The sequence below is a fragment of the Homo sapiens genome, chromosome 14 (assembly GCF_000001405.40).
Source record: "Homo sapiens chromosome 14, GRCh38.p14 Primary Assembly".
Taxonomy (NCBI): Eukaryota; Metazoa; Chordata; class Mammalia; order Primates; family Hominidae; genus Homo; species Homo sapiens.
Genome location: NC_000014.9, coordinates 85,913,440 through 86,201,797, shown reverse-complemented (window position 1 = coordinate 86,201,797; position 288,358 = coordinate 85,913,440). Strand labels below are relative to the sequence as shown.

Below are 288,358 nucleotides of genomic sequence, written 5' to 3'. Positions count from 1 at the left end.
ATGAAAATCCTAGATGTTATTGTATTCTCATAGAAGACTGTTTCATCTATTTAATATATGGAAGAAACTACACCAATTAATGGGCAAACTAACCAGCTAACATCATAATGACAGGATCAAATTCACACATAACAATATTAACCTTAAATGTAAATAGGCTAAATGCCCCAATTAAAAGACACAGACTGGCAAATTGGATAAAGAGTCAAGACCCATCAGTGTGCTTTCTTTAGGAGACCCATCTCACATGCAGAGACACGCATAGACTCAAAATAAAGGAATAGAAGAAGCTCTGCTAAGCAAATGGAAAGCAAAAAAAAGCAGGAGTTGCAATCCTAGTCTCTGATAAAACAGACTTTCAACTAAGAAAGATCAAAAGAGACAAGGCCATTACCTAATGGTAAAGGGATCAATTCAACAAGAAGAGCTGACTCTCCTAAATATATATGCATCCAGTACAGGAGCACCCAGATTCATAAAGCAAATCCTTAGAGACCTGAAAGAGACTTAGACTCCCACACAATAATAATGGGAAACTCTAACACCCACGATCAATATTAGATAAATGAGACAGAAGATTAACAAGGACATCCAGGACTTGAACTCAGCTCTTCACCAAGTACACCTAATAGACATCTACACAACTCTCCACCCCAAATCAACAGAATATACATTCTTCTCAGCACCACATCGCACTTATTCTACAATTGACCACACAGTTGGAAGTAAAGCACTCCTCAGCAAATGTAAAAGAACAGAAATCACAACAAACTGTCTCTCAGACCACAGTGCAATCAAATTAGAACTCAGGATTAAGAAACTCACTCGAAACCACACAACTACATGGAAACTGAATAACCTGCTCCTGAATGACTACTGGGTAAATAACGAAATGAAGCCAGAAACAAAGATGTTCTTTGAAACCAATGAGAACAAAGACACAATGTACCAGAATCTCTGGGACACATTTAAAGCAGTGTGTAGAGGGAAATTTATAGCACTCCATGCCCACAAGAGACAGCAGGAAAGATCTAAAAATGACACCCTAACATCACAATTAAAAGAACTAGAGAAGTAAGAGCAAAAAAAATTCAAAAGCTAGCAGAAGGCAAGAAATAACTAAGATCAGAGCAGAACTGAAAGAGATAAGAGACGCAAAAAACCCTTCAAAAAATCAATGAATCCAGGAGCTGGTTTTTTTTGAAAAGATCAACAAAATTGGTAGACTGCTAGCAAGACTAATAAAGAAGAAAAGAGAAAAGAATCAAATAGACACAATAAAAGAATGATAAAGGGGATATCGCCACCAATCCCACAGAAATGCAAACTACCATCAGAGAATACTATAAACACCTCTACGCAAATAAACTAGAAGAAACTACAAAAATCTAGAAGAAATGGATAAATTCCTGGACACATACACCCTCCCAAGACTAAACCAGGAAGAAGTTTAATCTCTGAATAGATCAAGAACAGGCTCCGAAATTGAAGCAATAATTAATAGCCTACCAACCAAAAAAAGTGCAGGACCAGACGGATTCACAACCAAATTCTACCAGAGGTACAAAGAGGAGCTGGTACCATTCCTTCTGAAACTATTCCAATCAATAGAAAAAGACGGAATCCTCCCTAACTCATTTTATGAGGCCAGCATTATCCTGATACCAAAGCCTGGCAGAGACACAACCAAAAAAGAGAATTTTAGACCAATATCTCTGATGAACACCAATGCAAAAATCCTCAATAAAATACTGGCAAACCAAATCCAGCAGCACATCAAAAAGCTTATCCACCATGATCAAGTCGGCTTCATCCCTGGGATGCAAGCCTGGTTCAACATATGCAAATCAATAAACGTAAACCATCACATAAACAGAACCAATGACAAAAAACACATGATTATCTCAATAGATGCAGAAAAGGCCTTTGACAAAATTCAACAGTGCTTCATGCTAAAAACTCTTAATAAACTAGGTATTGATGGAATGAATCTGAAAATAATAAGACCTATTGATGACAAACCCACAGACAATATCATACTGAATGGGCAAAAACTAGAAGCATTCCCTTTGAAAACCAGCACAAGACAAGGATGCCCTCTCTCACCACTCTTATTCAACATAGTGTTGGAAGTTCTGGCCAGGGCAATCAGGCAAGAGAAAGAAATAAAGAGCATTCAATTAGGAAAAGAGGAAGTCAAATTGTCTCTGTTTGCAGGTGGCATGATTGTGTATTTAGAAAACCCCATTGTCTCAGCCCAAAATCTTAAGCTGATAAGCAACTTCAGCAAAGTCTCAGGATACAAAATCAATGTACAAAAATCACAAACATTCCTATACACCAGTAACAGACAAATAGCCAAATCATGAGTGAACTCCCATTCACAATTGCTACAAAGAGAATAAAATACCTAGGAATCCAACTTACAAGGGATGCGAAGGACCTCTTCAAGGAGAACTACAAACCACTGCTCAACAAAATAAAAGAGGACATAAACAAATGGAAGAACATTCCATGCTCATGGATAGGAAGAATCAATATCGTGAAAATGGCCTTACTGCCCAAGGTAATTTATAGATTTAGTGCCATCCCCATCAAGCTGACAATCACTTTCTTCATAGAATTGGAAAAAAACTAAAGTTCATATGGAACCAAAAAAGAGCCTGCATTGCCAAGACAATCCTACGCAGAAAGAATAAAGCTGGAGGCATCATGCTACCAGACTTCAAACTATACTACAAGGCTACGGTAACCAAAACAGCATGGTACTGGTACCAGAACAGATATATAGACCAATGGAACAGAACAGAGGCCTCAGAAATAACACCACACATCTACAACCATCTGATCTTTGACAAACATGACAAAAACAAAAAATGGGGAAAGGATTCCCTATTTAATAAATGGTGCTGGGGAAACTGGCTAGCCACATGTAGAAAGCTGAAACTGGATCCCTTCCTTAAACCTTATACAAAAATTAATTCAAGATGGATTAAAGACTTAAATGTTAGACCTAAAACCATAAAAACTCTAGAAGAAAATCTAGGCAATACCATTCAGGACATAGGCATGGGGAAAGGCTTCATGACTAAAACAACAAAAGCAATGGCAACAGAATTGAACAATGAGAACGCAGGGCGGGACACCTCACACACTGGGGCCTGTCAGGGGGTGGGGAACGGGGGGACGGATAGCATTAGGAGAAATATCTAATGTAAATGACAAGTTGATGGGTGTAGCAAACCAACATGGCACATGTATACCTATGTAACAGAACTGCACGTTGTGCGCATGTACTCTAGAACTTAAAGTATAATAAAACAAACAAAGCTCATGTGAAACACGATTTCTTTGAAGGAGTTTTTTTTTTTTTTTCTTTTTTTTTCTTTTTTTCCCTATTCCTCCCGGCAGGAATAGTTTTTCCATCTTAGATCTTAGCACCAGATATCTTTACAGCATTTATCAAATCATGTTGTTATTATTTATCAGCATGGACAATAGATTTTAAAAGCAGAATACACTTTCACCACATCTGATTTTTTAAAACCTAATTTTTTCAAGCTTGTAAGTGAAAGAAAGAAAGAAATTAATTAAGGCTGAATATGAGAAACAATTGCATTAATTGAATGAAGTGCTATGCATTTAACAGTATTAACATTGTTTGGTTTTCAGACACTATAGGTGATATTGTTAGTCACTCTGTATGTACGAGATAACATTTTAATATAAAACTTTTTAAGGAAGTTAGGTTTAGAATATTGCTCCTAATTATTTCATAGAAAACCGTTGTAAAAATTCTCAATAATCACAAATGGTGTGTTTTTTAGTGCTATTAATTCAAATAATTGATTGAGAACAAAATTTTTTTATTATTATACTTTAACTTCTAGGGTACATGTGCATAATGTGCAGGTTTGTTACATATGTATACATGTGCCATGTTGGTGTGCTGCACCCGTTAACTGGTCATTTTCATTAGGTATATCTCCTAATGCTATCCCTCCCCCTTCCTCCAACCCCACGACAGGCCCCGGTGTGTGATGTTCCCCATCCTGTGTCCAAGTGGAGAACAAAATGTTTTTTAAGCACTTTCAGTACTCAAATTTTTTGCCAGGACAGATAGGTTTGTTGGCAAATAAATTCACTTACCAACTAAACATCAAATTTCTCTGTTCTATTACTCTTAGGCTGAATAAATAAACTTAAATACTTAATCATTTTGTTATATCTTCAAGTGTTTTCTTCCAAGATTATCAGTTAAGTAGAACTAAGATGAAGAAATAATAAATTAGATGATTATTTTTAAGGATATATTTTTAGTACATTGAGCATAAAAATCACGAACTGATAGAAAATTTATTTATCTTCTAGTTTCAAAATTATTTTAGGCAGCTGAGAAACTAAAGTCTGAAAAAAGTACTCCAAGTAATAATATTTGTTTTTATAACTTTATTTTTTTCTCATCTTTCCTACTTTTTCTCTTTATGCTATTTCCAAAAAATAAAATATACCAAAGATAGCTGAATGCTGTTAGTTATTTAAAATAACAATAATAATGGCAATAATAAAGAGAAACTAAACATAAAAGTCACCTGGTAAATCTGTCTTTATCCAATTCATTCCCTGGAAAAATAATTCCTAAAACAGTATATTTACAGGGTTGTTGTCCATCTTGAAACGATATCATAATAGATTGTTAACCAAAGACATCTTACTGGTTTTCTTGCTATTCAAATTCTAGTGTACCTGAAACAGTTGCATATCAGGAGACCAATGTGACAGAAACCTTATCAATATAATTTGTCATAAAATTTAGCAGTCTCTCTCTCATCCTTCCTTATCTGTGTATTGATTACGATTGTAAACATTGCAGAGTTTTCACTTATTTTTATTGTGTTTGATTTATCTTCATGCTTTTTAGTCTTGGGAAGTACAATAAAAATGTTTTCTTCTCTAGAAATGTGTCCCAACCTTTTTCCAGGTGATCTTAAAATTCCAGCAGATAGCTGCATTCAAAAAGCGCCTGGCTATTAGAAGGCTCCCTGGCATAATATCCACGCAGGTTGGGAGCAGACTTTTGAATCTCATTCCACTCTCAAAAGATGTTGAGTTAGCAGTTCTTGTTGGCTGCCTGCCACTCATTTTTCTCGGTGCTCAGGGCTTGCATTTATGCTGAGCCCACTTTCTATTTTATATTTCAAGCCTTTATCTCTTCTTCCTCCAGTGATTTTTATGGATGAACAAACCAGGTCACCTAAGATAAGCCACTGTCGCTCTCCACTCAATCTTCCCACTTTTTAAGAACTGTCCTAAAACTGAACTTCTGCTAAGAATTTCTGATTAGGACAGGCACACATGACCGTATTTTAGCAGTGTTGTCCTGCATTAAGGAGAGAAGTCAGGGGTCTCAGTTTTAGCCATGCTTAATACCTCTTTGACCGTCAGTACGTCTAACTTCTCTGTGCCTCAGCTACTTGATTACAAAGCAAGAATAACAATGCCCGTCTTGCTCATCTCCCCAAATCCTAGAAAGACTTAAATTATATATATATATGTACATACTCATAAACTATAAAACACAAAAGAACAGAACAGAATTTACTCTTTCAACTTTCTGATCAATCAGACATGAAGAAATAAACTGCACTCCTTAAAGATTCAATACTATTTTGTAGTTTCAAAGAAGGTTTTTTTTTAATGTTTTTAAAGAATAAACTCAAACATATCCTGTTTAAAAGAAAAAAAAAAACGGGAAGCCTGGAAGTTAAATTAAACCCTGTTTTTGATCCTAGTAACAAGAAAATTATTGAATTTTTAGCTGCTGTCTCTAACTTTATTTTGTATCTTTTATGTTTCTGTTTGTATTACTACCAGTGAAGACCAGAAAATGTGACTGCTGTCAGAAAGACTCTAGTATCAAACTCTGTGGTGTCAGAGCTGATGACAGAATCTACTGACAAAGAATATTATGTTTGTGGCTATGTGAAATAACAAAGATTTCTCTTAGCTAAAGTTCACTCCTTGAAAAAGACAATGAAGGCCAGGTGCGGTGGCTCACGCCTGTAATCCCAGCACTTTGGGGGGCCAAGGTGGGCGGATCACCTGAGGTTGCGAGTTTGAGACCAGCCTGACCAACATGGAGAAACCCCATCTCTACTAAAAATACAAAATAAACTGGGCGTGGCAGCACTTGCCTGTAATTCCAGTTATGTGGAGACTAAGGCAGAAGAATCTCTTTAACCCGGGAGGTGGAGTTTGCAGTGAGCCAAGATAGTGCCAGTGCACTCCAGCCTGGGTGACAAGAGTGAAATTCCATCTCAAAAAAAAGAAAAAGCAAAAGAAGAAAAGATAATGAAAATAATAATAAGTTAATTGACTCAATTCATGTAGCTAGTCACCACCTGAATATATCATGATGAATTCCACTGATATACAAAATTTTGAATTTGTTTACTGTTTTTTATACCTTTATTAAGGTATAATTGACATATAATGAACTGCACATAATGAAAATGCAATTTGATAAAATGTTTCTTATATATACAGCTTTAAAAAGATAATATACTTAGAAGATATATCTTTTTTCCTGTATCCATCCACCTATTCGTTTATTCATATCTTCATTCATTTATTTACTATCTATTGAGCATTTCCCATGGGTCAGGCACTGACCCATGGTAAGCAAAACAATGTTCCTACCTTGTTGCAGCCTGCTTTCTATTAGGAAAAATGAGGCAGTGCTAAGAGAAATAGAGGAGCTAGAAAGGGAGTAGTGGCTACTATATTACATAGGGAAATCAGGAAAGTTCTTACAAATGTAAAATCTGAGCAAAGAACTGGATGAAATGGAATAGTGAGCCATGTGACTTTTTGGTGTTAGTGTAAACAGCAAATGCAAAGGCCCTGAGGCAGGTTTGTGCTTGTGGTTTTTGGAAAGCAACGTAAGGCCAGTGAAGCTGGAGTGAGAGATGAGGAGAGAGATAGTTGATGCAAGCAAGAGGTCATGGCAAACCAGATCATAGAAGGGCTTTTTGAGCCTTTGGGAGAACTTTGTCTTTTACTTTGAGAGCAATGAAAAACTGAAAAGTTTTGAGCAAAACAGTGACACAGTGTTACTTATATTTTAACTCATTACTCAAGGCACTTAGTTGAGAATAGAAAGACTTAGAGAGGTTGCTGTTGCAAGGATCCAGGTAAAAGTTGATGGTGACACAAACTGGTATTTACAAAGCTGGAGGTGGTGAGGGTAGCCTCATTGTGGATAGTCAGATTAGTTTAGTTTAGTTTTCATTATTTAGAAGATATTATATTAGTTTCTGTAATCAAATCCATGTATATAAGACCTTACCCACCACGCCCGACTAATTTTGTTTTTGTATTTTTAGTAGAGACGGGATTTCATCGTGTTAGTCAGGATGGTCTCGATCTCCTGACCTCGTGATCTGCCCACCTCGGCCTCCCAAAGTGCTGGGATTACAGGCTGGAGCCATGCAAGTAATTCTTAAGTAGATAAATCTTGAAGACAAAAATAGGTTTATAAATGTTGAATTTCTGATAAGGGAGCAGAAAAATAGAGAAGTAGGCATAATTAATTACCATTGTGTACTTTATACATTACACTAAGATATTCCCTTAAGAGACATTTAATGTTGCCCTAAATAAAATGACATCAGTATGGGCTTCGATTTCATACATGCTTAACAGAGAATGACCACAAAATAATTATTTTCCAAATTACTAAAGTATGAATGATTTTTCTTCAGATAAAATTCCACAACACATAATATTCAGTGGAATTATAAAGGAAGGAGAAGGGAAGAGGATTTAGACTGTGAGTCAGAGCAAGACTCAGTCTCAAAAAAAAATTACTTGATGAGCTATATTCTGGAGGGAATTATGGAAGAGTGAGTATTATTGAAGGAGGTTGCTAGGACACATTGCCATCTTTCGAATGAGTAGGAACTTATCCTGATAAAGATGATGAAAAAATATCCCTCGCTGATTTGAACATAGGTAAATATTAGGCCAATTTATCATGAATTTATTAGTGACATAATCATCCTAAGCATAGTATGTTAGACCTTGAATGAAAGTATTTGCTTTTGATTTTGTCCCTCCAATAATAAATATATATTTTTTCTGCCTTGTGCAAAAATATATCAAGAGAAAATAATAATAATGACATCAAGGAAAAATCAGAGAAGGCAAATACATTGATCTTATGCATCTCTTTTCAAGGATGTTGTCATAAGCATTTTTTAAAATGTGTGCATATTATTTTAGATTCCCAATGAAAAACCACAAGAAAACACAATTTCTTTCACAAAGAAACCTGGAATGGGTTTAACCTTCCTCTTTCAGAGTGTGTGTGTGTGTGTGTGTGTGTGTGTGTGTGTGTGTCTGTGAAACTTTTTAAAATTTTTCTTTGCTGCATTCCTAATATATTTTTAAGGGAATTTTATCAATCTCTAAAATCATTTTAGCCTTAGCAAAAGAAATATTAAAATGCAAAATTAGTTTTTACCATTCTTGGTTATCAGGGACTTTGCTTTTCTTTTGTTTCTGTATTACAAAAGAGCCACTTGTATTTATTTATTAGTTTCTATTGTGAATTACTATATTTGAAAACATTTGCTTTCTTCTTAAATCTATTTCGTGACAGCTAATTTTATGAAAACATACCCTATCAACCAATCTTAAAGAAATAGAAAAATATATGTGAATGTCAAATTGAAAGGTATTGTTTGAAACTATAGGATTGAACCACAAAATGTTGGCTCATGCCATTGTTTTCTATCTGACGTAAATACTGAGCTTATTATCAGGATGGTTCTGCATGCCATCCATAGGCATTTCCTTGGAGTTAGAGTTCCCCACCCCTCTGCCCCCAGCTAGACATGCCCTTCTGGATTGACTCTGTGACACTGGAACTCTGTATTCTTTTTCATCAAATCTTGTGCCAATTTTCCTTATTTTCACAGAAGGTTCAGGTTGTACCTGCTCATGCATTAAACGTGGTGACACCCACAAAGACCCACTTTTAGACTACTTCATCTCTTTCTTGACTCTTAAGCAATCACAAATGTGTCTGAAACATCAGCCATAACTTCTGGGAAAATGCTTCACAAAATTTAAAGTTCATTAGAAATTCTCTTCAAAGTTGTGAACTCTTTTGGAAAGACTGCAAGATATTTCCATTTTAATATTCAATATACTCTCCAAACTTTACGTGTCTCCAGATATATTTTCCCTCTAATACCGCATAAGTACTGAATACAAATATGATGATTATTTTTTTTTTCACCAACTTGACTGAGCCACAAAGTGCCCAGATTGATCAAACATTATTTCTGGTTATGTCTGTGAGAATACTGGGTATGTTTGTGAGAATACTGGGTATGTCTGTGAGAATATTTCTCTTCAATACAGATGGGCCTCATCCAATCCTTTGCAGGCCTGAATAGAAAAGGCTGACTAAGAAAATATTATTTCTCCTTGCCTGTCTTCAAGTGGGGACATTGTTGTTGTTGTTTTCCCCCAGCCTTCAGACTTGAACTCAGACTGAAACTTACCTGCTTGATTCTCCTGGTTCTCAGGCCTCAGACTTGGGCTGAAACTATATTATTGGCTCTCTTGCATCTCCAACTTGCTCACCACAGATCTGGGACATCTCAACCTCAAAAATCATGTGAGCCTGTGCTTTATAGTCAATCTCTTTCTATACACACACACACACACACACACACACACACACACACACACTCACACAGTTGCATATATGTAAACTCCTATTAGTTTTTCTTTTTCTGGAAAGTGCAGATTAATACAACAAATATTCAAATTTCCTAAAATATGATTTGACTGTCACACAGTTTCAAATTTTTGAACAGCTTTTCCAATAGTTCTTCAAGTAGCTCCTGAAAACAATAACAGTGATTAATTCTTTTACTAATAAACGATGACCTTAGAGGCCTGGGAATGAATCATCTTATGTTAAGGGCAAGGAGATATCAGGAAAGTTCTTTATCTAACTTTATGCTTTAATGTATTTTAACTCTAAAACACACTTTCCCAAAACTAATATGTATATACATGCTGCTTTAAGATAGTTTAATTTTAACAATTGGAATGTTTAGCTTTGCTGTCACTTTGCAAACGTAAATGATTTGCCATATGCTTTGTGAAAAATAGATTGACTTTTATCCAAGTTTCCTGGATAATTGGGTCTCAAGTAATTCAGATTAGTTGTTTTTTTTTTTACTTTTAAATTAAATCTCATTTGATTATGCTTGTCTGTATTTTTGAAGGGTCATTTATGTTATTACTCAGGCTAATTGATGTTCATGATGTCTATGAATAAGAGGCAAGCTGCATCTTCCATTATAAATATTCTGATTACCCCTAACTTCATATCGTTAATAAAATGTTTGACAGAGATTTAAGCTGTCAGCTAATGCTTGAAAGAATGATAATTTTAAAAAGAAAAAAAAGGAAATCAAATCTAATCTTTGCAATCAGTCAGTAAACCAAGCATTAAATTGTTTTGCTTTTGTTTTTTTGGTAAATCAAAGTAATTCATAGATTTGCATCTTCATGTATCAGCATTTGCATCACCAACACTGACAAAAACATAATGGAACACTCTATATATATCTTCATACTCCAAAAAAGTATATTTTTAAAATAAAAAAGTGTCTACATAGAACTGTTTATCATATTCCATAGAATTACAAGCCAAAAGACCAGCCAATAATCAAACAAAGCAAAAACAAATGCTCCACATGTGTGATACATTTTGAAATACTTTTGAAACATGAGGTGGCAAAAATGTGCTAAATAGCTAAGATTCCTAAGAGACTACCTGTTATTTCTTCAAATATTCATCAGCCTGTGTAGTAGTAACCCTACTGAATTACTCAGGAGGCTCTTGACCTTCTCAAGCTATGGAAGGAGATAATTAATACTATCTCAGTTTCTTGATTGGATAGGTTTATTCATGATTAGAAGATCTAGATAAAGCTGGTATGTAACTGTACTTTATGTGATCTGAGTATTATATAAAATTTGACATCAAACTTCTCTCATGTAAGACTAGTGAGCAAAATTATGATGAGAAATAAGATACATAATCTCAAAATATCTTCTCACAACACCCTTAATAGTTTCATAGCAAAAAAGAGAAACATTTTAGTGCAGAAAGACAATGCCTTACTCAAGTGATCAAAATTAATTATATGTGTAATAAGATCATGTGCCTCCTGATAGGATGCACGAAAAAGAGCAAAAACATCACCACTCTGGTATTTCTGCCCAAAAGTGCACAACCTGAATACAATCCTAAGCAAACATCATGCTAACTGAGGGACGTTGTACAAAACTCCTTGGTACTCTTCAAAATTGTCAATACCTTGAAAAACAAAAAGAAACAGAAAAACGTTTCCAAAGTAAAGGAGATTAAGGAGATATGGTAACTAAATGCAACATATGATCCTGGATTGGTTCTGGAACTAGAATATTTTTCTGTTACTATAAAGTACATTTCAGAAAAAAAGAGAGAAAGATAAAGATAGAAGGAGTAAAATTGCAAAAAAAAAAAAAAGAGTGCAAATGTAATAACATTGTAACATTTGGAGAATCTAAGTGAAGATTACATGGGAAAAACTTACATTATTTTGAGACTTTGGAAGTTCAAATTTATTTCAAAGTAAAAAGTGAAAAAAAAAGCATTAAAAATATTTACATTGGAGTCCATTACACTTCTGCTGTGCACAAATAGTTTTTCCTTCTGTGTTATCACAAAAACATATTGCTAGTGATTCTCACTGGACTTCCAGGCCGGAAAGGATTTTTGACTTTATTTAGCCCATCCCTCCTCCACCTCATCATATTTTTATTCTTAGAGAATAAAGATACATAGGCCTACACAGATAAAGCCACTAGCTCATGTTCATTCAAATATTAAATGAAGGAGTCATAACAATATATATTATTCATTTTTCATGTTTTCTTTAACAGAGTTTGATCTTTATAAAGGTAGTTAGAACTATTTATCTCTGTATTTACATTTCCCTAACATCTAACCTAAGATTTTGCATAAAGCACACAAAATGATACCCCTGACCATGGTAATTTATGATAGTCCTTTCACTAGAATTCCATTTCTTCATTATTTTAGAAAATCATCAAGTGTGTGTGGAGTATTTTCTCGATAGTAAACTCCATGCTCCATTATTAGTATGTCACGTTCCTCTCCCTCACCTTCTTAAGAAACCCTCAACTTGGAGAAGATAGTTCTGTGAACCAAGAGTTAAAATATGAGAAAAGTAACATGGTGGGATCAAAAGATAAAAGAAATATCTGAGACAATAATTAATACTCTGCTAACTTAAAGAACTAACACATTGATTAGCATGCTAATGTATGACTACATTGAAAACAAAGTTATGGTGGGTCGTGGTGGCTCATTCCTGTAATCCCAACACTTTGGGAGGCTGAGTCAGGTGAATTGCCTGAGCTGAGGAGTTCGAGACTAGCCTGGGCAACATGGCGAAACCACATCTCTACCAAAAAGTATATCTTTCTATATATACATTAGCCAGCTGTAGTGGCACATGTCTGTGGTCCCAGCTGCTCAGGAGGCTGAAGCAGGAGGCTCGCTTAAGCCTGGTAGGTAGAGGTTGCTGTGAGCCAAGATTGCACAACTGTACTCCAGCCTGAGTGACAGAGTGAAACCCCATCTCAAAATAAAATGAAATAAAATTACATGAAGTGAACCTAAATGTCCATCAATGATAGACTTGATAAAGGAAATGTGGTATATATGCACCATGGAATACCATGCAGCCATGAAAAAGAACGAAATCATGTCCTTTGCAGGGACATGGATGAATCTGGAGGCCATTATCCTCAGCAAACTAACAAACAGAAAACCAAATACCACATTTTCGTTTTATAAGAGGGAGCTGACTGATGAGAACACATGGACATAGAGAGGGGAAACATGCACACTGGGGCTTACTGGTGGGCAGAGGATGCGATGAGGGAGAGGATCAGGAAAATAACTAAAATAACTAATGGATAAAAATAACTAATGGATACTAGGCATAGTACCTGGCTGATGAAACACGTGCAACAAACCCCCATGACACACTATGTAATCTTTACCTATATAACACACATTCTGTACATGTATCCCAGAACTTAAAATAAAAGTTAAATAAAATAAAATAAAGTTGAGCAATACATGTACTATTATGGTAGAGGATAGTTTCAGTAATCTCTAATGCCGGCTTGCAGACTGAGACTGGGAATTAGCATAGTTTTGTTGGTCTAGGACAGCACTTTTTTTTTTACTATACTTTAAGTTTTAGGGTGCATGTGCACAACGTGCAGGTTTGTTACATATGTATACATGTGCCATGTTGGTGTGCTGCACTCATTAACTCGTCATTTACATTAGGTATATCTCCTAATGCTATCCCTCCCCACTCTCCCCACCCCACGACAGACCCTGGTGTGTGATGTTCCCCTTCCTGTGTCCAAGTGTTCTCATTGTTCAATTCCCACCTATGAGTGAGAACATGCAGTGTTTTTTTTTTTTGTCCTTGCAATAATTTGCTGAGAATGATGATTTCCAGCTTCATCCATGTCCCTACAAAGGACATGAACTCATCCTTTTTTAGGGCTGCATAGTATTCCATGGTGTATATGTGCCACATTTTCTTAATCCAGTCTATCATTGTTGGACATTTGGCTTGGTTCCAAGTCTTTGCTATTGTGAATAGTGCTGCAATAAACATACATGCGCATGTGTCTTTATAGCAGCATGATTTATAATCCTTTGGGTATATACCCAGTAATGGGATGGCTGGGTCAAATGGTATTTCTAGTTCTACATCCCTGAGGAATCACCACACTGACTTCCACAATGGTTGAACCACTTTACAGTCCCACCAACAGTGTAAAGGTGTTCCTATTTCTCCACATCCTCTCCAGCACCTGTTGTTTCCTGACTTTTTAATGATCGCCATTCTAACTGGTGTGAGATGGTATCTCATTGTGGTTTTGGTTTGCATTTCTCTGATGGCCAGTGATGATGAGCATTTTTTCATGTGTCTTTTGGCTGCATAAATGTCTTCTTCTGAGAAGTGTCTGTTCATATCTTTGCCCACTTGTTGATGAGGTTGTTTGTTTTTTTTCTTGTAAATTTGTTTGAGTTCATTGTAGATTCTGGATATTAGCCCTTTGTCAGATGGGTAGGTTGCAAAAATTTTCTCCCATTCTGTAGGTTGCCTGTTCACTCTGATGGTAGTTTCTTTTGCTGTGCAGAAGCTCTTTAGTTTAATGAGATCCCATTTGTCAATTTTGGCTTTTGTTGCCATTGCTTTTGGTGTTTTAGACATGAAGTCCTTGCCCATGCCTATGTCCTGAATGGTATTGCCTAGGTTTTCTTCTAGGGTTTTTATGGTTTTAGGTCTAACATTTAAGTCTTTAATCCATCTTGAATTAATTTTTGTATAAGGTGTAAGGCAGGGATCCAGTTTCAGCTTCCTACATATGGCTAGCCAGTTTTCCCAGCACCATTTATTAAATAGGGAATCCTTTCCCCGTTTCTTGTTTTTCTCAGGTTTGTCAAAGATCAGATGGTTGTAGATATGTGGCATTATTTCTGAGGGCTCTGTTCTGTTCCATTGGTCTATATCTCTGTTTTGGTACCAGTACCATGCTGTTTTGGTTACCGTAGCCTTGTAGTATAGTTTGAAGTCAGGTAGCGGGATGCCTTCAGCTTTGTTCTTTTGACTTAGGATTGACTTGGCAATGTGGGCTCTTTTTTGGTTCCATATGAACTTTAAAGTAGTTTTTTCCAGTTCTGTGAAGAAAGTCATTGGTAGCTTGATGGGGATGGCATTGAATCTGTAAATTACCTTGGGCAGTATGGCCATTTTCACAATATTGATTCTTCCTATCCATGAGCATGGAATGTTCTTCCATTTGTTTCTATCCTCTTTTATGGTCTAGGACAGCATTTTAACACAACTTGATTTAGACTGAACCTGTTCTCTTCAGTCATAGTCCTCACCACTCCCTATTGCCTGTACTGGATGCTTCATTCATTTATAGGATGGCACCTGAGGACATTTGAATCTGTGAAGCCTAGTGTAGCAGGATAAGAAAGACAGGCACATACATAACAATGAAAACCAATTTTAAAAGGATCAGAAGTAAATATTCTATACTTATTTATAAAGTATCTTTTAAATTAAAAAAAAAAGGAGATTACTTCTAGCTTGAGAGAAGTGAACATAGTACTTCCTCGAAGAGGTAGAATTTTTTTCCCAGGACTTGAAAGACATTGATAAAGGTGGGTGTAGGTGTTGCTGAAAATAATGATAAAGGAAACCAGGAATAAACTTTAAAGATCTATAATTTCCTCATTCTGGAATTTGTATGAGGCCATTAGAGTTTCTGTAAGATTTCTATGGAAAAGTTTCAGACTTTAAAATAAAATTCCTTATATTATTCTAAATTTGATATTAAAATACAGCCATAGAATTTTATGGCTTTAGTAGACTGCAAGTGAGTGAAAGAAAAGAAGAAAGAGAGAGAGAGAGAGAGGAAAGAAAGAAAAAAAGAAAGAAAGAGAGAAAGAAAAAAGGAAAGAAAAAGAGAAAGAAAGAAAAAAGAAAGAAAGAGAAAGAAAGAAAGTCAGGAGGCAGGGAGGGGGGAGGGAGGGAAGGAAGGAAAGAAGGAAGAAAGGAAGGAAGGAAGGAAAAAAGGAAGGAAGGAAAGAAAGAAGGAAGGAGGGAAGGAAGGAAGGAAAAGAAGGAAAGAAGGAAAAGAAAGAAAGAAGGAAGGAAAGGAAGGAAGGAAGGAGGGAAGGAAGGAAGGAAGGGAAAGGAAGGAAAGAGAAGAGAGACAGGGACACATGGCATCACTATTGCCTGCAGATGAAATTACATCTAAACATCTTGGAAAAACAGGGGCTCTAGATTCTTCTTGGAAGATCTCCATAAGTAGGAATTCCATGCTCTTCTCTGCACTCACATTCCAGAGTTTAACAGGTCACTACCCACCTACTTACTCCCACTCATACAAATGTAGATATGTTCAACACACACTCACACACAACCAAACATACACCCCACAAATATTAACATACATGTCATTTTAGGCTCACTAACATTCATATAAATGTAAAATGCCAACAAATTTACAGTTAAGTATACAAGAACCAGGGCTCTCAGGATTACTCAGCTAGTTTTAGAAACCAAAGAGGCTACAATATAAAAATCACCTTAATATATCAGAAATACTAGTGTTTAAGATTTTAGTAAAAATGACTATGGAACAATGCAACAATGCCAAGGAGATAAAAAGTGTTTGTGAAATGTTATCTCTGGCCAAATATATGTCACTGGGGATAACAAAAATAAGAGAATGCTTTACGTTCTCATTGTTCTTCCATCTGCATTCTGAGAGAGAAGACAAAATATTATGAAGACAGCAGAAGAAGGCATAATTGCTATCATATTTTCTTTCTTACAACCATAGAAAAATAAACATTGTATAGCACTCCTTTCTTGACATGATTTTCTTTGCCGGAGTCTTGGATCAGATCTATCATGGATACGAATAATGGCTTTTAAACACTATTTAAGACCAAAGCTCAAAATTTTGTGAATACTATCCATTCATGTTTAGAAGAAATATCCACATATTCAGAGTCAACAGAGGAAAAGAAAAAACATTTACTCATCACTACTACTCTAATATAAATGGAAACACACCTATCTTATCCAAGGTTTCTGTGTCAGAGGCCTCCATGCTCTGACACATTCATTAAATGTAAGACTTCACCTCTTTCTATTCAAAGCCTTACTTTCTTAACCATCAGCAAAATGCAAAAATTATAACTCAAACTACAAGTAATCATTAAGTATCCCAATATCCTGCTCAAATTCTCCATTTTGGATTTGTTTTCAATACAGGCTTTGTCTGTTCAAACCCGTGGCATGTAACTAGGACATGTAATTGTTAAACTGGTCTCCATCATTTGTGCCATCTGCACCTCCTGAATAATAAAACTATTACACAATTAAGAGGCAGTCAATTAGGGATGATTACTAATTACTCTAGACACCTATTAGAGTTGCTTCAGGGAGACCATTGACTCATTTTATGGATGCATTATGAATGCTTTTTTGTATCTCTCCATGAGTACAAGTGAAACTGTGATTTTCAACAACTGCACAAATAATTCAAATTATAATTTAACATAGCTTATTTCAATATGCTCATTTACCTGGGTCACACAAATATTACAAAACTGAATTTCTAGTTTATGATTATATAATAAACCAAATCAGAATCAGTGAATTTATTCTGAGTCATCTTCCTTTTTTTCTTCCACCTTGCCTCCCTCCCTTTTTCTCTACCCCTTTCTCTTCCTTTCTTCCTTCCTTTCCTTTCTACACATTTCCTGTGTGACTCAAAGTTTAGAAAGTTAGCTATATAAGAATTCAGCAAATTGAAATCAAAAGATTTGATCCTAACCTTTTCTCATTTTATTTTTCACTTTTTATGTTAAAAAAGTAAAACATGCACATTGTAAAGTGTTCAGACAATACAGAAGTAACACGCTGTGGTTAAAGCACTGTTAAATTTTGGATGTATGCCTTTTCTAACTTTTTTGAAGTTTTTTATTGGATCAAATTAAATAACATTTATTAAAAATCTAAATTGCACTGGACTCTGATAAATACCAAAGGTGAATGGGATTATCCTTGACGTCAGATGCCAATCACATAGTACAAGGAAATAGATTTATTTACACTATAATAAGTGTGTTTGCTAAAAAGTATACTGAAGAGTGGTGAATTAAATGGGTTTAAGTGTCAGAAATGATACTTTCATGACACGTTTGTATAGAAGGTAAACGTTAATTCTGTAAAGGTAAGAACATGACTTCTTCCCTGCAACCCTTCCTCTGTTAGACTGTATTTAAAAATATACAGTTTAGGTGCTATGTGAGAAATATAGTTGAAAGTGTGCAAAATTAGCACTTTGGGAGGCTGAGGCAGGTGGATCACAAGGTCAGGAGATCGAGACCATTCTGGCTAACACAGTGAAACCCCGTCTCTACTAAAAATGCAAAAAAAATTAGCCAAGTGTGGTGGCGGGCGTCTGTAGTCCCAGCTCGCCACCCAGCTCAGCTGTACTCAGGAGGCTGAGGCAGGAGAATGACATGAAACCTGGAGGCAGAGCTTTCAGTGAGCTGAGATGGTGCCATTGCACTCCAGCCTGGGCAACAGAGAGAGACTCCATCTCAAAAAAAAAAAAAAAAAAAAAAAGTGTGCAAAATTAAAACACTGGACAACTACTTTTTAGTCTTATCTCATTTCTGATCTTCATCCTTGCCTAATTGTATCCATGACTGACAATTCATCAAAGGCATCGTGCATCACCAACTCCTAATTCAAATCCCATGTTGCCATCTAGTTGAGGATCACCAAAGGATTGGCATAAATCAGGGATGAGAAAAGACTCAGGGTAGGGATAAGTGTTGACTTATGCCAATTAAAAGATTTTAAAGGACTCCCTATTCAATAAATGATGCTAGGGCAACTAGCTAGCCATATGTAGAAGATTGAAGTCATACCTCTCCCTTTCACCATGTACAAAAATTAACTCAAGATGGAAGAAATATTTAAATGTAAGACTTCAAACTATAAAAATCTGGAAGACAATGTAAGAAATACTCTTCTTGACATTGGCCTTGTCAAAGAAATTTTGGCTAAGTCCACAAAAGTAGTTGCAACATAAACAAAAATAGACAAGTGGGACCTAATTAAACTGAAAAGGTACCTCATAGCAAAAGAAACTACCAACAGAGCGAAAAGACAACCTACAGCATGGAAGAAGATAATTGCAAACTATGCATTCAACGAAGACCTAATATCCAAAATATATAGGGGCCTTAACAAATCAACAAGCAAAAAACATATAACCCCATTCAAAAATGGTCAAAGGACATGAATGGACACTTCTCAAAAGAAGATATATAAGTGGCCAACAAACATATGAAAAAATGGTGAACATCACTAATCATCAGAGAAATGCAAACCAAAACCACAGTGAGATGCCATCTCACCCCAGTGAGAATGGCTATTATTAAAAAGTCAAAAAATAACAGATGCTGGCAAGGCTGCAGAGAAAAGGGAACACATACTCTGTTGGAGAGGATGTAAATTAGTTCAGCCACTGTGGAAAGCAGTTTGGAGATTTCTCAAATAACTTAAAACAGAGGTACCATTCAACCCATCAATCCCATTACTCAGTATATACTCAAAAGAAAAGAAATAATTCTATCAAAAAGACACAAGCACTTTAATGTTTATCATTGTGCTATTCATAATAGCAATGACATAGAATCAATTCACATGCCCATCAGTGGTAGGTTGGATAAAGAAAATGTAGTACAATGCACCATAGAATACTACACAGCCATAAAAAAGAATGAAATCGTGTCCTTTGCAGCAACATGGATGGAGCTAGAGCCATAATCCTAAGCAAATTAGTGCAGAAACAGAAAACCAAATATCACATGTTCTCACTTATAAGTGAGAGCTAAGCATTGAGCACACATAGTCATAAATATGAGAAAAATAAAAATTGTGGACCACTAAAGGGTTGTGGTGGGGTATAAAAACTACCTATCACATACTATGCTTACTATCGGGGTGACAGGATCTGTACTGCAAACTTCACCCATCACCCAATATTCCCATGTAACAAATCTCCATGTCTCCCTGTATCTAAAATAAATCTGAAATAAAAATAATAAATAAAGACTTTTATTAGTCTATATCAAAATATCTTAGATGAAACTGTCTACATCCAAATGGCCACTAAAAATGATTGCTTTGAAATGTCATGTACACAATAACTGTTTATTTATACAGTATCAGTCAATGAATAAACAAAGAACACTATTGTATCAAATGTTTTACTAATCATTGCCACTATAGAGACATTTATATTGGATAGCTCAAAAAACTACAGAGATAGAAATAACATAATTCTTAAAACATGGCCCAAAATGACCTTAACAAAACATGGGTGAAGGCTATGAAGTTTACATGAGAATGAGGAAGAAATGGAGATGATAAAAATGAAGGGGAGAGAAAGAGATCTCATTCTTAAAATTTACATTTAAAATATCCCCAATTCTAAAAGGTTTTGGTGGGCTACTAAGCATGGGATAAAGGGCTATTCTTCAGGGTACCCACCCCTTTCTCTGTCCTTTAGCCTGGTGCTCAGAGCCCTTACGTTATCAAGATTTGCATATACAATTGAACTAATAAGTTTCCTAGGGCTGCCTTAAAAATTTCTACAAAACAGGTAGCTAAAATAACAGGAATTTTTGGTCTCACGGTTGTGGAAGCCAGAAGTCCTAAATCAAGGTGTTGGCAGGACTCGGCTCTCGCTGATCGCTTGAGGGGAGAATCTATTCCGTTGCTTTCTCTTAGCTTCTGGTATGGGCAGCAGTAATTTTGCATGCGTTGGCTTGTGGGTATATCACTCCAATCTCTTCTATTGTCACATGCCTTCACCTGCATGTCTCTTTTCTTCCCTTTCTTCCCCTTCCCCTTCTTCTGCTTCTGCTTCTGCTTCTGCTTCTTTAGAGAGATGGAGTTTCTCTCTTGTTGCCCAGGCTGGACTGCAATGGCACGATCTCGGCTCACTGCAACCTCCGCCTCCCGGGTTCAAGTAATTCTCCCGCCTCAGCCTCTCCAGTAGCTGGGATTACAGGTTCGTGCCACCACACCCAGCGAATTTTCGTATTTTTAGTAGAGACGGGGTTTCACCATCTTGGGCAGGATGGTCTCAATCTCCTGACCCCGTGATCCTCCCGCTTCAGCCTCCCAAAGTGCTGGGATTACAGGTGTGAGCCACCGTGCCTGACCTCATTTTCTTAAGAGGGCAACAGTCAGATTAGATTAAGGGCCAACCCTGTCACAGTTTGACCTCATCTTAATTAATTACATCTGCAATGAACCTACTTTCAAATAAGTCACATTTTGAGGTTCCAGGAAGGACATGAACTTGTGGGTGGCAAGGGGGGATATTATGCCACCCATACACGGACTAACTTTGCTCAACACAAGTTCAACTTAGCTCCAATAATCTTCGTTAACTCATGGGCATTTGCTTTTAAATACGAATCTCTACCGGTAGAATAAGCATGAATAGTAAAATAAAATACTTTTTTCTACCTGTTAAAACGCTTTGAAGTATCAATAGGGAAGTATCTTAAGGTAGAAAAGAAAGGACAGAAGGGCTGTCTTAGGTCCTTAAGATCACACCAGTGATGCTCAAATCCTCTCTACCTAATTGTTCATTGTTAAAAAGAGTGTGTATATGTCCCCAGGCCACACTCTTAATCAAATAACATAGAGAGCAGCCACATCAGAGAATTCACAATGGCCTGCGGAATAATTGCTTGACCCCATGGCTAGATGGTCTGTAAGCAGACTTGCAAATTGGCAAGCAGAGCTTAAGTGTCAAAAATGGATAGTGATTTCACAGTAAATTATATCGGATCACAGAGGGTAGTGCCATCATCAATTGTAACTTACAATGCTTCTCTGGCAGCAAGAAGAGAATATAAGCATGACCCGTATGTCTTGCACAAAAGTGTCAGTCGGGAAACAAAGCCTCCATTTTCAGGGCATGACCACATGAGGCGGCATTTCAAAGACAAGCATAGAGATCGTTAAGCTCATGGAGGATGAGTGATGGACAAAGATTTACCTAGCTCTGGGGAACCAGAATCCAAAATAAAATTAAAAAAAAAAAATCTTGGCTTCCAGTACCTAGTTGTCAGTTTCTAGTCAGCACTCTTGCAACACAAGGAAAAAAAAAAGAAAAAAGCTACATAAAGCTCACCATTTATAAAATGGTCCTTGGAGTTTAAAACTAAATTAAGAAAAATGTAAAATTGAAAGAAGAAAACATCGTAGGATTGGTGCAGGGGTTTGGGACAGAGTGAGTTAGTTTTGGCAGAAAGATTGCTTCAGAACTCAGGTGACAGTGACTGCTAACAAATGCTTTGAGATTCTTGTTAAATAAATGCTTGTTTGGTGGGTGTGTTTGAAGTTGGAACTGAAAAGTGCTCCAGTTGGCTGGATGTTTAACAAGGCTCTCTTTGGGAGTTCAGCATCTGTCAGGTGAATCAGAACAAGGGTTCTACTTACATGAAGCAGGAGAAAAATTATATCTAATGAGCTGCTAACAACAAGTGTTTATTGAGTTCTCCGAGGCATGTTCAAATCAGACACAAGTTAAAAGGCTAATGTGAGCTTTTGATGATCTGAGAAAACTTCACAGAAAAAAAAACTAGATGGAAATTTTTATTAACTAAAATATTTGTTGAAAGTGTATTACATGATTGGTAGTCTACCAAGTGCTTTACTATTTAATCTTCACAACTGCGTTAGCCTGAACGTTTTTTGTTCCATTTTACAGATACGGATACAGGTCATGTGTAATAGAGTAATTTGTCCTTAGTCATATCACAAGTATATTACACAGATGGAATTAGAAAAGCACCAAGTTCAATTATTTTTGGGCTTAATCTACACTAATGTCCCCTGACCCGCCCCAGAAAATGATGCAGCTAACAAAAAGAGTTAAGGAAGTATTCGATCCTGCCTCTCTCATTCTACAAATAAGGACATTTAAAACCTAGGAGTTAAGTTATAGTACAAAAGTCACATGGCACAAAGGACTGAAAATATATTTTTGTGTGTGTGCATATGTGTGTGTGTGTGTGTGTGTGTGTGTGTGTGTGTATTTATGTATTCTGACTCTATCAGAGGAACCATATTTCTTTTCTTTTTGTAACACTACTTAATACGGGACCTACATAGAGATTTAAATGTTTTCATCAGAACCAGACTGAACCATTATGGATATAGCCAGTTCATAAATTTAGAGCTAGTAACAAAAATACACTCAGTCGTTTTAAGCCATGCTAATATAGACCAACAATCCTTTCTCACCTCATACTTGGCTACATGATATATGATGGTTGCCTTATTGAACATTATCTCTCATAGGCTTTTAAAGCATTACAACTATTTTGGATCTTAGATGCAAAGAGTTGATCTAATCTCACACCTCTGTTCATTGCCATTGGTCATCCCAAATTATATAAATACGTTTTTCCCCTTATCATCTCAACTTTTCTCTTTCTCTCCCCTGTAATAAGCACACACTAAGTCGTTTTAAATTTCTTATTTAATATTGCTGCATAATATGAAATGCTTTGTATTTATGTTTTTAATCTACAAAAATAATGCTGTAATACAAAATTTCTAATTTTATCACTCAACATTTAATTATAAGACATGTCAAATGTATAGCAAAGTTGTACAAAGTGTACTGTGAGTATCCATAGACCCATTACCCAGATTCAACCATTAATGTCTATTATCCATCTATTTATTCTTCTCTCCATCCATTAATCTATCATATTGGGGTCATTTCAAAGCACATTGCAGGTATCAGCACACTTTGGTCTATTTATATAATATGTGTATCATTACCTAGAGTTTAGTATTTGCCTACAGTATTTAACATAAAACTTTAAAAATAATGGGCAAAATTTTTAATTGTACATTCGCTGAGTTTTGGCAAGTGTATATACCTGTTTAACTGAAAAACTGTATCAAGATATAGAACATTAGTTTACCTTAAAAAGCTCTCCCATCTTTCTTCCCAAACATTACTATTCTGTTTCTGCTAAAGACAATAATTTTTCTGATTTTTTATACTTTCCTATTCTAGAATCCTAAACAACAGATTCTTACAATATGTGCTCTTTGAGGTGAGAGATGTTTCTCACAGCATCTTGTAGTGTATTTGGAATTTTTGTGACTGCTCCATGGTTCCTTGAGGTTTTGACCATTGTTTTTGATCTCGTTTCATATTGGATACATTCTATAAATCTACCTTCACATTCACAGATTCTACATTCTATTATACAGCTATCCAGTGAATTTTTAAATTTCTGATACTGTTTGTTTTCAGTTCCAGAAATTTTCTTTTCTTGTTTTTAATAGTTTATATTTATCTGCTGCATTTTTTCTTATTTTTAATAAATGTAAGTATGTTGTACATTGTAGCTTAATTAATTGAGTATAGTAATAATATGTGCTTTGAAACTCTAATTCAAAATCTGGAGGCATTTAAATATTTATTTTGGTTGATTGTTTTATCTCTTGAGAATAAGCCACATTTTCCTAATTATTAATTTGAGTACTTTGGATTGTGTCTTGGACATTAGGAATGTTTTGTTGTGGAAACTACAATATCTAACCTAGTTCTCTGAAGAAATTTTTGATACATTGTATTGTACATAATTATGTTATAGGCATAGAATGTGTCATCATCAAGTCAGGGTATTTAGGGTACCCATCGCCAGATTATTTACCATTTCTATGTTTTGGGAAAATTTCAAGTACTCACTTCTCTAAATATTTTGAAAAATGAAATACATTGTTTTTAACTATAAATCCCCCTTACTCTGTAATATGGTTTGGCTGTGTCCCCACCCAAATCTTATCTTGAATTGTAGCTCCCATAATTCCCAAATGTTGTTGGAGGAACCTGGTGGGAGATAGTTGAATCATGAGGGTGAGTTCCCCACACTGTTCTCATAGTAGTGAATAAGTCTCATGAGATCTGATGGTTTTATCAGAGTTTTTTCTCCTTTCACGTGGCTCTCATTCTCTCTCATCTGCTGCCATGTAAGACGTGCCTTTCACCTTCCACCATGATTGTGAGGCCTCCCCAGCCACATGGAACTCTGAGTCCATTAAACCTATTTTTCTTTATAAATTACCCAGTCTCAGGTATGTCTTTATCAGCAGCATGAAAACGGACTAATACAATCTGCTATCAAACATTACAACTCATTCCTTCTACCTAACTGTAGGTTTGCTTTTCCCATTAACCAATCTCTATTCACCCATCTCCCCCCAACTCGCACCCCCCCTGCCCACCGCCCACATACACCCTCTCCAGTCTCTGGTATCTATTATACCACTATGTACCTCCATGTCATCAACTTTTTTAGTTCCCATATATGAATTACATGTTCTCTGAAGACTTGTGATGTTTTTATTTTAGAAGGGAAATAACCCAGTTGGACTCAGACTGAAAGTCTGTGTCTTGAGCAGCAGAACAAACAGAGTTCAGCTCTTTTTATCTCCAACTGAGCTGTTTGCAGTCAGCTGTACCCCAGGCATGTGTCAGGGGTCAGTCAGAGAGGTGGTCACAGTTTATACACAGGTTGTCAACCTCTCTGGCTCTCTTATTTTCCTAGGTTCCCTCCTCACTTTCCAGCACCTGTGGGCTACCCCACATTCTATCCTCTGGTTCTTCAGGTCAGAAAGACTGTAAGTTTTCTATCAAAGTTTCAATCACCCTCTGATTAAATTTTGGCCTGCCTTCATGTTAAAAATCATAAAACAGAAAACTCATTCTGCACTAGTTCTTTCTCCCAAATTTGAACTCTACTTCCAACTCTCCATGCTTTTGTTTACTCTCAAAGAGCTTTCCTCTTTGTTTATTGTTCAGGGTTTATAGTTATTATCTTTGTGAGGGTCAGCCATACCAGAAATGGCAAAAGTTTATTTTGTGTATTCATTTTACTGTATGTGCAAATATTTTGTTGCTTCAGACTGTTTTTTAGTACTGCATACGGATTGAAATTTTACTAATTTTTCCCATAGCAAATCTTTAATACCCATAATTATGTTCATTTTCCCCTATAATTTATTGACTTTGTGAATATTCTAGACTTTTCTATAAACCAAAAACAAAACAAAGAATCCTATAAACTTTCTCTGCTATATCCTATAAATGAAACTGACCACGATACCCTAATATTGTGTAAAGTTTTATTTCTTATTATGGATTTTCTTTTCTCCTCTCTCCCTCCTTTCTCTCTCTAACTCCCTCCCTCCCCCCTCCCTCCCTCCCTCCCTTCCTCCATCCCTCCCTCTCCCCTCCTTCTCTTCCTCCCTCACTCCCTCCTTCCCTTCTTTCCTCCCTGTATTAGTCCATTTTCACACTGCTGATAAAGACATACCTGAGACTGGGCAATTTACAACAGAAAGAGGTTTAACTGGACTCACAGTTCCATGTGACTAGGGAGGCCTCACAATCATGGCCGAAGGCAAGGAGAAGTAAGTCACATCTTATAAGGATGCTGATAGTCAAAGAGAGTTTGTGCCGGGGGACTCCTTCTTATAATACCATCAGAGCTCGTAAGACTTATTCGCTATCATGAGAACAGCATGGGAAAGACCCGCTTCCATAAGTCAGTCATCTCCCACCGGGTCCCTTCCACAACACATGGGATTTATGGGAACTAGAAAATGCGATTTGGCTGGGGACACAGAACCAAACTATATCATCCTGCCTCGGACCCTCCCAAATCTCATATCGTCACATTTCAAAACCAATCATCCCTTCCTAATCATCCCCCAAAGTCTTAACTCATTTCAGCATTAACCCAAAAGTCCAAGTTCGAAGTGTCATTTGAGATAAGTCAAGTCCCTTCTGCCTATGAGCCTGTAATATCAAAGGCAAGTTAGTTACTTCCTAGATAAAATGGGGGTACAGGCATTGGGTAAATACAACCATTCCAAATGGGAGAAATTGACCAAAACAAAGGGGCTAAGGCCCCATGCAAGTCCAAAATCCAGCAGGGTAGTAAAATCTTAAAGTTCCAGAAAGATCTCCTTTGACTCCATGTCTTGTGTCTGGGTCACACTGATGCAAGAGGTAAGTTCTCATGTTCTTGGGCAGCTCTGGCACTGTGGCTTTACAGGTTACAACCTCCCTTCTGGCTGCTTTCATGGGCTGGTATTGAGCGTCTGCAGCTTTTCCTGGTGCACAGTGCAAGCTGTTGGTGGATCTACCATTCTGGGGTCTGGAGGATGGTGGGCCTCTTCTCACAGCTCCACTAGGCAGTGCCCCAGTAGGGACTCTGTGTTGGGGCTCCAACTTAACATTTCCTTTCCACACTGCCCTAGCAGAGCTTCTCCATGAGGGCCCCACTCCTGCAGCAAACTTTTACCTTGGACTCTAGGCATTTCTATACATCTTCTAAAATCCAGGCAGAGGTTCCCAAATGGCAATTATTGAGTTCTGTGTACGGCAGGCTCAACACCATGTGGAAGCTGCCAAGGCTTGAGGCTTGCACCCTCTGAAGCAACAGCCTGAGCTGTACCTTGGACCCTTTTAGTCACAGCTGGAGCAGCTGGGATGCAGGGCACCAAGTCCCTAGGCTGCACACAGCACAGAGACCCATTCAACAAGTCTCTAGGAAATTCCAGACTTTCCCACATTTTTCTTTCTTCTTCTGAGCCCTCCAAACTCTTCCAACCTCTGCCTGTTACCCAGTTCCAAAGTCACTTCCACATTTTCGGGTATGTTTTCATCAATGCCCCACTCTACTGGTACCAGTCCACTGTATTAGTCCATTTTCATGCTGCCGATAAAGACATACCTGCGACTGGGCAATTCACAAAAGAAAGAGGCTTAATTAGACTCACAATTCCACATGGCTGGGGAGGCCTCACAATCATGGCGGATGGCAAGGATGAGCAAGTCACATCTTGTGTGGATGGCAGCAGGCAGAGTGAGCTTGTGCAGGGAAACTCCTCCTTATAATACTGTCAGATCTCTTGAAACTTATTTGCTGTCACGAGAACGTCACGGGAAAGACCCACTCCCATAATTCAGTCATCTCCCACCAGGGCTCTTCCACATGTGGGAATTATGAGAGCTGCAAGATGAGATTTGGGTGGGTACACAGAGCCAAATCATATCTCTCCCTTCCTTCCTTCCTCCCTCCCTTGCTTCTTCTTATTTTACCACAATAAACTTTTATAGGTTATGTATTATATTCATTTATTTTTATCTCTTAGCCCTGTATAGGACGTGTTTGTCTTCCTAGTGGAGATCTTCATCTAAAAGTGTTTTTATTTTCACCCAAGATTGTCTTTTTATAGTAAAACTTTTGAAACTTTGTATGTGTTGATAAAATACTAAGGTCAAAGTTAAGTTTACACCTATTTGAAAATAATACTCTTTATTTAGTTACCTTAAGTATTAATGTTATTCTTTGTAAGAAATCTGTGTCTAATTTCCAGCAACTCTATTTTTCTTCTGTTCCGATAAACGTATTTAACTATATTATATCTAGGTATGCATTTCCTTTTCTATTATATTTTTCTCTCCACACGTTTTCTAAGGATTTTCTTCTTTATTTAATAATGTTAAAATCCCAGTAATAGTTTTTTCAAATACTTCCTCCCCTACTGCTGTTATTTTATCCTCTTTTGGAATTCTATTTACACCAATACTTTTTTTTTTTTTTTTTTTTTTTTTTTGAGACAGAGTCTCTGTTTGTCACCCAGGCTGGAGTGCAGTGGTGTGATCTCAGCTCACTGCAAGCTCCGCCTCCCGGGTTCACACCACTCTCCTGCCTCAGCCTCCCGAGTAGCTGGGACTACAGGCACCAGCCACCATGCCCAGCTAATTTTTTGTATTTTTAGTAGAGACTGGTATTCACCATGTTAGCCAGGATGGTCTCGATCTCCTGACCTCGTGATCTGCCCAACTTGGCCTCCCAAGGGGCTGGGATTACAGGTGTGAGCCACCGTGCCTGGCCACACCAATACTTCTAGACTGTTACTCTTTCTCTCTCTCCATATGTATGTATACTTTTGAATTATGGCCTTATTTCTTCACACTGACGTTTGGGAAATTTTCTAAATGTAATCTTCCATTTTACTGGTGTGTTTTATGGCTATATTTTTCAATTTAATAGCTTCTTTGTTAAAAAATAGTGTGTTTTAATATCAAGTATTTCCACTGGAGTCTTTATTTTTAACTCCACATCCTCCTTAATATAATCAATATTCTTTTTCATAGCAAGCTGTTCAGTAACAGTTTATCTTTGTCTGTGAAAATATTTTTTTCTATGCGAATATCAGGGAGACTGATAATTAGTTTAAAAAATCACTGTTTCAGACATACCAGTAATTTCTGGCTGGCATCAGTTTGCAGTGTTCGGTAATGTTTTGTAATTTGTGTCAGTGCCTTGTGTTACTAGTTGACACTTTTTTAAGCTCTAATTATTTTATTTTATTTCAACAGATTTTGGGGAACAGGTGGTGTTCACTTGTAAGCATAAGTTCTTCAGCGGTGATTTTTGAGATTTTGGTTCACCCATCACTGGAGCAGTGTACACTGCATCCAATGTGTATTCTTTCATCTCTCACCCACTTTCACACTTTCCCCTGAGTCCCCAAAGTCCATTGTATATTCTTATGTTTTTGCATAAAACTAATAAGTGAGAACATATAATGTTTGGTTTTCCATTCCTGAGTTACTTCACTTGAAGTAATAGTCTCCAAATCCATCCAGGTTGCTGTGAATGCCATTATTTCATTCCTTTCTATGGCCAAGTAGTATTCCATAGTATATATATACCATAGCTTCTTTATCCACTCAGTGATTGATGGGCATTTGGGCTGATTCCATGTTTTTGTAATTGTGAATTGTGCTGCTATAAACATGCATGTGCAAGTACTTTTTTCATATGATGACTTCTTTTCCCCTGGGTAGATACCTAGTAGTGGTATTGCTGGATCAAATGGTAGGTTTACTTTTAGTTCTTTAAGGAATCTCCACACTGTTTTCTGCAGTGGTTGTACTGGTTTACATTCCCACTGGCAGTGTACAAGTGTTCCTTTTTCACCATATTCATGCCAATATCTGTTATTTTTGATTTTTTGGTTATGGCTATTCTTGCAGGAAGAGGGTAGTATTACATTGTGATTTTGATTTGTATTTCTCTGACAATGAGTGATGTTGAGCATTTTTTCATATATTTGTTGTCCATTTGTATATCTTCTTTTGAGAATTGCCTATTTATGTCTTTAGCTCACATTTTGATGGGATTGTTTGATTTTTTTCTGGCTGATTTTTTGAGTTCCTTGTAGACTATGGATATTAGTCCTTTGTCAGATACATATTTTGTGAAGATCTTCTCCCAGTCTGTGGGTTGTCTGTTTACTCTATTTACAGTTTAATTCAGTTTTAGTTTAATTAAGTCCCATCTATTTATCTTTGGTTTTGTTGTATTTGCTTTTTGGTTCTTGTTCATAAAGTTTTTGCCTAAGCCAATGTCTAGAAGGGTTTTTTTCTGATGTTATCTTCTAGAATTTTTATGGTTTCAGGTCTTAGATTCATGTCTTTGATCCACCTTGAGTTGATTTTTTATAAGGTGAGAGGTAAGAATCCAGTTTTATTCTTCTGCCAATTATCCCAACACCATTTGTTGAATAGGGTATCTTTTCCCCACTTTATGTTTTTGTTTGCTTTGTCAAAGATCAGTTGGCTGTAAGTATTTGCCTTTATTTCTGGGTTCTCTACTCTGTTCCATTGGTCTATGTGCCTATTTTTATACCAGTACCACACTGTTTTGGTGACTATGGCCTTATAGTATAGTTTGAAATCAGGTAATGTGATGCCTCCAGATATGTTCCTTTTGCTTTGTCTTGCTTTGGCTATGCAGACTCTTTTTTGGTTCCATGTGAATTTCATAATTCTTTTTTTCTAATTCTGATATGATGATAGTATTCTTCTAATTCTGAAGAATGATGATAGTATTTTGATGGGGATTGCATTGAATTTGTAGATTTCTTTTGGCAGTGTGGTCATTTTCACAATATTGATTCTACCCATCCATGAGCATGGGATGTGTTTCCATTTGTTTGTGTCGTCTATGATTTCTTTCAGCAGTGTTTTGTAGTTTTCCTTGTAGAGGTCTTTCAACTCCTTGGTTAGGTATATTCCTAAGTATTTTTTTCTGCAGCTATTGAAAAAGGGGTTGAGTTATTGGTTTGATTCTCAGCTTGGTCATTGTTGGTGTATAGCAGTGCTTCTGATTTGTGTATGTTGATTTTGCATCCTGAAACTTTACTGAATTCATTTATCAGAACTAGTAGCTTTTTGGATGAGTCTCTAGGGATTTCTAGGCACATTGCTATATGTGCAAATAGTGTGTTGCTTTGTGTTTTTTAGTACTGCATATGGGTTTATATTGTATTCATTTTTCCCATAGCAAATCTTTAATACCCATAATTATGTTTTTTCCCTTATAATTTATTGATTTTGTGAATATTTTAAACTTTTTTATAAACCAAAAGCAAAAAAATCCTTTTTTTTCTCAGATACATCCTGCAAACCAAACTGACCATGTTAATATTGTGAATTTATTTATATGATCCCTAGTATGAGTTTAGTTATCTGCTTTCATCAACAGAATAGAGGGGCACATCTCTGGTTCTGTTTTTTGTGGATGCTAGTAGATTTAAAGGAGGTCATGATTTCATAGTAGCTGCAGAAGTTCTACAACTTGCCCTTATTAATCTGTTTTGCATTACTATAAAGGGATACTTGAGGTTGGGTAATTTATAAAGAAAATAGGTTTATTTAGCTCACAGTTATACAGGATGTGCAAGAAGCATGGCACCAGCACCTGCTTCTAGTGGAAGCTTCAGAGAGCTTCCGCTCATGTTGGAAGGTAAAGGGGAGCAGGCATCACATGCTGAAGAGGAAGGAAGCAAGAGGGAAAAGAGAGGAACAGCCAGATCATGTGGGAACAAATAGAGAACAGCCAAATGTTGTGTGAACAAATAGAGAACTCAGTCATTACCGGAAGAACAGCACTGTATTAGTCCATTTTCACACTGCTGATAAAAACCTACCCGAGATTGGAAAATTTACAAAAGAAAGAGGTTTAATGGACTCACAGTTCCATGTGGCTGGGGAGGCCTCACAATCATGGTGGAATGTGAAAGGCACAGCTCACATGGTGGCAGACAAGAGAAGAGAATGAAAGCCAAATGAAAGGGGTTTCCTCTTATAAAACCATCAGATCTCATGAGACTTATTCACTACCATGAGAGCAGCATGTGGGAAACCACCCCCATGATTCAATTATCTCCCACTAGGTCCCTCCCATGACATAAGGGAATTATGGAAGCTACAATTCAAGATGAGATTTTGGTGGGAACATAGTTAAACCATATAAAGCACTAAGCCCTTTTTGCAGGATATGCCCCCATGATCCAAATACCTCTCACCAGGCCCCCCATATAATACTGTGGATCACATTTCAACATGATATTTGGAGGGGACAAATATAAAAACTATGTCACTGCCTTTAGCAACTTTGTTGTGCTGTGCTCTCAATAGTTTGCCAGACCCCTTCTGCAAAGCCTTCCCTATTAATTCCTCTGTAGTTGCTCCCCTCTGAGTTCAGTCCTTCCTTTATTGAAGCTGACAATTAGACTTCATCTGTCAATATCCTTCTCATGCTGTCCAGGTGTCTGTGCTCTTTTTTGGATGCACTCTTGACCCCAAGGATATTAGGCTAGTTCTGCTGGTTTTCTTCACTTAAAGTGGTAAAGGGCAGGGAGGGATGTGTCCCGTACTATGTGGCAGAGAGAACAGAATACAAGCCAATGCTCTCTCAGCCATCACGTAGTTGTGATAGATGACCTCTTTAGCACTGAGTTGTTGCACCCTTAAAATGATAAGTCAAGACTGCCTTCCTGCTGAGAAGGCAATGACGAGCAGCTTCTTGTCCCTTGCACAGTAGCATAAGTGTGGCCTTGGGCCTGAGACATTTTCTTTCTTTTTTTGTTTTTGTTTTTGTTTTTGAGATGGAGTTACACTCTTGTTGCCCAGGCTGGAGTGCAATGGCACAGTCTAGGCTCACCACAACCTCCGCCTCCTGGGTTCAAGTGATTCTCCACCCTCAGCCTCCTGAGTAGCTGGGATTACAGGCATGCGCCACTACACCCAGCTAATTTTGTATTTTTAGTAGAGATGGGATTTCCCCCATGTTGGTCAGGCTGGTCTCGAACTCCTGACCTCAGGTGATCCACCCACCGCGGCCTCCCAAAGTGCTAGGATTACAGGTGTGAACCACAGCGCCAGGCCTGAGACATTTTCTTATAAAGAAATGAGGAGTCCTCATAGACTGTGCTCTGCACGTGACCTTGTTTGGAAGGACCTTTCTCTGTCTGGATGTGTACTCCTTTGTTTTGCTGATGGGTGTGTGTCATATGACACGTGGCCATCCTCGCTGCTATATCCGTTCCTGGCAGGGAGGCAATAGGGTTCTTCACTTGCAGCACAAGAGGGATGCATGCAGAATATGTCCCTGAGATGGCAATGAGCCAGGACCTGCTGGTCACAGGGGACTGGTGGTCACTACTGAAGATCTTTCTCTGTGTTTTCTCTATTGATTCACCCAGTGCTTGTGTGACTTGTGTCTTTCTTGGAAACCCCAGCACCTGCAAATCGTACAGTGATGGCACACTGGAACTGATCCTCTAGAGGGTAGGCAAAATGTGTCGCTTGCATGCTACTTCCCTTACCCCACACGTTTCTCAGAGATTTCCCAGTTCATACACTGAACTTTCAACATCTAAGGCACCTCCAAAATTGGGTTGGAGAGCATCACACTAGCCCATTATTAATTTCCATCTAGTTAGAAAATGGTTATTATAATAAATAGTGTTTTATTTCTTTTTACCATTTGAAATTACTGTTACATAGATTTTGTCAATTTTATTACTAATTATGGGTATTTTCTGTCATTTAAAATGCATTACAAATTTTACTCCTACTGGCAGAATAATATCCAACTGGACAAATGTACCATAACTAATTTAACCATTTATATAGTTTTGGAATTTGAACTCTTTGACTTTTTTTTTCTTTTTACTTTTATAACTGATGTTGTGATGAACATTTTTATCAAAATGTACTAGTTTGCTGTGCCCACTGTTATGAATTACCACACACTTGCTAACTTAAAACAACCCAAATTTATTATTTTACACTTCTGGGGGCCAGAAGTCCAAAATCAGTATCAGTGAGCTGAAGTCAAGGGGCAAGCAGGGCACTGCTGCCTCCGGAGGCTCTAGGAGAGGACTTGCAGGTAACCTCTTCCAACATCTGGTGGGCGCTGTCATTCCTTGCTTGTCGCCACATCACTGCAGTCTTCAATGTCAACATTTTTTAATCTCGCTCTGCTCCACCTCCACATCACCTTCTCCTCTGTTCTTGTGTGTGTGTTTCTGCTGAATCTTCCATTGCCTTGCTCTTATAAAGAATACACTTCAGAGAGCATGTAGGACTCACCAGATAATTCAGGTTAATATCCAAACCTCAAGATCCTTGACTTCACATTTGCAAAGTCTCTGCCGCACAAGGTAACATTTAAAATTTCCAGCGATTGGGATATCTTTGGAGGTGGTTTTTCAGTCTACTGCACTGCCCTTACAGTTTTACTCGTTATTTCTTCTCAGAATTAGCAAAACCAGATTGATGGGGGCTAAAACTTTAAGGCACCAATATACATTGTTATTATGTTTTCCAAAGTCATAATTCTTATGTACATCCAGCACAGCAATGTATAAAGACACTCCTTTTATTGTCTGCACTTTGATTTTTATAGGTGAGAAATAAGGTATAGATTTTATCTTTTTCATTGTCAATAAGGAGGACTAGTTTTCTGTGTGCTTGCTTATTAATTTTCTGCTTTTTAAACATCATATCTTTTGTCATCTCCTTTCTCAGTATATTGTACAGTTTTTTAATTGGAAATTATTGAAAGGATATTCTAATTTTTACATACACTGATCCAGGCTTTTGTCAAAGGCTAGAAATACCTCTTATCTTCAGAGATCAGAGGCACTGTATTTCAATACTATTCTGTTCAGTTTTTTCTTCAATTATATTTTGAATGGATGAGAATGTGCCCAACATGAGATAAACTAAGTACTATCTTCATTCACAAATCTGACCTTATACAAACAGAAAGAGGCACCAGAGGTCTCTCTCTTTCTGCACACATCATGAAAAGGCCACGTAAGGACACAGTAAAAAGGCAGCTGCCTACAAGCCAGGAAGAGAGGCCTCACCAGAAACCAACACTGCTGGTGGCAACTTATTCTTGGACTTCAAGCCTGCGAAACTGTAAAAACATAAGTTTCTGTTATTTAAGCTACACAGTCATTGGTATGTAGTTATGGCAGCCTGAGCAGACTAATACAATGTATATGCTCCAAATAGAACTGTGCTTAAATGTATCTTCTGCCTATTAGGATTTCACAGTTCAATTGTGGGTGTGGAATGCAAACATGTTAGCCACTTAATAAAACATAAAACATGATCTGTTTTCTTCTATTTTTGTATCCATGTGTCCTATTTACCCATGGTGTCTGTATCTAAGTGTATGTTTGTCTGAATCTTTGCATTTTCTAATCAATTATTTTGAACCATGCAGTTGTCCATTCCTTTATTCCTGAGACTTGTCTTAAATAAAAAAGACATTTTTGAATTTGAAAAAGAAAGAAGAAAGTTAATTTATGTTGATAAGTTTAAAAAATATGTTCCTAGGATATTTGAGCACACTATTATTGCAGAAAAAAAAAATCTACAGCTGTAATATTTTGCTTACCTTAGGCATTTCCCTAATGTTCCTCACTCTGTAGTAAAAGGCATTTGACTCAAAAGTCAGTTCTTTTAACTCTCTTTTTCCTCACTTCTTTAATAATGTCTATTTTCTCATTTCCTACAGTAGTGTTATTTGATTCATAGCAGCAGTTCTGCATAGTATCATTTATCTGTAAGCTAAACCAACAAATTCAGAGTTTCAAATTGTGAAATTTGATTTTGTAGCATTATGCTAAATGGCAATCAGATGGAAAAGACATTGAAATAAAAATGTACCAAGAAAAGTGAACCAGTAAGTGTTGCGTTATTTTCCTCATAAGCAGAAATTTCACTGCCAGAAAACGATAGCAAAAAATCTAATAATGTCAATCACAGCTCTAAGGTTTACAAGAGAATTTTTAAAATCCCATTTTAAGTCAGAGAATATTAAGATTTAGAGAGTTAGGCTATAGTAGAAAGACCACAACTTATGAATCACAAGTCATGAACTAGGTTTATGGGCCAGTTATACCAATTATAATGAAAGGTTATAGACAATGTCCTTAACTTTCTGTGTCATGGTTTCCTCTAACTACTGAGATGACTTGTTGTAAAATAGTAGTATGCTATATTATACTGAATAACAAATAGTGTGGAAAATGGAATCAGCTCTGGGAAGGCTATGACGTTGTTGGAAGAGCCAAGGCTTTAAAGGTCAGGGGAACTGCTGATAGCATTTCAGAAATTTTGAAGTACAGAAATCACAGATGAAACCAAATAAAGGTCTTAGTTTTAAGTGGGTTGATTCACATTTTGACACTGGAAAGCTACTGGCAAAATCTATTACCTGCTGTCTTCCAAATTCCTCATGCCTGCCCACTAATGCCAATGCAACTCTCCATCTCTTCAATTTTTGTTTAAATCGTCAACAGGAGTTTTTCATTTGCAGAGCATAAACTGGAACCCCAATGGCAAGAGAGTCTAGAAAATGTAGTTTCCAGGCTTTTAGCTCCTCTAACAGAAGTGATAGCAGAGAACAGTGTAGGAATCGACCTGAGACTTCAATAGACTATTCATGAAACAAACTCATTCCACATAGGAACCACTTATCAACCCAATCCAATCCACCCACTAGTTTTGTGTGGTTTACCTACAAAAAATGCAATTTAAATTCACTTTACTTTGACCTTCTTACACTGCAACCACTATAATTCAAGATTGTTTCTCACTTGGACTAGTATGACAGTTGTCTTGCTTTCTTCTTTCCAATTTGCTCTTTGTATTATCTGTATGTTTGGTTACGCTGCAGTTGCCAACAATCCTTAAATTGCAATAGCTTAACCCAACTAGTATTTATTTCATGCTCATGTATTATGTCTCATATAAATTTTCAAGAGACTCTGCTGCACATAGTCATTTAGAGTCTCAGAATGACCGAGACTTCACCTCCTCTATTGCCACACCATTAGAAGTGAAGAATAGAGAACTATTTGCAGAATCTTTGCTGACTGAGCCCACAAGTGACATGACCCTATTCGGCTCCAAGAAATATAACAAATTGAATATTTGGTTGAAACTACTGTTTATGCCATACCTCCTGTAATCAGGTTTCTACATTTAGCCAGAGTAATAGTTATAAAATGTAAATCAGATTATATTGTTTTCCCTTTTGGAAACCTTCAGGGTGACCATTGTGTACAAAATACAACAAAACTGATTATATCCTACCAGTCCCAACAAGATCTAGAGTGCCAATTTTTTCATCATGCTTCTTATCACTCCCCTTCTTGCTCACTGCAGCTTAAGATGCTGGTTTTCTTTATGTCCTTTAAACAGGCCAAGGTAGTTTTTTGTAAGCTCTTGACATCTGTCATTCCACCTGAGCAGAGTTGTTTTCAGTGAAGTCTCTGAATAACTCCTTCCCATTCCTCGGGACCCTATTTAATTGTCAGCTCCAAACTTTACTCTTTAGTGTAACAACTTTACATCACTTTTTCTCATCTACAAATTTACATTAAGCTGAGACTATTGAGTATCTATTTACGTGTCCTTCTTTCAGAGTTAGCCAACTTTGAAAACCGTGCATGTTTTCTTGTTTGTTAAATGATGATAACGTCTGTCAGTATTTCTTATACACACACACACACACACACACACAAACTAGTTAAGAAATCAATATGATAACCTTCCCCAAATAGAAAAAAAGTCAAACAAAAATAATATATTTGCTAATTCAAATTTATTGTGTATCAAAACACAAATTATCATATTTAGCAATTAGCTAACATCTGTTGATAAGGGTGATATCATTTCCTTTTTTCTAATATCAGCTAATATTTATTTCTCTCTATATATGCACACACATGCACATGCATCTTATAGGTGAGTGTATACACACACACACACACACACACACACACACAACCTTATGTGGCGTAGCACTTAGCCATTGTGGTCTTAGTTGGGTTATTAAGGAATTATCTGGAAAGTCTGACAAGTAATATTTCCTTGGTTAATACTAAATTGAGTCATCCTTAGCATTTTATTAATAAAATAAGGCATTATTTTACAGAAATATGATCACATACTTGGACTTAGACAAACTTGAATTACAAGCAGGGCTCTGCTCCTTTCAGCTGCCTGATATTAGGCAAGTTTTAGGGCCCCAGATTTTACATCTATATACTTCCAAGGTATAGAAGGATTTCTGGGACATTTTTGGATGATATCACTATCATGATTCTTGTCTCAACAAATATTGATTCTCTAATAATGTCTCCCAAATATGAACTGGAAAGGATTTATAATGTAGTATATGATTAATTTTGAAAGAACTATAAAGAAAATACATCAAAAATCATTATTTCTCCAAGTATTTGAGAATGGAGGTATTTTTATTTAAAAATGAATTTGAATGGCAAAAGAAAGGCTAGAAATCTCAAATTAGAAAAAAAAGAAGAGATGATCCCAACATGGGATATATGAAGTTTTTGGCAACTTTGGGGACACTTCAAGACATAATGAGCAAGACAAAGCAAGTTTGACCAAACTCATACGAATGTAAGACTTCATGTCTTTGGAAGAGAGCAAATTTTTTAATACGAAACAAAGATACATTAATGACTACACTTCAAAAAATTGTTTGAAATCTTTTACAAGTGTATGTATGGCTAAATCGAAGAACTCTTGACCTAGAAGAGATCTTAATGAACTTACATATTGAAAAAGAAAATTTAAGCTTAATTTATGAAAAACTATCAATCCTTAAAATGTTACACAATATACGTAGTATAAAAGAATACCAATTTAAACATATAACTTGAAGATAGATATTAAAAAGGTAGAGAAATATATTTTTGATATTTAAACTTCAACTTTAATTTTAGGGGCGCATTAAAAAGTAAAATGCATGCACAAGTTTTTTCCCTAATAGGATTGGTTTTCTCATAGTTGATTACTAGATGGGCCAATTAACATAATACAAAAATGCGAGATGATATTAAACAGACTAATAGCTTTTCAGTGACACATAAATTGATTTGATTACATGCCCACAAAATATCAATGCAGATGAATTATTAGCTACTTACCCCTCTCTGATTTTGTCTAGTGGTAATTTAAGAAGCAAAATGCTTTCCTTAGAAAAAGTGCTATGGATTATGGTTGTTTGGTGAAGTTAAAGCTTCTTTTCATAAACCATAAATTAGAAAGCAAAGTTCTTAAAGAACCTCAAAAACAACAGAAAGGTGTTCAATAATCAAATGAATTTAGGAGACCATGAGTTGGAGAATATTAATATGTTTTCTGCTTCAATTTTGATTGACTTACTATTATTGGAGACTGATCTCAGAAGATGGTGTAGTATGCAGTGCTTTCCAAACCTATTTGTCCATGGAGTATATTCTGTGAAATAGAAACATGTATTCTACAGAACATAATCCATGAACAAATATCTTTCAAAAGCTCGTGGCATACTGGAACTATTTAGTAAAAGGCAAATTGGAGTTTGTTTCTCAAGCTGTGAGAAAACTTTTTCATCAGAAGGGCCCCTGGAGAACTCTGAAGATGTGTGTAAGAGAAAGCTTTCAAGAAATCTAGATAAATAGCATTGTATACCAAATGGAGGCAGGGTAGAGGTGAGATAGCTCCAACTGCTATAACTTTATGGCATCAGGGCATTCAGAGCAGGAATTGCAAAATAAGTTCAGGAAGCATCTCTTAAAACATTTTGCTTTGGATTTGCAGCCAGCAAAATAATGGAGTGCACACAATGCCCTCCTAGGATAATCTCAATGGCTTTAGTGAGCATCAAGCTTATTTACTGCCACAGATCATTTATGTTGTGCTTGTTATACAAATTCTTTCCTTTCTTTTAGCCTATCTACATCCTACTCATCTTTCAAGACCCCACTCAAATCCTGCCTCCACCATTAAGCGTGCCCATTAAGCTTTTCTTGACAATTCCAATCTCATCATTTACAGTGTTTAGATTACTTTTCGCCTATTTTTCCTCTCCGTTTTTTTTTTTTTCTTTCCAATGTTTATCTTAGGCTCAAAGGTTATATGTGCAGGTTTGTTTCATGGCTAAATTATGTGTCATAGGGGATTGGTGTACAGATAATTTTGTCACCCAGGTATCAGCATAATATCCAACAGGTAATTTTTTAAAAAATTTTATTTCAATGGCTTTTGGGAGCAGGTGGCTTTTGGTTACATGGAAAAGCTCTTCAGTGGCGATTTCTAAGATTTTGGTGAACCCGTCACTTGAGCAGTGTACATTGTACCCAGCGTGTAGTCTTTTATCCCTCACTTCCCTCCCAAACTTCCTCTCAATTCCCCAAAATCCATCATATCATTCTTATGCCTTTGTGTCCTCATAGCTTAGGCCCCACTTATAAGGGAAAACCTACAATATTTGGTTTTGCATCAATGAGTTACTTCACATAGAATAATTGTCTTCAACCTCCATCCAGGTTGCTGTAAATGTCATTTTTTTTTTCTTTTTTGGTTGAGTAGTATTCCATTGTGCAGATATACCACATTTTCTTTATCCACTTGTTCACCGAGGGGCAATTAGGCTGGTTCCATATTTTTGCAATTGCAACTTGTGCTGTTATAAACATGCATGTGCTTATCTTTCTCATATAATAACTTGTTTTCCTCTGGGTATATACTCAGTAGTGGGATTGCTGGGTCAAATGGTGGTTCTACTTCTAGTTCTTTAAAGAATCTCTATACAGTTTTCCATTGTGGTTGTACTAATTTACCTTCCCACCAGCAGTGTAAAAGTGCTCCCTTTTTACCACATCCACACCAAAATCTGTGACCAGGATCTGAAAAACAAATGCAACAAAAACAAAAATAAATACATGGGACCTAATTAAACTAAAAGGATTGTGCACAGCAAAATAATAATCAACAGAATAAACAGACAACCTACAGAATGGGAGAAAATATTTGCTAAACTATGCATCCAACAAGGGACTAATATCCAGAATCTACTATGAACTCCAACAAATCAGCAAGAAAAAAAACAAATAATCCCATCAAAGGCTGAAGATATGGATAGACAATTCTCAGAAGAAGATATGCAAATGGCCAAAAAACATATGAAAAATACTCAACATCACTAATTATCAGGGAAATGCAAACTAAAACCACAATGAGATACCACCTTAACCCTACAAGAATAGCCATAATTAAAAAATAAAAAAGAATGCTTTATTATTATGTAATGCCCTTCTTTGTCCTTTTTGACCATTGTTTGTATTAAACTTGAATGCAAACTGGTTAAGCTCTTCACTTAAATGGCACAGAGAGGCTCACTAAAAAGTCCACCCAGTTCCATCAAGGATCTCAAATAGGTCTTAATCTCCTCCCTAGAATCCCATTGCTTTAGTGTGGCAATGTTTAGTGAGGGGTAGGAAGAAAAGAAAACTAATTTTGTTTTAATTACAATACTTCTGGTATCTACAATTTGGAGAAGAAAATGCACACAAATATATTAGTTTTTATTAATGCAAGTATAGTCAATTTCAACTCCTTTGTAGGTGCTGTTGTTTGTAAAAGTGATGCTCAAATTGTAGCTGATACAATTGGGTGCTTAAATTCATAGCAGAAAAAAAAGTTCAAGCCTTTGGAAGAAAAAAAGCTTGAGGCACATCAGCTCTGCCTGAGCATCCACTCACATCTGTCCTAAATCAGTAACTCCCTTAAATTCTCCCAGCTTTATTCAACCATCTCTTCTTTAAATAAATATTTATTGAGAATGTGTTATGAGACAAAACCTGTGGATAAGACAGTGAAAGAAATACAATCCCTAAGCTCAAATAGTCTCTGGGAGCAAAGAAGAGGTAAAGCTGACAAAAATGGGGAGAACACTCGTAGCTATTTTTTTCAGGCTGAGTTTCCTATGCCATGTTTTGTAGCACAGTGTAATAAATACTAGAGACTTGAGAAATATCCGATAAATACATTAATCAGTTTAAATTGATGTAAAATTTGACAAGACATATAATTAAAAACCCATCAAAAATCACATACAATACAAATAATACTTCCTCTTCAAATATAGCCAACATTATTTATGTAACCATACACCAATGCCTATTTATATTCAGCTGACATTCATTGGAAATTAACCGTGAAGCAGGATTTTCACAATTAATGTAACATCATATAAGAAGATGATGATGTCCAGTGGAGTAATGTCATGTAGTTGAGATAAAGAGATTAAAGGTGAAAACTTATTTAATGTTATGAAGTAATAAATGGTGGGATAAGACTTCAAATTTAATCATTTTGTTCAGTGCTACTACCTTCACACTACACAATGCTTTATACTATACAACTGATAAAAAAAGAAGGAGATCTGGGAAGGGAAACCAAAGTTTAACCTTTTGACAAAAGACAAGGTGCAAGAAAGAAAGGAAAGGAAGGCGGCTCATTTTCAAGAAAAATCAAGAGATAGAGCTAATCTGTGAAATTGTTATGTGTCCTTGTATATGCCACCCCCACCGCCCACCACACGTACACACAAAAGCTTCTTGATACCACCTGGAGTACTTTTTGCCCCGTCCTGACATACATAATCTGTGTCAGAAATTTCCCTTATTCAGCCGCTTGAAGTAGAGGGGGTACCATAGAGGGTTGCTATATGTTCACCCAGAGCTGTAGTAATGAGCAACACTATACTTTTCTTTTAAAAATAATTTTAAAAAGGAAGTGTGGGTGCAAAATTAGGTTGTAGGACAAAAGTAATAAGATGAAGTTATAAAATCCCAAGAGACACTTTATAATATGGGGATGAAGCTCTAGTCATACACATACAGTAGGAAACTGTCTATTTTTCTACGGACTAGTATTTTCAACTGTAATTGAAATACTCAAATTATTATAATTTGCATTCAACTGTCATCACTACTTAAAAGAAGTAAGTGTTGGTAGTTTATTTTAAAGGCCGCTTATTAGCATGCTGACAGTTTGATTTGACTGGAGCCAGCACTTTTTAATGTTTTATAAGAATTACCTAATACTTGTTTGAATTTAAAAATGAGTAAACTCGGTACACTAAGAAAATAATCATCTTAAATCATTCATTTAAATTTTTAAATAAATTTCATTGAATTAAAAATTAGCATATAATAATATTAAACATTAAAGATAATAACATGAATAAGACAGGTATATACAACATCCTTTAATTATTACAGACCAATCATTTTCTGTACTTGCATAAATTCTATCTGTAATTTGCAGATGAGGAATTCACTGACTAAAGGACTCATTTCCCCATGTGGACCACACTACTTGGTAATATGGATAGAATTTGAATTTTCTTAGTATGAATAGATAGAACATTTTAGAATTCACAATGTTCTGATATAAACAACTCTTATAATAACAGTTTAAGGAAAGATCAAATGAAGTACTTATTGAGGGGATTACTTAAAAGACCACATCTCTGGCTGGGCGCGGTGGCTCATGCCTGTAATCCCAGCACTTTGAGATGCCAAGGCGGGTGGATCACCTGAAGTCAGGAGTTTGAGACCAGCCTGGCCAACATGGTCAAACCCCGTCTCTACCAAAAATACCAAAAATTAGGCATAGTGGTGGGCACCTGTAATCACAGCTCAGGAGGCTGAGACAGGAGAATTGCTTGAACCCGGGAGGTTGCAGTGAGCCGTGATCATGCCACTGCACTCCACCTGGGCAACAAGAGTGAAACTCAGTCTCAAAAAAAAAAAAAAGAAGATCTCTTATGACCATAGTGGCGACTGAGGGCCTCTTGAAACAGACCTTCTCGTGTAGATAATATTCATTAGCCATAGAATACATAAAAAAACTCATCTCTACGAAAATGCAAATAATTAGCCAGCTATGGTGGCATGCACTTGTAACCCCAGCTACTCAGGAGGCTGAGGCAGGAGAATCGCTTGAACCCGGGAGGCGGAGGTTGCAGTGAGCTGAGATCGCGCCACTGCACTCCAGCCTGGGTGACAGCAAGATTCTCTCTCTCTCTCTCTCTCTCTCAATCAAATTTAAATTTGACTGTGAAAACTTTTTTTTATTAGTTTTTTGAAATGGAGTCTCACTCTGTCACCCAAGCTGGAGTGCAGTGGAGCGATCTCTGCTCACTGCAACCTCCGCCTCGCGGGTTCAAGCGATTCTCCTGCCTCAGCTTCCTGAGTAGCTGAAATTACAGGTGTATGCCAGCAAGCCCAGCTAATTTTTGTATTTTTAGTAGAGACGGGGTTTCACCACGTTGACCAGGCTGGTCTCGAACTCCTGACCTCAGGTGATTCACCTGCCTCGGCTTCCCAAAGTGCTGGGATGACTATGGAAACTTTTGATGAGGTTACCTGAGATACTTACCTTCTGGACAGCTCAATTTGCTTCAAATCTCAGTGACTCCTAAAGTAAAAGATAGCAGATCCTGCTTCCCAGAATGAAAATTTGCAGGGAAGCAGAGAGAACCCAATCAAAACTCAATGACAGAATCCTGAAATAAAATGTTTTGAGTAAATAAAACTGACTAGTAACCTAGGTTCATTACAATGGCTTAAGGGTCCAGGGTGAAGATTAGTGCTGTCACCCAGCACAGCTGAGGCAGAGGAGTCCTCTGAATACAGCTGTCAGGCCAAGATGTTGTACTTTGTGGAAGAATATGAATGAGAACATCTGAGAGAGAGAGAGTGAGAGATAAATGCAGACCCTGTGTTTGGTCCCACGGACCTGGCATCTTCAATGAGTAGACGAGGTTTATGAGATGAGGCACTGTTAGTCTTCAATGCAGACTCTTTTGGACAGTGAGAAAAAATGGAAATGTATCCAAATTGCTTTCCTGTCTGCCTGCCTCAAAAAGACAGGCACAAATAGAAGTGACCCTCTGACCAGGTACCTGGAATTCTTGGACAATTCAAGAGTAGAGCAGCTCGATATTGCAGTATTAGATTCTCTCTTCATAAGTTATAAAGGAGCTATGGCAGTTAATGCTATGCTGCTATATTTACTTCTTGAGTTTATGGAGCAGTTTATGAAAGTAAGCAAAAGAGTAATGAGTGGGAGGAGTTTTACCACATAAATTTTGAACCTTTTTAATCAGTTTTCAAAGGCAACAAAGAAGGCATAAAAAAGTCAAGTGGTTTATTTAGGGTCACAAGTGACAAATGGGTCAGTGCTGTTCCTACTTGCCTAAGCAATCTCAAAAATTATAAAAATAAAACAATTGTTTCCAGAGGGAAAATATACGTGGGTAAAAGGTAAACTTGATAAGTGAAAAACTTTCTCTTAAGTTTTATTAATACAATTAAAATATTACCTTCACAAAATCTATAGGATAATTTTCTTGAAATCTACTGCTCATTTCAATACCTAAATATGCATATGTCACTAACAGTAAGTAATTTCAATCTGAAAATTTAGACATATGATAGATGTATTCACTTGCTGAATAAATATTGACTAAAATGTTACGTATCAGGGATTATTGAATTATTTAATTGATCATTAACTTTAAAAGGTATCTAATTTTTTGTCTTATAAAAGTATTCACTGTAGGATCTTAGAAAAAGACTCAATCAATGCCTTTAACATTGTATTTTTTACATAAAGATCCAATTTGTTCACAAAATTTAATGATTATGACTGGTCTATTAGGTATAGCATTAACACTTACTTGTGTTTTAATTAAACCTATCCAAGAAGAGAGGGGTCAGGTGCTGGCTCTTGTTCCAAAAGTTGTATTTCTCAAACCGTTCTAGTATTTTCCGCTCAAGATATTTCTATGCCTTGCCCATTATAAATATTAAAGTATTTTGAAACACATTTTACTTGAGTATTAATGAACTCAAGTGGTAGATTACGTGAGTTATTAGCCATTTGATTATTTACCAGAGGCCAATTACTCTAACTTAATACATAAAATAATTGGATAACTTAGTGAAATGGTACTTAGAAAATCACAATAGTTGAAAAGAATACCTTTCTAATATTCACCATTTCAGAATAAATAACAGGATTATATATATTTATTTTTACTTAGTTATTTTAAAGTGACTATTTAGAAAATAAGCATAATCATAATTTGATGTGTCACCAACATGCCTTTTTTACCAAGAGGAACTTTGTGTTCATAGAATTATAATTAAATTAAATACTCAACAATTTTTATTCCATCCAAAAACAGATTCACTTATTTACAAAGCTATGTGAATATGCGTTTCATTGACTTCAAGTTTGTGCTTCTAACAATATTGACGGTTCAGGAAACATAGTCTAAAAGAATGGAAATTGCTGGTAGGTTTTTTTTTTAAGTTTATACAGCTTTGACCTATCTTGATGGACTGAAGGGATGGTGATGAAAATTGTAATCTTAATAAATCTCCCGCAGCTAGAGGTTTAAAACTCATACTGTTTCAAATTAGTGAGGACAGCAATATTTATTTGCTGCCGAATTCCAGTCAGCGTGGCATTTCAGCAGGAAACACTTTATAAGACTTAAACTTATGAGTAGCAAAGTTGAAAACTCATGTTAAAGAAAAGGAATAGAAACTAAGCACAGTCAGTGATTCATTCTAAATAAAAAAAATAAATAAACTTTATAATTTCCTTTTCCTTGTCTTTCTTCACTACCATTATCTTCTTTTACAAATATAGCAATGAATCCTGGCATTACTTATAATATTCCAAGAGCTTTGAAATGTATCATCTCATTGGACTAGCATGGATTTAGTTAGAAAAGCACAATGATCCCCAACCGTAGAAGAGGTAATTCAGGTAACATATCCAGTTGTTCAAAATTGCATCTTATATTCTTTCATATGTTAGAGATAATAAAAATCGCTCTCAGGTGAAGTTGTCAGAGGATTGGCTCTCTGCCAACAACTCATTCTGGTAGTGAACATAGAATCTACCAGAAGGTAAATTAGCCATAGTAATTACATGGTGAGAAAGAGAGATGCAGGTAGAATGGTTGGATAGTACCTAGTAAGAGAGAAAACAGTCAAGCAGCCTCTTCTCATGGCTTCAGCCTTCACATGTATTTCCTTACCAAGACTGAAAACCATTCTTGGTTTTCCTTCCATCTCAATGGCTTATTGTCTCAGTCTCATCATTTGTCTTATTGTCTCAGTCAATATCATTTTCTTCCTCTTTGAAGGAGAAGCCCAGAATTAATCCTCTAGCCTCTTTCTCAGCTACACTTAGACTTCTTGTGACTTTATTCAATCCCATGGATGTTTAACACAATCTCTACACAGATATCTCTCAAATTGACAGCTACATACCCATCTTTTTCTTGAACTCTAGATTTACATAGAACTACAAATCTACGAAACATCTCAAACTTAACATGTCAACACTGAACTCTTGATTTTCTAGCCAAATCAACTATTCCCCTTTTAAATAAATAACATTGCCATTTACCATGTTGTTGAGAAATGGTAAGAATGGTAGAATCATTCTTGATTTATCTTTCTCTCGTAGCCCATAACTAATTCATAAGCAAATTCTGCTGGTTGTAACTTAAAAATGTATTCCAATACTCAACATCTTTATGATTGAAGATCATAACCATTATCTTCTCTTGCCTGGACTACTACAGGAGCCTCCTGTCTGGTTTCTTGCCTCTACCTTTGCCCCCTGACGTCTGTGGCTTACACAGTAACCAGAGCAATCCTGTCAGAATGTATATCGGATTAAGCCATTTTCTTGTCAAAACATTTTAATCTTTTTCTGTATATTTATAGTAAAATACAGAGGTCCTACATGGTCTAACTACTGGTTACATCTCCAACAGCATTTCCAACACCTTCCCTACTTACTAAGCTGCCATCCTTGTTTGACTTGAATATGCCAAGCACACTGGCACCTCAGGATACTTATACTTCCTGCCCCCTTTGCCTGGAATGCTTTCTACTAATATAGATCTATGGTTCCCTCATGTATTTGGTTGCCTGTCTTTTCTTCTTGAATGCAAGCTCCACTAGAGCAGAAGGGTTTTCTGTCTTGTTTGCTGTTCTATCTCTAGTGGCAGGAAGGTGGAAGTGCAGGAAATAAGAAAGGAAGGCAGGGGAGGAGAGAGAGAAGAAGGGAGAAATGAAGTGAATGAGTGGAAATGTGGCCTATAGTGGCAAGGGACTATGAAAAAGATTTTTGTACCAGTAAAGTAGAAATCAGGGCCCAAATATCTAAGACAGCTTGCTAAATTGTAGAAATGGTTGACGACTGGAACACTGTTCTGTCAAACCCAAGCTTGCTAGACTAATTGGTTCTGTTACAGAGAAAATAAGTTCCACTGGAAGTAGAAATAAATAAGGACAGCATCTTTGAGAGACTTTTCCTGAGCATTCTATTTAAAGTGAAAACCAATGAAGAATATAGAAATTCTATCTCAAAATGATAACCATAGCAGAAATAATATTAACTATATGTATGACGTAAATAACTGTATTGAAGATGATGGGGTATTTCAACCATAGCAGAAATAATATTAACTATATGTATGATGGAAATAACTGTATTGAAGATGATGGGGTATTTCATCAATTCATTTACCATCCGATACATATTGTCCATCATGATTCAGGCTTTGCTCTGCCCTCACTTTTTGATAAACAAGACCAACTTCCATGGTCTCATAGAACTTATAGTCCAGTGAGAAAGAAAGATGGCACTATTAAATGGATTAAATAGTATCAGCTAATGAGTTAGTTCTAAATAGAAAAGTCCTGGAATAGAGCATCTGAGTGAATGGATAAAACCTCCATAAGTAGGTGATATTTAAATTAGCATCCTACAGATCACAGACAATTATACCTCGTGAAGCTGAGCAGAGTACAAAGCCTCAGAGATAAGGAACACAGGGGTATGTTTCAGAGGCAAAGACAAAAGCCTCCGTGGTTGAAGGGCAATAAGAAAGAAGGAAAATGAACAGAATTGGAGTTATTAATGTGGACACAAGCCCATCATGAAGCACTCCTCAGGTTATGTTCAAAAAGTTGAATTTTATACTAATTAAAAAGGGGGAAACTTTGTATATTATAAATGGTATCTAATAAAAGTAAAATATAATCCCAGCACTAGGAGAGGCTAAGGCAAGACCCAGTATTTACGAAAATAAAAAATACATATATTCAGGCCTGGCATGGTGGCTCAAGCCTGTAATCCCAGCACTTTGGGAGGTCGAGGTGGGTGGATCTTTTGAGAGCCGGGAGTTTGAGACCAGCCTGACCTATATAGTGAAACCCCATCTCTACTAAAATACAAAAATTAGCCCAGCATGATGGTGGGCACCTGTAATCCCAGCTACTCAGGAAACTGAGGCAGGAGAATCGCTTGAACCTAGGAGGTGGAGGTTGCAGTGTGCCAAGATCGCACCATTGCACTCCAGCCTGGCCGACAGAGTAACTCCCTCTCAAATACATATATATATATATATACACACACACACACACACATATATATATGTGTGTATATATATATATGTGTGTGTGTGTGTATATATATATGTGTGTATATATATATATATACACACATATATATATATATATATGTGTGTATATATATATATATATATATATATATTCAGGCATGGTGATACATGCCTGTAGTCTCAGCTATTAGGGAGGCTGAGGTGGGAGAATCCTTGAGTCCAGGAGTTGGTTCTTTAGTTTTGAGCTGTGATTGCGCCACTGCACTCCAGCCTGTGCAAGACAAGGAGAGACCATGTCTCCAAAATAAAAGAAAAAAAAAAACAATAAATCTAAAACAATAACATCTCAAAAGAACTTTAAATAATAAATTTTATTATGTATAGAAGGAAATTGAGAGGGAGAGGTTACACAACTTGTCTAAGATCAGAGTCAGTTAATAGTGGAGCCAGGATTCTCAGTATTTTCCATAGTCTCTTCTTTTAAAAGGAGATTACATTCTCATTCCCCAAAACTGCACTTATTATGTATAAAGTATACATTTTGAGGTACATAAATATAGCTAAAAACAGGAGTAAAACTAGATTTATGACAAAAACTTTTAGGTGTAATTCTGAAGGAGTTCAGCTTTTTCTACCTCAGCATCCATTCTCTCTTCACTGTTCCATTTGTTACATCTTAATATTGTTTTCTTGGAAACGTTAAGTATTAGACTAAATTTGGCATCTTTCCATAAAGACCTAAAGGGTATAGGCTCTAGTGACTCAGAAGAAAGACTAAATTATCCATGAAACTAGAAATTCGTTTTGGTTCTAAGTATCACATTGATCATCAAAGTCAAATGGACTAGAACATATCTCTTAATTGTAATTGATTTCAAAAATAGTTGACCCTCAGACTTTCTTCATCTCACAATCCAACATTACCATTCTATTACATTGATTGTGATATTCTTATGCAATCCCAGATTTCTCTTATTTTCTTACTTCTTACATCCAACCCACCGTAAAATGTTGTTGATTATACCCCCAAATCTATAGAATCACTCCAACATGACCCAAATCTGGGTCATCATAATCTTTCTCTACTATTGGGATAGACTTAACAAGTCACCGTGTTTTCACTCTTGTCACTTTGTAATCAATTATTCCTTGAGCAGCCAGAGTGAACTTGAACTTTTATAAATGAAAATGCTTCCTGGAAGCATAAAGGAAAATTTGCTCCATTGGACAAGAGCTGGTCAAGCTTCCTCGTGTGTCACAATTGCTACCATGCCATTGGCCAACACATGCGTGAGTCCAAGCCCAAAACAGACAGGAGGGGCACACCGAGCATACAAAAGGAATTACGGATACCTGTATACCAAGAATTTGAGACCTAATTTACAATTTGTCATGACCTTAAAATATGATCCAATCTTTTTATTTTGATTTTCTCCATATAAACCTACCACAACTGTGATTTCCACTTGATTTCATACCACTCTTTATCTAAGCTATAAGAGTACAATCATTGTAGTCTTCTTTGGGTTTCTTTTAACATGTCAAGTTTGTTTGAATGTTAGGACCCTTATGCTAGCTCAGGGATTGGTAAACTACAGCTTGAGAGCCAAATCAAGCCCACTGCCTGATTTCGTAAATAACATTTTGTTGGAACACGGCAGCACACACTTATTTTTGTATGTTTGATGGCTAATTTTGTGCTACAACAGCAGAATTGAGTGGTTGTGACAGATACTGTCCCGTCACAAAATATTTCCTATCTTGCTCTTTATAGAAATAGTTTGCCAGCGTCTGCGATGGCTGGCCCCTCTATCTGTAGTGCAGTTCCCTCAACTCTGCATAGTTTTTTTTTCTTTTTTCTTCATTTTATTCGGATTCCTGGCAAAATATATTGCCCTATAGAGATTTGGTTGAACAGTCAATATAAAGCTACTCTCTATCCACTATCTAATTTAAATCTATGCATAGGATATTTAATTATATACTTGTATGTTACATTTAACATTTTAATTATTCATTTATCTATGTATTATCTCTTCTTCTTGAAATGTAAGTTCTCCTACAGAAGAAAGTTTTTGGTCTTCATAACTTCTTATAACAATGCCAGACACATAGGAGATTCTCAAGAAATATCTATTGAATTAATGGATAAATAAATAGAATGAACATAACAACCATCTCAGAGGACACATGCTGCTTTAATCCAAGTGACTTCTTTAGGTATGTATTAAAGAAGCAATATAGGAGGCAAAATAATTAATTAAATGATAATTTGAATAAACAAATTGGTTAACTGATAAACTAAACAGATTCCCAAATTCCGGAAATGTCTGGAAATTTAACACCATAATGAAAGTTAGAAATGCTCTCACAGGCACCTTAAAATGTTTGCTAAAAGTTTGCTTCAGTCATTTAAAACATGGTAAGGTAACAGGCATCAAGTCCAGATTCAGTGGCTCTTCAACTTAATTGAAAGTGAAATCCTCTTGATGTAGAGAATCAATCTGCAAATCAACAGCTGACCTAGGTGGCTCAGATTCACAGACATTGACAAAATGTCAAAGTGACAGTAAAATCATCTTGGCTTTCACGTATGTCCTGAGCTGTGATAGATTTGAGTCATTTAATTGTTACACTGTTAAGCCCTGAGGTAAAATCATTGACTCCAAAGCAGTAGATCTATTCCAAAGAACGCAATCTGGAAAAGCAAGTCACGCTTTCTGTTCAAGAATACTATAAAAGTTTAGTCTCACTGTGCACAAAATGAGCTAGGCTGTAACTCATTTATTCATTCATTCATTCATCTGGCTTAAACATCAAAAACACAGATGTAGAAGAACATTCCTGCCTCTAAATATATTTGAACCACAGATTGTTGACAGCTTAGCATCATATTCTCTCCCTTTTGTATTTTCCTCTGCAATTGAAGAAAATTAAATAACATACGTGGTTGGTAAAAGAACGTGACATGCATGCCAGAGCTGAGTGAGAAGCTAAAACAAATCAAGAATCCTGCCATTTTGGTGAAGTTTCTAGGTATGTGGTGATGTGGGGCATGTCACACATTTTGAAGAAGATATCTTCTTCAAAATGAGGGATAGATGCTGAAATTTCCAATCTCATTGCTGAGCAAGAGGCACAATGCTTGATATTTTTGGAGTGTATGTAGGGAACATGTATTTTGGTGTGGTGAATAATCACTTATACTATGAGAAGCAAGAGAAGATTCTGAACTAGGCTAAGACTCAGTGAACATTGATTTTTCATTTAGGCCTTGCTATGGTTTGAATGTGTCCTCCCTAAAGCATGTGTTGAAAACATAATCCCCAATGCAATAGTGCTGAGAAGTGGGGTCTATTGAGAGGTGTTGAGGTCATGTGGGCTCAGCCACCTTTGATGGATTAATGCTGATTACAAAAGGGCTTAAGGCATCTAGTTCTGTCTCTCTTTCCCTCACATGTTCCTATTCTCACATGTGTGCACATGTTCCTATTCTCTTGCCCTTCTGCCTTCTGCATGAGATGGCACAGCAAGCAAGGCCTCACCAGAGATGGGCCCCTCAACTTTGCACTTCTCAGCCTCCAGAATTGTAAGCCAAATAAATGTCTGTTCCAGTCTCAAATATTCTGTTACATCAGCCCAAAGCAGTCTTAAACAAGTCTTATAACCAGGAGATTCACTGGTGGTCAGTGTGACCCAAGCAGATGTGGATCCTTCTGTCAAGCCACAATTGTGGGATCACAGGGCACACTCCCTCTTCTGAATATGATTTTACTGCGAAACTTTTGTTACATAGCATCTGGCATACTGCCAGGTCCTGGTTAAGATTAATCTTTGTCTCAGAGATACCAAGCTTATGGAAAATGAGCTGTCCATCAAGAATGGAGTGTTATCTGATCTAATCTACAAAACTATAGACTTGGCCATGGCAACAGAATTTCATCGCCAAAGTAGAAATCATATATATGGTGTTGGGTTTCACTAGATACTATAGACAGAAGTAAGTTGCATGCCTTAGATTTCTATGGTTCCTAAACCACCAAAATCGCCATCTTTTCTTCTATCCATACGTAATGTGACCTTGGGAATTTTCTTTCAATAAATTCACTAATAAAGTTTAAAAATGAATAAAAATGCAGATAAACTTCTCACATCACCCAAAAGCAGTCTACTTCAACTTTACACCCCTACACTGGAGAAGAGAAACCAGTGGGAGAACATTGAACAGCACAATTAGTTATCTCCTCTCTTTCAAAGAAGAAATAATGAGAGTTAAGTTTCCACTTTGATTCATAGCAATGATGAGTGTTTGTTGGAATGGTCAAGGAAAAGACAAGAACAAGATGGAATACTAATAACAATAAGCTCTGTGGGAAGATCAGTATGAATGGGCTGTCTACAATGGGCATTGGGTGTGAGGATCTTTGTGTTCTATTTCAATTACTCACAAAAGCCATTACAAAAGATATCCAGTGTAGAACTGGTGGTCAGAAAAACTCATTCTAAATGTGTAAACTTCTTTCCCTGCTGCCATCCCCCCATTCCATGCTTGTACAATGGGCTCAAGAAAGTTACACTAGGAAAAACAGAGATGACCCCTGGGCTATGTGGCATATATTTCTTCTCATCATTGTTGATCTTTCTATTGTCATCACTTAGTACTAACTTACGGTAGGCTGAATAATGGCCCCCAAATATGCCTTCTTCCTTACTCTTAGAACTTGTAAATATTACTTTATATGGCAAAAGAGAATTTGTAGATATGATTAAATTAAGGATCTTGGAATAGGGAGATTACCCTTGATTGTCTGAGTGAACCATTACCAGAATATGGCTCAGAAACTAGAAAGTTTTCCTACCTGTCTCTGCAACTTTGGCTTAGGATCCTGTTATTTTAGACATCTTACTGCACAAAGGTGGAATATTTCCACAAATAAATAATGGTTCTAGTCAACTGAAAGTTTAGTCTGTCGCCTGACCACTTTAGGTTCCTCGCAACTTTGAGGGTGATTTTCCTCATAGAGGGACAAAGAAGTATTTCTGTATTTCAGGGAAAGCTCTAAAGTGCATTTAATTTTTATCACATAATAAATGTAAATAAAATATCACAGTAACTAAATATTAGCAGAACATGTAATGGCTTATAATCTTTCAGAATGAAGTTTTGGAAAACACTATTTTTATAGTGTTAGATACATATGAACTCTTTCTATTTACTATGGAAAAAGGACACAAATATGAGTTTTTATTAAATATCAGGCACTGGCTAATTACTTTTCAGAGACGCTATCTTATTTTTTTCAAAGATCCACGTATTGTGTTATATCTTAGGCTTAAATTAAAACTTTGGTTCTGGAATTAGTTTCAACTTCATTGACTATCACACCTACATTAATGTGTGCATGATATCTATTAATTTGCAAGATGTCTACAATAAAAGACAACTGAAAAATCTCCCCTATTGCTGTATATTTATTATCTTGCTTTGCTACCTCAAAATTTAGTGCGGTGCTTGGGTTATAATGAATCATCAATATTAGTTGATTAATGAGTTAAAGAAAATACTTGCCCAATTGTTTTGTTTCAAAGAAATCTACTCTTTTCTTAAAATTTTGGAGAAATTATCATCAACTGGCATGGCTGTCATATTATTTAGTGTTGCTGTCCAATTTTACACAGCCCCCAGGACCTAAGGCAGTGCTTTGCATAAAGAAAACACTCAATATATTTGAATAGATTGAAGGGATAGTTCAGATATGAAGTCTAATAGGTCAAAATGATAATGAAAGCAATGATATAGAGATATTACCGTAAACAGACATTGACTTAATGATTTGCCAGAAATGAATGACATAGCTTCTCACTTGTGGAAAAAAAAATGCAGTCCTTCAGAAAAAAAAAAAAAATAGGATTTTAGCCAAACAAGACACATCATGTTGGTCAGTATCTATCTATCTATCTATCTATCTATCTATCTATCTATCTATCTATCCATCTAACTATCATCTGTCTATGTATTAGTCCATTCTCATGCTGCTATGAAGAAATACCCAAGATGGGATAATTTATAAAGAAAAGAGGTTTAATTGACTCACAGTTCCTCATGACTGTGGATGTCTCAGGAAACTTACAATCATGGTGGAAGGGAAAGCAAACACATTCTTTTTCACATAGCGTTAGGAGAGAGAAGTGGGGAAAGACCCTTATAAAACCATTAGATCTTGTGGGAACTCACTCACTATCATGAGAACAACATGAGGGTAACCACCCCCTTGATTCAATTACCTCCCACCCGGTCCCTCCCACAACATGGGGGGATTATGGAAACTACAATCAAGATGATTTGGGTGGAGACACAGCCAAACCATTTCAGTCTACTACTTATCCATATACTTGGTATGTTTTATAAAATACTATTCAGTGCTTTATTAAAGAGTATCTTACTGAGATGACTCAGCTAACTTACCCAGAACCTATTACCCTTTATTGGACTGATGCAGTTAAATTTCAGGACTTGCTGAAGTAGGTACCACCCTAGTGCTACACAGAAAAACTGAGTCCCAACCAGAGTCTGTCTTGTTAATCTTAAATACAACAGAAACCTCCAGGGTAAAATCCATTGCTTTGTATTATCTTAGTTTTCCTTCTAAAATTTCAGCATTTCAAAAAGCTTAGGTACCAAAACGTCTTCTCTAGATGTGTCATCATCAGAATATATTTTCTTACTCTACTTAATATTCTTTTATCTTCAATAGTCAGAATTACTAAGGTAATACAATTCCTACTGAAAAGAAATTGAACCTAACTCTAAAAATTGAGGTACCTGTTCACAATTTATATTTATTATGGGCTTAAAAGAGAGCACTGTGATCAACCTATTTCATTTTCCCTGACCCTTCTTATGAGTGAAACTCTTTTTATTACGTGGGTTGCTGACATTACTAAGGACAATTTAGAAATAGTATATACAGAGCATAAGTTTGAAGCTTAAGGAATGATTAAATTCAAGAGAAATAGAAACCACTGTCTCAGCCAGTGAGCCATTTAACATTATGTGGCATTATCAATCAATGGAAAGTCAGCCAAGATATTCATTACATTTTTCTTATTATCAAAGATCACATAAAGAGGCTATATGATACTTTCCTAATCCCTAAATATGAGGTTGTTTTCTATTTTCTTCATAGTTTTAAACATTGAACAATATGATTGAATTCAACTGAAGAAATATCATTCTTCTCGTACTTTAGTGCTCATCGAAAATATATCCTAGGGGTTCTTTTGGTCAATGTAATCTATACCTAATGTCAGTGAAGAAAAAAAGTCATATTTTGATGCTCACTGTCCCAGAAAGTGATTGGCCCATTGATAACGTTTGAAAAATAAAAGTACCAGGAATTTCATGGGAGGGACTCTCTTGTTTCTAAGGGCGATGATCTGCCAGAAATTCAGTCTTCTCTCAGAATTCATTAATTTACTAACAAAAAAATAATCATTTCTTTACAAGCTGCGGAGAATCAGTTAAGAAGATAATCCGACTGGAGATTTATAAACCAGCGAGTTAGAAGTGATTGTCATAAGTATTCTTACTCATCTGTTCATTGTTAAGAGTTCTCTGGCATACATAGTTAAGAGCAGAATTGCAATAACAGTACCATACCTACAATCAGCTAAAAGCCTTCATTAAAAGGATAGAATCCATCAAATTAGAATTCCCTCTTTTTCCAAACATCAGCTTCACAAACGGCTTGCTTCTGCTCCCATAATATTCCCTTCTTCTATTACTCTTAATGAATTGTCTCTTTCCTTTCTGAAGATAACAACTTCATCTACTCTTTGGATTTGAGGTTCTATTTATCTGTCTATCTAGATTTTTTTTCCCAGAGAGGGTCTCACTCGGTCACCAGGGTAGAGTGCAGTGGCATGAACACAGCTCACTGCAGCCTCCATCTTCTGGGTTCAAGCAATCCTCCAGCCTCAGCTTCCCAAGTAGCTGGGACTATAGGTGCATATCATCACACCCAGGGAATTTTTTTTTTTTTTTTTTGGACAGAGTCTTGCTCTGTCACCCAGGCTGCAGTGCAGTGGCACTATCTCGGCTCACTGCAACCTCTGCCTCCCAGGTTCACGCCATTCTCCTGCCTCAGCCTCCCGAGTAGCTGGGACTACAGGCACCCACCACCACGCCCGGCTAATTTTTTTATATTTTTAGTAGAGACGGGGTTTCACCATGTTAGCCAGGATGGTCTCCAGTTCCTGACCTCGTGATCCGCCCGTCTCAGCCTCCCAAAGTGCTGGGATTACAGGCATGAGCCACCGCACCCGGCCAGAATTTTTTTTTTTTATTCTAGTTAGAGACAAGGTTTCACTATGCTACCCAGGCTGGTTTTGAACCCCTGAGCTCAAGCAATCCTCCCACCTCGGCTTCCCAAAATGTGGGGATTACAGGTGTCAGCTGTAATTTACTGTAGCTGGCCAAAATCTACATTTTTTTTTAACAAATACATTTCTTAACCCCTTTTACCTTTTAACTCTTTCTTTGTGCATTCCCTGCATTTGAACACATTTTAAAATTTTATGGCAAAAATTATTTGCTCCTTTTTACAGCCAGGCTTTTTTCTCAGTTAGGATAATATTCGGATTTATAGGATAGAAAATTCAAAAATATGAGAGATTTAGCAGATAGAAATGTACTTCTCTCTCTTAAAGTGAAATTGGAATGCTGACAATCCAGGGCTGGTATTGCAGCTCTGTAAAATTGTCAGGGAACTGTGCCCTTCCAATTCACTGCAGTCACAGTGACAGGATGTGGTTCTCATCTTGGCCAAGAACAACAGCTCCATATTCTGCCATTGCATTGCATTTCAGATGACAGGATGGAAGACAGGACAAAGGACAAGGACAACAATCAGTGTTTGGCAGTGTTGTTTCAGGAAGACTTTTTGGATGCCCTCACCCAACATTTCTTCTTATAACTCAATGGCCAATTGTTGGTTACAAAGCCATAATCAACTGAAAAAGAAGATGGAGAAGGAAATCTGTATTCCATGTAACCATGGGGTTTGCCCAGTTTGGTGGGTTGAGTTTCTAAGAAATAAGAGAAAATATGAAGGCAGTAACTATCATCTTTACATCACTTTTCTGAAGATACATTTTTACTTTTCCCTCCACCTCTCCTCTGTCATTCTCTCCCGGACATTCATCCCCACTCCATCATTGAAGCTGTTACTGCGAAGGTCACTAGTAATCTCGTGGTTACCATACCTCTCCATTCTTTTCCTGCCAACTAGTTTTCTCAGTGGCAGATAATTGATGATTAGCTCCTTCTTGAGAGGACATCTCTTGTGACTTGTCAAACTCAATACTCCTCAGATATGCACACGTTTATTTTTTATCTGTCTCCTATAATGGCTCTTTATCTTTCCAAACTTTTAAAGTTAGAATTATCCCAGGGGTAGGTTCTGGGCCCTCTCTTCCCTCTACACTCTATCTTAGCATCATCTCTTTCATTTATATGGTAGTAAGTATCATATATATATATATATATATATATATATATATATATATATATACACACACACACACACACATATATATGTATATACAAAAAAAAAACCATGTGTGCTTTTCTTAAGCTTCAAAAAACTGCCTCCTTGTTATCACAACTTTGTTGACTCAGAGACACCTTAAACCAAAGCATTTCGCATAACATTCTCCCTTGGTCCAGCTAAACTGTATTTGAATCAGGTTTCTCAATTACAGTGCCTATGGTCTTGTGTTTTTCCTTTAAATAAGTTACCATAATTTTGAATTATGTATGTGTGTATGTATGTATGTATGTATTTAATATTTGTCCCATTGTTCTCAGCTCAAAACCCAAAAAAAATGAGGACTGGTTCTTGCTCACCTTGCTATCAAAATCTCCAGGCACAGGACCTGGCATATGGTGTTACTCAGCAAGTATCTGCGGAATGATAAAATGATTTAACCAGTGACATAAAGCAAATTTCATGATGAGCTTCCACAGAAAGTACACAGGGCACATGTGTCAGAGGAACTATTTAAAGTCAGACTCAGGAAATTATGCCATAGGGGAAGGAGTGAGAGCACTCAGCAGGACAGGAAAACACCATTGTAAAAGAAAAATAAATAAGCTTTTCCAGAGAATGGAATGAAATGTGTCTAATAAAATCATACAGGAAACAAAGATCGTGAAAAGGGCTTTTAGAAACATTGGCAGGCTGGGCAGTGAATGTTCTCATAAGGAGACACCATGCTAACAACTGAGTGTGTGAACACCCCATACAACTTGTGTGAGAAGAGAGCCAGTAACTGAAGGCAAAGGGTTGGGGGCAGCCAGCCGCAGAATTGGCTCCATCCAGAGCACTCACCAACTTGCCGTCAGAGGAGGGACTCGGGTGGACAAAACCATAGAACACATTTGCAAGTTGCCATAGGATTCATTTCAACTATCCATAAACTGAAGTTGGAGTTTTTGCATTTGATATGTTCATGCTCTAGAAAATCATGAAAACAACTTTTTGTTCCAAATCCCAAAATTGTAATTATAGCTAACATTGATTGGCAATTAACCTTTTTCTGGGAACTATTCTAAGTGCTTTATTTGTATCAATATATTTAATTCTCATAATAACTTCATGAAGAAAGTGATATTATTCTCCCCATTTTACAATCAAAGACTAGGACTGAAGCACAGAAAAGAAATTTGCTTTTGGTCACACGGGTAGTAGAAGAAAAAAACTTTGAACACCAGCAGCCCTAATTCCACTAATTGGTCTCGTAATTATCATATTCTCTTAATTATCATATTTCAGAAAAAAAAATTGAAGAATTAGAAATATGTTTAAATGCAAATATTAGAAGATCCTAACTTGTCATTCACATTATTCACCTGAGCAGTGATATAAAATGCACAGTAAAATGACATCTTCTAACTCCGCAATCCCACTTTGTATAATACCGAATTTAACAAGTAATAATTTAAATAAGGCTAAATATTTAAACAGCATCCCAGCCAACCAATAATTTTCATCAGCCTAATTAGCATGTCATAACTTTAAAATCTGTTTAGGGGAATAAAACATACCCTCATGAAACAAGGAGTAAGCAAGAGAGCATACCGTATATATTAAGACGGTAGGCTAAGTTATCGTAAGAGGACAGTTACCACTGAAAGAATTAGAGAGACAAGACACTAATTCAAAAGAAGCCCATATGGGCAGTCTTCACAGATGATGGAGAATTTTAGCTTGTTAAAATATGAGATAGATTTAGATACACCAAAAGAACAGGGTCGTGGAAGAATACATGAATGATAACAGTGACTATTTCCATGAATGAAATAAGAAAGAAAAAGACCTTGGGTTCTCAAGATGGACATTATCTTAGCTACCCTGGCTGCAAGGCAGCCCTGGCAGTAAGAAAATATAATAACTCTACTGGTTTTTGTATTTTTCATTTATATGACCACATGTGCATATTCCTCTTACCTTTGCAGGTTTCATTAAAACATAGATTATTAAAATGTTAATGAGTTGTTTTGCTGTTTCCAGTGATAATTAGGCTAACTATATGCTGAGCCTATTTGCTCTTTTAGTTAAACTGCCTCCAGTGGGAGAGATTATCAGCAGGATTCAAAGACATGGCCACGGCTGGGCGAAGGACATTGCCTATTCTTGTATCATGCTGGGAGATTTTCTCTTCCTTACCTGACCCCTGCCATTTTATTGTATCCATTAAGAGGATATGTTGGCAGTATAGGGTTGGTGACCATTTTGTGTTCACATATTCAAAAATTAACAATAATTTTTCTAATAATCTGTGAGATTTACTTAATCTCTCTATATAATATTCTTTAATATTTCAAATTTCTAAAAAACAGCTAGTCAATTGTATTTGGTAAAAGAATTACAAACTTTATGCAACTTAAAATTTGAGGTGTGTTTGTCTCCTCCACTGGAAAGTGGTTCATGAGGACAGGAACCTGGTCACCAATGTAGCCTCAACGTGTATTCAAAATGTCAAAGGCCATTAATGAATATTTATATTGAATTCAAAACAAACCTAATTAAAGGAAGGCAACAAAGATCTTAAAACTCTCAACATATTGCCCTTTTCAAAAGTAAGAGCAAAATATATAAAAATAAAAGGAAATTCAAATAAAATGAAGATAAATTTAGTGGCATTGATGTAAAGATGACATGAAAGAAGCATTAAAGTATAGAAAGAGCTTGGAAACTGATTTAAATTTCTGATTTTTCAGAGAAATCAGAAACTCAGAGAGGAAAGTGACTTGCTCAAATACACAAATATGTCTGCCACAACAGGGATTACAAATCAAGGTTTCAACACTCTGTCTATTCAATGTGTCATCAAAAGTACGCTGTGCTTTCAGCTTCGAGCATATGTGGCTTTTTTCACATGTGTTGAGATGGGAGTTGCATATTCCATCTGCTTTACCTGGGGATACTATGTGAACAGTTTATATTTTCCTACTTGCCTTTGACTTTGCACTCTGCATACATCAAAATAATCCCATTTATACATGCCCTCATCATCCCCCATAACTGCCTTGTTCAAGTAACTTGACCCAGGTATATAAATTGTATTTTTTAATTTAATTTCCTCAGTCCCATCACTTCTCTACCTACTTCTGTCCTCCTATCCCCAATCCCTATTTATTTATTTTTATGAATACACAATAATTTTACATATTTATGGGCTCCATGTGGTATTTTGATCCACGAAAACAATATATAATGATCAAATCAGAGTAATTAGGATAGCCATCACCTAACATATTTATCATATCTTTGTGTTTGAAACATTTCAGATCTTTTCTTCTAGTTATTTTAGAATATACAACAAATCATTGTTAACTGTCGTCACCCTACTTTGCTATTGAACACTAGAATTAGTTTCTTCTAACTGTATGCTTGTATACATCAACCAACCTCTCTTCATTGCCACTCTTCACTAACACCTTCTGGTCATCACTACTCTACACTCTACCTCCGTTAGATCAACTATTTTATGAGTGACAGTGGGTGCTTTCTGTGCCTGGCTTATTTCATTTAACATCACAAACCCTCGTTCCATTATGTGGCTGCAAATGACAGGATTATTTTTAAGGCCGAATAGTATTCCATTGTGGAGATACACCACAATTTTTATCCATTCATCTGTTGATGGACACCCATGTTGCTTCCATATCTTGGCTATTGTAAAGAGTGCTGTAATAAACATGGGTGGGGTGCACATACACATACTTTTTTTGCATATACTGTTTTTCTTCTTTTGGATAAACAAGGAGTAGTGGAATTGCTGGATCATATGGTAGTCCTATTTATAATATTTTGAGAAACCTCCCTACTGTTTTCCATAATGGCTGTACTAAATTACAGTCCCACCAACAGTGTCTAATAGTTCATTTTTCTTTGCATCCTTGCCAGCATTTGATATTTTTGCCTTTTTGCTGATAATCATTCTAACTGGGCAAAATGTCTCATTGTGATTTTAATTTGCATAACCATGATAAGTAGTGATGTTGAACATTTTTTCATATACCTGTTTGCCATGTCTAGGTCTTCTCTTGAGAAATGTATTTTCAGATTCTTTGCCTACTTTTTTTTTTCTTTTTTTGAGACAGAGTCTCACTCTGTCTTTCAGCCTGGAGCGCAATGGCATGATCTCGGCTTACTGCAACCTCCGCCTCCCGGGCTCCAGTGATTCTGCCTCAGCCTCCTGAGTTACTGGGATTACAGGCATGCACCACCATGCCCAGATAATTTTTCTATTTTTAGTAGAGACAGGGTTTCACCATATTGGTCAGGCTGGTCTCGAACTCCTGACCTCATGATTCGCCCATCTTTGCCTAATTTTTAATGGTAAAATTTGGGTTTTCTTCTTGCTATTGTGTCACTTGAGTCATTTGTGTATTCTGAATGTTAGTCATTGTCAGATGAATAGATTGCAAATATTTTCTCCCATTCTATAGGCTGTCTCTTCACTCTATTGATTGTTTCCTTTGCTTTACAGAAGATTTTTAGTTTAATATATTCTCATTTGTCTATTTTTTCTGTTTTGTTTCCTATGCTTTTGATGTGTTAGCCATAAAATCTTTGTCTAGACCAATGTCCTGAAGTATTTTCTCTATGTTTTTTTTTTCTCCTAGTAGGTTTATAGTTTGAGGTCTTGTATTTAAATCTCTAATATATTTTGAGTTGATTTTTGTATATGCTAAGAGGTAGAAGTCTAATTTCATTCTTCTGCATCTGAAGATACAGTTTTCCCAGCAACAATTTATTTAAGAGTATATTATTTCCCCCAATGCATCTTCTCTGTTGAAACTCTTTTGGCTGTAAATAATGCAGATTTACTTCTGGGTTCTCTATTCTGCTTCATTGGTTTATGTGCCTGTTTTTAAACCAATATCATGTTGTTTTGATTACTACAGCTTTGTACTATGTTTTCAAGTTAGATATTGTGATGCCTCTGGCTTTGTACTTTTTGCTTAGTATTGCTTTGGTTATTCAGGGTCTTTTTTGGTTCTATACAAATTTTAGGACTTTTTTTCTATTTCTGTGAAGAATGTCACTGGTATTTTGATAGTAACTGCATTAAATCTGTAGATTGCTTTGGGTAGTATTATCACTTTAACAATATTTTTTTTTAATCGCTAAGCATAGGAGGTCTTTCCATTTGTTTCTTCCCTCTTCAATTTCTTTCATTAATGTGTCATAGTTTTTGTTGTAGAGGTCTTTTACCTCCTTATTTAAATTTATTCCTAGGTACTTTTAGTAGCCATTGTAAGTGGGATTGCTTTCTTGATTTCTTTTTCAGCTAGTTTATTACTGGTACATAGAAAAGCTACTGATTTTTTCTTATTGGTTTTATATACTGAAACTTTACTGAATGTATCAGTTTGAAGACTTTTTTGGTAGTCTTTAGGATATTTTATATATAAGAAAATTTCTTCTGCAAAGAAGGACAATTTCACTTTCTCTTTTTTAGTTTGAATGCTTTTATTTCCTCTTCCTTGATTGTTCTTTTTAAGACTTCTAGTAGAATGTTGATTAAAAGTGGTAAAAGTGGGCATTCTTTTTCCAGTTCTAGTTCCCATTTAGTAGGATATTAGCTGTGGGTTTGTCATATATAGGCTTTATTAGATTGAGATATGCTTCTTCTATTCCTACATTGTTGAGAGCCCTAATTATGAAGGAAAGTTGAATTTTGTCAAATTTTTTCTCTGTGTCTGTTGAAATTATAATGTGGTGTTGTAGTTCATTCTGTTAATGTGATGTGTCACATATTGATTTGCATATGTTGAATTATTCTTGCATCCCTGGTATAAATCCCACTTAATCATGATATAGTCTTTTTAATGTGTTGTTGGATCTGGTTTGCCAGTATTTTGTTGACAATTTTTGAGTCTATGTTCATCACAAATATTAGCCTTTGTTTCCTTTTTGATTGGCCTTGTCTGGTTTTGGTATCATGGTAATTTTGACCTCTTAGAATGATTTAGGAAGAAATTCTTCCCCATCTCTTTTTGGGAATAGTTTGAGAAGAATTGGTATTAGTATTTCTTTATAAGTTTGTTGGAATTCAGTAATAAATGTATCGGTACTGGACTTTTCTTTGTTGTAAAACCTTTTATTGCAGATTCAATCTTGTTACTCATTATTGGTCTGTTCAGATTTTTTATTTATTCCTGGTTCTATCTTGGTAGCTTTCCTATGTCCAGGAATTTATTCGCTCTCTCTAGGTTTTACAATTTATTAGTGCATAATTGTTCACAAAAGTTTGTAGTGAGTCTTTGAATTTCTTGGTTATCAGTTGTAATGTCTCCTTCCTTATGTCTGATTTTATTTGTTTAGGTCTTTTTACTTATTTCTTGGTTAGTATAATTAGTAGTTTATCAATTTTATCTTTTTGCAAAACCAACCTTTCGTTTTGTTGATTCGTTGTATTTTTTTAAGCCTATTTTGTTTAGTTCTGCTCTGATCTTTACTCTTTCTTTCCTTCTACTAATTTCAGGTTGGTGTATTGATTTTTCTAGTTCCTTGAAGTGCATCATTAGGTTGTTTATTTGAAATCTTTCTACTTTTTCTATGTAGAGGTTTATTGCCAAACTTCTCTCTTAACACTGCTTTTGCCATATCCCATGGTTCTGATATGTTGAGTTTCTATTTTCATTGCTTTCAGGAAATGTTTTAATTTTCTTCTTAATTTCTTCATTGAGCAAATGATCATTCAGTAGCATGTGTTTAATTTCCATGTATTTGTTCAGTTTCCAAAGTTCTATTTGTCATTGATTTCTAGTTTTACTTCATTGTGGTCTCGAACGATACTTGGTATGATTTCTATTCTTTAAAATTTGTTAAGACTTGATTTGTGGCCTAACATATAGTCTGTTCTGGATGTTGTTCTATGTGCTGATGAAAAGTGTGTATTCTGCAGCTGTTTAACTGAATGTTCTGTAAACGTCTGTTAGGTCCATTTGGTCTATAGTGCAGACTAAGTCCAACATTTCTTTGTTGATTTGCTGTCTAGATGATCTGTCCAGAGTGAAAGCAGGGTGTCAAGGTCCCCAACTATTATTGTAGTGAGGTCTCTATCTCTCTGTAGTTCTGATAATACTTTATTTATGTATCTGGGTGTTCCAGTATTGGACATTTATATTTACACTTTTTACATCCTCTTGCTGAATTGATCTCTTTGTCGTTATATAATGACCTTCATTGTCTCGTTATTTTATTTGATTATAGTCTACTAATATAAGTTTACTTACTCCTAAAACGTTTGATTTCTGTTTGTGTGGAATGATGTTATCCGTCCTTTTACTTTCAGTCTATTTGTGTCTTTACAACTGAAGTGACTTTGTGTAAAAAGCATATAGTTGGGTCTTGGGTTTTTTTTTTTTTTTTTCTTTTTTACCATTCAGCGCATCAGCCCATCTATATTTTTTTTCGATGATCAAGGCCTTATAAGCCATATTAAGTTTAATAGTAAATAATACATAGAGGGAAATTTCTTCCTCTGAGTCATATGTGTTTATCAGTTTTCTATAGATGTTGATTGCCTTTGCCATATATAAAATTTTATGCTTTTATGAGACTTTTCTTAAAAATATCTCTTGGTCGACCAGGTGCGGTGGCTCATGCCTGTAATCCCAGCACTTTGGGAGGCTGAAGCAGGCGGATCACGAAGTCAGGAGGTCGAGACCATCCTGGCTAACACGGGGTGTATCTCTACTAAAAATACAAAAAAAATTAGCCGGGCGTGGTGGTGAGGCCCATCTATATTTTTTTAATGAGGAATTTTAATCATTCATATTCAAAGTTGTTATTGATAGGTAAGGACTTACTTTGCTCATTTTGTTTATTGTTTTTGATTGTTATAGGTATTCTTTGTTCTTTTCCTTCTCTTCTTTTTTTTTTACCTTTACAATGTGGTGGGTTTTTGTTGTGATGTTTGACTCCTTTCTCTTTTTCATTTATGTACATTATGTAACATTTCTGTTCTAGAGAGTTTTGTACTTTCATGGGTTTTCAAGATGGTAGTATTGTCGTTCCATATGTAGGAATCCCTTAAGCATTATCGTTCAAGTATAAACATTTTACATTTTCATTAAAACCAATTTATCAATCCTTTTTATTTATGGATAATGATTCTTTGTGTCTTATCTAAGAATTCTTGAACACTCTTAAGAACACAGAGATTTTCTCCTAAATTTTCTTCTGAAACTCTTTTAGCTCTTATATTTAGGTTTATAAATTGGTTAATTATTGTAAAGTAATAGTGGAAGTTCATTTTTGCCCATACAAACACACAGTTGTTCCATTATCTTTTGTTAGAAAGACATTTGTTTTTTTTCATTGAACTGCCTTTGAATGTTGTTTAAATCAAGTGACCATATGTTGTGAGTGTATTTCTGGATTCACTATTCTGTTCCATTAATCTATATGTCTATTCTTATGCCAAGAATGCACCATGACTATTGTGATCTTATAGTTTTATATTAAATCTTGATATAAGGTAGTATATATCCTTCACTTCGCTCTCCTTTTAAAAAATTGCATTGGGTGTCCTATACCATTTACATTGCTGTATAATTTTTTTTATTGTGATTTCTTTTTTGGGGGTAACAGATCTCTTAAGATATAATTAACATACTATATAATTCACCCATTTGAAGTGTACAGCTATCACCACAGTCAACTGTAGGACATCTTCATGACCTCAAAAAGAAACCCCATATTCATTAGCTATCATCCCCAACTTTCCTATTCTCCCAGCTTTAGGCAAGCACCAAGGTACTTTCCATCTCTGTAGACTGGCTTATTCTGAACATGTCACATAAATGGAATCATTTAATATGTGGTCTTTTGTGACTTGTTTCTTTCACTGCAAACATTTCAGTATAATGTTTTCAAGGTACATTCATGTGGTAGCATGTACTAGTAGTTTTTTATGGATAAATGATATTCCAGTTTATGAATATACCACATTTTGCTTATCCATTTATCGGTTCATAGACATTCGGATTGTTTCCACATTTTAGCTATTATGAATAATGCTGCTATGAACATTTCTGTGTAAATTTTTGTGTACACATGTGTTTTAATTCAATTTTAAAATCAGCTTGTCATTGTTTACCAAAAAGAAAAAAAGTAACTGGGATTACATTGAATCTATGGTTCAATTTGGGGAAAATTAACATCTTAACAATACTGAGCTTTCCAATTCATGAATGCAGTGTATTGCTATATTTATTTAAGTCTTCTTTAATATCTATCAACAGAGTTTATACTGACAGAGTTGTCAGGGTACAGTTGTTGCACAAATATTTTTGAATGTATCCCTAAGTATTTTCATTCCTGTCATCTATGAATAAAGAGGTTTACTTCATTCATTCTGTCTTTTTTCTTATAACAATTACTGGGACTTCCAAATAATGTTGAATTAAAAGAGAAAAGAGGGGGAATCCTTGCCTTGTCCCAATCTTAAGAGGAAAATCTTCTTTTACTTTTAAGTACATTTCCTGTAGATTTACAGATATCTCTTATAAAGTTGAGAAAGTTCTCTTCTATTTTAGTAGGCTTTTATTATGAATGAGTATGGTCAAATACATTTTATACATTTATAGATAGGCTCATATGTTTTTTCTTCTGTTTTTCTTCATTAATTTTGTGACATGCATTGATTAAATACTAAAATACATCAAATACTAAACTAACTTGCATTCCTGATATAAATTCCATTTGGTTATGATGTGTAATTCCTTTCATATAGTATTGCATTTGATTTGCTCATATTTTGTTTAGGATTTATATATCTATGCTTATGACATTATTGGTGTATACTACTCTTTCCTTGTAATGTCCTGATCTAGTGTTACTGTACAAGAACATGAACTTTACAAACAGGGGTTGGTAAATATATTTTTATTCTGAATAATTTGTTGGAAAATTTATATTATTTCTCCCATAAATGTTGAATAGATTTTGAGTATGAAAGCATTTGGGCTTAGAGTTGTCTAGGCCAAAGTTCTGAGGTTTTAATTTAATTGATTTAATATATAGAGTGAGCTATGGTAAACAGAATAGTGGCCTCACACAAATGTCTACATCTTCATTTCCACAACTTGTGAATTGCTACTTTTTATAACAAAGTAGAATTATGAGAGCAATTTAAATATTAACCAGCTGATTTTAAGATAAGGAGTTCATCTTGGATTATCTGGAAAGGCTCAAGGTAATCACATGTGTCCTTAAATGTAGAATAAGAAGATAGAAAAGCCAGTATCAGAGTGATGCAATTCAAGAAAGGCTTAATTGGTCATTGCTGGCTTTGAAGATAGACAAAGGGACCATGAGCCGACTAATTCAGATGCTCTCTAGAAAATGGAAAAGGCAGAACAGTTTTTTCCCTAGTGTCTCTAGAAAAAAGGCAGTCGGGATGACACCTTGATTTTAGTCCAGTGAGACTCATTTTAGATATTGACCTACAGAACATAAGACAAATTTTTGTGTAGTTTCAAGTCACTAGGTTTGTGGTAATTTGTTATACCAGCAACAGGAAACTAATACAAGAATTATTTAAATTTTCTATTCATTATTATATGTATTTTGGTAATTAATTGTGTTTTCTCAGTCATTGTTCATTTCATTTAAGTTGAAAAAATAATTGGCATAAATTTATTTATAGTATTTAATTTTTAATCCCTACAGAGTATGAAATGGTATCCCTGTCTTCATTCCCAATATTGGTAACTTGTATTCTCCTTTTTTTTAAATCTTGAACTATCTAGCTAGACTTTTATATATATATATACTTTTTAAATTTTTCAAAGAATTACCTTTTTTATTGACTTTTCTATAGCATGAGTCATTTCTATTTTTTTTGTTCATTACCTATTTTTTTCCTTGAGTGAGTTTAATTTGATATTTTTTTGTACTTCCCAAAGATGAAAGTTTGTATCTTTGACTTTAGGTTATTATTCTTTCTAATATAAGAATTTATCGAGTCACAAGTTCTGAAATAAAGCACTGCTTTAACTGTGTTCCACTAATTTTGATGTGTTGCGCTTTTATTATTATTTGGTTAAAAAATACTTGCTAATTGCTCATAAGTTCTTTAGAAATGAGTTAATTAATGTCTAAATGTTTGGTTCTTTTCAAAACATTTTTAAGGTTATGTTGTTTCCTATTATAACTTTATTGTGGTCAGAAAACTTATTTTATTTTGTTTTTGAAATTTATTGAGATTTGTTTATAGCCCATAATATGGTCTATCTTGATGCACTTTCTACATGAGATTGGAAAAAATATTCATTCCGTAGTTGTTGGGTGCCACGTTCTATAAATAAAAACTAGGTTAAGGAGTTGGTAGTGTCATTTTCATCTTTCATATCTTTATTGGTTCTTTGTCTAGTAATGTATTCATTATTGAATGAGAGAAGTTAAAGTCAACAACTATAATTGTGAATTTCTATACATCTCTCTTTAATTCTGACAGTTTTTGCTTCATTACATTTGATAATCTTTTATTGGGCTCATATATTTATACCTATTATACTTTGAAAATATATCCATCCTTTTATCATTATCCAATGTCCTTCTTTCATATTCCTCTTCATCTTGAAGTTGATGTTTTTCCAATGTTGGTATTGTCATCCAACTTTCTTTAACTTACTGTTGTTTGCTTAGTATATCATCTTTTTTCATCTTTTTGCTTCAATCTTCTTGTATTTTTGTTTCTAACATGCATCTCTTATAGACAGGATAAAATCGATCCTTTTAAAATTCTGTTTAGCAGTCTTTTCCTGGTATAATTATGATGATTGTTTTATTTAGGTCTCTAACTGCTATTGTTTTTGTATCTGTCTGTGTGTGTGTGTGTATATGTGTATGTCCTAACTTTTCTGCCTTTTTGGGGATTAATAAAACTTTTTAATTACTCTATTAGATTTCTAGATATAATAGTATTGTATTATTTTTAGTGGTTACTCCAGGAATTGCAACATATACCTTTGACTTATCCAAGTTAATGTCTTAAATTAGGCTAGGACTGCATACATTTGTGTTCGTTTGTATATCTAATTTATTTTATTTTTATTTCTTGAGGTCTAAGATAAAATTTATCTTGAAGAACTATATTCAAAAATATAAAATTAAACCCAATCCAAATTCACTTATATGTCTCATATAATATGTCTCATATAATAAATTTCTGCAGTTAACAATGATAAATTACAAAACTCAGAGAAACCATACATAGCTTTGCTATTTTTATTTTATTTTATTTTATTTTATTTTTGAGACGTAGTCTCGCTCTATCACCGAGGCTGGAGTGCAGTGGTGCGATCTTGGCCCACTGCAACCTCCACCTTCTGGGTTCAAGAGATTCTCCTGCCTCAGACTTCCAAGTAGCTGGGATTACAGGCATGCACCACCACACCAGGCTAATTTTTGTATTTTTAGTAGAGACGGGGTTTTGCCATATCAGCCAGGCTCATCTCGAAGCTTTGCTATTTTAGCAACTTGTAAATATGTTCAAAATGCAAATATTAGAATTAATACAGGATACTGGATACAGGCTACACCAACCAGCAGCCATACCAAAAAAACCCTAAATTTGACACACACACACAAACCCAAAACACTGCTTATAATCAATGCAATGAGCCACAAAGATCAACATCGGCAGTCTAATTAGACAATTATAGTCTATTATTAAGTAGGAATATAAAACAATGCACATCTTATGGTTGTGAACAAATGCTTGATAATTTTTGAATTACTAAAACGTTAACCATTGAAATATATTTCTTTTAAGATTAAGAAGGAAAAGGCAACCTCATGTATTTTTAGCAAAGAATTTTGTTGCAGGACTTTTCCTTAGTTCAGCTAAAGATGGGGTCCTTGTTCCATGGTCATGAAAATTTAGGCTTGAAGACTATTTGAAGAGTGAGAAAAATGGGATTTATTAATTAGGCATAAAGGAAAAAAAGGGGAAACAGAGACTCTTAGTGAAGTGAGAGCCTGTGCTTCCTGCCCTTGGCCTTCCCTCCTCACAGATTAAATCCCAGATTCCACACAGGAAGAGGAGGGGCCAGGCTCCTCCCAGGTGCAAATGACCCGGACTTCTGTGGCTCCACCTCAGTGCTCAGGCAGATTGGAGTTTTGCCAGGGAACTCTTCCCCCCTGGATGTCTCAATTTGATCCTTTCTTCATTCTTTAATCTAAGATTAGAAACAGGCAAATATTTGAATCATTTTCATTCTTACATAATATATTAACTAACTTATTACTTAGCAAAAATAGAAAAAAAATGTATTGTTTACCTATGCAAATATAATTATGCATTTATATAACTCATAAAGCTTTACTCAACATGTCTATTTTTTTTTTATTTCTTTATTCTAGCAATCATTGAAATATAGCAATACTAGTTTAACTTTCAACAACTGAGAACACATCGACTTGTGCTAATCCTGATTAAAAACCTAAATTCATTTTCAATTAAAACAACCCGACTTTACTAAAGAATAATTACCACCTAAAAAAGGCACAGAAAAGGCCATTGTTTTGTGTTCTCAAATGTATTAAGCAACTCTTGATAATACGAAGAATTTAATGAGCCAATATGTGTGAAATCACTGTTTTAAAAGACAGGAATTTAAAATACTATGTTGAATTGTCATTCCAAGTAAAGCAAATGAGCTATCCACTTTGTTTTGTATGGCTTTTAGTTTAGTTTTTATTTGTGCCTTTTGAAGTAGGAAGGCAGTTTTTGCTAACCTGGTTTTATAGATGAGGATACTGAGAAATACAGTCATACAATTAATAATCTGTAGAGTGAGGGTCAATTACTGATGTTTGACCCTGAGCCCATTACTTTTTTAACAGACTTACATAGATTCAACTGAAATATAAATTCTCTTGATTTTGACTTTAATCTCACCCAATATTGGAGAAGTCCTTTATAGAATCTGAAGGCAGCAACAATCTCATTAACTAGCTCTGCAAGACAGAAAAGCTCCTGCGCAGTTTTCATGCTGATCAGAAACATGCTAACCAAAATAAAAAGCATCAAAAACAGAGGAGGGAAAATGGGAAGGAATAACAATAGAGTCAGTGGAAAAATAGCCCTATCTGGGAAGAGTTTTGAAGATCAAGTTCAATACTGGTGAGAAGTTGGTAGTACATAGGAATGATACAATTAGTGCTGCCCGGCCAATGTTTCTGTTAAGTTAGAAATGTTTTAAAAATTAAAATAATAATAATAACATGCTTGGTAGTTTAGAGGAGCTCTGTGTTTAATTGGCACATTTGATATATGTTGACATTATACCCAATATAAATATATATCTGGTGGGGTTGTATATGTTTGGGGAGATGAGGAGAAATCAATGGGCATATTTTTATAGCCAATATAAATATATATCTGGTGGGGTTGTATATGTTTGGGGAGATGAGGAGAAATCAATGGGCATATTTTTAAAGGCTAATTTGTGTTTTGTTTGTTTCCTCCAAACGGTGGAGGCAGTCAAAAGGCCACTGATCAAGGCCTTTGGGTAGTCTGCAGTTTAATTAAGACCAAATTACAAATTCTAATTACCTGGCACCAAAGAAGCCAATGTGTGAATGCTTGTCTAGAATAGAATACACTCTTCAAGGGCTTCTCTTCTTGGATTCAGCTAGTCTCTCATCAGAAAAGACATGAAAAGATTTTGTGTTAATCAATTTTCTCATCCTCGATGAATTAAAAATATAAATGATGCAAGTCTGAAAAACATAAAATGTAAGCCAGTTAAAACATTATCTTTATAAAGAAAATTGCATTTATAGTTGTAAATTGACTAATTTTATATTTAAGAAAGCAAAAGAAGGAAGATTAACATGTATTGACTATTATATTACCAAACATTTGGCTAGAAACTTAAGAGGTTCATTCTTTTATTAAAATAACACCACAAATGTATGCAGTAGGGATGAGAAAACTGAGTATGGGAGTAGACATGTATATTAAAAATTATTTAGCCAAGACTTACTTACATCCCAAAGACATCTACCTTCAACGCCCGTGATCCTTTTAACCTATCACCATCTTACATTCCTTTTCTCTTCTTTCTCCGTTCCATACGTAATAATTACAGTAATTGTGAATGAGTTTTTTTTATTTCCTTGAAGAAATAGAATCCATTCACGTCCACTCTTAACTAAATCAGTTTATATTGGGGTGAGGAGGGAAAGGAACACAGAGAGAGCTTAAAAAGGAAAGCTTTGTCTTTTAAATAGCAATTCCAAAACCATATGGATGCAGTCATTTAGCATGTAATCAAGATTCCTTTTGAAAGGTGACAAAATTATTTTATTAGAGTCAAATGATTACTTATATCATAGAAATATCATAGAATCAGAAATTATAGCTCACAAAATCCTTGATTTCTCTGGGGGCAGATTAGACCATAAACTCAGGTGCTCCTTCCCACTTATTCCAAGTTGTATTCTCCATTTCAACACTAATATCAAAGCTATTGTTACACTCTTAGTTTACAGTTTGTTTGTGTCACATTTTAAAAATATAAATGGTTAGGTGGCCACACGAATGAATGGGGCTTTGTAGTTGAGATTGTCACAAATGGCTCAAGCTGGAGAAAAAAGAAAACTGGATCCTTATCTAATACCACATTCAATGTTAAAATTACAATATATTCAATAGATTAAAGGTCCACAAGTGAAAAGTCAGACAACAAATTTAACAGAAGAAAAGATAGTGTAACACCTTGTGATATAGGAGTGAAGTAAGACTTTCTAAACAAAATCCACAAACACCGAACTATAAAAAATTCAATTACAATTCAACATGAAGAATTTATCTTAAACAAAAACACCATGAATAAAATCAAACAAGAGATGATAAGAGCTAATACCTATATAGTGTTTACTGTGTGCCAGAGAGTACTTATGCTCATTTTGCTGATGACTCAAAAAGAAAACCAACAAAAATCTAGTTAAGTAACTTGTCTAAGCTTACTTGGAAAGTAAATGAAGAATCCATATCCTTTACCACTATGCCATACATTTTCCCTCCGCCCAATTGAGAGAAATATTTGCAATATCAAAAAATATCAAGGACTGACTAAGAATATGCAAAGAGCTCCTGCAAATCATCATTATCAACAATAATCAGAAGAAAGATGAAAACAAATGAAAAATGAATAAAGGTTACATTAAAGCATTTGACAAAGCTGAAAGCATCAAAACAACAACAGACTCTAAACCACATTAGAAATGGAAAACTGTAAATTAAAACAAGCAGATATTGCTTTATGCTTCTTAAGCTCCCACATTTTAAACAGCTGGATAAGTCAAGTTGGTGTTGGAATATAAGCAGATGTTGAAATACAGGAACACTCTGTATTACTGGTGGGATTCAAGTCTGGTGCAACATTTTGGACAATTTACGGCACAATTTTGAGTAAATTGAAATATTTGCTTACACCTGGGTTTACATCCCAAAGAAATTCTCATATAGGCCCCTCGGGAGACATGAGTGTAGATATTAATCACAGTTTTATTTTGGAGAATGAGATGTTGTAAGTAGTGTGGTTGTCTATGACTGGGGAAATGTATTTGAAAAACGTGGTGGGTGCACATCATTGAGGATAATGCAGCAAGAGTAGATAGTGGTCATATAGACGTAGACAGAGCTAAAGAAGGAAACAATGGGGAGATGAAAAATAATAATAACAATGAGAAAGAGATAAAATCTACAATACAATACCATATTTATAAATTAAAATAATATGCACCACAAACAACAATAGACATGTTATAAAAGCATATATCAACAAAATGATGCATAGAAAATACTTCTGAAAAGTAAATGTTGTCTGAGAGTAGGGAATGAATTTAAAAATGAATAAAACATTCAGTCAACAAGAGATGGGTCTTGTATAGATCAATGTTGATAATTTTCCATGAAATGAGAGATGTAATTACTTCAAGCAGTTACACTCAAAGTCTAACAAAAATAGAAAGAAAAGGTAATTTTTTCATTGATGTTAGACATTAGATTAATAAGGTTTTATTAATCACCATGCAGTTTTTCTACATTATAATTTGCATTCTTCTTCTCAAAAATACCTGTAATAGAAATATTACTTGCCATTTACAGGTAAGAGAAGGTCTAAATATGAAATGATCTGCTAGGAACTGACAAAGCTAGAAGACAATCTCATGTACATCATGAGTTTCAAGAGTATACTTTTTTCACTTCATTTATGTAATACTTTCAAAAGGACTCATGTTCAGATTTTAGGAAATATAAAATAAGGTTTTATTACTGCAGGGCTGCAGGGCTTCCTAGTACCTTTAATATCCCAGTATCAAGAGTTTGTAACATTTCCAAGGAAAAACAGCACCACAGACATAAATACAACTCCCATTTAGCCAATCTGTTAAAAGAGCAGAACTTATTGGATGTAATGAAAAAAATAAAAAGCAAAAAACTTTTTTTTTCTTAATTCTGGCTACCATTCAAGCTCTCTTGAAACTGGTTTTCTCTTGCCCTCAGATAAAGTATCAGTTGAATCTCATAGCTTATGTCCTCTCTTGAGAAACTAAATATATATATATATTTATACATATATAATTACATATATATATATTTAAATATATATAATTACATATATATATATATATATATATTTTTTTTTTAGACAGAGTCTTGCTCTGTTACCCAGGCTGGAGTGCAATGGCGCTATCTCAGCTCACTGCAACAGTGCCTCCTAGGTGCAAGCAAGTCTCCTGCCTCAGCCTCCCGAGTAGCTGCGATTACAGGCACTTGCCCCATGTCTGGCTAATGTTTGTATTTTTATTAGAGACAAGATCTCACCATGTTGCCCAGACTGGTCTCGAACTCCTGGCCTTAAGTGATCTCCCTTGCCCCTCAACCCTGCCTTGGCCTCCCAAAATGCTGGGATTACAGACAGACATGAACCACTGTGCCCGGCCAAGAAATTAAAAAATATATCTAAGGTCAGTTATATTCACAAGAACGGTCTCAGTTTATTTATTAATTAATTTAATCCAATGTAATGATCAAAATAATCCAAACGTCTCTTAAACTGAAGCTCTTTCCTGCCCTCAGTGTGGTCTTGCTTTGAGCTGGCTGCCTGAACTGAGACTCTACATTTGACTTCCACATTCTTTCTTTCACTTTTAGTTTCTATCCAACATCACTGATTGAGGAGAAGAGAGTAAGAAGGACAGTTAAAGGGAGCAGGGACTACATGTAATGTTCCAGGTGAAACATGATAATGGTTACCACCTGGGCCAGATATCGTAAATATCTCTGGAATTATTACACTAGTCTTCCCCTCCACCTCTCTCTCCTACTTCCCATGCTCAACACAGAAGCTAGGGCGACCCATTTCAAGCATAAATCATGCCACTCATCAGCTCAGAATCTTCTAACTGCTCCCCACTTTCCGAGTATAAAAGCTAAAATCTTTGGAAGTCGATATATAATCTGGATGCTATCACCTTTCTCACTCAGCTTCTACAACCCCAGCCTCTGTCTCTTCAGTCTCCGTAAATGTTCACACCCTGAATGGCCTTCCTTGAACACATGACATCAAGTATAGCCAAAACTTGGACACTTAAGGGGAAGAGTTCAGTTATCCCTCAAATCGCAGGCTTCTTCCCACTACCACAGTCAGCCTCTCACCCTTAGATTTTTTTGGTCAACTTTTCACATGTTCCCCAGGACACATATTAATTTTTTTGGCCGGATCTTTTTGAAATTTGTCTTTCGTTATGCTTAAATGAAAGGGGTACAGTCCCTACTCATCCCTCATGGTGGTGAGAGGAATCATTCAAGTGGTGCAATATTCTCATTAATAATTTATTTTGTCAGCTTTATTTATGTATCATTGACAAGTAAAAATTGAATATATTCAAGGTGCAGAGTGTGATGATTTGATATATGTGTACATTGTGAAATAATTACCACAATCAAGTAATATTTCCTTCACTAATATAATATTGGATTATTAAAGATTCCTTCAATGTGCCTTAGGGATTTAAAAGAAAAAGACAATAAAATGTAGGCTCACAAATTATAGTTTATGCATTGATGTTCAATGTTAGATTTATTTATTCATTCAAATAATACTTCTAGAGGTCTCTATTATGATCCTAGCCCTATCCTGGGAGCTGATTATTTGTTACTCAAAAAAATTCACAGGAAGCTCACATTTTAGTTGAGAGTAGACAGAGAATAAGCCAGTAAACCTACTTGTAAGGAAAGAAGCCTTTCAGATGATGATAAGCACTTTAAAAAAATCAAGTGAAGTGAGTTGATTAAAAAATTACAGGGCATGCCTGAGAACTGAATTCAAGACATTTTAACTCTTTTTAAAATTAGAACATGCTCATATTGTATATAATGTATACATTAATTTCATACATATGTGTGTATATACATATATGCAGACACACATATATGCACATATGCATATATTGATTTTTCTTTATCTAAAAGTACATAGTATGAATGTCTATATATATTTTATATCATATACATGCAATTATTTAAATTTCTAAATAAATAATGTATCAATAATATTTTACACTATGTATATTTCCTAAGAGTTAAGTTGACTCACTTTTCTACTTCTATAAATTGACGACCTTTATAATGAATTTACACTTTTACAGACTGATGATTTTAGGAACAACTTACAATTTATAGGTATATGTTATTTTTAATCTTTCATCTTCATCTCTAGTTATGATGTCAAATAAATAAGTTACTGACTTAAACTTCTTGCCTTCTAATTTAAAGTATTATAAACTTAAAATGTTTCTCACTACACAGACACATATTTAAGGATACAGAGGAAAGTCTTGCTTATAGTGAACATTCTTTCAATTGAAATATAGATTCTCCATTTTTAACAGTAAGTAAAATGATATTCTGGCTCCAGGATATGTTTTATAATTCACTTCTAATGGCCTGTTAATCATGAGAATGTCTTCATTTTCTCAGCTTGTATCTTCTTTCTGTACCTTTTCCCCTCCAATCCCTCTAACTGACACCAAGACCAGGAAACTTCCAGGTTAGAAATTATTTTATCACTTAGTTTAAGCTTTCCGTGAATTTATTATTTCCATTTTCTTTTTTCATATATAATAAACACCATTTGAATTGCCATAATTCTACATTTTAGTATTCAGAAATGATTTAAGAGTTGGAATTTTTTTTCTCCTTCAGTAAATTTTAGAAGGAAAAAGAGTTATAATGTACGAACATCTTTCATCCACATAATAAATTATAAATTCACACATCTTTGAAAAATGTTCGGTTTCCTAGCAAAACAAATGTGTACATTAATACTCATCATAGAGTAACACACAACTACATTCCCTATGAAAAGAATCTTTATGTACTTTACAGAATTTATGAAGAGAAGTCCTTTTAAACACCACTGAATGATACCATCTGTGGTTGGAAGTACAACAGATATTCAGTATCGCATCACAAAGAAGGCAATATGAGTTGTAGCTCCGAAGTGTCTTGTATTCCTGGATAGTTAGAATATCTTTCTATAACCTTTTTTTTTAAACCGAGTAACACATATTTATTCTAAAATACAGATGTGATACAAGAAAAAATATTCATAATATCACCAAACAGAGATAACCATTTCTTTTGTATATTATCTTAATTGAAATGCTTAGTATTGTGCTTGGCATGTGATAACCATTCACTAAAAGGTAGCCATTATTATTAATAATATAAACAATATTTTCCGTAGAGTATAATATGTTAAGTAAAATTTTTATTAACTAAGATAACCATTGCTCTTTTTTGTAGGAATAATATAAATCAGGCATCTTAGATGTTTGGTGACCTTTAGCATTGTCTTTTATCTTAATGCATTTATTAATGACCAAAATATAAATGGCTGATAGCGAGCATTCAGTACGTACTAGGAGATATAATAAACAACATACATTTATGGTTTAATGTATTCTGTATTATAAAGTAGATCTCATTCATGTAGATATCGTGGTAGAAACAAAGACACAGAGAGATTAAGATCCTCAGTATTACACAGAAAATAATGAAGAAAGGAGCCAAAATCAAAATCCAAACAATGACTCCAGAGCCTATTGTCCCTTATACCATAAGGTATACTAATATGGTTATAGGCATAGGAAGCAGAGGAAGGAAGTGTTGATTGTGAAAGGCGCTCCAGTGTGTAAATGGGCTTCATCTGAAGACAGCCTTGGGAAACACATTATTTGAGCTGTACTTGAGACACATTGCTTATTCCAAAATATTAGTGTAAATATTTAGGTGAATAAAATCCAATATTCTATAATTCAAACTCATCTCTGCCTTCACTAGGTTATCCCCAAGATACCAGGGTGGCCATGATGACATGAGAAGAGGTTTTACCCTAGATGCCATAACTGATTCTGGCATAAACTAGCAGCTGAAGCTTGGGCAATGTGATTGATTGTCTTTGATGTACCCTAACATCCTCTATCCAGACAAAGTGAGGATAGAGCCTGCCATTGAATGACTATATACTATTTTAGGAAAAATAATTATTAGAACCCATTATCTACTACATTTTACCTGCAAATGCTGTATCTGATACTCATCAAAGCTGTGTCTTCTTCAAGACTCAGCTCAGATCCTTTATTCTCCGAGTTAAATGTTTTCAGTCTATTTCAATTCTCGTAAATGTCTCCATATCTGATTCTTATAACACTGTGTAATGTTTATTCAACTATTATGATCTTCCTTCTCTCAGTCCTTGGGTTGCTTTGAATTTCAATTTACCTCTTGCATTGCTATTTAACCAGGTAAAACTTTATTTTGCTTCCCAAAGTCTTCTGTGAGTATAACAATAACAAAAATTATGTTATATTTGTTTCTACACCAACATTATTGTCCCTAAAGTAGAAATTTAATATATAAATAAATATAAATTAATTAACATATAATTCATTCATTTAACATTGAAAATGAAATATTCTTATTGTTGCCTACCTCATTGAAGAGATACATTTATAGCTGTATGTGTCACTAGTACTAATCTGATGAGATGCAGCAGTTGTTTTTAGTGAATAATTTAATACATCCTAATTATAACACACTCAGACTTTGAAAATAGATTCATAAGAAAAAATCACTTTTACTAAACCAAAGTACTTTATTTTTCAAGTTTTGCTGTACTTCGGTTTGACAGCAATTGATTATAGGGAAAGCTATGAAAAACTGACAACAAATTCTCTTCCCCAAATTGAGTTAGGACTTTTCTTTTAAAATTAAAGATGGCAGAAACAAGGTTCCTCTCTGGATTCAGCATATATAATTGTGTCTAGGGTGACCTTGATTTCCCTGTCAAATTATATTTATCTTAAAATTTAACGATTCTCTTTGTCTTTAGAAACAATTTACAGTGGCCAGGAGTGGTGGCTCATGCCTGTAATCCCAGCACTTTGGGAGGCCGAGGTGGGTGGATCACGAGGACAGGAGATTGAGACCATCCTGGCTAACACAGTGAAACCCCATCTCTACTAAAAATATAAAAAATTAGCCGGGCGTGGTGGCAGCCTCCTGTAGTCCCAGCTACTCGGGAGGCTGAGGCAGGAGAATGGCGTGAACCTGGGAGGCGGAGCTTGCAGTGAACCTAGATCGCGCCACTGCACTCCAGCCTGGGCAACAGAGCGAGACTCCATCTCAAAAAAAAAAAAGAAAAGAAACAATTTACAGTTTAGCAGAAGTGAATTAATTTTAAAAAAGAGGGGAAATATAAACTGCAAAAAACAAAAAGCAAAACAAAACACTGATAGAAACTATGTGGATAAAATGGACAGGCTTATTCTTTACCACTCAGTTATCAAAAGGTTGATGCAACTGAAGGAAATTTTGATGTGAAAAATCATACAAATGATTCAACAAGTCCATGAATTGGTTCTTTGGAACAATAAATAAGGTAAACAGACTATCAATTAGACTAATAAAGATAAAAAGAGAGAAGATTCAAATAAACACAATCAGAAGTTACAAAGAGGACATTATCACCGACCTCACAGAAATACAAAAACCCTCACAGACTACTACGAACACCCCTTTGCACACAAGCTAGAAAACCGTAAGAGATGGCTACATTCCTGAAAACATACCTCTGAAGAGTGAACCCTGAAGAAATTGAATCCCTGAACAGATCAATAATATGTTCTAAAATTGAATCAATAATAAAAAGCTTACTAATCAGAAAAAGCCATGGACCAGATGGATTAATAGCCAAATTCTACCAAATGTAAAAAGAAGAGCTGGTACTATTCCTACTGAAACCATTCCAAAAAATTGAGGAGGAGGAACTCCTCAATAACTCATTCTATGAGACTAGCATAATCTTGATACCAAAACCTAGCTGAGACACAACAAAAAATAAAAACTTCAGGCCAAGATCCTTGATGAGTATCTATAGATATTGCATGGATTAATATCTATGCAAAAATCCTCAACAAAATACTAGCAAACTGAATCTAGCAGCACATCAAAACCTTAATCCACCATGATCAGGTAGGATTTATCCCTGAGATGCAAGGTTGGTTCAACATATGCAAATCAATAAATGTGATTTATCACATAAACAGAACTAAAAACAAAAACCACATGATTATCTCAATAGATACAGAAAAGGCTTTTGATAAAATTCAAAATCCTTTCATGTTAAAAAAAACCTCAACAAGCTAGTCATTGAAGGAATGTACCTCTAAATAATAACTTTGTCATCTATGGCAAACCCATAGACAACATCATACTTTATGGCCAAAAGCTAGATGCATTCCCCTTGAAAACTGGAACAAAATGGGAATGCCCTCTCACACCATTCCTATTCAACAAAGTACTAAAACTCCTAGCCAGAGTAATCAGGCAAGAGAAAGAAATGAAAAGCATCCAAATAGAAAAAGAATAAGTCGAATTATCTCTGTTTTCAGATGCTATGATTCTATACCTAGAAAACTTCATACTCTCTGCCAAAAAGCTCCTTGATCTGATAAACAACTTCAGCAAAGTTTCAGGATACAAAATTAATGTACAAAAATCAGTAGCATTTCTATACACCAATAAAATCCAAGCTGAGAGCCAAATCAAGAATGCAATCCTATTTACAATAGCCACAAAAAGAAAAAAATGCCTAGGAATACAGCTAACCAGAGAGGTGAAAGATCTCTACAATAATAATTACAAAACACTGCCCAAAGAAATCAGAGATGACACAAACAAATTGTGAAAACATCCATGCTGATGAGTAGGAAGAATCAATATAGTTAAAATGGCCATATTGCCCAAAGCAATTTACAGATTCAATGCTATTCCTATAAAACTATCAATGACATTCTTCACAGAACTAGAAAAAACTATTTTAAAATGCATAGGGAACGTAAAAGAGCCTGAATAGCCAAAGCAATGCTAAGCAAAAAGAAAAAAGCTGGAGACACCACATTACCAAACTTCTAACTATGCTACAAGGCTACAGTAACCAAAACAGCACAGAACTGGTACAATAACAGACACATGGACTGATGGAACAGAATAGGGAGCCCAGTAAAAATGCCACACACCTATAACCGTTTGATCTTCAACAAAGTTGACAACAAGTAGTGGAGAAAGGGCTCCCTATTCAATAAATGGTGCTGAGATAACTGGCTAGCCATAGGCAGAAAATTGAAACTGGACCCCTTCCTTTCACTGTATGCAAAAATCAACTCAAGAGGGACTAAAGACTTAAATGTAAAATGTAAAACTATAAAAACCCTGGACAATAACCTAGGAAGTACCATTCTGTACATAAGATCTGCCAAAGATTTCATGATGAAGATGCCAGAAGCAATTTCAACAAGCCAAAAATAAACAAATGGGACTTAATTAAACTAAAGGACTTTTGCACAGCAAAAGAAACTATCAACAGAGTAAACAGGCAACTTACAGAGTGGGATAAAATATTTGCAAACTATGCATCCAACAAAGGTCAAACATCCAGAATCTATAAGAAACTTAAATTAACAAGCAAAAAACGACCCCATTAAAAAGTAGGCAAAGGGCATGAACAGATAAAAGAAGACATACAAGCAACCAACAAACATATGAAAAAATGCTTAACATCACAAATCACACCAGTCAGAATAACTGTTATTAAAAATTCAAAAAACATAATAAAGGTGCTAGTGGGCTTGCAGAGAAAAGAGAATGCTTATACACTGCTGGTGGGAATGGAAATTAGCCATTGTGGCAAGCGGTTTGGTGATACATTAGTCTGTTTTCACACTACTATAAAGAACTACCTGAAACTGGGTAATTTATAAAGAAAAGAGGTTTAATTGACTCACAGTTCTGCAGACTTAACAGGAAGTATGACTGGGAGGCCTCAGGATACTTGCAATCATGGCAAAAGGGGAAGGGGAAGCAAGGACCTTTTTCACATAGAGACAGGAGAGAGAGAGAGAGAAGAAAGGGGGATGTGCCACACACTTTTGAAACATCAGATCTCCTGATAACTCACTCACTATCATGAAAACAGCAAGGGGGAAATTCATCCTTGATCCAATCACCTCCCACCAGGGCCCACCTCTAATTTGACTTGAGCTTTGGGCAGGGACAAAAATCTAAACCATATCATTCCACCTTTGGCCCCTTGCAAATTTCATGTCCTTCTCACATTTTTAAATACATTTATTCATTCTCAACAGTCCCCCAGCCTTAACTCATGTCAGCATAAATAAAAAGTCTACAGTCCAAAGTCTCATCTGAGATAAAGTAAGTCCCTTCAACCTATGAGTCTGTAAAAGCAAAAGCAAGTTAATTACTTCCAAGATACAATGTGAGTACAGGCATTGGGTAAATGCTCCCATTCGAAATGGGAGAAATTGGCCAAAACAAAGGAACCACAAGCCCCATGCAAGTCCGAAACCCAGCAGGGCAGTTATTACATCTTAAAGCTCTAAAATAATCTCCTTTAACTCCATGCCTCACATCCAGAAAATGCTGATGCAATAGCTGGGCTCCCAAGGCCTTGGGCAGCTCTGATGCCATGCTTCTGCAGGGTACAGCCCCTGCAGCTGCTTTCACATGCTGGGGTTAGTTCCTGCAGCATTTCCAGGCACACACTGCAAGCTGTTGGTGGATCTACCATTCTGGGGTCAGGGTATTAGTGGATCTACCATCCTGGAGTTTGGAGTACGGTGGCCCTTTCCTCACAACTCTGCTAGGAAGTGCCCCAGTGGGAACTTCGTGTGGGGGCTCCAACCCCACATTTCCCCTCCACACTGCCCTAGTATAGGTTCTCCATGAAGGCTCTGCCTCTACAGCATATTTCTGCCTGAACATCCAGGTGTTTTCATACACCCTCTGAAATCTAGGTGGAGGTTGTCAAACTCTTTCCTTCTGCACACCCAGAGGCCCAACACCATGTGGAAGCCACAAAGGCTTGTGGCTTCACCCTGTAAAGCCACGGTTCAACCTGTACCTTGGCCTCTATTAGCCACAGCTGGATTTGGAGCAGCTGGGACTCAGGGCACCATGTCCTGAGGCTGCACAGGCCTGGCCCACAAAACCATTTCTCCCTTCTAGAGCAGGGGCAAAATGCCACCAGTCTCTTTGCTAAAGTATAGCAAGAGTCACCTTTATTCCAGTTCCCAACAAGTTCCTCATCTCCATCTGAGACCACCTCAGCCTTGACTTTTTTGTCTATATTACTATCAGTATTTTGGTCAAAACCATTAAACAAATCTCTAAAAGTTCCAAACTTTCCCACATCTTTTTGTCTTCTTCTGAGCCCTACAAACTTTTCCAACCTCTGCCAATTACCCAGTTTCAAAGTTGCTTCCACATTTTCAGGTATCTTTATAGGAATGCCCCACTCTTCTGGTACCAATTTTCTGTGTTAGTCTGTTTTCACACTGATATAAAGAGCTACCTGAGAATGGGCAATTTATGAAAAAAAAGAGGTTCAACTGAGTCACAGCATCATAGGCTTAACAGGAAGTATCACTGGAGGGCCTCAGGACACTTACAATAATGGCAGAAGGCAAAGAGGAAGCAAGCACCTTCTTCACATGGTGGCAGGAGAGACTGAGAGTGACATGAGAAGTGCCAAACACTTTTAAACCACCAGATCTCGTGAAAACTTACTTTCACAATAACAGCATGGAGAAATCTGCCCCCACAATACAATTACCTTCCACCAGACCCCTCTCCTGACACATGGGGATTACAATTTAACATGAGGTTTGGTTGAGGACACAGAGCCAAACCAAATCAGGTGATTTCTCAAAGAACTTAAAACAGAATTACCGTTCAACCCAGCAATCCTGTATCTATATCTATATCTATGTCTATATCTATATATCTATATTTATCTATCTACTGATCTATCTCTCTATCATCTATAAGTAGATAGATATCAGTAGATATATAGATTGATAGATACACACACACACCATATATATATATGATATATATATATATAGATGATACACATACACACCATATATATATATATCTTTATGGTAGAACAATTTATATTCCATTGGGTGTGTATATATATATATATGTATATATATGTATACATGTATATATATGTATATATATGTATACATGTGTATATATATGTATACATGTGTATATATATGTATATACACATGTATACATATATATATATATACACACACCCAATGGAATATAAATTGTTCTACCATAAAGATGCATACACGCATATGTTCATCACCCCACTATTCCCAATAGCAAAGACATAGAATCAACCCAAATGTCCATCAACTGTAATCTGGATTAAAAAAAAATAGTACATATACACCATGGAATAGTAGGCAGCCATAAAAAGAATAAAACTATGTCTTTTGTAGCAACATGGATGGAGCTGGAGGATGTAATCTTAAGCAAACTAAGACAGGAACAGAAAAACAAATACTGCGTGTTCTGACTTATAGGTGAGAGTTAACCATTGAGTCCACATGGACACAAAGAAGGGAACAGACACTGAAGCCTACTTGAATGTTAAGGGTGGAGGAAGTTGAGGATCATAAAACTACCTATTTGATACTATGCTTGTTACCTGGGTGACAAAATAATCTGTACACCAAACCCCCATGACATGCAATTTATTTGTATAACAAATCTGCATGTGTACTCCTGAACCCAAAATAAAAGTTAAAAATAAGGTTAATGCATCAACCATTCTCACTTCTAGAAGTATAATATTTTTGCGACTTCGAGTCACCTAAATTTTTGCTTATCTTGACACTGAATAAAACAAATCATCTCAGGGTTTGAAGGTCTCATACCTCAGATATGAGGCAATCACCTTGTAAGTTTGAATCAGCTCCTTAAGGACACTTAGGGGTTAAGGAAGCAGCTTGGCATGATGACAGTGCCACTATAGTGGGAACTGTTTTGGAATCAATTGTTAACCTCAGATCTTCAGTTTTCACCATGCCACTCTAGGAGTACAGTGGGATTCAGCGACTGATGATGGTGAGGAGGAGGAGGAGGATGTTGATATTTTGAGGTAATATATAAGACATGGATGTAACACAAGAACTTCTGTCCCCTTATTAAGGACCACAGCACTTCAGCATTTTGGCACAAAAAACTTCGTCAAGGAATTCAACTTCGAAACATAATAAAAATGTGAATCATATTCGTGAAATAAAATTTTAAAAAATTGTATTAATATCAGCAGGTTGATCTTCATCCACTAGCACTGAATTCATTCACTGATTTCTAATGTTTTCTATTTTCATCAATTTTGTGTGTTCCTTTTATTCTTCAATTTTTAAGTTGTCTAGTTCTAGTTCTGTTAATTAAGACTATAGGTAAACACTGTAAGGAGGCACAAGGGAACTTTGTTGGGGAGGAAAATATTTTATAACTTGCTTGTGGTACTGGTGATGTGCTGTGAACATCTGTGAAAATGCATTGAACTGTATGCCTTAAAAGGTGACTCTTACTGTACTTCAATTATGCCTCAATAAATCTGATGCTGGAAAGTTACAATATCAAAAATATATGTATTTCAGTTACTTGTGTCTGTGCTCTTACATATCCTCCAACATAAATTTTATTAATTTCTTAAAATTTTGTGTATTTTACAACATTTATAATATCACATTTTCTCAACTCACTTATACTATGTTTGCAATGCATTGGCAGATTTTTTACAACATCCGTGAAGCATCACCAGTGAGAGCTATATTAACAATTATTGGTCAGATAATCAAGAGGGATAAATGCCTGGTAGCTTTCAAATTTTCAGTTACTACTCAGATGTCCAGAAATATATTTTTCCTAATTTTCTGGTAAGTAACTACAAGTAATTCTGTATTTTACTAATGACTCAGATTAATGGCATTTCAAGGGAATTCAATAATTCCAAATTCAATATACAGTCGCTTTTTTGTAAAAGTATTAATCAAATTTAACATATTTCTTGCCCCTTTTCTTTACCTGTCCCCCAAAGGTGATCAATTTTACTGAAATTGGTGGGAGAGGCTATCAGAAGAGAGAAGGGAGAGAGCAGGAAATTGATACTGTTCTGAAATCAGTTTTCATGCCATCCTATGTTCTTCCTGACATCTACTGTCTTATATTTTATTTCATTGGAGTATCCTGTGCCGGCATCAGTTGAAGTGATAGTGTTTTGATAGTGTTTGAGCATTCTGCACTGGTGTCAGTTACTGGTGTCAATGGTCCCTGTTGTGGCCCTCAGTAGTGACTGTGAGCTCCATGTCTTCCGTGTCCTCTTAGTCCCACCCTCTTCTGAGATACACTCCCTCCCAATTCTTCCTACTGTCCCATTTTTTCAGGAGCTTAGAAATTATTGGCTACATTTGCCTGTACAAAGTTAGAGTATGTATACATTCTTTGAGACTATTCACTTAGACACACTAGATGTGAATTTTATCACCAAGATACCATGTTGCTCTGGGATCTTGGTGAATATCAAGATTTCCACTAAGTCTGCAGTCTTAATACCACAGATGGAAAACATTAACAATCCTCACCCCATCTTTTCCTTGGAAGGGGGCTGGCTAGCTAGCCCCTTTCGTAGGTGCCTATCCACCTGCAACTATGATTCCTCTATCATGGATGGTGGTTGTAAAGGTTAAAACCAGAGTTTTGAAATACTTCCAAATACTTTTACGTTTTTCCATTGGTAACATATTTTACCATTCCCGTCATTGCACTACATAGGCAGCCTATAGTTCCTCGTTTCACAGTGGATGGACTTCTTACAATTTTACAAGTAGTTAATTAATCAGTGTATTTGATTTAAAATTTTGCTTTCTTTGTGTTTAAAATGTAACTTATAAGATAATTGGTTATCTGAAAGACACCAGTTTAGGAGAGCAAATTTTATTTGTTTTTACTGGAAATATATTTACCTTTAGTGTCCTAGGAATATAAAACTCAATGAATTATTACACATGAAACATACATTTTAACAACCAAGGGTATATTTTTATTCTGATGAATGTTGTGTTCTTTGTAATCTCATAACTCTGTCCTGGTAGATTGACAAATACAACAGTAAATTAATTGCAGATATATGAAACTTGCCTTTCCTTTAAAAAATATGTTAATAATATAAAGAATGATAGAAATATTTGTCTTCAGTATTTCATATTCCATTCAAATTTGAAGTTTACTTTGTTTTTCTTATGGATTTTCTGCATTATTATATTTCCATGATATTGAAATATTGATATTCGACAAAATATTCTATAAAAAGTTTCATAGGTGTTAAATAACATTTCTGAAATATTTTGAAGCAACTTTATTCAGCACATTAAAATATTTTGAAAATGTCTGTAGGTTGCACCCTTTATCAATATAAAATGACTCATCATTGTCCCTTTGAGTGGTATTTCTTTGAATTTAATTTTATATGATGTTGATATTGTATGGCAAACACTACTATATTTGCATTTCCTGAATATATATTTTTTCACCTTTAACATTTTTTGTCTATGATTTTGTTTTACTTCTACAAACAGCATAACTGTTTTTATGTGTCCTTATATGAATGGTACTATTAAAACTTTAAATCCATTATATTTATTATTCTGCCTGGTATATTTGACTATTTGGCATCTTATTTTTTTTCTCCTCAAGAATTTCCTAAATCAAGGAGCCAAGATGGCCAAATAGGAACAGCTCCAGTCTACAGCTCCCAGCGTGAGTGACGCAGAAGACGGGTTATTTCTGCATTTCCATCTGAAGTACCAGGTTCAACTCACTAGGGAATGCCAGACAGTGGGCGCAGGTAAGTGGGTGCGCGCACCCTGTGCCAGCCGAAGCAGGGCGAGGCATTGCCTCACTTGGGAAGCGCAAGGGGTCAGGGAGTTCCCTTTCCGACTCAAAGAAAGGGGTGACCGACAGCACCTGGAAAATTGGGTCACTCCCACCCAAATACTGCGCTTTTCCGACGGGCTTAAAAAACAGTGCACCACGAGATTATAACCCGCACCTGGCTCGGAGGGTCCTATGACCACGGGAGTCTCACTGATTGCTAGCACAGCAGTCTGAGATCAAACTGCAAGGCGGCAGCCAGGCTGGGGGATTGGCGCCCGCCATTGCCCAGGCTTGCTTAGGTAAACAAAGCAGCCAGGAAGCTCGAACAGAGTGGAGCCCACCACAGCTCAAGGAGGCCTGCCTGCCTCTGTAGGATCCACCTCTGGGGGTAGGGCACAGACAAACAAAAAGACAGCAGTAACTTCTGCAGACATAAATGTCCCTGTCTGACAGCTTTGAAGAGAGCAGTGGTTCTCCTAGCATGCAGCTGGAGATCTGAGAACGGGCAGACTGCCTCCTCAAGTGGGTCCCTGACCCCTGACCCCCGAGCAGCCTAACTGGCAGGCAACCCCCAGCAGGGGCACACTTACACCTCACACGGCAGGGTATTCCAACAGACCTGCAGCTGAGGGTCCTGTCTGTTAGAAGGAAAACTAACAAACAGAAAGGACACCCACACCAAAAACCCATCTGTACATCACCATCATCAAAGAACAAAAGTAGATAAAACCACAAAGATGGGGAAAAAACAGAACAGAAAAACTGGAAACTCTAAAAAGCAGAGCGCCTCTCCTTCTCCAAAGGAACGCAGTTCCTCAACAGCAACAGAACAAAGCTGGACAGAGAATGACTTTGACGAGCTGAGAGAAGAAGGCTTCAGATGATCAAATTACTCCGAGCTACGGGAGGACATTCAAACCAAAGGCAAAGAAGTTGAAAACTTTGAAAAAAATTTAGAAGAATGTATAACTAGAATAACCAATACAGAGAAATGCTTAAAGGAGCTGATGGAGCTGAAAACCAAGGCTCGAGAACTACGTGAAGAATGCAGAAGCCTCAGGAGCTGACGCGATCAACTGAAAGAAAGCGTATCAGCGATGGAAGATGAAATGAATGAAATGAAGCGAGAAGGGAAGTTTAGAGAAAAAAAGAATAAAAAGAAATGAGCAAAGCCTCCAAGAAATATGAGACTATGTGAAAAGACCAAATCTACGTCTGATTGGTGTACCTGAAAGTGATGTGGAGAATGGAACCAAATTGGAAAACACGCTGCAGGATATTATCCAGGAGAACTTCCCCAATCTAGCAAGGCAGGCCAACATTCAGATTCAGGAAATACAGAGAACGCAACAAAGATACTCCTCGAGAAGAGCAACTCCAAGACACATAATTGTCAGATTCACCAAAGTGGAAATGAAGGAAAAAATGTTAAGGGCAGCCAGAGAGAAAGGTCGGGTTACCCTCAAAGGGAAGCCCATCAGACTAACAGCGGATCTCGCAGCAGAAACCCTACAAGCCAGAAGAGAGTGGGGGCCAATATTCAACATTCTTAAAGAAAACAATTTTCAACCCAGAATTTCATATCCAGCCAAACTAAGCTTCATAAGTGAAGGAGAAATAAAATACTTTACAGACAAGCAAATGCTGAGAGATTTTGTCACCACCAGGCCTGCCCTAAAAGAGCTCCTGAATGAAGTACTAAATATGGAAAGGAAAAACCGGTACCAGCCGCTGCAAAATCATGCCAAAATGTAAAGACCATCAAGACTAGGAAGAAACTGCATCAACTAACCAGCAAAACAACCAGCTAACATCATAATGACAGGATCAAATTCACACATAACAATATTAACTTTAAATGTAAATGGACTAAATGCTCCAATTAAAAGACACAGACTGGCAAATTGGATAAAGAGTCAAGACCCACCAGTGTGCTGTATTCAGGAAACCCATCTCACGTGCAGAGACACACATAGGCTCAAAATAAAAGGATGGAGGAAGATCTACCAAGCAAATGGAAAACAAAAAAAGGCAGGGGTTGCAATCCTAGTCTCTGATAAAACAGACTTTAAACCAACAAAGATCAAAAGAGACAAAGAAGGCCATTACATAATGGTAAAGGGATCAATTCAACAAGAAGAGCTAACTATCCTAAATATATATGCACCCAATACAGGAGCACCCAGATTCATAAAGCAAGTCCTGAATGACCTACAAAGAGACTTAGACTCCCACACATTAATAATGGGAGACTTTAACACCCCACTGTCAACGTTAGACAGATCAACAAGACAGAAAGTCAACAAGGATACCCAGGAATTGAACTCAGCTCTGCACCAAGCGGACCTAAGAGACATCCACAGAACTCTCCACCCCAAATAAACAGAAGATACATTTTTTTCAGCACCACACCACACCTATTCCAAAATTGACCACATACTTGGAAGTAAAGCTCTCCTCAGCAAATGTAAAAGAACAAAAATTATAACAAACTATCTCTCAGACCACAGCACAATCAAACTAGAACTCAGGATTAAGAATCTCACTCAAAACCGCTCAACTACATGGAAACTGAACAACCTGCTCCTGAATGACTACTGGGTACATAACGAAATGAAGGCAGAAATAAAGATGTTCTTTGAAACCAACGAGAACAAAGACACAACATACCAGAATCTCTGGGATGCATTCAAAGCAGTTTGTAGAGGGAAATTTATAGCACTAAATGCCGACAAGAGAAAGCAGGAAAGATCCAAAATTGACACCCTAACATCACAATTAAAAGAACTAGAAAAGCAAGAGCAAACACATTCAAAAGCTAGCAGAAGGCAAGAAATAACTAAAATCAGAGCAGAACTGAAGGAAATAGAGACACAAAAAAACCCTTCAAAAAATTAATGAATCCAGGAGCTGGTTTTTTGAAAGGATCAACAAAATTGATAGACCGCTAGCAAGACTATTAAAGAAAAAAAGAGAGAAGAATCAAATAGATGCAATAAAAAATGACAAAGGGGATATCACCACCGATCCCACAGAAATACAAACTACCATCAGAGAATACTACAAACACCTCTACACAAATAAACTAGAAAATCTAGAAGAAATGGATAAATTCCTCCACACATACACCCTCCCAAGACTAAACCAGGAAGAAGTTGAATCTCTGAATAGACCAATAACAGGAGCTGAAATTGTGGCAATAATCAATGGCTTACCAACCAAAAAGAGTCCAGGACCAGATGGATTCACAGCCGAATTCTATCAGAGGTACAAGGAGGAACTGGTACCATTCCTTCTGAAACTATTCCAATCAATAGAAAAAGAGGGAATCCTCCCTAACTCATTTTATGAAGCCAGCATCATTCTGATACCAAAGCCAGGCAGAGACACAACAAAAAAAAGAGAATTTTAGACCAATATCCTTGATGAACATTGATGCAAAAATCCTCAGTAAAATACTGGCAAACCAAATCCAGCAGCACATCAAAAAGCTTATCCACCATGATCAAGTGGGCTTCATCCCTGGGATGCAAGGCTGGTTCAATATACGCAAATCAATACATGTAATCCAGCATATAAACAGAGCCAAAGACAACAAAACCACATGATTATCTCAATAGATGCAGAAAAAGCCTTTGACAAAATTCAACAAACCTTCATGCTAAAAACTCTCAATAAATTAGGTATTGATGGGACGTATTTCAAAATAATAAGAGCTATCTATGACAAACCCACAGCCAATATCATACTGAATGGGCAAAAACTGGAAGCATTCCCTTTGAAAACTGGCACAAGACAGGGATGCCCTCTCTCACCACTCCTATTCAACATAGTGTTGGAAGTTCTGGCCAGGGCAATCAGCCAGGAGAAGGAAATAAAGGGTATTCAATTAGGAAAAGAGGAAGTCAAATTGTCCCTGTTTGCAGACGACATGATTGTATATCTAGAAAACCCCATTGTCTCAGCCCAAAATCTCCTTAAGCTGATAAGCAACTTCAGCAAAGTCTCAGGATACAAAATCAATGTACAAACATCACAAGCATTCTTATACACCAACAACAGACAAACAGAGAGCCAAATCATGAGTGAACTCCCATTCACAATTGCTTCAAAGAGAATAAAATACCTAGGAATCCAACTTACAAGGGATGTGAAGGACCTCCTCAAGGAGAACTACAAACCACTGCTCAAGGAAATAAAAGAGGATACAAAGAAATGGAAGAACATTCCATGCTCATGGGTAGGAAGAATCAATATCGTGAAAATGGCCATACTGCCCAAGGTAATTTACAGATTCAATGCCATCCCCATCAAGCTACCAATGCCTTTCTTCACAGAATTGGAAAAAACTACTTTAAAGTTCATATGGAACCAAAAAAGAGCCCACATTGCCAAGTCAATCCTAAGCCAAAAGAACAAAGCTGGAGGCATCACACTACCTGACTTCAAACTATACTACAAGGCTACAGTAACCAAAAGAGCATGGTACTGGTACCAAAACAGAGATATAGATCAATGGAACAGAACAGAGCCCTCAGAAATAACGCCGCATATCTACAGCTATCTGATCTTTGACAAACCTGAGAAAAACAAGCAATGGGGAAAGGATTCCCTATTTAATAAATGGTGCTGGGAAAACTGGCTAGCCATATGTAGAAAGCTGAAACTGGATCCCTTCCTTACACCTTATACAAAAATCAATTCAAGATGGATTAAAGACTTAAACCTTAGACCTAAAACCATAAAAACCCTAGAAGAAAACCTAGGTATTACCATTCAGGACATAGGCATGGGCAAGGACTTCATGTCTAAAACACCAAAAGCAATGGCAACAAAAGACAACATTGACAAATGGGATCTCATTAAACTAAAGAGCTTCTGCACAGCAAAAGAAACTACCATCAGAGTGAACAGGCAACCTACAAAATGGGAGAAAATTTTCGCAACCTACTCATCTGACAAAGGGCTAATATCCAGAATCTACAATGAACTCAAACAAATTTACAAGAAGAAAACAAACAACCCCATCAAAAAGTGGGCAAAGGACATGAACAGACACTTCTCAAAAGAAGACATTTATGCAGCCAAAAAACACATGAAAAAATGCTCACCATCACTGGCCATCGGAGAAATGCAAATCAAAACCACAATGAGATACCATCTCACATCACGCCAGTTAGAATGGCAATCATTAAAAAGTCAGGAAACAACAGGTGCTGGAGAGGATGTGGAGAAATAGGAACACTTTTACACTGTTGGTGGGACTGTAAACTAGTTCAACCATTGTGGAAGTCAGTGTGGTGATTCCTCAGTGATCTAGAACTGGAGATACCATTTGACCCAGCCATCCCATTACTGGGTATATACCCAAAGGACTATAAATCATGCTGCTATAAAGACACATGCACACGTATGTTTTTTGCGGCATTATTCACGATAGCAAAGACTTGGAACCAACCCAAATGTCCAACAATGATAGACTGGATTAAGAAAATGTGGCACATATACACCATGGAATACTATGCAGCCATAAAAAATGATGAGTTCATGTCCTTTGTAGGGACATGGATGAAATTGGAAATCATCATTCTCAGTAAACTATCGCAAGAACAAAAAACCAAACACCACATATTCTCACTCATAGGTGGGAACTGAACAATGAGATCACATGGACACAGGAAGGGGAATATCACACTCTGGGGACTGTTGTGGTGTGGGGGGAGGGGGGAGGGATAGCACTGGGAGATATGCCTAATGCTAGATGACGAGATAGTGGGTGCAGCGCACCAGCATGGCACATGTATACATATGTAACTAACCTGCACAATGTGCACATGTACCCTAAAACTTAAAGTATAATAAAAAAAAATTAAAAAAAAAAAAGAATTTCCTATAAAAGCTTCATGTGTTATAAAAAATACTTGCTGGGTCACTGCCCAACCCTGCCTCGTCTTCCCTCACAGGCATGCTGATACTAGTTGTCAATCTCGTTGTAGAAGTACCTTCAGTTTACTTAGCCTACCACCCACACGTGTAGACACTGAGAACAAGGGTAAGAGCCATTCCTTCTGTTGTGGCAACCTTGTGCTTTCCAGGAAACACAAGCATATTTTATATTTGCTTCCTAAACCAATGATTCACAACCATTTTTACACACATACGATCATCTGGAAAGTTTTTACAAAAAGGCAATGTGTGGGCTACTCCCAACCTCACCCCTCTTCCCGACCAAGATTCTGATTTAATTCCTCTGGGGTGAGCTCTCAAAATGAGTATGTTAATAAAAATGTCTTCAAGTGATTTAATTGTAGCCAGAATCTCCATTATAGACTATTCACCAGCCTTCCCTTCTGCCCTGGCAGCTCCCACTTTGTCCTTCCCACCCACTCTGAGCTCTGGAACAGATTTCTTCTCATGTTGTAGCTTGCATGTTTGCTGACCTTTCTGCAAAGTTATCCTCTAAACAATATATTCCCAACATTCCTTCTGGCTTTCAGGCTTAGAGATGTCATCTTTTGCTAGTTTCCAACTCTGCTATCAATTTTTCTTTTTATGCAGTCATTGTAGTGTTCAGTAAAAATTCTGCAAACGATGGGGTAGGGAAGATATAAACAACAGGGTTGAGTTTTGAATCAGAACCAACTCTCAATATGGAATTGTTATCAAATAATTACTATTTGATGATACTTTCAAAGTTCTGATGTAGAAACTGATTCCTATATATTATTCATGCCTAGATAGTAATGACTAAACATCCAAAAAATTAAACTAGATTAAAAGAAAATTAAAATATTTTCTATTTATAAGATAATGTGCATTTTAAAGAATATTTCCATAATATAACAGAAAAAGATCAGAACATATAGTTTATACAGTTTATGATATAATTTTTATTGAAGTTATATCTTTAATTGCTCTAGGATTAATCCAGTGAAATTGTTGATAACAACAATACAAGTAATAATAGTAGAAGCATTTATTGATTTAAATTCAAGAAAAGTAATTGTCTTTCAATTGCCAACATCATCGTCATCAACATCACCACCACCAACATATTTAAAACCTACTAAGTAATTATTATATGCCAGGCTCCGTTCTAAATTCATTAATTTTTAAATCTTTAGAATAATACAATTATGTGAATATTGTTGTCAAATGTTGATGAAACAAAGAGAGAGTTTAAGTTGATAATTTGAGGTCATGGTGTTAGGCGCAGGCAGACAAACTCTTTTACCCTTGTTCAAAGCCACTATGAAGTCCTGTTCGCATGAATGATCTTTATTTTCTTCAGTATGCCTTTGGTTTTATTGTCAACATTTTACTATAATAAATGACTATTATTATTAACAAGAATAAAATGTGAAGTAACAGTTATGAAAAATTTTTAGCTCAAGACAAATAATTACTGGAAGCATTTATGTGGACACTAAAAATATTAAAACATTTGTCAAGTTCATTTGAGATTCTTCATGTGCAAATGTCACATACAGATTTCTCTGAGACAAAAAAAAATATTTTCCATTACTCTTCCAAATGATATTTATTTTTTTCTGCTTTTTAAATGTTGATTCTCGGTCTACATTACTTGGGACTATAGGGCCTCAATTTTAGTTTTATGGAAATTAGATTAAGCTTGCCAAACACTTAATAATCAATTGCCTTGCAAGGAATAGAAATAATCACTTTCATTAATATTTCCCGAAGGATCAGATTTCAATGCAACAACACCCTATGGTTTGGACTGGTTGATGCAAATGTTTAATGTTTGGCAAACAAAGAACCAGCTCTTTCATTTTATTAAGATAGATATCTGTACATATCTTAAATGTGTGTTTTGAGGCATATGGAAGAAGAAAAGAGGTGACGAGTTGCAAATCAAGATAGTATTGAAAATGGTATGTCCACAGTGCTAGATGTCAAGCACTGTGCTTGTCACTATTGACTAAAGATACTGAGATAAGCTCATCTAGTAGAAAGAGAAACTCACTAATAAATAAATGATAATTTGGCATGATTTATATGATTCCTGGTTATGCAGATAGTGTTTGGAGGAAGCACAGAGAACGGAGATGCTAACTCGATACTGGAAACAGTGGAAATACTTTGAATATTAGAACAGGAAGTTGACCATGCCCATCACCAACATTTCCTATACCCTGAGCTAGAGTACAAGTGGAAGCATATATACCATATGTCAAAATATTTAAAGCTTACAAGTCAAAGTAACAAGCTGTTAAATAAAATAGATTTCACTGTATATCCATAACAACATAATAGCAAATACATGTACATCTATGGTGTTTACATAACACAATCAGTCAAACATCAGCAATGACTAATTATTACTACATTTGTCTTGCTGTTCAGTGGATAGGCCAACCGTGTTCTCATGAGTAATAAAATGCTTACAAGATATAGGAAGGATTATATATTTTGTATTTGCTTTTTGTTGCTACATAGCAAATTAGCATAGACTTAGCAGCATAAAACAACACAAATTTCAGATGTTACTTTTTCTAGGGGTCAAAAGTCCAGAAACTAGTTAGTTGGGTCCTCTGTGCAGTCTTACCAGGTTGAAATTGAATTGTTGGCCAAAACTGCAATGTTATCTGAGTCCCCTTCCAATCTCAGTATTATTGCCAGAATTCATTTCCTCGTGGATGTAAGACTAGGGTTCTCATTTTCTTGTTGACTCTCAATCTGAAACCATTCTCCAGCTCCTAGAGTCTGCCTGCACTCCCATCCACATATACAAAGTATATTAGCATGTTTGGCAAACAAAGAACCAGCCCTTTCATTTTATTAAGATAGATTTCCGTACATATCTTAAATGTGTGTTTTGGGGCATATGGAAGAATAAAAGAGGTGACAGTTTAAAAATTAAGATTACTTTCAATGGCAAAAACCGCAATTATTTTTGCATCAAATTTATATATACATATATAAATAGATATATATATAATTATAGATAGATGATAGATAGACAGATAGATAGATGCTTGACATCTAGCACTGTGGACATACCATCTTCAATACTATCTTGATTTGCAACTCGTCACCTCCTTTCTTCTTCCATATGCCTCAAAACACACATTTAAGATATGTACAGATATCTATCTTAATAAAATGAAAGAGCTGGTTCTTTGTTTGCCAAACATGTTAGACATTTACTTCAATGTTAAACATTACACCCTGGTATATATATATATACATACATACATATATGTATATATATACCAGGAGACTAGAATACAGCAAACTCCTTTAAAATAAGTGACTAGATATTTGAGGGAAGATGGCCGAATAGGAACAGCTCCAATCTACAGCTCCCAGCGTGAGCGACGCAGACGACGGGTGATTTCTGCATTTCCATCTGAGGTACCGGGTTCATCTCACTAGGGAGTGCCAGACAGTGGGCGCAGGCCAGTGGGTGCATGCACCGTGTGCCAGCCAAAGCAGGGCGAGGCATTGCCTCACTTGGGAAGCGCAAGGGGTCAGGGAGTTCCCTTTCCTAGTCAAAGAAAGGGGTGACAGACGGCACATGGAAAATCAGGTCACTCCCACCCGAATACTGCGCTTTTCCAAAGGGCTTAAAAAACGGCGCACCAGGAGACTATATCCCGCACCTGGCTTGGAGAGTCCTATGCCCACGGAGTCTCGCTGATTGCTGGCACAACAGTCTGAGATCAAACTGAAGGCTGCAGCGAGGCTGGGGGAGAGGCATCCGCCATTGCCCAGGCTTGCTTAGGTAAACAAAGCAGCCAGGAAGCTCCAACTGGGTGGAGCCCACCACAGCTCAAGGAGGCCTGCCTGCCTCTGTAGGCTCCACCTCTTGGGGGCAGGGCACAGACAAACAAAAAGACAGCAGTAACCTCTGCAGACTTAAATGTCCCTGTCTGACAGCATTGAAGAGAGCAGGGGTTCTCCCAGCACACAGCTGGAGATCTGAGAACGGGCAGACTGCCTCCTCAAGTGGGTCCCTGACCCCTGACCCCCGAGCAGCCTAACTGGCAGGCACCCCCCAGCAGGGGCACACTGACACCTCACATGGCAGGGTACTACAACAGACCTGCAGCTGAGGGTCCTGTCTGTTAGAAGGAAATCTAACAAACAGAAAGGACACCCACACCAAAAAACCATCTGTATATCACCATCATCAAAGAAAGACCAAAAGTAGATAAAACCACAAAGATGGGGAAAAAACAGAACAGAAAAACTGGAAACTCTAAAAAGCAGAGTGCCTCTCCTCCTCCAAAGGAACGCAGTTCCTAACCAGCAACAGAACAAAGCTGGACAGAGAATGACTTTGACGAGCTGAGAGAAGAAGGCTTCAGATGATCAAATTACTCCGAGCTACAAGAGGACATTCAAACCAAAGGCAAAGAAGTTGAAAACTTTAAACAAAATTTAGAAGAATGTATAACTAGAATAACCAATACAGAGAAGTGCTTAAAGGAGCTGATGAAGCTGAAAACCAAGGCTCGAGAACTACGTAAAGAATGCAGAAGCCTCAGGAGCCGACGCGATCAACTGGAAGAAAGGGTATCAGTGATGGAAGATGAAATGAATGAAATGAAGCGAGAAGGGAAGTTTAGAGAAAAAAGAATAAAAAGAAACGAGCAAAGCCTCCAAGAAATATGGGACTATGTGAAAAGACCAAATCTACGTCTGATTGGTGTACCTGAAAGTAACGAGGAGAATGGAACCAAGTTGGAAAACACGCTGCAGCATATTATCCAGGAGAACTTCCCCAATCTACCAAGGCAGGCCAACATTCAGATTCAGGAAATACAGAGAATGCCACAAAGATACTCCTCGAGAAGAGCAACTCCAAGACACATAATTGTCAGATTCACCAAAGTTGAAATGAAGGAAAAAATGTTAAGGGCAGCCAGAGAGAAAGGTCGGGTTACCCTCAAAGGGAAGCCCATCAGACTAACAGCGGATCTTGCAGTCGAAACCCTACAAGCCAAAGAGAAAGGTCGTGTTACCCTCAAAGGGAAGCCCATCAGACTAACAGTGGATCTCTCAGCAGAAACCCTACAAGCCAGAAGAGAGTGGGGGCCAATATTCAACATTCTTACAGAAAACAATTTTCAACCCAGAATTTCATATCCAGCCAAACTAAGCTTCATAAGTGAAGGAGAAATAAAATACTTTACAGACAAGCAAATGCTGAGAGATTTTGTCACCACCAGGCCTGCCCTAAAAGAGCTCCTGAATGAAGTACTAAATATGGAAAGGAAAAACCGGTACCAGCCGCTGCAAAATCATGCCAAAATGTAAAGACCATCGAGACTAGGAAGAAACTGCATCAACTAATGAGCAAAATAACCAGCTAACATCATCATGACAGGATCAGATTCACACATAACAATATTAACTTTAAATGTAAATGGACTAAATGCTCCAATTAAAAGACACAGACTGGCAAATTGGATAAAGAGTCAAGACCCACCAGTGTGCTGTATTCAGGAAACCCATCTCACGTGCAGAGACACATAGGCTCAAAATAAAAGGATGGAGGAAGATCTACCAAGCAAATGGAAAACAAAAAAAGGCAGGGGTTGCAATCCTAGTCTCTGATAAAACAGACTTTAAACCAACAAAGATCAAAAGAGACAAAGAAGGCCATTACATAATGGTAAAGGGATCAATTCAACAAGAAGAGCTAACTATCCTAAATATAAATGCACCCAATACAGGAGCACCCAGATTCATAAAACAAGTCCTGAGTGACCTACAAAGAGACTTAGACTCCCACACATTAATAATGGGAGACCTTAACATGCCACTGTCAACATTAGACAGATAAATGAGACAGAAAGTCAACGAGCATACCCAGGAATTGAACTCAGCTCTGCACCAAGTGGACCTAATAGACATCTACAGAACTCTCCACCCAAAATAAACAGAAGATACATTTTTTTCAGCACCACATCACACCTATTCCAAAATTGACCACATACTTGGAAGTAAAGCTCTCCTCAGCAAATGTAAAAGAACAGAAATTATAACAAACTATCTCTCAGACCACAGCGCAATCAAACTAGAACTCAGGATTAAGAATCTCACTCAAAACCGCTCAACTACATGGAAACTGAACAACCTGCTCCTGAATGACTACTGGGTACATAACGAAATGAAGGCAGAAATAAAGATGTTCTTTGAAACCAGCGAGAACAAAGACACAACATACCAGAATCTCTGGGAGGCATTCAAAGCAGTGTGTAGAGGGAAATTTACAGCACTAAATGCCCACAAGAGAAAGCAGGAAAGATCCAAAATTGACACCCTAACATCACAATTAAAAGAACTAGAAAAGCAAGAGCAAACACATTCAAAAGCTAGCAGAAGGCAAGAAATAACTAAAATCAGAGCAGAACTGAAGGAAATAGAGACACAAAAAAACCCTTCAAAAAATTAATGAATCCAGGAGCTGGTTTTTTGAAAGGATCAACAAAATTGATAGACTGTTAGCAAGACTAATAAAGAAAAAAAGAGAGAACAATCAAATAGATGCAATAAAAAATGACAAAGGGGATATCACCACCGATCCCACAGAAATACAAACTACCATCAGAGAATACTACAAACACCTCTACACAAATAAACTAGAAAATCTAGAAGAAATGGATAAATTCCTCCACACATACACCCTCCCAAGACTAAACCAGGAAGAAGTTGAATCTCTGAATAGACCAATAACAGGAGCTGAAATTGTGGCAATAATCAATGGCTTGCCAACCAAAAAGAGTCCAGGACCAGATGGATTCACAGCCGAATTCTACCAGAGGTACAAGGAGGAACTGGTACCATTCCTTCTGAAACTATTCCAATCAATAGAAAAAGAGGGAATCCTCCCTAACTCATTTTATGAAGCCAGCATCATTCTGATACCAAAGCCAGGCAGAGACACAACAAAAAAAAGAGAATTTTAGACCAATATCCTTGATGAACATTGATGCAAAAATCCTCAGTAAAATACTGGCAAACCAAATCCAGCAGCACATCAAAAAGCTTATCCACCATGATCAAGTGGGCTTCATCCCTGGGATGCAAGGCTGGTTCAATATACGCAAATCAATACATGTAATCCAGCATATAAACAGAGCCAAAGACAAAAACCACATGATTATCTCAATAGATGCAGAAAAAGCCTTTGACAAAATTCAACAAACCTTCATGCTAAAAACTCTCAATAAATTAGGTATTGATGGGACGTATTTCAAAATAATAAGAGCTATCTATGACAAACCCACAGCCAATATCATACTGAATGGGCAAAAACTGGAAGCATTCCCTTTGAAAACTGGCACAAGACAGGGATGCCCTCTCTCACCACTCCTATTCAACATAGTGTTGGAAGTTCTGGCCAGGGCTATCAGGCAGGAGAAAGAAATAAAGGATATTCAATTAGGAAAAGAGGAAGTCAAATTGTCCCTGTTTGCAGACGACATGATTGTATATCTAGAAAACCCCATTGTCTCAGCCCAAAATCTCCTTAAGCTGATAAGCAACTTCAGCAAAGTCTCAGGATACAAAATCAATGTACAAAAATCACAAGCATTCTTATACACCAACAATAGACAAACAGAGAGCCAAATCATGAGTGAACTCCCATTCACAATTGCTTCAAAGAGAATAAAATACCTAGGAATACAACTTACAAGGGATGTGAAGGACCTCTTCAAGGAGAACTACAAACCACTGCTCAAGGAAATAAAAGAGGATACAAACAAATGGAAGAACATTCCATGCTCATGGGTAGGAAGAATCAATATCGTGAAAATGACCATACTGCCCAAGGTAATTTACAGATTCAGTGCCATCCCCATCAAGCTACCAATCACTTTCTTCACAGAATTGGAAAATAGTACTTTAAAATTCATATGGAACCAAAAAAGAGCCCGCATCGCCAAGTCAATCCTAAGCCAAAAGAACAAAGCTGGAGGCATCACAATACCTGACTTCAAACTATACTACAAGGCTACAGTAACCAAAACAGCATGGTACTGGTACCAAAACAGAGATATAGATCAAAGGAACAGAACAGAGCCCTCAGAAATAATGCCGCATATCTACAACTATCTGATTTTTGACAAACCTGAGAAAAACAAGCAATGGGGAAAGGATTCCCTATTTAATAAATGGTGCTGGGAAAACTGGCTAGCCATATGTAGAAAGCTGAAACTGGATCCCTTCCTTACACCTTATACAAAAATCAATTCAAGATGGATTAAAGACTGAAACGTTAGACCTAAAACCATAAAAACCCTAGAAGAAAACCTAGGTATTACCATTCAGGACATAGGCATGGGCAAGGACTTCATGTCTAAAACACCAAAAGCAATGGCAACAAAAGCCAAAATTGACAAATGGGATCTCATTAAACTAAAGAGCTTCTGCACAGCAAAAGAAACTACCATCAGAGTGAACAGGCAACCTACAAAATGGGAGAAAATTTTCGCAACCTACTCATCTGACAAAGGGCTAATATCCAGAATCTACAATGAACTCAAACAAATTTACAAAAAAAAACAACCCCATCAAAAAGTGGGCGAAGGACGTGAACAGACACTTCTCAAAAGAAGACATTTATGCAGCCAAAAAACACATGAATATATGCTCACCATCACTGGCCATCAGGGAAATGCAAATCAAAACCACAATGAGATACCATCTCACATCACGCCAGTTAGAATGACGGTCATTAAAAAGTCAGGAAACAACAGGTGCTGGAGAGCATGTGGAGAAATAGGAACACTTTTACACTGTTGGTGGGACTGTAAACTAGTTCAACCATTGTGGAAGTCAGTGTGGGGATTCCTCAGGGATCTGGAACTGGAAATACCATTTGACCCAGCCATCCCATTACTGGGTATATACCCAAAGGACTATAAATGATGCTGCTATAAAGACACATGCACACGTATGTTTATTGTGGCATTATTCACAATAGCAAAGATTTGGAACCAACCCAAATGTCCAACAATGATAGACTGGATTAAGAAAATGTGGCACATATACACCATGGAATACTATGCAGCCATAAAAATGATGAGTTCATGTCCTTTGTAGGGACATGGATGAAATTGGAAATCATCATTCTCAGTATAACTATCGCAAGAACAAAAAACCAAACACCGCATATTCTCACTCATAGGTGGGAATTGAACAATGAGAACACATGGACACAGGAAGGGGAACATCACACTCTGGGGACTGTTGTGGGGTGGGGGGAGGGGGGAGGGATACCACTGGGAGATATACCTAATGCTAGATGACGAGTTAGTGGGTGCAGCGCACCAGCATGGCACATGTATACATATGTAACTAACCTGCACATTGTGCACATGTACCCTAAAACTTAAAGTATAATAATAATAAAAAATAAATAAATAAAAAATAAAATAAAATAAAATAAGTGACTAAATATTACATTAGTATTTAGGAAACACATAATTCCTTGGATCCTTTATGTAAAATAAGAATGTTGGCAGGGCATGGTGGCCTGTAATCCCAGCACTTTGGGAGGCTGAGGTGGGTGGATTACAAGGTCAGGAGTTCAAGATAAGCCTGACCAAGACGGTAAACCCCATCTCTGCTAAAAATACAAAATTAGTCAGGCATGGTGGCGGACGCCTGTGGTCCCAACTACTCAGGAGTCTGAGGCAGGGGAATTGTTTGAACCCAGGAGAAAGAGGTTGCAGTGAACCAAGATCACGTCACTGCAGTCCAGCCTGGGCAACAGAGTGAGACTCCATCTCAAAAAAAAAAAAAAAAAGAAAAGAAAAAGAATGTTGATAACAATTTTAATGTTTGAGGAAGAGTAATTTTAATATTTTGATAGAAGTATCTCCAAGATGTCCCAAGAAGAAAATGTCATTGAAAGTAAAACATCAAAATATAAATTCATGGAAAGAAAATTAATCTGTGTACTTCACTCTGATTTCGAGAAATAAACTCTCCTCATGATCAAATTCTCATCTTCTGTATACTTTACTTGATTCTTGGGCTAAGCCTGCTAAAATAAAATGGACCATAAACATTATTATCCTTCATGCCTGTATTTTACATTTTTGGTAACTCTTGACAATGTAATAGCTGTAAAACAGATTTTTCACATTTTTGTAAAATACAATGGATTTGTATTCTCCCAGAAAACCAGATAAGCCAGCAAGATTGGCCTAAAAGGTCAAGTCTAGTAAACATTCAGTCAATCTCATATCAAATGTTTAAAACTAATTCAATAACTGCTCTTAGGATTAAGAAAGAAAAATCCATTCAGCATACAATTGTGTTGCCTTCTTCTTTAGTAGTTTTACCACATCAAGGAGCTGTGTTGAGTTCTTGGTTAAAACAAAGAAAAATATTCAAGTGAGAGCTGACGTGTCCACAGAAGTACGACACATTAATTGGTTGATTAATGATGAATATTTACCTGTTGATAGGCTACACTTTGCTATTGGTGACTTTTAATTCAGCCTGAATAGGTGCAACTCTTTCAAAATAGACAGTGACATTATAGACACTAAAGCTGTCAGAATTTGATGAAGAGGAAATGTGGCCTCTGCCATTGGCCTATTAATGGCTTTGCCATGTAAGTGATGTCATACACTTCTCTCTACTATTTCATTTAATAATGCACAAAATGAGTGTCATAATAAATGCACATCCTTCTGGAGCTCAGTGCAGGAGGCATCAAAAGAACAGCTATTTTTAAACACCTTTGTTCCTCCCAGGCAAAGGTTGGAGCCAGTTTATAACAAAATCTCACCTACATCTCTCAGATGCAAGCTGGAGGTCAGCAACAGAGAACACAGTGACTGCGGCAACTAAAAGATCTATTAAACATCTACATACATGTTTGAAAAGATTGTAGACCTATCTTTTACTCATCTGGACTCTATGGTTGAAAATGTTGAGCTGGGGTTATCAGTCTCTCATTACAAAACTCACCAAGTAAAAAAGCCTAAGATTAAAAGTCATCAGGTCATCTTTGTTCTAATAATATTGCTTCTGATTTCATGCTTGAAGCTTATTTTGTTAAAATTGAACAAATGTTGCACTGTGCCTCAATGTAATTTTTACAAAATGCTCAATTTTGTATTCTAAAGACTGACACATAGATATATACATTTTTATTACAACTATGCATGCCACTTTTTTGCTAAGTTATATTCACAATAATTTCTCTTGAAGTTGATGGCATTTTAAAAGTCTTAGAAATGCAGTATGTGGAGATTAAACCATAAAGGTTGTTGTCTGAGTTTTTGAAGATGATTTCAAAGTCACTATTAATTTTCAGTTTATCAGGTAAAAGATAAACAATGAGGGAGGTTATTTCTTTTTTTTTTTTTTTTTTTTTTTTTTTTTGAGACGGAGTCTCGCTCCGTCGCCCAGGCCAGACTGCGGACTGCAGTGGCGCAATCTCGGCTCACTGCAAGCTCCGCTTCCCGGGTTCACGCCATTCTCCTGCCTCAGCCTCCCGAGTAGCTGGGACTACAGGCGCCTGCCACCGCGCCCGGCTAATTTTTTGTATTTTTAGTAGAGACGGGGTTTCACCTTGTTAGCCAGGATGGTCTCGATCTCCTGACCTCATGATCCACCCGCCTTGGCCTCCCAACGTGCTGGGATTACAGGCGTGAGCCACCGCGCCCGGCCGAGGGAGGTTATTTCTTAGAACTCATCATTTATCCAGCCTGACCAGTACCTTAACAACTCCACAAAAGCTAATTAGAAGTTAAGGGAAACTAGAAAGGTTTTTGATTGCTAAAATTTTTTCTTTTAATTCGCATCCTCTACCACGATGTAACAAGTGAATGTCAATGTAGAGAAAACATATGTACACAAGACTAGATGGTGCAGACTATTCTCCATGAAACTGAGAATGAGCTGTTTTCAAGCTGATCATCAGTTTTATATAATTATCTCTAAGGCTTACTAGTTAGAAGTTCAAATTCAATGTTTCAGAGAAATTACATCAGATACTTTATTTTCAATTTAATTTTAATTTTGTATTGTATTTCCTTAAAACATTAAACAATATCCATTGAAAATAGCATGATCAAATAATAAAAGAAATGAACCCAACACATCAATGACTTCAGTTGAGAAGCTCACACTCTGACCCATTTGGAAATTCGTAGGTGGTAAATGCTGAATTAGTCTATCCTTATGCTCACTCATCAAGTATACTATAATCTATGTATTATCTACCCCCATAGCTTTATACCAAACTGCTAAATAAGCTTTCTCATATTCTGATGGTTTTCATGTACTATGATCTTATATGATTTTTGATAACTCCAGTGTTCTTTTGGTTTCATTCTGTGTTAGTCAGTTCTCACACTGCTAATAAAGACATCCCTGAGACTGGGTAATTTATAAAGAAAAAAAGGTTTAATGGATTCACAGTTCCACATGGCTGGGGAGGCCTCACAATCATGGCAGAAGGCAAAGGAGGAGCAAAGTCATATGTTACATGGCAGCAGGCAAGAGAGAACTTGTGCAGGGGAACTCCCCTTTATGAAGCCATCAGATCTCATGAGACTTATTCACTATCATGAGAACAGCATGGGGGTAACCGCCCCCATGATTCAATTACCTCCCACCAGGTCCCTCCCACATGTGGGAATTACGGGAGCTACAATTCAAGATGAGATTTGGGTGAGGACCACACCCAAACCATATCACCTTCCTTCACTCATCTTGTTGTTTACTCACCATGATTCAATTACCTCCCACCGGGTCCCTCCAAGAACATGTGGGAATTATGGGAGCTGCAATTCAAGATGAGATTTGGGTGGGGACACAGCCAAACCATATTACCTTTCTTCACTCATCTTGTTTACTTACCCCTATAATAGAATGTCTTTTTTTTTCTTTTTTGGGGTCTGCGTATCCTCATGAGAGTTCTAGTGAAAGCCAAGAGCTAAGCCTCTGATAAAAGAAGCTAAGAAACCCAAAAAAGTTGACCTTTGGCATTTAGTAGGAAGAGGCCAGAGGTTAAAAGAGATGATCTGGATATAAATTTTGACTCTGCAGCTAGTGCCCAATATAGACTCTGTGTGACCATTTAGAATTTGGAAGTGGGTAATGGTACATTATTTCTAGAATCAGTGGTCACAGTGGAATCAGAGACAGTTTCTGACATCTGTGGTAGTGACAGTGGCAATTTAGCCAGACTGTTCCTGTGCTGTGTCCTTAGCTACTTTTGTAGCCACCCAGTGAGGGTAACCAGTAGTTCTAGTTTGCAAAGGACTGAGGGATTTTTCAAGGTATCAACTTTCAGTGCTAAAATAGGGAGATCCCTGGGAAAACCAGGATGAGTCATTACCTTGCATCCAGCTCCTCAAGTTTCTTTCTCATTATCTGAAGTTGATTCTTCAGCCTCCCAATGGATTCTGTGACCTATCTATGTTACTTCCTTAAGAAGTCCTTTCTTGTTAAAATTAGCAGCATCTCTTGTTGATGTCTGCATTAAAAAACCGTCACTGGTATAGAAATTGGGTACAGAAAGTGGGTTGCAGGCAAGAAACCCTCAGGGAAAACAGGTAATCTGGTATTGGTTACCTGCCAAGTGAAAATATAATTACTATTTAGAGAAAAGATAGGAGATGAAACAGAAAGCTAAGTTCTCACTGGTTATAGACGGAAATTAAGTGCTTATTGAGGGTTGGCCTTAAGAAAACAAAATGATAGTTGCTATAGAAAGAACATGAAATTTTGAGAACTCTGATTGTGGAGCATTGCTTTGAACAAGTCTAAACAGCTGAATACCCCACCATGCTACAACCTCTGACTACCTGGTAAAATAACTAAACCCTAAGAATCTTCCAGGACTATGATAAAGAATCTCTCATTCTTAGCAGCTACAGAATAAAAGTGATAAAAATCTAAATGCAAAGTTCAAGGCTTCATGTTGCTGAATTACAAAAGGAGTCAAATTCATAGTCTTTCCTAATATCGTCTGCAAAATTTCAGATATTGATAAGAGGTGGGATCCTGATATTGAGACAGAGTTACAAGGCACGATGTAGTGCATTTGGGATGCTCCAATGCCCAGTCTCCACCAAACCGCCTGTGTCACCCAAAGAACTTCTGCTTTGCTTGAAAATGTTTATGACTTCCTCACTTGAAGGAATTACCCTGAATCTAAAACCAAATCTTCTTCATGAGCTCTCAGCCAGTCTCCCAATCCTTTTGTCTCCATTTCTATAGCTAGAATAAGCTCCCAGTTTATTTTGGAAACAAATGTTTACATTTTTAAAATGTTAGGCCCAGCACGCTGGCTCACGCCTGTAATCCCAGCACTTTGGGAGGCCAAGGAGTGTGGATCACCTAAGGTCAGGAGTTCGAGACAAGCCTGGCCTACGTGGTGAAACCCTGTCTCTACTGAAAATATAAAAATTAGCTGGATGTGGTGGCAGGGGCCTGTAATCCCAGCTACTTGGGAGGCTGAGGCAGGTGAATCACTTGAACCTGGGTGGCGCAGGTTGCAGTGAGCCAAGATCGTGCCATTGCACTCCTGCCTGGGTGACAAGAGAGAAACTTCATCTCAAATAAATAAATAAATAAATAAATAAATAAATAAATAAAATGTTGGTGGAGTTTGTTCATTTGATTTGCAAAATTCTGGTGAAAATATCAAAATAGATCCTGAGAGTATTTGATGAAGGATAGGAGAATATAATGTTTTGGTTAAGTTGAGTTAAGTTGACTTCATCACCATGAGTGCACTTAACAAAGACTTGATTCCACGTGTTGATTTTAGCAGTTACAATCTGGATTCCGTCATAGCTCATTACATCACTGAGATGATAAATACCATTTGGTAGATCATAGAATAAGAAATCAAGAAGCCAAGAAAGATTATAAAAACTGAGTGAAATTTTCTTGCTCAGTCATTCAACCATTAACTATGGTTAGTGAGAACCCAGAATGTACCTTCTACACCAAAGCCTTTTAAAATGCATTGGTAGGAAAAGAACAAACGTTTCTAAAAATTATTTTAGTAGGTGGTAGGTGATGGGGCCATCAAAATGGTCTCCCTGACATAATGGGAATAAAAAGATTCCAGAGTTGAGGAGGTCGAAGACCAACATGACTTTCAGAGGTAAGTTGAGTGTGGGGGCCATGAGAGGCAGCAGACCACCAAGGGAACCTAAATGTTGAGGCTTGCAGAGGTAATTGACAGCACTTAAGTAATTATAGGGGCTGTAGAGCACATATCATCAAGATGGGCATCCCATCGAGGTCCTACTTGATTTTTATAACCAATCATGGTAGATGCTTGTGACTTCTCACCCAATTTCTATTTTAAAATTATTCCATGTACCTACAAACCCAGAAAAGGCCTGGTAACTTTGAGAAAGTAACTGTTATCTTCACAAATGGTAAAGATAAGCTTCTATAAAGGTTCTATAAATCTTCTTCCTTAAGGAAGGAGATGGAGAAATACAGAGAAAATGTTTTTTTTGTTGTTGTTGTTTTGTTTTTTTGTTTTTTTTTTTGCAGTAGGGGATGCTGGATCTCCTGGCTTCCATTAACTCTTGAGATTACAGAAAGTCAATGTGACCTAGAGATGCAACTTATAAGGGGTAGCAACAAACTGCATTATAATATTTGTCTATAATATTATAGGCTTACTAGGAGTCAAAAAATATCACATGCACACTTACCCAATTCAAAAATGCATGTTTGAAGTATGTCCTTAGAAACTGGCAGGTTCCCATATTAGCCCCCTGGACCATAAGCTGTTCTGATGTGAAAGGTTATAAAGAAGTCTCTGGAATGTTTTTTAAAAGTCAAAGTAAATAATACTATAATAGAGTTGACTCTTGGATAACATGAGTTTCAACTGCATGAATCCAATTATACATTGATTTTCTTCCACTTCTGCAACATGTGACACAACAAGACCAATTCCTTTTCCCATCAATCTACTCAACATGAAGACAACAAAGATGAAGGCCTTTATGATAATCCACTTTCACTTAATGAATACCAAATGTTTACTCTTCTTTTAGATTTTGTTAATAATACTTTTTTCTAGCTTACTTTATTGTAGTAACACAGCATATAATATATATAAAAACTATGTTTTAATCAACTGTTTATGTTATCAGAAAGCCTCTGGTCAATAGTAGGCTGTTAGAAAAGGTCTTAGGGAGTCAAAATCTATACACAAATTTTTGAATGTCAAGAGGTCAGTCCCCAAATGCCTGCATTGAGCAAGGGTCAATTGTGATTATATTTCTAGTGGAATCACAAACATTACCACCAATATCAAAGATGTAAAATTTGCAAGGCAGGACTCCAATCACATTCCTTCTATCTCTCCAGCTCAGCTGGTACAGAAGTAGATAGGTTTCGGAGACCAGCAAGGACTATCAATAAACATAGTCAGATAAAGACTTTAATTGCAGCTGATGCTGCAAATGAGTAAAATCTTGATACCTGGCATGAATGAAGTATGTTCTTTTTTCTATATCTACTTTACTGTCATTTCGAAGGAATATATATTTTCATTATTTTGTCTCAGGATCAACTCAGCTCTCTTACTCTGAGACACAATTTAGTTGGCAGGAACTCTGACCATTTTACAATCCAATCCATAGAACCTTATACAAGTCTTCATCATTTACCATATTATCTTAATTGTATTTCGAGACTGTGAAGAAATCGAGTCTTAGACACGTTCAAGAGGCAGAGTGATTAAACATCATGAAAAAACAGAGGTGTTTGCTAGCTCTAAAGTTTCTGGGGATCAAGGAATCTGTGGTGTGTCAGGATACTATCTGTAAAGTAAAGGACTCATCGCTGCTCCTGGACCACTTATTGTTATGTAATGGTCTCCTGAATTTAGAGTTAACATGCAACACATTTGGATGAGAAGCTTGGTTACATTAACCAGTAACCAAGGAGGCTGTCAACTATGGGTGTGACCCAGGGCCAGAAAAATATCTTCAGCTGGTTTTGATTAAAGTGCAAAGTGCCCTTCTTTTTGACCCAGCTAATTCTATGACTGATGAAAATGCTGAGAAAAGGGCTGTATGAAGTTTATAAGATTATGAGGCAAAGCTATGCTTTATTAGGCATGAGTTTATTTTCTTTTTGAGACAAAGTTCTGGCTCTGGTAGAGGCTGCATATAAGACCACATAGCCTCAGCAGTCAGCCAAGAATGGAATGCTCCCCCACCGAACTAGTTGAAGTTCAGCATAAATATCTTATTTATGTTGTAAATAAGTTGTATAAATACTTTATTTTACTTTTATATTAGCCTACTGAGGTAGGTGATATTGCCCATATTCTTTGCCCAGAAACAAATAAAAGTTAACAAAGTTATACATACATACATACATATATAAAACTCATAAAAGATCCCAACAATGCAAGTCAATTGCATTCCGAATGAACTGTTAACTGAAGTGAGAAAAAACTCCTCATCTGCAGAATAACTAAAGTTGATTTCATATACCATGATTTGTTTCTGTTGTTGTTGTTTTTTAATCTTTTCCATTGTCTCTGTTTGGTTTCATCTTTTGCTTTTCTCTGTTCTTCTAAATTCAAGGAACAGAAGGCATCCTGGGAGGTGTACTTTTTACAAACCCTTTAAACCTTTCTGAGGGAAACTTTGAATTCTTCACAACTAGGCACACGAAATTGAGATAAAATATCTTTGAAAACAGCAAAAGCTCTTGCCTCCAGAACTGAAAGTGGTGTTGGTAATGAAACACAATAGCTTGTTTTTTTGTGGCTTTCATAGAAGTACCCAACCTACTTCCCAAACTGTCATGCATAATTTGATACAAATGGGGTATCTGCCTTTTTGGATGAAACACAGAACAGAACTGGCAGGGAGAAAACCTGTAAATTATTGTGAAGGTGGTCGACTCCCTGGGACTCAGGATAAGAGTAATTAGCTGGAAAGTTCATACTTTAATTTGCCTGAAGAGAAACAAATGAAAAAAATTATATACTCTCTGTGTGTGTGAGAGTGTGTGTGTGTGTGTGTGTATTCACATTTTCAGCATGACTGTTGCTTTAATCTGCCAGGGGTTCAGTTTTCTCTCCCCCACTTTAAGTAAAATCCAGGTGCTGCTGCCAATATTATAATACTTATTTAATAGGCAGCAGTGGGTGGCAGCCACTTTTTTTAACCTCCTGGATCTCTCTTATTCCTTGCCAGACAAAGCGTTCACCCCTTACATTCACTGAACTTTGCAGAACAAGTCAGCTCTAAGATGATTTTGCATGCCTCTTATTTTGCAACTCCTAGTAATTTGCTCACCAAATAACAGAAAGCCCAGTTATTTGCTGCTAGCATGAAGGCAGTTTCCTCTAGTTGGAAATACAGAATTCATCACATAGATCTCAAATCTTAAGTATAATGCTACATTTTTCAACATTTTAATTTTTTCTGTGCCAATTAAGGTCATAGTATATTTTCATATTTCACCCTTCACATTTTCTTCTCATTGCTTTTCTGAGAGCAATGCATTTTGTATTTATTTTTCATTTGAAAAATGTTGACAAATTTTTTCTCCTGTCAAATCGAGGTTGTGACAGAAAATAAAGTGTAAATGCATATCTGTGTAAATTTTACAAAGTAGTCAAAATGATAGACTGCATTTTAATAAAATTGAGAAATTAATGTGATGGGCGAGTGTATTTCTCTCTCAAAGATTGTTTGAAAGATAGGCATGGAATCTAATAGAGTAGACTCTTAATGGAGTAGACTCTTTAATTCATGGATACCAACACTGTCTTGCATTTTAAGGTGAAATTATATGCTAAAATATAACTTCAAATGGCCTCATCCCCCTCAAAGGCAGCAGTACAGAAGAAATAGAAACGTATGGACACATATACACCATGGAATACTATGCAGCCATAAAAGGATGAGTTCATGTCCTTTGTAGGGACATGGATGAAGCTGGAAACCACCATTTTCAGCAAACTATCACAAAGACAGAAAACCAAACAACGCATGTTCTCACTCATAGGTGGGAATTGAGCAATGAGAACACTTGGACACAGGGTGGGGAACATCACACACCGGGGCCTGTCAGGGAGTGGGGGGCTGGGGAGGGATAGCATTAGGGGATATACCTAATGTAAATGAAGAGTTGATGGGTGCAGCAAACCAGCATAGCACATGTATACTATGTATCAAACCTGCATGTTGTGCACTTGTACCCTAGAACTTAAACTATAATAAAAAATAAAAATAAACTAAAATAATAAAGTATGTTCTATGCATATGAATATACTTAGCTTTTAAAATTATAATATATATACAATTTTTGAACTTGCTTTCTAAAAAATATAAGAATAAATATTTCCTTGTTGGTACAAAAAAAAGGAACATATGTAATGCAGATGTCTCCTCCCTGGCATCCTTGTCAGACCCTCCTCTTTCTGGAGCCCCTCCCATGGGACTGGTACCCAGGGCCTTACTCCCCATCCTCTCTCACCAGTCTGGTACAGCTACCAATATCTCCTACATTTACCCCAAACCAGCCACATCTTTACCCATGATTTCCAACTCCTGCCCTCTGACATGAGAGTAGCCCCTAAACATATTGCCTTTCTCCCAGCTTCAGTGAGAAAGGATATTCCAAATATCCCCCCACACCTTGTCTGCCCCTTTCAGTATAGTGAGAGGTAAAGTGGGGACATTCTAACTTGCCAGGCCCCTCTCTCTTCTTTTTTTTTTTGCCAACAGTCACCTCTCACGTTGTACCCTCTGCTCATATTCACTAGGAAAGTGAATCCTTCCCTCTCGTGCCTGGAAGCTCGGGATTCATATTCTTGTCTTGGGGAATGGCAAATTGCAGGATGTTACACAACTTGGGGGAGCCACATTAAAGAAAAGAGGAATGGTGACTTCTCTCTATGCTGTCTGGAACAAGTTCCTTACTACCTTATGATAGTACCTCATGACTTGAATGACTTCTAGAGGAGTCAGCACCTAAGAAACAAGAAATTTTGTTTTCTTCTGTTTTTTCAATGAACAAATAACTTGTCCAAGATTTTTTTGTGTCTCTCATTGTGTATAATACTATATTGGGCATATAGCAGGTGCCTAATGCTTAATACCTTTAAAAGAAAGCAGAACATCAGGTGGAAGGAAGAATTTTAGTTTTGAATCTTTAAGTATCTTGATTTTCTTATATCCCTGAAAAATAAAGAAAGAAAACATTCCCTCTTTGTAAATATTCTCTATTTGTAAATAGAGAGTAGTCAAAGCATGAAACACTGTCCAGTTTATACTTATCAAAGAAGAATCTTTATGTTTCTAATATATGCATACATTAATGTAATACCTTTATTTTGAATTAAAAAAAGATTTAGGAAGAAAAGAAAAAGGAGTAGTTCTTGTCCTTTTGAGAAGTAGAAATATACTTCTCTACTTCATTTTCCTGCAGGGCAAGACACTGAGAAACCGAGTTTAAAATCACGGGAACTACTCTGTGAGTGTTTTAGCCCCTCTAAAGCTGAAATATGTGAATTAGGTGAGATAAAATAAATAGTTCTATAGACACTGCCCTCAAAAGCATCTGTTAATTCTAACTGGGAAATAGTTAAGGGAGGTGAATATAGGTTGATTTTTTACACATTTGTTTAGACATCTTGTTTACAAATTTATTTAGAAGTCTTTGTTTAGGAACAAAGAAATTGACTTTGCCTAATCAAAGTTGAATTCAAATGAATTATTAGGCATTTCATAAAAAATGTTACTAATTTTTTTGTAGTATACCTGACATTCTGTCATAGAAATCTGACCTAAACTCTCAACAGAGCACTGTAGTGGCCCACCTGCTAGTGTGTCTTTGTACTCATTTCTAATTACATACATGCACATTCCAAAGAAAATGGAGTTATAATCAATATATTTAGGCAGAGAGCGAAAATCATTCACAAAATTAGTAAATTTAGTCTTATGATATGCATACATCAAAATACAGCTGGTTGACCAGATGTTTCACTTATTTTCCTGGATATATTATGATTGTGGTTGGCTCTTTTTTTCAGCACTAATACAGTTCAGTTTCTCTTTCTAAAAATAACCTTATCAGATGCCAACTATAAATGTGTATGTCAGTTTTGGGGAATTGAAAATAACATATGTTTGACTATGAAATAATGTTTGAAGGAAAAGTAAGAAATTTACTGATAGTTTTCTAGAAATACCATTGGAAAGCCTCTGATCCCAATTCTTTATTTTAAAAAATATTTAACAATCACCCAGTTGTGAATTTCGGAGACTGTAACAGCAAATGTGTTCAATTATCCCACAAATGTTAGAGAACACAGAATCCAGGCACCTGGAATACTGATGCTTTTGCCTTCATGCTTCTTAAGCTTAAGGACCCCTTCTCTTTATGTCTTATCACCTCTCCCTTTCTCCTTTAAACCAGAAAGGAAGGGGCCCCCACAATGTGATTGACTCCAGGCCTTAAACCTACCTCAGGTTTGGCCCTGAATTGTGCCTTTGAAGGCTAAAGGAGGTCCAGATGAAAGAGAGACTGGCTGAAAAAGCCCACAGAAAAATGTATTACAGAGATTAACATGCCACAGCCTCTTCATCAAAGACTCTGGGCAAAAATCAACAGGCAACAGAGCCTGCATCCAGAAGTTGTAGAAGTAAAATGCAGAGAAAAAAGACATCTGGACAGAGGAGGGGTTGAAATAATTTCTGGATCTCTGTTCTCACTAAAGGATAGTTAGATAATGCAAAAGTATAAGAAAGTTAAGAAAAATATCAACTACAGTATATAAAGTTAATTATATACTGTAGTTGATATTGTTTTACATGGATATACGTATTGTACAGCATTTTGTTAAAGAACTATTTTTGGTATACCTATTATGCTTTAGGCACTGTTATTTGTTGAATAAATACCTTATTTCACCTTTATATTAGTATACTGAGGGTAGGTGATATTGGCCCATTTTATGAATGAGAAAACATGCTGTTAGAGGGAAATGGACTTGATCAACCTTAATTGTGAATGGAAAGAGCTGAGAAGGATTGATATGGTCTGACTCTGTGTCCCCACCCAAATCTCCTCTCAAATTATAATCCCCAGGTATTGAGGGAGGACCTTGGTGGGAGGTAATTGGATCATGGGGTGGTTTCTCCCACGCTGTTCTTGTGATAGTGAGGAAGTTTTCATGAGATCTGGTTGTTTAATAAGTGTCTAGTGCGTCCTCTTTCACATTCTCTTTCTCCTACCACCAAGTAAGACATGCCTTGCTTCCCCTTCACCTTCTGCTGTGATTGTAAGTTTCCTGAGGCCACTCCATCCATGCAGAACTGTAGGTCAATTAAACTTCTTTTTTTTTTTTTTTATAAATTACCCAGTCTCAGGTGGTATCTTTATAGGAGCATGAAGCATGAAAACAGACTAATACAAGGATTAGAGCTAAAACCGGATGACAGCAGATATTCAAGTTGAAGTCTGGTTCCAAAGTCTAGGATCTTTGCACTAAATCCCATTACTTTCCAAACTGTCCTAGAGTAAGCTGAAAATGCAAATTATAAGCGCATTCTTGAAAGAGACTCTAAAAACTATTTTTATATAAATGTGACGTTAAAATAATAGATCCATATATTTACTATGCATTAGAATCACCTGGCCAAAAATAAATGCAGATTCACTTGTCTACTTTCAGACAATCTTACTCAGTAGGTCTAGGGTGGTCTTTGGTTACACTAAGCACACCTGAAACTCTGGTGTTTCAATCATTGTTCTTCACTGAAAACAACTGAAGCTGATTTTGGCTGATGTAATCAGAAAGTAAACTTGTTGGAGGGTATGGTGATACATTTTGGATGTGTTTCCCCGCCCAAATCTCATATTGAATTGTAATCCCCAATGTTGGGTGTGGGGGCTGGTGAGAGGTGATTGGATTAATGGTTTAGGACCGTCCAGTTGCTGCTGTCCTCATGTCTTGCTCCTGCTCTGGCCACATAACCTGCCTGCTCCCTCTTTGCCTTCTGCCATAACTGTAAGTTACCTGAGGCCTCCCCAGAAACTGAGCAGATGCCAGTATCATGCTTCCTGTACAGGCTGCAGAACTGTGAGCCTATTAAACCTCTTTTCTTTAAAAATTAGCCAGTCTCAGGTATTTCTTTATAGCAATGCAAGAATGGCCTAATACATATGGTAAGGAGAATGGCCTCTCAGAGATGTCCAAATCTGAATCCCTGGAACCTGGGAATATGTTACTTTATGTAGATAAAACACCTTTCAGGTGTGATTAAATGAAGGGCCTTGAGAATGGGAGATTTTCCTGGATGACCTATGTGGACCCAATGTAATCACCAGGGTCCTTGTAAGTGAAGGAAGGCAGAGGAGTCTGAGTCGGTGCAGGAGATGTAATAGGAAGGAGAGGAAGTAAGAAGCCTGTGAGGATGAAAGTTCAGATCAGAACAATGTAATTTCAGACTCTGATGATAGAGGAGGGGACCAGGAAACCTCTAGAAGCTGGAAAAAGAAAGGAAAGAGATTCTCCCCTAAAGCTTCCAGAAGAAGCCCATTTTGGACTTTTGAACTCCAGAACTGTAAGATCATAAATGCATGTTGTTTAAGCCACTATACTTGAGATAATTTCTTCTAGCAGCAACAAGAAACTAATAAAGAAGTGAATTGCATTCATGTTTCTCTGCACTTTTAAAATACAGAGTCATATTTTTGGGTGTAGTATCTGTCTGCTGAGGGATGTGAGAAGAGCTCTTCATATTTCTTTACCAATTAGTGTGCCCCTCCCCTAGCTTATGTTTCCTTCTAATGCCTTTAGTACCAATGAACTTTGTCACAGGATTGCCCTTGGACTATCAGAGCAGAAGTTTATGCTGAGATTTTCAGTGTCCCAAACCCCTTCTAGATTCTAGACCCCAAGAAATACACTATACCATTCAGTAATGACGTCCTTATGAACATTCTCTTTTCCATGCAAATTTCCTCAGTTCCCCATTAGGCGTGATAACCACCCAATTACATCATACCACTTATATCAGATATTCAACTAATGTGTTTCAAATAAATGCATAAATTAATGAAAAAATGAATAGGAATATCCCCGGCATGACTAGCTCTTTTCATTTTGATTGGTATAAAATCATTCCAATAAACGCATATTATTCCAAGCAGAGTACTCTAAAAGAAATAAGACAATTCATCTCAGGAGTTTGTGTTTTTCTATTAATGGGGTGTGATAAGTGGGAATATACTTTGGATTGCTCTCTGGCACACTTACACTCATGAATAACATGCACTGAAGTTTCTTCTCAGCCAAAAGTTGCCCTGAGAGAAATTTCATCACTGATGAAATGACAATAGTTGTCCGGCTCCACAGTTAATTTGTAAATCATTCACAAAAGACCCATAAACTGTTAGTGTATCTAGCTTTTAATATGGCAATTGAGGAAACCACATCCATTTGAACAGAAACTGACAGAAAACCAAGAAAGAGCCTGACTTTCAAATTACACAGGCCAGCACAGGATAGAACCAAGCTTTTCTTGGCTTACTAGGAATGATTCAGCTTAATGACAAAAGAAAGTTAGACTGACTTTTAACTCGCCCATGTCTACCACACCATCTCTAATTTTGTTATTTTGCACTTTCAAAATAGATTTGTTTGAAGATATAGGAATATAGAACGGTTTATAAGCTAGTTGATTTCTTCTTATTTTAATTTAATGACAAATAATATCACTATTATTACTTATGAGAAAAACAATAAATTACTTACTTACAAATGAGGGTATCTTTATAAAACTGCAGTATTGACGAGCCAAGATGGCCAAATAGGAACAGCTCCGGTCTACAGCTCCTAGCGTGAGCGACGCAGACGACGGGTGATTTCTGCATTTCCATCTGAGGTACCGGGTTCATCTCACTAGGGAGTGCCAGATAGTGGGCGCAGGTCAGTGGGTGCACGCACCTTGCGCCAGCCAAAGGTGGGCGAGGCATTGCCTCACTCGGGAAGCACAAGGGGTCAGGGAGTTCCCTTTCCTAGTCAAAGAAAGGGGTGACAGACGGCACCTGGAAAATCCGGTCACTCCCACCCGAATACTGCGCTTTTCCGACGGGCTTAAAAAACGGCGCACTACGAGATTATATCCCACACCTGGCTAGGAGGGTCCTACGCCCACGGAGTCTCGCTGATTGCTAGCACAGCAGTCTGAGATCAAACTGCAAAGCGGCAGCGAGGCTGGGGGAGGGGCGCCCGCCATTGCCCAGGCTTGATTAGGTAAACAAAGCAGCCGGGAAGCTCCAACTGGGTGGAGCCCACCACAGCTCAAGGAGGCCTGCCTGCCTCTGTAGGCTCCAACTCTGGGGGCAGGGCACAGACAAACAAAAAGACAGCAGTAACCTCTGCAGACTTAAATGTCCCTGTCTGACAGCTTTGAAGACAGCAGTGGTTCTCCCAGTAAGCAGCTGGAGATCTGAGAACGGGCAGACTGCCTCCTCAAGTGGGTCCCTGACCCCTGACCCCCGAGCAGCCTAACTGGCAGGCACCCCCCAGCAGGGGCACACTGACACCTCACACTGCAGGGTACTCCAACAGACCTGCAGCTGAGGGTCTTGTCTGTTAGAAGGAAAACTAACAAACAGAAAGGACATCCACACCAAAAACCCATCTGTACATCACCATCATCAAAGACCAAAAGTAGATAAAACCACAAAGATGGGGAAAAAACAGAACAGAAAAACTGGAAACTCTAAAAAGCAGAGCACCTCTCCTTCTCCAAAGGAACGCAGTTCCTCAACAGCAACAGAACAAAGCTGGACGGAGAATGACTTTGACGAGCTGAGAGAAGAAGGCTTCAGATGATCAAATTACTCTGAGCTACGGGAGGACATTCAAACCAAAGGCAAAGAAGTTGAAAATTTTGAAAAAAATTTACAAGAATGTATAACTAGAATAACCAATACAGAGAAATGCTTAAAGGAGCTGATGGAGCTGAAAACCAAGGCTCGACAACTACGTGAAGAATGCAGAAGCCTCAGGAGCCGATGCGATCAACTGGAAGAAAGGATATCAGCGATGGAAGATGAAATGAATGAAATGAAGTGAGAAGGGAAGTTTAGAGAAAAAAGAATAAAAAGAAATGAGCAAAGCCTCCAAGAAACATGGGACTAAGTGAAAAGACCAAATCTACGTCTGATTGGTGTACCTGAAAGTGATGGGGAGAATGGAACCAAGTTGGAAAACACTCTGCAGGATATTATCCAGGAGAACTTCCCCAATCTAGCAAGGCAGGCCAACGTTCAGATTCAGGAAATACAGAGAACGCCACAAAGATACTCCTCAAGAAGAGCAATTCCAAGACAGATAATTGTCAGATTCACCAAAGTAGAAATGAAGGAAAAAATGTTAAGGGCAGCCACAGAGAAAGGTCGGGTTACCCTCAAAGGGAAGCCCATCAGACTAACAGCGGATCTCGCGGCAGAAACCCTACAAGCCAGAGGAGAGTGGGGGCCAATATTCAACATTCTTAAAGAAAAGAATTTTCAACCCAGAATTTCATATCCAGCCAAACTAAGCTTCATAAGTGAAGGAGAAATAAAATACGTTACAGACAAGCAAATGCTGAGAGATTTTGACACCACCAGGCCTGCCCTAAAAGAGCTCCTGAAGGAAGCGCTAAACATGAAAACGGACAACCGGCACCAGCCGCTGCAAAATCATGCCAAAATGTAAAGACCATCGAGACTAGGAAGAAACTGCATCAACTAACGAGCAAAATAACCAGCTAACATCATCATGACAGGATCAGATTCACACATAACAATATTAAATTTAAATGTAAATGGACTAAATGCTCCAATTAAAAGACACAGACTGGCAAATTGGATAAAGAGTCAAGACCCATCAGTGTGCTGTATTCAGGAAACCCATCTCACGTGCAGAGACACATAGGCTCAAAATAAAAGGATGGAGGAAGATCTACCAAGCAAATGGAAAACAAAAAAAGGCAGGGGTTGCAATCCTAGTCTCTGATAAAACAGACTTTAAACCAACAAAGATCAAAAGAGACAAAGAAGGCCATTACATAATGGTAAAGGGATCAATTCAACAAGAAGAGCTAACTATCCTAAATATATATGCACACAATACAGGAGCACCCAGATTGATAAAGCAAGTCCTGAGTGACCTACAAAGAGACTTAGACGCCCATACATTAATAATGGGAGACTTTAACACCCCAATGTCAACATTAGACAGATCAACGAGACAGAAAGTCAACAAGGATACTCAGGAATTGAACTCAGCTCTGCACCAAGTGGACCTAATAGACATCTACAGAACTCTCCACCCCAAATCAAGAGAATATACATTTTTTTCAGCACCACACCACACCTATTCCAAAACTGACCACATACTTGGAAGTAAAGCTCTCCTCAGCAAATGTAAAAGAACAAAAATTATAACAAACTATCTCTCAGACCACAGTGCAATCAAACTAGAACTCAGGATTAAGAAACTCACTCAAAACTGCTCAACTGCAAGGAAACTGAACAACCTGCTCCTGAATGACTACTGGGTACATAACAAAATGAAGGCAGAAATAAAGATGTTCTTTGAAACCTATGAGAACAAAGACACAGCATACCAGAATCTCTGGGATGCATTCAAAGCAGTGTGTAGAGGGAAATTTATAGCACTAAATGCCCACAAGAGAAAGCAGGAAAGATCCAAAATTGACACCATAACATCACAATTAAAAGAACTAGAAAAGCAAGAGCAAACACATTCAAAAGCTAGCAGAAGGCAAGAAATAACTAAAATCAGAGCAGAACTGAAGGAAATAGAGACACAAAAAACCCTTCAAAAAATTAATGAATCCAGGAGCTGACTTTTTGAAAGGATCAACAAAATAGATAGACTGCTAGCAAGACTAATAAAGAAAAAAAGAGAGAAGAATCAAATAGACGCAATTAAAAAATGATAAAGGGGATATCACCACCAATCCCACAGAAAGACAAACTACCATCAGAGAATACTACAAACACCTCTACGCAAATAAACTAGAAAATCTAGAAGAAATGGATAAATTCCTCGACACATACACCCTCCCAAGACTAAACCAGGAAGAAGTTGAATCTCTGAATAGACCAATAACAGGAGCTGAAATTGTGGCAATAATCAATGGCTTACCAACCAAAAAGAGTCCAGGACAAGATGGATTCACAGCCGAATTCTACCAGAGGTACAAGGAGGAACTGGTACCATTCCTTCTGAAACTATTCCAATCAACAGAAAAAGAGGGAATCCCCCCTAACTCATTTTATGAAGCCAGCATCATTCTGATACCAAAGCCAGGCAGAGACACAACCAAAAAAGAGAATTTTAGACCAATATCCTTGATGAACACTGATGCAAAAATCCTCAATAAAATACTGGCAAACTGAATCCAGCAGCACATCAAAAAGCTTATCCACCATGATCCAGTGGGCTCCATCCCTTGGATGCAAGGCTGGTTCAATATATGCAAATCAATAAATGTAATCCAGCATATAAACAGAACCAAAGACAAAAACCACATGATTTTTTCAATAGATGCAGAAAAAGCCTTTGACAAAATTCAACAACCCTTCATGCTAAAAACTCTCAATAAATTAGGTATTGATGGGATGTATTTCAAAATAATAAGAGCTATCTATGACAAACCCACAGCCAATATCATACTGAATGGGCAAAAACTGGAAGCATTCCCTTTGAAAACCGGCACAAGACAGGGATGCCCTCTCTCACCACTCCTATTCAACATAGTGTTGGAAGTTCTGGCCAGGGCAATCAGCCAGGAGAAGGAAATAAAGGGTATTCAATTAGGAAAAGAGGAAGTCAAATTGTCCCTGTTTGCAGACGACACGATTGTATATCTAGAAAACCCCATTGTCTCAGCCCAAAATCTCCTTAAGCTGATAAGCAACTTCAGCAAAGTCTCAGGATACAAAATCAATGTACAAACATCACAAGCATTCTTATACACCAACAACAGACAAACAGAGAGCCAAATCATGAGTGAACTCCCATTCACAATTGCTTCAAAGAGAATAAAATACCTAGGAATCCAACTTACAAGGGATGTGAAGGACCTCTTCAAGGAGAACTACAAACCACTGCTCAAGGAAATGAAAGAGGATACAAAGAAATGGAAGAACATTCCATGCTCATGGGTAGGAAGAATCAATATCGTGAAAATGACCATATTGCCCAAGGTAATTTACAGATTCAATGCCATCCCCATCAAGCTACCAATCACTTTCTTCACAGAATTGGAAAAAACTACTTTAAAATTCATATGGAACCAAAAAAGAGCCCACATCGCCAAGTCACTCCTAAGCCAAAAGAACAAAGCTAGAGGCATCACACTACCTGACTTCAAACTATACTACAATGCTACAGTAACCAAAACAGCATGGTACTGGTACCAAAACAGAGATATAGATCAATGGAACAGAACAGAGCTCTCAGAAATAACACCGCATATCTACAACTGTCTGATCTTTGACAAACCTGACAAAAACAAGCAATGGGGAAAGGATTCCCTATTTAATAAATGGTGCTGGGAAAACTGGCTAGCCATATGTAGAAAGCTGAAACTGGATCCCTTCCTTACACCTTATACAAAAATCAATTCAAGATGGATTAAAGACTTAAACCTTAGACCTAAAACCATAAAAACCCTAGAAGAAAACCTAGGCATTACCATTCAGGACATAGGCATGGGCAAGGACTTCATGTCTAAAACACCAAAAGCAATGGCAACAAAAGCCAAAATTGACAAATGGGATCTCATTAAACTAAAGAGCTTCTGCACAGCAAAAGAAACTACCATCAGAGTGAACAGGCAACCTACAAAATGGGAGAAAATTTTCGCAACCTACTCATCTGACAAAGGGCTAATATCCAGAATCTACAATGAACTCAAACACATTTACAAGAAAAAAACAAACAACCCCATTAAAAAGTGGGCAAAGGACATGAACAGACACTTCTCAAAAGAAGACATTTATGCAGCCAAAAAACACATGAAAAAATGCTCACCATCACTGGCCATCAGAGAAATGAAAATCAAAACCACAATGAGATACCATCTCACACCAGTTAGAATGGCAATCATTAAAAAGTCAGGAAACAACAGGTGCTGGAGAGGATGTGGAGAAATAGGAACACTTTTACACGGTTGGTGGGACTGTAAACTAGTTCAACCATTGTGGAAGTCAGTGTGTCGATTCCTCAGGGTTCTAGAACTAGAAATACCATTTGACCCAGCCATCCCATTACTGGGTATATACCCAAAGGACTATAAATCATGCTGCTATAAAGACACATGCACACGTATGTTTATTGCAGCATTATTCACAATAGCAAAGACTTGGAACCAACCCAAATGTCCAACAATGATAGACTGGATTAAGAAAATGTGGCACATATACACCATGGAATACTATGCAGCCATAAAAAATGATGAGCTCATGTCCTTTGTAGGGACATGGATGAAATTGGAAATCATCATTCTCAGTAAACTATCGCAAGGACAAAAAACCAAACACCGCATATTCTCACTCATAGGGGGGAATTGAACAATGAGATCACATGGACACAGGAAGGGGAACATCACACTCTGGGGACTGTTGTGGGGTGGGGGGAGGGAGGAGGGATAGCATTGCGAGATATACCTAATGCTAGATGACGAGTTAGTGGGTGCAGCGCACCAGCATGGCACATGTATACATATGTAACTAACCTGCACAATGTGCACATGTACCCTAAAACTTAAAGTATAATAATAAAACAAAAACAATAACAAAAAAATAAATAAAACTGCAGTATTTATCATTTTGGGTTGCAGTAAAACAAATCAACAAAGGAAATAGAATGAAATAAAACAACTTGTTTAAAGAGATTTAAATTTAAGATAAAGGGGGCATTTTAAATAATTTAAGAAATTATTTCTTAGTCAACAATTGGTGGAAAATTACTGCCATAAGTGAAGAATAAAAAATTGAGTTAGAACACTACTCCATGTTACACACTGCGATACACACTAATGGTTTAAAGAACAGACAACTAAACAAACCACTGTTAAAGACAAATATCAAATAAAATTCTGAGTAGCTTTGAATTATGAAAACTCTACCTAAAAAGAGCCCAAACCAAAAGCTATATATCAACAGATTTGACTATGTCAAAATTTAAAACTTCATTATGATAAAGTCAACTATCAAAAAATTAAGATACAAATTATGGCTTGAAGCCAAAATTGGTACCATATTTAATAAACAAAGATTTATTATCCAGAATACATAGTATTCTCATATATAACTTGGAAAATGAAATGTACTAAATGGAAAATGAGTCTAAGATTTAATTAGTCAATTCACAGTAGAATAAATACAAGTGAAAAAAATGAAAGTAGTTCACCTTTATTCATAATCAGGGAAATATACACTAAAAACACAATGAGGTATCTCATTACAGAGATAAACAATTGGAAGAGTTGGAAAATGATGTGGGGAAACAGAACCTCTAATATTGATGGAGAATACATTAGTAAACATTTCACTGAGCCTATTTGGTAATATACACCAATAATTTAAATGGTTCTATCTTTAAATCCAGAAGCTCCATTTCAACAATTCTATTCTTAATAAATATTTACACATGTGCACAATCCTATGAATATATAAGAAGGTTTATTGTGATATTGTCTCATCATTCTGAAATATTGGAAATGACCCAATTGTCCTTCAAAAGGGGAACTGTATGTTATGTATCCATAGAATAGTCACAATATGGAATATGATGCAGGTATTAAAAAAAGTATGAATTGACATTAAAACGTCTCCAGAACATTTTTGTTGTATATCAAACCGAGTGTCCTAACACACATATTATGATCCTATTTATGTCTAAAAAATAAATTTTTTGTGTAAATTGTACACATGTAAATGCATAGGAAGAATGTTGATCAGTGGATATCTCTTGGGAGGAGATTGTATAAGGAAAAGAAAATGGAGAAGATTCCATATTTATGACTTTCAATATAGTTTGAATATTTTATAATGCAAAATATATGTATTTTACTATAAAAAGACAAAAATAAATCTATTTTAAAGAACATTTCCACATTTTGAAGCCAGGACCAAAACTCTGCTTTGAAGTGAAAATACTGAAATTTTTAATAACTTAAATACCCTTTGGTTCATACCATTTTTCCTTGCCAGGAAGCAGTAGCATGGCTGTGATCATTAAGTAAATTATGTAAATTAAATATATGATACAAAATATATAATAAAGACAACATTTTTAACATGATTGCTACTAATGTCTTATAGTCTAATTTGCAACACATAGTGTTTCACTTGAAACCATTCCAAGATTCCATGACTATATTAAATTTAATTGCAACTTTAAACTTTTGAAAGTGAGAAGAGTAATCCCTTGATTGTTCCTATTTCCCCTCTGTACTAGGTTTTTAAATTCTTGATCAATTGTGTTAGACACCACCTTGGGTTTGTCCTCCCCTTCCTCAGCAAAGCAATCCAGTAATGAGACTAAATTTAGGAGCATTTCCTTTCATTCTAGCCTTCCTTGGTTTGGTTTCACATCAGTGGGCCCATTATGCACTCCAACGGCCCTGTAAATAACTTCTTGCTTTGCTTTGGAGTTATTTGACTCTCCTGCATTTAGCCATCCTTCTAGGCTAATTCAAAGCATATCTAAGTTAAAATTCAACCTTAAAAAATAAAGCACTTAAATGGACATCTCAGGATTAAAGAAAAACATCACTAAGTTGACTTTGCATATAATGTTTCTATGATTGCAGAAGCAGAAGGAAGAATTTCATTAAGACCCAGTGCGAGTAACAACAAAATAAAATGATTGTGGTGAGCCTCAGCCCAACGGCGACATCCAGGAAACTGACAGAGCTGAGGCAGCTCCTAGGATGTCAACGCAAAGGTTGACAGAGCCTGCCAAGGAACCAGATGCTGATGTCAGACAGAGACAGGAAAAATGGACCACAGTTTGTTATCTGTTTCCTGTGATTAGAATCAGCATCAACCCTCACTCTCTTTTTCAGATTAATTAATAAAGTCTGGTGTGAAGAATTTCAATAAAATATTTGTTCAAAAGGGAGAAAAGAAACATCTGCTTTAGAATTGTTTTCCCCTTTAGTCAGAGTCTGTAAAATGTGTGTACGTTGGTTTTTTTCTGTGCCTACATTTGGTGGACATTAAAACAATGTTTAAGCACAGTAAAATGTAGTAGTGTTTACCTCCGATTTTAGAAGATACTTTTCTCAATATTGGTGCCAGTGTCAACATTTAATATATGTTTTTTACCTTTTCCTCCTCTCTCTCTCCCCCCCTTTCTTTCTCTTTCTTTCTTCCTTTCTTCCTTGCTTTCTTCCTTCCTTCCTTCCTTCCTTTCCTTCCTCTCTGTCTCTCTTTCTCTCTTTCTCTCTCTCCCTTTCTTCCTTCCTTCCTTCCTTCCTTCCTTCCTTCCTTCCTTCCTTCTACTACTACAACAACAAAGCACATCTTTCTGTCTTGGATGTTTTCTTTAAGAAGTAAAACTGGCCGGGCGCGGTGGCTCACGCCTGTAATCCCAGCACTTTGGGAGACTGAGGCAGGCGGATCACGAGCTCAGGAAATCAAGACCATCCTGGCTAACACGGTGACACCCCGTCTCTACTAAAAATACGAAAACTTAGCCGGGCATGGTGGCGGGTGCCTGTAGTCCCAGCTACTCAGGAGGCTGAGGCAGGAGAATGGCGTGAACCCGGAAGGCGGAGCTTGCAGTGAGCAGAGTGTCCAGCCTGGGCGACAGAGCGAGACTGTCTCAAAATAATAATAATAATAATAATAATAATAATAATAATAATAATAATTAGAAATAAAACTCTATATTAAGACCAATCACACCTTTCATGGCACCAAGCTCAAATGAAACCATGATAAACTGTGAAAACCAGAGGTGTCTGTGACCTAAAACAATTTTTTAACCTCTTAAATGCAAGGGCTATGTGAAGAATGCGGGTTTTCTTTTCCCCCCAACCTCTTGCATGACAGTCACTCGTCGATTAGAAAAAACACAGCATGGCCAAAGGCAAGTACAAATTGTAATCAAGTTTATAGTTTGTAAATTAAAAACGTATTACATAATAGAAAAGTTTCCTCTTTTCTATAGAAACATGATGAAAACAACACATACTTGAATAGTGATTTACAGTCTAGCTGTACATGTGTACATGTATACTACCTTATTTAGTCTTTATAACAAAATTGAGAGATGCAGAAACTGGATATCGTAGACTTACCCAAAGGCAAACAGCAAAAAAGTCATGGAACTCAACTTCTGGATTTGCTTTTCCAATTCCAGGACTCTTACAGTTACACTACCAAAGCTTCAGAAAAAAAAGCACCTATTAGAGAAAAAAAAAATATGAAAGCTGTATACAAATATTGGTACAACTTTTCAAAATGCTGGGTCAAATACAGTTCTTTCTCAAGGAAGAAGAATTAGATGAATAGACAAACACACATTATTCCAACCGGGAGTTTCATTATCTCCTTTTTCCCCATGTGTTTTAAAGGATGTGTCAGACTGCATTAGGATTATTTAAACAAGGATGTGCCATTTGAGTCACTAATATTAGATTACTTTGTCATCCATCATCTCATAGGTTTTACAATCCTATTTTCATAAAAAGAGAGTAACCGATGCGCTCAAGTTCAGTTAGGAGTAGCAGAGCCAGTACACAATTAAGGCATTCTTTATCTGAGTCCATTCACTGACTATCTCTTCCTCTATCTTAGCTATCTCTATTTATCTCTAGTCATCTACTTATCTAGCAAAATATAATTCACTGCAATATCCTTTTCTGGGAAAATTATATGCACCTTCTTCCATCACCTCTATGAGGGTGCACACAGACAATACCTCCATGACACAGTCTAGAGGGGTGGCCTCTGAAGACGTCTTACCTGTGGCGTTTTAAGATGGATGCCTGTGCTTTCTTAGTCAATAGTCAAAGACAGAAAAATAAACCAATTATGTATGAAATTGAGAATACCAATTATTTACTATTAACGTATACATAAATTTAGTTTATTTTAAAGGAAAGGTCATCATATACTTTTCTGAGAAAGGAGCACTCTCTCCAGATAGTTAAAATATTTAGAAGCATGATTTCTCAGTGAGAGTATTATTTATGGTTTGAAGATCTGCCCTGGAGCCATTTTGAAATCTGCTTATCAATCTTTTAAACCCAACTGAAATCTTCTGTCTGCTTCTTGTGAGATTCGGTAGAACAATTAAGGAACTTGTAGAACATTTTTTCCTAATCTCAAGTCATGCTCCTTAAAGTTTAAGTGGAGAGGGCTCTATAGATGAAGAAGCTTCAGGATAGACTATTCCACATCTAAATTAAAATCAGAGAGGGCTAGAAGATTTCTTTCACAGCTGTTGAAGATAAGGCTAAGAAACTATATCTAGTGCCTAAGACAGAACCACATCCACCATGAATGATAACAGAATTTACCTGAAAATTTAAAGGTTGGGGACCAATGTGTAACCACTAGAATTACTTTTTTTTTAATCTAGTGGTTTATTTACATAAATTATTTTGTTAAGTAAATTATGAAATGTGTAAAGCATAAAACTATAAGGTGCTCTTTAATTTTAATGACATTATAATAAATTTAAAGATATCTTAAATTTACCCTATTTGAGTAAGATATAAGACGAGATTCATCAACTGATGACAAATACATAGTTGTATTTACAACTGGCAACACATATTCAGGCACTTTGAAAATTTCTGGCCATATATGCTATGTACACTATGAACATGGAATCCAAGTGACAAAACTGGGGCAAATATGACACTTCAATCAGCTGATAATGCAATATTGATATTTCACAAGTAGCTCAGTGACTTTGCATAGCATTTAGTTTCAATAACCAGGTTTGATATTTAACTGAAGGATTTCATTTTTTCTTTAACATTGGCTTTTTTGAATATTTATTTTAATCTTACTTCTCTGTTACTGTATCTTTCTTAGTCTGCTCAAGACTCCATGGACTGGGTGGCAGGTTAGAAGCTAGAAATCCGGTGCCAGCATTGTTGGTTTCTTGCCAGAAATGCCTTCTTGCTATGTTCTCACATGGCAAAGAGAGAAAGAGACAGCAAGCACTCTGTCACCTTTTTTATGAAGGCCACCAATCCCATCGTTGGAGATTGAGGACATTAATCTCTACTCTCATGACCTCATTTAAATCTAATAGTCTCCCAAAGACCCCATCTTCAAATACCATGACATTGGGGGTTAGGGGTGGTTACAGACTGCAGGTTTATGTCCTCTCAAAAGTCATATGTAGAAACCTAATTACCAATGTGACGGTATTTGGAGGTGGGTTCTTTGAGAAATGATGAGATCTGGAAGACAGAACATTCATGAATGGGATTAGTACTCTTACGAAAGGGATTCCCGAAAAGTCCCTCACTCCTTCTGCCATGTGAGGACACAGGGGAAAGACAATCATTTATGGAAAACAAAATGGGCCCTCACCAGACATTGAATCTGCTGGCACCTTGATATTGTATTTCCCAGCCTCCAGAACTATCATAAATAAATTTCTGTTGCTTATAAGCCAGCTAATCTATGATATTTTGCTATAGCAGCCTGAGCTGTCTAAGATAGATCTCAATATATGCATTTTGGAGAGACACAATTCAGTCCATAGCATTTCATCCTGGACTCCAAAATTCATGTCCTATGTCATTCTCATATCCAAAATACATCCTTTTCATTCCAGTAGTCTTTTAAACATATGTTAACAATTCTGACCATTTATAGGAATGATTTTATGATATGTGGTCATAAAATATTATACTAAAAATCATGATTAAATATATGGAATTAATTTCTATTTTTCCACTTAAATACAAAAATATACAGAATTATTCACATATTTTAAATAATTTGAAATCAGTAGAAATGTGTTTAGCATCCTTACCTATGATAAGATTAAGAAGCTGATGAGCATGAGCAAACATAACATCTTGGATATTAAAGAGGTGAACTGGTAATATGATTATGCCAATGCTAGACATATTTAGTTCACATATGTTTACAACTAAAACAATATTGGAAACAACCTAAATATAAAATAATTGGGCTTTATACTTTCCTAGGAATATCTATTACGATTATCAAACTATACTTCTGCAGAATTTTAATTATTTAAAATCAAGCACAATATGCGGCGTTATGTCTTTACATGTTTGAACACAGAACACATGTTGTAATTTTACATGTGTGTATGTGATCTACTTAAGAATAACTGTTTTTTAAATTTAGTACCGTTAACCTTCAGCAACATTGGAGTGAGGGGCACTAACTCCGTAAGCAATTAAAAACCTGTGTATAAATCTTGACTCCCCCAAAACTTAACTACTAATAACCCACTGTTGACTGGCAGCCTTACTGATAACATAAACAGTCAATTAACACATATTTTGTATGTTATATGCATTACTTACTGGAATTCCTTTAAATTTTTTAAAATAAATTAACTTATTTTTTTCCTTCTCTCTATACATACACACAAACATATGCACACACACACATATTCACACACACACACACACACCCTACTGGTGTTGTTCTCTAGGGAACACTAATACACTATCTTTCAGAGAAAAGCAAATGCTAAACTATTTATGTACCAAAACTCAATCCTTGATACGTGGTCTAAAATAAAGAAAATATTTGAAATTATAAGTTTCAGAAAATCCAAGATAACGTCTAAATAATTTGCCACTAGAAACAAGGAAAATATGTTCTCTGCAGACATGACTGGCCGAGGGCTTAATCCCAAAAACCTCCAGTTATGCTTCTATTGATATTTTGTTTCCTATAAAAGAAAAATAACGAATAAACAGAAACTGAAAAGTATTTTGTTCTGGCTCAATCCTTTGCTTACAGTTTCCATCATAGGTATGATTATCTATCTGTGAAAGATAAGGACCCATCTTGATGAAATTTCTTACAAAGTTGGCAACTTTATATTTTATCTTTTCCTGTTTGGTTTATCTTTCCCATTTCCTATAATATACATCATATTTTTTTCTGGCTGTGCACTTAACAGGCTTCCCAATTTTAATTTTTGTCTAGTGGGAGCAGTATGTTTTCTTGGTTTTGAGGTTGACACTCTTGTTGGATACTGACCATATGTTTTTACAATATATATTATACCAAGTTCCTGTTTTCTCAGTGCTTATTTTTATATGTAGGGGTTAACTAGAGTAAAATGAACAGATTAAATTATATTTCAGTCATAGCCTGGATTAATTTTCACTTAAATTTATTTCAAACTAAATGTTTCATCCCTATTCATCTTTATTCATTCAACTGTATCCCATGGATGCTCGCCATTTAAACACCTGGTAGTTTTCCCTTCTTGGCAGATTCTTGGACTCGTCCTAGCTTTTCAAATGTTTTAGTAGAATTAAGAACATTATTATTCTCAAAGGTGAGGAGGGCTTGGGGGAAATTTTAATGTAACTTATTTTCATTGCCAAAGATATGCTATGGGTTTAAGAGGTAAATTTCATAGCTACAACCCCCCACTCTGGGTTCCATACTTGTTATGAATGTGAATCTTCCCAGTGCCTTTGTGAGGACTTAGAAGGTGGAAGTGTCATAGAGTTATTAACAGAAAGCACCAATAAATAGCGGTGGCTTCAATGTCTGAATAATGCTTTCACTATAAACTAAGAAGTTTGGAAAACCCAAAAATATAATTCATGTAACACAACACTAACATTGCATTTTACTTTTCTTGTGTACACCCTGAATACATAGTTTAATAACTTAAAAATTATAAGTTGTATTCATATGTTATTTCCACAAAAAGTGACAGCATTTTGATATTTTTCCCATTCCATACTATGTTAATTTCTATCTGACTATGCTGTACTTTAGCATGGTATGATCAGATAGACCATGCTATATTTGGTAAAACTATTTTGTACAATTTAACAATTCATTCAATAAATTCTACTGCTAAACTGCAGTAATGATAGACTATCATCAATAATAATGATGGGTACAAAAACAGTAGTTAGAAAGAATGAATGAGATTTACTATTTGACAACACAACGGAATGACTATAGTCAATAATAATTTAATTGTACATGTTAAAATAACTAAAATCATATAATTGGATTGTTTGTAACACAAAGGATAAATGCATGAGGTGATGGATACCTCATTTGCCGTGATGTGATTATTATGCATTATATGCCTGTATCAAAATATCTCACATACCCCATGAATAATACACCTACTATGTAACCATAAAAATTAAAAATTAAAAAGATCAATAATGATGGAAAAAAAAACTACCAGCCTTCTCTCTGCATCACTGCAGTGACATGTCCTACATTCTAACAGAGCAGAATCCCCTATTAGAGGTAGGTTTTGCCACAATCTAGATTAGTTTTTTCTGGATAAAGATTTCACACCAAACAGAAAAAGACAAGAGCAAATCACAACAGGTTTTGCAAACAGCTCCTGCAACCACAAATGTAATATGTTCAATGTGGAAAGCACTGTTAATGATGCGTACATTTTCTCAACCACATCCACAAGTTAATCAAAACCACTGTCAGTGGCACTACTTTTGCAAATAAAGATCATACACATGTACATACACGTGACAAACTGTAGATGTAACACTCTGTAATACTGTATATTTAAATAAAGATTAAATATGTAAGAAAATTGGCCTAATTAAATAAATATGCACATGGGGAAATCAAGGTTACACTCTAAGGTCTGTACTTCTAACCGCTAACTGACACTGAAGAGAGCTAGCCTAAAAGAGATAATATCGTTTGGCAAAGCACTAAAATAGAGTCAAACTGTTTCCACAACACCATGAAAACACATTAATTTAGTGAGCTACAGGTCTATCAAACTTTGGCTTGGTACATGCATACAATAAATATTCTATGTCAATTTACGCTAAAGAAAAAATTTATTTGGCAAAATATAGACAAAACCTCTGTTTGAATTACTATACCTCATCCCATTTCCCATTTTAATTGATTTTTCAGCAAATTTTGTCCTCCTTGGAAGTACACTCTTAATTTACAGCACTTTTTTTTTAACTTTTAAGTTCAGGGCTGTAAGTGCAGGTTTGTTGCATAAGTAAACTTGTGTCATGGGGGTTTGTTGTACAGATTGTTTCATCATCCAGGTTTTAAGTCTATTTCCCATTGGTTGTTTTTCCTTATCCTCTCCCTCCTCCCACCCTTCACCCTCTGAAAGGCCCCAGTGTGTGTTGTTCCCCTCTATGTGTCCATGCATTCTCATCATTTAGCTCCCACTTATAACTGAGAGTGTGTATTTGGTTTTCTGTTCCTGTGTTAGTTTTCCAAGGAAAATGGCCTCCTGACCCATCCACATTCCTGAAAAGGACATGATCTCATTCTTTTTCATGGCTGCATAGTATTCCATGGTATGTATGTACCACATTTTCTTTATCCAGTTTATCATTGGTGGACATTTAGGTTGATTCCATGTCTGTGTACAGCACATTTCTTTAAGACAAAGTAAGTGATCAAGGATAACAAATATTTTATACATATAAATGTGTGTGTGTATATACATAAACAACAGTGATTTTTTAAAACTATAATATACTAGTACCAACTTACACACTTTGTGTTTCCACTAAAATTTGTTTCAAATTTAATTATGTGTATCTAAAATTTGTGTAATTTAAACAAATCATAACTAAAAATCATACACAAAGTATTATGTACAAAAAATATACGTTTGTGTCTGTGTACGCATATTCAAATATTTAACTTAAAGTACCGAACTGTTCATTAAAAATATATAGAAGATAAATTATCTTTACATTCAGTTTAAGAGTTTCCTAAAACTTTAAGTCAAGATGTTGAAATAACCGTTGAGAGTTATAATCATAAAACTGTATATGTAAATGGATTTCTACTTTTAAAATGTTTAAAAACTTCTTTTCTTGCTCACCATTGTCCATAATATTGAGCAAGGAAGAATATATTTTCCACATAACTCTGAGAATGCAATATTGAGCTTGTTTTCTATAGGCAGAGGAAGGTGGTGTCAATAGAGCCTATTAGATGGGGATGCTCTCATGTTTGATGTTAGCAGGTTGTTTTACCTTTAGTTTGGTTAAGGTTGATTTCTGAGCTGGAGGTAAGCAAAAAGGAAACTCACATCAAATAACACAGTTGGAATAAACTGAAGATATACTAGAGCTTGACTCATCCATGCCATGCCGTGAATTCAGATATAAACCATAAATTCAATTATTTTGTAAAGATATCACAAACTTTGTTTACATAGCTGAAAAGATGTGACTTAATAAAATCCAGTAAGTAGGAAAAGAAACATTCTTATAGTTTTAAATCTGTTACCACCATAATAGGGTCCTGGAATGTTAAGATGAACCCAAATTTTTTCAATCTTACTTTATTATTAGACTCATTTTTGTTTGTACAGATACGTAATTCTGAAATACTCCATAATTCTATAAAAATTTAAAAATATTCCTTTTCTTTCTCTCTGCCTTATAAATAGTATAATTATATAACTTCACATAAAAAACTGTGATAGTTCAGGTTCTTTGAGAAGCAGACTCCAAGGCTAGATTAAACACGCAGTGGTTTTGTTAGGGGAAAACCCCTGAGGAAGAAGATAGAAAAAGAGTCATGGAATAATAGGAGAGCTGTTGATCCACAGTATGAGTCTTACACCCAACTGAAGAAGATAGAAAAGGGGAGATGTTGTAAATATTCTGAACAGCTTGCAAAGTAAGGCAGTTTGGCAAAGTCATCAAAGGGTTCTTGAACCAAAGTCAACCAGCTCGGGAGTCCTGTTTGCTTCCAGAAGCAAACCTGTCTTGGTATCCCCATCCTGCTCAGTCCATTGCATGGAGAAGCCTATGGGAAATATAGGTTTTGGTCAGTGTGGCAATGGATTTTTTTTCCATGCAGCAGGAAGCAGCTAGAGCCGTTGTTCCATTACAGTCCCGTCAGTTGGAAGCTCGAAAGGAACATTTGCATGGTTGCCACAGATACGGTTCGCTAAAGAAAATATTCTTCAACCTTGATCTTATATGTGACAAACTAGAATCAATCCCTGAAATAAGAGTCAAGATCTAAACTGTAGATTCTAGAAGATGGAAGAAATCCAATTACACTGAAAAGCACATGAAATGATGTCACAATATGAATAACATGTCACTCTGCGTGGAGATCAGCCTAGTCTCACTCATGCCCTCTCCCTCTAGTGTGGGAAAACAAGAGGAACCTCCAAAATTTCCTAGCTGCACAAAGAAATTGGTGGAAATTCACTTCATTTTGAAGCTCGGGGTTTCTATGTGGTTGATTTAATCAAAATATTAATGTGATTTTTCTAGAAGAAGAAAAAGGGAAAATATAAAAATCATGCTGATTGGATTTGAATAGATTGTATTGATCATATATGAATATTATCTTTCATCCAGATTGGAAAGTACTGTTTTGAAATCCAGTCCTTCACACTTCCAAACTGATCATTTTTAATAAGTAAATGTCATTTTGGCTTTTTTTTTTTTTTTCTGGTCAGGAAGAAAAACAAGAAGTTTCCTTCCGCAAACTTCCTAAAAGGTGCCATGTGTTTTCCTAAAACCAAGGTGAGCTAACTCAATAAATTCTATTAAAAAAATTTCTTAGTACTGACTATTAATATAGAGCCCTAGAAAAGCATCTTTTGATATGTTTCTATAATATTTGCCTTGATCGTTTTTAAAGAAATAATAATATGAAGCTACCAAACCATGAGAAATTGATCTTCAATACTTTAATGTAATTAGTTCCTAATACCCTTTCTAGTTTCTCTGGATATTCTTACGTTTTGAAGCCAATTTAAAGCAATGTTTTAATTATTAAAACATGTAGCCTAATGGAAGTTCTTTAGCATTTTAGTGAAAACACCTAACAAATCCCTTTCACTCTCAATCTTCTGATGTCTGTATTTAATTTTCATCTTTCCACAAACCAGGCATGCATTTGCCACAGAGCCATGAAGTAAGATAATCACTGTTACACAGTAACACACATCCTGGACCTGCAATTTTGTGTCTCAGGAGAAAGAAATCAAATCTTCCTTCACAGACCTTTGAGGCAGCAGGCACTGGGTATCCACTGAGGATACCTAATACATTTCTCCAGTACATTTCCCTGTTTTTTCATTCATGTGCTATTTTATTCAGTAATAATAAGAAAAATACAGTACTTAGAGCCCGAGTTTTACAAACAGCGAAGCAGATACTGTTATTTTGTCAGATGATTAAGCTGTCTTTTAGGACTAGTTCAGGTATTTTCCAAGGCATCATAATTCCTTTGGTCACGAGGGTGTGACATATTTAGCTACATGTTACGTGGCAAAGTAGAAACAGAGCAGGATGAGTTTCTCAGAATGGACACATAATCTGGTTTGCAAACAACAGAGGATTTAATTCATTTCTTTCAACAACTGGTCAGGCTAAATTCAGTCTTTTGCTTCCTTCCTTTAAAAAATTTTGAGTCTAAATTTAGCTGGGTGCAGCATCAGAAGTCTATCCCACGTGCTAACATAGTTCAGTATTTGTTTCATTGTGTTTTGTTTTGCTTTATTTTAGGAAAATTCTAAAATAGAACTACCATATGATTCAGCAATCCCACTTGTAAGTATATATTCAAAGAAAATGCAATCAGTTTGTCAAAGAGGAAATTAAATCAGTATGTTGAAGAGATATCTGCATTGCCGTGTTCACTGCGGCATTATTTACAACAGCCAAGGTATAGAAATGACCTAAATGTCCACTGGCAGATATATGGATAAAGAAATTGTGGTATATTGATACAATGGGATATTATTCAGCCAAAATGAGGAAAGCCTGTCGTTTTCAATTATATGGATGAACTAGAGGACATCATGCTAAATGAAATAAGCCAGGCACAAAAAGACAAATACTGTATTTTCTCATTCATATTGTGGTATCTAAAAAATGTTGAACTCATAGAAGCAGAGAATAGAACAATGGCGTCCAGGGTTTGGACAGGGTGTGTGAAATGGGGAGATGATGGTTAAAAGGTAAAAACTTTCAATTCTGACATGAACCAGTTCTGGAAATCTAATGAACAACATGGGTATTGATGATAGCTGTGTTAATTTGACTGCAGTAATGAATACACAATCTATATGCATATAAAGACATCACATTGTACGTCCTAAATATATTCAATCTTTATTTTTCAAGTAAATATTTTAGAATTAAAAAAATAGAAATTATTTTATTGATTGACAAACGAATAGTTTCTAAGAGAGCTAGATTAAAATATACATCATACTAGCACTGGATAAGTGAATCAAGTCTTATGTTAACATTAGTTGACCAACATTATTTTCTAATAGGTTTATCAGAGAGGCATATATAGACATTGGATAATCTCATTGTTGTTCTCTTTCACTTAGATCAGAATCTCTTAACATTCAAATAATGACTGAAATGTGTGTATTTCAAGAAGTGGAAAATAAGTTACAACCTTTTGTCAGATTCTCAAAGAGATTCTTGACCAGAAAAGATTCTGAACCTCTGTGTAGAAGTAACATGTTTTTATCCAACATTGCACAATGGTTCTTGACTGTTCTTTAGAACTAATGTTCTTCATTTTGACTTGTACAAATTGTGGAAGTCCAGTAGGAGTATAGAGACAGACTTTGTAATATATTACAAGACATTTACAAGTTGAAAAAACTGCTTCAGTGAGTGAGCTACAGTGGTAGAATTCTAAGATGGCATTCCAATGTTCCAATCCCCAGGTTATTCAATAATATGACTCCAGGTATTGCTGTGAGGGGATTTTGAAGATGTAGTTAAAGCCCCAAAGTGGTTGACTTTTTACAATACGGAGAGCATTTGGTTGAGACTGATCTAATCACATGAGCCCTTTCAAAGCAGAATTTTCTCGGGCTAGTAGCAGAATGGGAATTGGAAATTTAAAGTGCAAGAAGGAACTAATGTGAAGAAGATTCTCCATTGCTGAGATGGAGTGGGGCACGTGGCAGGGATCTAAGAGTGGCCTCCAGAAGGTGAGAGTGGTCCCTGGTTGACAGCCAGGAATGCAGTGGATACCTTAGTCTACTACTGCAAGGAAATGAATTCTGCCAACAGCCTGAGTGACCTTGGAAGCATATCTTTCTCTAGTCAAGACTCCAGATAAGTACACATCTGGACAACACCGTATTTTCAGCTTTATAAGATCCTAAGTAGAGAGCCAAGTTAAAATTTGCTGGAATTCTGACCCAGGCAACTGTGAGATAATAAAATTTTGTCACTTTAAGTTGCTAAATTTATGGTAATTTGCTACATAGCAAAAGAAAAAGTTGCTAATAAATAACTTCAAATCTTTCATTTGTTTTCATGAAATCTGGATATCTATAGACCTAAATTTAAGAAATTTAGAGCTATTGATAGCTTAGTGGTTTTCTTCCTTGCCACAGGAAATATTATATCAGGCTAAAATAAAATAAGAAGATAAAAGAAAGGTGAATTACTAAGTTTTCTTTTGGTCATTTTCTATTTAAAACCAAGAGCAGTCTGGGGGAAAAAAAAGTCAGTTTCATTATCCTAATCTAAAGGATGAACAATTAAAGTTATTGGAAAGAGATCACCACTACAATTTCACTGTTTGTTTAATGACTTCTAGTAGTTTTTAATGTTTAAATTCTACTCTCTGAGCTCACATTCTCATTATACATTTGTTTTAAATATAACCAAATTATGATTATGAATTTATGTATGAAGTTTTTAAAACCATAAGAATAAATTTGGTTGCATCTTATAAATATAGATTTCCAAACACATCTAAAAGAAATTTATGATTCGGTGCTCAGAAAATACAGAAAAAAAATCTGTATTTTTCACATAACTGTAGGTGGTTCTTACAGACACAAATATTTGGGAAATTTTCCTTATAACTAACTATTGCAAACTTATTGGAAAAATCTGACCTGGTTATCTCTACTGCGTTGCATATAAAGGAAAGATTGCTGATGCTCAAAGGAAGTTCTCATCTTGCAGGGAGGAGAACATAGAAGCATTAATAGATATGCAAATATACCATGTAACATATGGTAACTTAAGAGCATAGCCAATGGGAATGAATATTGGAATCCATTTGGCTAAAGGCTTTACTTTACCACAGACCACTGTGGTCAAAGAAGATCTGCTTTATTCAGTGAACCATAAACCAGATTGTTTATAAAGCATGAAACCAAGAAATTCTGAAGTGCACTCACCAAAACAATGTTTCCAGATAGCTTCCAGATATCATAGGGCCTAACTGCAAAAGATGAAGTTTGCTTTTCAGCCTTTTTTTCTGTCAACTGCACCCATTGAGTGTTTTGTGCCTCACTCTTCTTCTGTTCCCACTTTTTCAGGCATTCAATAAATCTCTCTCAAAACCTTACTATTAAGAAATTTACCTGATAATCTCAAATTTTCACTCACTTTCCATAATAACATTTTATTTTAACATTCTAAAAATCTTCTTAATTCAGACAAAATATACAGAACTAGTTCTACATATAGAGATAATCTAATGCCTTAAGAATGAATTCTAGCAGGGTTTTCTTTCATATCTACAAACAGTTTCACAAAGAAGCATTTTTATAAGCCCAATTTCAAAACCATTTCATGAATAAGCTCTAGCATTTGATTTGGCTTTTTTTTAGAGCTCCTGTATATCCTATAAATTAATTAATAAGCTCTTATGGTAAACTTCTCAACAGCTAACCTATATCAGATATTCTTCAATAACACAGAAAAAGTATTTAATTTATTCTTATAAAAATAAATATCCACTTATTTACTTTGTGTTTATTTCAGCCCAAAGCACCATCTATAATGCATTTTTATGCTTAGAATTTCTTAGCTTTGGCCTGGCGCGGTGGCTCTTGCCTGTAATCTCAGCACTTAGGAGGCCGAGGAGGGTGGATCAACTGAAGTCAGGAGTTCAAGACCAACCTGGCCAACCCCCTCTCTACTTAAAATACGAAAACCTTAGCTGGGCGTGGTGGTGGGTGCCTGTAATCCCAGCTACTCAGGAAACTGAGGCAAGATAATTGCTTGAACCCAGGAGGTGGAGGTTGCAGTGAGCCGAGATCACGCCATTGCAGTCCAGCCTGGGCAACAAGAGTGAAACTTTGTCTCAAAAAAAAAAAAAAAAGAAAGAAAGAAAACAAAAAGAAAAAAGAAAAAAAGAATTCCTTAGCTTTTTTACATTGTTCTTAACGTTTAATATTAAAATTCTGTACATGTTTATGCGTTTTAAACATATGAGTTGTTAATCACACGTGTTACCAGACTCTGGAAAACCTTCCCTAAAAATTTTGAGTCAGTATGTACATTTTTACCCTTGTTTTATGAATGAAGAAAATAAGATTTCAAAGGGGTAAAAAAATTTCTCTAGGTCACAAGGCTAATCACCAGGGAAATTAGGATTTGAATAAAATCAGTCTCATATAGAAATCAATGCTTATTTTTAATGCCACAATAATTCCAGTTGAGTCAAACTTCTGTCTGTAATTGTAACTATACATAGCACAAACCTCAATTAAAAATGTTTGTCAAACATGCAAATATAAATTATGAATATTCAAACAAATATAAATGATGAATAGCTTAAATTACTTTGTACACACACATATAAATCCAAAAATACTGCGTATGTAAACTTTTTAAATACACAAATATTTCAGGGCAATAGATGATAGCTGGTACCATCCCAACCAGAGTAATGTTTTATTGACAATATGCACTCATAAATGCAAAGTTATTTTAATTATGCAAATGAATTCCAACAAAATAAACCTAATACATTAATAAACCTCCTTCACCTTTCTTATCAGTAGAATTAAGTTTTATTTCTAACAATGCCCACTAGGGGATGCTGGCGCATTGACACTAGAAAGCGGAAGACATTGGCTGTCCTGTCAGGTCAACTAAAATACTGACAGTGAACCCCCCTTTGCAGTAATTTATTTTTGTAGATAGTTTTTAGAGAATAGAAGCCATTCACACATATTGGCACAGAATGACAGTCCCACAAAAAAATTGGAGTTTTAAGCCAACTGAATTTTTTTGCATTTTAATAATATTTTTAATAAAAGTACTTGGATTCCTGTAAAGCAGATTTGGATAAAACCATTTAGATGTCCAATACTTTTGATCAAGAGTTACTGTTTAAGTGAGAACACATGGAGACAGGGAGGGGAACATCACACACCAGGGCCCGTCGGGGGGTGGGAGGAAAGGGGAGGGAGAGCATTAGGACAGATGCCTAATGCTTGTGGGGCTCAAAACCTAGATGTGACGGGTTGATGGGTGCAGCAAACCACCATGGCACATATATACCTATGTAACAAACCTGCATGTTCTGTACATATATCCCAGAACTTAAAGTAAAATAAAAAATGAAAAATGAAGAGTTATTGTTTATGGAAACATGACATAACTATTCAACTATTAGTAAGTTTTATATTAAATAGCACAAAAACAAACAGGCTTATGTGCTAAATTATCTATATATAATTTATACATAAATCACTATTGTAGCTATTTTGGAACCTGAATTCACTATTGTCTGCAATCAAAGGGGAAAATATATAGGAATTACTTTTAATCAAATAAAATACTAAGTAAAAATATGAAATACTACTTAATGTCATTGATTGTCAATAAGTTATTTTATATGTAATTAAATCATTTCTATCTGAGGAAAATGCTCAAAGTAACTCAGTAAAACACTATGTACAACAAGTTAAGTATTTTTTAATAAAAAAACAAGATAAAAATGAGCTGAATTTCATCATGGAGTTCTTAAGGGAAAAAGTCGAAGAATTTTTTAGGAGCACATAATTTTGTTGCATAATGTCAACCCCAAATGAGCTTGGGATTGTCCCCAAATGTTTATGTAATTGAATTACATTAAATTTTTCACTCAAGCTCATTCTTCCATTATAGGTCCAAACGTTTATTAACCTTTTTTAAAAAAATTAGTGTTATTACCTTTATTTATTCACAATTGTCTCTTTCAAGTTTAAAGCGAGCCTCATCATATTAATAATCAAGCATTTAATGAGGACATTTGCATTCACTCAATTCAGATCCCTCAAATCTCGTAGACTTTAATCATATCTTTTATCTTTCATTTTTCCAGATGAGTCATATGAAATATTTAACCTTGTTATCATATGCAAATTCCTTGAGTCTATTGATGTGGCAATCTATTGACATACATCTATTAAGTGCCTGATTTGCCAGTAACACTATGCCAGGAGTTTACAGGCATAGAAACGTAATAAATTGCTCTGTGTCTTAGCCTTTTCCTGTCTCACCTCTTTTCAACTTGAGGTTTTAGGTGCAAGCTTCTTCCAACCACTGAGCCATCCTCAATCAAACCTGGCAGTACATTACACAATCTTATCCTCACCAGCAGATGGGGCTTATCATGAAACTCACTGTCTTATATCAGGATATAGTACCAACTCTGTCCTTGTTTTAGTTGATCTGCCAATAGCTCTTGATAGTGCTCTTTCTATTCCACAAAATACATACCTTTTTTTTTTCTTATGGATTTCAAAACTCTACGATCTTTTCTCCTAGCTCAGGAGCTACTTCCCAATGTCCCTTGTTTTTGTCATTTTCCTCTAGCTCTAAATCTCCAGAATCTCCAGGGATTGGAACCAAGTGCTTTATCTTTACCATATACCAATCCATGAATCAACTCCAAAACAGATCTCTAGAAACAGACAAGACTGACTACTGCCTGAAGGTTTCTGACACCAAGTTCCTGAGGTGGGTCAATTAATTTTGGAGCACAGAATATATTGCACCTTATGTTTGTAACTATTGATCATCTTTTGTAAGAAAGCCTCCTTTAAAGCTGAGCTCTTGCTCTAACTCCTTTGGGTCCTCACTTTTTCCTCTATTCTCTAATTTTTAGCCTGGTATTAGAGTCTTCAGGTAACTTTCAACCAAGTCCACACGCTTTAAAAAAATATTTTCAGGTATAATTAAAGTACAATAAACTGCACATATTGAAACTGTACAATTTAATCAATTTTAGCATATGCATACAACCTTGAAACCATCACTGCTATCAAGATAATAAGCATTTTCATCACCCAAGATGTTTCCTCTTGACACTGTTCTTACAGAAATTATAATCTCATAATAAAGAATAAATGTGTTTTATAATATGAGAGACATCATTGCATGAAAAGCAGTAAAGGGAGATAAATAATGGTATAGATGATAAATGATATAAAAATATATAGGAGAGAGAAATTACTGAGGGGAGGATAATTGGAAAAGGCTTCATCATTACCTATCCAATGTATTTTCTTACATTATTTTTCTATCTGAATGTTTGTTATTGGCATTACTACTTTGTGCTTTTTTCAGATATTGATATAAAATACTCAATGCATTTTATGTTTGGATTCTTTTTGGCTTTACAGAGGAATACATTCTCTTCTCCTTTGGCTGCTTAATCCCTTCTCATGAAAAATAACCTTGACCTTTGCATTCTAGATGTACCAAATATGAAATAATTTTAGAATTCGATCTCAAATGGCCCTTTTGCAAACTCCAAAATGTTGTGTAAGTCCATTTTCTCTTTTGCATTATTCTCACAAACATACTAAAACGTGATTTGATGTCTTCTATTTATATTAGTGGTTCAAACAGTTTTAAGCATACGAATTATTTTTCTTCTTATTTTTTAGAACATCCTCTTAGGTAGTGCTTCTTCTGTTACCAGTGACATAAATGATCTTTTGTATCATATAACTTAAAGGTTAAAGGGTCAGCTGACTTTTGGTGACATTAGATTATAAATTCAGGTGATGTCATTGGACTCTCTTTACTCAAGTCTCATCTCTGCTTTCCTTGCATTTAGGGTTGTCAGATAAAATAATGTCTCCTTAAATTTAAATTTCAGAGAGACAATAAAGAATGTTTAATATAAGTGTATCACATACATTCCATGGGACATGCTATGTTTAGTCTTGCTGTTGTCATTTTTTTTCCCTGTAAATCGACACAAATATCAAATTGTTCTCAGGTGGACTTTCTTCAGCTGTCCACTCTTACCAAAATCTCTAAATTTATGCCCCGCAGATTAGTCACTAAAGAGAAAAGTGAGTGTCTTTTTTCTTAAAGTCTCCAATTGGGTCTTATTGGAACAAATTGAGTAATAGTCCTCAAACAATTGCTATGACCTAAGAGATAAAATATACTCATTTGTTAGGTCTGGATCATACAAGGCAGAAGGCATGAATGTGTCAGCTTCACCAAACCATATACACTGAGAGTCATTGAGAGGCTACTGCCAGAAAGAAAAACAAGGTTCAGTGGGGAAATGTATATTAGACAACAAAAAGCAAAATATGACTAGCGGAGAACTTTCTTAATATGGCTCTACTTTTAATATCCTTGATTCATAATAATAATAAATCTAATATAAATTCAGGTATATTTTAAAGTGATGTGCATTTTATCAGCCGCAGCTAATTCACTCTTTATATTGTATTGAACATTAATAAATATCAACAGCTCAATGTGTGGGCAGCATGGATTAACAGGCACCTTGCAGTAATTGTGTGGCAAAGAGAGCAGTTGAATTTCTGTCAGGAAAATAGCATTTCTCACATTACACAGCCCTGGAGTCTGGTCTTATCTCTATCTCTTATACCTCTGAACAAAGTAATTCAACTCTCTAAGAATCTTGAACTGTAATCTGGGAATTTAATAATCTGCTTCACTGGATTATTCAAGTGATGTTAAGATAATGTTTCAAATTACCATAGCATAGCAGCTGGCATATTGTAATCTCTCAGAAAGGTTAACTGGATTATTATCAGCAATGACCTTAAAATAATCTTTCAAGTTGATATGATTTGGCTCTGTGTCCCCACCCAATTCTCATCTCAAATTGTAATCCCCACATGTTAGGGAGGGACCTGGTAGGAGGTGATTGAACCATGGGGTTGGTTTCCTCCATGCTCTTTCCATGACAGTGAGTGAGTTCTCACGAGGTCTGATGGTTTAAAAGTGTGTGGTGGTTCCCCACTCCCCTCTCTCTCCTGCTCTGCCACAGTAAGATGTGTCTTGCTTCCTCTTTGCCTTGGGTCATGATTGTAAGTTTCTTGAGGCCTCCCCAGCCATGTGGAACTGTGATTCAATTAAACCTCTTTTCTTAATAAATTACCCAATCTCATGTAGCTCTCACTGTGAAAACTGACTAATACACAAGTGATACTCTTGACTTCTGTATTTTCCTGCCTCAAAACACTTTTTACATGTTCACTAATTTATTATGTGTTATGTTTAGGGCCAGCTCTTCCAGTAAGTTTTTAACTCCTTGAGGTCATTATTCATTAGTGTGTTCTCAACATTTTCACGTGAACTTATTTTAACGTCTGTTAGGTCAAAGTGATTTTTCAAATCACAATGCAGGATTTTTTATTTTATCCCTCTTGAATTCCAAAACCATATATATTTTTTATAACTTGGGCTGCCTTTATCTGATACCTCTCTGTAGATGCACCTTGGAGCAATACCTTCATAGAATTTTCTATGGTCATGCTTAAATTCCTTTTCTTGATAACATTTTCTTCATTGTATTGTTAGTATAATATTATTATTTTTACTTTTCTTCACCAAAACACAATAGCCCCTTATCTCCTGTGGCTGAGACCCTAGAATATCCTCCAATTCCTTTCTTAAAACTTAGTATTTTTTCCACCAAGGAGAATATAGTTTGAGTTGCATGCTTAGAAAATTCAATGCACACCCTTCTTCTTTGGAAAAATTACAAAATTTTATACATGGCCAATTGGATCATTAATTCTTTGGAACGAATCATATGCTACAGAAGATAATAAATGAACATGTTTTCACAGCATTTAATTTAGTGAAGATAGAAGAAATGTGCCTAGATTTACATTTTTAACTCATGTCAACCCCATCGAGTCAAATTGATAATAGATAAGCAAATACAGTTATTTGATAGAAGACTGATCGATAGATTAGATAAACTATACATGTACATCATCTAATGTACATGAGAATACATATAATAAAGTTATTAATCAAATAATATAAATCTTCAAAGGAGACCTGAGTGTTACATTGGATAGGCGTTCAAACTTATTGATGTTGACAAATTCCCCTTTCTCAGATACAGCATATATTCATACTGACAAGAAGTATACCTTACTTAGAATTTCAAGGCTTTAAAATTGAAAAATAGTTTCTTCTCATAAAAAAATGCTGAGAAACCTCTGTTAAAAAGTCTAAAGTGCAATGTTATGGAAAATGCAAGTGATAGTGAATCTGATATCTTGCATTTGAAACTGCATTGTAATGCTACTGCTTAACCTTGGACACATTATTTGCTTGCTCAGATGGAAAGTTAACAATAAGGTGGATTCAAATTCAATTTCATCACTACTTGTTATACATCTTGGAGAAGTTATTTTTCTTCTCTGAACCTTATTTCCTGTTTGCATAAAAATACTAATACAAAAACTTAAATTGAGAACTATTATGAAAATGAAATAAATTTCTATAAAATTTTGTGCATAATATCTCTCACATAATGTGTATTTATTAGTTTCTTTATTTCTTCAGGTTCTTAATCAGCATCATTGGGATTTCAGTGAGAGCAGCTTATTATTAAATCCACAGAGATATATTAATGAGATAATATGTATTAAGAGTTTGCCAAATCCAAATGCTATTTTTTCCATTACAATACTAACAATCACCACCACACTTAGGACTACAACTACCCTTGCAATAGAAGTAAGGTACAGTTGAAAAAATGCTTAACCAGGAATAAGAAAATCCGAGTTCTAAGAGTACTTCATTTTTAACTTATTCTCTAATATTGGGGTACAGCATTATATAGAGAATTCATTTCTGGTAATCAGTTTATTATTATATTCTATATCTGTAGCTATGTTTATATCATTACATGCATTAAATCTTTATTAATTCTAACATACTATAATTACGACTAAGGCATTGGATGTTCAGTAATATTAGTGCCATCCGAAAGCCGTCAATGGATGGGGCAAATTGCTGCGTTTAGGAAAGTCTGTCAATGCAGGGAGAGGGAAGAGGAGGCGGGAATATGCAGGAGGAGGGAGTATGCAGTCTCTGCTGAATCAGTACCAGCTGTCTTATTTGATGCTAATTAACTTTCAAACCAGAATCTACCAAGACTAAGCAAATGGCTGCTGAGAAGTTTTGCCAGGTCAGTTGAGTTTTTCTTTCTGAACCTCAGTTTAACACTCTTCCTGATTTTCTTTTACTTTGAAATTTAAAGATTTCAAATTTTACTGTAGACAAGAAAAAAATGTTATCAGTGACTATACATTTTGCTGGTATGATAATCTTTGGTAATTTGTTCAATGTTAACTTTCTCTTTTTTCCCATGAATGGTTAAAATGTTTTTGGATATTGAATTATAGGCAATGCAATGTAAATATAACACAGCTAAAATACACTGCCTTTACAGTTACCAGTAACGAAAGTTAATGCCATCTTGTGAAATGATCTAGTAGAGTCTTTGTCAGCACTTTCACTAAAACCTCAGTTTTTAGTCATTTATAGCATCAGCAAACAGGACTTCAGAGGGAATAATACCATCTGTTGTTATTAAGAGTGACATAGCCCAAGGTTAGGGCAGACATGCAAAAATCCTTTGATCTTCAGTATTTCTTTGCTTCTATTTACTATGAACTTGCCTAGTTGAGTTGATGAAAAGTATGCAACGATCAATTTGGTTTAAATCCAAACCTCAGTGGAAAAGCTGTGAATCAACTGAAGGAACTACTGATTTGTCAACTCTTGTTCTGTTTTGCCTGTGGTGTGATAACATCATGCTTGTACACAAAAATTTATCATTGTAATTTCAAAACCTGTAAAAGTATTTCCTTTCCTGAGAAAAACTCAGAGTTAGACTCTATTTATTCATATTTTGTAATACATAACTCCTAAGAAGACACTCAGCAAGTCAGAAAAGAAGCTGAATCCTGAATATAGAAACAAACATCAATCTTAACATATAAAAACGAGAGTGAGTGAATGATGTATCAGCAATCATAGAGTTGGGTCAATACATTAAGTGGAAAAGAAACCATAGAATAAGAAACTCAGATAACATGCTGACTTGAACTATCATGTCACAATCTCAGAAGACTGTGTTACCAGAAAAAATAGCTAATTCAACTCATTAGAATACAAGCATAAACTATTACTATATGTTGTCATTATTCATGGCATTTCATGTAAGTATCTTAGAACAAGCTTAAAACTTATTAATTTTCACATTATTCTTCCAAATTTTGGAAAGTTAATATGATTACAACTACAATAAGCAATTATTTAAATGATTTGAAAAATATTCTTAACCAAAAATCTATACAAATAAGCTATTTCTGTGGCTCTGAAGGTAAAGTATATATTCTTCTCACCATATACCTTCTTTTATTCTCTCTGCCTTTTAAATTTTTATTTCTTTTGTCCATAGTCTTGCCCTGAACAATCATTAGTCCCCCAAAGTATGCTGTCATACTCTTAACGTGACTACTTCTCAAGCATGACAGCATCTGATGAAAACAAAAACAAGGTTAAAGGTTTTACCAATTTCTCTTCTAACAAACAAAAGGTGACTTTTTTTAAGAAAGTGTATTTATTGTTTTGAGAATCCTAGCGTACAGTTTAGCAAATGACTGCTTCATAATAATAACTTATAATTTTCTGCTGCCTTAAAATTTACAAAGTGCTCTTACACACATATCACCTGATCTTTGCCTCAACCCACTGAAAAAGGTTGAAATAAAAGTGACTTGCTTAATTCATACAATTAGGTCGTCTGACAAGTTTTAAGTAAAAACTTACATTTAAAAATTCATATTTTAAAATTAGTAGGTTTTTGACCAAAAGACTAAACTCATTATTTTGCAATCACTATCCTTTATGAAATGTGAAAATCCATAAAATATTATTTGTTTAGCACTAGCAAGTGATTCCATGGGTGGGAAGATGGATGAAAACTCATCCTAAAGCACTAACAGTTATACCAAAATTAATTTGTAAGATATCTATTTACTTCATAAAAGATTAGTAAGACTATCTTGCAATAATACATTTTTCCCTCATGAAATATTAGACCTTAACAATAGTTTATAAGGTGAGTTTCACTGGAAAATTCTATATATATGAAGCATTGGTTTTTCAAAATATATTTGATTTGTCATACTGTTACATGTTTCTGGAGGAACATCACAGAGATAAAGAAAAATTCACATCACATCGTATCAAGAATACCTATTAGAAATGTAATCAATCACTTCCAGCTGGCAAGATGGCCAGATAGGAACAGCTCTGGTCTGCAGCTCCCAGCAAGATCAACACAGAAGGTGGGTGATTTCTGCATTTCCAACTGAGGTACCCAGCTCATCTCACTGGGACTGGTTAGACAGTAGGTGCAGCCCACAGAGGGTGAGCCAAAGTGGGGTGAGGCGGGGCATTACCTCACCCAGGAAGTGCAAAGGGTTGGGGAATTCCCTCTCCTAGCCAAGGGAAGCCTCGAGGGACTGTGCTGTGAATTCCCATGGTCTTCACAACCCTCAGACCAGGAGATTTCCTTGGATGCCTACACCACCAGGGCACTGGATTTCAAGCACAAAACTGGACGGCCCTTTGGGCAGACACTGAGCTAGCTGCAAGAGTTTTTTTTTATACCCCAGTGGTGCCTGGAACACCAGTGAGACAGAACCATTCACTACCATGGAAAGAGGGCTGAAGTGAGAGCCAAGTGGGCTACCTCAGCAGATCCCACCCCACAGAGCCCAGCAAGGTAAGATCCACTGGCTTGAAATTCCCGCTCCCAGAACATCAGTTTGAAGTCCACCAGGGACACTAGAGCTTGGTGGGGGGAGGGGCATCCACCATTACTGAGGCTTGAGTAGGCGGTTTTCCCCTCACAGTATAAACAAAGCCACTAGGAATTTGAAACGCGGCAGAGCCCAGCACAGCTCTGCAAAGTTGAGGTAGCCTCACTACCTCTCTAGAATCCTCCTCTCTCAGCAGGGCATCTCTGAAAGAAAGGCAGCAGCCCCAGTCAGGGTCTTATAGATAAAACTCACATCTCCCTGGGACAGAGCACCTGGGGGACAGGGCAGCTGTGGGGGCAGCTTCAGCAGACTTAAACATTACTGCCTGCCGGCTCTGAAGAGAGCAGCAGATCTCCAAGCACAGCACTCGAGCTCTGCTAAGGGACAGACTGCCTCCTCAAGTAGGTCGTTGACCCCCCATGCCTCCTGACTAGGAGACAATTCCCAGCAGGGGTCAACAGACACCTCATACAGGAGAGCTTCGGCTGAAATCTAGCGGTGCCCCTCTGCGAAAAAGCTTCCAGAGGAAGAAGCAGGCAGCAATCTTTGCTGTTCTGCAGCTTCTGCTGGTGATACCTGGGCAAAGAGGGTCTGGAGTGGACCTCCAGCAAATTCCAGAAGATCTGCAGCAGAAGGGCCTGACTGCTCGTAGGAAAACTAACAAACAGGAAGGAATAGCATCAACAACAAAAATGACATCCACACAGAAACCTCATCAAAAGGTCACCGAAATCAAAGACCATGGGGTAGATAAATCCATGAAGATAAAGAAAAACCAGTGCAAAAGGGCTGAAAATTCCAAAAACCAGAATGCCTCTTCTCCTCCAAAGGATCACAACTGCTTGCCAGCAAGGGAACAAAACTGGACAGAGAATGAGTTTGACAAATTGACAGAAGTAAGCTTCAGAAGGTGATTAATACAAACTCCTCCAAGCTAAAGGAGCATGTTCTAACCCAATGCAGGGAAGCTAAGAACCTTGAAAAAAGGTTAGATGAATTGCTAACTAGAATAACCAGTTTAGAGAAGAACATAAATGACCTAATGTAGCTCAACACAGCATGAGAACTTTGTGAAGAATACACAAATATCAATAGCTGAATCAATCAAGTAGAAGAAAGGATATCAGAGATTGAAGATCAACTTAACGAAATAAAACATAAAGACAAGATTAGAGAAAAAAGAATGAAAAGGAATGAACAAAGATTCCAAGAAATATAGGACTATGTGAAAAGACCAAACCTACGTTTGATTGGTGTACCTGAAAGTGATAAGGAGAATGGAACCAAGTTGGAAAACACACTTCAGGATATTATCCAGGAGAACATTTCCAACCTAGCAAGACAGACCAACATTCAAATTCAGGAAAGAGGATACCACAAAGATATGCCTCGAGAAGAGCAACCCCAAGACACATAATTGTCAGATTCACCAGGGTTGAAATGAAGGAAAAAATGTTAAGGGCAGCCAGAGAGAAAGGTCGGGTTACCCACAAACAGAAGCCTGTCAGACTAATAGCGGCCTTCTCTGCAGAAACCCAACAAGGCAGAAGACCTTGGGGGGGTCAATATTCAACGTCCTTAAAAAAAAGAATTTTTAACCCAGAATTTCATATACAGCATAAGCTTCATAAGCAAAGGATAAATAAAATCCTTTACACACAAGCAAATGCTGAGAGATTTTGTCATCACCAGGCCTGCATTACAAGAGCTCCTGAAGGAAGCACTAAACATGGACAAGAACAACCAGTACCAGCCATTGTAAAAACATACCAGATTGAAAAGAACATCGACACTATGAAGAAATTGCATCAACTAACAGGCAAAATAACCAGCTAGCATCATAATGACAGGATCAAATTCACACATAACAATATTAACCTTAAATGTAAATGGGCTAAATAAATGCCCATTTAAAAGACACAGACTGGCAAATTGGATAAAGAGTCAAGGCACATCAGTGTGCTCTGTTCAGGAGACCCATCTCACGTGCAAAGACACACATAGGCTCAAAATAAAGGGATGAAGGAATATTTATCAAGCAAATGGAAAGCAAAAACAACAAAAAAAGCAGGGGTTGCAGTCCTAGTCTCTGATAAAACAGACTTTAAGCCAACAAAGATCAAAAAAGACAAAGAAGGGCATTACATAATGGTAAAGGGATCAACGCAACAAGAAGAGCTAACTATCCTAAATAGATATGCACCCAATACAGGAGCACTCAGATTCATAAAGCAAGTTCTTAGAGACCTACAATGAGACTTAGACTCCCATACAATAATAGTGGGAGACTTTAACACACCACTGTCAGTATTAGACAGATCAACAAGACAGAAAATTAACAAGGATATTCAGGACTTGAACTCAGCTCTAGACCAAGCAGACTGAATAGGCATCTACAGAACTCTCCACCCCAAATCAACAGAATGTACATCCATCACAGCACCATATCACATTTATTCTAAAAGTGACCACATAATTGGAGATAAAACATTCCTCAGCAAATGGGAAAGAACGGAAATCAAACAAACAGTCTCTCAGACCACAGTGCAATCAAATTAGAAAGCAGGATTAAGAAGCTCACTCAAAACCACACAACTACATGGAAACTGAACAACGTGCTCCTGAGTGACTACTGGGTAAATAACAAAATTAAGGCAGAAATAAAGAAGTTCTTTGAAACCAATGAGAACAAAGACACAACATACCAGAATCTCTGGGACACAACTAAAGCATTGTTTAGAGGAAAATTTATAGCACTAAATGCCCACAGGAGAAAACAGGAAAGATCTAAAATAGACAACCTAACATCACAATTAAAAGAACTAGAGAAGCAAGAGCAAACAAATTCAAAAGCTAGCAGAAGACAAGAAATAACTAAGATCAGAGCAGAACTGAAGGAGATAGACACATGAAAAACCCTTCAAAAAATCAATGAATCCAGGAGCTGGTCTTTTGAAAAGATTAACAAAATAGATAGATGGCTAGCCGGACTAATAAAGAAGAAGAGAGAGAAGAATCAAATAGACACAATAAAAAATGATAAAGGGGACATCACCACTGATCCCAAAGAAATACAAACTACCATCAGAGAATAGTATAAACACTTCTATGCAAATAAACTAGAAAATCTAGAAGAAATGGATAAATTCCTGGACACATACGCCCTTCTAAGACTAAACCAGGAAGAAGTCGAATCCCCGGATAGTCCAATAAAAAGTTCTGAAATTGAGGAAATAATTAATAGTCTACCAACCAAAAAAAGCCCAAGACCAGAGGGATTCACATCCGAATTCTACCAGAGGTACAAAGAGGAGCTGGTACCATTCATTCTGAAACTATTCCAAACAATAAACAAAGAGGGACTCCTCTTTGACTCATTTTATGAGACCAGCATCATCATAATACCAAAACATGGCAGAGACATAACGAAAAAGAAAATTTCAGACCAATATCCCTGGTGAACATCGATGCAAAAATCTTCAATAAAACACTGGCAAACCGAATCCAGCAGCACATCAAAAAGTTTATCCACCACGATCAAGTCGGCTTCATCTCTGGGACGTAAGGCTGGTTCAAAATGTGCAAATCAATAAATGTAATCCATCAAATAAACAGACCAATGACAAAAACCATATGATTATCTCAATAGATGCAGAAAAGGCCTGCAATAAAATTCTACACCACTTCATGCTAAAAACTCTCAATAAACTAGGTATTGATGGAATGTACTCAAAATAATAACACATATTTATGACAAACCCACAGCCAATATCATACTGAATGGGCAAAAGCTGGAAACATTCCCTTTGAAAACCGGCACAAGACAAAGATGCCCTCTCTCACCATTCCTATTCAACATAGTATTGGAAGTTCTGTCCAGGGCAATCAGGCAAGAGAAAGAAATAAAGGGTATTCAAATAGGAAGAGAGGAAGTCAAATTGTCTTTGTTTGCATATGACATGATTGTATATTTACAAAACCTCATTATCTAGACCAAAATCTCCTTAAGCTGATAAGCAACTTCAGCAAAGCCTCAGGATACAAAATTGATGTGCAAAAATCACAAGCATTCCTATACACCAATAATAGACAAACAGAGAGACAAATTATGAGTGAACTCCCGTTCATAACTGCTAGTAAAATAATAAAATACCTAGGAATACAGATTACAAGGGATGTGACGGACTTCTTCAAGGAGAACTGCAAATCACTGCTCAGGGAAATAAGAGAGGACACAAACAAATGGGAAAATCATCCCATACTCATATATAGGAAGATTCAATATCGTGAAAATGGCCATACCACCCAAAGTAATTTATAATTTCAATGCTATCTCCATCAAGCTACCATTGACTTTCTTCACATAATTAGAAAAAAACTACTTTAAATTTCACATGGAGCCAAATATAAGCCTCTATATCCAAGACAATCCTAAGCAAAAAGAACAAAGATGAAGGCATCACGCTACCTGACTTCAAACTATGCTATAAGGCTACAGCAACCAATACAGCATGGTACTGTTACCAAAACAGATATATGAACCAATGAAACAGACGGTGGCCTCAGGAATAATGCCACTCATCTACAATCATCTGATCTTTGACAAACCTGACAAAAACAAGCAATAGGGAAATGATTCCCTATTTAATAAATGGTGTTGGGAAAACTGGCTAGCCACATGCAGAAAATTGAAACTGGACCCCTTCCTTACACCTTATAGAAAAATTAACTCAAGATGGATTAAAGACTTAAATAAGACCAAAAACCATAAAAACCCTGGAAGAAAACCTAGGCAATACCATTCAGGACATAGGCATGGGCAAAGACTTCATGACTAAAACACCAAAAGCAATGGCAACAAAAGCCAAAATTGACAAGCGGGATGTAGTTAAACTAAAGAGCTTCTGCACAGCAAAAGAGACTATCATCAGATTGAACAGCCAACCTACAGAATTGGAGAAAATTTTTGCAATCTATCCATCTGACAATGGGCTAATATCCAGAATCTACAAGGAACTTAAACCAATTTACAAGAATAAAAACAACCTCATCAAAAAGTGGGTGAAGGATATGAACAGACACTTCTCAAAAGAAGACATTTATGTGGCCAAAAACATGAAAAAAAGCTCATGATCACTGGTCATTAGAGAAATGCAAATCAAAACCACAACGAGATACTATCTCACGCCAGTTAGAATGGCAATCATTAAAAAGTCAGGAAACAACAGATGCTGGATACGATGTGGAGAAAAAGGAACACTTTTACACTGTTGGTGGGAGTGTAAATTAGTTCAACCATTGTGGAAGACAGTATGGCAATTCCTCAAGGGTCTAGAACCAGAAATACCAATTGACCCAGCAATCCCATTACTGGGTATACACCTAAAGGATTATAAATCATTCTACTATAAAGACACATGCACACATATGTTTATTGCAGCACTATTCACAATAGCAAAGACTTGGAACCAACCCAAATGCCCATCAGTGATAGACTGGATAAAGAAAATACGGCACATATACAGCATGGAATACTATGCAGCCATAAAAAAGGATAAGTTTATGTCTTTTGCCGGGACATGAATGAAGCTGGAAACCATCATTCTCAGCAAACTGACACAGGAACAAAAAACCAAACACAGCATACACACTCATAAGTGGGGGTTATACAATGAGAACACATGGACACAGGGAGGGGAACATCACACACCGGGGCGTGTCAGGGGTTGGGGGCTAGGGGAGGGATAGCATTAGGAAAAATACCTAATGTAGATGATGGGTTGATGGGTGCAGCAAACCACCATGGCACGTGTGTACCTATGTAACAAACCTGCACGTTCTGCACATGTACCCCAGATCTTAAAGTATAATAAAATAAATGTAATTAATCACTCTTATTCTTAACCTTGGTCAATGATTTTGAGCTAGTTTTTCTCCTTTTAGCTTTATCTCCTATCAAGCTAACCTTTTATTCCCTTTTTATATTGTAATTTTTGGAAGAATGGCACTATGAACACTCTGAGTTTAGGGAATGGAGAGTTATGTTCCCCGTGGGAAATGACTTTATCAACTATAGCACCGTGCTTGTGTACAATTCTTTTTGTCTTTAGACTTATAGATTTCACTCATTTCCAAAGCTCCTTAGGTCAGCATCTTATTCCCCCACCCTTTTCAGTGAAGTTGTCCCATACATGCATTATATATTCAGATTCTTTTGTCAGATTCTTTGTTCGAGCAATAAAATTCCCCAACCTTCTAAATATATATATGTATATGTGTGTGTATATGTGTGTGTATATATATAATCTAATATTTTATATGTGAATTTGTTGTTAAGATACTAATTCTTCCTTTTCAATTTTTATACATCTTTGTGGTTTTATCTTACATACCTGCTGTCTGATGTTTGTTACTAGTGTTCATTGTGTCTATTTCTTGTTCCTGACTTTTGAAAGACTTCATCAAGTGTTTCTTCATCAAGCATGTTCTCAGTTTTGTGTCTGAAATACATATATTTTGCCATATTAACAAATATCCATTCATTTTTACTTAAGGAATATATCACTGCATTTTACCCCCTGCCATTTCACTGCTTTATTAATAGATTTACAAACATTAATATACACTAGTATTCCTGGAATAATTTCCACTTAGTCACGTTTTTATTTTTACGTTTCACAGGATTTTGCATTTGTGTTTCTTTTAGGATTTTTATTAATAGTGATAAGTTAAATTTCCTTTTTTATATTAAATGTTGGGCTCAATATTATAGTTGCTTCATACATGAGTTTGGCCATTTTCCTTCCTTATTTTTCCCCCATGTTCTGAAATAGTTTAAATAGCAATGGAAATATTCACTTTTTAAATGTTTGGTAAAATTTCCTTGTAAAATAGTTGGCTGTGGTGTTATTTCTTTTGAGAGTAGTTCTTACATAGCACCCTGTATTTCCCTCGTGGAACGTGATCTTTGTAGACTTTTATCTCTTCAGCAGTCAAATTTGGTAAAATCTATTTTCCTAAAAACTTACCTATTCTTATCTATTTCTTTAAGTTTATTTGCTAGTGTTATGCAATTTAAAATTTTCACTGCTTCATTTAACTTGAATTTTTTTCTTAATTTTTTTGCATTTTGATTTTACATTGTTCTTAAGTTAAATAAGTTCAATTTTTTACTTTGTTATTTTTATTCAAAAAAAGCATTTGCGTCTGTTTATAATTCTATTCTTTTTTCTTGCTAATTTCTCTTTTATATTTATTAATTGTTTCTTCATATTCCCTTTAAGTCTTTAGTTATTTTTATTCTAACTTTTTTGTTTTTAAAGTTTTCACTATTTCCTTTATGTTTTAAATTAATATAATAATTGAAGACTAAAAATTTTCCTTGTGGCACATATTTTACAAGATCTAATTGGTTCTGAGTAATAGTATTTTTATCTGTTATTTTGTTTTTCTTAAGTTCTACTATTTATGTTTGTATTTTCTCAATTAAGAGTAGTTTATAAAGATTATTAGAATGTTATCTATAAAAGGATCATTTTGTTTCTGATTTTGTTATTAATTTGCAAATTTAATTTGGTATTGTGATCACAGATGTTTTGCTATGTTTACTCTTTGGCATTTAAAAACTTAGAATTTGTTGCCAAGTAATGTATGGTTAATGTTTATGAATGTCCTATGGACACCTGAAATAAGGCTATATTTTCCATTTTTATCATTTTCGGAATTATGTATCAGTCAGTTCTAATTTTGCTTATATTTTACATTCTTAGTTATATAATCTTTCATAGACTGAGAGAGAATTAAAGTCTCCTATTAATAGTGAGTTTATCTGTATTTTTAAGGTCGATTCTTTAATATTTGCTTTATGAATGTTTATGTTATGTTATCTGGAACACTGTCATAAAAACTCTGGGATAAAAATGTGAATTGCATTTCTTTTGTTTGCATTGGCCTAATATACCTTTGTTTCTCCTTTTATTTTTAAACATTCTAAGTCATTGTCTTATCTGTGTCTCTTTATTCTAGATTTATGGCCTAGATTTGGCTTTATTTTGTATGCTATTTTATAAATCTTGCCTTTAAACATGTGCCTTTACTCAGTTTATATTTATGATATGACTGATATATTTCATATTAGTTCTGTCAGACTATTTTAGGTTATAATTTCTATTTTATAGTTTTAACTTACAAGTCTTGGCATGTATTTAAATTGCATTGCTGTGTGTGCTGGGGTGTGTGTGTGTGTTTGTGGGTGTGGACCCTCTAATATATAGGAATATTTGTATTTATTGTGTACTTTTAACATTATCTTTTATACAATAAATCACGAAGAGGTTACCTAATACAAATGTAGTTCTCTATTTCTTTAACCTATTATTTACTTAATATAAGCACTAATAAATTAACATTCTTCTTCTTCTTTCTTAATGCTTTTTCTACTCCTGTAACCCATTTCTCAACAATTCATTCTCCTGAGTACATTAAAATATGTTTATGAATCTATCTCTTGCCTTCTCAGCTGTTAGAAAAGAGACAACACTAACATACTCTATCTCCTAACTTCTTTACACCTTTTTTCTCCTAAGTTTTTTGTGTCATTTTTACATGTCAAAAAATCTACATTTATATTTTGTTTTGCAATCTAATCCTACTTTTTTTTTCACTATCAGTTTTACACTTAAATATCTTTCAAGCGTCTAATGGCTGTCTGTCTTAGTTCATTTTCTGTTTCTTATAACAGAATGCCTGCAACTGGGAAATTTATAAAGAAACAAAGTTTATTTCTTACAGACTTGGGGCTGAGAAATCCAAGGTTGAAAGGCCACATCTGGTGAGCCCTTCTTGCTGGTGAGAACTCTCTGCAGTAGTCCCAAAGCAGCCCAGGGAATCAAGGGGTGAAGATACTGAGTGTGCTAACTCAGATCTCTTTTCCTCTTCATATAAAGTCACCAATTCTATTCCTGTGATAATCCAATAATCCATTAATCCATGCATGGATGAACTCATTCATAAGGGCAGAGTCCTCAGGACCCAGTCACTTCTTAAAGGCTCGACCTCGCAATACAACCACACTGAGAATTAAATTTCAGCCTGAGTTTTGGAGAGGACAAATATTCAACTATAGCATTCCACCCCTGGCCTCTCAAAGCTCATGTTCTTCTCACATACAAATACATTCATTCCATCTCCATATCCCCAAAGTCTTAACTTGTTCCAGCACCAACTCAAAATCCAAAATTCCAAGTCTCATCTGTGAGCATGTGAAATAAAAACAAGTTATGTGCTTCCAACATTCAATATAGGCATAAGATAGACAATTCCATTCCAACAGGGAGAAATAGTTGAAAAGAAAGGAATAACAGGCCCCAAATCAAGTCCAAAATCTAGCTGCGCAGACGGTAAATCTCAAACCTGGAGAATAGTCTTTTCTGACTTCATGTGCTGCTTCCTGGAGTGGGACAGGAGTTGGGCCCCCAAAGCCTCAGGCCACCCAAACCCTTTTCTGGATGCAGCCCACATGGCCGCTTGTACAGGTTGAAGTTCAGTGCCTAAAGATTTTCCAGGTGGGTGTTGCATACTGCTAGTGATTTCTCAGTCTGGTGTCCTGGTGGTAGTCTTGCTCCCACAGCTCCACTAGGTGTCGCCCTGGTGGAGACCCTCTGAAGCAACTTCAACTCCACAATCTAGCAAGGCTCTATGCAGTAGCTCTGCCCCTGTGACAAGTCTCTGCCTGGGGCCTCAGGCTCTTGAAAACATCTTTTGAAATCTGGGTGGAGGCTTCCAAGTCTCTACAGCTCTTGCTTTTTGCAAGCCTTCAAAATTAACATGTGGATGCTCCTAAGGTTTATGACTTGTACATTCTGGAACTGTGGCTGTGGAGCACTGTAGTAGGGTATGGGGAACAGGGTCCTGAAAAGGCTGGGCAGCAAGTCCGTGAAGAGTCCTGGGCCTGTCCTCCGAAACAATTCTGCCCTTTTAAAACTCTGGGTCTGTGATTGAAGGGGCAGCCTCAAAGATCTCTGAAAGGTCACTGGGGATCTTTCTTCCATTGTCTTGAGCAATGGCACCTAGTTCTCTTCTATCCATGCTCATCTCTTTAGCAAATGATCACTGGGCTCCAACCTTGGTTTCCTCTCCCGAATTTTTACAAAACTTTTTGTGGCCAGATACCTTAGTTCATCACTCTCAAGTTTGGCCTTCCACAAAGCCCTGGGGCATGGACACAGTGTGGCCAAGTTCTTTGTTAAATTATAACAAAGATGGCCTTTCCTCTAGTTTCTAGTATCTTGTTCCTCAGTTTTATCTGAAATCTCATCTGAATGACCTTTACTGGCCATATTTCTATCAGCATTCTAGTCACAACCACTTAACCAACCTCAAAGGAGTTCTAAACCTTCCTTAGTCTTGTCTTCTAAGCCCTCACCAGAATCTGGGCCTGATCCTTCAAATTCTTTTAGCCTCTGCCCATTACCCAGCTACGAAGCTGCTTCCACATTTTAAAGTGTTTGTTAACTGAAACAATCCCATTTCTGGTACCAATTTCCTGTTTTAGTCCATATTTCTGTTGCTTATAATAGAGTATGTGGAACTAATTTATAAAAAAACAAAATTTATTTCTTACCGTTATGAAGCCAGGAGGTCCCAGATTGAGAGTCCAAATCTGGTGAGGGCCTTCTTACTGGTAGTAATTCTCTATAGAGTCTCAAGGTGGCACGGGGTATCACATGGTGAGGAAGCCAAGTGTGCTAGCTCAGATCTCTTTTCCTCTTCTTATAAGGCCACTAATCTAATTCCCATGATAACTCATTAACCAGTTAATGCGTTAATCTATTTATGAAGGCAGAGCCCCCAAGCCCCAATCACCTCTTAAAGTCTTCAACTCTCATTAGTATCACATTGGAGATTAAATTTCAGCATGAATTTGGAAGGGGCAAATGTGCGAACAACAGCAGTCCTTCCGTACATAATTTCATCAGACACCGCTTGATTGGCTGTAGTTTATCTTCAAGCACTGTTCTCAATAAGAGAACCCGGGGTTAAAATTCCTTGATTTCTAATAGGTACATGACTTTCCATAGGCTTGATATTGTTGGAAAGCTTGACTTCGTTGAACATGTAGTACTATGCACTTCATGTTTGCTAAAATTTTCCCATGAATTTCTGATTGGTGTTGCTGTATTTTCCATGGCATTAAATTTTGCTGGGAGAAATTAATCAGCCAGATATTTTGTTCCCTCTACATAGGATACACATGTAATGCCTCACATATTTGTATTCTGTGCTTGTCCTGGGGCCATAAAATTCTCTTTCATATTATTCCAATTTTAATATGTATCCGAAGAGATCAGCATTCGTCATATTTGAATAGACTTAATTGTTATTAGAATGATTAAATTAGTTGAATTTTTCCATAAATATTTTGAAAATTTCAATTCAGGTACAGGAAATAAGACTTTTCAAATCAAAGACATAACAATTTTCTAACCAATGAATTGAGAAACTAGCTTAAAATGTAATATATAATTCATGTGTTAAGTGAAGTCCCCTAAAACACTTTTATTTGAAGCAGGCTAGTATAACTCGACATACCTTTTTCCAGAGTTATCATATTCACAGACATTGATTAAAATTTCAAAATTTTCCATTGGTCTCACCTATACACTCTTTGTTTCTATTTGATAATGAGATTTCTTAGACCATAATATTAGTATTTTCCAAAGTACTTCCTTATAATCTACTGGAAGAATGTTGAAAAAGCATTCCTGCTGACCTCTCTAACAATTAATTAGTTTTATATTAAGCGTAATGTTATATCTATATTTTATTATAATTGGGAGAACAGTGATAAAATTTTTCCTTCTTCACTCTGCACTGTGATTCATAGCTATTTTGTTAGGGTTTCATCAATCTAATAAGCTATAAGTTATACGATTTTGATAAACAATTTTAAGAAATTTTTACTGAGCACATACTATCTTCTAGGGGCCATTCTAAGTTTTGGGACATACAAATCAAAATAAGTAAATAAATAAATAAATAAATAAATAAATAAAGCCAAAACCGGCTATAGTGATAACTGGTGCTGTGTCAAGTATGACACAGCCATACCCCAGCTGTTAGGAACAGCACACCCTAGCGGCTTATAGCTGCATTGATCCCTGGGATTGGCCTTGGCCATTGCAACTGCTTGGTCCAAGGTTAGGTTGCCCCTTTCTCCAACCCCCTACTGCACCCTCACTAGAAGCACCCACTGTGAAAGGGCATCTCAACTCCAGAGCTTCTTATAGAACCAATAAAATTTCAGTTGCAATTTCATTCCAGGTCAGCTTCTCCATGTGCTCAATCCTGCTTTTCTAACTATCTTAGTAATATAGGGCTGAAAAACACTGCCAAATAAATCTGCAAGTTACCTTTCATCTCAGAGTCTCTTTCTATGGAGTCCATTTTCAGATCCTCCCCATGACACTTATATCCCACTTGAGAAACAAGATAATAAATGAAAAGGCAATTCACTGGAAGTAAAAGATGTTAATAATTATTATTAAGGATATACATAGTTTAAAAGTTAAACACATACATGTGTGCATTTGTACTTACGTGTATGTGTGTTCTCTGTGTATTTATGTTAATCTTTGAAACATATGTAAATAAAAATCCCAAAGCTTCTATTATCAGCTAAGTCTTAATTGCTTGTTCACTGCTCTGAGCTAAACAGATGTTATACATGCAAATAAAATTAGAAGACCCAAATGAGGAAAATGGGATATCATAGGTTTCTGGTTTGGAAGTGTCTAGTAATTGCAATAAACTTTGAATAATAAAATATCTTGCCAATATGGGAGGCCGCATAGCAGTACTCTGATGAAGTAGTGATAACATAATTTATGCTATCATGAAACTCTGAGCTATGAAGATCTTCACCTAGGGGGATCAGTATTCCCTAGATTACCTTAAACTTTGATAGTAGCTGCTGGCAACATGTGCATCCTGGATATCCTCGGCCTCTAAGTTCTTTCCACCTGCCAAATTCACACACAACAAGATTCCCAAACAGGGATGAGACCACGAACTTAGCAGAGCTACCTTATGTGACATCTAAAGAGGCAACCAATCTGAAATCAATCTATGAATAGATAGAGCCTAGTATCTGGTTGATTTTAGTTTTGTTTCGAACAGTTGCTCCCATCAAACAAGTAGGGGATCAGTGAGTATGTAGAAAATAGTCATGAAGTTTTAAAAAACAGATGGGTCTTTCAGAAATGCATCATCTTTTTTAAAATGACATTTCAAGAGGGAGGTGCATTTTCAGTAATTCTACAGTCGAGTAGTGTCTCAAAGGCTGATAAAACATCTTAATAACCTGTACTAGCTCCCCAGTCATTACCATTGTATGGAATTTTGGGATAAGTTCAATATCAATATTTATAAAGCCAAATTTTCACTATTTTTACATGTTTTAAAGAAAAACAAAAAATCATTCCTCAGGGATGCACTAATTTAAATCTGACACCTGTGGACATTGACTTGGCTAGAATTTACTATTTTTTCTTTTAATATGAGAAAAACATTAGCAAGAAAATTAGTAATTTGAGGATATTCTCAGTTGGTATGTTTAAATGCTTGAGGAAAAAGGTCAATGTTAAGCTCGTAATTAAATGTCATAATTAAAGATGTGATAATTACAAGTTACATTTTTTCATTAAAGTAACTTCCAAAGATCTTTACTTTTATAATGCCATTTTTGAGTTACTGCTACTCCTGTTATAATGTAATGAAAAGGCTTCCAATATGTATTACTGTATTTGTATATGTTGCTAAATCACACTGGTCTACTTACCCAATTAATAAAATGTGTTAGACATTCCTTCTATATGCCTTCCTCAACATGGGTGCAGTGATGTGTGAGCTGAACTCTGAAATATCTATGCTAACAAAACACAGATAAATTTCACATAAGCTCATAAATTTCTATTCATCTTTTCAGATAATATTGAAAATCCACCTGACTATAGACTTACTTGTCCAAGTTGTATGAAGCCTATCATTTGATTGGTCCAGTATATTCATATGTTTTGCCTCCCCAGCCCAGAGATGTCATCATGGGGCCCTCCCTTAAGAAAATGTAATAACAAAGAATATACAACTGTTTATAATATTTTAAATTAAAACTCAGAAAATCCATGATTTATTTCACACTTCATAAAAATCTCTCTTGATACTCAACTTGCCACCAAAAGAGGAGCTTCACAGAGTTCACATTTAATATCTCTCAACAGAGAGACCTAACCTTCTGTGGACTTTCTCCAAGATTTCACATTATGATAGCCCTGGTAGAAACAGAAAAGTTCATCTGGGGCCACATGTCAGTAGAAGCTTGAGAAATATTTATTTGAGAAATAGGATCGTGCCTCTCATGGTGGGACTCCTGTGGAGATTCATTAAGCGTGCAATTAACAAAAGTGCATTAACAAAAGGCAGCCTCTTCTATTTAAATAGAAAAACTCAATGAACTTCTGCCAGGGGATAGTTTTAAAAGTAAGACATAGATAAGCACATTCTTTAAATATTCAGAAAATTGCTTTTTGAATTATTTTTTAATGATGCAAGTTTTCTTTACACATCTGGAAACTAGCTATACTTGTAAAGAATTATACTATTTGGTACTTAAATTTTTAAAAGTGTAATAACTGTTTTTCACATTCCTCCATGTCATCATTGTGAATACTAACACTGATCCAGGCCATGGTGGAGATCTCTTCCGGAGACTGGATTTGCCCTTTACTGGGTGGCTTTATTTCTTCTATTTCCTTTTGACGTATTTGTTTTCACTTTTGTATCTGTTAGATTCACAGTCGTTATTCACTAACACCCGTGAACCTGCTTCTTCCTACCTTCCACTATTATTAGGTGCCTAAACTCTGCTGTACCAGTAGTGATTTGCATTTAACTAATTTATGTATTATAGATGTGTGTACACAAGTATGTGTAGACACACACATATATTCATGTATACATGTATATATCTCTCTTGTGTGACACCTAAATATTGATGTTTTATTTTTATATCTATTTACAATATTGTTATAAAATATAAATATAAAATGTTTTTATATTTATAATTCATACAATAAGCTATTCATGAATTAAATGAGTCAAAAATTCATGCATTTCTAATATAAAAATGTATAAGCATTTCCAAAATGTTGTGAAAACACAAATTTATTGCAGTATTAATGTTCAACAAGTGATACAATTTGGATGTTTGTCCCCTTCAAACGTCATGTTGAAATGTAATCCCCAGTGTTGGAGGCGGGGCCTGGTGGAAATTGTTTGGATCATGGGGGCATATTCCTCATGAATGGCTTAGTGCCATCCCCTTGGTGATGACTGGGTTTTTGCTTTGAGTTCATGTGAGATCTGGTTGGTTAAAAGTGTGTGGCACCTCCCCCTTCTCCTGTTTGCTCCCTCTCTCTCGACCATGTGGTATGCCTGCTCCCTTTTTACTTTCTGCCACGATTGCAAGCCCCTGAGGCCATCCCTAATGGCAGATATTAGTGCCATGCTTCCTGTACAGTCTGCGGAACCGTGAGATAATTAAACTTGTTTTCTTCATAAATTACTCAGTCTCAAGTATTCCTTTTCAGAGACGCAAGAACGGATTAAAGCAACAAGCATAGTCATTTTGATAGAAAGTATTAGCCTTTACTGACTCTCCTACTTTCTTCTACTTGTATTTCCACCAGTGGTGCCTACTTATTGCCACCTCTGTGGCCTGGTCTAACTGTGTTCCTGAATTCTTCATTACCTCTGTTTGGATCACTTAGAACCACTGCTTCTGGGCAGCTCCTCTGCCCAGATCTTTTAACGTTCTCTCACCTACCAACATGGGAGAGATTACCCTGATTTAATCTGTTTTCTATAGAGGCATCCACCTGCTTCACAGGGCCCTCCCACAAGATCCAAGCAAAACTTTTCTTTTTCCTTGGCAGCATGGGAGATGGGACAGACAATCATGAGGAAGTCATTGTTAGAGCTGAGTGAAAGCATAAAGAGGGCTTCTGTTTTCAGGGACAGTGAAGGAGGAACATGGGGCAAAAAGCAAACAAACAAACAAACCAAAAAACACTCTCCTGCTGAGAATGACTGAAGCTACTAATCAATCCCTGAAATAAAGTGCTTAAGGAAAATATTGGTGTTCTAGAATATCGGAATGCCCAATCTTGGTGTTGCAATTTTATGGAGAGCACATAAACCAAAAGTATTAAACTTGCATCTAAGTTAAGAATCAAAGGATGTGGGTTAGATTTGGAGATAGCTTCCTGTGAGCAAATTAACAAAACTTTGCTTGTTAAGATATTTGTTACTCATTCTCTGGTTCTCAATTGTACTTCAATTTCCAAATGTGTCACACAATTGATGGATGTATAAGTGAAACATGGCCATCATATAACATGAGCTGAAAATATTTATGTAAGAATAAGGTTGTGTTTCCTATTTTCCTGAGTAGGTTTAACTTTAAGTTATATGTAGCCCCATCAACTATGCTGCAGAGTTTCTACTTTTAATTTATAGTTATGAGTTATTACCTATTGTTCTACTATCCCGCCAAAAAAGTAAGATGGATATGGCTTCAATTTGAGCACAGGACGTGAGCCTACTGGCAATGTGATTTTCTTTACCCACTGTTCACTTCCACCTTTTTGTTCATCTAAGCATCCTCAGTTTCCCTCAACTGATTATACAGCCAATGATAAAATGGCTGAATATCTTATTTAAAATTTTGGTAAAGCCATTTAATCTCCCTAGGGGTAAATCTCTGTAGCCAAACTGTTACAATGTTTTTAAAAACATTGGCTGGCTCAATTTCAATCCTCTGGTTACCCACCTAATTCCCTATGAAATATAACTAGAATTCATAGGGAATTCCCAAATTCCCTATGAAATATAACTAGATAATTTTCCATTTTCCAATTGGTCACTTGGAATTGGACCTACCTGATACCATTGCTCTTCAAGCTTATAGAGAACAGCTCTGGTGAGTCTTCATCACACGATCTCTTTGTTTGAGGAAGAATAGTCCTGTTCATTTTCTTTTATTTTAAAATATAGTATATAGAAAGAAAAATGCATAAATCATAATAGTTCATCTTCATAATTATTGAAAAGTAAACACATCTGTGTAACTACCATCCAGATTGAGTAATAGCAAATTACCAGCTTTCCAAAAGACTGCCTCAGGCCCATCCCAGATGTTATCCCCCCTAAAATAAACATTATTCTGACTTCTATAACCATTGATTAGCTTTTTTCATTTTTGCTTTTATATGACAGAAATTGCAGAGCATATGCACCCTCATATCTAGCTTTTGTACTCAAATTTGTGTCTCTGAGATTTTTTCATATCATTGTATGAACTTAAATTTTATAGTATTATCAATATATGGGATGAATATACCACAAATTATATTTTCCATTCATGCTTGGTGGACATTTATATTATTTCCACTCTGGGCTATCATGAATAATGCTGCTTTGTATATTCTCATATATAGACATTTTTAAATATAATTCGGCAATTATGTTGAAAATACACATAGGAGTATACTTACTGGGTCATAAAATATACATATATTAAACTTTAGAAGATGTTACAAAACAATTTATCAAAATGGTTGTACCCAATGGAATTCCCACTAACAGTGTATGAGAGTTCCAGTTGTACCATGTCCTCACCAACATTTGTTACTTGCAAGTACTTTGTTTTGGTTTATTTTGCTACTTTGGTATGTAAGTGGGTAGATAAAGTTAATTTCCATGGTTGAGTTTGAACTGTTAGAGAAACTTTGCATTTCTGGAATAAACAAACATAACCCTGAAGAATTATCTTTGTAGAAACGACTGAGTTTAATTTTCTCATTTTTTTAAGGAACTTGGCAACTGTGCTTCTGAGAAAGATTGGCCTGTGACATTCCTTTCTTTTTGCTAGGTATTTTGATATCAATGTTTTCCTGACCCTAGAAAATAATTTGTGAATTGTTTTCACATTATTTATTCCTGAAATATTTTGTGTAATATTTATGTTGTTTCTTTCTTAAATGTTTGAAAAAATTCACTGGTGAACTCCTGGGCCTGTATTTTATTGTGGAAATGTTGAGATTCAAGGAAAAACACAAACCCGAAGTGTTTCTTGGCTCTTTTTTTTTTTTTTTTCTTACTCTCATGCATCTAGCTCCACTTAACACAGCATCTTTGGCCACCAAAATCTGTGGGGATTTCTACCTACCAGCAACCAATTAATTCTGCAGCAGACACCAGCTGAGTGGCCTCTAATTCAATTTAATTCTTGCTCTATCTACCTGAAGGTAACATCAGAGCTCACAGGTTGATGATGCAGTACCACAAGACTGCCCCCTACTTCAGGTGCCATTTGTAAGTACAGGTTGTGATCTGTGCTTCTGACTGACCAGCTATAAGTTGGGGTTTTCACAACCTCCTCTTTTGGTTTTATTAATTTGCTGGAGTGGCTCACAGAGCTCAGGAAAACACTCTACTTATCTTTATGGATTTATTATTAATAATACTACAAAGAATACAGATAAACAGCCAGATAGAAAAGATGTGTAGGGAGAGACATGGGGGAAGATGGGCAGAGCTTCCATGCTCTCTCCGGGCATACCACTCTCTAGGAATCTTCACAGGTTCAGCCTTCCAAAAGTTCTTCTGTCTTAGCCCTTTTGGGTTTTTATGAAGGCTTCATTACAAAAGGCACAATTAGGCTGGGCGCGGTGGCTCATGCCTGTAATCCCAGCACTTTGGGAGGCCGAGGCAGGCAGATCATCTGAGGTAAGGAGTTCGAGACCAGCCTGGCCAACATGGTGAAATCCCAACTCTACTAAAAATACAAAAAAATTAGCAGAGCATGGGTGCGGGCACCTGTAATCCCAGCTACTGGGGAGGCTGAGGCAGGAGAATCCCTTCAACCTGGAAGGTGGAGGTTGCAGTGAGCTGAGATTGCGCCATAGCACTCCAGCCTGGGCAACAAGAGTGAAACTCCATCTCAAAAAAAAAAAAAAAAAAAAAAAAGGGCACGATTAATTAAATCATTGGCCATTAGTTATCAACTCAACTTTCAGCCCCTCTCCCCCAGAGACTGAAGTTGGTCTGAAAGTCCCAACTCTCTAATCTTTCCTAGGTCTTTCTGGGTGACTAACCCCCATACTGAAACTATCTAGGGACCCCAGCCACCAGTCATCTCATTAGCACACAAAAGACACACATCACTGCAGACCTTCCCAGGGTTTGTGGAGTTCTGGCCAGCATACTGAAGACTAAATATACATTTCACAATATCACAGAGAAGTATGTTAATTAAGTATCCAGTTTTTAGTAGATATGGTATTTCAAAATATTTGTTCATTTTATGTAGATTTCCAAATATATAGTATACAGAAGTTAAAATAGAGATCAGACAAATGGAACGAACTTTTGTGACAGTAAGATATCGAATTCTAAACAAAACCAAAGGCCATACCAAATAAGGGTTAAGTCATGCACTTCTACACTTAAAAAATAAACTATGTTCAAACTGCCACAAGATTTTTTTCTTTTTCCTCTAGCAGCCTTTAGATAAACAATATTGAAAAAATTGCAGCCCACTGACTACCAGATACTCACTGATGCTCCACCCCATTTCACAGACCATAATTACAGCTTTGATTGGACAAGAGATGAATTTCAGTAACTCTCTGCTGATAAAACAACACTTACCATAGAATAGTTTTAGCAGGTTTACAGAGGCTGCACACTGAGGGCCTTCATGACCTTCATGACCCAGCTTCACCTTTTGATGTATAGGGCCTAAACATAATATATTTAAACGTTAAGGCTCTACTCCAAAGTGGACATGGGGTACATGTAAAATGCATATTTGCCTACTATGCATGTGTGCCCCCTTCATTAATATTTATAGCTCCTCCTATAACCTGTTAAATATGCATACTTAGGGTGGAACTTCCTGTTCTACCCTTCCCTCCCATCAAGTGTCTGCTTTCAGTTTCTGCCAAAGGCTGCTCTTCCCAGCCTGTAGGATGGTGAGGCTGCAGGCTGCAACCCTTTCTAAGAAATAAAGCATTTCTTTCCAAATGTATAGATCTCATCATTTCAGGTTAACACAGACATTCATAATATTATTGTGCTTTTTTTAATATATAAAATTTGATTTAAGGTCCACTTTTTATTTTGAATATTGGTGATCTGTGTATTATTATGTTAATTGCTCATTTTAGCAGTTTTATTTTCAAATAACCTTTGGCTTTGTTTATTATTTCTACTATAGATTTGTTTTAAATCTTATTTTCCCTTCCTTCTATACTTTATGGTGTTTAATTTCCTAGACTTATCCTAACATCTTTCTAAATACAACTTTCCCTATATCCCACAATTTTGTTTGTTCTCTTTCTTTCTTGGACCATGATTTATTTAGAAATGCATTGTTTAATTTCCAAAAAGTTTAATGTGTTATAATTATCTTCATATTAATCATTTTCTGTTCTGGAAGGTGAGTTAGTAGCTGATCTGAATTCTTCTCTGTAACCTCAGAAAGACCTGTACATGAATGATACATGTAGAATTATTTTATAATAAGTTAAGAAATGTGTAGGAATATACTAGGTTCACAATGAGTGCTATGTTTTGATGAGTACCTGTACTTTATTGTTGAGATTGCTTATTGAGTAACCTGTTATGGATGATACTGAGCTACTCTGGACAATGGAAGCAAAGCACACATTCAGGAGGGTATTATGTAATCAACATGTCATAAAAGCTGAAGGAGCCCCAGAGAGGCTAGCTTCTCTAAACTAAACTGGTCATTAGCATGCACATCCCAAGAGCATATTGCAGACATGAGATGGTGTGCCTGATATTACTGCTATGCTCCTGGTATTCATGCTGTATTGCATATTTTTATCTTTTCTTAAAGCTAAGTAAATTTGGTATGCATGAAGCCTCCTATGCCTTGTAATGTTGATTTACTTTTAAATTCAAGACAACTACACCTAGTCAAATTGAATGAACAATGCTTTAAAACTTCTTGAGGCTTGTTTTACAGATCTGCATATTGTTAATTTTGGTTAAATGTCCCATGTGCACTTAAAAAAAAAGTGTATTGTGAAGTTTAAGGTTGAAAAACAATGTGCGTTGTGAAGTTTAAGGTTTATGGTTCTATATCTAGCAATTAAGTCTACTTAGTTTACTATGGATAGCCTTGCAGAATTGTTTGCCTGCTTGTTGTTCTATTAGTATCACAAGACAGCATTTTAAAATCTCCCCTTCTAATTGCAAATATATCTATTTCTTCTTTTATTTGTTAGTTTTTTTTTCTTTTTTAAGATATGTTTTTAGATGACCACAAGTTTTAAAGTGCTAAATTATTTCAGAAGACTGACTCTTTATTTTAGGAAACAGATCTTTCATAATATACACTTCCTTAGAGCTACCTCATTGAATATTAGCACAGCCATATAAGTGCTTTTCTGAATTGTGTTGCCGAGCATATCTTGTCCTCCTTTCACTTTCAAACCTGTGTTGTCACAGGAATAGTTGTTGAATTTGTTCTTTTCATCAGGTCAGGTAATTATTGTCTTTACCTTGGCTTTATTTTTTTCTACTGAAAAACAAGCCAGTAATTTAATTATTGCTCCTTTGAACATATTGTATCTTACTTTTGTAATTTTTTCTTATTCATCTTTGGCTTTCAGTAATTTTGTATAATCTATCTCAGTGGGGTTTTATTGTAAATATTCTGCTATGTGCAATTAGATATTTGAGAATCTGTGGCTTGATGTCTTTCATCAATTTTGGAACTATCTCTCCAAATAATGTTCAAATATTGTTGTTACCACATTCTATTTATTTTCTCTTCGTACTTTAAACTTATGGATGCTTGAATTTTTTAACGTGTCTCATACGAATCTCTAAGCTTTTTTTCTGTATTTATAAGTTTTTCCCTCTGTCAGTTATGATAATTTTTACCTAGTTAGCTTCCAGTTAATCTTTCCTATCTTGCTTCTTTTTTTATCTCAACACCATTTATTGAATTATTTATATTTTCTCTGATATTTTGAAATATCAATTTCACCAGGTTCTAAATTCTTTTTTTTATTATTATACTTTAAGTTCTAGGGTACATGTGCACAACATGCAGATTTGTTACATATGTATACATGTGCCATGTTGGTGTGCTGCACCCATTAACTCGCCATTTACATTAGGTATAACTCCTAATGCTATTCCCTCCTCCCCTCCCCCTACCCCACAACAGGCCCTGGTGTGTGATGTTCCCCTTCCTGTGTCCAAGTGTTCTCATTGTTCAATTCCCATCTATGAGTGAGAACATGCGGTGTTTAGTTTTTTGTCCCTGCGATAGTTTGCTGAGAATGATGGGTTCCAGCTTCATCCATGTCCCTACAAACGACATGAACTCATTCTTTTTTATGGCTGCATAGTATTCCATGGTGTATATGTGCCACATTTTCTTAATCCAGTCCATCATTGATGGATATTTGGGTTGGTTACAAATCTTTGCTATTGTGAATAGTGCCACAATAAACATACATGTGCATGTGTCTTTATAGCAGTATGATTTATAATCCTTTGGTTATATACCCAGTAATGGGATGGCTGGGTCAAATGGTATTTCTAATTCTAAATCCTTGAGGAATCGCCACACTGTCTTCCACAATGGTTGTACCAGTTTACAGTCCCACCAACAGTGTAAAAGTGTTCCTATTTCTCCACATCCTCTCCAGCACCTGTTGTTTCCTGACTTTTTAATGATCGCCATTCTAACTGGTGTGAAATGGCATTGCACTGTGGTTTTGATTTGCATTTCTCTGATGGCCAGTGATGATGAGCATTTTTTCATGTGTCTGTTGGCTGCATAAATGTCTTCTTTTGAGAAGTGTCTGTTCATATCCTTTGCCCACTTGTTGATGGGGTTTTTTTTTCTTGTAAATTTGTTTGAGTTCTTTGTAGATTCTGGATATTAGCCCTTTGTCAGATGGGTAGGTTGCAAAAATTTTCTCCCATTCTGTAAGTTGCCTGTTCGCTCTGATGGTAGTTTCTTTTGCTGTGCAGAAGCTCTTTAGTTTAATTAGATCCCATTTGTCAATTTTGGCTTTTGTTGCTATTGCTTTTGGTGTTTTAGACATGAAGTCCTTGCCCATGCCTATGTCCTGAATGGTATTGCCTAGGTTTTCTTCTAGGATTTTTATGGTTTTAGATCTAACATTTAAGAAGCCAAAAGAACAAAGCTGGAGGCATCATGTTACCTGACTTCAAACTATACTACAATGCTACAGTAACCAAAACAGCATGGTACTGGTACCAAAACAGAGATATAGACCAATGGAACAGAACAGAGCCCTCAGAAATAATACCACACATCTACAACCATCTGATCTTTGACAAACCTGACAAAAAAAGAAATGGGGAAAGGATTCCCTATTGAATAAATGGTGCTGGGAAAACTGGCTAGCCATATTTAGAAAGCTGAAACTGGATCCCTTCCTTACACCTTATATAAAAATTAATTCAAGACCTATCATTGTTTCTAATTTGCTGTTTAGCTCATTTAAATTAAAAATTTTAGTTGTAGCTATCACTTCTAATATTTTAATTACATAATTTTTTAGATTGCAGTACTTTGATAAATCTATTCACATTGTGTTTTATTTTCTTGAACATTTTCCTCATAGTTATTTTAAAGTTAATAAGTGACAAAGTTAAATGACTGATAATAATCTATATACTTCTGTTGTCTGTATTTTGGCATACTTTTAATCTTTTGAACCTCTCGGTAGGCATGCTGTAATTTTTTTTGTAAATTCTGGGCTGAGTGTATGAAACATTGTAGAGGCTGTAGATATTATGTATTTTTCTCCCTCAAGAGAAAAAAATACATAATGTTCTTTTAGAAGAGCACCTTGACTAAGTCTGTAATTGAAATAATTCATGCCTGAGTGAGGTCTGGCCTAGTCTTGTTCGCATTTATTCTGAGAAGTAACTTTTCAGGAAACTAAACTGAAACCCAGAGATATTTGCCAGGGTCCCTGCTCCTTGGTAGGCCCTACATTTCTAATGCTTCTTTTCCTGAGACCATCAGAAATTTTTCATTAGATTTTTAACCCATTATCTGCTATTCCCTTGGTTTTAAGAAGAAAAGCATTAGGGAACATCAGGCTCATTTCAATGAATTTATCTAATCTATGGTATCTTGTTCTCTCAAGTCATGGCTCCTTGGACATGCTCTGATGCCTTCAAGGAGCTATATTTAAACACATCGTATCCTGAATTCTAAATTTTTTGTGTGAGATTGCAGGTTTAATAAAATCATACAGCATGGTCAGATGCAAAAGTCTCAAAGTTGTTGCTAATTGTGCAGTTCATGTTAGCAGCTTTTAATACTTTTACTTTTTTAACATCACTGCGCTAAACTTACATGGGAAAAAGAAAATAAGAAAAAAAACAGACAAGAGATCTAATACTTGAAAAATACTTAGTATATAGCAAATATTTCAAACACACCAAAGCACTTTGTATTAGTTCTTTTTCATGCTGCTAATAAAGACATACTGGAGAATGGGTGATTCATAAATGATAGAGTTTTAACTGACTCACAGTTCTACATGGCTGACGAGGCCTCACAATCATGATGGAAGGCAAAGGAGAAGCAAAGGCACTTCTTACATGGTGGCAGGCAAGAGAGCTTGTGCCCGGGAACTCCCATGTATAAAACCATCAGATCTCATGAGACTTATTCACTACTACAAGAACAGTATGAGGGAAGCCACCTGCATGATTCAGTTATCTCCACCTGGCCCTGTCCTTGGCACATAGAGATTATTATAATTCAAGGTGAGGATTGGGTGAAGACACAGCCAAACCACGTCATACTTAAACCCCAGAACTCCACGTAGCATGAGAAAAGGTGGGAGGTATGGATTCTAGGAATTATAGATTTCTCTTCTGTAGGGCTACTATGTTGAGCATAATGAGTGATTCTTTCAGAAAAAAATAAAAGATAATAGTCAAACAAAAAAATTATTGAATCATAGAGGATAAAACAGACCACTAGAGACCATTTATCTCTCATGTTGCAGAAGTTACCTTACACACAAGGCAGAGTGCCTAGCTACTTCATGGAAGAGCTATAGATAGAAGCCATGCTTACAGAATTTTTCTTTAACTCTCTTTTAATGGTTCAAACTGTCCTTCTTGATAGTCATAAACTGAGTGAGGGATGAAGATACCTGCACATTGAAATAAACATTTTTTTTTCCATTTCAATGATAAATTTTAAAAGAAAAAAAAAGGCAGGGGAGAAAAAAATGTTGGCATTAGGGTCCTGACAATTTTCAATTTTTACCTGGCAATGAGGTTGATTTAACCTTCTGCGTGTGGTGCACAGGTTTGCTACGCCCATCCTACGTCTTAGTGCTCCAAGTGAAGCCTTCCATTACACACTAAAAAAATTGATGAGTGTGAAATAAATGGACCCAAACTGTGACTGCATACCGGTGTTACAAAGGAAGCAAGCCTGTCTGAGCAACAAAACCAGAAATTGGCCCAGGGCAGAAAGCAGGGAAGAGCACCCAGTCAAGTGCTAATCAGGTCACCTTCCCTGGCAGGCTCCCACAGATCATCTGTTATAGGCTACTGTCACATGCAAACACGTGTTTATCTGATCACTGAGACAGTGCTGAGGTTTGGCTTACTGCCTCTTGCAGATCTCAGAAGAGTTAGCCTCACTGAAATCTCTGGGTGAGTTTTCAATTGCACATTTTATGTTCTTTGCTAGTTCTGACGTTTCCAAATATTTCTCACCAACTTGTGGCTGAATGCAGGCCATCATGACATGCCCCAGAGGTGCCTAGCTAAGGCATGAATCACATAATGTCTATATTCACATTCTACGAAGTCCTCAGGGGTTGATGTAGTTGTGCATGTGAATTAATGTCCTTATAAAACCTAGCTCAGTATATTATTATTCAAACTTGATATCCAGTCTGTTAATGATTATTGGTCTGCAAGGCAATAAAGAATGTGCTGTTTTATAGATGGAGGCCTTAACACTGCAATGGTGTGTCTTAAATTGTTACCTTTTAACTTAGGATCAAGTTCTTATGGAAATTGAGGGAGCTCTATTGTGTTTTAATCATTAATTGAGCAAACAAATATTTATTGACTACATACAATATGATGGTCACTACACCAAGTTCTGGGATATGACTTTCAATGAGCTCTATTGTGTTTCAATCATTAATTCAGAAAATATTTATTGGCTACAGACAATATGAGTGTCACTATACCAAGTTCTGGGATATGACTTTCAACAAGGCAGATGTGTTGTCATCTACAAGTAGGTCAGAGTTTAATGAAGTAGTGGAAATATCACTAGATTGGCTGTCATAAGACTCGGATTGTACTTTTAAGTACTTCACAAACAGCATGGCACAGATCACTGCTTCTCCATTCATTAAGAGGAAGTAACTACCTGAAGATAAAGAGATGAGCCTCATTTCTCCCAAGAAAAACAAATAAGAATTGGGCCTTTGTATAAATTTCCATTTTTCTTTTTACTACCTGCATAACCTTGAACATATTACCTCACCCTAATTTTTTTAATCAGGAAAATGTGAATGATGATAATAGTCCTTATTTGGTTGGATTATTGAGGATATTAGATGCTCTAGATATATCACCTAGACTATTGTGCTTGGCATACAGTGTTCGGTAAGTGTTTGCTTTTATTATTCTGAAACTAAAGTAGTTGTTACATCTCTAGCAATTTAATTCAACACACATTAATTGAAGCCCCACAATGCTTGTGGCATGTATGAAATAAGACTCACTTCCTTTTCTCATTAGGATATTCACTATCTGGGGTGAAGGGCAGTACTTCCAGCCAAATAATTAAATCAGCATTATATTGTGCTTTCAGAAACAGAGTTATATGCAAAGTTATGTTTGTGCAAAGATGTGTAAAAAATCAAGTCTACCTAGATAAGCAATTATACAAACATTATGAAAGATGCAATCACTAAAACTCTAACAGATGAATAATTCATCAGAGAAGAATCTAAGATACATTCCAAGCCATCTCCATTACACTTTCTCTCTCACACTCTCCCACACATACAAACATGTGCACACACATAAAGTAACACTATAAACATTAGATAACATTCAGAATTTATGTCTTAACTCTACCCTCTTTCCATTAATTTCTCCTTGCCAGGGAATATAGATTACAGGGAAACACATGGTTATAATCAGACTTAGGTTTGATTTCTGGATCCTTTTATGTAAGTCTACTATCCCCCAATCCTAATTAATCTAGAGAATCTGTGTGCCCTCTTGCTCAGTAGGTATAAGTAATCATGCAACATACTTCTACAAATTTCTGTGCATTGAGCAGTCTAGATGAAATGAAAGTAATTTTCCAAGATCGTCTTTCAGGAGATCCAGATTTCATGCTTATCTGATTTCTTACCTATATATGTTTGGAAAGATACATAACTCATCTGCAAGCTGGAAAATGAGAGAAGCCAGTAGCGTGGCACAACCTATCAGTCTTCAAGCAGTAGGATAGAATATTGAATAATATCTTCATTGCTGCATTGTTTGTAGAATTTGAGACCATTTGACAATACAATAAATATTCACTGAGTGCCTACAAGCACTACTCTAGACATCAAGAAAGCATCAATGCACAGGACTCTTAAAATCTCTGCCACTTTTGAGCTGACATTCCAATTGTAATGGATATAAACTGAAATCTCAAACTGGTAAGCCTGAAATAAATATTAGCTTCTATCACCTTCAGCCTTACTATTGTAATTATTTCAAGATAACCCCTGATGTTCTCTGTAACAATATTTCACCTTTATAAAAATACTAGGTAACTGAGTGTTGAAAAGACAGTGTGCTTCATGTGTACAAAATGCGAAGAGAAAGGGCAAGAATGTAGAAAGGAAGAAAACTATAAAGGGATGTAATCAAGTCGAAATTGATTCAGTGAATTAAATTGCAATTGGCAACGCATTTCCTCCTTCTGGTAAACCAAATATTTCAGAAAAGATTATTTATGAATTATTTTTGAGACTTTTCTTTCACTTTGTGTGATGGTTAATATTAGGTGTCAACTTGACTGGATTAAGGGAGGCCTAGATGGGACTGGTGAAGCATTGTTTCTGGACCTGTCCATGAAGGTATTTCCAGAGGAGATTGGCGTGTGAGTCAGTGGACTGGAGGAGAAAGACCCACCCTCAGTAGGTGGGAAGACCCTCCTCTCCTGTAGCCACAAGGTTGAAATTGTTGAAAATAAAACACAAGCCCTCATCATGGCATTGGCTGACTTACAACAAAAGGTAAACTCTCAGCATTGTAGGGTGTTTACTGTTAAAGTGAGGACACTAATTAGAAAAGTACCATTCAATAAACTGAGGGTCTGGCTAGAACAGGGCTTGGGGAAGTAGGGTGGATATTCAACTTGCTTTGTTCCTTCTCTTTCTCCCTTTTAGACTGAATTGCCTTTTGTTCCTCCTGTCCTTAGACATCAGGCCCCAGATTACTCAGCTTGTGGACTCTGGGACTTGCACCAGTGGTCTTCCGGGAGCTCTCAAACCTTTAGCCTCAGACTAGGGGCTGCATTGTCAATTCCCTGTTGTTGAGGCTTTTGGACTTGGATTGAGCCATGCTACAAGCATCTTTCATTTTCCAGCTTGCAAATGGTATATCATGGTACTTCACCTTTCTGATTGTGTGAGCCAACTCCCCCCAAAAATTCTCTTTTATATAGATCTATTGTTTCTTTCCCTTTGGAGAACCCTGACTAATAGAGATTTTGGTACCAGAAGTTGTTCTAAAGGAACGGAATTTTAAAGATGAATTTTAATCGGTTTTGAGGTTTCTACAATTGGCTTTCTAATCTCATTAGACCTTCAAATGCTAAGGACTCTACTTCAAATATTTGTGGAAAACCAAGAAATGTTGGTTGATTGCTCCTGACATCACTAAACAAATAGATGGAATTAAAGGACAAGCTCAGGGATTTGGACTCTCAGCTGCAGATGCACATAAATAGCCTAAAAGCTTCTAAGTATTCTCTGAAGGAGAATCTTCTCTCCTGTAGCCACAAGGTCGATTGTTGAAAATCAAACACAAGCCCTCATCATGTCATTAGCTGACTTACAACAAAAGGTGAACTCTCAGCCTTGTAGTGTGACTACTGTTAAAATGAGGACATTGATTGGAAAAGAATAGGATACTGTACATTGGAATAAGGATGTATGGGAGGACTCCGATGAAGCTTGGGGACAATGAGCTCCTAAATTCTGATGAGCCTTTTTTGCCAGGGGAAGTGGCCTCCCTACTCCCAGTGGCAGTGGCAACAGCCCTCACAGTGGTTTTCATCTTTCTGCCTCTGTCTGGAGGAATTAACCATGCATTGCCTGAAGAAACAATAATGGCATCTGCTGAGGCAGTTGACAAATAAGACAATGCTGGTTCTCCTGGGAACCCACCCCCACCATGCCTCTTTTCTTCTAGAACAATGACTGGACTCAAGTCCCAGAGGCCCCTAAAGGTGAGGTGCAATGAGGAAGTGTGCTGTACTCCAAAGAACTAGCTGAGTGTTCTATTTTGTATACAAGCAGAAAACTGGGGAAACCTGTATGGGAATGGATATTAAGGTTGCAGGATAATAGGAGAAGGAAATAAAGCTGGATCAGGTTGAATTTATTAACATCGGCTCACTAAGCAGGGATTTAATGTTGCAGCTTGGGGAGTTAATAAAAGTTCTAATTATTTGTTTGGTTGGCTGAAATATGGATCACCATGAGAGCTAGAAATGCCTTCTCTTCCTTGGTTTAATATAAAGGAAGAGATTCAAAGGCTTAGGGAGTTAGAATGCTAAAGTGGATTTTTCACATAAAACCTACTCACCCACACTGGGAAGGTCCAGAAGATACACCTTTCATTAATACTCTGAGAAACAGATTTGTGAGGAGAGAACCAGCATCCTTGAAGACCTCTGAGATTTCTCTTCTATGTATTCCAGACCATACAGTGAGAACCACAGTCACTTAATTTTAAAACCTAAATGCAATGGGAGTAACTGGATCCCAAGGTGGTAGGGGCCAAATGGCAGCACTCAATTGCCAAAGGCAAGATGGACATGGTTACAGCAAGAGACAGCAGAGGCAAAACAACAATCAGAATAGTCTGACCCATGTAGACCTACAACATTGTCTAATTAATCATGGTGCTCCTTGAAGCAAAATAAATGGAAAGCCTGTTACATTCTTACGTGATCTGTATATGCAGAAAAAGTCTAGATCAAGTGAACACAAGTCTAACTTGAATCATAAAAATAGAGAATCATAGACCCTCAATCAATTTCCAGACTTGAGCCAGTTTATAGACCCAGAACCCCTTGAATGAAGGGGAGGCTGAGTCCCCTTGAGGAAGGACCCCAGGATACTGCCAACAATTTAAACTGTCAATCTTTTACATCCTTCCCCAAAGGAAACTCTGACCTCTTACTTAGGTAAATATATACTGGGGAAAGGAAAATAATCAGAACTTTTTGGGACTGCTGGACACTGACTCTGAACTGACATTGATTTCAGGACCTGAAACATCATTGTGACCCTCCATTTAAAATAGGGGGTTACGAGGGTCAGGTGATTAATGGAGTTCAAGCTCAGGTTCAATTTACATGGGTTCCCAAACCCATCTTCTGGTTATTTCCCCAGGTCCAGATGCATAATTTGAATAGACCTATTCAGCAGCTGGCAGAATCCCCACCTTGGTTCCCTGATCTGTAGGGTGAGGACTATTATGGTGAGAAAGGCCAAATGAAAGCCATTAGAACTGCCTCCACCAAGAGTAGTGTTTCTATACATCAATAATGATGAAATAGCTGAAAAAGAAAGAAAGAAAGGATTCCAATTTACTATAGCTACAAAAAATAATACCTAGGAATAAATTTAATCAAGGAGGTGAAACATCTCTACAATAAAAACTACTCAACATTGATAAAAGAAATTGAAGAGTACACCAACAAATAAAAAAGACATCTCATGTTTATGGATTAAAATAATTAATATTCTTAAAATGACCATATTACCCAAACTGATCTACAGATTCAATGCAATTCTTAACAAAATACCAAAGGTATTCTTCGCAGAAATAAAAAAAAATCCTAGATAACAATTTGTATGCAGCCACAAATGCCTCTGAATAGCCAAAATATTTCTGAGCAAAAACAAAACAATGCTGGAGGCATCATACCACTTGGCTCCAAAATATATTACAAGGTTATAACAACCAAAACAGCATGGTGCTGGTATAAAGAGAGACAAATAGACCAATGGAATAGAATGGCAAACCCTGGAAATAAATCCATGTATTTAAGGCAACTGATTTTAACACAGGTGCCAAGAACATATACTGTGGAAAGGACAACCTCTTCAATAAACGATGCTGTGAAAATTGAATTTTCATATGCATAAGAATGAAACTAGACATCTATTTCTCTACATGTACAAATGTCAACTCAAAATGAATTAAAGACTTACATATAAGACCTCAAACAATAGAACTAATAAAAGACAACATAGGAAAAATATTTCAGAATTTTGTTCTGGGCAAAAATTTTACGGATAAGACTTCAAAACCATAGGCAACAAAAGCAAAGATAGATAAATGCAGTCTTATCAAACTATAAAGCTCCTGCACAACAAAGGAAACAAGAGAGTGAAGAGACCCCTATAGAATGGGAGAAAATGTCTGCAAATTATTCATCTGACAATAGATTAATATCCAGACTATGTAAAAAACTCAAATAAGTCAACAGCAAAAAGAAACCTCACAAATAATTCCATTAAAAATGGGCAAAGTATCTGAATAGACATTTCTCAAAAGAAGACATACAAATGGCCAATAATTATATGGAAAAATTCTTAACATCACTAATCATCAGGGAAATGCAAATCAAAACCACAATGAGATGGCTAACTTTGTTGGAATGACTCTTATCAAAAAAATGAAAAATAACAAATGTTGGCAAGGATGTGGAGAAAAGGGAACTCTTATACACTGTTGGTGGGAATGTCAGTTAGTACAGACGTTATGGGAAACAGTATCAGAGTTTTCAAAAAACTACAAATAGAAATACTATATGATCCAGTAATCCTACTGCTGGGTATTTATCTAAAGGAAAGAAAATCAGTATATCAAAGAGATATCTGTGCTCCCATGTTTATTGCAGCACTCTTTACAATAGTCATGATATGGAGTCAACTTAAGTCTTTATCAGCAGATGAATGGATAAAGAAAATGTTCATATATACACAGTGGAATACTATTCAGCCTTGAGAGAATAAAATCCTGTCATTTATGGCAACATGGATGAACCTGGAGTACATCATGTTAATTGAAGTGAGTCAGACACAGAAATACAAATATCACATGTTCTCACTCATATGTGAGAGATAACAAGTTTCGCTTCTAAAAATAAAGAGTAGAATTGTGGCTCTTCAAGGCTGAGAAGGGTAGTGGGGAGGGAAGGATAAGGAGAGGTTATTTAATGGATACATAATTATAGCTAGAAGGAGAAGTCTAAGGTTTTATAGCATTATAAGGTAATTATAGTTCATAAAAATTTATTGTATATTTTCAGATAGCTAGAAGAAAGGATTTAGAATGTTCTCTACACAAAGAAATAATTAATGTTTCAGGAGATGGATATGCTAATTATTCAGATTTGCTCATGAGATTATATACACGTATCAAAATGACTGTAATTATTTTGTACTGCATATGTGCAATTATTTTGTATCACTTAAACATTTTTCAAAACTACACAGTAAATAAAATAAATTATCCTCTAAAATGTAATAGATGTGTGTGTGTGTGTATAAGGAAATATTCATGAAGCATTCGTTATATATCAGATTCTATTCTTGACCCTGTAGATTTTGCATACTTGGGTGTTAGTATACATCCTAGGGTCTTCACATTGCCTATGTCAGTGCATGCAGAGTTCATCGTAAATTTTTATTAAGTTCTTGCCAGTTTTTACATTTCCTGTCTTCTGTTTTTCTCTTCAGGTACATGGAACAGAGGCTGTTAGGAAATTTGCCTTGCAACTAAAATTTAAGCAAAGAAACAACTTGTCATCTACCTGTTTACCTCTAACAGAAGCTTATACACATATGCATGGGCTTGGAGAAAATGATATTCACTTAAAAACAATATAATAATGACATGTACAGAGCCATATAGCTCCAAAACCTTTCAAGTGCTACGTCCATTTGTGAGGACATATTTATCAGTCTAGTACTACCTTGTAACAGTACAAAAGTACATTCACATTATTTTTTCTAAAGGAGCTTAGTTCCTAGAGGGAAAAATACACTCTTCTCAAAGTTTTATAATAATAATTAACATACCCTACATGATGTTTGTGAGACTCAAATAAGGAAAACAATGGAATATGCTATATAAGAGCAACATATTATTGTCAAAGTTTTATTTCTTTTTCTCTATCTTTCAAACAAATCATAATCTGCTTTGGTTTTTAAAAGTAGTTTAGTCGTAGAATACTCTGTTCACATAATTTATGTATTCACATTAATCACATAATTTATAAATCATAAAATATGACGATAGTGGTAATAATATAAACAATGATCTAAAAGTATGTTAAAAGTTATAATCTTCGCATCGCACTCTCATGAAGTAGGTTAATAGACAATACATGGCTTGCCTAATTGCACATAGAAATGACTGTTTGGGCCAAGGATTCAAATCTGGGGCATGCAGGCAGAAGTCCTGTTCTCTTGATGTTCATTCTATGCTCTTTAAATAAACCCCATTTTAGTCACATTAATCATATAAATAAATATTTGATTGTTAACCTATTATCATTCAGAGGAACGAGCTTTCATATTTGACTATATGATTTACAATTACCTGGGACCAATTTATGGCTTTTCACTCAAAACAGGTGATAATGTAAGCTGTTCGTGCAAAAAGAATTAGAGAATTGTTGGAGGATTAGTGCTTCTTCTAGCCCTTCTGACCACCAATCCAAGCACAGTTATGAGTAAACACATTTTAAAAAATGATGAGGCGAGAACTCTTTTGGCATATCATTTCCCTTAATTAGTCTGCCAACAAGCATAAATGCCTGCTCTCAAAGCCTGAGTAGCAGTGAACCCACAGTAGCACAGACTTCTAATGCAAGATTTGACCTTGCCCTTATTGCTCAACATTCTATAGGTGATGACAGTGAGTTGAGTCCTTTGATGACATAGACTGTTTACTTAAAGTCCTTCCATCGGAGGCTTAACAACGTAATACAGAGTTGAATAAAGTGGTTTGCAGTCCTGTTGTCAAAAAAAATAAAATGCACTGTCCACAGTGTCCTGGAAAACTGTTAACACATTGTTAGTAGTTTCCAAGCAAGGATATTGTTAAACACATTTCATGTTAATGTAGTCTAGCTCAGTGGCAATTTTCTCCTAGTAAAGAAATATGAGGTTCTTAAAAGGTTTAAGCAAATAATACAGAGTAGGCTTGAAACACTCACAAGTCATGAATTGAACTTTCACTCCTTGTAGTTTAATAACTAAATAATACATTTTATAACTAATTACAGAGAATTTTTTATGTGTTGACTTCCAGTGGGTCACATTTTTTATAGACATATAATATTAAGAAATAAAGTAAGAGGTATCACTATTTTATGTACATTTAGCTGGAAGTTTTTAAGCAAAATTAAGAGGTGGAATGTGATTGCTTGTTCACTCTACAGTGAGTTGTTAATCAGCAGAAGTTAATAAGATTCAATTAAGAATTAAATGCTTATGAGAAATTTAATAGTGTGTTCCTACCAAAAATAAAAATAAAATAAAAGAATTTCTCTGTAACAGTAGTATAGAGGTAAATAGCTATCAGGTCTCAGGCATGATGGAATAAAATAACCCAGTACCAGAGTTAAGACGAAATTTCCTTGGTGTGGCTTTTTTTCTCAATTAGGGGCATCACGGTGAGTTTATTCCTGTCTTCTAACACATCCATCATTCGATGCAGGAGGAAGCAGGAGGCTCGACTAGATGGACCATTACCAGCTCTGGTATATAAATTCCTGTTTGGAGGCCATGGAACTCTCCAAATTCTAATATCCAACAGGATTTTTGTCTTGGCTCTGGAGACTAAATCATCTCTTTGACCAAAGGAGATAGATTTATGCTGCTGAAAAGCAATGCACCCTCTGGAGCAGAGGAGAGAAATTCTATACCACCCAGAGGAATGTGTCCTCATTTTATCTATTAGTGATTTTAAATCCACAGTATTATTTTTCCCCCAGAGAGTTTGTTTGTGTTAGTTTGGTTCATATCACATCTTTTGGATTTGAGGGGTTGAATGTATAAAAATTGAGTATTTGGCCCAACTTCTGAAGCTTTAGAGAGAATAAATCCCTTCCAATATGAGTGTTAAATGAGCCACAGCACTGATTTATTGTCTGCTAAACACTGGAGAATGTGGAGTCTTTGTTAGGGAAACGAGGCAATGAGGGAAAACTGAAATGTTGACAGGAAGGTTTTCATATTAAACTCTAGTATTTTCCATCAAGCAGCCATGCATTTTCTGGTGATTAAAACTGAAAATTAGAAGTAGGAATTTGCATCCCTATTCACTACAAATAAATTAACTCTACTGTATAACTGGTACATCCTTGAGAACACTGTTAGAAGGAAAAATAGCACAATGGTAAGACAAGGTACACACACACAAATGAGTATTTAAGAAGACAGGCAGTAAATGTTTCATTGGATTGTTTTTCTATGAAATCAAGAATAAATTATCAAGGGTCAAAGGATCTTAACAATTACCTTTCCCAGACTTCTTATCTGGAATTTGAGTTCCTTTGCAATATTCACTCATTTACCATTCACTCTGCCTTGCTCTGACTTATGATTGAGAATAGCTAATGGCCAGGTGCGGTGGCTCATGCCTGTAATCTTAACACTTTAGGAGGCTGAGGTGGGAGGATCACTTGCAACAGGAAGAGCTAACTATATTGAACACATTTTTCTGTAAGGAAATATGTACATGCACAAGTATCTCATTTCTTGAGGAGACATCTCTGTTGTAATAAAATTATTATTTATATTAAAGCAAAGTTAACATCCTTCTTACTGTTTACTGTGCACCAAGCATTGCCAATTTTCTGGGCATTTAATCAAATAAACAAACAAAACAACCCTTTAGGATAAGAAAGACAAACCTCTTCCTCTGCTATGGATTTGCAGTGTCTGTGTGGCACTTTTGACTAACAGAGCAAACCTTGTGTTTGTGGGCAAAAGAGAAATGTTTATAGGTTTCAGCTATATCACAAACCTAGGTGATATAAATGCACAAACAAGAGTGCATTTGAAGTGGAGAGACAATCAATAGACAACTGGCATAAATGGAAAACTAGAGGCAGAAAAATCAGATTGAAAAAAGCATTGCAATGCTATAAGAAAGATTTCATTCAAGCCAAGTCAAGGACAGAGGAAGTATATAAAGGGGTGAAGAATGCAAGAGACATCTCAATGATGAAGTAAATAAACTGATGTAGGCTTTACTCTATAAGAACCATGTGATATGTTAAAAAGCGTATGAGCTTTGGAATGACTGAAGTAAAATTAATTCTTATTTGAATCTGAGCTCTATTATTTGCTTTCTGTGTAAATTTAAAAAAATGAAAAAGAAAAAACTACTAAATTTTGTCTCAATCTCAGATTCTTTCTTATATAAGGTTGTAAATAATATGGGATCTCTCAATATTGAGATGCCTAGCACAGAACTTAATACATAATGGCTGCTACATGAATAACACACATCATTGTTAACTATTCTAGTAGCAAACTTTGGTTTTCTCTTTTAGACTTTATTTGTGGTAAAGAACACCGATATCTTGTTTACTCCTTACCCTTCCCTATTACCCTGCTAAAAATCCACCTTTCCTGTCCTCTCCTGCCATCTTGCACATACATACAGTACCCATTAATTGTTAAGGATTAGAATTATGAGTCAGGATCAATATAAATCAAATATTAATTTCTACAGAAGTGTTTATTAGTACAGTCTTATTCTATTACACATACAGCTAATAGAAATAATGTCTGTGCAATAATTTTTGACTTAATATGAAAGCTAATTGTTAAAATTATGTTTCCAAGATAATTTTTTACGACCTAACACAGACAGGTTGCAACTAAAAGGCACATTATATCATTACTCCAGGTTCAATACTTCATAAAACAACATTAGTTCTTTGCAGAGAGTAAGTACTTTCTGCAGAAAAAAATGGTTGAAATTTATATTTTAAGATGTCTCATGGTCTATGTTCTTTCCCTGCTGGGTGACACTCAATGAATACTCCACCTTCTGAATGACCATACCTTTATGGTAGAAGCTGGGTAGAAGGATGACAAATACCTTAACTGCACGTCTTATGTTCAGGGAATTCCTTGGGAATTCCATCAAAGTAGTTCTGCCTCAAAAATGGCTAAGGGCAAATCCTGTGATAAAATTAGTGTTCTCTTTTGGCTTTTTGCCACTATTATTTACGTTCACTCATTCAAGAAATTTTCTGAGCTTCAAAAACATATTTGTATCAAATTGGAACAGTCATTATAATATAAAATTAGCCACTTTCAAGCCCTGGTGTTCATCTTTCACAATCCAGGCAAATTTAAACCTTTTCTTATGTATTTCTTGATTCGGTAGAAATAAATTCTTCCCTTCTTTGTCCTCCTTTGGAAATAATTGATGTCTGTCTTATTTTGCTTATTATATTCAGCCTTTCACTGCAACTGGGGATATTCATCTCTCAATACCAGATTATACACTCTTAAGGCTTTTGTGCCACTCAGTTTCCCATATAGCTTGGCATTATATCTTGTAAGCATAGGGCTCAATAAATGTGTGGTGAATTGAATTGATCTGAGACAAATCACATTCCAGAGCAATGTGCATGGATCTTCAATAGAGAAATTATACAGAAGAAAGATAATTTAAGCAAATCATTCTTTCAAAAGCCTTAACCTTGACCTTAGCTAGTCCCTTTCTGATGGTTAATTTTATGTGTCATCTTGCCTGGGCACAGGCGCCTAGATATTTCATTAAACATTATTCTGGTTGTATCCGTGAGGATGTTTCTGGATGAGATGAACCTTTGAATACAGATTGAGTTAAGCAGTTTGCCCTCCCCAATGTGGGTGGACTTCATCCAATCCCTTGAAGGCCTGACTAGAGCAAAAGGTGGAGTAAGGGAGAATCCACTCTCTGACTGACTGTGTTTGAGCTTGGACATGAGTGTTCTGCCTTGGAGCTCAGACTGGAATTTACTTAGATCATTAGCTTTTCTGGTTCTCAGGTCTTTGAACTCAGACTAGAAATATACCATTGGCTCTCCTGGGTCTCAAGTTGCCAATTGCAGATTGCGGATTTTGGGACTTCTCAGCCTTTGTAACAATGTAAACAAATACCATATGCATATAAGCCATATATATGCATATATGCTCCTAATTTGTTGTTTCTCTGGAGAACTAAGACTAATACACCCTCATAATAAGTTTATCAATCCAAGAAAGAGAGAAAAGTGCGCTTAAAATGCACATGCTACATTGGCCTATGTTCTCTTGTCTCCATTGTCACCCTAAAGTGTTGACAGCGAGAACAAAGAGTCAATTATGATGCTTAAATCATATATTATCTATATCTGGGCATTCAACTGACATAAGTAACACATGTTTTGCATGACCTTCAATGATACCCCTTGTCTCATCACACTAAGAATAAATAAGCACTCAACACTCTGGGTGCCCCACTTCCCCCTTACTGTCTGCCAGCTATAGCTAACATAACCCTGAGGGACAGTGATCACCCTAAACAGGAATTCATTGCAACTTACAAGTTGGGGGTCTGAAATATTTTACCTGGAAAAATCTATCATACAATACCTTCAGACTACTTGTTTATGTCTCTTTAAAAAGTACAAATAACTTCAAACGTAATCACTAACAACGAGATAGCAACAGAAAAAGTAAATACCCTCCCCTCAACCTCAAGCCTATGGAATTAACAAGATCAACCAGGAAATTATTTAATTAACTAAGGTGAAAGACTAAAAGTGGCATTTTGGTTTCATTGTACAAACGATGCCACAACAAAACCCAGGTAAATCAATAAATAATCACACACATCAATTGTGTAGAGAACATATACTGCAAATCACTTAATAAGATAGTTTTAATTATCAGGAATGGCCACCTTCATTTTATCTTACATTTTATTTAAATTCATTATATTTTGAAAAATTTTGCATCCTGTATGAGAAACTAGCTTCAAAAATACAATTAAACTTTCCAAATGCCTCAGGGAGTATGTCCTTTTCCTATCCTCCCACCATAAAATTAGAAAGGAAGCTGATGGCTATTTAGCTGAGAGGATCCCTGTGGGTGACTGGAAAGTTGCTGGGGAGGAACAGAGGAGATATTACCTCTATCAGGAAGGTCACCGTTATTTCAAAGGGAATGGGTTTTTGCCTCAGTGCCTATAATACTAATGTGTAGATCCAGGTGCTATACATTGACTTAGCATTTCAGGAAAGTACAGGCCATGCCAGTGAGATACACTGACATAGAATGCCAGGAGACACCTATTCAGATTTATCAATATTTACTCTAATACTCTCTAAAGTCAAGCTACTTAAACATTGAAGTCACATATATCCATGTAACTAAAGAAAAAGACTTTCTGTAAAGCACTAAAGGACCATATCTAGGTCTTTATTTTCTCTTGCCAAAACCATAAAGTTTGTGTAAAGATCAATTGAAAGAATACAGGGCAAAGTGTCATAAAAACATTGGAATTATTATAATCATAAATTATTCCTCTGATGGCTGTTGCTGTGGTATAGTTTGCTCTATACAGCACTATAATGAAGCAGGATTCTGCTACTGTCAAGTTTTTTGATCAATAAAAATAACAAACTAAAGTAATTCACATTATCATTACATGGAGCTCTTCCAAGGCCCAAACATAGTTTATTTCACTGTGAATGCAGACTTGGATATTTTGCAATGTTAGAATAACCAGTTAATTTTCCAAAGTATATATTTATTTTTAAATGAAAGAAAGAGGGCTTTTGCCTTGGGACCAATGATACTAATATGTAGATACAAATTCTAACTCTATGAGTTAGTTTTCACTCTTTGACCCATGTTCAATAACAAAAATATACTCAAGACACCTGTTGCAAAGATGCAAATTATGTTGATTAATAAAATTATCACAAATATTAAGCTACATTTATAACTTGCTTTTTATAATTTATTTCTCTTTATTTTGCTTCTTTTGGCTAAACAAATACCAGTCCCCTATAGATGTTTAGATTTGATTGACAAATTCAACGAGTGATATGAACTGATGTATATGTTTGCTTACAATATGTATCGGAAAAATATAAACGACGAGAGTGAGAAAAAATAGTTCCAATTTTAATATAAAAAGGGCTTTCTTTCAAAGTTGATTATTCCATTCTTCTTTTCTTTGGGGTAATTTCCAGTCATTGTTGGGTGGGGTGATTGAGAAGAATTGATTATTTAAATAGGACTGCATCTTTGGAGGTTGCACTTAGGGCAAAATGAATATTGGATATCCTGGTAATGGAAGCTCTCCCTAAGGGTATTTTGGTTTTCTTTCAGAGTAGGTTAAATGCCATGATTAATACTCTGAGTAAGTATCACCTGCTATGTTATCAAAAGACATGAACAACTTGACATAGAAAGATGATAATTCACATTTGCCACAAACTAAATGCAGTTTTAGCCCTTTTCCAAGGCTAGGGTACATCAAATGCTGCCTGAAGTTTGACTCAATAGACAAATTGTCCCTTTCTTCTTTTCCTCCCTGCTCAGATTGTTATCTGGGAGAGAATCATTTGCAAGAAAAGAATAACTTATCAGAAAGGAGAAACTGCACAGAAGATCCAAAGGCTCAACTGTTCCCATGTGTACTGGGCTTCTGACTCATTCTGGTTCTCAGGAAAGAGAGGCAAACCTCTGTTTCACAGCAATTTTCAGAGGGATTTGGGGGCTCTCGGGCTGCTATGAGCCAGTGGCTGCTGTGTGCATGCAGGAGGAGGTCATCTTGCAGAGGAGTAGAGATGTTAGCTTTGCAGGGAAATAAAGAAAGATAAAGAAGGAGTTAGTCTGCCTTGTGTATGTCATTTATCCCTTCCTTAGATTGGCAAACAATTTTCTTTCAAGTAAAGGGAAATAATACATTTCAACATTGTCAAACATATTTATCAACATAATTATATGCAATCTGAGTCTTTCATAATGATTTTCCTTTCTCCAGGCATTGGCAAACATAGATAATCAATGTTACCCAGTGACTACAAATAGTTTTCTCAAAAGGCTGTCTTCCCTTTTCAACAGACAGATTGTCAAACTACCAAACAGTAATGCTCAGTGTAGCAAAAATATCACTTAATTGACTAATTGCAGATTAACACTTCCTAGGCATCAGTAATGTTAGAAAGCTTTAATGGCTGTAGTAGTTTATTTTCCTTAAAGACAAAGAATAGCCCAGGATCCATTAAAGAAGTCACTTGCTTATATAACACCACTTAGCAGATATTTTCTCTTTCTTCATGCAAACTTGGGATTCTTAGTACCAAGCAGATGTCTTGGGGACAAAGGCAGTAATGTGAAATATTATTACATTTCTTCAAAGCAAAACAGAAGGAAACTTGAGGAATAAGAATATGCACATTTATAGTAAAATAATTAAGAAATGAGTAGAAGGGTGATGATTTACAAAAGTATAAAATAAGTATTAAGATTCCAGTAATTCATAAATAATGAAGATAATATAGGGAGTCTGGCTAGAGTACAGACCATTTAAAAGTTCCTGGTTTCTTTCAAGATTAAATAACTTCTCAGAAATCAGTATGCAGTTCTGATGCTTTTCCCCCATACCACAATACACCCACCACTTCATTATTTATAGAGACCTAGGTCGTATGACTGAAGATGACTCTGTTCCCAGAGCTGAAACTTCTGGGGATGACTGATCAATTCCATTATTTCTAATACTCTAAACCACATACTCTAACCTAGCATTAGTTTGATCCCAGACTCCAGGGGTTCCTAGGGTTCTTTTGAAAGAAGGGTAGAGTGGCTGGTGGAGAAAGCTTGATTTCCATCCAATGGGAACATTTTTATTTATATTATTAAAATCTACACATTAAACTTATGAAATTGAAGGTGACGTCAAACTAAGGTGAGCTGATAAATCTTGAGGGAAAAGCGTACATTGTCAGAGATTTTACTCTTATAATGCAAAGCTCTTTAGTGCTTAAGAGCATTAGTGTTGTCATAAGAAAACCTTGGTCATGGCTTTGACATTTACCAGCTGTATGACCTCAAACAAGTTATTTAATTTTTGTCTCAGTTTCTTCTTCTGCAAATGGGAATAATAATTCACAGGACATTTTGTGATGATTACATAAAGCGATGATCACAATGCCTGCCATACTTCACATATTCAAAAATAGTAACTATAATAATATTTTAATAATAATAATGATGATGATTTTTAAGGACTTTAAGGAATTATACAGGAATGTTTCTCCCTATACGACTAGCTCAGTATGATTCTTGGGGCAGTAATTAGAAGATCATTTTAGCTGGAAACTACATGATCTTCTGCTTCTGACAACGTTTTTCTCATCACTGCTTTGCTTTACATTTCTAACTCTGCCTTCATTAGGTACTTGCCTACTGAAGACGCTATTTCTTAAATAACAGATGAACTTGAAGAATAATGATCAACCTTATTTAATAATTTACTCAGTTTTCTCCTCAATTTTGCTTCCACCTAAATTCATGGCCCTCATTTCCCCACGATACATTTAATTGTAAAGGTTTCTCCAACCTCTGTTGGACTGCACGATCACAATCCAATAAATGGAAAATAAATTTAATCAGTCAACAAGTGACCTTTACTGTATGTCCCAGCCACTGTTCTAAGGACTGAGGAAGGCTCAGTGACAAGACAAGACAAGCTTTCCCTCTCTGACGTCCCTCATGAAGAATGATTGCGATTTTCAAAGGGAGCTTCTTTATAGTTGTCAACTGTAGTCAAGTATGCTTTGAATGAAGATTTTAGATTCACTTTTCATTATTTCCTCTCTGGTGCAACATGTATTTACCTTCAGAAGATTTTTAATGATAGCCTTTTCCAGAAGATCCTTGTTAATATTTCTCCAAAGATGGAGTTTACACATAGAAGTACATGCTTAGACCCACCCAAGAACCAATAAAGTAAAACAAGAAAAAAAAAACTATGCAGAATCACAACCATTAAAATGTTCACCTAAAACCAGACTTAACTGAAAAGGTATATTTTCTACCATATGGATAATGGAATTTTGCACAAAAGTGCAAAGTTTACTGCTGGGGAGTAAAGGTAAAGAGTCTAAGGGAAAGATTCAGGAGGTATAAAGCCCTTCCTTAGGAAACTTAAAGGAAGTGCTTGAGAACCAATGATTTAATAAAATCAAGCATATCAGCACATTCAAAAGAATAAAGTTAAATGAAATGAGAAAGAGAAGAAGGTCTATGTCAAATACCGTATTCATTTATATGGTAACTGAGAAATTTATCTCCATTGAGAAATTTAATGTCCTGAAAATCAGGCGCTCTCACTATTCTAATTTTCTTAATATTAATTTAGTTTGGTCAAAAATTTAGGTCAAAAAAACTTGTCAAAAGAATTTACAATCAGACGATGAGGATTTTTTAGTTAGCCTCAAAGCAAAGAATGCTGTCTTTGACTGTGCAAACTGCGTGGGAAGGTAGTCATGGATTGAGTCACAGCTGAACCTTGGACATTCAGTGGGCATTGTGACACAACTGGATACTAAAATGATTACATAAAGGAGGTGGAAAATACAGCAATGGCCCATGAAGAAAAGGGAAACAGAAAACACTTTATTTTTGAAAATCTGTTAGCATGTTATTTGCAGCAAAAATTATCACCCACTGATTATTTTAGTATAATGAGGATGCTAAGGTTGAAGTTATCAAGATCAATAAATACAGATTGAAAAAATAATTATATTCTCCCAATTTTGCCCAGTATCTTCAGTCAAGCAAGTAATAGGGAAAAAAGAAGAAATACCAAATATTTTCTTATATTCTTCTTATCTGACCTGTTTTAAAATTAAGGTGAAATAGATCTCTAGCCATAGGATCTTTAGAACTAAATGAGCTTAAGTGCCACAGCTATGTCATATTATCTTGAAGGGAAAGGTAATTATTTTTGTGACAGGCCCATTTCTTATTATCACTAATAATCTAAAATTATATATTTTGTCATGTAATTATTATCTACCATAAACAGCCAGTAGTGTGTTAAACTGATACTGGGAACTCCTTGTTATGCTCCAACTCCAAGGGCAAATAGTCTTGAATTACATTCATACTGTTTATTTTATTCATTATTCAATTGTTTGTTCAATGTTCCAAAATGAAAGATCTCACAGAACTTCTAAAAAAAGCACTGCCTTTCAAGAAATTATGCAATAGGTATTTGAGCCAATCATGTCTGTATTATTTGATGCATACTGACTTTACCTGGGTATTTTTTACACTCTCTAAGCATAGATTACTCGTTAGTAAAATGATGATAAACATAGTATGAATGTCACACAACTGTTGCAACGACATCACACAATTGTTGCAAAAATTATTGAATAAAAAGTACTTAGCAAAAAAGCTCAGCCAATGTTAAGTTTCATGAATCAATTTGATCCCAGTAAAAACCCAGCACACTATGTGTATATGCGTGTGTGTATGAATGTGTGTGTGTGTGTGTGTGTGTATGTGATGTGTAAACTAACAAGGTGATGTAAGGAAATTTAAAGGACCTAGATTAACCAAGATTATTTTGAAGAAGAGCAAAGTTGAAAGATCTATACTACCACACAGTGATTTAGTATAACACTAAATAGTAAATAACTAAATAGTAAAACACTAAATAGTAAATAAATTATGGTATTGGCTCAAGATACAGAAATAAACAAAAGAAGACAATAGAGTCTAGAAATAGATGCCCACACATATTGTCACCTGATTAATAACAAAGATGTCACTACAATTCAGTTGTGGAAAAGATGGCCTTTTATACAAATGATGCTAGGATAATTTGAAAAAGTGAATCTTGAGGCCCTAACTCTCATCATACACAAAAATATTCAAGATTAATCATAGATTTAAATGTAACAAAATAATAACATTTCTAAGAGAAGACATAGCACAATATCTTCATGACATTGGAGTAAACAGCTTGCAACTAACCCTAAAAGGAAAAAAATAATAATAATTGGATTTTATTAAAATTAAGAATTTCTTCTCATCAGAAGATCATTAAGAAAGCAAGAAGATAATTCAAAGACTGAGAAAAATACACTTCCAATGTATGTATCTAATAAATGACTTATATCCAGAATAAATAAAGAAATTCCACCATAAAAAAGTAAAAACAAATTCAATTAAAACTAGGCAAAAACGCGAATGGCACTTCAAAATACAGGATATCCAAATGGCTTTTGAGCATAACATATTTATTCAACAGAAGAGAACAAATTAAAACCTCAGCCTGTACCTTTCCTACCACCAAAATGGCTAGTACTAACAAGTCTAATGGTACCAAGCAGCAAGGACATGAAGCTACCGGAGTTCTATTACATCGTTGGTTGAAGTGCGAATTGATACAGGCAGACTGAAAAAATATTTGGAATTATCTACTAAAGCTAACTAAATGTATGCCTACCATATGATTCATCAATACCGCTCTTAGGTACAGAGCCAAGAAAAGAATGTGTTAATATCCGTAAGTAAATAAAAATATCCAAAACAGTTTTTTTCAAGTAATGGCAATTTTGTATAAGAACGTCCTTTTTTGCACCACTGCACTCCAGCCTGGGCAACAGAGCGAGACTCCGCCTCAAAAAAAAACAAAAAAGGTCCTTTTTTAAAATAAATCCAAATACTGAAAACAATCAAATATCCATTGACAATAGCATCTATGTAATTCATTGTATGTTCATAAAATATAATATGAAACAATAATAAAAATTATAAAATACTGGCCAGGCATGGTGGCTCACGCCTGTAATCCCAGCACTTTGGGAGGCCGAGGCGGGCGGATCCTGAGGTCAGGAGATTGAGACCATCCTGGCTAACACCGTGAAAGCCCGTCTCTACAAAAAATACAAAAAGTTAGCTGGGCGTGGTGGCGGACTCCTGTAGTCTCAGCTACTCGGGAAGCTGAGGCAGGAGAATGGTGTGAACCCGGGAGGCAGAGCTTGCAGTGAGCCGAGATTGTGCCACTGCACTTCAGCCTGGGAGACAGAGCGAGATTCCATCTCAAAAAAAAAAAAAAAAAAAAAAATATATATATATATATATATATATATATATATATATATATACACACACACACACACACACTCTACTGATGTACACAGAGTAGATACTATGTTGAGTAAAAGAAGCTGGGCAAAAAAGTACCTATTGTGTGATTCCATTATACGAGGTTCAAGAAGAGGTGAAACTAACAGAGGCTATAGGGAGGATGAGCTCTTGAGATGAAAGTGGTACATGTGCCATGCTGGAAATTTTCAATACTTTTATCTCAGTGGTGGTTGTCAGAGACATATATTTGTACAATGTATACGTATTTAACATTATATATCCTATTATTTAATTGTATATGTGCCCTACCTCAATAAAAAGTTTTTTAAATGAGTTATTATATAGCCATAATCACTAATCTGATCCCTTGTTTGAATGAAGAGAATGGGTCAGGTGTCCTACAACCCCATTCTTGGTGGGTTCACCAATTCTCTCCCTTGGAGCATTCTGCCAAAAGGTGACTGTGAAATTGATTAACAGAGTTTATAAATCACAAACCATAAATTGGGAAAATTCGGGTACTCTTTCCCACATTCATTTCTATTGACAAACACCTGGCATTTGCTCTTTGTACCATACATGGCAACATTAAAATAGTAGAGGAAGAATGAGGGCTCAGAAAGAGAGAAGGAGGAGATGGGCTCAGTGGCTCCTACCTGTAGTCCTACCACTTTGTGAGGCTGAGTCAGGTGGATCGCATGAACCCAGGAGTTCGAGATCAGCTTGGGTAACATGGTGAAACCTCGTCTCTACAAAAAAGAGAAAACTTAGCCGGGCATGGTGGTGCGCACCTGTAGTCCCAGCTACTAAGGAGGCTGAGACAAGAGAATTGCTGGAGCCCTGGAGGCCAAGGCTACAGTGAACCCTGATTGTGCCACTGCACTCCAGTCTGGACAAAGAGTGAGTCTCTTTCTCAAAAAAAAAAAAAAAAAAAAAAAGAGAGAGAGGAAAAAGATATAAGAGGAAAAGAGGTATTTTTAAATCTATCGAGAATATTCTAAAGCTTGGTAAGAAAATAATATTATATGTTATATACATGTATACATATATATGCAGAATAACTGATTTTAACATTTTTAGAAGGTACTAGACAACAAATCAGGCAAAGATTTGTTAATTTAAATTTAAATTAAATTTAAAGCTTGAAAAGGAAGGAGACTTTAAAATGATATTATTTGAAGAACATGTTTGTTAACTTAAAAAAGCAATGGAAACCTACAGTGAAAATAATATTTATGATAATATAGTTTAATTGGTGACTCGATACAAAGTTAATTTGCAGAAAAAATAGACATGTTATGTAAACAACAATCACTGAGAAATATTAAGGAGAATTGGAAATAATAAAGATTTGGTAATAAACTTAAGAAATATGCAAGATTAATATTAAAAATGTATATACTGCTATTAGAAGACACAAACAAAAACTTAAATGCTAAGATAAACGATGGTGTGTATAAGAGAGTTCACATAATGGAGTTTCCCACATTAAACTCTAATTAACAAAGTCAAATGAAGACACCAACAAACTCTCTTTCTGTAAAATGGTAAGATTATTCTATCATATAACTATATGACTAAATAAGAAAGAAGACATAGGAACATTCTAAACTTAAATATTAATGAGAACTAGTTTTCATTTGTATTAAAACATGGGTAAAACCTGCAATAATTAAAATAATATGGCACCAGTTGAAAAATTGACAAACAGATCAATAGAACAATACAGGATGTGCAAGAAATATGCCAAATTCATATAGGAATTTAGTACATGATATGGTAATAATAAAATTTCAAGTTACTGGAAAAAAAGAAAAATTATTTAATACATGATTCTGGGAAAAAGGGTAGCCATTAGTAATAAAAATTGAATTTCTACTTCCTGCCTTACTTCAAAATTATTTCCAGGAAGGAAAAAATGCCAACATAATAGGATTAGAATAATACATGACAAATATTAATACTTTTGAGAGGCGAAGACCTCAATATATTAGAAAAAGATTATCCAGAATCCATAAGTGGAAACACCGATATAATTAATTTTAACAATTTTTTAAAGTCTGCATAGCAAAAACATCACATAAACAATAATGAAAGACAACAAATTTGGTGAATAATTTACAGCTTATATCACAATGCTTTAATTAAAAAAAAAGCCTCTAGATATCAAGAAGAGAATTGTCTAAAACCAAATAGAGAATGGGCAAAAAATGTGACCTGATAGCTCATAGAAAAGCAAAATAAAATAAAATAAAAGGCTTCTAAAAATATGAAAAGCTACCAAACCTCCTTCATAAAAAGATGAAAAAAACACATAAGCTACAATGTAATTTTTTTATCTGTTAGCAAAAATTGAAAATATTATGAAGCCAGTGTTTATAATGGTTTTGGAAAACAATATTTTCACTTAATCCTTTTTGGAATCCAAATTTGAATAATTTCCATGGAAACTTACATTTTAAAAATACAGTTCTACTAGTAAGTTGCCCTACAGATATATATGCTCCTTGATTAAATGTTGTTTCTATAGCAATAGTAATTGAAGCATTAGATGTTATAACAAAAAAATTTGAAATACTCATCAAAATGGGGATTGTTATATAAATGCATATAAATTATGGTATATTCATTCAATGCAACAATCACTTATTAGAATAATGAAATTAATGTAAGGACTGATATACTTCTACATAAACTAATCTGGAAGGATCTTTAATTCTTATTGTCCAGTGCCAAACATCAAAGGGCAGAATGGGAGTTATATACTCACAAGACGATATAAGAAGCTGAAAGACCAGGTGTAGTGGCTCATGCCTGTAATCCCAGCACTTTGAGAGGCCGAGGCGGGTGGATCACCTGAGGTCAGGAGTTCGAGACCAGCCTGGGTAACCTGGTGAAACCCGTCTTGATTAAAAATACAAAAAACTTAGCTGGGCCTAGTGGTGGGCGCCTCTAATCCCAGCTACTTGGGAGGCTGAGGCAGGAGAATCACTTGAACCCAGGAGGTGGAGGTTGCAGTGAGCCGGGATTGCGCCATTGCACTCCAGCCTGGGTGACAGAGCGAGACTCTGTCTCAAAAAGAAAAAAAGAAGCTGAAAACAAGTGCCTCTTAAAACGGAGGCCAGATAGTTCATTGAGAAGCATAATCTTTTAAATTCTATGCCAATTAAATGTATTGCCAGCTAAAAATATTTTTTTCTAAGTTAAATATTTATCAGACCAAGAATGAAACTATTAAAACATGTTTGGTAAAACACAGTAGATTACCATGTATGTAAATCTCCAATCTCCCTCAGAACCTCCATTAAGAATGAGTAATTATTTTTAAAATCATAAATCCACACAAATGAAGAGAATGAATGGGGGAGAATCATTTGAGTACTATGAGATATAAATAAAATGTGGGAAATTGGAGAACAGATGAATAGATGGTTAGAAAGCCATTCAAAGCTGAAGCTCACGCCTCCATAAGTAGAGGCCAAATTACAATTCACATCCAAACTCTGAAATCAGTTATGATTTGTAAAACCTACAAAAATAGACATATGGGGAACTTCCAATAAAAATGCCACATTTTTTGCACTCTTATCTTTCTACAGCGAAAGCCACCAGTTGACAAGCCAGGTTCCAATTTTTAAAGACCTCTCCAGAAATGGCTGGCCAAGGATTATGATATGTTTATGCAAAGCCTCTAAAATGAAAGAGAACAAACCAATTCTACAAAACAAAGGAACTTCAAGGGAACAGAGGCAACGCCTATGGCCGAAAAAGCCTATAAAAATACTATAATTAGTATCAGATAAGAAAAATATACTGCATCAATTGAACAACAGAATATTTAAAATAAGCATTAAGATAACAAGAAGAAACTCAAAAAAACTGAAAATATGACAAAGATTTTTAAAAATATAATAGACACTGGGAAAACCAAGTTAAGAAAACAGTAAAACAAAAGGCAAAGAGATATAAAATTGGAGAAGAAAATAGTCAAATTATAATATAAACTCAGAATATGAATGAAAGGAATTCTAGGAAGAGAGAACTGGAAACACTAAGAGGAAAATGCATACATCAAATGAACAAATAAATACAGTTTTTTTAGTTCTGGAAGGGCACAAGTATTGAAATAAAAAGGGATTGCATAAAGCTCAGCAAAATGAATAAAAGGAGACATACGCCAGGTTACACCATGTAGAAATTGTAGAAAACCAGGGTAAAAGTTTCCAAATGTTACAGAAGAAAAAAAAAAAAGTTTTGGCTTAAAAAGATAACATCAAAAGATACATCACTTTGATGCAATGCTTTCAGAATTCTGAGAAAAAATGATATCCATTCTATAATACTATACTCAGTACAAAACAACAATCATATGTGAGCATGCATTAACAGATTTTCAGACCGTGTCTCAAAAACTGTCCTTTCATGTGAGAGCTGCCCAGAAAACTGGGCAGAATGTACTCTGCCCTGCCTTAGGTGTGACTGTTCGAATTCTAGACTGCAGGGTGTATGGAATTCCTGGGTTTCTAAATCAGAGTTGTTCTGTTGCCATTTATCCTTTGCGAAGAAGTTACTAGGGAATGAGATCCAACAAAAAAAAGCATTAATCCAAGGAAGAAAGAAAAACCAGGATCTAGGAAACAGTAGCACCAGCCTGGCAGAGAGGAAGGGAATTCCCAGGATTGTAGTTAGGGAAAGTTTTCAGACTAGGCTAACAGCTGTCCATTATGCCTGGAGAAAAGTCCATATTGGACAGGAAACTAGATGTCTTAAACTATAGTTTGTCTACAAGGAAAAAGTTGAGTATGTTGATTCCCAGATGTGTTTTATCATTTTGTGACAAGTTTTATAAGTCCAGAAGATAATTTGGCAATTAATTAGTAATGGAGACATGGAAGACTAAGAAAATAAATAAGGGAAGCAATTATTAACTTTAGAGAAAATACAGAAGATTGTAAGTAAGAAAGTAAGCATTACATGGCTTTACTTTGAAGAATATTTATTTATGTTGTAATCATAAATCAATGCTGAATATTAATTAAATTTAAAGCACTATATGCAGGAAAAGGGGAAAGGGGAAGTATGTATAGCTGGAGTGGTGATATATGTATGGCTGCTACATCCTCTTCAGCCATGATAAGAAATCAAGAGATACTATCTAAAATTGAAACATCAAAATGTATCACTTTTAACTATGCTCTCCGAAGGCATAAAAGTAAATGGGAGAAAGAGCTAAAAGACTTAAGTGTGGTTGGCTCTGAGAAGTGGAACAGAAATGGTAGGAGTGAAAAATGTATGTGTACATCTACTACTATGATGAAAATAAAATTTAAATTAGAAAGCACCTGAAAATTTACACGTAAGTACCTGATTTTTCTAGTAGCAAGTTTAATTATTTTGTGGATTTGATTCTTCTCAACTCTTTGCAAAACTTCCAATAACCCTTTTAAAACAAAGGGTTAAATATCTTCAACCCAACCATTTGAATATTGCACAGACAAGAGCTTGACTGAGGTACGATGGCTTGATTTTGATGATGGTATTATCAGCATTAGAGTTGGACCAATGTACACCTCCAGGGAAACTGCAAACAGTGTATTAACATACAAAACACTTTTAAATTATTCCCTTTATTAAACCAAATTTTTCTGGCCTTGTCTATATGTTTGCTTTTGTACATATTAGTTACCGTTTGCTGCATAATCAACCAACCCCAAAACATAGTAGCTCAAAATAACAGTAAACTGATTAGCCCATGATTCTATGGTCAGCAATTTTGTCTGAGCTCAGAGGTGAAATTCTTCTCCTGGTCATGTCTGGGGTCACTCATTTGCCTGCTGGCACTCATGTGCCATTAGGAGCTAGGGTGGGCGAAGATGGCCTGTCACAGTCCTGATGATTGCTGTCGGTTTTCTTCAGGTACCCCTCTTGCAACAGGGTCTCTTATCCTCAGCATGGCTAGGTCTGCAATCTTCACATGGTAGTTTCAGTGTTTGAAGAAGACAAGAACTGAAGTTGTAAAGAGTTTTGAGGTTTAGGCTCAGAACTACCACATCACTTTCATCAGATTCTGTTGATCGAAGCAAGTTGCAAAAGCAGCCCAGATTCAAGGGTATGAAAAAATGGTCTCCATAACTCCAGGGGAGAAGCTGCAAACAATTTGTGGTCATGTTTAATCTGCTACATATATCAAAATTGACTCTAATCTTAACCAATTTATAAGTTAAGTGAATTTAAGGTGGCATCCTCATAATTTTTATTAGGAAGTCTGATGGTAGTTTACACTCATCTCTTCGTATCTCAGGTCCCTGTCTCCGGTCACTCATATTTACTTTTAACTAGGGGCCATGGTATTTTTTTTCTAATTTTTGTATATGTCTGTTTCTTTACAACATTGAAAGTTTCAATAGGAGTAGAACTCATGTGATGTTCACTCTCTTATCTTGCACAATGATTTACTAAGTCGAAGGTACAACAAAAAGAGCAGAAAAGTTCTCAATACATTTTCCCTAAAGCCATTAATAAGGTAAAAGAAAGAGGACAGCAACAATGCAAGAAGGTGCATTTGAAATATTCCAAGTAAGATATTTCGGAACATGTAAAACAGTGGTTTTGAAAATGCAGGCAAGGAAAACAAAGAAAATAACAAAATGTCAAATGTTAGCTAATTATAGGATAGAAAGTAAGTTTGGTGTCTGCATCTGTTAAAGGGAAAAAAATCCAGCTATTTCTTGACTTTTAATTATTCTAGTCAGCATTTTCATTAGGTTTAATTTGTCTTACTGGGAATTGAGAGGCAACTGGCTGTTGGCAGAAACAACCTATAATGTCCCAGAACTATTAGCAAAAAAGATATGCATTGCTGCATTTGGTTCTACTTTTGTATAAAAGCATATTATTATTCTCATTAGATAGCTCTGACCATATCTGGTAGAGAAACTGGGGTAGTAAAAGGCAGATGAATCATAGACTAAGGTCCAGAGAATAAAATTAAAAGATATTAAAGAATAGCAAATTTAAACTAAAGGTTTTATTGGATAACGTGAGGGCAAGAAATGGAAGTGAAAAGAGCCCTTTACTAGGAGCTATTACAAAATATTGAATTATTTAGAGTAGTGCAAAAGGACATGCCCAAGACCAGTGGAATGAAACTAGGAAAACGAAAATTCTATCAGAGAAATGTTGCTAACATCAAGGATATAATGAAACTGTCTCCCAGGAGACCTGTTCCATCTAACATAGAACTTTCCAATCTTAAAAGCTAAAATTTCATCTGACCCTGTAGCATCCCAGACTTTCTTACCTATGTATCACTCTAGCAGAATGAATTGGGTTTTCAAGCCAAAAGACACTTATATTTAATGAGTTATTTTGCATGTCAGAAATGAATTATTTCATTAACACACATAATAACAATACCCATAGTCAAAATGAAGACAGGTCTTACTGAAATTATTACCAACATTGATGGTCTTACCTTCTGCCTTATCATATGAACATGTGGGAAATCTATTCTAAGTTAATTGTAATGACTTAAGTCCTCTAGTGGGGAAAAATAATTTCAGTCTTTCAAAAGGTATCAGTCTCCCTATCCACAGAATGGGTCACTATGATGTCAGCATCATTCCTATAGCAAATATCAAATAAATAAACGTACAAAACACACACTGTGATTAATACTTTTGTGATATTTAGGAAGTTATATAGGTTCTTCTAGGGAAGAAGGGAGAAAATGCAGGTCTGGAGTTTCTCATTGGAAACCCTTGGGGCCAGATTTATTTACGTATTCATAATTTTAGAGAGTTTGTAAATGTAATACAGTGCATCTACCTTAAATCTTTTCAGCAGGCCAATAATCAAAATAGCACCATTTCTTCTGTGAAACATCTGACTCTTCACATTTAGTGGGAATGACCTCAGGTTTTACCATCACATTGATTCACATAAGGTCAGGTTTTGCTTTTAAGAAATTATTTTTTTTTAATTTACTTTTCAGGGCTTTTGGATTTAAGAATTATAGATAAGAGGTTGTGGACTCATACCTACGTTCAGTATTTAAACAAATCTGAAAACCAGGTGGGAAAAAAAATGTCCAAATGCCTCTAGATGTAGTGTTTGCAATTAGATTTGCATACCCAATTTAATAAAATATCTTCTTTTTTGCACTTGGGCCAAAAATAATCATAATTTAATGAACAAAAACAAATAATGAGTAAGTGAAGAAATCAATGTGACAAAGGATCTTAAAATAGTTTAATGTAACCAATAAAAAAAGTCAAACTGATACACCTACTATTTTTTTCCTTTTAGTTGTGGTCCAATGAACAGGTCACATAACTCATTCTAAAGGTTTGGGTTTAATTTTAAATATTCTCAACTACTTTTGTTTGCTTAGTAATGAGTAACCAGTAAATATTTTTTTCTTTGTCTTTTTGAAAATATAGAAGCGGCTCTTTGACTTTACAGGATATTTTGGAAATTAGTTTGGGATTAAGATAATTCATTCACCAAAGTGAGTTTAAGCAAATATTGTAAATTGCCTAATGGATATCTGCTAATGACCTTTTCACAGGGTCTAATCATGAAACAAAACTGCAGGAGGAATTGTTCAATGGGAAATATGTGTATTTTTATTATTCAGACACTGACCAACCCATTATTGAAATTGGGATTGCATTAAAACCAGTCAATAAATTTGAAATTCCAAAAAAGAGAATGTTATTTAAGACACGAGATACACACTCACATGTTACAAAAAAAATTCCATTTTTCTAGAAATTTAATAGTCCATTTCTCATTCTTCCTTATATTATAGATTCGTGCTAAGGTATCATTAGATTCTTAGGACCTAAGGCACTTGAAAAATTTCAACAGGGCTTAGTGATTGGATAAAAAATAATTTTTTTGCATCAATGCTTATTGATGCAGAGCTTAACAAGTTTTGTTTTGTTTTGAAGTTTTCTTGCAAACATTTGAAGGTACTCATTGATTTTTATTGCCGTTGTGTGACAGGAATCTTTATGATTTTTCTCCCATTAGATTTGATTACCAGAAAAAGTTTTAATCAATTTGCTATTTAAATACTTAAATCTAAAAATAAAATCTAAATATTAGGAGCTTTAAGGTTTTATTGAACATGGGGTGTGGTTAATACAAATATAACTTTAAGCAGATAAATGTACTAGAGACCTTTTAGGTCTGATTTTCCAAATTTGTTTCTGTTCCATATTATCTTAATTTTTAAAAAATTATAAACTGGGTTCTGTTAGAGAAGTAATATGAGAAATTCTAAATTTTATTTACCCAATTGTGTCTATGTTCATAATGAGTATGTTTGCATATTTCCTTCACAAATGTACTTTTACAAATTCATCCTTTCCCCAAAGTCAGTGCCTGTTAATCACGTTCCTGATTAACAGGAAAGTAGGGGTTAAAATCTGGAGGGAAAAACAGTGAAAGAATAGACCTAATATTTCATTAGCATAGCCTAAGCTTCATCAAGCCTTCATTACAAGTTGATTTACTTTTCCCATTTTACTTGTGAGAATGCTACATATGTAGTTTAAAGACTCAGAGGTAAAACAGCAAACCCAAAGTTACGTCGTGAATAAAAAGCATAACCATACATTTTCCACCTCTCTCTGCTGCCCCTGGAAAGTTACTGTAGCACAAAAACAAGCTAAGCAACCTGTAGATGATAAAATAAATCTCTTGCCATTTCATTACACATGACATTTTGATTTATTTTTGTTTTGAATTATTTTCACCACTTTTCTCTTTATTTATAAAACTAAAACTTAACTCTTTGCAATCTTCCTTAACAAAAATATTTTTATTCCTTTTGCATGTATCCTGCAAAGATTAAAGTTAAAGCCACAAGGTGAGTGCTCTCTTATATCTGAGAATTCAAAACATTATACAGAAAGCTTAGTCCTGACACTCCTAATTTGTTATACAACTATGCTTTGTTGGAATTTTGCTTATAATTGTTTGTAATTTCTAAATCATTGCGTTTTCAAGGATGGATTCCCAAAGCTCATGGATCAGAATCTTTTAAAGCATTAGTCTTATTGCTTACATACCTGTTGTGGGTCGAAGTGTATCACCTGCCAAATTCAAATGTTGATGTTCTAACCCCCAGTGCCTCAGAGGTCCATCCTACCCTCGTATGACCTCATCTTACCTCATGACATCTGCAACAATCTTAAGATTACTGGTGACGCAATGAGGTAAGATGAGGTCATACTGGAGTAGGATGAGCCTTTACTCCAGTATGACTAGTGTTCTTAGCAAAGGGAAAAATCTGGACACTGTTACACTCACAGGAAAAACTCTCTGTGAATATGAAGACAGAGATCTGAGTAATGCAGCTCTAAACCAAGGAAAGCCAGAAGTGCCAACAAAACCACTAGAAGCTACGAAAGAGACAAAATAGATTCTCAATCACAATCTTTACAAGGAACCAACCCTGCCACCATCTTGACCTTGCACTGCTATGTTCCAAAACTAAGACACAATAAATTTCTGTTGTTTAAGCCACTGAGTCCATGGTACTTTATTATGGCAGCCTGTAAAGACATAGGAAAAAACAAATTCAGTTTCTCCAACTATACCCTAGATATGTGAGGGGTTTTCGCTACCGATAACCAAATCTGCAGATGACTCTTCAGCAAACCCAGCTGGGTCCTCTGGGTCTTCTAACTCAATTCAATTCTGACACCATCTGCCTGAAGAAAACGTCAGATCCCACAGGTTGAGGGTTCACTCCCCCAAGACTGTCCCCCACTTCAGATGCCAGTCACAAGCACAGGTTGTGACCTGTTTTCTGACCCGCTGGTTATAAATTGGTGTTCCCATGCCCCCTGCCCACATTTCATTAACTCATTAGTGTGGCTCAATGAACTCAGAAAAACACTTTACTTGCATTTACCTATTTATTATAAAGGATATTACAAAGGATACAAATGAACAGCCAGATGGGAGAGATGCAGAGGGAGAAGTATGGGAGAAGCAGGCAGAGTTTCCATGCCCTCTCCAGGTGCACCACCTTCCAGGAACCCCAACATGGTCAGCTAGATGGAAGCCCCAGAACTCATCCTTTTGGATTTTGATGGGAGCTTCATTACATAGGCATGACTGACGACATCACTGGCAACTCAACCTTCAGCCCTTATCTCCTCAATGGAGGTCAATGGAGTAGGGGTAGAGAATAAAAATTCCAATCTGATAATCACGAGGTTGTTTGACATGGCAACCAGCCCTGAACCTGAGGCTATCTAGAGCCCCCCAGCTGTCAGCCATCTTATTAGTATACAAAAGACACTCTTGGAAAACATAAGCTAGGAAATGGGATGAAGACCAAATATATGTTTCACAGTATCACACAGCCCCCCAAAAACTAATGCAATACAAAAATAGTTACCGCTTATGAATTCACATCCTACTAAGCGCATATTACTCTCTATAAATAATGGATGCACACCCTGACATGTCCTTTAAATAAAATGCGCTCAGTTTAACACTCTGTGTCAAAACTTAGTGATGAGTTAGGAGTTTACACACAAGAAACACATGATCACCTTTATCATGCTCAGTTTTGTCCTCCCTACCATCTTGACCAAGAAATAAACACCGACTACAGAATGACAGCCAAAAAGATGTCTTTCCTTAATGCCTTGCTTAGCTAAAATGCCTCCCAACCATCCTACTGACCTAATCTTATGTCCTGACTTTTCCCCTCTGCACAAGAAGAGGTGGGTAAAAATAATTCCTGTCTTGTGCTCAAAATAATGACCCTAATATTCAGGGGTTATCTTGACCATACCCCCTGTCTAAGATAAATTCACCCATAACTTATCTTGGGCTTCATCTCAGGAGAAGAAAGCATTTAGAGCTATGTAATAATGGGTGTTGCTTCCTGGAAAAGCACAGAAACCATTCAAGCAAAGGGATGTTGTACAGGAACTCAGACCCACCTGAGGACTTTAAATCAGCTGACAACCAACTTTCCACCAAGTCTGAGGTTTTTAGTGTCACAAAGCAAATTTAAGTACTACTGGATATTTTTTAAGAGGAACTGTCTATCATGTTTTTCAAGGATGTAAGTTTCCCACGCAGGGATACCAGGTTTTGCTATCTTACTTAGTTTATTGCACAATGGACATTTAATCAATGCTTAGTACTCCTAATGGTAATAACATTAAAAACATAATCAACAATAGAAGCTTCAGTTGCTGCTTAGCCTCTCTCTCACTGCAAATAATGAAAATTTTATTCTCGACTAAAGAGCTATGGAGAGAAAGGATGTTTGGATCATAAACTTGAGGAAAGTCTGGGGAAACCACAGAGGTATAATGAAACGGCACCATAAGAAATGAGCTATCAAGGTAATGCTCATTAAACTGTAAGTTTCTGTAAAACAAATACAACTAATTAGATGGCCAAAACCGATTGCAAATAGGAAACCAATGCCTATTTTATTTTAAAATTCAGAATACAGCTTCTAGCTATTATATGATCCAGTTTAGCGGGGGAAATCTTATACATAGATGGTGAAATGATCTTTAACACTGAATCAATCAATAAATATTTTTAGCATTTAATTAGCCTCGTGACTTCAGTCTGCATTATGTGGTGTGAAGTGGAATAATTAAGCAACAAACATATTCAATAAGATTGTCCACATCTTATTTGGTGATATGGGGAATAACAAGTAAATATAAAGATGCTACTTCTCTCTAGGATGTAGATGCTGCAAAGAATGTTGTTCCTGTTCTGACAGCAATAAAAATCCAGATAAACTTTGAAATCATAACTTTTACTTTTTAAAAGGTGAGTTCTCAAGGCAATAAAAATCTAAAAAAATAGGACAATCTCTCCTCGAAAGCAAGAAACAAAGGGTGGTCTCCCCTAGCAGAGCGTGTTAAGAAGAGACACCAATCTAGCTGCATAAAATCATGTAAATTGATGAGATAAAACATCAGCTTCCAACTCAAAGGTAGGGTAACATGGAAATCCAAAATTTCTGGGAGCACCTGAAACAAAAAGGAATCTGCAGTCATTTATAACCTCTTTTCCACAAGCCTCTACCAGGTGCTAAGGAGAAAGAATGATGGCAGGGCGGGAAACCAAGAAGCCCACACTTGCTGGTGATTGGGATTAAAAAGGTGGTTAGTAATTCAAAGGACACAGGCAAAAGACACGATGCATTTCTGCAAACCCTTTTCTCCGATGAAGCAAATATCTTAAGCTACAGAGGAAGATTCAGCAAACCCTCTTGATCACAAGGCACAGGTAAAGACACATTGCTGTTGAGGGAAGAATGAAAGAAAAAATTAAAATACTGGGAAAATTATAGGAAATGCCTTGAGCCTAAGATTACGTGCTAATAACAAGTAGTCATCTCCTGTAACTGGAAGACGGACAAGAAGACAGCATTCTAGCAGACTGTATATACAAAGCAGAAACTGGCTTCTACTTGACAGAAACAGTGAAACCTTCTCCTAAGGGTAAGATAAACAACGCCTCACTAAGATTAAAGATGCTGTAGAACAACAGAGAACTCTCCCTGCCCCACAAATTATTCTAGCACAGAGCACTAAGCAAGAACAGTCTAATGCTGAGGGAGAAGCAAGAGTGCAGTAAAAGAACGCTTTATGTAGTTCATATTCTGGCAAGGCTGAAAGAAGACGGTGGAGGCACAATTATAAGAAGAATTCCTCCAGCACCCTGCCTCCATTCTAAGCACTAATGCAACATTTGGAGAATTTAAGCTGAAGTTCATGGAAAGTAACTGTAGAAATAACTGAACCTTAATCCGGTTCAACTCTCACTAGATTAGCTTCCGCCTGTAATGGTCAGTCTTTTGTGTCAACATGGCTAGACTATAGTGCCCAATTGTTGGGTCAAATATCAGTCTAGATGTTGCTTTGAAGAAAATTTTTTGGTGTGATTAACATTTAAATCACTAGACTTTGAGTAAGGCAGACTATTCTCCATAACATGAGTGGGCCTCAACCAATCAGTTGAAGCCCTGAAGAGAAAAGACTAAGGTTCCTTAAAAAGACAGGTAATGTGTCCACAGACAGCCTTTGAACTCAACACTGCAACATTGACACCTGCTGGAAATTCCTGCCTGCGAGCCTAAGCCAATTCCTTAAAATCTCAATCTCTCTCTCCCACCTGACCACTTCTATCTCTAACAGGATATTTGATATTTGACCCAGAATTTCCAAATATAATAAAATACATCAAATTGCTGACTAAAAATCTCAGAGAAGCACCAGCAAGGTGGGAGGAGGAGGGAGGATAGAAATTCATCACAGACAAACTGCTGAAAACAGAAAAACCAGAAGATATTAAAGGCATCCAGTGGAAAAAAAAAGAAAGGATACATTACACGCAGAAGAGAAGGACACAGAAAAGATCCAAAAATTATGGAAATCAGAAGACAATAGAGTAATAGATAACTGTGGTTTATACATAATTTTGAAAAACTATCTATCAACCCAGAGTCTTATACCCAACAAAAACATTCCCAAAATGAAGGGAAAATTAAAACTTTCTCAGTAAAAGTCAAAATCATTCATTTCCAGCAAACTCGGGCTATAAGAAATGCTCGTAAAAAAGAATAAGGTCATGTTCTTTGCAGCAACATGAATGCGGCTGGAGATATTATCCTAAGCAAATGATTGCAGGAACAGAAAACCAAATACTGTTTGTTTTCACTTATAAGTGAGAGTCAAACAATGAGGACACATGGGCATAAAGAGGGGAACAAGAGACACTGGGGCCTAGTTGAAGGTGGAGAGTGGGAGGAAGGAGAGGATAAAAAAAAAATCTATCGGGTACTGTAGTTACTACCTGAGATACTAAATAATCTGAACACGAAACCCTCACAACACATAGTTTACTTCTATAAGAACCCCACGCATGGGCCCCTAAACCTAAAATAAAAGTTAAAATAAACTTAAAAAAAAAAGAAATCTTAAGGAAAATTCTTCAGGCAGGAAGACTGTGATACCAAAACAGAAACTCAATCAACACACAGAAATAAACAATCCATGGATGTTCAAAATAAGCATAAAGTAAAATATATGTTCTTATTAAAAACTCTAAAGATAACTGTTTAACTCTAAAATAATAAAATGTATTGTGGAATTATTACATAAGTAACAGTAAAATTATATCAACAATAATACAAAGAATGGTAGGGAAGAATTGAATGTATACTGTGTAAATTTCTTCCTGTTTGAAAGGTAGCATAATATTACCTGAAGGTAGCCTGTGATAAATTAATGATACATATTGTAAACTCTAGGGTAGGCAATTCAAAAACAATTTAAAAGAATAATAATTCTCAAATAGCTATAAATACTTTTAGAAGCCATAATCCAATTGTGAGTATAAAAAACAAACCTGAAGCTGGGCGTGTTGGCTCATACTTGTAATTCTAGCACGTTGGGAGGCCGAGGTGGGCTGATCACGAGGTCAGGAGATCGAGACAATCCTGGCCAACATGGTGAAACCCCGTCTCTACTAAAAATACAAAAATTAGCCAGGCGTGGTGGCACGTGCCTGTAGTCCCAGCTACTCGGGAGGCTGAGGCAGGAGTATCGCTTGAACCCGGGAGGCGGAGGTTGCAGTGAGCTGAGATTGTGCCACTGCACTCCAGCCTGGGCATCAGAGTGAGACTCTGTCTCAAAAAAACAAAAACAAAAACAAAAACAAAAACCTGAGATTCAATTAATCTAAAAGTAAACAGAAAAGAAGGAAAGGGAATAGAAAAAAAGAAAATAAGTAGCAAAATAATAGATTAAAATCCAACCATGTCAATAATTACAAAAGTACAATTGGCCTAAACACTCGATTAAAAGTCAAACATTGCTGAATTGGATTTAAAAATATAAGATTCAATTACATGCTATCTACAAAAGACTAATTTTAAACATGAAGACAGATTAAAAGCAAAATGATGAGAAAAATAATACTATTTAAACACCAAAAGAAAGCTTATGTTTCTATATTAATAATAGAAAATGTAGCCATCAGAACAAGGGTTATTACCAGTGAAGATGAAGAATGTTACAAATTTTATTAAGGGCATAATTTATCAACAAGAAATAATAATCCTAAATACTTGTATGGATCCAATAGTAGACCTTCAAAATATATGAAACAATAATGGATAGAACTGAGAATGTAATAGAAAAATCTGCAATTATATTTGGAAGCTTCAAAACTCACCAACTGATAGAACATTAAATCAGTAAGTACACAGACGACCTGAACATACTATCAACCAACTTGGTCTAATTGATATTTATTTATAGAATACTCCACTGAAGCACAGCAATACATGCTTTTGTTTTTTTTGAGACACAGTCTGGCTCTGTTGCCCAGGCTAGAGTGCAGTGGTGCAATCTCCGCTCACTGCAAATTCCACTTCCCGGGTTCAAGTGATTCACCTGCCTCAGCGTCAGCCTCCCAAGTAGCTGGGATTACAAGAGCCCGCCATTGCACCCGGCTAATTTTTGTATTTTTAGTAGAGTCAGGGTTTCACCATGTTAGGCAGGCTGGTCTCAAACTGCTGACCTCATAATCCACCCGCCTCAGCCTCCCAAAGTGCTGGAATTACAGGCGTGAGCCATCGCACCTGGCCGAACGTGGATTCTTTTTATGTGAACATAGGACATTTACCAAGATGTTCATATTGTGAACACACAGAATCTGTTCTGTGTCACAATCATACATTATTAAATTTTTAAATTTAAAAGAATTAAAATACATTGCTAGTACAGTGGAATTAAATAATAAGGATAGATAGATAGATAGAAAGAGCGAGAGAGAGACAGAGAAAGAGAGAGAAGAGAGGAAGAGAGAGATACTGCTATTACTTAGGGATAAATAATATGATGGAGACAACTGGTGCAGGCCTTCACAAAAAAGGTTTGAATGATAAAGGTTGAAGTTGCTGAAAAACGATTTCCTTGAGAGTTAGATATTTTTTCATTCATGATCCATTTTCATACTACTGCTATGTAAACTGAAAGTGAATGTTGCTACTTTCTTGCTTGTAGATCCTCAATAACGTTCTATTTTTAGATCCATATATTCCTACTTCCTTAGAATATTAAGCAAAGCCGCTTTGAACCTGGAACAAATTTGTCTATACATCCCCTCTTCCATGTGAAAGCCACATTCTCTGGCAAAGAACTTGAACAATAATACAGAATTTAATTTCTGAGGGAATGATTATGAAACACAAGCCATCTTGATGTAGTTTGAACCCAGAGGAAACAGCAGAAGGAATTAATGTTGGCCAATGAGACAAAGAAAGTGTCTCCAAGAGACCAAGAACAAATGGACCCAAGAAAAATGTTATCCAAGAGATAAATCCAAGATTAAGAGATAGAAGGAGACAGAGTCAAAAAGAATCTTAAAAAAAAAAGAGTAGAGAATAATTGTCAATAACAGTGGTGGAACATTTTAGAGTAAGGCAAAAAATGGTTCCTGATTGGCCTATTACTTCAGACCTAGGAGAAACAAACTTAATATAACTATCTCATATGACATCTCATCCAACACTTACAATCTCCACTTGCAAAATGATGATCCAAAAAAGAGATGATGCTCAAAAATCTGTTTATTTTGCTTAAAGAGTGACAGCCCTGAGAGATTCAAAAAATTAAATAAAAATATAATTAGTACCAATATTATAAAACTATACATTTGAGATTTAAAATTTCATATTAAAAATATGTACTTTTTAAATTTAAAAAAAGATGTGTCTTTGCCAATCTATTATTCCAACATGGCAACCATTATTTGGAGTTGAACACTGGTTGCTTCTTTCACAGACAGAAGTGCATAAGCCTTTTACAAATGTACTTTATGAATACAATCTGGTGTCATTTAAATATGGAGATATATTCTGAGAAATGTATCATTGGGTATTTTGTCATTGTGCAAACCTCATAGAGTATACTTACCCAAAGCTAGGTGGTATATAGCCTACCACATGCCTACACTCTATGGTATAGCCTATTTTTCCCAGGCTATAAACCTCTACAACATACTACGGTACTGAACACTGTAGGCAATTAGAAAACAATGGTAAGTATTTGTGTATCTAAACATATCTAAGCATAGAAAAACACAGTAAGAACATGGTATTACCACCATCATATACATGCTCTATTATTGACCAAAATGTTATCATGTGGCATGTGACTAAAATCTCTTTCTACATCCCAACATCTAGATGGTTTGACTTTGGTACCTCCTGACCCATAGAGACATTTGAGATTTTTAACCTCTACTCTAATGCCGTTGGGAGTATTTTGTGATTCCCAGAATTAGAATAAATGTTCATGCTTACTCCTTTTGCTCATACAATTCTATGCTTGGGATTTCTTTCCTTTTTTTTCTCTCTTGAGTGAATTTATTCCACCATCTAAAACCCAGTGAAAGACTTTCTCTTCTGTGACAAACTGTAATGCTCAGACAGAATAAGATATCTCTTCTTTTGTGCTTTCAGAACTTTCTACATTTTTCCATTAGAGCCATGGCCACATAGTTGTTCACACATCTCCTTCCCATGATGTGTAGTAAAACTCTTGAGATCAGGATATACTCCCATTGATCTTTCTTACTCCAAAATCAATAATCTGCTTCATACATGGTAGGCCCTTTGAATCCCAATCTATGCCAAGAAGGGCCAGATGTTGGCCTGGATTTTTAGTAGATAGTAAATGGGAAGATGAGAATTCTCATTTCAAGGGACAACCCAACATATATTAAGGCAAATGCTGATAATTACTGTGGCATGTGCAGAGCTGGGAAATAGCACCAAAACTTGTGAGAATCAGTACTACCGCACATGGCAGTAGGATCAATAGCCTACCTTATACATAAGGAAGTAATGGTAGTGGATGCTGTACTTTTTAGAATCATCAATAGCTCAGAGGCAGGCACTGATTTTAATTGAGAGTCAGTCATAACAGTTGATTTCCTGGGTCTGTAGTTCCTGCAGCATCTCCTCACAGGAAAAATAAGAAACAAAAATAGCAGCAGATGCTACATTACGGGTAAGGAATGAGTTCCTGGGCGCAAATGGGGACAACCTCTGGGGACATCAATAGAATAAACGCTTATTTAAGAATTACAGCTGCTCCTAAAATAACAGGTGGGAGAGGAGCCATATAATGCTATATCTACTGTCATTGTGATATAAATGTGTATGTATAAATATGTACACATGATATGCACATATATATAGATATACATATACACACATATGTATGTATGTGAATATATATAGTTAGCTACTAAAACTTTTTCCAGTGTCATAAGAAAACATTCATAGCAGAAGCAAAGGAAGCAGGAAAGAATTACAGAAATTTGAGGGTTATTTTTTGCTGTGGAAGAGGAGACAGAATCACTAATCAAAGATATAGTTTCACATATATTCAGCAGAGGAAGTATTGTTTTAACACTATTTTTTTTTCAGCAATATATGAAACACATGGATCTTAATTTATATCAAAATGTCATACAAAAGGAAGCATTCATCTTTAGAACATTTGCAAGTAAGCTTCCCATCTGTAAACTACCAATTATGATTTATCAAAGTGTCCAAGTACAGAGAAAAGTTTAGTTCTTCGGTATGAAAAATCGCTTTTTAAGCATTTTAGTTTACTTAATATTCAATAAGGTAGATAAAAGTTTAGCCCACACTTTCTATTTACATGAAAATGAATCAACGTAGAAAATCCATAAAGCTAAAAAAGCAGAAACATTTTCCTTGGAACAATTAGGATCTTAATGTGAGAATGTTGACGAATAGATAGGAGATAATGGAGAACTCACATAAGAAAAGATTTCTTTGAATGTGAGAGGAAACAGTCCCCAAGTACCTATGCTTAAGCAGAAGGAAGCAGGACAAAATAGAGGTAAGTGTAGATAGGTTTGTATAGGTGGAAGCAGAAATTGAGGGTGATATCATATTTTCTATGTGAAGAGATAAGATTGTTCTTTGGCTGGGAACTGGGAGGCTGAGTTCAAGTTTGAAAATACGCGGAGAAGAATTGACACTTTTGATATAATGATGAAAAGAAGTTGTTAACAAGAAATTCTGAACAAGATTTATGATTAGAAAGTAATGTTGATAACAAAAATGAGACGCCTAAAGAACTCTACGAATTTGGAAATGCCATGAACTGGGACTCTCACTGAAGTACAGAAATGACCATAGCTAGGAAAGCAAGTTGTACTCAGAGAGTGTAATAACTGAATTAGCAATTCTGTAGTAGAGATAATCTGCATTTATAACAAAATTCATAGTGTGAGAGATACGGATGTACGACAGGGCAGAGGACAGATTCTTCGGAGACAAGTATGTTAAGCATAGAGGGTTCATACGTCATGAAGGATGGCAGTGACAGAATTTGGATGAAGATATGTTAGTGAACCAATTACCAGAAGTTAGATGATAGCAGTAAGAAAGCAGTTGGAATTGTATAGTGAAATTTCATGAATCTCAAATGAATCTCAAATGTGTTTAGTGTGAGAGTGTGTGTGTGTGTGTGTAGGTGAGTTGGATTAGTGTCCCACCAAATCTTAAGTCAAATTTTTGGACGTGGGGACTGGATCATGGAGGCAGAGTTCTCATGAATGGTTTAGCACCATCCCTTCTTGGTACTGTATGGTGAATGAGTTCTCAAGAGATCTGGCTGTTTACATGTATGTGGCTCCATCTGTACCACCTTGCTCCTACTCCAGCCATATAAGATGTGCCTGCTTCCGCTTTGCTTTCCACCATGATTGTAAGTTTCCTGAGGCCTCCCTAGAAGCAAAAGCTGCTGTGCTTCCTATACAGGCTACAGAACCGTGAGCCAATGAAACCTCTTTTTTTTTTTTTAATAAATTACCCAGTCTCAGGTATTTCTTTATAGCAATTTGAAAACAAACCAATACAGTATGTGCATGTGTTTTTTGTTAGTTTTACAAGAGAATGGTGTCTCATTGCTAGAAGTGCCACTGCAGTTTAGGGAGTTCAGAAATACCACCTCACCATCCAGGGGTGTGTGTGTGTGTCCGAAAATAAGCAACCAGCATTAAGAGGGAAACAGTACAGGTGATATCTTCAGATGAGTCAAGTTTCACTTATGGCAGGCAATGTAGAAGTTGAAGATAGGTTTTATTATTATTATTATTATTCTAGATGGATAGTTCTAGAAAATACTGTGGGAAAGTTTTGAAGATGAGGATATGGTAGACAGCTGAGTCCAAAAAAAGCAAGTGCAGAACATTGAGAAGAACAGTACAGTAAATGATAGAAGATCATGTTTCCTTATACATGAGGCATTGACCGATAGAAAAGAGAGCAACGGCAGATGGAGAACCCTTTTGAGCAGGGTGATGTCAGAGTGTAGGGACTTGACAGTTTGACTCTCTCAGCTGGAGTGACCCTCCTCGGTGGTTTCCAACTATGACTATATGATATATAGCTGGGGTGAAGGTAGTTAGAGAAATCACCACCATTATAAATTAATACATTGCCATGTATATTTATATATCAATCCCCGCCAAATATTTTTAGTGTGAATCATTGTAATAGTATAATAAAATTTTTGTATATTGACACAATTGATTTCCTGCACCTGCAAATCTAATGTCCAATATTTAAATTACTATGTTTCCACCAAGGTAATTATATTATGAGATTTGCAGTCTAATAGCCAACCAGTCAACTTTGGAGGAAAAATCATATTATCTTCTCATGTCTTTTAAATTGAAACACATATGGACTAAGATTTTTATCATATATGAAAAAAATAATCAACTATTAATTTTTGTCATAATGAGAGAGGCTATTCCCTCTCTTAACCAATAGCTTATATCTTAATTTTCTGAACTCTTACGAGTATGCAAAAAATTACCCATCTTTTACACAACTGTATATACTGCCAACTATCATTGGATTAATTTTTCTAAAGTAGAACTAAATTATATAAGATCTTTGGAAAACAGAGGATATGATATGATTTGGCTGTGTCTGCACCCAAATCTCATCTTGAATTGTAGCCCCCATAATCCTCATGTGTCATGGGCGGGATCTGGTGGGAGGTAACTGACTCATGGGAGGGAGTTTTTCCATGCTGTTTTTGTGATAGTAAGTCTCATGAGATGTGATGGTTTTATAAAGGGCAGTTCCCCTGCACACGCTGTCTTGCCTGCTGCCATGTAAGACGTGTCTTGCTTCATTTTTGCCTTCTGCCATGATGATGAGGCCTCCCCAGCCATGTGGAACTATGAATTAATTACACATCTTTCCTTTATAAATTACCCAGTCTCAGTTATGTCTTTACTAGCAGTGTGAGAACAGACTAATATAGGCATGAAATGTGATTCCTGGGTTTCTTTGACTGTTACTTTTGCTCACTCTGTTAACATGCATTTTTCTAGAATACCTTCTAGATATTAGTTATTGAATTAGACCAAACCTCTGACCTTGGGGAGTTCATGAGTTGATTGTGTTCAGTTTTCCCATCATTCTGGTGATCCTGCAGAGGGCACACTTCAGTTTCTAGATTTCATTTTAAATATTGATTTTCCAACAGTTTAAACAAACAAAGGTCATCCTAGAAAAAGATTTTTTTTTTTAGTAACAATTGTTTAAAATTTTTTTCTTTTTTTTTTTTTTTGCAAACACAAGTGCCAAAAACTCTGGCCTTCATTCACACAAAGTTTCATTTAAACAGATTGTCTTCTTTTCTCAGACTTGAATTTAGCTGGTGACTTGACAGTTGAACAGATGTTCACTTCCATTTCCGTAAGTCTGTATGTTTTGAAAAAGAAGATTAACATATTCACATCCAACAAAAACAAGGGCAGTTAAACCCAAACCATTTGTCTAAGGGAAAGAGGATAGAATTATTTTCATCTTTTGCATTGTGTCCTTTCATATAAATCTCCCTCACTTCACACACACTCACCTTTGGCTCTCAGAAGGAGCCAAAATTTAATTTTTCATGGGAATGTGTAGAAATACATGTAATGAAAATAATATTGTTTATGCAACATCAAGGCTTTCTAGATTTGTCTATCTTTGCCAGCAGCTTTTAAGAACATTCACTTAAAGCAATCTAGATAGTTGTCCTTATTGGAGAAAACATCAAAACCTCCACAAAAAGAAGAAAAAAAATAGAAATGCCCTGGCACTGTAATTAACACTTTGAAACAGAGATCCAGGCTACTTCAGGTTAATTTCAGAGACCCTAGCAAAACACGTATGCACACCTTCTTTATTTGAACCATCCATTCATTATTCTTTTTGTGTGTATAAACCTGGTGTTAATTCAAGCGGAATGCTCAGATGATTTGCTGGTGGCATATTTAAATAAAACACATAATTTTGTAATGTTGGTAAGGAGACAAAATCAGTGAACAGTACTTTGTGGGTAATCTGTTGAGAGGAAAAGAATGAGAGAATAAAAAGTAATGATACTCTGTTCTCTTATTCTATTTAGTGTATAATCATGGTACTCTCTGTTCTGCTTTCATGTAAATTCCTCTCCCCCCAAAAAAAGAAACAACAACAAAACACAAGTATGCAGTTACCCTGGATCTTAAATTAGACAATGCAGGTAGTGATTTATGGATAATGAGCTACATCAACAAGATCCAGGCTGGTGAACTGTGTGGCAGGTTGAATCAAACAAAGCTAAGTTACGTGTGATACTGAGTTCAGTAGATCCCACAGGGGATCCAGAAATCTCAGCCAAGGAGAGCTGCCACGAAAAGAGATACCAAATTTGTATACATATTTATTTAGATTTCACATTTCAAGAACATCCTAATGTACAATAGTCAAGGTGTTACATTTTACCTGAAAAAGTGCATATCATGAATGTTAAATTGTATTAAACAATTTGAAATGTAATGCAGATCATCAATATGATTATAGTTCTATGAAGTTCCATTCATTCACTCAGCTGGTATTTATTGAGGACTTAACTAGATTCATTCAGCAAACATTTTGTGGGCACCTTCCCTGTGATAGTCATATTTGGGGATATTGAGGACACAAAAGTGCTATGTCTCTGGTCCCAGAAATATAAAGATGAATGGCCTATTGTTTCTTCCCTTAAATAGGTGTTGAAAAACCAGATACATAAGCATACCTAACTAATTTGATTCATTGTGATAACAGATAAGATAGGAAGTAATTAAAAACTTATTAGTGTTAAGAGAAAAAATATCTATTAATTTTGAATATATGACAAGGAGCAGGGGAAATTTTCCAGATTAGGTATTGATGATGGTCCATAAGAGGAGTTATGATGTAAGTAGTAAAAACTTGTACTCAGACCTGTGATCAGTAAGATTGTAGTCAGTTTCAATATATTGTTTTTATCTTCTTTTCATGTTGTTATTTCACCTACAAATTTCTATATAAGCTTATAGTCCAAAACCATACCTTTTAATGCCCTTTTTGAATTTTAATGCATTGAAAAGTATGGTTGAATAAGCCATGCACTTGCTATTAGATACCTGGTTGCTTCTAATTGTTCATTAAATGATCGTATACAATTTTGAAAGATTGAAATATGTTCATAGAATTGACCTTCTAGTTTTACACACGCCATTAAAAGTTTGAGGATTGATCTCCAAGGAGACTGATTCTGTTTTAAATGCCACCAGAGACATAAAAGTATTCTAGATTTCCTAGAGTTTATTCAATTTTTACTGGGGCAACCATTCAATTTCAGCTTCTGTAGGGCAGAGACCATTTCATTGACAATACAATATACACTGAGGATTTAGCATAATAACTGATATATAGTAAACAGTAATTAATCATCAAATGAATGAATAAATGAATGAATGTTGAGCACCATTTTAATTTACCTTCATTTATTTAGTAAGTGCATTTTAGCATTATATAGTTTGTTTGTATCCACATTTTGATATATTATTCTATCATCATATAATATCCCCTGTGTACTGCATTAATGTAATAGATTTCTGCCACACACATTTCAGTTCTTAACCAATAGCCATTCTACTCATTTTTTCCTGGCTAACATACACTAATTGCGTTTAGAAGAATTACGTGCTCAATCCCAAAGATAAATAATGACTATCTAAGCATATAGACTTCATCTTTCTTTGCCAGACTTTTGCAGCTAGCTGTGGCCATATCACTTATTTCTTGCCATTGAGTCTATAATCAAGTTTCCTGAAAAGTCTTCAGGGAATTGTTTCTTTCATTTGCTGGAAAAAACAAAAAGGAAAAATAATAACTTGTGGAAAAACCCATTTTTATCAACATCTCCTATGATTATTGGCTTTGAATGAAGTCATGATGTCTGGAGGTGTTGCAGCCATCTGGAAACCATATTTCAATATGCCTGTGATCAAAAAAGCAACAAGCTGCAGACACTGGAGTAGAAAAATGCTCTTGGTAAAAATATTGAGCTGTACTAACCCTGTATTGCCAACCTCCAGGCTTCCTTTTATTTAAGATAATTAACTGTTGTTATTGCTTAAGACACCCTAGGCAAGGTTTTCTATTACTTGCATCCAAAATTCTCCCTGGCACAATTTTATTGGGAAACTTTATGAATGACATACTATACAACCATACATTATACTTTTAGTGTTATCATGACAGTCATTATTGATTAATCTTCTTAAGATTTGAAAAGAACATTACATTCTGTTGCCATCCTTAATTTTACAAATTGATTCCATTTAAGTGTATTCCTTGCAGCTTATTTCAACATATGGAATGAAGAAGAAGATACATTAATTCATCTTTAAACTTAGAATTAAAGCCAATAAGAAAATGTTTTACTATTTTCTGTATTCCTTTTTGATCATAGTTAGGACTTACGTTGTCAATTATTTTAATTTTCTTTCCACTGGTCACTTTTTACGGTTTTTACTATTATGCCAAAAGATTTTGATCATTAAAAATGTTAATATATTTGAAAAACTTGCATGGTAAATTTGTCATCATTAATTTTAAAATATGTTAATCATAGATTAAATTAATATGTTCTTATTTTAATTTTTCTAATAATTTGGCAAGTTCTATAAAATATTCCATGAAGACTTTAATTATCAGTCACTCACTCAAAAAAAAAAACCAGAATAGATCTATTTAATTATTTATTTTTTCTCTATTTATCTAACTGCCAACCAAGGAATTTCACAAATGAATTATGCGTTTCTAATTGAATTAATACTTCAGCTTGGTAATTATGTTCTTTTGGTAGATGAATATTTTGGTAGGCTGATTAATAGCCCATGACATTGTAATCCCTGGAGTCGCTGAATGTTACCTTAGGTAAGAACAACAACAACAAAAAGGACATTACAAATATGATTAAACTTAGAATTTTGGAGGTCTGTTCCAAGGTGGCCGAAAAGGAACAGCTCCAGTCTGCAGCTCCCAGTGTGATCAACACAGAAGATGGGTGATTTCTGCATTTCCAACTGAGGTACCTGGTTCATCTCATTGGTACTAGTTGGACAGTGGGTGCAGCCCATGGAGGGTGAGCCAAAGCAGCGCAGGGCATCGCCTCACCCGGGAAGCACAAGGGGTTGGGGGATTTCCCTTTCCTAGCCAAGGAACGGTGTGACAGACTGTACCAGGAAAATTGGGACACTGCCACCCAATTACTGCACTTTTCCAACGGTCTTAGAAAGTGGCACACCAGGAGATTATATCCCATGCCTGGCTCAGCAGGTCCAACGCCCATTGAGCCTTGCTCACTGCTAGCGCAACAGTTGGAGACAGAACTGTGAGGTGCCAGCCTGGCTCGGGGAGGGCGTCCACCATTGCTGAGGCTTGAGTAGGTAAACAAAGCAGCTAGGAAGCTCGAACTGGGTGGAGTCCACCACAGCTGAAGGAGGCCTGCCTGCCTCTGTGGATTCCACCTCTGGGGGCAGGGCATAGTTGAACAAAAGGCAGCAGAAACTTTGGCAGACTTAAACGTCCCTGTCTGACAGCTCTGAAGAGAGCAGTGGTTCTCCCAGCACAGTGTTTGAGCACTGAGAATGGACAGACTGCCTCCACAAGTGGGTCCCTGACCCCCATGTAGCCTAACTGGGAGACACCTCCCAGTAGGGGCTGACTGACACCTCGTACAGCCAAGTGCCCCTCTGAGACAAAGCTTCCAGAGGGGATCGGACAGCAGTATTTGCTGTTCTGCAATATTTGCTGTTCTGCAGCCTCCACTGGCGATACCCAGGTAAACAGGGTCTGGAGTGGACCTCCAGCAAACTCCAACAGACCTGCAGCTGAGAGACCTGAGTGTTAGAAGGAAAACTAACAAACAGAAAGAAATAGCATCAACATCAACAAAAAGGACATCCACGCCGAAATCCCATCTGTAGGTCGCCATAATCAAAGAGTAAAGGTAGATAAAACCACAAAGATGGGGAGAAACCAGAGCAGAAAAGCTGAAAATTCTAAAAAGCAGAGCACCACTTTTCCTCCAAAGGATCGCAGCTCCTTGCCAGCAACGGAACAAAGCTGGATGGAGAATGACTTTGACAACTTGACAGAAGTAGGCTTCAAAAGGTTGGTAATCACGAATTTCTCTGAGTTAAAGGAGGATGTTCGAACCCATTGCAAAGAAGCTAATAACCTTGAAATAAGATTAGACAAATGGCTAACTAGAATAAACAGTGTAGAGAAGACGTTAAATGACCTGATGGAGCTGAAAACCATGGCACGAGAACTACATGACACATGCACAAGCTTCAGGAGCCAATTCGATCAAGTGGAAGAAAGGGTATCAGTGATTGAAGATCAAATTAATGGAATGAAGCAAGAAGAGAAGTTTAGAGAAAAAAGAGTTAAAAGGCATGAAAAAAGCCTCCAAGAAATATGGGACTACGTGAAAAGACCAAATCTATGTTTGATTGGTGTACCATAAAGTGACAGGCAGAATAGAACCAAGCTGGAAAACACTCTTCAGGATATAATCCAGGAGAACTTCTCCAAGCTAGCAAGGCAGGCCAACATTCAAATTCAAGAAATACAGAGAACACCGCAAAGGTACTCCTTGAGAAGAGCAATCCCAAGACACATAATTGCCAGATTCACCAAGGTTGAAATGAAGGACAAAATGTTAAGGGCAGCCAGAGAGAAAGGTCGGGTTACCCACAAAGGGAAGCACATCAGACTAACAGCGGATCTCTTGGCAAAAACTCTAAAGCCAGAAGAGAGTGGGGGCCGATATTCAACATTCTTAAAGAAAATAATTTTCAATCCAGAATTTCATATCCAGCCAAGCTAAGCTTCATAAGTGAAGGAGAAATAAAATAGTTTACAGACAAGCAAATGCTGATAGATTTTGTCACCAAGAGGCCTTCCTTACAAGAGCTCCTTAAGGAAGCACTAAACAGGGAAAGGAAAAACCAGTAAGAGCCACTGCAAAAACATGCCAAACTGTAAAGACCATCGATGCTAGGAAGAGACTGCATCAACTAACAGGCAAAATAACCAGCTAACATCATAATGACAGGATCAAATTCACACATAACAATATTAACCTTAAATGTAAATGGGCAAAATGCCCCAATTAAAAGACACAGACTGGCAAGTTGGATAAAGAGTCAAGACCTATCAGTGCGCTGTATTCAGGAGACCCACCTCACGTGCGGAGACACACATAGACTCAAAATAAAAGGATGGAGGAAGATCTACCAAGCAAATGGAAAGCAAAAAAAAAGCAGGGGTTGCAATCCTAGTCTCTGAAAAAACAGATTTCAAACCAACAAAGATCAAAAGAGACAAAGAAGGCCATTACATAATGGTAAAGGAATCAATTCAACAAGAAGAGCTAACTATCCTAAATATATATGCACCCAATACAGGAGCACCCAGATTCATAAAGCAAGTCCTTAGAGGCCTACGAAGAGACTTAGACTCCCACACAATAATAATTGGAGACTTTAACACCCCACTGTTAGACAGATCAACGAAACAGAAGGTTAACAAGGATGTCAAGGACCTGAACTCAGCTCTGCACCAAGCGGACCTAATAGACATCTACAGAACTCTCCACACCAAATCAACAGAATATACATTATTTTCAGCACCACATCACACTTATTCCAAAACTGACCACATAGCTGGAAGTAAAGCACTCCTCAGCAAATGTAGAAGAACAGAAATCACAACAAACTGTCTCTCAGACCACAGTGCAATCGAATTAGAACTCAGGATCAATAAACTCACTCAAAACCCCACAACTACATGGAAACTGAACAGTGTGCTCCTGAATGACTACAGGGTACATAACGAAATGAAGGCAGAAATAAAGATATTCTTTGAAACCAATGAGAAGAAAGACACAATGTACCAGAATCTCTGGGACACATTTCAAGCAGTGTGTAGAAGGAAATTTATAGCACTAAATGCCCACAAGAGAAAGCAGGAAAGATCTAAAATTGACACCCTAACATCACAATTAAAAGAACTAGAGAAGCAAGAGCAAACAAATTCAAAAGCTAGCAGAAGGCAAGAAATAACTAAGATCAGAGCAGAACTGAAGGAGATAGACACACAAAAAAACCTCCAAAAAAATCAATGAATCCAGGAGCTGGTTTTTTGAAAAGATCAACAAAATTGATAGACCACTAGCAAGACTAGTAAGGAAGAAAAGAGAGAAGAATCAAATAGACGCAATAAAAAAAGGATAAAGGGAATATCACCACCGATCCCACAGAAATACAAACTACCATCAGAGAATACTATAAACACCTCTACACAAATAAGCTAGAAAATCTGGAAGAAATAGATAAATTCCTGGACACATACACCCTCCCAGGACTAAATCAGGAAGAAGTTGAATCCCTGAATAGACTAATAACAGGCTCTGAAATTGAGGCCATAAATAATAGCCTACAAACCAAAAAAATCCAGGCCAGTCAGATTCACAGCCGAATTCCACCAGAGGTGCAAAGAGAAGCTGGTACTATTCCTTCGGAAACTATTCCGATCAACAGAAAAAGAGGGAATCCTCCCTAACTCATTTTATGAGGCCAGCATCATCCTGGTACCAAAGCCTGGCAGAGACACACACACAAATAAAAGAATTTTAGACCAATATCCCTGATGAACATCAATGCAAAAATCCTCAGTAAAATACTAGCAAACCAAATCCAGCAGCACATCGAAGAGCGTATCCACCATGATCAAGTGGGCTTCATCCCTGGGATGCCAGGCTGGTTCAACATATGCAAATCAATAAATGTAATCTATCACATAAACAGAACCAAAGACAAAAACCACATGATTATCTCAATAGATGCAGAAAAGGCCTTCAACAAAATTCAACAGCCCTTCATGCTAAAAACTCTCAATAAATTAGGTATTGATGGAACATATCTCAAAATAATAAGAGCTATTGATGACAAACCCACAGCCAATATCATACTGAATGAGCCAAAACTGGAAGCATTCCCTTTGAAAACTGGCACAAGACAGGATGCCCTGTCTCACCATTCCTATTCAACATAGTGTTGGAAGTTCTGGCCAGGGCAATCAGGCAGGAGAAAGAAACAAAGGGTATTCAATTAGGAAAAGAGGAAGTCAAATTGTCTGTTTGCAGGTGACATGATTGTATATTTAGAAAACCCCATCGTCTCAGCCCCAAATCTCCTTAAGCTGATAAGCAACTTCAGCAAAGTATCAGGATACAAAATCAATGTGAAAAAATCACAAAGATTCCTATACACCAGTAACAGACAAACAGAGTCAAATCATGAGTGAACTCTCATTCACAATTGCTACAAAGAGAATAAAATACTTAGGAATCCAACTTACAAGGGACGTGAAGGACCTCTTCAAGGAGAACTACAAACCACTGCTCAACGAAATAAAAGAGGACACAAACAAATGGAAGAACATTCCATGCTCATGGGATAGGAAGAATCAATATTGTGAAAATGGCCATACTTCCCAAGGTAATTTATGGATTCAATGCCATCCCCATCAAGGTACCAATGACTTTCCTCACAGACTTGGAAAAAAACCACTTTAAAGTTCATATGGAACCAAAAAAGAGCCCGCATTGCCAAGACAATCCTAAGCCAAAGAACAAAGTTGGAGGCATCACATTACCTGACTTCAAACTATACTACAAGGCTACAGTAACCAAAACAGCATGGTACTGGTACCAAAACAGATATATAGACCAATGGAAAAGAACAGAGGCCTCAGAAATAATGCCACACATCTACAACCATCTGATCTTTGACAAACCTGACAAAAACAAGAAATGGGGAAAGGATTCCGTATTTAATAAGTGGTGCTGGGAAAACTGGCTAGCCATATGTAGAAAGGTGAAACTGGATCCCTTATTTAAACCTTACACAAAAATTAATTCAAGATGGATTAAAGACTTAAATGTTAGATCTAAAACCATAAAAACCCTAGAAGAAAACCTAGGCAATACCAGTCAGGACATAGGCATGGATAAGGACGTCATGACTAAAACACCAAAAGCAATGGCAACAAAAGCCAAAATAGACAAATGGGACCTAATTAAACTAAAGAGCTTCTGCACGGCAAAAGAAACTACCGTCAGAGTGAACGCAACTTACAGAATGGGAGAGAATTTTTGCAATCTCCCCATCTGCCCCATCTGACAAAGGGCTAATATCCAGAATCTACAAAGAACTCAAACAAATTTACGAGAAGAAAACAAACAGCCCCATCAAAAAGTGGGCAAAGGATATGAACAGACACTTCTCAAAAGAAGACATCTATGCAGTCAACAGACACATGAAAAAATGCTCATCTTCACTGGTTCATCAGAGAAATGCAAATCAAAACCACAATTAGATACCATCTTACGCCAGTTAGAATGCCAATCATTAAAAAGGGAAGAGCAGATACTGGAGAGGATGTGGAGAAATAGGAATGCTTTTACACTGTTGGTGGGAGGTAAATTGGTTCAACCAATGTGGAAGACAGTGTGGCAATTCCTTAAGGATCTAGAACTAGAATTACCATTTGACCCAGCAATCCCATTACTGGGTATATACCCAAAGGATTCTAAATCAGTCTACTATAAAGACACATGCACACGTATGTTTATTGCGGCACTATTCACAATAGCAAAGACTTGGAACCAACCCAAATGTCCATCAATGATTGACTGGCTTAAGAAAATGTGGCACATATACACTATGGAATACTATGCAGCCATAAAAAAGGATAAGTTAATGTCCTTTGCAGGGACACAGATGAAGCTGGAAACCATCATTCTCAGCAAACTATCACAAGGACAGAAAACCAAACACCGCATGTTCTAACTCATAGGTGGGAATTGAACAATGAGATCACTTGGAAACAGGGTGGGGAACGTCACACATCAGGGCCTGTTGGCAGGGTAGGGGCCTGGGGGAGGGATAGCATTAGGAGAAATACCTAATGTAAATGATGAGTTGATGGGTGCAGCAAACCAACATGGCACATGTATACCTATGTATCAAATCTACATGTTGTGCACATGTACCCTAGAACTTAAATATAATAAAAAATAAAAATTAAAAGAAATAATTTAGAATTTTGAGATGAGATTACCCTGGATTCTCAGGAGGGCAATCCATGCAATCACATTTGTCCTTATAAGAGGGCCACAAATGGAGAATTTACTACTAAGCTAGAAGAAGAGAAGGCAGTGTGACCACAAAGACAGATTATTGGAGTGATTCATCCACAAGCCAAGAAATGCCAGCAGTTATCAGAAGCTACAGGAGGCAAAGAAAAGATTCACCACTACAGACTGTGGAGGGAGTGAAATTCTGCTGATACCTTGACTTAGGTCCAGTGATACTGATTTTGGACATCTGGCTTCCACAGTCATAAAGGAAGTTTACCTGTTGCTTTAAGCCACTAAGTTTCTAGAAATTTGTTACAGTAGCCACAGGAAACTAATACAAATATCTTTGCTACTGTTTCCATCATTTTTCTGTAGAAACATTACTTATACAATGTATTTGGTTAATTTTACATTTTTTCTCTATTAATTTTTTTATTTTCCTAATATTCCTCTGTAGAGTCGTCATCTGTAAGATGTGCTATTTTCATTCCTTTGTCTCCTATTGCTGTATTTCTTATATGTTTTTCCATTAGAGATATTGCTTGATTTTTCCATTGTGATATTAAATAGAAAGAATGGCAGTCTGTATGCTAATCAATATCTTGTTTTGAAGAATAACAGGTTCTTGTTTATTATCTAGAATGATGGATAGTGATTTATTATATTAATGTATATTTTTGTTTTATACATCTTTAGAAATAACGTGGGTTCTTATAATATTTTACCATATACTGATGTAAAATGTTACTAAATGATAGTTAAATGGATAGCATAATACCTATGAAATGTGTACCTCTTATATGGCATATTAGGTTAATAATTTCTTGAAGGTTATCATCACATGTCTACATTTTATATTGAGCCCTTATTGTTTTATTAAAGACCACTTTGATATTGATAGTTTTTTCACTACTAGTCTAAGAAGGCTACTAAGTCAAGTCTTTGAGTTTCTTCTCTAAAAACTTGGGGATAGGGGTGGCTATTGATAAAAGCTGAAGAGCGACAGATCCAGAAGGAAAAACTTCAAGCACCAAGAAGTAAAATGCCACATGATACCTTTCTCTTTTTGAAAGACACGCTTGTAGAAACGATGGTGCCAAACTGTCCAAGAATAGAGGACTTTAAGGGTAGAAAGTGGTAGATTTAGGGACAGAGTTCTTGTCTAAATTTTCTCAAGGTAAGTAAAAGACATAAATTCAGAGATAGCTTATTAAATGGTGGAGACTCATTCCCTGCTCCAATACATAGTGTTTAAGAGTGACAGGCAATTTGATAGGGAAGAAAGTAGAGGCCAGATCATTAAAATTGAGATCTTGGAAGCCATTGCAAAATCCTCACATAAACTTGGCAAAGAAGCAATGAAACCACAGACCTTAAAGGAAATATGAATGTTTAGGCAGTGAGCCTATAAGACATAATGAGGAATGACTGCAACCTGGAAAACACTTCTCTAAATGTTTTTTAAACAACTTATAACCTTTTCCTCCTTCACAAACTCTACAGGGGAGATTCACCCACAATATGACTGAATTTCTTACAGCCAGGTTGATAGAGTTCAACCTATAAACTTACAGAATGGTAATAATAATAATAAGTCATATTAAAACATTTATTTTCCTTGATTGTAAAGCAAGAAATGTGTATGAACTAAACATGTCTTGCCTTTCTTCACTAAAATTACTTAATCATTCAGAGTAATAATGCATTGAATTCTGTTTAACTTTATCAAAATTCATAAATTACATTTGAATCTCCTTTTTCAGGGCTATTTTGGCTGTTTTTCTAACAATTTATATATACATGTATACACACGCATATATTTGAAACTGCTTATAGAATCCAAAGAATATACTTTACGCATCTGTAGCCATTCTATAGAGAATCCATTGAAACATACTTTAAAAAAATTATTTTAGCAACTTTTACAGCATTTCACTATGTTTCTTGATTATTCTTAGACTTTATTTGCCCACAAAATGAGTCTTTTCCTCATAGTGATCTATGCAGCCTATGCTCACATTAGGTTTCTTGATATATATAGACACAGTTGGTTGACACTGAGTTTATTATCACTTACAACATTTAACATTTCATTCAGATAGGCTTCAAAGTCATTTTCACAAGTTCTATAGTTATATATTTGAATTTACATTCCTAAGTGAAATAGCATATTGAGAATTTTACTAAACTTCATCTTGATAGGTTTACACTCATCCAGTTTAGTGATTCCATCAAATAGTAATCATTAAACCATGTTGAATAGATGAATAAATAGAAGTACAAATGAATGGGTTTGGCAGTTTGATTCTATCATTTTCAAATTTGATAAGCATACACTCTTCCAAATTATTATTTGAAATGTTGCATAGAGGAAGGCAGGAAAAAAGTGTTCCGGGAATGTCTCTTGAAATTTCCCTTAATTTTTATATTAATCTCTTAATCAAAGACCCTTGGTTTCAGTTGTTCAATCACTTATAAACCCAATTTATTTTATTATATCCAGCCACATTTCTCCTTCCTTAACATAATGTTATTATGAGTTCACTGGTCAATACATTGTTGGAGTCCAGACTCACTTACTCTATTACATTTTTCTTGATATATTGGTCTAATAATCTAGGTAAATAAATTAATTAGAAATTAGAATTTGGAATTGCAATTGTATCTAGAAGTAATTCTACTTGCTTTACTAACAATTTCCTCAAGATATTTCAGTGCTATATTGCTTGAGATATATACATTCCTTGTTAGTGTTTTTGTTAGTTCTTACTGTATGTTATATATTCTTTAGAATGATTTTACATTCTTTAAGTTAATTTTTCTATTATATATGTATTATCTGATTCCATGGTTAGGAATGCATGCATTTCTGTTATCCCCATACAAGCCTTGTAAATCCTATATTATTATTTTGTTTCTAGTATATTTGTGTCTTCCTCTTATAAACAAAGTTATGTGAATTTTGTTTTCTGAATCTAGTCTGTCACCACTTATGTTTCTATAAGGTATATTTACCCTTATATATGCACACTTACATTTAACCTTACATACTCATACATACACACATATATGCATATATAATTTATATGTATGCATATATGACTGTATGCATGTGTATCCATATATACACACACACATACACACATACAGACATGTGTATGTGTGTGTGTATATATGGATACACATGTATACACATATATATGTGCATGTGTGTGTGTGTATAATCCTCAACAATTTTGGAAATTTACCTTTCACTATTCTTATTTTTTTATAAATGTATTTGGTATTTAATGAGATCAGATTATTTCCTCCCAACTAGAATAATTACATAAGTCCAGAAGCTGATGGAATATACATATACATAGAAATTGTTATATAAATTTGCAGTAATTTTTTTAATTTCTCAAATTATTTTTTGCATTACACTTCTTAAAATATACTACAAAGCATCCTCATATTCTCAAATACTTTAGCAAATAGTTTTTAAGTAACTTTTGATAATTTTTTTTGTTTTATTTCTTCAATTACTATTTTCTGAGTAAATCTTTTAATTTTTGCTAAAGAAAATTTAGGAACTAGCTTAATACTGCTTCATAATCCTTATATAAATTTTTCTATTATATCTTGGTTACAAATGTTTTGAAAAATATTTTACATGTTGCGCTATATTGCCTTATTTTTATTACTGTATTTTGCTTAACAAAACTAAACCTATATTAACATTTAAACCAACTGTATTCCCTAAACTTATATTGCTCTTTAAGTTCTAAATCTCTTGCTTTAAACCTTGCAATAGAGATTACCAACTGACAAATTATTTTGGTCTCTAAATTTCAAATTCATTCACTTTCTGCCTTTAAAGTAAAAATCATTTTGACCAAGTTATATTGACATAAATTCAATTATCTTTATTCAACTTCTCCCACATTCTTCTTTCAACAGCGGCTTGGTATTGAAATTCAAAATTATTTATCTTCAAAATTCATCACTTCTTGCTTTCTGGCAGCTCATAAGATAATATCTTTGTTTTCAAAGTTTCAAAACTCTTTTGTTGATGTCTAGATATTATCCCTTGCTGATTGTGCCTGTCAACACTGTTGAATTGCTGGCTAGTTTTTTTATTTAATATAAAAAATTCATCTGTAATATTATCCTGAATATAAATGCTACTTATCTGTTTCTAAGCTCTCACTCCTTGAAATAAAATATGTTTTATTTGTAAGTTTATTTACTGCAACAAATATATACCTACGTATATCTTTATCTGCATAAATATATGCATTTAATCTTTTATTAAGCTATATCTAATCTATCAATCAATCATCCAATTTGGCCAATGAACAAGACTTTTTAAAACGGCAACAGATTACCATAAACTTAACCAAGTAGTAATTCTAATTGCAGCCACGATCTTGGATGTTGTCATAAATGATATAAAATACTTGATACCTGTATTCATATTTGCATAGAGACTTTTTTTATCTCTATTTCAATAAATAGAAAACATGACAAGCAGAGTTTTTATTGTTTTTAATTTTCATCTCCTATAAGACAGCTCTTGTCTGCTGTGTCTCTGAGATCAATTTTCCCAATTTGCACCATGCTGGAGCCACAGAGATCTTGATCATCACAGTAAATATCATCATGTCATGCTGGTCTAACACACTGATGACCTCATGCCTACGTGATGTGTAGACGAAAAAGAAGTAAGCACCATAGATGCTTTTGTAAGACACTTGCATTATTGATCATTGGAGATAAATTCCATGTAGCCAAGAGTACTGCTCGATACAGATAGTTTTTTTTTTTTTTTGAGAGGTAGCTGTCTAGCTAGATTGATTGATAGATTAGATATAGCTAAATTAAAGGCAAGATAATAGGGAACTCTAATCGGAACAACTGGAGAACACTATTTTCAAATCCTGAAGAGCCTGGATTTTGAGTACATCGGACCTTACATTAGACATTAGGTTTTCTCCCCAGGGGATGAAATTACTGTTTCCTACACATGGACAGAAAACTAAAGTGGTTTTGGAGGAACACTAAATAAGAAATTGGCAAAATGTTCACAAAGCCTGTTTTTCTCCTTTGCATAAAGCTAAAATACATTTCCCAACCCCTTGCATTTTGGTGGGGCATGATCTTGGCACTCTATAATGATATGTGAGTGGATGTAGTATCTTTTTCTGGTCCAGTGTAGTTAAGAGCATGTATGAATGCTCTCATTATATTCCCTGATTTTTGACTATTCATAGATGGCCAGGAAAACCAGAGAACTAATGCAATGAAGAGACAGCCTCTTTCAGCTACTGCCTATGAATGTGATTGTCTGAGAGAAGCTACATTCCTATCATCACCACCAATACCACTCACACCACTTAAAAACCTTTGTGAACCAGAAACAATTTTTCTGTGTGTGAAGCTGGCACAAAGATGTTGGCATTGTTTTTTTACAGAATTTAGCACACTACAACTAATACAAACATGTTCAAAAACGGAAGAAGTAGCTTTATCAAAGACTTCAGACTTGGAGAAGCAGGCACTGAGGATTTGGCATTCTTCAAAACTTCCTAGCACCTTAGTACTCAAATATGCTTCAATTTTCAAAGGTATTTGATCAAACCTGAACAAATGGAGCCCTCAGTCATTTCCCAGTTTCCATCCTTCATTCCATTCATTCTTTCACCCATTATCTATTACATTCTGACTTGGGCTGGAGTCTGGGCTGAGCACTGGGAGAGAGAAATGAAGATGACAAAATCCTTCTCTCCAACAACTTCCATTCTAGGAAGATGGCTTCGTACTCTAGTATTTGCATCACAGCATGTCTGCTATGGCAAGCATGCATACGTGCTGATAGGCAGAGAGGTGGGCTCTTAAGGGCGAGGTACCCTTCCCAAAGAAGAGAATCTTGATTGTAAATGTAAAGGATGCATAAGAAGCATGAAAGTGAAAAGCTCTTGGTCCATTTAGCCATTTTCCTCAAAAAGCTCCATATGGATGTTTATCATACTGATTCATTCATTCATTCATTTACCCAACAAATCCAAACCTTCCTTCAATCATAGAGATGCTTCTGTATGCTAGTCACCATGTTAGGCCTTGTATTAGTTTTCAATTTTTGCTGTAACAAATTGCCATAAACTCAATGTCTTAAAACAACACAACTTTACTTTTTTATGGTTTTGTAGGTTAAAAGCATGACCTGGCTTCACTGGACTAAAATTAAGATGTCAGCTGTGCTGTATTCCTTTTTGTAGGTTACAGGGGAGACCTATTTCCTTGCATTTTCAAGTTCTAGAGGCCACTGACATTCCTTAGCTCAAGATCTCCTTTTTCCGTCTATAATCAAGCTAGCCATGGCAGATTGATTTCTTTTCATTTTGCATCACTCTGATTTCTTCTGGCTCCCTCTTCCACTTTTAAGGACCCAAGTGATGACATTGAGCTCACTTGGATAATTCAAGATAATCTCCCCATCTCAGAACCCTAATGTGATTACCTCAACAAAGCCCAAAGTAAGGTAGCATATTGACAGATTCTGGGGATTAGGAATTGGGCATTTGCAGTGGGTTCATTATTCTACAAACAACTATACTGTCCACGTTTACTCTTGAGATCAACAATTGTACCCGACTGTGACTGTCTCCCCAAATTTCAATTAGCTGTTTCACCATCAAGATAGCAAATAATCTAAATATTACACTGTGCTTCATCTACTCTCTGAGCAAGAAGCTGTTTTGAGAAGTTAATCTCTTTTGTAATTCACATTTTAGATGAGGCAGATGATATTCTGGAAGTTTAATTAACATGCCCAAGGTCACAAGTGATAGGAGCAGAATATTGTTAAAATTCAAAGCTTCTGACTGCAAGTCCATTCATTTCCCAGAGAAAGACAGTTGATCTCATATACTGTATAAATTGAGTTCATTTCAGGTTTAAAAAAAACAAAAAAAAAAGTCTGTTATTTAAAATCAGACTAATTTAAGGAAACACATATAAATCCTAATCACTTTTTTCTTATTTCACTAATAGAGCACCTTCAGACATTCAATGCAAAGACATTGAACAAGAAACCCCGGGATTCAACTCCATGACAGCTAACTCACTTTCAAATGACTGATACTTGGTGATGCACCTGTTCACTTCCACCCTGGGGGAACTCTCCCATGCATGTCTCTATTCTAAATAAATTGCCTTAAGATGGATTTGTTGTAATTTTGCTACATTTCTTCAGCAATCTTCAACAGCTAAGTGGAAGGAGTTATTTTTGCCATTGTTCAAGTTTTGTTTTACCCCACTATTAATAATTTGTATATTTGTAGAGCATCTATACAGAACTCAATTTCTTTAAACATATTACTTATGGTAACAAACAACCAACCAAATAAGAGTGATCTCTTGAGTCTCATTCCAGGGTGACAAAGCTTATAGAGCACCTTCCAAATAGAACACAATCCATATAAGCCCAGCTAGATTGACAGATAATGTCCCTAAGGAGATGGCATGGTGTGATTCAATGAACAAGGAGACAGATTCAGTCACACAGCTAATAAGTAGCAGAGCTCAGGATTCAACCAAAACTCATGTTCTTTCAATTGTACCATGCTTTCTGCTAACACATCACAAACTTTGTCAAATATTAGGAATAAAACTTGCTGATGTTTTAAGCCACCTCAAAATAGATCTAAACCCTACTGGTTCTATTTTACAGTAAAAAAGGATGAAAAAAACCAAAAACAAACAAATAGTTCAGCCCCCTATCACAAAGTTAATGTTGTGATCTATGGGGTAAATATTTCTTAAAGATTCAGACACTTTCATCTCCATTAGAGAAATGCTGAAAAAGACATATGCTGAGAATCTCCTGGTCATAAGTGCTTAATGCTAAAGGCAGTCAAGCAATACAGAAGCAAGAAGCCTTAAAAGCTTTTGGAGTCTAAGGTTGTAACCTTTGGGTAAAATGGCGAGGCTGTCAGTCCACTGAAACCCAGCACTTCCCCTCAAGTATCTGTCTTGCCCTTCCTTCCACACTAAGTGCCTACTCGGAGTTCCTCTGGCCATTATATAAAGCTTTTCAGGAAACCTCACTCCAGACAGATGTTTAACCCCAGGCTCTAGGGGGACTATGCTGCCAGTTGCTGGGTCTGTTGATTAATTTTACATGTACACACATGCTAATGTAGCCTGACATTGAGGGGCTCACAGTCAGCCAGCCATGTTAAATAAATAAAGTAGTACAGGCAAATCTGCACTGAAAGTTGTCTGCACACAGATGCATTTCACCCCAAATCTCAAAGGAGAGCTGGTTCTTCTTTTTTATGCAGCCAGCATCAGAGAGGCAACCTGGTCAATATTATCACAAATCGTCCTTGATTCACTTGTATGTAATATACTACCCCATTTTTTAAATAGGCTTGGGTGAAATATGGGATATTTAAATGCAGATGTAAATTGAAGTTCAATGATAGTAAGACAATAGAAGGGCTTCAAACACATTGATTACAATGAGTGACCAACATTACTTAGAAATTCAGCTGCATAATCTGTGGTCTCAGAGCATATTTTGTGAAATTTACCAAATTACAAACGTTAAAGGTGATATGGAATTATTGCTTCAAAATAGTGATGATTTTGAGAAAAACACTTGTGAATAATAATATATCACTTCTAAATATTAATATTACAGATTTTTCTTATGGTATTGGCAGATACACTATTACAGACCAACTCTCACAATGAGAAAAACAAGAAGAGTTAGGGAAAATATTTTTTACAAAATTTGACTGAAGGCATTGCAGAAAAATCAAGACAGCCTGAACTTAAGAGATATAAGTTCTGAAGAAAAGGAAAGCTCAAGTGTTTGCTCAACAACCAGTGTAGCTTTTCCCTTTGGGGCATTTGCTAACCCACAAGTGTGGGGTCTCAATACTGAGAAGCAAAGAAAGCAGTTCTCAAAATTGTTAAGGGTTCAAGGGGACAAAACCTGGAAATCAGGGCTCAACATGGAGGAGGAATCCTGGTAAACACTATCAGTTTCCGTGGAGACCCTGAAGTATTATATCCAAAGAAGAGAGGGAAACCAGCGCCCCCACAAATCAAACTGGATTATGATGATTTGCCTCTACCCTAGCATCTTTCAAGAGGAAAAAGTAAACATCACTATGACAGAGCCTAAAAAAAACACCTTCAAATAAGTAGGTAATTAATAAAAATCAGTTAAATCTTGTTCTTATTAAGAACATTAAAATACTTTCCAGTAATAATAAAAGGAATAGCAATAACTACCTTTCCCTTTTGAGCCTCTCACAGATGCCTAGGTTTTGCGATCTTGGCTATCTCTAAATCTTATACCATATCTGCAAGTCAATCATATTTATGACTGATTACAAAACTGAGGTTCAGGTTCATAGATGTTATGTGACTTATGGATCCACATAGCTAAGTAGACAACTGAGTTAAGATTTAAACTCTGGACTGTTTGACTTCAACAGACACTTTCAGCGGGTGAGGTGGGTGTATATTTTCATGAAATATGTGAAGAGGGGCTTACTTTAGAACAGAAAAGAGAGGAATCTGTAAGGAACTGTGGGATGATTTTTGATGAAAATGATCTCTTGGTGAAAGGCAGTCTTCTTAGAGGTTTTTCCGTCTCTTTTCAATTCACATAATATTTACTGAATGCTTACTATTTGCCAGGCGCTATTCTATATTTGATGACTATAGCAATAAGCAAAATAGACAAAAATCCCTGGCCTGATGCAGATGAGATCCTACTGAAGTGGACAGTTAGCAAGTAAATAAAGATCGAATTTAGGGAACTAGTATTTATAGCCAAGCTGATGTGATAGGGAGAAAAAAAAAAAAAGACAGGAAAGCTATTAGTGACACTGTGTACAGGGCAGGAAAAGTATGGAATTCAGACAATGCCCGTGGGGTTGTGTTTGAAAAAGTAGTGCTGCACACCATTCTTCCACCTGAGCCCTTCCCCATTTGGAAATGAAATATCGGGGGGCAGAGGATCCTTGGTCATACATTTCTCTAAAGATCTGTGATTCTAGGTTGGGCATGGTGGCTCATGCCTGTAATCCCAGCACTTTGGGAGGCCGAGGCGGGCAGATCACCTGAGGTCAGGAGTTCGAGACCAGCCTTGCCAACATGGTGAAACCTCGTCACTACTAAAAATACAAAAATTAGCTGGGCTTAGTGGCAGGCGGCTGTAATCCTAGCTACTCTGGAGGCTGAAGCAGGAGAATCGCTTGAACCTGGAAGGTGGAGTTTGCAGTGAGCTGAGATCGCGCCATTGCACTCCAGCTTGGGCGACAAGAGCGAGACTCCATCTCAAAAACAAAACAAAAAAAGATCTATGATTCTAGATGGTGAATTGAATGTGGACAAAACCATGAGAACTGTGGCATCATATGTTACCTTCTCAACCTGTAAAATTATAAGCTATTTGAAAGTTAATGTGATACAATTAAACTCTATATTAGAATGATGGGGGAGAGAAAAGATAAAAGTATACATGAAAAAAACTTGTCCAAATAATAAAAAGACACCAGTAGCAACATTCTTTTATTCTACATAATGTTTTTGTGGAACAACCAAAATTGTAAGTTTTCCTGCAGTTGTGTAGGCATCTGTGCCAAAAGCATGGCAGGAACAAGGTTCTGAGTTAATTGCCTCATTAAATTGGCATCTATCTGCAACAGTGCCTCCTAGAGCCAAGTTAATGGCTTACAAAATGTAAACGAGATATAAATTTAACAGAGCATTATTTTTGCAGGCCTGAAAATCTCCATAGTGACTTTGGTGCTAGAACCAACCTTCTGAGCCTGCTTATGAAAGAGATTTATTTATTCCAAATTATATTTACTCTAAACTGAGCCCAGCTTTGCTGACCAAAACAATTTTCTCAACTGAAGGGCCTTAAATGCCACCCGCATTCCAGTTCTATGAATTCAAGAGATTTTTCTTTCAATTTCCAGGCTAGAATTTCATGGTGGTAACAACTTCATTTTATCTTGAATATTGCAAATCACTCAAAATAATCCAATAGTTAAGCACAACAGAAGTCATTTCACTGGAGAAAGTACAGCAACAAAGTATACAAATATTGCAGCTATGAAACCATTTTCCCCATTTACTAGTACTTCCAACTCATACTTCCTAAGCATATAATCAGTGTTACCACCTAAAACATTTCCTACCTGTTATTCAGGAATTTAAATCATCTTGAGGTTTTCAGAGCAAAAAGACAAGCACATTTTGGTTAGAAGACAGAAATGAAGTTTGAACCATTAAGTGCAGCTTCCACTGAGCATTGATAGAGAGAAATAAGATGATTTTAATTTAGATCAACTCTAAAGTACTATAAATTACATAGTTAATTTATCTAGAGGAAATTACACCAGATATAAATTGAAGTTACTCAAGAAATATCCAACAGATGCTACAATATCTCCATGAAAAATATAAAAACATCAAATATTGAAACATTGGCTATGTGGTTTTCTGTTTATGATAATAACAAAATTAAGACATAGGGAATGTTTTTAGTAGTCAACAGTATCAATCCATAGTTTGAAAGAAACACTACTTTGAAAGCAGTAGTGGTTTCATCAATTTATTTTGATATAAAATACTTGTTTCTCTAGCATTATTGGAGAATGAATTTTTTTGTAATTCATGCTTTTCAGAGAGTTGAATGATATCTTTACTTATTTCAAAGTCTGTTGGGATTTTTTTTTCTTTAAATGTATTTCACATATTTCCAGCTGCCTGAACTGAAGGCTCTAAATCAGTGGTCTCCAACCTTTTTGGCACCAGGGACTCGTTTTGTGGAGTGCAATTTTTCCAGGGACCAGTTGGGGGTGGGGGATGATTCAAGTGCATTACATTTATTGTGCACTTTATTTATATTATTATTACGTTGTAATATATAATGACATAATTACACAACTCACCATAATATAGAATCAGTGGGAGCCCTGAGTTTGTTTTCCTAAAACTAGACAGTCTTATCTGGAGGTGATGAAAGACAGGGACACAGGATCAGGAATCAGCTTCTTATAAGGAGTGTGCAACCTATTTCCCTTGCATGTGCAGTTCACAATAGGGTTTGCACTCCTATGAAAATCTAATGGTGCCACTGATCTGACAGGAGGAAGAGCTCAGGCACTAATGCAAGTGATGTGGAGTGGCCGTAAATACAGAGGAAGCTTTGCTGGCTTGCCCACCACACACCACCTGCTGTGCAGCCTGGTTCCTAACAGGCTGCAGACTGGTACTGGTCTCTGGCCCAGGGGTTGGAGACCCCTGTTCTAAATCATAATTTAATTTTGACTTGATTTTCCCAAAAGGATAATTAATATTAAATAATTTTTTTTAGGATTTTATAGGGACTTTTGGCCCCTACACTAAATGGCCACACACGCGCGCACACACACACACACACACACACACACACGTGTGTACATGTACACACAAGGTTTAATTTTTAAATTTTATTTCTCAGTGTCAAGTTGTCCATCTTCACCTCTCACTAGTCTCAAGGAAATGAACACCAAAATATTTTCTTACTGTTTAATACTTGTGATATGGTTTGGCTCTGTGTCCCTCCCAAATCTCACCTCGAATTGTAATCCTCATGCGTCACAGAAGGGACCTGGTAGGAGGTGATTGGATCACGGGGGCAGTGACCACCACGTTGTTCTCCTGATAGTGAGTTCTCATGAGATCTGATGGTTTTATAAGTGGCAGTTTCCCCTGCTCTTTCTCTTTCCTGCCACCTTGTGAAGAAGGTATTTGCTTCTCCTTCACCTTCCACCATGATTGTAAGTTTCCTGAGGCCTCCCCAGCCATGCAGAACTATGAGTTGATTAAACCTCTTGTCTTTGTAAATTGCCTAGTCTCTGGTCGTATCTTTACAGCAGTGTGAGAACAGATTAATACAACTTGTCAACTCAGGATAACATAAGAATTACTTCTATTCAACTTCGATCTTATAAGAGAACTGTTGGAGACAAGTTTAATAATTATATGTTGCTTAGTTAATGTTAAAGGCAGTATACTTTATTGAACATAGATTTACAAAGTTCGAAATTTATCGAAAGATAGTAAATTTGAATCTAAAATTTTCTATGTTAAAGCCAAACATGTAAAAAAAAAAAACTATAGGTAAATAATCCACTTTTTACTCTATTGCTGCTTTTAAAAAGATTTAATTAAATATCAGTGTTATAGATTTAATTATATCCTTCTCAAATTCATATTTGAAGTTCTCACCCCCAGTGTTACTGGCTTTGGTGACAGGGCTTTTAAGGAGGCAATTAAGGTTACCTGAAGTCATAAGGATGGGGCCTTAATCCTATAGGACTAATATCCTTATAAGAAGGGGAAGAGAGCCCACAGCTTTTTCCTAGTGTGCAGCACAGGGGGACAGCCGCATGAAAAGGCAGCCTTTTGCAAGCCACAGAAAGGGGCCTCATCAGAAACCAACTCTGGCGGCATATTGATCATGTATTTCTAACCTCTAGAACTGTGAGAAAACAAATTTCTGTGGTCTAAGCCACCCAGTCTGTGGCATTTTGTTATGACAGCCCAAGGAAACTAATAAAATGAGCAATTAAATATGTTTCCCTATTTCTGATTAGTTTCTCTGTAATATCAGCAAATGAAAGAGTTACAAAATAGAATAGAATAAATATTGCCATCAAAAATGTTCAGAGACCCCTTGAGTAAAAGAATATAAGAATTGGTCTGGTTTCTACCCCTAGAAAATGTTTCCAATTATGCTGTATTGAAACCTGTCTTTGTATCAAAGGGTCTCAAGATTCTACAATATAATGAAACCCACTCAATGGCTTCAGTTTATTTTTTAAGTGTGCTTTTCTATTTTGAACCACAGTCCTAGTTTGTGGTTGAAAAGAAAAATGGGGGCAGTATCTTGGGAAAAAGGCCAAATTGTTGCCAAGAGTAAGGGCCTCCATTGGTTTAGTGCTTAACAACAGCTTGGAGTTGAGTTCTGAACTTCTGCTGGGAATTCTTTCAGTCCTGTCTGTGTGAAAGGCATATTGTCCCTGCATGGACTGCTGTCATGTTCCATGCAGAATGTGGAAGACTTCACAAAATAGAGGAAACAAAAACCAAATGTTTGTCTAAGGTCTTTCCTCCAATTGTTTTTTCTTTCCACTTGCATGTGGAAAAGAATTAAAGCATATCAGCCACAATTACCTAAAGAATGCCAGACACTGTATAAGTACCAAGATAAAGACCCCCAGAAAAGCATAAAAAGTAGCCCATGTGCTCACTGGAGTTTTAAAACAAATTATCTACGAATATGAAGACCATACATAGACCTTAGCTATACTCTGGACCAGCCATTTTTAGAGATTGAAAACTTAAAATCCCAAATGACAAAATGAAGTTTTGTGCTCTCCTTGAGTAGGGTCTGGATCAATAGAGAGGTTCAGATGCTCAGTCAGACTTTTGTAATTGAAGAATCTCAGATGTTTAAACTCCCTTGGATTTGCACACACTTGGGAAAAAGCCAGGAGCTTCTGTATCTCTTCCTATGATTCACCTGGATCCATCTTCCACCGTATCTTCACCACCCGGCCCTCTTTTCCCAGTCCTTCCTGCTGTCCTCATCCTTGTCTTGTTCACTATTTCAAGCTTCCAACCTTCTGCTCCCTCACTCACTTCACTTTCTTAATCAGCTCTTAATATCTGTCAGAACTCTTTTCTTGGTAAATACAGGAACAAACAAGAGCTGGCTAATTGATGATAAGTAAAGTCATGCATCAGAGACCCATGAACAGGGATGCTGCTGGCTTTCTGGAAGAGTTTTAGCAGAACTAAGACGTGGACCTGACTCTCTTTTAGTCTTTTATTTGTATGCTTCATTTCATGTCAGTTGGGAAAGGTAGAATCAGTTGGATGTGATTTTTATTTTCATTTTAAGGGGAAATAACTCATTGGACAATCTTAATAAAGAAGTTTAGTTTAAAACACATGTGAAAGTTACAGACACTGGACTACAGTGAGTATTTATCTAGATTTCTAAAAAGTAATGTCATTTATTGAAAGCTGCATTACAAAAAATGTGTCTAAGTTGGTTAAAGATGGAACTACAAGAGCCCAGTAGTAAACAAAAAGCAAATTTAGCAGTTTAGACAGGAGGCAAAGATGGGTATTAAAGAGAAGTAGCTATGAAAAGGTGCTTGGGTGGTGAATTACACAAGTTCCCCTCCTTAATGGGAAAGTTGGCCGGATCAGGAGGTGATGGAGAGAGAGAGTACTGTATGCCTTGGTCTCAGTCTTTAAAACAATAGTCACTAAGAGTGTTAAATATTATACAATTTAACCCAGAAACTTTCATCCTAGCAATTTATAGTAAGGATATATTCAGACACTGTCTGTCCTAAAGAAACAACCAGATCAGAAAGTACAGATTTTTATAGCCACATTTATCATAAGGGCGTAACCAGAATAAATCCTTAGCCACATAGTCTTGCATTTCCTGGCTAATTTGTGTTAATGGTTTGTTGCTGAGTCTGCCCCACTGTGGAGAAGACTTTACCAGAGAATTAACCCTCCTGGGGGAGAAACATTTCTCCTTCTGTATACCTCTTTAGCCTTCTGTGTCACCTATAGACGTAAAGAAAAATTCTAATAAACACTTATCAACGTTACAGGCTTCCTGTTCCCATGAAGGGTATTGACTATCCTGACATCCTAAATAAAACCTTATTTTATTTAGCTTGTAGTATGTCTTCTTTTGTGTCTCACTTTTTTTGTTCTATGTTAGCTTTGTAAGATTTATCCGTATTGTGGATATCCTTACTATCATTCTAGGTCATTCTCAATCTTTCAATCTCATTACTGAATAGTATTCTGTTGTGTTTTAAAGTATCTAGTCTTCTCTCAGCAGGCATGTGAATAGACTCCAGCTCGGGACTATTAACAATAGTTTTGTTATGAACATTCTAGTTTTTTCTTTTTCATGAACATATGTAACATTTCTCAGTATACACTAAGAACTGGAATTGCGAGATCATAGAGTATGAAATTATTCCGTTTCAGCAGATACTACTAAATAGCTTTCCAAAGTGATTTTACTCTCCCTAACAATTATGAGAGCTGCAATTTGCTTCATATTCTTGCCAACATTGGGTATTTTATTGTCTTTCACATTGTAGATATCTGATGGTTGAATATGGAATCACATTTCTCTGACAGCTAATGAAGTTGAACACCTTTTATATGTTGATTTGCCATTTGGCTATCCTGTGTGAAGTTTTGAGCTCATTTGTTGTTGTTGTTGTTGTTGTTTTCCTATTGGGTTGTCAGTCTTTTTTTTCTGATATGGAAGGCTTCTTTTAAGATAGATAGATATATTTTTGCATTTGAGTTCAATATTAGCTATATATATTACAAATATCTCCTCTCTGAGCCTTGATTTTTACTTTCAATAGTATCTTTTGATGAAAAATAGTTCTTAATTTTAGTATAATCCGATTTATCAATTTTACCATTTATGATTATCATTTTCTGTTTCTGGTCAAGAAATGTCTTGCCTATTCCAAGGTCAGAAAGATGTTTTCTACATTTTCCTCTAAAAGTTTTATTATATTATCTTTCATGTTTAGACCAACAATTAATTTGAAACCGGTTTTGCTATGGTTGAAATAAATGTTCAGAATCATTTTTATTCAAATGACTATCCAATTGACACAGCAACATATATTGTACAATTTATAATAATTCGGTACAACATTGTACTAATGTAGACTTTGATGTGTTCAGGAAATGTGATTGAATTTGTTTGGTACTCTCCAGTTGCTTTTAAAAGTCAGTTTATCCATTTGTTGCCAATAACACACTGTTTTAATAAGCATAGTTTTATAAGAGTTTTTCAGATCTGTTAGTATAGGTCTTTCAACTTCATTCTTCTTTAAGATTGACCTGGCTATTTTTGGTTAATTGCATTTCTTAAAAATTAAAATTAAGCTTGTCAATTTCTGTAAAATACCCTGATGGAATTCTTTATTGAGAATTTATTTAATTGAGGTTTACTTTAGAGATAATTAACATTCTTACAATATTGAGGCTTGAATCCATGAAAACTGCACATCCCTCTATTTACTGAGATTCTTTAATTTCTCTAAACAATAGATTTTTATATATGTGTGTGGTGGTGAGGTGGGGTTCTTTCAAAACTAGTGTTAAATTTATTACTAGATATTAAATGTTTTTTATGGTTACTCATTAATTTATTACCTAAGTATTTAATGTTAGTATATAGAGCTATATTTGATTTTTAAAATGCCTATTTGTATCCAACAAATTTGCTAAACATATTATTTTTTAATAGTTTACAGACTCCTTTATCAATCTGCATAATAATATAATCTATAAATATTGGCAGCTATGATTTTTCTTCTAAAATGTTTGTTTCTTCCTTTTTCTTGGTTTACAAAAATGTGGACTAGAAGTGCCGATAATGGACACTCATTTATTTTTTCCAATTTCTAGGGAAAGGTGTCAATATTTCACCTTTGTGCATAATATATGCTGCAAGTTTTTGGAGCTATTCTTTTTCAGATGGATAAAAATCTATATTCCTAATTTTCTAATGCTTTCAAAAAAACCATGAATATGTGTTAGATACTGTCAAATGATTTTGCCTTTTGCATATTTCTTAAAATGATCAATTTATGTTTCATTTTTCTGTTAATGTGGTAAATTTTATTGATAATAATAATGCTAATGTGATAAATAATATTATTATTTATATTTTTAACAGATAGCTACATTTCAACATTTTAGATCTTATGAAATATCTGTCAATAATATATCCTTTTTTCCTTGAAAAGAAAATGTCAATATTTAGAATAAAAATTATGTTAGCCTTATAAAAAAGAGCCAGAAATTACTCCCTTTTTTCTATTCCTGTGTAAGTTTAGGTAAGATTCGTGTTGTTCTTTGGAAATGCCATCTTGTCCTGAGGTTTTATTGTGGAAGATTTCAAATTAGGCATTCAATTTTTAAACAAATACTGAAGTAATCAAATTTTCTATTGAATTTCTCTCAGTCTTGTATGATTCGGTAAAGTTTTCTATTTCATCCAAATTATAAAATTTGCTATTATGAAGTTGGTCATGCTATATATATATATATATATATATATATATATATATATATATTTCTTTCATCATTTGACATTATAATTATTCATTACCCTTTTTCATGTCTAGTATTTCTAATTCATGATTTTATTATTTTCTTGATTATTCTTCCTACTGATTTATTTATTTCATTGGTATGTTCAATGATTAAACTTTTAGCTTTGTTTTTATATATAGCATAGTTATCTTAAATTGCATTGATTTTTTTTTTCTTTTTGGTACTTGTCTTGTACATTCTTTGGTTTCATCTGACTTACTTCTTCCAGAATTTTGGAATGAATATTTCAACCACTGATTTTTAGCCTTGATAGTTTTTCTAATATATATGATTAAGCCTAAAAATTTCTTTCAAAAATTTGCTTTACCTGTATTCCACACTTTAAAATGTTTTATAGCTTCATTATCTTTCATTTTAAACATTTTCAATTTGCATTTTGAGTTCTTCTTTGACCCTGGAATAATTAGAGGTATCCTAATTTCTATGGAGTTTGGGATTTGGAGGTTATCGTTTAAAAATAAATAAATAAATAAATGCTAGCTTAATCCCTTTGTGGTTAGAGATCATACTCTGAATAATGTACTTCATCGGAAATATGTTGAGTCTATCTTTATGGATCCATCTCCTTTCTATAAAGAAGAGTTAATATATTTTTATTTTGGGACTACAATACTGCCATTTTACATAATAGAAGATAGGAGAGAGGGTAATTGAAGGGTGAAATTTTAACTGTCCCACTTATTCCTGATAGAGTTCTTTAATTAATTACACTCATAATTGTCCTGTGTCCCAAGTCTGTCCTTTGTGCAATTAGCTCAGATTTGAGTGCCTTGAGGGCTCCCTAGGTAAATATTGTACTTACTGCCGGTGTTTTGGTTTCTAAATTTCTCTATTAATATCAGCCCACCTGCTTGGAATTTTCCAGATTTTGTCAAATATTCTGGTCTACTGATTTCTTATTTTTCTGTAGTTCTTATTTCTTTTATAACTTTCTACAGTCCCAAAGGGAGTTTGGGAATAAGAGGCAGTAAAACTCTGTGCTCAGTCTGCTATCTTGAACCAGCTCGAGGATAATTTTTAGCAATATTTACATTTAACATTTAACATGACTTTTGCAAATGGGTTACATAAACCATTGTTAACTAAAGCATTAAAATTGGGGACTCTTGGTAAAAAAGAAAAGAAGTTTTAAAATTTAAAGAAAAACTATTAAGGTAAGATTGTTCCCTACATTCTATTAAAACCAATCATTGATTAGTTCAATTCAGTCAAACTGCAGTCCAATGAATGGGGGAAGGAATTAATTTTTCTTTATAAATGAATTTTCCAGTTACTTATCACTACCCTGAAGACTTTCAGTACCACACAGCCAGCCCAAGAGAGCCAATGTACAAGAGAGAGAAAAAAAGAGAGAGCTATAGTTACAATCATTTGCGAATTAACAGGCTATACAAGACTAATTATCAGAGGGGTGTTTTATGAGCATTGAGTTGGAGTAATGGGTGGAGTAGAGAGAAAGTGGGTGACCCATAAAGGGCAGCATACCTAGATATGACTTTTTGTGCCAAAGGCCTCATCAATCATCAATTCTCCTTTCATCTGCTGATTTCCTCCTGTCCCTTCAAGTGAGATAAAAGTTGACTTGTCAAAAGCTGACATTCTTCTTCTGAATCGTTTCACAATTGTTATGGCACTTTTGCTTCTCAGGTTTGAAAAAAGAGGAAAACTCCTAAGGGAGAGAACTGGGTAGTTCGGTGCATCACCCTGAAAAAAAGATTACGATAAATACTCTCCAGGACTGAAAGGTGAAGATTTAGGTCAGAAAGTAGAAAGTTGTACTTTATTGTCAAAAGATTTTCTTTGAAGTATTTGTCTCTAATACAACGGGGTCTATTTTTACTAGAGATGATCAGCTGGCATGTGAAATACATAAATCTGCTCCACTTTGAGTATGTAGATTATTCTCTCACATCTGAAGTGTGAGCATTTCAGTTTCTTAAAATTACCGAAAAATTAATTTTTTTGTTAATATATCATCCACCTGATGCTCATATCATGTAAAGAAAACTATAGGATATCTCATATAACACATATTTCTTGTGCTTTACATGGACTATTGCTACATCATTTGTAAACAGAGGTACAAAATACATGAATTTCCATGATGATGATTGATATGGTTTGGATCTGTGTCCCCACCTAAATCTCATGTGGAAATTAATCCTCAATGCTGGAGGTGGGGCCTGGTGGAAGGTGATTAGATCAGGGAGGGGGCAGTTTCTAATGGTTTAGCACCAACCTCCCAGTGCTGTTCTTGTGATAGTGAGTTCTCACAAGATCTGGTTGTTTAAAAGTGTATAGCACCTTCTTCCTCTCTCTATTCCTGCTGCTCCAGCCATGTGAAGTGCTGGCTTCCCTGTTTCCATCTGCCTTGATTACAAATTTCCTGAGGCCTCCCCAAAAGCAGAAGCTGCTATGCTTCCTGGACAGCCTGCATAACCGTGAGCCAGTTAAACGTCTTTTTCTAATAAATGATTAGTCTCAGGTATTTATTTATGGCAATGTGAGAACAGACTAATACAACGATTTGTAACTGACCAAGTATGCATCAGGAGTGTCCATTCCCCACCGTCTCAGTTGTAGGTGCTGGGTCATACACAGTCAGATTTGACACAGAATCTCCTCTCTTCTACCCCACTAAGTGCTCAGAGGTCGTTTTGATCTTACAGTTAGTTTCTCAAGAATAAACTATAGATGAGCCTCACTCAGAGAAACTGGGTCACAGAGCAAATTCTCATGGCATTGGCCTATTGTCTAGGAGACAGGCTTAAGGGGGCTGTGGGGGAGGTTGGCACAGTGTTTTGACAAATGAGAGATTGACAGTGAATGTCTTAGAAGATTTATTCCACAAAGCTGTTCATCAGTAAAACAATGGTTTTTGCAGCAGATTTTTTTTTTCTCTATTGCCAGGTTCTTTTATAAAGCGTCCTTTCTCTGAGACCATCTTTCTGCTAGAAAAATCCTGATATTCATGTGCTCTTCCTTTAGATATCTTCCTCAGACTCCACTTCTTTCCAGCTAAAAGTCATTTGCTTCTTGACACACACATACACACACACACACACACACACAAATGCATTCTTCTCGTTTCTGTCATAATAGCACTGGAAAACCCATCAGCAACCTGAATAAAAATCCATTAAAACCACAGTTCAAATCATGAGTGACAGAAAAATATTTAAAAAGGTTTTCCCTCTCATAAAGGGCAATGATGGCTAAATAATTGTGCAGTTGATACTTATTGGTGAGGAAGAGAGATACGTACTCTACCCCTAGGAAGAGAGCTACACAGCCCAACCAACCATTCCCACATGCGACCCCAAAATGGGCTGAATTAAATATCTCTGATAAAGCTAACAAAGGAAATGGAATATATAATTTGGCACTTATAGTCTTCTAGTGCTACACATTAGTGTATATACAAAATTTTGCTAAGGAAATATCAAAGGCTTTCATTTCAGTCTCTGAGTCTACATTTTTGACTTCTATGGCTTAATACTTTGTCAATACATGACTTTTAGTTTTCTTAAGTTTCTTATGTCACAGAATCAATGCTTAGTGAAGACTTGTAGAAAGGTTGAAAAAAGGCTTAAGGTTTTTAGTACCAAAAGCTATTTTTTAATATGTTATACTAGCCAAAGAATTTGTCCTAAAAGCATTTATTATCTGTTCCAGGATTCATAAATACCCATTATAATTTTATTGAATTCAGCATATTTTTAAAAATTGAAAAGATGCAATTTTTCTATTTATAACCTAAATACAATCTGTGCATTTAAAAAAGAAAAAAAAAAACAACAACACTTCAAAGACAAGCTGTAGAGGTAATTTAGTCTGTCTGTATTTAAAATGAGCCAAAAGGAAAAAACTACCCAAATACAATTGGCTAATTGCTTTCAATTTGGCTTTATTTCCTTGACACTAATGGAGAAATTCTAACACCTACACAGCTAATGAGTTGGGAAGTTATGAGCTTTTTCTGAGTATGGATATCAAGTTGGGGGAGAAAAAGTTTATTCGCTGTTCAGAGAACAGCAAAGACTGAACAGACGTCATCTATGTCTGTATTTCAGTCTGTTATGTGTCAGGGTGTGTGACCTAGGATCTTGTAGTTTGAAGTGAAACATGGGGGTGCAAAAATATATTGTCAATCTACTGTGCTTAATGTCATGAAAAATGTTCCATCAGAGCCATAGAATAGTCATCTATACAGCAACAATGATGAACAACAATAGCAATAATTGTTAGTACCAACTATGAAATTTTTTTTTATTTTATTATTATTATACTTTAAGTTTTAGGGTGCATGTGCACAACGTGCAGGTTTGTTACATATGTACACATGTGCCATGTTGGTGTGCTGCACCCATTAACTCGTCATCTAGCATTAGGTATATCTCCTAATGCTATCCCTCCCCACTCCCCCCACCCCACAACAGGCCCCGGTGTGTGATGTTCCCCTTCCTGTGTCCATGTGTTCTCATTGTTCAATTTCCACCTATGAGTGAGAACATGCGGTGTTTGGTTTTTTGTCCTTGCGATAGTTTGCTGAGAATGATGGTTTCCAGCTTCACTCATGTCCCTACAAAGGACATGAACTCATCATTTTTTATGGCTGCATAGTATTCCATGGTGTATATGTGCCACATTTTCTTAATCCAGTCTATCATTGTTGGACATTTGGGTTGGTTCCAAGTCTTTGCTATTGTGAATAGTGCCGCAATAAACATACATGTGCATGTGTCTTTATAGCAGCATGATTTATAATCCTAAATATTCTTTATATCCAGGTTCCTTGCTAAGTGCTTTGTAATGTGTTACTCCTTGAGTTCTCACTGAAGAATATAGGTGCAATTGTCCTTACTCTAGTTGAAATCAATTATAATGATCTCTGAGGTAAATATTTTTTCATAGTAAGTGGAAGATCCAGGATTCACTATCATATTTGCCTCAATCCAAATCCCATGTTTCTAATCCCTAATCCACATCTGCTTACTTAGCCACTGGGGAAGTTTTCCGGAGGAGATACAAGATAGCTAAGTCTGAAAAGTAAAATGAAATCAAGCAGACAAGGACAAGGAAGACGAGTAAGGAAGCTAAGTTAATCAGGAAGAATGTAATTTACACACCAAATGAGGGGAGGAAATTATGTTTTTATGAAAACCAAAGGAATTTTTTGTTATGTGATTACACATTGCATAGAGCAAGTTGCAGACATAAAACTGAAGAGACGGGCTGAGGCCAAATTGTTAGGGGTTCAAATGCCCAACAAGGAAGCTGGAGTTGTCTCAAGTCATAGAAAATTATAAAAGCTCAGATAGAGAAATTGCATGGATGGATTTGCATATTTGATGTGTGTTCCATCAGACCAAGTGGGAGGACATCTCACTGAGCCATTCTCAGGATATCTAATAGAGAAAATGGAGCAAATCTATGAGAAAAGAAGGACTTCACATCAAAATAAAATAAAATAAAATGGAAGAGTTACCAATGTGTTCACACATGAGCTCTGAAGATGGGTAAGGATTAAAAGTGGAATTTTGAAAATCCTCCGTGTAGGAGGCCACAGTTGTACCTGGCTTAGGTCTCAGCAGTGGCTCCCTTGTGTGGTGCAGGACTGTGATTTGGCCTCTGGTCTGCCTGAGGTTGTCTCACTGTTTCAGACAATGAGGCAGAGCCTGGGCATGCTGGGCCTGCCTCACTCTTGGGCATCTGTACTTGGTTCCATTTGACATGTTCAGTCTATACACAGCTTAACAAAGTACTTGTTCTAAGTCAAAATGACTCCTACTTCAGGACTTGGAATCTTCGTTTTCCTTCCAATATGGTTTGGCTGTGTCCCCGCCCAAATCTCATCTTGAATTGTAACTCCCACGTGTCATGAGTGGAACCCAGTAGGAGGTGATTGAATTATGGTGGCAGGTCTTTCCTGTGCTGTTCTCATGATAGTGAATGAATCTCACGAGACCTGATGGTTTAAAAACAGGAGTTTCCCTGCACAAGCTCTCTTTTTGCCTCCTGCCATCCATGTAAGACACGACTTGTTCCTTCTTGCCTTCCACCATGACTGTGAGTCCTCCCCAGCCATGTGGAACTGTAAGTCCATTAAACCTCTTTTTCTTTGCAGTTTCAGGTACGTCTTTATAAGCACCATGAAAGCAGACTAATGAGCCTTCCTACTCCCTACTATAGTTAATGCCTTTTCAAACTGCATATATTAGCTCCAGCACATATATTCAAGGATGGCATTCTTCCCCACTTCCCCAATCAGATGACAGACCCCACACCTACCCTCATAGTCCCACAGTTCCCTATACTGTTCTTCCAAAGTACTAATCACAAGTTCTAATGGTATTTGTAAGAGATTATTTGATGAATGCCTACCTCTTCCACTATACTGCAGCTCTCTGAAGGAAGGGCAATATATGTAGTGTTATTAAATGTGCCTCACAAACCTAGTACATTTCCTGGAACCCAGTATGGACTTAATATATATTCATTAAATGACAGAATGATTTTCCCATTGGTGCCATCTCATTTGACACCATAAAATGAGAATTATACCTTACAAGCTGTGACTTCATTGGTATCTCCCTCATGGTTATATTTTTTTAAAAAAAATCAACTTGAGGATTTAATTTAAACATTGCAGCAAACATCCTTTTGGGGATTTTCATAGTTTGGTCATTCATTCACTCATTCATTCCACAAACAATAATTGAGCACAATGGCTTCCTCTCCAGGGCTCTGTTAGTTCTGTCCACTCTCCAATCTCAGCATTCTACATTTTTTTTCAACAAACTAATCCTACCAGCTGAAAATAAGATGCCAGTATGCCAGTCCCTTGTGGTTTTTACTAAAAATTGCCTGCAAAATGAGACACAGTCCTTTCATGATTTTCATTAGAGAGCAAATTGCTTGTGATACCTTTGGCAGAAATTAAATGGATGTATAGAGGCAGTGCCATCTTATTACGCAGTTGAATTTTTGAGAAAAGAATGGGGTTTGTCAGACCCAAAGTTTCGCTGTTGCTTTAAAAAAATGGCATCAATGATCTCTCAAGTTACTGCATGAGGACACCTAGTCTGAGTGTCTAGTGACAGTTTTTACAAAGAATTTTACCCTGTAATGGTTACACCTGCCTTATTATTGTTTCAAGTGGTTGCAAGGAAGTGTTTTCTTCCTCTTATTTCAAAGGAAACAAAAATATTTTAGAGGTTTGGTATTTGGACATTTCTTTTTTCTTCAGTTCAAAATCCTAGCAAAGAGCGATAATTTGTGGTGTGTTGAAATGAAATGCTGCAATTGAAAGTTGCTTTTGCAGTTTCCCCAATGTGTCATGCTGATGCTAACCTTTTCATAAGGCAATGCTTTGAGGAACTTTGATTGTTAAACAGTGCACTCTGAGCTGAAAGGAGAATTTTGGAGGAATGATGGGCAAAACTGTTTACATATATTTATCTAGAGCATTTGGTGAGTATAATGAATCATATTGAAGTACAGCACTTGTTTAAAATGTTACATACTGTAACATGGGATATTAGTATTTAGAATTGCTCACATGGTTTATGTATCTATATTGTTTTTATGATTGGCACTCTTCAAGAAAGGCTTGAAGTAGGCTTTGCCTATTCTTTACCAATCACCAGATACTATTGTTTACAATGTACTTTAGTCTACACAAAAATGGACTTTACACTATACTTTAATCTGTAGAAAGATGATCCATCAAGGCAGGAGTTCTTAGCTTTAACAGCAGAATAACAGCAATGTCGGCCCATAAGAATGTCTTTAGCTCACATTTTGCCACACTTTTATTTCATCACCTGATATTCATGTTAGATCCAGTTGACTTGGTCTTGAGAATGAATCAAAGATACGGGTGCTCTGATTTCCTACACTTCAATGTGAGTAATTCTCATTATATGCTTGATCCTGATACAAATGGCCACTCCTGACTATAAAATTTAGGCTTTAGCATATGTTGTCGTTCTACACGTGTCTTAGCACTAAATATGCAATCAAAATTAAATTCTACTTTCTACTAAGTCAGGTATGAGAACATATTTAGACGGACCAAATAATAGATTCAGAAAAATAATTTAACTGGTTGAATGTCAAATGTCATAATTTCAAAAATCTAGAAATTTGAAATTATCTACTTGTTGACTTAATGGGACTCTCATTCAAGTTTCTGCTCCCATAGAAAGACAATTGATGTTTCTGTGAGCCAAAGCTGAGACTATCAAAATTGCATATAATCAAAAGGAAATACTAGAAATAGGAAAATACTTAACAGGAAAAAGAAGAGGTGCCTTTTATTGCTCATTAGTAGACTCCAAATAACTCAGAAAAGAATCAGCGAGGTTAAAAATAGGCTGTTAGAGAGAATTCTCAAAATATATGCGAAGGGAAAAGTAGTACAAAAAAAGACAGAACATTCAAAAATTGTAATAAAAGAAAAACCAAAAACAAGCTAAAAATAAATTGCAGTATAATTTTAAAAGGCATCATATGCATATTATTTGAAGGAAAAGAAAGAGAATGAAGGAATAAGATTTGAAGTAATAATGACCAAGAAATCTAAAACATTAACGGCAAACACTAAGCCACAAATCAAGGACATTCAAAAAACAAAAAGCAGGAAAAATAAATAAATAAATGCACACACACACACACACACACACACACACACACACACACATACACACTCCTCCAAAGCATATAAAATTCAAACTGCAGAAAACTAAAGATAGGAAGAACAACTTGAAAGTAGCCAGATCTAAAACAAAAACAAAAAACTTACCTATAGAGGAACAATTTTAAGGATAAAAGCAGGCTTATCGAAAATCACACAAGCAAGAAGAGGGTAAAGTGAAATACTTAAAATATTTAAAGAAACTACCAAACTAAAATTCTATAATCAGCAAAATTATCCTTGAAGAGTGAAGAAGAAATAAAGAATTTTATTGGCAGCAGAACTTCCTGCATGAAATGTTAAAAGATGTTCTTCAAACAGAAGGAAATGCTATGTCAGAAATGTGTATCTAGAAAAGATAGGAATAAATAAATAAAGATAAAATAAAATATTTTGTTTTACTTTTTCTTAAATGACCAAAAAAGTAACTATTTGTTTAAAGTAATAATAACAATTTATTTGGTGATTCAAGCATATGAATAAAAGAAATGAATGCTAGCAACATCATAAGGAATGGAAAGAAGAATCAAAAATACTTATTAAAAAATAAGAATAATATGAAGTTTAATCTTAGATAACAGGTGCAGTCAAAACTACAAGTCAATAACAGAAATTTAGCTGAGAAATTTCCAAGTATCTGAAAATTATATAATATACTTCTAAATACCATATGGGTCAAATAAAAAGTCTCAAGAGAACATTTACATAGTTTAAAATAAAGGAAAATTAAAATGCAATTATTAAACTTGAGAATGCAGTGAAAATAGTGCTTCAAAATTCATAGAATTAAATGCATATCTTGGAATAGAGGAAATATCTACAATCAATAACCTTTCTACTATAAGAAACCATAGAAATAAGGGCAACTTAACCTAAAACAAGCAGAATAAAAGAATTAATAAAGATTAGAGCAGAAGTAACAGAAATCAAAAGGAGAGAAATAATAGATAAAAATCAAACAAACCAAAATATTTTTCTTTGCAAAGTTCAGTAAAGTTGACAAAATTATAGCCAGGCTAACCAAGATAAAAAAGAGAAGACAGAAATTATCAATATCAGAAATAAAAGAGTCATTACTACTGAACCCATGGACATGAAAAGAATAAAAAAAAGATTATAATGAACAATGTTATGCTAACATATTTGATAACAAAGCTTAAATAGCTAAACCTCCTGAAAGACAAACTATCAAAATTTATACAAAGGAAAATGAGAATTGTCCTGTATTTATTAAATAAATTCAATCAATATTTCATAACTTTAAAAAAAGAAAGCCTGAGAAACAGATGGTTTCAGTTAATGAATTCTACCAAACACTTAGGAAACAAATAATGCCGTTTCTCCACAACAGAAACAGAAGGGCCACTTCCTAACTTATTACATAATATCAGCATTTCCCTCCTACCAAAAGCAGATAAAGACATTAAGAGAAAAGAAAACTACTGACCAATATCCTTTAAGAACAGAAGCAAAATTTCTCAACTAAATAATAACAAATTGAAGAGAATGTATAAAAACAGTAATACACTACAACCCAGAAAGTTTATTTCAAGTATGCAAGGTTAACTCACATTCAAAAAAATCAACTAATGTAACAGACCCAGAAAAATTATGTGCCTGTATCAATTGAAACGAAAAAATTATGTGACAGAATCCATGCCCATTCAGCATGAAAACACACATCAAAGTAGGAATAGAGAGGGCCTTCCTTAATTTGGTGTTTTAAAATTACAAAACCTCCTACCGCTAGCATCATACTTTGTGGTGGGTGTCTGGAAAATTTTTCCTTAAGATCAGGAACAGACAAGGATGTTTTGTCATTACTTTTCAATTTTGTATTGGAAATACTAATTGATACAAAAGAGTAAGAAAAATAAATAAAAGGTATACAAATTGGAAAAAAAGAAATAAAACTGTCTTAATACACAGATGACATGATTTTCTATGTGGAAAATCAAAGCAACTATGAACAGCAGCAACTTAGAATAAATAGGCAAGTGGCTGGGCTCAGTGGCTCACGCTTGTAATCCCAGCAATTTGGAAGGCCGAGGCAGGTGGATCACCTGAGGTCAGGAGTTCGAGACCAAACTGGCCAACCTGGTGAAATCCCATCTCTGTTAAAAATACAAAAGTTATCCAGGCTTGGTGGCATGCGCCTGTACTCTCAGCTACTCAGGAAGCTGAGGCAAGAGATTTGTTTGAACCCAAAGGCGGAGGCTGCAGTGAGAATTAATAGGCAATTATAGAAGTTCACAAGATGCAAGGTTATTACACAAACGTCAAGTCCATGTTTACATACAAGCAAAGAACAATTGGGATTTATAATTTTTTTTAAAAAGAGGCATTTATTATAGCCTCCCCCAAACTGAAACAATGAAGTATTCACATACAAATATAACCATACATATATATTTAGGATCTATAGACCAAAAAACACAAAACAATGATGAAAAAATCAAAGAGTTGTGTAAATATATGGAGAGATGCCTCGTATTTACAAGTTTAAAGATTCAATATTCCCTTTTTTTTTTTTTCTCTTGAGACAGAGGTTCACTCTGTCACCTAGGCTGGTATGCAATGGCGTGACCTCGGTTCACTGCAACCTCCACTTCCCAGGTTCAAGCGATTCTCCTGCCTCAGCCTCCTGAGTAGCTGGGATTACACGCAGCCACCACCATGCCCAGATAATTTGTATTTTTTTAGTAGAGACAGGGTTTCACCATGTTGGTCAGGCTGGACTCGAACTCCTGACCCCGTGATCTGCCCGCCTCAGCCTCCCGAAGTGTTGAGATTACAGGTGTGAGCTACCACGCCTAGCCAAGATTCAATATTCTTAAGATGACAATTCTTCCAAACTCTCTCAAGTGATTCAATTGAATCTCAAAGAAAATCTTAGTACACTATTTTGGAGATATTGATAAGCTGATTCTAAAGTTTTATTGGGGTTCAGAAAATGACAACCCAAAATATGGCAGTTTGGCATGCTGAGTGCTTTGAAAAAAAAAATGTTGAAAGGCCTCAGAAATAAGCCTCAGGACCATGGCCTCTCTTTAATCTCTGCCCCCCCTTACCCCTTCCTTTATTGAAGCCTCAGGAAAACCCTTCTCTCAAGTTCCCTTATCTGATTAAAAAAGTTCCTCCAGAAGTCATGAAATTGTCTTAAAACACACTTCCTAGAAATTTCAACAGAAAACAGGGAAAGATTAACCACTGGAGAAGAGACTAGATCTGAAGTCATCACCACGCTCAGAGAGATTTTTCATCTAGACTTCTGAGGGAAGCTCCAAGAGATTACCAGGGACACTATCTGCATAATAAGACAAATTTTGTTCATGGTGAACATCTCATCACCTTCTCATAACTTGCCACCACCTCGCCCAGATCTCAAAAGAACTTTGTCTTTTTTTAGGCTAATTCATTTCTCTAAACATCATTGCCTATACTCTAAATTGCCTGCACTCCCATCTCCCTCTCCCCTATGAAGAGTGTTATTTAAGCTGCAGCCATCTGGCCCTTCTTTGAGACTCATATTTTCCATGGCTCCCATGCTTCTGCACATTAATAGAGTTATATGACTTTCTTTTGTTAATCTATCTATTGTCAGTTTTTTTCAGCAGCAAATCCTCAGAGAGCAGAAGAGAAGCTTTCCTTTTGCCTCTATAGGAAAAATTAAAAGGCAGAAGATCCAGAATAACCAACACAATCCTGCAGGAACAGAGGAATAATGTTGAGGATTCACACTATCTTATTTTAAGACTTACTGTAAAGCTACAATGATTAAGACCACATAGCATTGACCTCACCTCACCAAAAAAAAACCACATAGATCAGTGGAACAAAACAGAGAGCCTATAAATAGGCCCAAACATATATTCAAATGAATTTATAACTTCCCATTGGGTTCATCTTGCCCACTGCCTAGACAGGGCCAATTTACCAAGACAGGGGAATTACAATAGAGAAAAAGTAATTCACGCAGAGCCAGCTGTGCAGGAGACCAGAGCTTTATTACTACTCAAATCAGTCTCCCTGAGCATTCAGGGATCAGATGTTTTAAGGACAACTTGGTAGGCGGGGGGAAGCCAGTGAGCCAAGAGTGCTGATTGGTCAGGAAGGGGATAAAATCATAGGGAATTGAAGCTGTCCTCTTGGGCCAAGTCAGTTCCTGGCTGGAGCCACAAGATCAGATGAGCCAGTTAATTGATCTGGGTGGTGCCAGCTGATCCATCAAGGGGAGGGTCTGCAAATTTATCTCAATCACTGATCTTAAGAGCAGATTAGGGTTTTTTTGTTTTTTTTTTTTTTTTTTTTTCTGAGACCAAGTCTCACTCTGTCGCCCAGGCTGGAGTGCAGTGGCACGATCTTGGCTCACCACAAGCTCCACCTCCTGGGTTCACACCATTCTCCTGTCTCAGCCTCCCGAGTAGCTGGGACTACAGGTGCCTGCCGCCACACCCGGCTAATTTTTTTTTTTTTTTGTATTTTTAGTAGAGATGGGGTTTCACCATGTTAGCCAGGGTGGTCTCGATCTCCTGACCTCATGATCCACCCGCCTGGCCTCCCAAAGTGCTGGGATTACAGGCATGAGCCACCGCACCCAGCCCATAATTTCTAATCTTGTGGCTAATTTGTTAGTCCTACAAAGGCAGTCTAGTCCCCAGGCAAGAAGGAGGTTTGTCTGGGGAAAGGGCTGTTATTGTTTTTGTTTTAAACTATAAACTAAGTTCCTCCCAAAGTTAGTTCAGCCTACACCGAGGAATGAACAAGGACAGCTTGGAGGTTAGAAGAAAATGGAGTTGGTTAGGTCAAATATCTTTCACTGTCTCAGTTATAATTTTGCAATGGTAGTTTCCATTTTTCCCAAAGATTCAAAGTCAAGTCGATGAAGCAAATGTTGACATTTTAAACAAATAGTGCTGAAACAATTGGATACTCAAATTAAAACAAAAAGAACCTAGCACATATTCTACAGCTTTCACAAAAATTAAGTTGAAATTGATCAAGTACCTAACTTTAAAATGAAAAACTATAAAACATCTAAAAGAAAAAGAAAAGAGAAAATCTATGGAATCTTAGATTTGTCGATGAGTTTTTAAATACAGCACCAAAAGCACAATACATGAAAAAAAAGTAAGACTTTATTAGAATTATAAACATCTGCTCTTTGAGAAATATTAAGAGAGTTAAAGGACAAGCCATAGAATGAGAAAAAAATATTTGTGAAACACATATCTGGTAAAAAAAAAAAAAAGATAGAAAAAATAAAAATAATACATCCAAAATATACAGAGTGATGCTTAAAACTCAAGAATAAAATACAACTCAATTAAAAAGTAAGCAAAAGTTCTAAACAGATACCACCATATATATGGCAAATAAGTACATGTAAAGATGCTCAACATTGGTTGTCATTAGGTATATAAAAATTAAAATAATAATGAGATAACATTGTACATGTATTAAGAGGGCTAAAAACCAAAATATGCTAATACTAAATACTGGTTAGGATGAGGAGCAACAAGAACTCTCATTCATCACCGGAGAAAATGCAGAATGGTACAACCACTCTGATGGATAACTTAGCAGTTTCTAACAAAGCTAAACATATTTTTACCTTGTAATCCAGCAGCTGGGTTCTTAGATATTTACCTAGATGATTTGAGAAATTTTAACTACAGAAAACTTTCACATGAATGTTTATAGAATTTTATAAAATTATCACCAAAAACTGAAAGCTATCAAGATGTTCTTCAACACAGAAATGAATAAACTCTGGTATATCCATACAATGAAATACTATTCAGAGATAGGAAAGAATGAGCTATCAAGCTGTACAAGGACATAGATGATTCTTAAATGTGTATTGCTAAATGAAAGAAGCCAGCATGAAAGGACTGCTGCATACTGCATGATTATATTACATTCTGGAAAAAGCAAACTTATAGAGAGGGTAAAGATATCATTTGAAAGCAGCCTGGGCAAGATGGCAAGACCCTGGCTCTACAAAAAAAATTAAAAATTAGCTGGGCATGGTGGTGCACACCTGTAGTCCCAGCTACTTGGGAGGCTGAGGCAGGAGGATCCTTTGAGCCCAGGAAGTAAAGGTGGCAGTGAGCCATATATATGGTGCCACTGCACTCCAGACTGGGAAACGAAGCAAGACCCTGTCTCTAAAAATGAAAAAATAAAGAAAATAAAGATATCAGTGGTTTCTAGAGGTTCACAGACACAGATTTGAGTAGGTGAAGCACAAGAGATTGCCTAGAGTGGTGAAACTATTCTGTATGATACTGCAATGGTGGATAGATGATATTATGCATTTATCAAAACCCATAAAAGTCTAGAGCACAAAAACTTAACCGTAATGTATGAAAATTTTTAAAAAATTATTTAGGAGGTTAGGAGATCCCAGATACAAGGTAAACTGTGACTATACAACCATCCAATCTTCAACAAGGCCAACAAAAACAAGCAACAAGGAAAGGACACTCTATTCAATAAATGGTGCTGGGATAACTGGTTAGTATGCAGAAGATTGAAACTGGATCCCTACCTTTCACCAGATACAAAAATTAACTGAGGATGAATTAAAGACTCAAATGTACGCTCTCAAACTATAAAAATCCTAGGAAATATCCTTCTCAACACTGGCCTTGGCAAAGAAAATTTGGCTAAGTCCCCAAAAACAATTGCAGCAAAAACAAAAATTGACAAGTGGGACCTAATTAAAGAGCTGCTGCACAGCAAAAGAAACTACCAATAGAGTAAACAGAAAACCTACAGAATGTGAGAAAATATTTGCAAACTATGCATCCAACAAATGCCTAATATCCAGAATCTGTAAGGAACTTACAACAAGCAAAAAACAGAATACATTAAAAAATGGGCAAAGGACATGTACAGACACTTCTTAAAAGAAGACATACAAGCGGCCAACGAACATGAAAGAATGCTTGTCATCACTAATCATCAGGGAAATGCAAATCAAAACCACAATGCTATATCATCTTAAACCAGTTACAATGGCTATTACTCTACAGTCAAAAAACAACATATGCTGGCGAGTCTAGAGAAAAAGGAACATTTATACACTGTTGGTGAGAATGAAAATTAGTTCAGCCACTATAAAAAGCAGTTTGGAGACTTTTCAGAGAACTTAAAACAGAGGTACCATTCAACTCAGCAGTCCCACTGAGACGAGAAGTCTTCTTCTGATGGAAGGTTTTTCTCAATGGAAGCGTTCGTGTCTCACGGGCTTCAAGGAATGAAGCTGTGGACCACAGCAGCGAGTGTTACAACTTGATTAGAGAAACGGGCGGACCCAAAGAGTGTGCGGCTGCAAGATTTGTTAAAGTGAAAGCAAAAGTAAAGTGAAAGCGAAAGTAAAGCTTCTGCGTGGTGGAAGGGGACCCAGAAGGGTTGCTGTTTCTGGCTTGGGTGTCTTATGCTTATATCGCCTTATGACCCCTCCCCTTTTCCTTTTTCTGTCCTATACAATTAGCTTATTTTCAACCCACTTGTGGGTTGATGGGCCTGATTGGTTAAAAACATCAGGCTGTAGCTAGACCTTAAACTCCCTATATGATTGGTTGAAGTTTCAATCCCTTAGCTTGCAGCTGTGACTCATTTTGGCTTAGGGGAAAGTCCCCTTTGATTGGTTGAAGTTTAAATCCCTTAGCTTGCAGCTGTGACTTATTTGGGTTTAGGGGATAGTCCCCTTAGGGAAGTCCCTATTGACCCAGGAAGTCCAGCCAACTTAGCCACTTAGTCCCTCACCATTACTGGGTATATAACGAAAGGAATTTAGGTCATCATACTGGAAAAAACACATGCTATTGTATGTACATTGCCACACTACTCACAATAGCAAAGACATATGTGATGGTTAATACTGAGTGTCAATTTGACTGGATTGAAGGATACAAAGTATTGATCCTGGGTGTGTCTGTGAGGGTGTTCCCAAAGGAGATTAACATTTGAGTTAGTGGGCTGGGAAAGGCAGACCCACCCTTAATCTGGGTGGCACAATCTAATCAGCTGCCAGGTGGCTAGAATATAAGCAGGCAGAAAAATGGAAAAGAGAGACTGGCCTAGTCTCCCAGCCTACATCTTTCTCTTGTGCTGGATGCTTCCTGCCCTGGAACATCCGACTCCAAGTTCTTCAGTTTTGGAACTCAGACTGGCTCTTCTTACTCTTCAGCCTGCAGACAGCCTATTGTGGAACCTTGTGATTGTGTGAGTTAATACTTAATAAACTCCCCTTTATGTATATATGTGTGTTCCATTAGTTCTTTCCCTCTAGAGAACCCTGATACAGATGTTGGTACCAGAAGTGGTCTTCTAGAGGAACAGAATATTAAGGATGTAGTTCTTTCATTGGTTTTGGAATTTCTGGTGTTGGCTGCTTAATATTAGACGCCAAAAATGCTAAGAACTCTACTTCTAATAGCATGGAGAACACTGATAATCCTTGGCATGAACTGTTCGAGAAATATGCAAAATAAATGCATTTGACACTCCTGATTCATCGCTCCTGAGAGGCAAGGATTTTAGTGACTCTACATGTAATACCTTTGACCATATGTGGAGAACCAAGGAACATAATGAAGCTGGTTGGTTGCTCCTAAGTTCAGTGGAAAAAGTGATGAAAGAAAATAATGAACTCAGGGATTCTATCTCCCGGCCTCAGAAGCAGATACTGAGCCTCAAATCTGCTAAGACTGCCCTGAGTGAGAGTCTTATCTTCCTGTAGAGAAAGAGCTGAAATTGTGGAAAAACAGACACAAACCCTTATCATGTAGGCTGACCTGTAATGAAAGATGCATGCACAGCCTCACCAGGTGTCCACTGTTAAAGTGAGCGCTTTGATTAGAAAAGAATGGGGCCCTGCAACTTGGAATGGGGACGTGTGGGAGGACCCTAATGAAGCTGGGGACACTGAGTTTGTAAACTCTGATGAAACTTTTCGGCCAGAGGAAACAGCTTCCCCATCCCCAGTAGAGACAATATCCCCTCCCTGACCCACACTGCCATCAGCCTTTCCACCTTTGTCTGAGGAGATAAACCCTGTGCTGCCTGAGGCAACAGTGATGGCCTCCCTTGAGGCAGTTTCCAGGCAAGGTAAAGTTGATTATCTTCAGGAGCCACCTCCAACACCCCTGTTTCCTTCTAGACCTATAACTAGACTAAAGTCCAGGCGAGCCTCTAGAGGTGAGGTTGAGAGTGTGACCCATGAGATGTTCTACACCCAAAAAGAATTGCTTGAGTTTAAACAGAAATCTGGAGAACAGGCATGGGAATGGATATTAAGGGTGTGGGATAATGGTTGAAGGAACATAGAGTTGGATCAGGCTGAATTTATTGATTTGGGCCCACTAAGTAGGGATTGTTCATTTAATGTTTCAGCTGGGGGAGTTAAAAAAGGTTCTAATAGTTTATTTGCTTGTTTAGCTAAAATATAGATTAAAAGATGGCCTACTACGAGTGAGCTAGAAATGCCTGATCTCCTTTGGTTTAATGTAGAGGAAGGGATCCAAAGGCTTAGGAAGATTGGGATGGTACAGTGGATTATTCACTTTAGACCTACTCATCCCAGCTGGCAGGGTCCAGAAGATATACCCTTGATCAATGCCTTGGGAAATAGATTTGTGAGGGCAGCACCTACATCTTTGAAGAGACCTGTAATTGCCCTTCTCTGTATGTCAGATCTAACAGTGGGAACCGTAGTCACTCAATACAAAATTTAAATACAATGGGAATAATTGGATCCCGAGGTGGCAGGGACCAAGTGGTGGCACTCAACCATCAAAGGCAAGGTGGGCATAGCTACTGTAATGGACAGCAGAGGCAAAGTGACGATCAGAACAGTCTGATTTGTGTAGAGCTCTGGCATTGGCTAATTAATAATGGTGTTCCTAGAAGTGAAATTAATAGGAAGCCTACTGCATTTTTGCTTAATTTATACAAGCAGAAAACTTCTAGGTCGAATGGACAAAAGACTAATTTGAATTATAAAAACAGAGAATCATGGCCCCTCAATCAATTTCCAGTCTTGAGCCAGTTTACAGACCCAGAACCCCTTAAATGAAGATGAGGCCAGGTCCCCTTGAGAAAGAACCCCACTACATTACTTACAATTTATGCTGTGAATCTTTCTCCCATCCTTCCCCAAAGAGACATCTGGCCTTTTACCAGGGTAATTGTGCATTGGGGAAAGGGAAATGATCAGACATTTTGGGGACTACTGTACACTGGCCTGAGCTGACGTTGATTCCAGGGAACCCAAAACGTCATTGTGGTCCTCCAGTTAAAGTAGGGGCTTACGGATGTCAGGTAATTAATGGGGTTTTAGCTCAGGTCCAATTTATGGTGGGTCTAGCGGGTCCCTGGACTCATCCTGTGGTCATTTCCCCAATGCCAGAATGCATAATTGGCATAGATACACTTAGCAGCTGGAAAAACCCCCCACATTGGCTCCCTGACAGGTAGGATGAAGCCTATTAGGATAGAAAAAGGCCAAATGGAAGCCATTACAGCTGCCTCTACCTAGAAAAATAGTAAATCAAAAGCAATATCGCATCTCTGGAGGGATTGCAGAGATTAGTACCACCATCAAAGACATAAAAGATGCAGGGATGGTGATTTCCACCACATCCCTGTTCAACTCTTATTTGACCTGTGCAGAAGACAGATAGATCTTGGAGAATGACAGTGGATTAGTGGATTTCCGTAAGCTTAACCTAGTGGTGACTTCAATTGCACCTTCTGTACCAGATGTGGTTTCATTGCTTGAGCAAATTAACACATCTCCTGGTACTTTGTATGCAGCCACTGACTTGGCAAATGCCTTTTTCTCCATTCTTGTCCATAAGGCCCACCAGAAGCAATTTGCCTTCAGCTGGCAGGGCCAGTAATATACCTTTACTGCCCTACCTCAGGGGTATATCAACTCTCTGGCTTTGTGTCATGATGTTATTTGGAGAGAACTTGCTTCCACAAGATATCACTGGTCCATTAAATTGATGACTTTATGTTGCTTGTATCCAGTGGGCAAGAAGTAGCAAACACACTGGACTTATTGGTGAGACATTTGTGTGCCAGAAGATGGGAAATAAATTCGACTAAATGTCAGGGACCTTCTACGTCAGAAAAATTTCTAGGGGTCCAGTCATGTGGGGCCTGTCGAGACATTCCTTCTAAAGTGAAGGACAAGTTGCTGCATCCTCCTACAACCAAGAAAGAGGCACGACACCTAGTGGGCCTATTTGAATTTTGGAGGCAACACATTCCTCATTTGGGTATATTACCCCAGCCCATTTATTGAGTGACCCAAAAGGCTGGCAGTTTTGAGTGAGGTCCGGAACAGGAGAATGTTCTGCAGCAGGTCCAGGCTGCTATGCAAGCTGCTCTGCCACTTGGGCCATATGACACAACAGGTCCAATGATAGGTTTAGTGGCAGACAGCGATGCTTTTTAGAGTCTTTGGCAGGCCCCCATAGGTAAATCACAGAGGAGGCCTCTAGGATTTTGGAGCAAGGCCCTGCCATCTTATGCAGATAACTACCCTCCTTTTGAGAGACAGCAAGCAGCTCTTGGCCTGTTACTGGGCTTTGGTGGAAACTGAATGTTTAACTATGGGTCATCAAGTCACCATGTGACCTGAACTACCTATAATAACTGGGTGCTTCCTGACCCATCTAGCCATAAAGTGGGTCATGCACAGCAGCATTCCATCATCAAATGGAAGTGGTGTATACGTGATCAGGCTCGAGAAGGTCCTGAAGGCACAAGTAAGTTACATGAGGAATTGGCTCAAATACCCATGGTCTCCACCTCTGCCAGCCTGCCTTCTCTCCCCCAACCTGAACCAACGGCCTCATAGGGAGTTCCCTATGATCAGTCGACAGAGGAAGAGAAGACTAGGGCCTGGTTCGCAGATGGTTTTGCACGATATGCAGGCACCACCTGAAAATGGACAGCTGCAGCACTACAGCGACTTTCTAGGACATCCCTGAAGGACAGCAGTGAAAGGAAATCTTCCCAGTGGGCAGAACTTTGAACAGTGCTCCTGGTTGTGCATTTTTGCACGCAATGAGAAATGGCCAGATGTGCAATTATGCACTGATTCATGGCCTGTAGCCAGTGGTTTGGCTGGATAGTCAGGGACTTAGAAGAAATATGATTGGAAAATTGGTGACAAAGAAATTTGGGGAAGAGGTATGTGGATGGGCCTCTCTGAGTGATCAAAAGCTGCAAAGATATTTGTATCCCATGTGAGTGCTCACCAGTGGGTGGCCTCAGCAGAGGAGGATTTTAATATTCAAGTGGTTATGATAACCCATTCTGTGGACGCCACTCAGCCTCTTTCTCCAGCCACCCCTGTCATCGCCCAGTGGGCCCATGAACAAAGTGGACATGGTTGGAGGGATGGAGGTTACGCATGGGCTCACCAACATGGACTTCTGCTTAGCAAGGCTGACCTGACTACGGCCACTGCCAATTGCCATCCGTGGACTCATAGAATGCTTTATCCACTGTCATGATATTCCACACAGCATTGCCTCTGACCCAGGCACTCACTTTACAGCTGAAGAAGTGCAGCAGTGGGCCCATGCTCAAGGAATTCACTGGTCTTACATGTTCCCCACCATCCTGAAGCAGCTGGATTGATAGAACGGTGCAATGGCCTTTTGTAGTCACAATAATGATGCCAACTAGGTGACAATACTTGCAGGGCTGGGGTGAAGTTTTACAGAAGGCCATGAATGCTCTGAATCAGCATCCAATATATGGTACTATTTCTCCCATAGCCAGGATTGAAGGGGCGAGGAATCAAGGGGTTGAAAGTAGAAGTGTAACCACTCACCATCACCCCTATTGATCCACTAGCCAAACTTTTGCTTCCCTTTCCCATGACATTATCTTCTGCTGTCCTAGAGGTCTTAGTTCCAGAAGGAGGAACACTGACATCAGGAGACAAAACAATGGTCCTATTAAACTGGAAGTTCAGATTGCCACCTGGAAACTTTGAGCTCCTCCTACCTTTAAGTCAACAGGCTAAGAAGGGTGTTACAGTGTTGGCTGCTGCGATTGACCCACACTATCAAAATGAAATCAGTCTACTTCTCCACAGTGGAGGTAAGGAAGAGTATGCATGGAATACAGGAGATCCATTAGGATGTCTCTTAGTGCCCTGTGATTAATGTTAATAGGAAACTACAACAGTCAATACAGGCAGGACTAGAGAAGACCCAGACCCTTCAGGAATGAAGGTTTGGGTTACTCCACTAGGAAAAATACCATGACTTGCTGAGGTGCTTGCTGAAGGCAAAGGGAATGCGGAACGGGTAGTAGAAGAAGGTAGTCAACAATACCAGCTACGACCATGTGACCAACTGCAGAAACAAGGACTGTGATTGTCATGAGTATTTCCTCCTTCTTTTGTGTAAAAACATGTTCGTGCATGTATACATGTAAGAAAATATCTTCATCTTATTTCCTTTCTCCTTTATCATGTGACATAAGGTTTACTGACTTCTCATCAGCATTTAAGTATTGTTAACTTTATGTAATAGTATTTATGTAACTTTTTGTAATAGTATTTATATAACTTTATGTAATAGAGTTGGGGATTGGTGCATTTCTGATTGTACAAAGGATAGTTGTATTATGTTAGGTGTAATTATGACTTTATTATTGTCTTTATTTGAAATTATGATCTCAGGAGATGTGTATGGGTTCAAGTTGACAAGGGGTAGACTTGTGATGGTTAATACTGTCAAGTTGATTGGATTGAAGGATACAAAGTAATTGATCCTGGGTGTGTCTGGGAGGGTGTTGCCAAAGGATATTAACATTTGAGTCAGTGGGCTGGGAAAGGGAGACCCATCCTTAATCTGAGTGGGCACAATCTAATTAGCTGCCAGGGTGGCTAGAATATAAGCAGGCAGAAAAATGTGAGAAGAGAGACCCGCCTAGCCTCCCAGCCTGCATCTTTCTTTTGTGCTGGATGCTTCCTGCCCTCAAATATCCAACTCCATGTTCTTCAGTTTTGGAACTTGGACTGGCTCTTCTTTCTCCTCAGCCTACAGATGATCTATTGTGGCCCTTGTGATCGTGTGAGTTAATACTTAATAAATAAATATATATATATATATATATATTCCATTAATTCTGTCCCTCTAGAGAACCCTGACTAATACAACATAGGATAAACCTAACTATTCATCAATGGTGGATTGAAAAAAGAGAATGTGGTAATTATATGCCATAAAATACTATGCAGCCATAGAAAAGAATGAAATCATGTCCTTTGCAGCAACATGGATGGAGCTGGAGGCCATAATCCTAAGCAAACTAAAAAAGGAACAGGAAACCAAATATGGCCTGCTTTCACTTATAAGTCGGAGCTAAATATTGAGCACACATGGAGTAAAACGTGGGCTACTAGAAGAGAAAGGCAGGGAGGGGGCATGGATTTATATATTGGGTACTATGCTCACTACCTGAGTTCAGTATACCCATACAACAAATTTGCACATGTACCCCTGAATGTAAAATAAAAGTTGAGATTTTTAAAAGATAAATTAAAATGAAAAATTTAAAAGAAAGGAATGTAAACTGTGACAAAGAAATCTAAGTGTACTACAAGGCATGAAATAATATCACTGAAAAGATTGAGAGATTAAGGTATTAATCTAAGACTGGAAATGAATGGATTCTGTAATATTAAAGGCAAAAGGCATTGTGCATACGACTATTATTTAGTTAATGAAGTTCTTTGTCATAAGTGTAGGAGTTAACAATTATGACTATATATGTGTATTAGAACTGAACACTTAAGTGAAAGAATAGCAGATGGTAAGAGCCAGTTTTCTCACTGTTGGGGTGGTAACTTACAGATAAGCAAAGAAAGAGGGCAAAAATAACCTATGTGGCAATAGATTAGAGGTAGAGATAGTATGCACTCATGTTTAATGTATATGCAGAAGTTTATATATAACAATATTTATAGATATACATACCTACAGGAGTTAGTACACACACGTATATTTCCTTATTTTGTTAGTTGAAAGAGCCTAGAAACAATGACTCCTCAGTAGCACTGAACAACTTAGGACCAAAATCTTGCTTTTTAATAAAATTTTTCAACAAAAAATCTGCTCCTTGAAGAAATGACTGATTCTATAACTGGGACATGAAATATACAAGATAATCCTGGAATATCTTGTAGTGCCAGGAAGTATAGAAGTGCTCAAAAAAAAGGCAATAATATGAATATATCAAAGGAAATCACTGGGAGAGGACCATGGCCAAAAATACAACAATTTAAGAAGCTAAGCCAAGTATAATGTTAATACCAAACATATTAAATAAATATCCATGAGCCCATGTTGATTAAAAAAATGAATTTAAAAATGAAGAGAATAAATAAATTTCATGTGCAGAAAAATTCCAGAAAACTTATATAGCTTCTCTGCTCTCAAGCGTATGGAGCATAACTCCCCAATCCTTATGTACAATGACGTGTCTGCATCTAAGAGTACAACATGGAAAGCGGGGTGAAAGTGGAATAGTGGGGTCAGTAAATGAACAGTGAAGAAACTTGACAAATACTACCATATCCAGATGCTCAAGGTGACTTCATTCATGGTAACTTGGTGATGGTATGTTGTTTTGAGAATGGAGCTTTTCCTCTGTGGCCTTCTACACCAATAATTCTAGTCTAATCAAGAGGAAAATTCCAATTAATTTTTTTTAGTGAACAGTGAACATCCACTGTTCAGCCCAACTGAACATCCACATGGAAAAGAACAAAGTTGAACCCTAACCTCACACCATATACAAAAATTAACTCAAAATGGATCAGTGATCTAACTGTGGGCACTAAAACTCGAAAACTCTTAGAAAACAACGTCGTTGTAGATCTTTGTGACCTTGGGTTAGGCAGTTTTTTAGATATGACACCTAGCCCAAGCAACCAAAAAAATATATAAATTGGACTGTAGCTAAATTAAAACTTTGTGTACTTAAAAAGACACTATCAAGGAGTAAAAAGACAACCCACACAATGTAAGAAAATATTTGTAAACCATGTATCTGATAAGGGTCTAGTGTCCAGAATATATTAAGAACTCTTACCAAAAATAAAAAGACAAATCAATCCAATATAAAAATGGCCAAAGATTTTGAATAGATATTTGTCCCGAAGAGATATACAAATGGACAATGAACAATAAAAGTTGTTCAACATCATCAGCTATTTGGAAAACCACAATAAGATACTACTTCATACTCACTAGAAGGACCAAGTTTAAAAAGGTAGACTATGTTGCCAAGTGTTGATAAGGATGTGAAAAAATCGGGACCTTTATAACTTGCTGATGGAAATGTTAAGAGGCGCAGCCCTATAGAAGACAATAGGCAGTTCCTCAAAAAGTTAAAAGTAGAGATACATATACTCCAGCAATTCTACTCCAAGGCACATAGCTAAGAGAATAAAAACATGTTCACTTAAAAATTTGTACTCAAATGTTCATAGCATTATTTGTAATAGTCCCCAAATCAACACAATCCAAATGTCCATCAACTGATCAGTGGAAAAATAAAATCTGATATATTTATACAATTGAATATAATTTGGCCATAAAAAAAGAATGAAGTGCAGATGCATGCTAGAAGCCAGAAAAAAAAGATCACATATTGTGTAACTCTACTTTCATGAATTGCTCATAATAGACAAATCTGTAGGGATAGAAAATCTATCAGTGGTTTCCAGGGACTTAATGAATGAAGGAATGTGTATGGAATTTCATTTTGGCATGATAAAAACATTCTGGAATTAGATACAAGTGATAGATGCACAACCTGGTGAATATATTAAAATCTATTGAATTGCATTCTTTAAAATTGTGAATTTTATAGTATGCTAATTATGTCTTGATTTTAAAAAGAAAAAAATTGAGGACTATTCTGGCCTATATTTCTCAGCAGTACCTGACCAATGTTATGTAAAGCTATGACGGTAATGAGAAATAAAGAAAGACTGAGAAACCATCACAGTGGAGAGGTGATAGGTAAGGAAACATGGTAGCTAAACGTAATGTGTGTTCTAATAAGATCCAGGAACAGGACAAAAAATAAAACACAATTAAAAACTAAAGAAATCTGATTTATGGACTTAGGCTAATAATAATGTAGCAACATTAGTTCTTTACCAATATACAAATGTACCATAGTCATGTAAGATGTTAGTAATAGGGGAAACAATATGAGGTAGATGGGATTCTCTGCACTATTTAGATTGGTGCAAAAGTAATCGCAGTTTTCGCCAGCTCAATTTTTCTGTAAGTCTAAAACTGTCCTAAAATAAAAATTTTATTAAAAGAAAATCAGTTAAGAAGTCCTAGTAATACTCTCCATTATAAAGATAAGGGAATGGAAGCTCAAATGACTTGCCTAAGATCATAGCCTGTAAGTGGCAAAGCTGTTATTTGAACCCAGGCAGTCTGGCTCTAGTTTGTGCTTTTGATCATTGTGCAGTGGTTTGCTGATCCATTCTACACCCTCTTCAACCTTTTTTATGTCTCTGAAGGCTGACTTGCCCTGTTTCAAGATTCATTTGATGAATGTGGAGCACTAGCAGAGGATGGGAGTGTGTAAAGAGAGGAATGCAGTTATTCCCTCCTGTCATCTCTCCCTACAGGGTCATCTTAGGCTACCTGCATCCCTGCTCTATCAACCAAAGGTCCCAGCTCCTGTCTGGTGGCTTTTCTATGCAGTTTCTTCAGGTTCCAGTGTTTCTCTCCCTAGCCCTCTGGCTAAGTAGGGTCCAAGTATTGTGATATCCTTTGTGGTTTCCTTACTTTTTATTTGTATCATTGCAAAAGGTAGTGCACACATTACATTTTTATCACAATACTCAATTTGAATAGACCATCTTTTTCTGGCCAGGTTCCTTCCTTATACCACCATTATATCAATCCTGAACTTGTAAAAATATTCCATGAGTTAACATTGTAAAGTAGGAGAATTTCTCTTCAGCGCCCTCTCACTTATACCTCTCCTCTTCCACATATTGTTAATTCTTTTTTGAGGAAAGACAGTATGCACTCAATTCTGTAGCCTCATTGCAGAATGTAGTATATCACATAGCAAATTTTTAATACATACTTGTTTGAATGAATGAATGAATGAATGAATTTTTTCTCCCCCTCTTCAGCTCTGTTTTTCCATAATGAAACAAAGTACCTCTGTTAACAGATGTTTGATGGCTCAAGAATATAACTCAGTTTGGTTCTATCTTTGTGTTTCTACATATACACAGCTGTATCCTGATAAGTAGTGATAGGCAAAGTCATAAACATTATCACTGTATTTAGATTTTATGGATTATTTGTGATTGTAATTGTAATAAATAGTAGCCTAAAAATAAAAATATAAACCAGAAACTTTATGAAGTTATTCTGCAAACAAAAAGAAAGACAGAAGGACAGATAAAATGAAAGGAAAGGTAAAAAACAAAACAAAATCAAAACAAAACAAATAAACAAACCACCGGAAGCCTTAGGCAATAAGACAATCTATGCAAACCATGAGATTGGGTAGCTTTGATGTCTTCCTTGATAATAGGCCTGGTACCCAACAAAACACCAGTAGGGCCATCAATTGAATTCTCATTAATCTGCTTTCTCATTTTCCCTCTGATATTGGAATATCTGTAACAGTTTAAAGATGGAAATGAGTGTACAGATCATTGACTAATCTCGAAGGGGTTGCTGTGAAAACAGAATATTTGTAGAGTATTATAGAAATAGTGCATCAGATCAGACCAATAATAGAAACAAAAAGGATTATGGGCAGATTTTAGGCTGGGGTATATCCAGATTTTGTCCAGTCATTAAAATATTATGAGGTAATGCATATTAGTCCTTAGTCTATATTTGATAAAGGTTCTTGCAATCTTACTTCAGGTAAATATTTCACTTCCCTAAATAAAAAAGAAATCAAATCAAAAGATGTAACTAAGGTACTGTAGGCCAGGTTAAAGTAGGTATCACTAAAAGAATACTTCCTCAAAAATCTTAAATGATTAAAATCTCAAAAAAAAGGAACAGTATGTCTTTCCTCAAGTAGTCATTTTAATTCAGAAAGCCAGTGATGTTTCTAGAGAGAAAAGTTCTAGAAAGATCTCTAATGGAGTTCTCTTTGGAGTACAAGAAGTATTTTCTAAAACCTATGTTTAAGATACAGAATATCTTGAGCCAATATTTAGAGCCACTGCATCTACCTATATCTGTCAAGCTGTCTGTCTGTCTGCCTAACTACCTATCTACCTACCTACCAAATCTATCTATGGGTAGATAGACTGAAGAGTCAATGCATTTTGATCAATTAAAAATGGAATAAAGTTGGAAATAAGAGTAGAAAATTTTGAAGGTGGCTCCCCAGTGATGTAACTCTATAAAGGAGGCTGTATTATATTAATAGAATTAAATTAACTCATTTTATCCTCACTTCCATGACTATTACAGACTTTATCAGTAGCTTCTTATAAAAAGTTAAGTTGTCAATGGAATATATATATATATGCACACATATATATTACATTGACAGTATATATATATATACACACACACACACACACACACAAGAATGAGCTCCCAAAGTGAAAATTATTTCTTATTCAGAATTAAGAAAAATATGTATACATATATATGAGTTAGTTGACTTATTAAATCTCTGTGTAATCCATCAAATCTTTGTGAATTGTAGAGAAAGTCCTGCTAAGTCTTTTGATATTTCTCAGGAGATATAGAAAAATATATTTTAAAAAACAAAATGAAACCAAACAACAGTAATCATATCAAATAAATCACATAAAAGTAGACTTTCTATAGAACAAATTTATTCTTTCTTAGTGTAAAATTATTTTTTTAAATGTTTGTGCTTTCCACATTATCTAAAATATGTCAGAACGATGGCTCAAAAAGGGCACAGAAACAGTTGATTTCAGCCGTATCAATTTCCACAGCAGTTTGAAAAGGGCATTGCACATATTTTGATGTAATCTGTCTTCACCAACATGCTGGATAAGTTTAGACATCACTTGGTATTGTATTGTTTTGTTTTGTTTTTCAAAAACATGTAATTTTTGGTAATATTCACTTTATGTACTTTCTCAAAAATTTGTGAATAGAACACTCAAAAATAAAAGACCCTGTTTTATTCTCATTTCCCTAACTGCTAAAGACCAGATTAGTATTTTACCTATATATAGAAAATTAGGCTGCAAATGAAATGTTAAAATGTCTCCACCTAGCTGAGTTAATTTGAGCCTGCCAATATATACACAGCTCCCTTTGTCCAGTCATAGTATGGGGAAGCCACCGTCAGAACCCCCAGTTTTTATTTCCAATGTTTTCTTTTTCGTTTTTAATCCAACAAAATGAACTGACAATTTAGCCTAACCACTTCCATTACCTTCAGAGAATGGCTAATGTTCTAGGAAAGGAACTTGACAATCTCCCTGACAGCATTTCTTTGTCAATCCATTAATTTCACCCTCAGAATATGCTAGTTATCTGTTAGTATTCCAGGCCAGCAGCAGCTGCATGGGAAAAAGAACTCCAGATAAGCAAGCTATTGTGTATTCTGCTGTGCACTTTCTCTTCCCATCGGAGTCCAGGGGGAACGCTGACCAGAGAGCCACTTTGCTTGGTATGTGGCTTCATTAGGGACATCTAAAGCAAATCAAAATTACCCTCTGCTGATGGTAGCTTCAGACATCCTCTGGCTCATGAAAATTGCTGAAGATTTTCCAAAGCAGGCTGAACAAATTCGTTTTCATGAAAATCGGCCTTGAATACAGGATTGATCCAGGTGACCTTTGAAGTCCTTGTTAAGCCTGAAATTCTGGGGTTCTGGGACCCACTTAAAGTTTTACTATAGAAAATGAGTATAGTATAGTTTCATATCCTGTCTCCTACTCATTAGGAATCTGTGATAGTAGCAATGAGAAGAGAAGAGTACATCCAGAGTTTTGAGGTGAAGTGAAAGAAAGTCATTAAGGCAGACACTTTTGGTTTTCTAATTCGACTGATACCACAGACTTTTTTCACTAGCGAACTAGTGTTGGACAATTCACACGTATCCAACCAAATTGATGTTGTCTTTGGGAACCATATATCTCTCATAATAAAAAGGTAAGGCTTCCCTCTGAGAGAATTAATTCCTTTATTTCCTACCTGAACCACAACCACCATCTTGAAACCATGTGGGGAAAAGCTACCAGATTGAGACAGAAAAATAGAAAGAAGCAGAGTCCATGAGAACATCTCGAAGCAGCCATCCTGCCTATTGAGTGGCTCCCTCCGGATATCTTGGTCTATGAAATAAACAAGCCTGTGTGATTTTAAACCACTATGGTTGTGTTTTCTGCCATTTTTACCCAAAAGCTCTGAAACTAATACATTCATTAAGGTATAATATGTGGATAAAAGTCTCTAGTCAAGGAGATGACAAATCTGCAAAAGGTGAAATTAAGAACTGACTTTTTTTTTTTTTTTTTTTGAGACGGAGTCTCACTCTGTCACCCAGGCTGGAGTGCAGTGGCGCCATCTCGGCTCACTGCAAGCTCCGCCTCCCAGGTTCACGCCATTCTCCTGCCTCAGCCTCCCGAGTAGCTGGGACTACAGGTGCCCGCCGCCACGCCTGGCAAATTTTTTGTATTTTCTTTTTTAGAAGAGACGGGGTTTCACCATCTTAGCCAGGATGGTCTCGATCTCCTGACCTCGTGATCCGCCCGCCTCAGCCTCCCAAAGTGCTGAGATTACAGGCATGAGCCACCACGCCCGGCCATAAACTGACTTTCAAGCAATCATGTGAGAGTCTGATGGCAAAGCCACACAAGAGAAACAAGGAAAGTAAATGATAGGTCTCCATGAAAGTGGTTAGTGTTCTGCTTTTGGGGAGCCCCAAGCCACACCTCTCCATCTGTTTTCTACGGCCAAAATGCTTCTTTAAGACTTAAAGTCAAAGTTTGGGTAACCATCTTCTAACAAAGTAGACTAAGGATTTAGAGACAGAATTTCAAGATTTTATATTCCATCTCAAGGTCATGAATTCATTACATCAAACACAAAAAGCACTCATGTCTTTAGATTGCAAAAGGCATGAAAATTAAAGTTGTGTTACTCCATTTTGAGGAATAAAGGATGAATCCAGCACCAAGAGAAAATTATGAGCTCTGTCATTAAAATTTTAATCTCTTTTTAGAGTAATAAATGTTAGGAAGAGGTAACTGGCAAATTTTCTTTAGAATTAAGGTAATTATCTCAAAAATTTTTAAATTATGTTACATTTTGCCTTTTCTGATTAGAAAAGCTTGTGGTGAGATAAAGCATAATGAGAATTCTAAACTTGAAGAAGGCCAAATCTAAATCATGATCATATCACTTAGTTATGTTACTTTGGGTATAACTCTTTGATCTTCAGTTTGCCCATTGGTAAAAGGAAACAACATTCCCCCCTACCACTGTAAGAATGAAATCCACTAATCTGTTGAATAAATGTTTGTTAATTTCCAACTATGTATCAGACGTTTTGCTACGCTTTGGGATCACGGAGTTATAGAACTGGACATAATCTCATTCTTAGAGAATCTCTCCTGGAATAAATATGTAACCAAACTTGAATACATTGTGATGAAAAATATTTTGGGGAAACAAATTGGGGGTTGAAGGGAGCAACCTAATCCACAGGACAAAGAGATTACAAAAATGAAATGACATTGTAAAGTGTAAAATATTATTTAATCTATATGTAATATTGCTTTGAGCTATCCTTATTGGTTTGACAACTATAATAAAAATCTATTGTGTACATATATGTTCTGTCTGGGTATTGATTACTGTATGTCTGTAACCAGGATGTCAGACCAAGCTCCCAACCAAAATGATCTTCATCTCAAATCCCTCTTCCATACCCAATGGAAAGCCCAATCTGTCCAAGATATTTGTTATTTTTCTGATAGGCTTATATTCTCACTGTCACTTCTGTGACCAGCTTCTATTTCCAGCAGTGATCTTTTTGTATACCATATTGAAACAGACATAAAACTCAGCTAACTCTCCCTTCTCCTCAGGTTCTACCGCTAATACCAACAAAAATAAAAGACTCACATAACCACCTATGTCATTGGTAGATACCACTGAGGATCCAGGATAATGAGACAGGTCACATTTATACCAGACAGCAACTATTTAAAAAATTTCCATTAAATGTACCTCTCCTTTAATGTATTGAAAAATCTTACAAGTCCAGTCCCACCACTGAAGATCTATGAACTCACACAGCTCTTGCCTTCTGCCATGTTAACTCCTCCATCCTTCCGCTTTCTCTTCTCAAATTCATCCTATTCTTTAAGCTACTCTCAGGAGCATAAAGCAATTTCTTCTTATTTGTTCATTCAGAGGACCTTAGCAACCACTCCCCTAACCTAGGATGTGAACTTTGACCCCTGTACTTCTCAAGATATTTCAATAACCAAGTTCACTGCTCACATCAATACTCAGAAGCATACATTCTTCGTGGAAATTTTCAGAGGAAAAAAAAAAATCCAGCCCCACAGATTCAAAGTCCCTGCCCAAGGTCATGGAGTCAGTAAGTGGTAGGGCTGGAATTCAAACCTGTGTCACCTGATGCAAAAATCTCCATTTGATTCTCTTTATCCCTAATATAAATGGACCTTCCTTTATGTATTTCATCCAGGCTTTGTTTTTTGAAAGAAATCTGAATATACCCCAAAGTTTTGAGAAAACACATCCTTCCCCAACATGTAAAATGAGCTTTAATTAAGGCAGAACGGCACCGAAAAAAATATTTTCCAATTATGTTGATATAATTGTTTCCACAGCATGATGTCTCCCGGTATCAGCTTTAGCAGGCAGTGGAGACATGGTGATATTGGGCTATTACCACTGCAGGCCTGCTCTTAAATTAGACATGGCATTTGGAAAGCAAGTTCTACTTCAACATTCTTAAACAAATATAGATGAAAACTTTTGTCTCTATTTAGACTTCCCACTGAGCTTCATTAATTCATGGCTGTCTGGCCCTTTTGGTCCCCGCTGGAAGGCCATAGCTGTAATGATGAGATACAAACTCAACTGAATATTCAACTTCACAACCTGGCAAGATGCCTGGAGCAAGGCAGTGACAGCTCGCTATTCACATTTCTATGTAAATTTTGACACTTACTAACTGAAAGAGTAGATCATCTGATCATTGCCTCCAAGAGCAACTGTAGAGAAAGCGGAGATTCTGATGGAGATAAGACTTTTTCTTAGGGTGCAAGGCAAGGTCAGAGAGCTATATTTAACTTTTGCCAAATCTACTAAAGAGGAAGAATACTATAGTACTCCGTAAAGATTTGTGTTTGAATTATGGTTTGAGGTTGCATTTTAAGCTGCCACATTTTATTTTTCCTTATTATTTGCTATTATTAAGAACTTTGAGAACTCTTGGCTAAAAATCTTCTTTAATAAGTTCCATTAATATGATATATGTGATCCAGCTTACACTTCTATAGTCCTAAATGGGCTAGTTACTATTTTGAACCTTGCATATATATTAACTCCTTTGCTTCTCTATTGAGATAAGTACAGTTATTATTCCTGAGATTCAGAGAGGTTAAAGATCTTGAACAGCATCAAATAGCCAAAAAGCGACATATATAATATAATATAATATAATATAATATAATATAATATAACATAATAACTTAGTAATAACATATTATCTATTATATATATAATGTAGTTATTCATACAATAGATAATATGGAAGAAAAACATAGAAAGACTCAAGGGGAAGACCCTTGGTTCTTACACCCAGAATATAGGAGAAGGAAAACAGAGCCCATAGCAAAAGTGTACACAAAGAAGTATACGTATCTGGTGGCTGAAAGACAAAGAATGCCTTTAAACAATCCAGAAATGGAAAATGTGGATTTGCATCAATTTTTGCCATGTAACATTTAATATTAACCTTCTTGTTCTTTTTAAAGAAATCTCCAGTAAATACACATTTCTCAGTGAAAGCTTGTTGCAGCATTTTGTTTTAATGGCTAACTGAAGTACCAGATTCTGTTAAAACCTCAGAAGGTTGGCACAGGATAAATGTATGACTGCCCATGTAAGAATACAGAAAGGACATGTGCTAGACACATTCCAACATTCTAACTTCATAAAGTCAACTTTGTTGAAGTGGAGAACTTATCAATGAGGTTAGAGAAAGACATTCAACTCCCAAACTAATGTCCTAGACCCTAAAATTCCAGAATGTATTATTCGTACTTACCAATTGCTTAGGCATTAAAAGTAATGACAAAAACTGCAATTACTTTTGCACCAACCTAATAGAATTTTGACACCACTTTTGTCGCCTGTGTCCAGATCCTGGGCTACGAGTTTCACCAGCAGACTTCTTCAAGACCCAGAGCCCCCCCTCCAGCTCTGGAACTTCTAGAGGATAAGGTCTGTCATTACTTATTTTACTGAATCATATTACACCAGACATTGAACTTTCTTCTTCATGGACCAGATTTCATCACTAATCTCTCAGAAACCTACACTATCAAAATGTATGTAGTACATTCAGCAGGTATTACAAATTCCGTTAGGAGAGATGAAAGAATCATGGAGCTGGGCGCAGTGGCTCGCGCCTGTAATCCCAGCACTTTGGGAAACCTAGGTGGGCGGATCATGAGGTCAGGAGATTGAGATCATCCTGGTCAACATGGTGAAACCCCATCTCTACTAAAAATACAAAAGTTAGCCAGGCGTGGTGGCACGTGCCTGTAGCCCCAGCTACTCAGGAGGCTGAGGCAGGAGAATTGCTTGAACCAGGGAGTTGAAGGTTGCAGTGAGCCGAGATTGCACCACTGCATTCCAGCCTGGGTGATAGAGTGAGGCTGTTTCAAAAAAAAAAAAAGAGCATGGCTCTGGTAATAGATCAGAAATGGAGAATGTGAAAAGCAGAGAAGAGAGATAAAGAAAGGAGAACTAGAGTGGTGGAAATCTATGAGGAAGAAAAGAGAAGTGAATGACTCATGCCAAAAAGATGCAAAATTTTTCAATCCTTACTATATGAAAGTGTGCCCTGGCCATGAACTTCTGGAAGCTCATGGTCCGTAGTGGGAATCTTCAGAGTCTTTAAAAAGAAAAAAAATAAATCATCTGGATTTCTTTAAAGACAATTGTCTCAGAGTCCTTCTAATATTTTAGCACTTATTAAGAATCACAGAAAAACTTATTTAAAACTCAAATTAATGACCCCCACATCAGATATTCTGACTCCAGTGACCTGGAATAAGGCCCAAGAATTTGTATGCTCAATAAACTCCTCAGATGATTCATATACAAATTGACAGAGGATGAGACTTTAAGAAACATTAGCCTAAATTCAACAAAAGAAGAAAACAAACAACCCCCACCCACCCAAAATAGGCCAAAGAACTTAATAGAAGCCTCACCAAAACAGATACACCAATGGCAAAGAAGTGTACAAAAAGATACTCCACACCACAGGTCAACAGGGAATTACAAGTTAAAACAACATTGAGATACCACTACACACCTATAAGAATAACAAAAATCTAGGACACCCACAACAACAAATGCTGGCAAGGATGTGGAGCAACAGGAACTCTCATTTATTGCTGGTAGAAATACAAAATGGCAAAGCCACTTTGGAAGATAGTTTGGCAGTTTCTTACAAAGCTAACTGCCAAAGTAACTACTCTTACAGTGTTATCTATCCAGCAATTGTGCTTCTATATACATATGTATATTATGTATATACATAAAGGAGTTGAAAACATATGTCCACATACAAACCTGCACAAGTACATTTATAGAAGCTTTATTCACAAGTGCTGAAATTTGGAAGTAACCAAAAGATTCTTCAGCAGGTGAATGAATAAACTGTGGTATATCCGGACAATGGAATATTATTCAACCCTAAAAAGAAATGAGCTATCAAGCCATGAAAAGACATGGAGGAAACTTGGAGGCATATTACTAATGAAGAAAGCCAATCTGAAAAGCTTACATACTGTGTGATTCTAACTGTATGACATTCTGGAAAAGAAAAAAAGTATGGAGACAGGAAAAAATGAATGGTTGCCAGGGCTTAGGGAGGAAGGAAGGATGAATAGGTGGAGCACAGCAGACCTTTAGAGAAGTGAAAATACTCTGTATGATACAATCATGGCAGATAAAGTCACTATGCATTTGTTCAAACCCATAGAGTGTACACCTACCAAGAGTGAACCCTAGTGTAAACTTTGGAGTTTGGGTAAAAATCATGTGTCAGTTGTACAAATATACAAGTGTACCACTCTGATGGGGGATGTTGATAACGGTTGAGGTTATGCATGTGTGAGTGCAGGGCTTTTATGGGAAATCTCTGTACTATATTCTTAATTTTGCTCTCAATCTAGAAGTGCTCTAAGGAAATACAGTCTTTAAAAACAAAAGAAAGAAAATAAAAAGAAAGAGAGAGAAAGAAAGAAAGAAAGAAAGAAAGGGAAAGAGAAAGAAATAAAGAAAGAAAGAAAAGAAAGAAAGAAAAGAAAGAAAGAAAAGAAAGAAAGAAAGAAAGAAAGAAAGAAAGAAAGAAAGAAAGAAAGAAAGAAAGAAAGAAAGAGAAAGAAAAAAACTATAAGCCTAAAAAGTATCTTCTGAGAGTTTTGGGGCAGTGAAGACAGCAAGATCTGAGACAGATCATATTTTATGTCTGAATACTGAGCTCAGGGATTCAGAAATGTTTGAAAGTTTTGGTCATAGCAGCCTAGTGGTCAAAACTGCGTGAATAAGATAAAGAAATCAGCGAATGGTACAACCAGTACCTAGGCAATCCTTGAGTGAAATGTTCGTGCATTGTGTATTAATAAGATGCTAAACTACACGGGAAATTACCCAGGTGATAGCCTGAAAACAGATGCCATTATATCTGCTATCTGTTCTCAGGATCCTCAAAAAGAATTAAAAGGCAAGTTTACAAATCATGTTTCCATCACCAACCCTCTAAAGACATTATTATTTGTACACACGGTCTATAGATCATCTATAACTGGTTGATCACAATTCAGATTTATTTCTACCTGAACACAGATCATTCAGATGCTCAAGATGAAATGAAATTGAATTTGGTCATGTCCTCTGTCAAGGTGAGCAAACTATTTTCCTCTTTACTCTCTAGGCATTTCTAATAATGTCCTGGTGCTATCAGGCTCCCATTATTCTCTTTCATTGAAAGACAAAGCCATATAGAATAAAATTATATTGTTCTTTGCTGACTATGCCATATCCCCTGGAAATCCTTTATTTATCAACCTCCCTGTGTTTTCATGTGGTACTTATTAAATGTGATATCTAGTCATGAGTGGTTTAATTTTTAAAAACCTTAAATACATATGTATGTATTTGTGTACATATATGTGTTTATGTGTGTATATATGTATGTGTATTTGTATGTGTACACACATACATATATACACACATATATGTGCACATACACAAAATTTATGCA

General features: G+C 36.2%; 2 long non-coding RNA genes across 4 annotated transcripts, besides 9 other annotated features; one reads left to right on the top strand and one right to left on the bottom strand.

Annotated features, from left to right (window-relative positions):
• Window positions 17,442–17,611: an enhancer, noted in NCBI's record as "experimental_38415 CRE fragment used in MPRA reporter constructs". NCBI's record gives its function as "activates a minimal promoter by MPRAs in K562 erythroleukemia cells, with activity observed for the non-introgressed 14:86650616 variant allele {active_cell/tissue: K562}" and the evidence as "EXISTENCE:reporter gene assay evidence [ECO:0000049][PMID:34662402]".
• Window positions 72,020–267,120, bottom strand: LINC02328 (long intergenic non-protein coding RNA 2328). The gene is made up of 4 exons (NR_110155.1): window positions 266,937–267,120; window positions 130,831–130,935; window positions 73,682–73,848; window positions 72,020–72,302 (listed from the first exon to the last, which is right to left on the bottom strand). It is a non-coding gene; the product is annotated as a long intergenic non-protein coding RNA 2328 (long non-coding RNA).
• Window positions 85,466–85,967: an enhancer, noted in NCBI's record as "H3K27ac hESC enhancer chr14:86582175-86582676 (GRCh37/hg19 assembly coordinates)". NCBI's record gives its function as "activates a minimal SCP1, AML or CMV promoter by ChIP-STARR-seq in primed H9 embryonic stem cells {active_cell/tissue: H9 hESC(primed)}" and the evidence as "EXISTENCE:reporter gene assay evidence [ECO:0000049][PMID:30033119]".
• Window positions 100,134–100,635: an enhancer, noted in NCBI's record as "H3K4me1 hESC enhancer chr14:86567507-86568008 (GRCh37/hg19 assembly coordinates)". NCBI's record gives its function as "activates a minimal SCP1, AML or CMV promoter by ChIP-STARR-seq in naive H9 embryonic stem cells {active_cell/tissue: H9 hESC(naive)}" and the evidence as "EXISTENCE:reporter gene assay evidence [ECO:0000049][PMID:30033119]".
• Window positions 120,943–121,581: an enhancer, noted in NCBI's record as "OCT4-NANOG-H3K27ac-H3K4me1 hESC enhancer chr14:86546561-86547199 (GRCh37/hg19 assembly coordinates)". NCBI's record gives its function as "activates a minimal SCP1, AML or CMV promoter by ChIP-STARR-seq in primed H9 embryonic stem cells {active_cell/tissue: H9 hESC(primed)}" and the evidence as "EXISTENCE:reporter gene assay evidence [ECO:0000049][PMID:30033119]".
• Window positions 121,582–122,221: an enhancer, noted in NCBI's record as "OCT4-NANOG-H3K27ac-H3K4me1 hESC enhancer chr14:86545921-86546560 (GRCh37/hg19 assembly coordinates)". NCBI's record gives its function as "activates a minimal SCP1, AML or CMV promoter by ChIP-STARR-seq in primed H9 embryonic stem cells {active_cell/tissue: H9 hESC(primed)}" and the evidence as "EXISTENCE:reporter gene assay evidence [ECO:0000049][PMID:30033119]".
• Window positions 137,988–138,157: an enhancer, noted in NCBI's record as "experimental_38386 CRE fragment used in MPRA reporter constructs". NCBI's record gives its function as "activates a minimal promoter by MPRAs in K562 erythroleukemia cells, with activity observed for both the introgressed and non-introgressed 14:86530070 variant alleles {active_cell/tissue: K562}" and the evidence as "EXISTENCE:reporter gene assay evidence [ECO:0000049][PMID:34662402]".
• Window positions 138,812–194,905, top strand: LINC02316 (long intergenic non-protein coding RNA 2316). 3 transcript variants are annotated; one of them, NR_184189.1, is made up of 5 exons: window positions 138,812–139,248; window positions 140,236–140,280; window positions 146,314–146,457; window positions 147,196–147,264; window positions 194,618–194,905. It is a non-coding gene; the product is annotated as a long intergenic non-protein coding RNA 2316 (long non-coding RNA). The 3 variants fall into 3 exon arrangements; NR_184187.1 differs by having other exon boundaries at window positions 147,123–147,264; NR_184188.1 differs by lacking the exon at window positions 147,196–147,264.
• Window positions 233,969–234,138: an enhancer, noted in NCBI's record as "experimental_38309 CRE fragment used in MPRA reporter constructs". NCBI's record gives its function as "activates a minimal promoter by MPRAs in K562 erythroleukemia cells, with activity observed for the introgressed 14:86434089 variant allele {active_cell/tissue: K562}" and the evidence as "EXISTENCE:reporter gene assay evidence [ECO:0000049][PMID:34662402]".
• Window positions 267,006–267,215: an enhancer, noted in NCBI's record as "active region_8832". NCBI's record gives its function as "activates an Ori minimal core promoter by ATAC-STARR-seq in GM12878 lymphoblastoid cells {active_cell/tissue: GM12878}" and the evidence as "EXISTENCE:reporter gene assay evidence [ECO:0000049][PMID:35858748]".
• Window positions 267,586–267,635: an enhancer, noted in NCBI's record as "active region_8831". NCBI's record gives its function as "activates an Ori minimal core promoter by ATAC-STARR-seq in GM12878 lymphoblastoid cells {active_cell/tissue: GM12878}" and the evidence as "EXISTENCE:reporter gene assay evidence [ECO:0000049][PMID:35858748]".